The sequence below is a fragment of the Heloderma suspectum genome, chromosome W, assembly GCF_057233095.1.
Source record: "Heloderma suspectum isolate Gila_16-S chromosome W, 16-S_ref, whole genome shotgun sequence".
NCBI lineage: Eukaryota > Metazoa > Chordata > Lepidosauria > Squamata > Helodermatidae > Heloderma > Heloderma suspectum.
The window spans coordinates 792,811-1,076,283 of record NC_139475.1 but is presented as its reverse complement, the minus strand read 5'-3'; the positions used below and the strand labels follow the sequence as shown (position 1 = coordinate 1,076,283).

Below are 283,473 nucleotides of genomic sequence, written 5' to 3'. Positions count from 1 at the left end.
GCCCACCCCTGAATTGATAAAACAATCAAACTGAAATGACCGTAATATCAAACGGGCAAGCGCCAAAGATAGAAATTATGTAAACAGAAATACATCCCCCACTAATGCCGGCTGAGCATAAAGCACATGGGGGCATCCCACGAAGCCGAATGGTGGAAGATTTAGGACAGATAAAAGAACGTACTTTTTCACAGAATGCGGAGTTAAACTATTCGCTACTGCAAGATGTAGTACTGGGCACAGGTCTGGACACCTTTAAAAGGGGGATCAGACAAATTCATGGAGGAGGAGGCAACCAATGGCTACTAGTCATGATGGCTATATCTTTCCTCCATTATCAGAGGCAGTATACTGGGGAACATGAGCGAGAGTGTGCTAGTGCATTCTTGCTCTGCTTCCCAGGGTGGCATCCAGCTGGAACTGGATGCAGAATAAGGTGGACCCTTGGCCTGATCCAGCACAGCGCTCCTTGAATGCTGATGTTCGCACTGCGCATGAGATATTTCATAATATCCTGAATAAATCTCTTCAGAATGAATCTGTTACGCCAGTCCGTCCAGCCATTTGAGATTATCTGTATTCCTTGGAATTATGGCAGCCTTGCCAGAAGAAAGGCGTCAATCCTTCACAAGAAACTAGTCCTTATTGACTTCGGAGCGGCGGCGGTAGTAGTGGTGAGAATAAGGAATATCATGATCTCACCCTAGACTGCACTGGGTGCTGACTGCAACTTCAGCCACCAGGGGGCAGGCTCACTCTTCAGGAGTTAGCTGACGACAAGACACAAGACCCTTCCCCAGAACTGAAGCACCCATGGGTGCTATGTATGTCCCTTCGAGACACTGGTCCCCATTGGGCACACGACAGATTTTCTTGCTTGGCTCCAGCATGCACACAGCAGATCCCCAAGTCCACCTGGGGGAATATTTTCATCACAACCCCAACCCCATATAGCTCAAGAAATAAATAAATGCTTTCCTTTGTGCACTGCTAGAATGTATGTATTTATTTCCTCCAAGGAAGTGAACATGGCTCTCCCACCCACCACCTTTTACTCTCACAACAACCCTGAGAGGTCGCCTAGGCGCCCTAACCGCGGCACCACATCGTCCGTCGCCTGTGTTTTATTTTGACATTTCATTGCAAAGGCTTATCAGATGTGTACATGAGAAGTTAGAACCAGTCTGGTGATTCTCTGGTAACACTGGAACCACGGGGGGGGGGGGGGTCACCCAGCGAAACAGCGTGGTGGCCAGACGGACAGAGCACCAGGAATTCTTCACACAATGCATCATGGACCTGCGGAACTCCATGCCGCAAGATGGGGCATTTGGCACCAGTTTCAGTCACTTTATGCTGGGGGCCTGTCAATACCAATTTGCTGCGACCGTTGAGCGAAACCTCCAGGTCCAACAGCAGTCAGGCCCTGGAAACCGGCTGTTGGGGACCTTGCCTTAACACCCCAGCTTGTGATCTTCGTGGGGGCATCTTGGACCAAAACAGCCTTGAGTCTGGTCCAACCAGGCAGTCCTTTTGTCCTGATGGCAAACTCTGCCAAGAGACGCCTCCGGCTCCACAACACGACCACCCCTCACCAGCAACCGCTTTGCTCTTCCTGTCCTGCCCTGGCGAAATCTGGCTGTCCCCTGCTGGAAACAGGATACTGGGTCTGACGCGGCAGCAACCGGCCCTTTCTTTCTTTCTCCCGGCACCCACGCATTTATTATAATTATTATTACTGTCCTTCTCATTTCCAGCCCAGGTCCTCGGGGGCAAAGCAGCCGCCTTTGCCCCGATGCGAACAGCGCTTGCAGACTCGGGTCTGAATCACTGGAGCGGTTGTGCAACCGCCGGATCACGTTTCGCCCACTTTGGCCGGGGATCCAAAAGAGGATTAGCCACCCCCCCTTCAACTGTATCACACCCCCGACACCCCCCCGAAATATGCCCTCATTTGATGAGTCGGTGACAGTTCCGAAATTGTGGGTACCCGGGACAATTCGGCAAGGCGTCCACCCTGCAGCCCCGGCGCTCTTACGCGCGAGTAGGTGCCATGAACGGAGAAGGGTTGGCTCCTGCGCAAACACGCGCTACACAAGACAAAACCCGCCGCTCGCGAGCTGCTGGCTTTTGTTTCTGCGGCAGTGCACGCCCGCTCGTGTTCTACTCGCGAGTAACCCTCCTTGCGTGCAGCGGGGCTTACGCCCGGGCTTGCAGCCTCGAAGGCCGTGCTGCGCGCACTGCTCTGCCCGATGCAGTGCGGGTCTTGGGTGCCTGTTTACTCGGGAGCAAGCCGCCCTCGCCCCCACCGAGCCTGGTGCGTCGGAATCGGTCCCTTCAGACGGAAGGGCCGCGTCGAAGTCTGGGGCGTTCCGAGTAAGCTGGGCGTTTTTCGCCTCTCGCTGCGCAAGTTAAGGGAGGAGCGTTCCCGGAAGGAGGGGGGGGCGCAAAATGGGGGGGGGGTGGCTGGCGCCGCAAAATGCACGCGCGGCTTTTGCTGGGGGCTGGTTGTTTTTCTTTGTGCATGCGTTTTGCGTGGGGGGGGGGCGTCGTTTGCGGAATGCACACTCCTGTTTTCTTTTTTTGCAAGGTTGCAAAAAAAAAGAACACTTTTGCAAGCTTTCGCGTGGATTGTGGTCACGGTTCGCCAAGCTGCACAGACCGAGTGGGGGGGGGATGACCCCCCCCGCCCCACGCAGCTGCGTTTCCCAACCTGCCCATTTTTTCCCCCCGTTTTGCATCTAATCATAGCTGTTTTGTTCCGCCGTTGCAATATCATTGCCAAAGAAATCAGCCGTCGAAGCCAAGGCGGGGCTCTCCGCGCACACTTCTAACGTCTCTCCCCCCAACCCTTCTGGTTTCCAAAATAGAAGCACTCAACAACAACAACAAAATCACTCAGCACTTGAAGAAAAAAAAAATCCCCTTAATCGATTAAGATTAAGGAACCGCCCAGAGAGCTTCGGCTATTGGGCGGTATAGAAATGAAATAAAATAAATTAATAAATTAATTAATTAATTAATTAAGAGAAGGTCAGGCGGCCTTTGCAAATCCCTGTTTTTAAAAAAAAAAAAAAAATCGTGCAACAAGCCCAGCCCTGTTTTCTGGGGAAATCACGCACCACGGCAACTTTTCCTGCTGGGAAGAGGAGCAAGAAAACACCCGACCGAAACTCCACTCCGCCTCTTCCCTCCCTCCCTCCCTCCCCGGCTTTGTTTCTCTTTGGCGAGAAACCCCGCCGCCCCGCCCACCTCCCCGGTTGCAACACTTCCCCACGCCCACGTGGCGGCTCCTGCGCAGGCAGCCAATCGCGGGGCTCGCTGAGACTTCCTTTGCGGCCGGGCAGCCAATAGAAGCAAGGGAAGGCCGACCGGAGCCGCGCCCCCCTCGGGAGGGCATAAAAGGAGCTGTCAGCGGGCGTGGAGCCCCAGCAGCCGGTCAGCCGGCCAGGAGAGCAGTCGGTGGCGCGCCGCTTGTCGCCAGTCGCCGCCGGCCTCGCGCTTGTCTCCGCCGCCCCGTCTGGCCCTTGGGTCGCCTGCACGGGGCTGCCGCCGCGGAGCCCCCTTTTTGCGGGGCGAAGAGAGCTGCGCCCCTTTTCCCGCGCGCGCATCTCACGCCCCCGCGGATTACAGTTGCAACATGACTTTGGAGGAGCTGGTGACTTGCGGCCGCGCGGAGAAGAGGTGAGCGCGGCCGCCCCGTCCGCGCAGCGCGCGGCTGGTCAGGGCTGCGCGCGGCGCCCGGGGCCGGAGCGGGCTCGGCAGGGCGAGTGTGGCCGGCCTCGCAGCGCGACGAGGCTCCTCGCCGCAGCCGGGGCCGTCAGCGGCGGCCGAGCTGGCGCCGGGGGGCGATCCGCGGTCCAAGCTCGACGGCCGCGCGCCCCCTGCGCCCCTTCTGACTCTGCGCCTCGCTCTTCCTTGCAGGATGAAGCCCGTCGGGGAGGCTGTCGAGCGGCTGCTGGCGGCTGCGCAGAGGCAGGGCTGTTTGACCGTCGGCGTCTACGAGTCCGCCAAGCTGATGAACGTGTGAGTGTGTCCCGTCCCGCGCCGCCGCCTTGCGCGCTCGGCGGCGCCCCGGGTGCCGTGCCGGGCTTTCCGAGGAGGCCCGTCCGCGTTGGCGGGGCCGGGGAGCGGGGCCGGGGGCGGCTTGCCAGGTCGGGGGGGCCCGGGGGGGCCGCCGCGCCTCTCCCCGCCCCGGCTGACGGGCTCCCTCCTGCGCGCAGCGACCCGGACAGCGTGGCGCTGTGCCTGCTCGCCGTCGACGAGGCGGACGAGGGCGACGTCGCCTTGCAGATCCACTTCACCCTCATCCAGGCCTTCTGCTGCGACAGCGACATCCACATCTTGCGCGTCTCCGGCATGGAGCGGCTGGCGGCCGTGCTCGGCGAGGGCCCCGAGGCCGGGGGCGAGCCGCGGGACCTGCACTGCATCTTGGTCACGGTGGGTCGGCGGCGCGGCGTCGGGGCGCCGGCCCGGCGCCTCCCTCCAGGCGGCCTGCGCTGCCGCGCCCGGCTCGGCCGGGCGGGGATGCTGGGAGTTGTTGTCCGACGTGCCCGGCGATCCCGGGCTGGGCGAGGCTGCCCTCGAGGGCCTGGCGCCGATGCGGCAGCTTGGCAGTTCCGCTTCTTTGCTAAGGGAGAGGGCGCTGGAGACCCGCCAGAAGGGGGCAGCAGCATGGTGGGGGCATTTCCCAGCCAGACGCCTGGCTATTTTCTGCCCGGGGGAGGAGGGGATTCCTCCAGTTTTTGGCCCTTTGGCCCCATTTCGGGCATGCAGGGGTTCTCAGTGGACCTGGCCAGCAACCCTGACTCGAATAGATCAGAATGTTCTCCCTCCGTTCCGGGCCGGGAGGGGGAATTCCTGAGGTGTCATTTCCAGGAGGCTGGTTCTGCAGCCGGGTTGAGTCTGCATGGGCAAAAAAGCCAGGCTCGCGTTCTCTTTTCTTTTGAGTTTTTTTTTTGGGGGGGGAGCAAATAAACGAACGTCAAGCTGCCAAGTTGCGCACCCATTTTCCCCAGCCGGTGGCTTTGCCCTGCAACTCCCGCCATCCCTGGCTGTTTGCCACGCTGGTTGGGGCTGGTGGGGGGGCTGGGGTCCCAACCCACCGGGGGCACTGTGGCCGAGCTGTGCCAGGCTGGCTGGCTAAAGGGTGCTTCATGAGCGCGTGGCAGCCGCTTTTTCACCTTTCCCTCCCCTAATGGCCCTTCGGTTTCTCCTCCCAAGCAGAACCCGCACACAGATTCCTGGAAAAGCCAAGGCCTTGCTGAGGTGGCCAGCTACTGCGAAGAAAGCCGCTGCAATAACCAGTGGGTGCCCTACGTCTCCCTGCAGGTGCGCTGACCTGGCCGCCCACGCTCTGCCACGTGTGAAGCAAGCAAAGGAGAAAATCGAAAGGGGGGAAGCGGTCTTTTCTAAAAACAAAAAATAGTTGGCCCGGGCCTGGCCCGGCCCGGCAGAAGGAGAGTTGTGGATGAGTCGTGGAGACAGGAGCTGAAGCAGCGAAGGCCTGCGGTGCCAGGGTGCAGGGGCTGGCGGGCGGAGGCCAAGTCATCTGACTGCTCAGAAGCAAGAGGAGGGAGGAGGCGCCTGGCAGCTTCCTGGCTGGCTGTGGCAGGCCCAGTCTGGGCCGGGGGCTGGATGGACGCCTGCGGCAGCGTGTGAACTTGCGCAGCCTGACGGAGGGGGCGAGAGTGGCCTCAGAGCGGCCTCGCTGAACGCCTCAGATTTCCCCAGCGATTGGAGGGGAGCCGGCGGCGTTGTCCTCTTGCGAAGGGCCCTTTTAACCCCGGAGAGGAAGAGAGAAGAGTTCTTCGCCTCTGCCAGCTTATGCAAAAAATAAAATGAAAGGACTGATTTACAAAAGGCAGTTGCAAGCGTTTATCTTTCTTTGGAAGAACTGGATGCATTGAAGGTCTTATTTGTCTTTTTTTAAAACCTAACGTGCAACTTTTTTTCTCTTTTTTTTTTTGCACTCTAAAGCTGGTAGATAATCAAAGACAAAGATAATTAAAGAAATATATTCTTGTATCTGATTTAAACGTTGCAATAAAACCTATTTTACGTTCTGGAAGCGAAGCATGGTGTACGTTCTTGTGTCTGTTTTCTTAAGGGCTTATTTTGCATTTTGAGGGGCGGGAGACGTATTCTCAGCTTGCAGCTGGTGTCTTCTGGTCAGGCAAAGAGCGTGAATTACTTTTGCATTCCATGACAAGTCTCTAGGTGACCCTCAACCTAATAAGTTACCTAAGATACCTGAGATCCTACTTTGCCTCTTCTGGAGATTCCTGCAATCGGTCCCTTCTTTGGAGCATTTCTAATGTGTGCACTTTCTGCCATGCTCAAGAGGTTTGCCTGGGATTTGGACCTTGGCTACCAGGTTGTGCTTTCTCTCATGGGGCTTTTCAGTGGGTGTCCTGGCTGCGCACGAGTGTTTTTTAGGGGTACTTGTCCCTTGAAAGAGGACTGTGGTTTCAAAGCTAAGACTAAAATCCTATACACCAGCATTTGCCAACTGGTGCCTGCAAGATGGCTGCATATTATGGGAATTGTAGTCCAGCACAACTGAAGGGTACCAGACTGGCAAACCCTGCTGTACGCAATTACCTGGTAGTAAGCCCCCTTGAAAAGAGGGAATTCACTTTTGAGTAGACTTGTGCTGGATTGCAATACGCCTTGCCATGCTTAACCTTCGTAATGCTGCTAGAGCCACGGCTTAACCTCTATTTCACTTTCTGCAAACCAGCGTCAGGTATTTGGAACAGGTTAAAAATTGCAACACAAGCGTTGTGTCACCCCTTCCTTCTCTTTTTAAAGGCCATGTTCCAGCTTCTTGCCTGACTGCGCACCCACAATTAGTGTTTTTTGCTGCGGTTAGTTTCGGGGTGGAGAAGTCAGAAGGAAAAACACGCATGCCACGCCAGAGAGCAGCTGTTCATTGGCTAGGGTGCCGCTCACCCTTCTGCTTCCAGGGCCTTGTGCTTAGCCTTTCAAGGGAGCAGAAGTCTGGACTTGTTCCCCACCCGCAACAGGAAGCTTGTGAAACCTGTGTTCTAATCTTGCCACACCGTGCGCATAGGAGCAGTGGGGAGGATTTCACTTTGCCCTCTGATCTCGTGCCAGCCCTGTGACAAGCCTTGGCCACAACACCTCCCGTTTCTAAGAAAACCAAATGGGTCTTCCGGAGCTTGTGACTTGCCTGCAGCTGTGCCTCTGCCTGCCTGCCCAGGGGTTCAGACTTCCCACACTTCCTTGTAGATCTCGGCCAAGCCTGCAGCACACCATAGAGTACTGGTCACAGAGCAAAGCAGGTTCTTGTTCTAAAAGGAAAAAAGCCCCTCTGCTTTCACTGCCCCAACCTGTTGCTAGCCCTTAAGATGCCAAAGCTCAGCTGGGAAGCCAGAGAGGGAGTGCTGATGTGATGCAGGAGGCATTTGCATTTCCCCCAAGGGATCTGCAAGGCAGGATGCAAATTAAACCAACGAAGGCCCCGAGCTGCAGCAGAAATTAGACCAACGAAGGCCCCGAGCTGCAGCAGAGGAAATTCTCGCACACCTCTCCCCGCCAGCCCCATCGCGCGTTCGCCGTTCTCTGCAGAGCGCTTAGCAAGGCGCAAGCCCAGCGCACCATGGGATTTGCCAGGGCTTGTTCCGCAGCCGACTCTGTCGCAGAGGTCTCCAGGCGCACCCGTGCCTGTCTGCCTTCTTTTTTGCGGCCTGCTCCAACCCGCACCCCCTGCGTAAAAGACCCTGAGAGCCAGCGCAATTCAGGGACAAGGACGCAAACATCTGGAGGAAAGACGCCGCCTTGTACCATGTCAGACCACAATTCCGGCTGAGTTGCCGCCCTCATGGCTTGGCACTGCCTGCTTCCTTCTGCCAACTGACCTCTGCGGCAGGCGGAGGCACATCGGTGACTTCTGCGCTCGGGCACGCGCTCACGCCAGTCGTGTGCTTGGCCTGTGCCCTATAGCTCCTTTCCAAAGGCCACAGCACAGCCGAAACATGTTGGGCTTTCCACAAATAAAACCTTTGCACCCTGAGATGCTCCTCTTGGGGTCTGCTCCGGATGCTCACCGGCCTTTGCACCCACACTTACAGCTACCAAGGCTCAGCCTGGGGCCCATCTCAGCCCCAGCTGCTCGGAAGGCCAGAGGGGAACTGACGGGGTTTTCCCAAGCGAGAAATGCAGAGGGCAAGCGGGGAAACAAGCGAGTGTTTGAGTAGGAAGAGAGCTATGTAAATACAGCTAGCTGGCCCAAACAAGCCGAGGTTTTATGGGAGCTCCATCGGGGGGCTGGCCTGCAGAAGGCCAGTTTTCTGATTGAGGGTGTCACCTAGGCCCCATCCATGCACCAGTACTCAGCACCAGTAGCCAAGCACCCCAGACACTCCTGGAGGGCAATTTAGTTCTGGTCAAGCCTCCATTTGCAGAAGGTGTCTACCCCTGACTGGAGGGCGAGCAAAAGTTGCCCTCTTGGCCTGCTGTTGTTCTGATGAGGCCAGATTATAGTATACCTGGGCGCAGCCTCCCATTTTGTCCTTTTGTGCTTATCTTCTTTTGTGTGTATTTGTGTGCATGTGATGTTCTTTGGCTTTTCTCGTGAGTCAGCCCACCCCTTGGAAGTGGAGCCAAAAAAAGCAACACATTTCTCTTGAGTGGCAGAGAAAGGGGTGGTGTTCTTCAATGTGCTTTAGCGCTGTTCAACTACCTCTAAGGCATCCAGTGTGAATCCCGACAAGATAAAATGGATGCCTCTAAAAGAGGAGGTGCCGGGTTTAATTATGGCTCTGCCATAGCCGGAAGTGTGTCCTCCTCCACAGGTGGCTTTCCACACAGCTCAGAATACCATCCCCTACACCACGTAATTGTAGTCTCAGACCTCAGCACCCCTCCCATTTCAACCTTTTCCTGGCCCCGAGCAGGAAAACCTGGGGCATCTAGGATGAGGCTGAAACACAGACAACAGCGCCTCAAAACAAAAGACACAGTTGGTGTCCTTTTATGACATACTGATGAAACTGGACTCCGTGGGAATATTCCGATTTTGCTCACACCTTTCTAAAAGGGTTGAACCCTGAAAGCACTACGTTGCTACCATGTACATGGGACCTGCTCTCAGGTGAGGGTGTATAGGGTCGCAGTACAAGTATCTCTATTTTGCAACACTGCTGTAAGGCCAAACCGAGGATACTTATTTCCTCACTGTAATTAAACCAGAACAGTAGATGGACTTTGTGTATATGTGAAGTTTCAATCTTCACCATGTCACAGCTGGACAGTTTGCAGCACTTTTGAGTTGCTAAATTAACATCCAGTGCATCTGAGTTCAAGCAAAGCATTCTGGTTTGATTGAGCAGATCGGCTCTTGCAAAGCATGGGTTTGCTCAATAAGGCACTGTGTCTGTGTGTGAAATTGTCATCTTCACTGTGTTATAGCCAGATGCTGTGCAACACTAAGTTAACATGCACTGCAGCTGAGCTCTTGCAAAGCACTCTGGTTGGACACTGCCACTCAGCTTTTGCAAATCAGGCCTTTGCCTCAGTAAGGTGTTCTCTGTGTGTGTGTTACAATCTTAACTGTGTTGCGGCCCTTTTGAGTTGCTAAATGGGAAGGCAGGGCAGCTGCGCTCTTGCAACAGGCTCTGGCAGCTCACCTCTTGCAAAGCATCACTTTGGCTCAACCAGGCCGTTCTCCACCCTTTGGGCTCTGTGGATGCTCTGCTTTGCCCCTCCTACATACCGACCTACAAGCAGCGCTTCTCTCCTTGATCTATTCAAGTCGTTCCTTTCGACCGTCTTCCTGCGCCGCAGCTGGTTGCCAGGAGCCCGTCAGTCCAGGAGAAGCGCTGGCACAACTGCCGAGGAATGAAAGGCCCCACTCCACCCTCATAATAGTCATGAGGCGCTGCAGCAGAGGCTGCCTGCTGTTCCTGTGGTGCCCGCACTCCTGGCTTCGGTTGTTTTGTTGAAGGGAAGCTGGTAATTGGAGAGCTTGGTTGGAATTTAAGATCATTACAATTGTGCCAGCTCCTTTTTCTGGGCTTAGCACTGTGAACAGCTCCCTTCCTACCTCTTTGGGGGCTTATAGGTCCCTGTCGAATTTATTCTGAATTATGATTAACATTAATATAATGCTATTGGGGGCAGAGAAGAGGAGGGAAGGAGGCTGATGTTAGAATGAACAGGGATCCAAGTCAGCTACCCATATGAAATTCTTGCCATTTTCCTCCTGCCTGGCTTGCCTTATCCGAGCCATCCGATGCCATCCACTTGTCTTTAAGTCGAAGTTTTCTGAGCAATGTTGATAAGCGGTTCATTTCAAATAATCTTTACAGGGAGCCCAAGTTGCACAAAGGAAACATGAGCAGCTTTCAAGAGCTGCTTCTGGGTCGATTTAAAGGGGGAGAAATAAGCGAGATAAGCTTTGCCGGAGGTCGGCTGCCAGGCGAGTTCAAGATTAAAATTGGCAAATAAACGAGGCCAGGAGCAATGAAAAAGGGGTGCAAGCCATCACTGTGGCACAGCAGAGAGGTAACCAAGCTTGGGGGCGGGAGGACATAAGGGTCCCCTACATGACCATGAAACCTCACTTTGTATCAATCCTGGCCTGCTCTCTGATCCACTGTGTAACTGGCAAGTTCCAGAGACAGGGCCTTTTCTGTGGTGACCCTGTGTAGAATCCCCTTCCCCAGGGAGTATGCAGAGCCCCCTTTTTGTGGGCTGTTAGGGAGAATTTTAAACGACTTATTTCTTCCATTCTGCATTTGGTTCATTTTTTAGTGCACTGTTTGTTGTCTGTTTTTGTGCTGCTGCGCCTGCTGGTTTTAGCGATTTTATGCGTGGAATAGTGCTGATTTTTTTTAGGGTTTTTTTTTTTGCATTTTGAATGTTGCTGATTGTTTTTAGAGTTTATTTCTTTTGCATTTTGAATATTGCTGATTGTTTTTAGGGTTTATTTCTTTTGCATTTTAAAGTCTGGGGCATCTGTTTGGTGAGGTTTGAGTAGGGTGAGAAATCTATTAAATAGCAGCAATTGCATCTCCCAGATTCTATTCCAACACTCTTTAACACTAACCTTCCCACAACCTGGAGCCCTCCAGGTGTGATGGACTACAACTCCCATCATTCTTTGGCACCAGGTTGGAAGACGCTGCTGTAACCACGACACAGTTCATAATGTGGGTATGTATTTCTGCATTAACGAACCAAAAAGTTGGGGAATTGGCTTTCGCATTTTCAATGGCGGCATGTTTGCGTGCACAGGGCAGATGCAAGATACCTGAGCCCCAGGATGGACTAGAGGAAGACCTGGTTCAAATCCCTGCTTAGCCAACACACACACACACACACACACACACTCCCTTTCTCTCTCTAATCTGCCCCACAGGTTAGTTGTGATGTTAAAAATAAATTAAAGGTGTTACAATATATGGATTATAAAATAAGCAGAGTGCCAGGCCCTGTTGGCCCTTGAGCTCCGAGAGACATGGTGGGACCACAGTTCCCATCATCCTTGACCATTGGCCATGGTGGCTGGGGTGGATAGGAGTTGGATTTCACATCTTCCCCCACCCCTGGCCTAGAAAGGAGAAGGGATGTTAGAAACGGCAGACATCTGTAATCCGCCCAGAGAACATTAGTTATTGGATGGATTAGAAATGTAGTAAATAAATAAAATAATGAAGCACCAGAAAAGATCTTTAAATTTCACAGAGAATCCAGGATCTGCCTAGCCTCAGCCCTATCACACCCCAAAATCCTGCCCCATAAGGAGAGACTGCCCTCCTCTAGTCAAGTCACTCAAGACAACCTGGGCTGAGCTAGGAAAGCTAAATTTTGCTGTCCTTCTAACTCCAGGGCATTTCCTGACTTCATCCCCATAATTCAGGCCTGGCGAAGATGCAGAGCTATGCAGGAAGTTGACTTCCGCTCCCACACTTTCTCTTCCATCTCCACAGCCTTGAGGACTAGTGACTTGCTTTTTAAAAACCTTCAAAAAAATAATAATGAGGCTTCACTGCATTTTACACCCAGTACCACAGCAGATGTACTCTTTTGCCACAAGCTTCCCACAGACAATTCGGTTCAGATTCTAAAAACGGGGCTGGGGTCACTTCGGAGACCTCCCACATCCCAGTTTTGTACAGAGGTGCTATTCTAAAAGGGAACTCCAGACTCGGGGCTCTAACCACAAAGGGTTGTCAGAGAGGGCATGGTGCTCTCAGAGATTTTTGAGACCCCTCCCATCAATGGTAAACTTTTTTAAAAATAAAAAGTCTCTAGGCCCGAAATGCAAGAAAATAAAGGGAACATTATGCCAGAGGTATTATTAACAGAGCAATCCTAGACACGGCTTTCCCAACCTGGGACTACAACTCCCAGCATGCCCCAGCCAGCATGGCCAAGGTCAGGAATGCTGGGAGTTGTAGTCCAAACCCCCCCGGAAGGGAACCAGCTGGGGGACAAACCACCATAAAATGACAGCCAGCCATCTGGATGAGCCGATCTGATGTCTTATTATGTTTTTGTCGCCTTTAAATTCGTCTTACAAAAATATAAATACAAGAAAGTTGTACCCACAAACTACATATTGTATAGTACACACAACAAACAAGTGAGATTGCTGGTTTGCAGTGTTCCTTCATATTTTCTTTTTTTCCTCCTTGGGTTCCTTGCAAGAGGAAAAAAAAGGTGGGATATAAATGCAATAATAATAATAATAGTAATAGTAATAATATAGCCGTAGTCCTCTCCATTTTATCCTCACAACAAATCTGGAAGGCAAGTTATTCCTTGAGATTTATTTATTCCTTGAATAATACAGTACTTCAGGCCCCCGTTGCCTGGCCCCACCCGCTTTCCTCCAACCACCAGTCATTTGGTGGGTTTCAGCCTTTTGTGCGCTCCCCACCACCACCCCAATGCTACAGGGGTGGAATGTCTCTCTGTAGGCCATGTTGCTGGCGGTCTGAGTTGCTGCTTGCTGGCAGTCCGAGCTCGAAGCTAAAATCCAAGGAAGACTTCAACCCATGGGCTGAAAGGAGTTCTGCATTGCAGCCCTGCATTATAAGGACATTAGAAGAGCCCTTCTGCATTAGGCCAAGGTCTGTCCATTTTGCTAACCCAGCGTTGTGCTTCCAGCAGTGGACAGCCTGAGGTTGCCTCTTGAAGACCATGGAAGTTGAAAGCAAGTGCATCTGCTGCCCTCGGCACCAATATCTGTTTTGATGTTGGATTCCCGAGCCCCATCTACATGATCCTTTCACTCTGGGGTGGCAGCAAGTCAAGGTCCTTCGGGACAGACCACCTAGTTGCCACTTTGCAGCCATCCATGGTTTTCTCCCAGAAAATGCGGATTTCCAAGGAGGTGTCTTGCTGCAATGTTTTTGGTTTGCTGCAGGTTTCCTGCAGTTGCGAGCCGTCTGTCCCTTCACCAAACCGACTTCGCATTTTGCAGTGGGCGTTTCGTAGGCGTGCGTAGTGCTTGCGTCACTCTGTGACGCCCCTTTACTCCCCCCATCCCTTCACAGCTGTGCAGTTACAGAGGCACGGAGAGGCATTTTCATTTATTTAATCAAATTTCCGCACATTTCTGCAGCTTCACATCTTCGCAGTGATTGCTGTTGCACTCAGCGCCCAAGGGCCGGGGGAGTCTTAGGGGAGGGCCAACTTCACTCCGGCCACCATTTCGGAGCGATGGGTAGGCATGTACCACTCACGCTTGTGAATGCAAACCATCACGAGAGTCTCAGGTTGGGGAACTGCCAAACAGTTGGTGTGGAAATGAAGGAGCACAGAACATCCACTTTTTCCCTGACGAGGGACGGACGGACACAACAGAACCCCTAAAATACAAAACAGCCATTGAAGTGTTGCACCCCCACACTCACAGACTGCACAGCTGCGCATTAAAGTATAACGGCAAAAAAAGGGCAAGGTGAAGTCTGCTAGGGAAGGGCGCAGTAAAGAGAGGAACAGGGGCAGTGCAACCCTGTTAATTCTGCTCGATCTCTCATCGGCTTTTGATACCATTGACCATGATATCCTCCCGGATCGACTCTGTGGCATGGGTATTGGAGGCACTGTGCTACAGTGGTACCGGTCCTACCTACGGGGCCGATTTCAGAGAGTAATATTGGGTGACTATTCCTCGGCCCCTTCGCATTGAGCTATGGGGTGCTGCAGGGCATCATCTTGTCCCCAGTGTTGTTTAACATCTATATGAAGCCGCTGGGAGCGGTCATTAGGGGATTTGGAGCCAAGTCCCATCAGTATGCTGATGACAAACAGCTCTGTCTCCCTGCGACATCTGAATCAGGAGAGGCTGTGCAAGTCCTGGACCAGAGCCTAGACTCAGTAATGGGCTGGATGAGGGCTAATAAACTGAAGCTGAATCCTGGCAAGACAGCAGCCCTGTGGGTGAGTGGTTCCCGGGTGCGGGAGATAGGCTCATTGCCTGTTCTGGATGGGGTTGCACTCCCTCTGAACGATCAGATCCATAGTCTGGGGGTACTCCTAGATCCATCATTGTCGCTGGAGGCCCAAGTGGTCGCAGCAGCTCAGAGTGCCTTTTACCAGCTTTGGCTGGTTCGCCAGCTGCGGCCTCTCCTGGACAGGGATAGCTTGACCACGGTGGTACAGGCATTAGTAACCTCAAGACTGGATGACTGCAATGCGCTCTATGCGGGGCTGCCCTTAAGGCTGGTCAGGAAGCCGGAACTAGTGCAGAATGCAGCAGCTCGGCTGTGGGCAGGAGCTGCCCCTTTTCAGCGTGTAACTCCTTTGCTGAGGGAACTGCACTGGCTGCCTATTCGCTACCGGGCCAGGTTTCAGGTATTAGTACTAGTGTACAACGCCCTAAACAACTTGGGACCAGGATACCTGAGAGAGCGCCTCCTTCCCTACCAACCTGCCTGGTCACTGAGGTCACCAGAGGGCATGTTCCTGGTGGTTCCACATGGACCTATGGCCCGGCTGGAGTCCACCAGGAGAAGAGACTTCAGTGTGGTGGCCCCCTTCCTGTGGAATTCCCTGCCTTTAGAGGTCGGGCAGGCGCCAACATTGTGTTCTTTCTGGAGCCTCCTGAAGACGTTCTTTCAAGAGGCCTTCCTTGCATGACCAGGGGTGGGCTGTTGAATTCCACTTCGCTGGGATTTGTCTTTTTAAAAATGTTTTAACTTTTTAAACTCTTTTAACCGTTGTTTTATTCTTATGTTGTTCACCGCTCCTAAATCTTCTGATGAGGAGTGGTATATTAATATTGTAGATAGATAGATAGACAGATAGACAGATAGACAGATAGACAGATAGATAGAATCTCAAGTGCATCCCAGCAGAAGTGAATTCAAAGCTGAACCGCTGAGCAGTTGTGACAGAGTGGAGGGCGAAAGTGGTGCCATGTAGACAGGGCCCAGGTAAGGCTTCAAGACATCTCGCATATAGGTAGGGTGTGTGTGTATGTGTGTGTTGCAAATTATGCACCCCACCTTCCCTGTGAGCAACTTCAGTGTCAGCAGCATCTGAAAACAACAAGCAAGAATCTCACTTTTAATGAGGCTGACTTCCTGGAAGGCGGAGGAAAAACGGAGGTGAAGAAACCGGCACGTGGCTGTGCCATGAACGATCACCAGAGCTGGGGAAAGGAACCCAGGAGTCCTGGCTCCCAGCCTCCTCCTCCAAACTCCTGGAGCAGCCTACTGTTTTGCAGCCAGAGGTGAATGCAGCTGCAAAACAGGAAGAGCTCCTGGCATTTCGAGGTGGCGGTGATGCGAGGGAGCTGTACCAGCTGGATTGGGCCCATGTGGAAAGCACAGAGGCCTCATCTCAGAAACGTGTTTGGGAAATCAAAACAACCCATGGGATTGCAACCACACAGCGGTCGCAGAATGCCGGGTTTGTTGGCAGAAGGGCCTGCTCCGATCTGCGGTTCAGAAGGAGCAGGGCACAGTCAAAACAGCCTGTGTGGGTGAGCAAAAGTCTGCAGCTCTGTGCACTTTTAGGGGGAGCTTGACTTGACGTGAGCAAAGCAGGGGTGCAGAACCAAAGCCGGGTTCCCCAGATGGCCACATCTGGTGATTTCTCGCCTTTTGTGCATTGTTTCCCCTTTTCTAAAAAATTGAAATGCATTTGCTAAGGCTCTGTGACTGGCAGTGACAGCTTGAAGCTACAAAGGGCTGCTGTTTTTCGCATCCTTGGCCCTGTCCCCTCCCACCAGCAGAATGCGGCCCTTGAGAGCTTCTACGGAACAGAATCTGGCCCCCGAGCTAAAGGGACTGTAGCCATCTCCAGTTAAAAACATTTCAGGCAAGCAGGCTGAGAGAACCAGCCCCTCCATCTCTCTCTCTCCTGGCATCACAGAGAGCTGCTGCCAACTCAAAGGGGACAATGCAGGGGAAGATGGACCAATGGCTTGGCTGGGGATGGTGGGTGTTGTAGTCCAACCCATCTGGAGAGCACGAGGCACAAGAAGGTGCTGCAAACCTTTGTCTTCGGTGAACATATATGCAACATTCGGCAATGGCCTCTCCGCAGACCTGCCGTGGAGGGTTTTCTTTTTCCTAGTTCCATTTTCTGCCCCCTGCCCCTGGTAAATCACCACCCAAAGTGATGCTCCTGGCAGCTGCTCTGTACAATTTGCATCAGCCTGAGTCGCTTGCAGTGTTAGCTGCTGAGGTTCAGCTCCCTCCTCAGGGGCAGTCAAACGTTAAACCTTTGAGCAGGGGACGGATGCCAGTTTGCTCTGTCGCGCATGCATGTCTGTGTGACCCCGAAAGCCGACGCACCACCACCACCTCGCCAGAGGTTGATCTGCCTCTCGCTGCTGCTGGTGGAGTCAGGTAAGCGTAAGAGCTGGACAGGGAGGGGAACTAAGGACATGGGGAAGCCTGTCCTGTTCCCGTTCTCAGGCCTATCTGTCAACTTTTCTTTTTCGCCTTTGGCAGCTTGCAGCCTGCTAAGGTTCTCGGTGTTCCTGCCCCAGGACAGCCTCTCCTCTCACAAAGGACAATCCCACTCTTGTACTCACCTGACAGCTTGCACGAGAGGAGAGGCCGGGGGGAGGCCCAGTGGGGAAGCTGGCAGGAGAAAGGGTGGGGGAGCCAGCCTCGTGCACCTTGGCCGTGATTTCAATACTGCAAAGCAGGCATGCCAGCAAAGTGACTCCAAGGCAGAGGACCAGGTTCTTCTTTCCCTCCCCGAACATTTCCCCTGCACTCTGGAGAAATGCCACACCAGGGATTCCACAGAAAGTTCATTCCACCCCGCACAATTCGGGAAAAAGCGGACTCACAGCCTTTTTCCAAAGCAAGGCCCAGCGGAGAGGCGCCAGGCAAGGAATGTCGAAAGAGCAGTGTTAGGAAAACAGTAAGCGTTTCCAGGATTTCAGCCAGAAACCCCAAATGTCACCCGTTCCAATCTTTTTTATCCCGACATGAAGAAAATGGCAAGTTGGCACCAGCTGCGTGTGTGTGTGTGTCCGCGCGCACACCCCCCAAAGTCAGCAAAATGCTCTGGGCCCCATTTTTTTGGAAGAGGCTGAAGGAGCTATGGACTGGTTTTGCATTTGGTTTCCTCAGTCAGCAAAGGGCTCTTTGACAGTGCAATCCTAAACAGGAGCGCAAGCAGGACAGGATAGTGGGGCAGGACCTGGGCCCCATTTGGCAGAACAAGCAGGAGGGCCCCCAAATGCATAGTTGACCACATTTTTCAGGAAGTGGTGCAGTATACCAGTCTGGTGCCCTCCGGATGTTTTGGACTACAATGCCCAGCATTCCTGACTGGGGCTGATAGGGGCTGGACTCCATCAACATCTGGGGGATGTGGCACACTTTCCCCACCCTGCTCTAGGGCAGAGGGAAAATGGCAACTTTAACCCCTGAATATTAGAACACAGCTAGAATATCTCCATAAGGGGTTAGAGTTCTCGCCATGAGGACTACAAGCTTGACTTTTAACTTGATACTCAAATTAAAATTGGATAGTTGATTGGATACCTAAAGGTTGATACTGCAGAGTATTTAAAAATTAACTTCAAATTTTAAAGAGACCCTCTGAGTGACTTGAGTTGTGCACCCCTGCTGCAGCTACTCTGAATAAACAATAAAACAATTTTAGAACTTTGTTTTTAACCTTCACTCCTTTCTCTCTTTGATGGGTCCCCCTTCTGTTCACAGTCTTCGAAGTGTAAATTGCAAGCATCTTGGGGCAGGGACCTCTTCCTTTTTTGCTTGTGTGCAGCAGAATCACACAGATGGCACCATATGTATAGTCAAGCCAGAGATATCATTTCTGGACCAAGTGAAGCCAAAGAGAAATAAGAGATCAGGAAAGGACTGCAAATTTCACACACAAATATAAGTACCAGAACAATGAAATAATTTATAAAACATAGCTAAAAATGCACAGCAAAAGGGGCAGGTAAAAGCCAGTTTGGGAGGAATCCCATGCATGTTCAGAGAGAGAAACATCCTACAACTCCCAGCATGCCTCAGCCATCCTTGCTGGCTGGGGCAGGCTGGGAGTTGTAGGACTTTTTTTCTCTCTAAACTAGGATAGGACGCTTTTTTCCCCATGTCTTCTTCTTACATGTATCGGATGTAGGACTTTTTTCTGTCTAAACAGGATTGTGCCCTGCGTGAACAAAACTGAGCCACCGTCACAATCATATACGAGAGTTATAAGTACAAACAAAAGATATCACCACCCTCTTAGTACTTCACAGTCCCAACTTACACGGGCAACGTCTTGACTTCAACCGTTTAACGGGTTTGCGATTTTTATGAATTACTTTATTGTTCTCGGACTGATATTTCTGTGTCACGTTTGCTGTTGCTGCCATATATCTTATTTCTGCATCCGCACTGCTAATAATAAACGTGGATTAAATGGGTCAGAAGCTGCTGCCAATCTTCTCAAGTATTTCCTAATGCCGATCCTGAGAGATCACACGGGTTCGGAAGAGGAGGGGAGTGAGGCTTTGGAAGAACCAGGAACTTCTGTGTTCTTCTCTGCAGTTCTTGGGATCATGGCAAGATTGGACAGAGTGTTCCATGTACCACTAGTACATATTCATGTACCTGCTGCAAGGTGACTCAAGGACAAGGCAGCCGGTCAGAGAGGGAGGTTACGGCGGGACAGGAAACATGGGTGTTGCCTATCCCTGCTTGTCTCCAGGCGTGTCCATCACTGCAGTTGTGAAAGCCACTGGCCTTAGGTCATCCTGGATTGTTTTGGATCCTAGCTCGGTTGCCAACTGCTCAGACCAGGCCTGGTCCTGCACACAAAAACAGAGGGCTTGCTCTGTAGGAATCGACCAGTGAAATGTGGTAAGGCACTAAACATGACTGCCGGGCAGGGTGGCGGTGGGGCGGTGGTGGCGGTGGTGGTTATTATGCAATAACTAAAACAAAACAAAAATGAAAAGGGGAAAACAGTAATGAAAGAAAGGGAGTCGGAAAGAACATGACATAAAAGCAGATCCATTCGCAATCATTGCTCAGAGCACCGTTACCAAAAGAAAAAGAAAAAGTTGTCACCTTTCCAAAGGGCCCTTTGAACGGTAATACATTAACACAACCTTTCCTCACCTGGGGCCGCCCAGATGTCTGGGTGGCCCCAGGTTAAGGAAGCCTGCATTGCTGTTTGCAATGTTTGCTCCAAGCCAGGAAAAAATATATATTCAGGCTGATTTCTGCACATCAAACCTCAGTTCAAGGCCTTGCTTTCGCATGAGGCCTTCTTCACAGCTGCCTCATGCCAGGTCAACATTGTTGTTGAGGTCTCCAAGGTCAGCCCAGGAACCTCATTCCTCAGTCAGCACTGCCAGCTCGGACAGCCCCCATCAGTCAAAACGGGACATCCAGACTTCTGCTGCTGTTGCCCCAAGGCGTATCGCTTTTGCTTATTCTTCCTTACCTTGAACCTCATAATAAAAGACAAAAGCTGCCTCCAGGCATGTGCAGAGCACTTTTCCTGCTTGCCACCTGGGGCGTGGCCAGGCACTTAAAAGATTAGGAACTTAGGACACAAACCTGCATAGGTTAATTCAGATATATGTACGCATGTCTAGAAATAATGACGGGGATTCCTTTAAATTTCACAGGAGGCACAACCAGCCAATTACTTTCTCATTCAGGTAATCTCGAAACACGATCAGTTCTTCAGCGCATTTGCACCCTTGGTCTGATCCAGCATGGCTCTTCTCAAGTTGCTATGCTCTAATCCCCCTTGAAAATCGCCCCCTCCGTGGCCGCGAAGCCGAGAGCAAAGCCTTTCTGCTGGTGCTAGCAGACACTCAAGGCTCTGGGGAAGAGGTCGGGGGCACTGGGAAATCAATTCAGGGCACAGGCATTAAATGCCCGCCGGCAGCCCTCTCTCCCATATCAGGCAAGTGGAGGGCAAGACCTGATTTCAACACATGTCATTCTTGCAGGGCTGTAAGGTCCAGAGTTTTTAGAGTCTGGGGCAGGAACTCATTTCCTACAGGAGCCGTCCCTCACCTGGTACACTCCACATGTTTTGGACTACAGTTCCCAGCATTCCTGACCATTGGCCATGCTGGCTGGAGCTGATGGGAGCTGAAGTTTGAAACATCTGGAGGGCACCAGGTCAGGGAAGTCTCTTTAGACACAGAGCAGATGGCTTTTGAATCTTGGGTTTCTGGAGACTGAGAGAGAGAGAAAGAGAATTCTGCTGTCTACACATAGCCCCGGGTCTAAATATAGCCCCAAGTGTTCAAAGAGAATGCCCAGTTTTTCCCACCCTTCCTTCACTGCTTATCTGCCTCCTGCTGCTAAATGAGGGTCCTTTTCTTTCTGCACGACTTGTTGATGCCTTGATGCAAACTGAAGGGGAAGTTGGTGGGCATCTAAAATGAGCTCAAGAAGCCCATCCGGGGGGAGGAGGAGGCACTTTGCACTGTCTGGGGAGAAGCAACAAAGGTGGATGAGAGATAAACCCAAAAAGGGCAAGAACATGGAGCAGCCAGATCAGGGCCTCTCGAAATGTCCCCTCAGAGACTGTTATCACTGCGGTTCAGCCAGGCCAAGAAAGAGCGGAGGCATTTCAGGACACCGGGAGCCCAGACACTCCAAAATGGGTCTTCCTGTGCAGAAGAGAAGATATCGCCTGCTAAGCCAGCATAGCCAAACGCTCCCACTTGGGCATGAAACGTGATGGGTTTCATCAGCCATCACTACTTCCTGTGGTAGCGAATTCCATAGTTTATGTGCTGTGTGAAGAAGCCCTTCCTTTTAGCTGTCCTAAATCTCCCACCAATCGGCTTCATGGGAGGACCTCAGGTTCTAGTATTATGTGAGAGGGAGGAAAAAGTCTCCCTATCCACATTCTCTGCACCATGCATGATTTTGTAGACCTCTCTCATGTCTCCCCTCACCCTCCGTTTTTCCACGCTAAACTATCCCAGCTGCTGTAACCTTCCCTCATAGGAGAATTGCTCCAGCCCCTTGATCATTTCAGTTGCCCTGTTCTTTAGTTGCCCTTTGCAGCATATGATGGGGGGGGGGGGGGTTAATGTCTATCATTTTATCAGGTCCTTGTATCTTACTGTAACTGTTTTTAGCTGTGTGTGTGTGTGTTAAAAAGTTGTATGTTAAAGATTTTATATTATGTTTTTATTATCTTGCATTTGTGGGCCATAATGTCTGTGACCTGCCCAGAGAGCTTTGTCTATCGGATGGCATAGAAATGAAACCAGTGTCATGATATTTTAAATAGAACAGGAGGGTAGAAAGAGAGAAAGTTAATGCATGGCAATGGCTCCTTTCCTTTCCTAAATCCTGAGCCGGTGATAGAGAACGCCTGCTGTTCTTATCTTGCTTTATTTACAGAGATGAGGGTGCTGTTGCGCTCATGCCCTGCTTGTGGGTTTTTGGTCGACAGCTGGTTGGCCACTGTGTGAACAGAATGCCGGATGGGCTGATCATAGAATAGTAGGGCGGGAAGGGGCCTACAAGACCATCGAGTCCAACCCTTGGTCTGATCCAGCACAGCTTTTCTGATGTTCTTATGCCATCAAATGCCCGGGGGTAGAGAAAAGTCTTGACAAGGTGCCAAAAAGATGACAATGTTGGTGCCAGGCAGACCTCACTGGGGAGAGTGTTCTGCAGTCAGGGGCCACCACTGAGAAGGCCCTCTTCCTTGTTGTGATAATGTCATAACATTATTATTTAAAACGGTAGGCTGCAGTTTTTGAAAGAATCCAATGCTAAAAACACAGCATGACCAAATGCAGCCACATCAGATGACCAAGGGGGATCTTCCTCTTCCTGTGAGACTTGAACCTGGGGGAGGGGGCAAAGCACTAAAACTGACAAGGGCAAGAGCTTCGGGGCAGACTCAAGGAAGTTCTTCCTTGCAAAATGCAAAATCAAGTTAAGGAATACACTTCCTAAAGACACAGGACCAACCAGGAAGCTGACTTGCATCAAAAGTGCATGTGCTCATCTATAGGTACGAATGTGAATTTAGGGACGATTGCTACAACTGAAGCAGAAATAGAATTCCTCCCACCAAAGTGGGGAAGACTGTAGCCAGGTGAGCTGTTGTGTGCTTCTCCAGTTGGTCGTCCAGGTGCTGCTACCTCTGGATGGGCAAATTCAATGGCCCTCTTTTCTCTCTTAGGGTTTTTTCTCCTTAATTCAGACTAGGACAGGATTATCTTGCAGATACACTGCCTGTCCTTCAAATAAGAACATCAGAAGAGCCCTGCTGGATCAGGCCAAGGGTCAAACTCATCCTGCATTCTGTTCACACAGTGGCCAGCCAGCTGTTCAGAAAACCCACAAGCAGAGCACGAGTTCAACAGCAACCTCCCACCCACATTCCCAAGCAACTGGTGCACATAGAACCATAGAACAGTAGGGTTGGAAGGGGCATATAAGACCATCGAGTCCAACCCCCTTCTCAGTGCAGGAATCCAAGTCAGAGCATCCCTGACAGGTGGCTGTCTAGCTTCATCTTGAATGCCTCCAGCGTGGGAGAGCCCACTACCTCCATAGGGAATGGGGTCCATTGTCGTATTGCTCTAACAGTCAGGATTTTTTTCTTGATGTTCTGCCGGAATCTGGCTTCCTGTAACTTGAGCCCACGATTCCGTGTCCTGCACTCTGGGATGATCGAGAAGAGATCCTGGCCTTCCTCTCTGTGACAACCTTTCAAGGACTTGTAGAGCGCTATCCTATCTCCCCTCAGTCTTCTCTTCTCAAGGCTAAACATGCCCAGTTCTGTCAGTCTCTCTTCATAGGGCTTTGTTTCCAGTCCCCTGATCATCTTTGTTGCCCTCCTCTGAACCCTCTCCAGCTTGTCTGCATCCTTCTTCAAGTGTGGTGCCCAGAACTGGACACAGTACTCCAGATGAGGCCTAACCAGTACTGAGTAGAGGGGAACTAGCACTGCCCAGGATTTGGAAACTATGCTTCTATGAATGCAGCCCAAAAGAGCATTGGCCTTTTTTGCAGCCACATCCCATTGTTGGCTCATATGCAGCATATGATCTACAGCAATTCCAAGATCCTTCTCGCTTGTAGTGTTGTTGAGCCACGTATCCCCCAACTGTGCCTTTGGTTTCTTTTTCCGAGGTGCTGTTAAGGAATATCTAAGGCAGGTTAGGTTGAACAGTCAGAAATTTATTAAAGCACATCAGGGCCGTGGGAGAGACAGACAAAACTGTGTCCCCCCCCCCCAAGAAAACAGGATGCATTTATACAGACTGAAAGTTGGAGAACAAAGAAAAACACACTACACATGCTCAGAAACCAGCTAGTACTCAGCACAGTCTTATCAGCACAGCGGCCTTCATATCTTTAGGGATGAGTTACTTTGGTGTATAGGAATTTCTTGCTTATGAGAAAGTTAAAATTACCTTCTCTTGGTCACACACACACACACACACACACACACTCAAATCAATCCCATCAGGCACCTTGCCTGAACCAAACTACTTACAAGGCCTAGTCAGGCCAACTAACTGTTGTAATAACTAACACAACAGTGCAGAACTTGGCATTTATCCCTATTAAATTTATTTCTGTTGTTTTCTGTCCAGCACTTCAGCCTATCAAGATCACTTCGAATTTATTTTCTGTCTTCCAGGGTATTAGCTATCCCGCCCAATTTTGTGTCATCTGCAAATCTAATCAGCATTCCCTGCACCTCCTCCTCCAAGTCATTAATAAAAGGGTTGAAGAGCACTGGGCCCAGGACCAAGCCCTGCGGTACCCCACTCGTTACCTCTCCCCAGTTTGAGAAGGTCCCATTGATAAGCACTCTTTGTCCGATTCTGTAGCCAACTGTGGATCCACCGGATCGTTGTTCCATCTAGCCCACTTTGAGCTAGTTTGCTCATCAGGAGATCATGGGGCACTTTGTCGAAAGCCTTGCTGAAGTTGAGGTATATGATGTCCACAGCATTCCCACAGTCCACAAGGGAGGTGACCTGATCATAAAATGAGATCAGATTTGTCTGGCAGGATTTGTTCTCGACAAATCCTGCCAGTAATCACTGCACTGTTTTCAGGGTGCTTACAGATGCATTGCTTTATCATCTGCTCCAGAATTTTCCCAGGGATTGATGTCAGACTGACTGGTCGATAGTTCCCAGGTTCCTCCTTTTTACCCTTTTTGAAGATAGGGACAACGTTAGCCCTCCTCCAGTCATCTGGCACTTCCCCCGTCCTCCGTGATTTCTCAGAGAGAATAGACAGCGGTTCTGAGAGTTCTGCTGCCAATTCCTTTCTTACTCTAGGATGCAGTTCATCTGGCCCTGGAGATTTGAACTCATTCCAAGTAATTAGGTGTTCCTTGACCATATGCCTATGGATCTCAAGCTGCAATCCTGCCCCTTCAGCCTGTACTTTGCCTTTGCCAGGGGGGTCATAGAACCTCTTTTAGGAGAAGACTGAGCCAAAGTAGGAACTGAGGACATCTGCCTTTTCTTTCTCATGTTAACATTTTGCCATCCTCATTGAATACTTGAACCGCCACTTCTTTCCTCTGTCTTTTACTATGCACATATCTGAAGATAGCTTTTTTGTTGCTTTTAGCATCCCTCAGTAACCTCAGCTCATTCTCAGCTTTAGCCTTCCTGACGCCATCCCTGCAATTCTGTGCTTCCTGCCTGTACTCTTCCTTTGTTACTTGGCCTTCTTTCCACTTCCTATATGTGTCCTTTTTTGTTTTCAGGTCATCTCTAAGCTTGTTGTGAAGCCGCATTGGCTTCTTCTGTTGTCTTCTGCCTTTTTTTCTTGTTGGAATTGTTTGTAATTGAGCCTTGAGAATTTCCTTTTTTTTTTTTAACTCCTACCCATCTTGGACTCCTTTTCTCATTAGAGTCACTTTCCACAGGACCTTACTTATTATTGTTCTAAGTTTATTAAAATCGGCTTTCCTAAAATCCAGGGTATGGCTTTGGCTACACTCAGCTTTTGCTTCCCTTAGAACCGAGAACTCAAGTACAACATGGTCGCTTTCCTCCAGAGTTCCTGTAACTGCTACTTTACCCACTAAGTCATCTCTGTTGGTTAGGATCAAGTCAAGGATAGACGATCCTCTAGTTCGTTCCTCCATTTTATGGAGGAGGAAAATAGGCACACTGCCCCTGATACTGGAGGTAGCACAAAGCCATCAGCCTTCGTCTCCTCCAGGAATTTGTCCAGCCCCCTTTTAAAGCCATCCAAATTGGTTGCCATCACTATGCCTTGTGGTAGCAAATGCCATAGTTGAACTCTGCGCTGTGTGAAGAAGCCCCTCCTGTTATCTGGCCTGAATCTCCGAGTAATCAGCTTCATGGGGTGACCCTGTTGCATTGCACTATTATGTCAGAGGGAGAAAAATGTCTCCCTATCCACATTCTCTGCACTTTGCAAATGTTTGGGCACCTCTTTTTTCTAAGCTAAACAATCCCTTTCCTCCTAGGAGAGTTGCTCCAGCCCCTTGATCATTTTAGTTGCCCTTTTTCCAGTTCTACAATGTCCTTTTTCAGGTGCGGTGACCAGAACTGCACGCAGTCTTCCAACTGTGGTTGCACCATAGATTTGTATAAGAGCAGCATGATATTGGCAGTTTTATTCTCAGTTCCTTTTCTAATTAGGCCTAGCATGGAATTTGTTTTTTTTCACAGCAGCCACACACTGGGTTGACATCTTCATTGAGCTGTCCACCTCAACCCCAAGATCTCTTTCTTGGTTGGTCACCGCTAGCTCAGATCCCATCAGCTTATGTTTGAAGCTGGGAATTTTTGCCCCAGAGTGCATCACATACAAAAAGGCATGTGCAAATGTACAGGACAGGTCTCTGTAAAGTAGGACACATGGCCACCCTACTGGAGAGTAACAACTTTCATTTAAAGAACAACAGACACCAAGTTGCTAGTCCTTACCGGTACAAAGAGGCTTGGAAGTGTACAGGCTGGGTGTGTGGCAAAACTTCAGAAGCCCGGAGCAGCAGCTGAATAAGCAAGGGTTTTACTCCTTGCCATGAACAACATGCAGGATGAAGTATGCAGAAAGTATGTAAACCTGTTTAACTTGTGTGATGTATATGGATTGCCAAATTATTTTCTTAAAAAAAAAACCCTCAGTTTTAAAAAATTAGCCCCATGAAACACAGCAGTGCCCAAATGGCACAATTGTACTTGTTAAGAAAAGAGAAAAAAATAATATAGGCAGATGTAGGCCACCCTCACATGTTTCATTCCAGTGCATTATAAATAAAATATATTTTGCAGCTCATCTCTTTGGGCACGACTCTTCCCTGGATTTCTTGCAACATGTCAATTTGGCAAAGGAAGCAGCAGTCCAAATATGTTTACACCAAACAGTGGAAAGATTGGAGAGTCCCGATCCAAACCAAGGGTAGTATCCAATCTTAGTCCTGCAAAGATTAGACCCATTGAAATGAATGGGACTTAAGCTAGTCATGACTAACCTAAGTCCCATTAATTTCAATGGATCTCCTCGATGTAGGACTAACATTAGATACTACCCCAAACCCCCACCTTTAAAAAAAACAATTTGGTGCTTCTTAATAAACAAGGTATCAATTCTATATTACTGTCTGCAATAAAGAATTACACTTCATTTTCTTTTATATCCCCCTCACTGCAGAACACACAAACACCGCAGTCCAAAGCAGGTTTCCTCAGAAGAAAGTTCTGAGTTCAGAGTGACCCACACCCTAGTTAAGCGTGCTCAGCAGAGCAGCCAAAGTGCCGTAAGCAAATCTGAGCATTGCACCAAGCCGCGTCCTTTGGAAGGAAGGGATTGCAGGGATTTCTCCAGTGAAAGGGGGGGTGGAGAAACTGGGATTGGGGCCAAGGTGGTGCTCATCCCTCATGCAGAGCCGGTTAGGTGGCCTGCTTCACTTGGACAAGGCAGGTGGCCAAGCGAAGGATGCCGGCGGCAACAACATGCTGCCGGATTTCCTGTTGGGTGGGGGGTAGGGTGACTAGCTGGGAAAGCTGTGAGGCGCAGGGCGGGGCACCCCAGAAAAACAAGGCATGTTTGGGAGCCAGAGGCAACTGGTTGGACTCAGCCGAGGCCCCAATGTTGTTATTCGCCCCGCTGCAGCTGGCATCGCTTGCCACCCATTTGCACCATGCCAGTCAGCCGGGTTTCTCTGGGTCAGTGGCACAGTGACCAAAGCACCCTCGGAACAGGGCCCGAGTCAGTATAAAACCGCTTCAGAAGCCCCTCCTTCAACCAGTGCTTTATTTACAGCTATGAGGACTCGAATCTTGCTCCGTTTTTAAGGGCCGGGCCACAGAGCTCCATGGTGGCAGAGCACTGCTTTGCATGCAGAAGGTCCCGGCTCAGTCCCAGGTCATCTCCGATTAAGGAGCAGGTGATGTAAAGGAGCCTTTTTTGCGTCAGATGCTACGGAGAGGCTGCTGTTCAGAGTAGTCAATATCAGGCCAGCTGGACAAACAGCCCGATCATAGGATTGGGCCTACACCCTTGAAAATCTGCCTTTCTTCCATCTGTACAAAATCGCTCACTTCTTTTGGGACGGCACACGAGTCACAGGCTGTCCTGGAGAGGAAGGCCAGGATCTCTTCTCGATCACCCCAGAGTGCAGGACACAGAATCATGGGCTCAAGTGCCAGGAAGCCAGATTCCGGCTGGACATTGGGAAAAACCTCCTGACTGTTAGAGCAAGACGACAATGGAACCAGTTCCCTAGGGAGGCGGGGGGCTTTCCCACTCTGGAGGCGTTCAAGACGAGGCTGGACAGCCATCTGTCGGGGATGCTGTGACTTGGATTCCTGCGCTGAGCAGGGGGCTGGACTCGATGGCCTTGTAGGCCCCTTCCAACCCTACTATTGTACTATTCTATGATGCTCTCTTAGAGCAGTGGCTTCCAAAGTGGGATGCATGCACCACAGGGGGTGCACAAGACAATCCACTGGAATGCGCGAGCTGCCTGATAGTTGAGCAGCCTCCCACTGCCCTGATGAGCTGCCACTGTGCGCAATGCGGCAGCAGGATGGGACGGGAGCTGGGAGGGAAGCCCCAGGGCATTTCCCTCTCAGCTCCAGTCCTATCCTGCCTTTGCTGCAGCCACCAAGGGCAACTGCGCCAGTCTCTGCCAGGCACAGCAGAGGAAGCTTGGCTGTGGCACCAGACCAGCTGCCATCCTGCCGAAGGAGAGCACATTTGGAACAAATGTGCTGACCTTTTCTGTGATGACAAGCGGCTGTCAGCAGTATGCTCCCTAGCAGATATTTCTGAAAAAATGCACTTAATCTGTCCCTTCATTGTTTTAACAATGACTGAGAAAGTAACTGCTTTTCGAAAGAAACTTGTGCTATGGAGAGAGCATTTTGAAAATGGACGCTTGGAAATGGTTCCATTGGTACGGGATTTTGTTGCCGAAAACTGTGTGCCACCTATAAAAACTCTCATACCTGCATGCTTAAAAAACTTGGAAATGGAATTTTCTAACCGGTTTAAAAATCTTCCAAATGAAGAGTTTCAGTGGATTTTGAACCCATTGGTTAAAAATACAAAAATGCGACACCTTCCAATTGGATCAACATCAGGGAAGATGAAAATTTAGTAGCTGAATTTCAACAAAACCCTTTGCATAATTGGTGGATGGGATTGAAAAATGAGTATTATGTTTTAGTAAGCATAGCCAAAGATGCACTTCTTCCATTTGGATCTATGTGTTTTTGTGAGGTGTCTTTTTCAGCTATGACAGCCATTAAAACTAAGAATCAAAATAAACTGAACTTAGAAAAAGACCTTCGAATCGCTGCATCACAGCATTCAACCAAGATTTTCCAAAATGAGGAAGCATATTCAGTCACATTGCTCTCACTAAAGATATTATTATTCATAATATATTTGTAGTGAGGACAAAAAGGGGGTTTGTGTCATTAATAAAATAAATTATAAAAATGTTTCCTCTTTAGTGCATCCTTTTTCATTTCAATTTTTGTGTACGTTTCATAACAGACATGATCTATTAGTACAGTAGTACATGAATGTAATTTATAAATAAATATACTCATATTGGGGGTGCGTGCTCAAGAAATCTTTACTGATAGGGCTGCACAGTCAAAATAGTTCGGAGACCACCCTCTTAGAGAATGTAAAGTCATGTTTAGAATATGTGGCTCTCACAGGTTCCTTGGCCCTTTGAAGTGCTCCTTCTAAGCCAGTGGTGCAGAACCTTAGGCTCAGGGACCCAATCTGCCCTCTGGGTTTACCAACCTTAGGCTCAGGGACCCAATCTGCCCTCTGGGTTTACCTAGAAGGCCAGGCCCCCTCCCCCTGGCCAGACCCCCTTTCTCCCAACCACCAATCAGTTGGTGGTTTGCTTGCGTTTGTGTAGCTTTTCCCCCATTCTCAAAGGCCAAAATGCTTCTCCTGGGGGCGAGCGCCTTGCAGGAAGACTTTAAGCTACAATACGCCGACCTTTTTGGTATTTCTGACGCCGCCTCCTTTCCTTTTGGCCCCGCCCTCCCCGGGGCCGCAGCTACCGAGAGCTTCTTCGGCTGAGAAAGGTTTGCACCCCAGTTCTGTGTGCTGCAGTGATGGATACACACGAAAGCAGCTCGATTTCGGCTGCAGCCTGAAAGACGCATGCAGCAGCGCGTCTTTACTCGGAAGTGAGTCCTGCTGAGTTTAAACAGGGCTTCTTCCCGAGTCAGTGCGCACAGGGCACGATCCCCTCGGATTCAGCAGGAAGTGCGACCAAGGCAACCTGGCCTGGGGATGGCGTGGCGCTTGGGCGGCAATTTTGCCTGCGGCGTGGGAAGGGTTCAGCGAGGACGGGGGGCACCTTCTCCCCCTTCCCCCTTCCTGGGAATTCTCCCCACAAACGCTCAAGGCTTCCCAGACACGGAACGCGGAGCAGCGTCCCCGAAGGAGCCGGGCGGGGAGGGCCTTGGACGGGCTCCCGCGAGAGGGGGGAGCGCAGCGAAGCCTGGTCAGCACCCAAGCCGCTTCTGTCCTTAGGTGCAGCTCGCTTCTGCCGGCCAGCTCGGCCTGCCGTCCCCTCTGCAGCCTGATTCTGTGCGCGACCTGATGCAGCCTTCCTTGGAGCAAACCCCAGTGCGCCCAGCAAGGCACCTTCTGAGCAAACGCACACAGGATCCAGCTGTCTGCTTGACCCTTAAGAATATCAGGAGAGCCCTGCTGGAACAGACCAAAGTGGGTCCATCTAGCCTAGGTTCCTGCTTCCAACAGGGGACAGCTCCATGCCCCTAAGGGAACCCACCAAGCAGGAGAGCCGGTGTGGCGTAGTGGTCAGAGGATTAGGCTGGGACCCTGGTTGGAGCCCCCGCTCGGCCATGCGGCTCACTGGGCGACTTTGGGCCAGTCCCTGACTCTCAGCCTGATCTACCTCGCAGGGTTGTTGTGAGGATAAAAATGGAGAGGAGGAGGGCCATGTAAACCACCTTGGGCTCCTTGCAAGGGTGACAGAGGTGGGATGTAAATATAATTTAAAAAAATTAAAAAGTAGCCCTCTTCGGTTGTTTGCCTCCTTCGTCCAATTATTCCAAGATAGATTGCCACTGAACGTAGGGCACCCCTTTTAGCTCGAGTGCATGAGTTCGTTTTTGATGTATCGAGGTTTGCTTCTGAAGTGACCCCAAGGAGACGGGCGGGCCCTGTCCTGCCCCAGGGGGGAATGAAAGTGAAGGCAAGAGGCACCAGATGCTCAGCCCCAGAGTTATTGGCGGGCAGCTGACGGGCATCTCGGCCCACCCAGGTGCAGATGGGCGGGTTTCCATGGCCCCTCCGAGGACTCGCTTCTGACCTCCGACACGCCAAAGGTGTCTTTCTTTCCACTCGGTGCCCCTCGGCGTTGTGACCTGTGGGCAATTAAGGTAAGCTCAGCGGCCGCAAGAGCGTGCGAGATCCAACCAGAGCTTCCAGTAAGCAAGATAAGCTTTGCGAGAGCTGAGCTGCTAGAACATACCAAAGCGGATGAGGTAGTTTTCCAGTTTGCCCATGGGTCGCACTTAAGAAGATGGATGCAACAGAAAGGAATATTTACAAACGTACTTAAGGCACAGGGTTATTGGTGTAGGGGCGCCACAGTGAGCCTTCCATTGTTTAGTTTTCTGAAATTGGAAAAGAAAAGGAGGATGAGTTGGCTGCTAGCCTCATGCACACTGACCTGGGTGGAAGAAGAAGAAGAAGAAGAAGAAGAAGAAGAAGAAGAAGAAGAAGAAGAAGAAGAAGAAGAAGAAGAAGAAAATAAAAACCACAGTTTAAAAAAATTCTCTGCACATAGCAAGCTCGCATGTCAGGGTGAAGCCCAGCCCCTGACTTGCTAGCTTTCTAAGTGCAGGGAAAGCATGCTCTAAATCTTCGTCCCAGCTGAGCTGAAAAATCCCGCAGCAGTGTGGGAACACATGGCCCAGGGCAGGGTCCTCCCTTTGTTTCCAAGTGCCAAGGATGAAGCAAGCTCAGGCAGCCTCCAGGCACTGTTTACCTGCTTGGTGCTGGCAGCTGGCCCGGTTGGAGGTGCCATCCTGACTAGGCCAGGCCAGGAATGCCGCTTTGCTTGGCTTGCCAGGCGACAAAGGAAGGAGCCAAGGAGGCAGCAAGCCAGGGACCGGCTGTCTCCAGCACCCAGGAAACGTGCCTGTCACACGAACACCGGGGAGGCTGTAAACCAGCATGAAGGGGCAACAGCTCTGGTCACCACTTGCTGTGCCCCCCCAAAACACAAAGGTGCTTTGCAAACAGCTGTTAAGAAGGAGACACAATGGCCTCTTGCAGGGACCTCCAGGCCCCACAGTCAACATCACGCTGCTCTCAGCTGCATTGGGGCGACGGATCTTGGCCCAAAGAGGGCAGGTGCCTGGAGCTGACGGGTGTCCAGCTGTTCTCCTTGGCGGGGCTCCTGTGCACTGAACAACTGTGACAAATCTGAAGCCTAAGAGGCTCCCCCTCTGTACCCACACCAACGTGAAAATGGAAGCTTTACCCATTGGATTTCTGCCTGTTGCACAGCTGTTTGAGGCATCAGAGGCCTCCACCAAGGGGAACTCTGGGGAAGGAAGCGAGGCTGGAGCTAGGAAAGCCCCTGTAGGGCTGCTGCCAGTCAGTGCAGGCCACAATGAGTGGCTACAAGGCAGCTTGTAGTGTTCCTGTTGAAATCAGCCCTTTAGTCAAAACCATGGGGACTAGAATCTTGCTTTTAGCTCAGTAGGGAGAGCACGTGCTTTGCCAGTGAAACCTCTGGGTAGGGCTGGAGAAGAGCCCTGTCTGGGACCCCACACATGGAAGGCCCACTTTTAGAGAGCTTCGGCTATTGGGCGGTATAGAAATAAATAAATAAAATAAATAAAATAAAATAAATTTAGCTGTCACTGTAGACCCCAGCCTCCACTGCACTGTGGCTCGTGGCCAACACTGCATCTTGTGGCAGTGAGTTCCACAAGTCTTAAGCGCCTCCCAGCGAGGGAGGAGCCGCTGCCCTTTATGGGTTCTTTTCCTTCCCCTCTTGCCTGGACTTCAGTTGCCTCTGGTGTCTGAGTCTTCAGATGGCTCTGTCCCGCCCCTCGAGAGCGGCCAAGCTCCATGCTTGGACTGCAGCAATGTTGCTGAGTTTCACAGCCATTTCCATAAAACAGCAAAATCAAAATATATTTATTTGAAGTATTTTTATCCTGCTGCTCAGCCCAAATGGGCTCCCCGAGTGTCTTGGGATCCATCGGCAAAAAAAAACCCAAACCAGTCCCTGCCTCCGCAAGCTCACAATCTAAAAAGACATGACACACAAGGAAGAAGGGAGGGGGAGGGAGGAGGAAATAATTACGTGGACAGGGCTGGTGGAAGGGCCCTTCTTATCTTCTCATCTGCCAGGGAGTGGGCAGTCCAACTGGAGCAGGTTCTGAAGTTCCATTAGGCTTGATGTTTCAGAGGGGGGGAGGGACTTGCTGGCTGGGGATAATGGGGGTTGTAGTTAAATACATGTAGAGGGCGTGTCAGGTTGAGGAAGGCTTTTGCATGCAGGAGCCTATGGTGTCATAGAGATCCAGTGTGGTGTAGCGGTTAGAGTGTTGGACTGGGAGCTGGGAGATCTGGGTTTGAGTCCCCCCTCCGCCATGAAGCTCACTGGGTGGCTTTGGGCCAGTCACTGACTCTCAGCCTAAGATACCTCACAGGGTTGTTGTGAGGATAAAATGGAGACGCGGAGGACCATGTAAGCCACCTTGGGCTCCTTGCAAGAGGTAAAAAGGCGGGATATAAATGTAATAAATAAAGTAAAACAAAGCTAGGAGCCTTCTCCTTGACATGCTAGCTTTCCTGCTGCAGGGAATAAGAATAAACCACCATCTTTTGGGGGGGACAGAGAGGGAGGAATGTGCAGTCCCGTGAGGGGTCTGAAGTGGTGTTGTCTGGCAACAGGTGTTCTGCTTCGGTGAAGCTGGCGTCTTGACTTTGTATATGCAAAAGCAGACGGTGTGAAGGCTTCAGGGCCTGGGCAAGAGTGTGCAAGTGTGCAGAAGGGGTGGGGTTGGAAGCCCGGATGCCTGGGTCCTGGGGGCGGAGGACTGGAGGGGAGCCTGGCCCTGCAGACATCTCCCCACCCAGCTCTTTCCAACCATCTAGGTGTTTTGTGCTCCCCCAGAGGAGTCTGGATGTCCGCAAAAAGACCAGCGCTTCTCAGTGGGAACAGTTGCATCAGGCTGCCGGTGCCAGCCCTGCCAAAGGCCTGGAACGACGACAGGTTCCACAAACAGCCGGCCACTTTCGCTCACCGCTTGTTTACTATACAGCTCTGCTGCCGTAAGAGGGGGAACAAGCCCTAGTATGCGGAGAAGCCGAGGCGATGTGGCATGTGGCCCGGGCTGCTGAAGCCGGAGCTGCGCCAACGCGGCTGGGCCACCCTGCAGGGAGGGAGGGAGACCCTTGCAAAGCTCCGTCCCCCTCTGTCCAGCTGCCTCTCAGGGGCTTTGGTCTTTTGCATGGAGTAGTGAATGTGCGGAGCATCCAGACATAGGAAGCTGCCTAATCCTGGGTCCATCTAGCCCTGTACTGTTGACACTGACTGGCAGCAGCAGCTCTCCAGGGTTTCAGGCAGGATTCTTTCCCAGCCCTCCCTGGAGATGCCACAGGGGATTGAACCGGAGACCTTTGGCATGCCACGTATGTGCTCTCCCGCTGAAGCCTCAGCCCCTCCTCTGTGATGGCAGTGTGCAGCTGCCCTTGCCCAGGTTGTAGGGGAAGGACTGTAGCGCCACGGTAGAGGCCCTGCTCTGCATGCCAAACAGGCCCATTCAATCTGTCTCCAGTTGGGCTGGGAAAGTGAAGCCCTGGACTCCCGCTGCCACTCACGGTAGACCAAAAGCAAGCGACCTGGACTGAGGGTCCGACATGGCTCTCTGTGTTCCTTGTATGTGGTGCAGATTCTACCAGCTTTTCCAGCGGCTCATCCGGGGGTGGGGGTGGGGCAGACTGGTGCAAGCCCACCCCAAGATCCAGCCGCAGTGTGTGGTGCTTCAGGTCGGATTCCCAGCCCCCTGCGGCTGGATCTCGCTTTCCCATCACCCTGGTGTGGCCAGGGCTGGGTGACCTCTGACCTCTCCTCCCCTCCTGCTCCGGCCTCCAAATTCCCGTCCTCGGCTGCAAACATTGCAGCCATGCCTGCTCCTGGGCTGACGTCAATTTGCGAGGAGCAGGCAGAGCCGTCCGTCTCCCAGAGAACAACTTGGACGTCACCGGCAGCCTCTCCCCCTGTCACGTGGAGCTGCTGGGGTCAAATCAACACGGCCCTCTCCCCTGGGCCTGAGTGAGAATTCAGACTGACACCCCCTTTGCAAAACCCATCATGTTGGGGTCAACGCTCCCTGCAGGCGCAAGCGGCCAAACTTCCTTTCCCAAAGAAACCAGGCCCTTCTGAGACCACCCCTCCTCCTCCGGGCCGGTCCCACCAGCTTGGATTCTTGCTGACCCACTCTGCCGTGGGCTTCCCTGGCTGAGTGCAAGCAGAAGGCAAACAGTGACTCAGCAGCTCTCCCAGAAGGCTCCAGTGACGTGCTGCCCGGGCCACTGGGAGAACCTGGCAGGCTCCCATCCTTGCCTTCTTCCCAAAGTAGCTTGGCCCGTGTCAGACATTTGTTGCAGAACAGGGGTTCTGGGAAGGATTTGTGCTTCATGCCTCATCAGACCCTGGGTCTGGCGAGCTCAGGATTTTCTTCTACACTGACTGGCAGCCTGGATGTGCGAATCAGCCAAACATGAGCTCACTGAAATTCTTCAGATTCCATCTCTAAGCTTAGTCTGACTCGAGTCCCTATCAGAATGAGAGCTTTTTTTCTTTTCGCATGAACATCCGTGTGTATTTTTGTGCAAAACGCATCACTGCTCCCTGCAGGTGCAAGAGGCCAAACTTCCTTTTCCAAATGTACGCATCAGTTGTGCGCATCTTTGGCATGTACGCATTCTTCTCCCATGGATTAAAGCGTGTGCGTGTGCATTTTTCAAAAGGACATATTCGTTCAGGCACGTTTGTCAAATGTATGCAAGCTGTCAAGTGCGTTGTTGTGGTTTGGGGGTCTGCAAATCACACTGCAAGCTCAGACTTTGAGCACAGATTGTGTCTGAGTCTGTGTTCAGTCTGGAAGGTGCAAAAATAGTTAAATCCTGATCAAAAACGAATTGAAATAAATCTCCCATACCTTCCTAACTGGCAGCAGCTCTCAGGATACACACATGCACTCAAAGCAACACACTGTCGCACACCCTCCTTTTCTATGCTGCATAAATTGTATTTTTGCTCTTTCCTTAGGTATTCCGTTCCTGCTTAGGCCATTTCGCTGGAGATGTCCCATAAGCATATCAGTTATTGGCTAAGAATTATAATGAGTGAATTCCTTTGTTTCTTTAGTTATCTTGGTTTATTATCATGTATGTTCTTCTTTTTTGTTGCCTTTGTTAACTTCATTTCAAAATAACATAAAATTTCATGGAGAAAAAAATGCAGGCTCTTTCCCAGCCCTGTCTGGAGGTGCACAATACCAGGACCTGTCCTGAAAGGCCTGCAGTGGGTTGCCCGTTGCTTTCCGGGCTCAATTCAAGGTGCCAGTCTAAAGCTTGAAAGCCCCAAATGGCTTCAGATGGGGCTAAGGGACTGCCTGTTTCACTAGAACCTGTCTGGTTATTAAGGTCTGAAGGGGGGGCCCTTCTGAGGGCACCACGACCTGTTCGTCAGGTAGGCATGAAAGGGCCTTCCCCTCCGCTGACCCACGCTGTGGGGTGCGCTCCATTGAGAACTACAACCGTCCTCCACACTTTGGGCATCTTTTGAATGTAGCCTTTTAAAATGTGTCATTTTAATGTTTGGCTGTTTTTAATGTTCTTTTTATTGCTTTCAGGTTTATGGTTTTAAAGTGCTGTGCTGTGCGCCCCTTTGATGGTTACCACACCCGCACAGAGCATGTCCAGCCTCTCTCCAGAGCGGCATGCCAAGGCCATGCCCAGAGAAACGCGCCACTACGATCGACAATAAAACCATGTATTTGCATTTATACATTACAGCTAATGTATTTACATTTCCAAAGTGGTTGGAATGGCAACACGCGTCTCTCGGGTGCGCTCACCATCTTCTGAAAACCGCTTTTACAGGAGGCTTCGCTCGTAAAGTCAGGCCATGCGATGGCTGCATGTGTTTCCAAATGTCGGTCTGCCTTGGCACAAATCCGGCACAAATCCAACCCAAACCATCAGAGAGCAGACTTGGGAATTCTCACAGGAACAAATGGGCGCAGCTCTGAATTGAGAAGCCCACCATTGAGCTATCACCTTTGCGATGACCTTCCAATAGGCCCTAGCCTCAGTTTTTCTTTCTGAACTATGGGCTCATAATACAGACTTGCCTTACATAGTCACTGTGGGGATTTGCAGAAAGAGAATTTAAACTCCAACCTGCTAAGCTTTCATTTTCAAAAGGTCTAGTCTAAAAATCCCACTCTTTAGGCCACAATCCTACGTACGCTTATACCCAGGAATAAGTCCCATTGAGCTTAATGGGGCTGAATTCAGAGCAGACTTGTGTACAACTGCACTGTAAAACTATCCTTTCCTGTTCATACCAGTTTCCCTAGTTTGATCATTTTCTTACTAATCCTCACATGACTAATATTCAATATATGCAATATATGTGTGTCATGTTGTTTTAATCTCAGAAAGGAGTTTATGTTTGTGCTAGGCATGGGATACAAATGTGACTATTTATTCTAAGACACTGACATATTTATTAGAGGCTGATTCATTCATGTATAAATGGCTTTGTTGTTGTTCAGTCGTTCAGTCGTGTCCGACTCTTCGTGACCCCATGGACCAGAGCACGCCAGGCCTTCCTGTCCTGCGCTCTCTCCCGGAGCGTGCTCAAGTCCATATTCATTGCATCGGTGATGCTATCCAGCCATCTCATCCTCTGCCGTCCCCTTCTCCTTTTGCCTTCAGTCTTTCTTTCCCAGCATCAGGGTCTTTTCCAGAGAGTTTTCTCTTCACATTAGGTGGCCAAAATATTTGAGCTTCAGCTTCAGTATCTGTCCTTCCAATGAGCAGTCAGGGTTGATTTCCTTTAGGATTGAGTATAAATGGTTACCTTTCAATTTTTTAAAAAAAATATTTTTCCACAGTACTTTCTACTGTTAATACATTAGACAGCAATTTTTTAGCCTCAACAAACTCTTTGAGTTAATGTTTGCTTCTAATGGTCTGTGCTATCCTTCTATTGTATCTTCTTTTTAACTATTTCATGGGATGGGGGGCAGGATCCAGAGGTTGAATGCATAGCAGCCCTTCAAAGGGAACCTCAGGCCCTGCCCTGGGAGATGAGAGCAGGACCATACCACCAGCCCTGCTGAAAGTCTACTTACCTTTTCCTCTTCCCTGCCTATCCCTGTTTCCTTGTGTGACATGTCTTTTTCTCTCTCTTTTTTTAGATTATAAGCCTGAAGGGGCAGGAACTGTCTTGTTTACTGTCTTTTTTGGCTGAGGAGCAGGATAAAAATACTTCAAACAAATAAATAAGTGAAATCCAGCCAGAGAATTACAGTTGTGTTAGACCACACAGAGTTGGTTGCATGGAACGAAATGCTTTCAGCCGATGCAGTGGCTGGTTTTATGATTTTAAAAGTATGCAGTGCCAGCAGGGATGCAGCATGACATGTCGACACTTATGTCCCCGCTATTATCTGTGAGAAGAAGCATCCATTGCTCCCCGCCTCACTCTCCTGGATAGAATAGATGTGGCCTCCTGAATGTGCATATCACAGATGGAAAGAGAACAGTTTCTGAGCAGTGTGTGTGTGTGTCTGCTTGTATGTCTGTGTGTGTTTGCGTCTGTGTGACTGTGTGTGTGAGGCAGAAGATGCAGATCGTAAAACCACTGCATAATTTCCAATGCAAGAAAGAATATCAGAAGATCCCCTGCTGGATCAGACCAAGGTGGCCCATCCAATCCTCAGGCAACTTGTTTCTAGCTGTAGCTGGTCAGGTGCCTCAAAGGGAAGCCCACAAGAAAGGCCAAAGCAGGGGATAAAGAAGGCAATCTCTGTTCCACATCCTTCCAGCAAGCATTGTGCCACTGAACATGGAGGATCTACAATGCCTTATATCCACTGAGACAGAAAGACAGATTTCTCCATACATTTATCTAAGGGTGTAAAATCCTATGCATATACTTAGATGGAACAAAAGTCCCACAACTCCCAGCCAGAAAAAAGTTCTACAACTGGAAATTGTAGGACTTTTTCTGCCTGAACATGCATAGGATTGCATCCATACACTTTTAATAAAAAACGCAGTCCTGTAGGATCAGACCCAAATGGGTCCATCATCCTGTTTCCAGCTGTGGAGGCTTCCATATGCCCTAAGAGGAGCCCACAACCCCTCCCAGGGAGGTTGTTGTGAGGATAAAATGGAGAGGAGGAGGAGGTGCAGGGAATGCTGATCAAATTTGCAGATGACGCAAAATGGGGTGGGATAGCTAAGACTTTGGAAGACAGAAACAGAATTCAAAGTGATCTGGATAGACTGGAGCACTGGGCAGAGAACAACAGAATGACATTTAATAGGGATCAATGCCAAGTTCTGCTCCTAGGAAAAAGAAACCAAATGCACAGTTACAAGATGGGGGATACGTGGCTCAACCACACTACAAGCGAGAAGGATCTCGGAATTGTTGTTGATCAAAAGCTGAATATGAGCCAACAATGTGATGTGGCTGCAAAAAAGGCCAATGCCATGTTGGGCTGCATTCATAGAAGCATAGCTTCCAAATCCCAGGAAGTACTAGTCCCCCTCTACTCAGCACTGGTTAGGCCTCATCTGGAGTACTGTGTCCAGTTCTGGGCACCGCACTTTAAAAAGGATGCAGACAAGCTGGAGAGGGTTCAGAAGAGGGCAACGAAGATCAGGGGACACTTTCCTTCCCCCCTCCCACCGCAGAGCTGCATTGAGAGAGGGGGGGGAGTGTAAAATACAACCACCAAGTGGGTCTGGTACAGAACAATGGGAAGGGGGTGTTAATGCAAGACCCTGGGCAGAAAAGAGCCTCTTTCACTCCCGGGAGCAGTGGAAAAGCAATACTGAAGGGCCAGTCCCAGGCAGTCCGAGATCTAACACTCCCCCAGCCGCCACCTGCTTCTTCGGGGCCGAAGAAACGCGACGGGAAGAGGCTGAGAGCCTCCTCCGTGCGACCAGCTACTGCTCTGGGCCGGGAGGGTCACGACTAGGATGCGCTTGGCTTTCCTCGGGGACGGCAGCGAGAAGCCAGCCTGTGGAAATGGCGGCAGTATTACACTCCCCCAAGAAGCTGGACAGCCGGAAGGCGACGAACGCGTCCCCCGAAGCCCCCCGGTTCCCAGGGCAGCGATTTCCGTGCTTCGCTGCGCCCGGGCTGGGAGCCCCACAGGCTTCAGGAGAAGGGGGCGGAAGATTCCCCTGACTTGCGGGAGGATCAGAAGATGCCCGGCCCTGGCCCAGACCAGGGGGTCTGTCTGGCTCAGAACCGTCTCCGCCGACCGGTGGCAGCGGCTCTCTGGGGTGTCCCAGTGGGGTCTTTCCCATTCCTGCCTGGGGGGCTGCCAGGGATTGAGCCAGGGGCCTCTGGCATGCGACACGGGGCCCTGCTACCGAGCTGCAGCACTTCCCCTGGAAATAAAGCATGTTTCTAGGCCTTGTGGTTCCGAATACTGCACGGACCTATCTGGGTCCATCGGAAGCTGCTGAATTCAAGTCCATCTAGCAAAGTGTCATCTACCACGCTTCCAGGGCCTGTCGTTCTGTTGCCCCAAGCTGGGACACGGCAGCCGCATGGGGCAAAAGCAGTGGGAATGTGCACGCACGCACACGCCTAGCCCCGTGCCCGGGGGGCCGGATTGGGCCCCGCGGCAGCCCGAGATTCCCCGCCCCTGTTCTAAGGCCTCCCCACACCGACATCTTCATTCCCAACCACACGGATCTCGTTCTGCCCAGCAGCCCCAAGTCAAGGACGCGCCATGCATGGCTTGCTGAACACTCACTTTATTGAAAAATACAAAGGCCGTTAAAAGCAGCACTAAAACTGGGCTGCGAGGGCACTTCCCCACGGGCCCAGGGCAGCCTGCAGAGAGAGGGGCGTCGGCTGCCCACGCGGCACGTGGCAGGAGGGACGAGGCCCCTCGGGCGACAGGTGGCCGCTCTGGGCACGGGCACGGCCCGCCCTCACGGGTGCTGCCTCCCCTGCAGGCCAGGCCTGCCGCCCACCTGGCCCCGCGCCGCCCCCGCGAGCCTACAGGCTGGCCCCAGGGGCCTCCTCCGCCTCCCCCTTGCCTCTGGCCACCCCCTTCTTCGCCTCGGTCTTGCTGGCTCCTCGGGCGACCTCGGCTCGCGCCCGCGTTGGCTTTGGTCTCCTTCACCGCAACCGACGCTTCGGCCTTCTCGGCCCCGTCGTCCACCTGTGCCTTGCGGGCCGCTTTGCCCTTGCTGGCCGCTGCAGCTTTCTTGGGGGCAGCCGCTGCTCTGGCGCGGGAGGCCTTCGGCCCGCTCGGCTTCGCTGTGGCTCTCCCCTCGGAGGCCTTTTCCTTTGGCCGAGCCAGAGCCTTGGCCGGGCCCTGCAGGGAGAGAGACGGTGCGCACCGTCGCCACAGCACTTGCAGGCGGCCCCGCATCAGGCCAGGCCAGGCCGCCCTCCGTGGCCGTAGCGCTGTTTGTGGATTTCTCTGAGCATCTACGGGTCGCCCAGGTGCAAGTTAAAACTTGCCGCAATTTAGGAACTTTACATTTAAAAACACAACAACTTTAAAACAATGTAGACACACAGCAGGAAGTCCTCCTTCACACAGTGCACAGACTGTGGAATTCGCTTCCTTAGGATGCAGCGATGGCCACCACTTTGGATGATTTAAACGGGGTTAGACAAATTCCTGGAGGAGGAGGAGGCAGCTACCAGTGGCTACTAGTCCTGACGGCTCTGTGCTGCCTGCAGGAGCTGAGGCAGTGTGCCTGTGTACACCGTTGCCGGGGAACATGGGTGGGAGGGCGCTGTGCGCTCATGCCCTGCTTGTGGGTGCCCCGTGGGCAGCTGGTTGGCCGCTGTGTGAGCAGAATGCTGGACTCCGTGGGCCCTTGGTCTGATCCAGCAGGCTCTTCTTACGTTCTTAGAGTACAATCCTACATATGTCTTCTCAGAAGTAAGTGCCATTGAGCTCAGTGGCACTTACTCCCAGGAATGCTGCGAATGCAGGCATGTCTGCTCAGATGTACGCCCCAATGGCCTTTCTCCCAGACAATGGGGCATAGGACTGCGGCCTCAAAATACTAAAAAGCCCCACACAACAGGAAAGGTTCTTTCCAGCCTGCCTAAAACTGGAGGGAGAAGGGGCTGGGACTAACAAAACGGAAGTCAACAGACGAATGCAAGGTTTTGCATTTAGGGTGGAAGTAATGAACTGCACAGCTGAACATGTCAGAATGTCCTACAACTACCAGCATTCTCCAGCCAGGCTGAGAATGCTGGGAGCTGTAGGACTTTTTTCCGTCTAAACATGCACCTTTTGTCATGATGAATGCATCGAGGCCATCTGTGTCTCGCAGCATGAAGCGTGCAGGCCCAGAGCTCTGGAACCGCAACCCCGCAGGACCCTGTGGCAACCCGAGGGACATAAATCCTTCTCTGGACATCTAGGACTTACTTCACCAGATGTTGCTGTGGGCCTCTTGCGTAGGACCATCATTCTCTCCCCATTGTTGCCCACTGAAAGGGAAAAGGAGGAAAATGGCAGCGGGACAAAGTCACAGAACAGGGCCTCTGGGGCTTGTGCCTAGAAAGGGCTGCTCCTGTCCGGAGGCCCTGTTGTCCACTTGGAGCCTCCGCACACACAGACTCAGAGCGAGGCACCCACCCTCCCCCGGGCCACTCGGTATGGGCTGAGGCCCAGAGCCAAGGAACGGAGATGCCCAACCCAAGGCAGCGTCGAGGGTTGGCTCAGGGCCATCCGTCACTCACCCCACCCAGGGCCAGTTTAAGATTGCACCCTCATTGCAGGCAGGGACCCATCCGTTTCCTGCTATCAAACCCCGTCAAGCGATATGGATGCAGAAGGGAGCGTTCCCAGGCGGCCCCAGAGCCAGGCCCCGGGCAGGATGGTGCCCTGGCAGGGCAGGGGCCCCTTCTTGGCTCAAGCACAGGCCTGGGGCAGCAGCAGGCACGTACCTTCGCCTCTGGGTTCCTCAGCCACAGCCTTGGCTTTCAGGGTCTTTGCAGCCTTCTTCTTGGTCTGGGGCGCACTTTCCCCTCCTGGGGCCTCCTCTTGGCCCTTCCCTCGCTTGGGTCTTCCTGATGCTAGCTGCAAGTGTCCGGATGCTGTGGGGCAAAAGGGAGAGTTTCAGAACTCAGAAATGGCGAACGTTGCGGGCTCTCAATCCATAAAGCCCCCAACCCCTCCCTCCTGCCTTAAGAGTGCCCAAGTTCCACAGGGATATTTCCCTCTGGCCCAAGGTCGGGTCGCCGTCAGCACTGCCAGAACAGCGTCTTAAGGAGGGACACGTAGAACGTCAGAAGCTGCCTGGTGCTGAGTTGGACCCTTGGTCCATGTAGTCCAGTATTGTCAACACTGGCTGGCAGCAGTGGCTCCCCAGGGTTTGGGGCAGGGTTTTGCAGCCCTCCCTGGAGATGCTGCCGGGGACCGAACTGGCAACCTGCATGTAAAGAGGGCAATCGGCTGCTGAGCTGCGCCCCCCTCCCCCCCGCATCTTTTCCAGGGACCGGGGCAGTCCAGAGGCGGGTACCAGGGATTGTTTCAGGCAAGAGGCCAGCTCTGTCCTGAATCTGCACCATTAAAACTCAAATCCTATTGCATTCCCCACCCCCCTGCAAAACCCCCCGATAAAGTAAAGCAGTACAGGTTCCGGACACCACCCTTGGAGAAGAATTCAGAGAAACGGGAAGGAGTCCAGAGGACGGCAACAAAGGGATCAGGGGACTAGAGACTCAGTCCGAGTTGGAAAGCTGGAAGGAACTGGGTCTGTGCAGCCTTGAGAAGAGAAGACCGAGGGGGGAGATGGGAGCACTTTTCCAGTCCCGAAAGGGTTGTTGTCACGCAGAAGAGGGCTGCAACCTGGTCTCTCTCATCTGAGACGGCAGGACAGGAAATAGTGGGCTTAAGCTACAGGAAGGCAGATTTCGGTTGGCCAGCAGGGAAAACGTCCTAAGGGTCCAAGCAGAGGCTGGACAGCCACCGGTCAGGGAGGCTTAAAACTGGACTTCTGTCCTGAGCAGGGCGTGGATTCAACGGCCCCTTCCGACTCCTCTATGATTCTCAGCGAGTGATACACAGGCCACAGAGGGACTGGGCTGGGCTTACGCCCTCCTAGCTGGTGCAACACAGAAATGTCCTTGGAGTCCAGAGCATCCAAAAATTGGGGGGGGGGGCCTGGGGTGAGGCTGCCCTAAGCATACCTCAACTTGGCAGAAAGGCATGGCGTCAGCCGCCTCATAACTTGAACCTCCCCATGGCCCCCCGCAGAGGAGTGGAAAGGCCGGATCAGGTCGCCTTTTGCCAAGCCCTGCTTCAGGTAGTATTTGAGCTGGGTCAGGTTAACACTCGGGTAGTTGCGTTCACCTGACAAACCATGGCTTCTCTTCCTGGGTTGTTTGTGGTCACCAACCGATGGTTAAACCGTAGTCCAGGATTCATGCATACGACAATCTACGATTCAACAGCAACCCCGGATTCAACCCATACTCAGCGCACACTCTGGATTGTTGTTACGTGTAAATGAGGTCAGTGGGGCTTACTCTCATGTAACCATGCCTGGGATATGGCTACTTGAGAGCTTTGCGAACCAAGGACCTCCCTTTCCAGAAGCCACCTCAGAGGCGCTTCTGAAGTGCTGAATGTCACCAGACAAGCTCACCCCACAGACCAAGTCTGCCGAGACAAATTCCAGGTCTTCCGTCAGGAGCTGTTTAAAAAACAGCTTGAAAATCAATCTGTTTATTTGCACTTTTAGACCTCCCAATGGCCAGAGTTCTCCGAGTGTTGTACAGAGTAATTAAAAACAAAAAATACCAAACAACAAGCAATGATAAAACCAGCATGTAATTAAAAGCAAGTTAAGACCAGCTGGATGGGGTAAAAGCATTGCAGGAAAAACACAAACTAAATCCAGCAGCAAAACAAGACGTGCAAAGGCCTGAAAGCAGTTCTTAGAAAGCCTGGCAGAACAAAAAGCCCTTCAGCGGTCTCTGAGAAGGCTACAGCGGAGGCCCCGGCAGAGCCAGTGTGGTGTAGTGGTCAGAGGAGACCTGGGTTCGAGTTCCCACTCAGCCATGAAGCTCACTGGGTGACTTCGGGCCAGTCGCCGAGTCTCAACCTCACCTACCTCACAGGGTTGTTGTGAGGATAACAATGGAGGGGAGGAAGATCCTGTATGCCACCCTGGGCTCCTCGGAGGAAAGGCAGGCGACAGATGCAACCCGTAAAATAAGCGTAAAATAACAGGGAGCCACCACCGAAAAGGCCTTCCCGCACCTGAACCAGAAAGGTTCTCCAAGCGCATACTGCCTGCAGAGGCAGCTTAGCTGGGGGCCAAGCACGGGGGGGGGGGAATTACCTTGCGGCACCTCCATCCTGCGCGACCTCCAGGCCACCTTCCAGCCACCCCGCGCGCGCCTAAGCAAGAGCGGGGGAGAGGGCGACAGCTGCGCCCGCTTTATGCAGCGGCGAGGGGCGAGGAAGGCGCCTCGGGGCTCCCGCTAATTTGCCCGCGCGAGGGGCCGCAGGTGGCGGCGGGGGCAGCTAACAAAGCCTCCTGCGAGGGGGCGGCCCCGATCCTCGCCCTGCTTGCTCAGAAACAAGTGCTGTAGGTGCTGGCGGCAGGAGACGCAGGGCTCGGTTGGGTGGCGGCAGGAGCGGAGGGGAGGGGCTGCCGCTGGGGGCTTTGTTTGTATTGCCGATGGTCCCAGGCTTGAGCTCCAGCCTGGGAAAGGCTCTTCTCTGGACTCTAGACTGAGGGTCCAGCTCCTGTTCCTCCGATTTATCATCAGCACTTGAGTCAGAACCATGAGGTCTAGGATCTTGCTTTATTATTAGGGGAAGGCCCGTAGCTCAGTGACAGAGCCCCGGCACTGCATGTGGAGGCTCCCAGATGCGATCCTTGGTGGCATCTCTGGGGAGGGCTAGGAAGGAGTCCTGCCTGAAAGCGTGGAGAGCCGCTGCTGCCGGTCAGGGTCAGCAATATGGGGCTACCTGGACCCACAGGCCTGACTCTGCACAAGGCCGCTTCCCATGGGAGAGGGAGGGGGCAGGAGTGGGGGGAGTAAAGGCGGTGCCCTTAACGTTGTGGAGAAGCTTTGGGGGGCAGCATTCCCTCCCCGGCAGGCCTGCCGCGATTCTTGCCTCTCTGCAGCTGCTCAAGGGCAGTTCTGCGTGGGCCTGAGCTTGTGGGTGGCGCTCTCAGAGCCGTTTGAAAGGAAAGGGTGCCTCCTGCTCTTGCCCGCCTGGGCGGGAGCCCAAATCCGTGCCAAGAGGAGGCTGCGCCCGGGAGGCGGGTGTGCGCACTCCCCTCCTTGGCCTCTGGCTTCCCTGGCAGCCACCAAGGCCGGGCCAGCCCGTGTGGCACCGCTTTCCAGCAGCAGTGGTGTCGTGGCAGTTCAGCTGCGGGAAGTCCTAGTTCCCCTCTACTCAGCACTGCTGAGGCCTCCTCTGGAGTCCTGGGCACCACATTTTAAAGGATGCAGACAAGCTGGAGAGGGTTCAGAGGAGGTGATCAGGGGACTGGAAACAAAGCCCTGTGAGGAGAGACGGAAAGAACTGGGCATGTTTAGCCTGGAGAAGACTGAGGGGAGATAGAATGGCGCTCTTCAAGTCCTTGAAAGGTTGTCACAGAGAAGAAGGCCAGGATCTCTTCTTGATCATCCCACAGTGCAGGACACGGAATAATGGGCTCAAGTGACAGGAAGCCAGATTCCGGCTGAACCTCAGGAGAAACTTCCTGACTGTTAGAGCAATGCAACAATTGGACCCATGACCTAGGGAGGTGGTGGGCTCTCCCACACTGGAGGCCTTCAAGCCGAGGCTGGACAGCCATCTGTCAGGGATGCTCTGACTTGTTCCTGCATTGAGCAGGGGGTTGGACTGGATGGCCTTGTAGGCCCCTTCCAACCCTACTGTTCTATGATTCTATGACCATGTGAACCACCTTGGGTTCCTTGCAAGAAGGAAAAGGGCAGGATATAGACTTGTTTATTTATTTATTAATTACATTTTATACTGTCCAATAGCCAAAGCTGTCTTGGCGAACCACAACAATTAAAGCCATAAAATACTATATAAAAGTTTAAAATGACATTATAAAATTAAAAAATATGCATGCATGTACTTATGTATTACATTTCTATGCCACGCAATAGGCAAAGCTCTCTGAGGGGTTCACAATAGCAATAATAACCAATTAGGGCCCAAGAGCAGTGCAAAGATTGAAAATCCATAGAATCACAGAGTCGTAGAATAGTAGGGTTGGAAGGGGCCTGCAAGGCCATTGGGTCGATTCAACAGAGAATCATAAATGGAATCATGAATAAAATAAAACAGCATAGAAGAGATCAGCACGACAGCGAAAGGCGATGTGGTGTGATTGCCGGGTTGCCACTGTGGCAGGCAGGCAGGCGAGCAGGAGCTCCGCCCCTTTCGGAGACTGGCCTGTAGGGGGCGGGGCTTCCTTCTCCCTCAGTAGGGCCAGGGTGACCAGTTCTCCCTCCCGCCTCCATCACATGCGCAGGCCGAATCACCACCAGGGAGTGTGTTTTCCCCGTGCCGCCAAGAGCTCCCCGTCAAGCGTGGGTGACTCACGGCTGCTGCTGAACGAGATCTCCTTGTTCCCAGGCTCTGGGGCTGGTTTTAAAAATAGCAGCGGTGGATTCCTTGGAGGCGATCACAGGTTTAACTGGAGTCAGCCAGGCAGGTGCTTATCTCATGCTGGAAGAAGGGACAGGGCGGAGGATCTGACCAGAGGGTTCACGCTGGCTGAGAAGACGCCCACAGCCCTTGATCGGGGAGGGCAGCATCTCCTGTCTTTGCCAGCAGTTGAGTGGCAGGGAGAAGTTTTCAAGGTGCTGCTTCTCCACTCTGTGGAGCATCAGAAGAAAGGCACTACAGCAGCAGAAGGCGGAGACCGACTGTCAAAATGGAGGTGGCTGGGTGGACAAACTCATGGGAAAGGGGTGTGGGGGGGTGTCTCAACCAACAGGTATTAGCCAACACAGAGCCTCCATGTCTGGCGCCAGTCTAGCGCAGAATAACAGTCGCTGACGTTGGTTTGGAAAAAGAAAATTCCGTATCCCATTCAGCTGTCCTCTGTTGGAAACAGGCTACTGGGTTAGACTTCCTGCTGTTCTTAAGAAGCCTCTTTTAAAGGCATGGGGACTCCTGTCAGGTATGGCCCTGATTCCATCAGAGTGGCCGTGTGCTGCTGGGGATCATTCATGTTCAGGGGTGCAGAGGCAGAGAACTTTAGCCCCACATCATCCAGGGGAAATACACCGATCCACCAAACTGGATTAAGCCAGTGAAGCCTGTTTATATTTCAGTGGCTCCATCCCAGATCTGCATGTGCTGCTGATGCTGCCCGCATCCTCTGAGAATATCAGGGGCTGTTTCAAAGGAAAAGCCACAGTTTCTAAGAACGGGAGAGGCATAGGGAAAGCAGTGGGGCCTGTTCCTGCCCCTTCCGATCTCTGGCCCCTGGCATGGCTGTTGCTTCCTGCAACACTGCAAAGGAACCCGGAGCTGCTGGAACATCACAGAAACAAAGAATGTTAGAGTCGGAAGGGTCCTCCGAGGTCATCCAGCCCGACCCCCACAAGATGCAGGAATCCTGCAACTGCAGCCACCCTAGTTGTATGTTAACAAGGGCTCCATTGGCCTGATTGGATCAGCCGTCATTTCCACCCTTTCTGTAAAATGGGCACAGTATCACCATATCTCACACAGCAGCTGTGAGGGTCAGGATCTGGTGTTCCCCACCTTGTGGTTTCGGAAAAAGCAGACTATAAACTACGACTCTTTAACATTTATTTGGTGCCCCAAAGTGAGAAACGCAGGAAGCTACTTTTATGCATGTGTCCATCCAGCCCAGTATTGTTGGCGCTGACTGGCAGCAACAGCTCCCCAGGGTTTCAAGCAGAGGAATTTTCTCTGCCCTTCCTGGAGATCAGACCTGGGACCTCCTGCTTGCAAAGCAGAGGCTCTCGCACTGGGGTATGCTCCTTCCCTTAATAACAAAGTTCTAGTTCTCATGGTTCTGAATCAAGGGTGGATTTAAACAGGAACACAGGCCGCTACCCTCTGCTAAGTCAGACCTGAGTTTGGTATTGTCTGTACCAGGACTGTTGAAACACTTTCAGCCTGAGGGCCAAATTCCATTTCAGAGAAGCTCTTGGGGGCCGCATCCCAGTGATGGGCGGGGCTGAAGGCACCCCCCAGCCCAAGACTATTTTAGCTGGAAGCTCTGACTGGCAGCAACTCCGCCTCCGGAGAGGCATTTCAACCTTTTAGAATGGGGGGGGGGGGGAATGGCACAAAACCCAGGAAACCTTCGTCATAAAAGTGAGATTCTAGTTCTCATGGTTCTGAATAAAGGGTAGATTTAAACAGGAACAGAGGCAGCTCCCTTCTGCGGAGTCAGAACTGTGGACCGTATACCTCAGTATTACCTGCACTGACTGGCAGCGGCTCTGCAGGGGTTTCAGGCGGAGTTCTTCCCCAAACCAGCTTTGGCTATTGGGTGGTATAGAAATGTAATGAATGAATTAGTGAATAAAATGCTGGTAAACTGAACTTGGGACCTCCTGTCTGCAGAGAGCTTCGGCTATTGGGCGGTATAGAAATGAAATGAATGAATGAATGAATGAATGAATGAATAAATATGCACTCTGCCAGCAAGCTACAGCCCTTGGCTAAACTGCCACAGTCTCTGCCCCAAAGGGCTTGCAATAAAGTAAGTGAAATCCAAGCAAACTCGATTCCCAGCACGCTCCAGCCGGCCTGGCGACTCATTGTGGCGCCGGCTCTGCTTTCCCCAAATAAAGGGACGAGTAAGGAATCCCGTTTTTTTCTCTCACGCCAAGTAGACTTGGGCGCCTCGGGATCTCTCCAGGGATTATGTAAGGCCCGGCGTGAGGCGAAGGCCAGGATGACGCGGTCCTCCTTCACTCACCACGCATGAATTCTGCACCGCTGACTTGCTGCGGGAAAAGGCCTGGGGGGGAGACGAGGTGGAGGAGGTGTGGGAAACTATGATGAGGAATGCAGACGGCACATTAGAATGGACCCCAAACATCCCTGCGCGGTTATGTCAGGGTGTGATGACACCTGGAGACAATGTTCTTCTGGACGGATTCCAGCAGGAGAACTCCTGGCGATGCAGCCGGCACGCAAGCGGAACATGGCGTCCCCCCGCATGCTGGTGACACACACTGTGTGTTGCGGCGAGGCGTGTGTGTGTGGGGGGGACTCCTCAGTTTCCAAGCAGAGCCAAGAGGGGAACCTGCAACACAAGCAAAAACAAACAGATGTGAGCCACTGTGGTATAGCGGTTAGAGCCTCGGATTAGGGCTGGGGAGACCCGGGTTCAAGTCTCCACGTGGCCATGAAGTCCACTGGGTGACTTTGGGCCAGTCGCTGACTTCCAGCCTGAACTACCTCACAGGGTTGTGGTGAGAATAAAATTTGGAGGAGGGGGACCATGTATGTTGCCATAGGTTCCTTGCACGAGGAAAAAACAGCAGGATACCAATATAGTAAGAAATCTATAATAAACAAACAAACAAAAAGGAAGCAGAAGTTCAACCAGGGCACTTTCCCTTGAGGGGTGGGGACAAACATCACCGCCTGGACAGCTGCCTGGGATGCTGGCCCTGAAAAAGCAGTCAGCTACTCAAACCACAGCAGTCCAGCCTTCAGATCTGTTTCCTTCCCAGGAGTCAACACAGGACCCAGAAGTCCTGCCTCCACTCTGGGCGAAGAGATGCGGCCCTCATAATTCACCCCAGTGGCCTTTCCAAGCCCTCTGGCCCCTTTTCCTCTCTCCCCACACCATTTGTGCCAGAGCCTGGCTCCTCTGCGCCTTGTCAGAAGCACGCTCCACAGCCTCATTGTCTAGGCAGCAGACAGAAGGGGAGACAACCCTGAGCCAGCTGAAGGCCATCTGGGAACAGGAGTGTATGTGTGTCATGGAGATCCTTGCATTTACTTTCCTGCAGCTCTAATTAGCTGGAAATGTATTGTTTGCTTGCTTCTTGTTTTAAAGTATTTTTTATCCCCAGAGCGGCTTTCAGTCAATCAGCAAAAAGGTCCCTGCCTTCACAGGTTTACAATCTAAAAAACAACGATACGCAAGGAAAAACAGATGGGGAGGGTAGAGGAAAAAAACACGTAGACTATCAGTGGGCTGGTGGGATGGCCCTGCTTCCTGCCCTCGTCTCCTGATGCTGCCTTTGCCTGCTCCTCATCTCCCTCACGCCTTCCTCTTTCCCACAGGGCCGAGTCAAGAACATTGTGCAACTGGACATCACTAGTTATATCGATTAAAAAGCCTAAAACGAATCCTCAGTCTAGATGTTGCACAAATTGGTTAAAAGCACAATAATATTACAACACAAACCCACCATTGTCCTTGTCCTTGCTGTTGCTGTTGGAAGTATTTATAGGTGGCCTGTCAGAGCCGTGTCCTCCCAAAGCAGCAAATGGAACACAGAAGATAAAACCATAAAAACGTGATATTAGTTTAAATGATCAGGAGATGGCAAATTGGCATCGTAGGCTGAAACGGAGGCCGTAGGATATCAATATTGGGGTGGCAGGGACAAGAACTCAGAAACACCTTGCCCAAAACACAGCGCAACCCTATAGATGCCTAGTCAGACGTACGTCCCTCTGAGTAACCCCCCTCTGCGGAACTCACTGCTACATGATGTGCACTGGATGTGATGGTCTGAAAAGATGAGGAGGCAAATTCATGGCGGAGGGGGAAGAGGAGGAGAGATCTACCCTTGGCAACTAGCCATATCAGGCCATTTGAATTTCCATGTTCTGACGCAGTCTACCTCTGAAAAACAGACGCTCAGGTGTGGGGAGGGGGTGGACATGATAGGGGGATGCTGTTGCGCTTGTAGGCCCCTTCCAACCCTACTAGTCTATGATTCTATGAATCAGAAACTGGACCCGAAGCTTTGCAATGCAAGACGATTTGCTTTGTTCTTCCTGAGCCTCTGAGGCCAGAGCGGCATGCTGTTGGCCTGCCAACGTTGTTTACTCGCACGCATGATTACAAATGGGAGAGAGGGAAGATTTCCCTCCGGATGTCGCCATCTGTTTTCATCTCAGCGTGCCATGCTGGAGCAGCCTCCACCTTCTCATCCGCTTCCTCTTTCGTCACCTGGCCTTGCCCCGGAGATAGTGAGAGAGAGAGAGGTCGAGTGGCCACGATCAGGTGTGCCCTGCCTCATCCTCAGGACCAGTGCCAAATCTGTGTCACGCAGGCAGAGATGCCACCTCCCTCCAGCTTCCGCCTGGGGCTCTCGTCGCTCTAACACCTGGCCTTTGTGGGGTGGACGCATTCCTCTCCGCCTTGCTCAGCCAGGGAAGCTCTGAGAGAGAGGGGGGGGGGTGTCCCAAGTTGACAGGGTGTCCCCAGGGACAGGTAGCTGCACACACCTCACACCTGGAGGGCCAGGGTGGTGACTCAGGCGCGGAGGGGCACCTGAGCTGTAACTCTGCAGACTGAGAAGGGTGTTCTCCACGCACACCCCTCGCCGTTCCTCCGATGCATCGGAGACCATCAATGTTAGCTGCACCCACCTGCGGCGGCTCCAGGATCGGGGCCAGCTCCTCCTGGATAGGATTCAGGCAACCTTAACCTCAAACAGGTGGAGAAGGCAGAGGGAGAATTTGCTCCTGCTGCCCTAGGAACTTTGGAAGCTGCCTTACACAGGATCAGAGCCCTGGTCCCTCTCGCTCAGGGTTGCCCACACGATCGGGGTTTCTGAGATGGGTCTTTCTCAGCCCAGCCTGGAGATACCGGGAATTGAACTCAAGTCCTTCTGTGCGCCAAGCTCTGCTGACCTATGGACCCTAACTTCTAACGCTAACCTTAGTTAACCCAGCCTTTGATTCAGAACCATGAGGGCTGGAATCTTAATTTATTTTGTAAGGGAAATACTGTCGCTCAGCGCTTTACATGCAGGTCTTGGGTTCAATCCCTGGCATTTCCAGGAAGGGCTAGGAAAGAAATCTTGCCTGAAACTCTGGACAGCTGCTGCTGCCAGTCAGTGTTGACAATTCTGGGCTTGGCAGGCCGAGGGTCTGACTTGGTCGAAGGCAGCTTCTGATGTTCCTCTTTAAAATCAGCCCTTGATACAGAACCATGAGGACTAGAAGCTTACTGTATCATCAAGGCAACGGCCCTGTTTTGCATGCAGAAGGTCCCAGGTTTGATCCCCTGGCAGCATCTCCAGGAAGGGCTAGGAGAGAATCCTGCCTGATACCCTGGAGAACTGCAGCTGCCAGCCCGTGTCGACAATACTGGGCTGGAGGGACCAAGTTCTAACTCGGTCTAAGCCAGCTTCCTAGGCTGCACATGGGTACATCGCGGGAAAGCCGGGAAAGCACCTTGCGCCCTCCTTCAGCAATAGCCGCTGCATCTACACCCCTGTCTCTTTTCCCTCCTCTCCGTTTTACCCCGAGGACAACCCTGCGAGGCAGGTTAGGCCGAGAGCCAGGGACTGGCCCAGAGTCACCCAGCGAGCTTTGTGGCCAGCTGGGGACTGTGTCTCCACAGCCCCGCTCCAAAGCTCTAACCGCTACACCTCGTTCTTTTATTCCTGCGCCAACGTACGCCGGTGTGATCCAGGAGTCGCTGTCTGGAAGCCAACAGGCTAGGAAAGGGGGACTAAAAAGATGCGGGGGGCGGCGCGGCACTCCAGCGCGGGGCGTCCGCCGAGATGGGATGATGTCTGGGGAGCTGGGATGATGGGATGATGATGGGATGATGTCTGGGGAGACCGAACGGTCCTTGAGGACCCGGGCAGTTCTGCTGCGCGCAAGCAAAGCGCGCGCAGCGGCTGTGGGATGCCGCGCAGGATCGCGCGCAGGGGGTTCCCTGCGCCACCTCCTCCCTGCGCTCAGCCCCCCGGTCTCTTCGGGGGCTTCTGGCCGCGGTCCCACGGGGCAAGAGGGAGCGGACAGGCCACGGCTCCGTGAGCTGCGCCGTTTGTAGACCGCCGTCTCCATCCCTGCCCGTCTGGAGCAGAGGGCCCGGGGCGGAGGCACCTCCCGGGGCAGACAGGGGGCTGCAGTCCCGAGACTGCTGCTGGCGTTTCCACAGCGTCTGCAGCCGGGCACCAGCCAGGATGGAGCGAGGACTCATCCGGCGCGGGGGGGGCGGCAAGCAGTGGTACCCAGAGCCTGGCAGCTCAGCGCCGAAGAGGAAACAGGGGAAGGGCAGCGGAGGCGCCCCCGAGCGCCTCCGGAGAGCGCGGTGGCTGCGCATGAAAGGGGCAGCTGCGCGAGGGGCGCTCCGGGGTGCTCAGCACAAGGTGACGCCCTCTTGCCACGAAGCTGCCGAGAGTGTGTGGTGGAATGGTTAGAGCAGGGGTGGGTGTTTCGGAGCACAGCTCTCGAGCTCGGCCACGATGGTGGGGACGATGGGGGTTGTAGGCCAAACCGTCCGGAGAGCCACAAGTCTGAGCGTGGGACGAAGGGGGCTGGATTCAAATTCGCCTTCAGCCCTGGCTCTCCACCGGTTGCGAGATCTCTTGGCCTAACCTCCCTCGCAGGGTTGTTGTGAACCATGTGAACTTTCCCAAGTACTCGGGACAACAATGGGATGTGACGGGGGCGGAATTTTTAACAAGACTCGCACACATCCATCTGACATAGTAAAGGCTTCAACGCATGGCCTCTCATGTCCCTTGTGGCCTGATCCATCCTGCAAGGGTGGACCTGGAATGAAATTCTGTCCTAATCAACAGGACCGACCGGCTACGGGTCAAATTCTGCCTGCGTGTTTTCACTTGCATCTCCGTAAGATGGCTAGAGAACCACTGTAAAAACAGCCTCCCTCCGCTTGGTGCTGTCCACAGGTGTTTGATACAACCCCCAGCATGCTTCATGGGCATCACAGTCCAACACACATCTGGAAGGCACCAGATCTGTTTGCAAAAGAATGAAATCTGGGGCCTGGAAGAACTCAGAGGGAGCCACGTCCTTGCACCCCCAGTGGCTCTGCCTGAAACCTCATGCTTTCCCCGCTGTCCTGGAGACACCCCCTTTCCCCCCTCCAGCCCTGCTCCAGATGCAGCAGAGCTCTGCGGCGACCAGACGAGCCGGACTCTGTGTATATGACAATCCGGCTGCCGGCACACCAGCCAAGAGTGCTTCCCTCAGACCTGGCCGAGAAGTGGGACTCTGAGCTGGCCAGACGTGCTGACTCAGAGCCGTCACCATGGGCGGCCGGGCAGGGGAGACCTGGGTGTGTTGTGCCCTGGCTGGGTTGTGGTGGCGGGACCAGGAGACAGCCCTGGGAAAACCCCAGGGTTGCCAAGGGAGAGGCCTGGGCAGAGGCCCCCAAGCCAAGCTTTTCCCCCTGTCTCAAGGAGACGGACAAGCGATGCAAACACACGTTGTTGCATGTGGCCATGGGAAATGCTGGCTCAGGCGGAGGAGTGGGGTGGGGTGAGCAGAGGCACTTCCTAGCGGTGAAGGGGGGGTGGCAGCCCTGTCTAGCATGCCAAAGGTCCTGGGTTTGATCCTGGCAGTGTCTCCAGGCAGAGCTGGGAAAGAAAGAGCCCCTGCCAGAAACCCTGCACCGCTACAGCTAGTTGGTAGAGGCCAGAGGTGCAGAACCAACGTTGGGGGCCAAATGTGCCCCCCCCCGGGCTTTCCAGAGGGCCACACCCCGTTCCCCCTAACCACCAATGGTTGGGCAGTTTCTAGCTTTGGTGCTGTTTTTCTCCATTCTAAAAGGCTGAAATGCTTCTCTGAAGGCAGGAAGCGCTTTAAGCTCAAGTAGGCTGGTAGTTTGGGGGCTCTGCCCCGCCCTTTTGCCTTCAGCCCCACCCATCCCCAGAATGCAGCCCCCAAAAGCTTCTCTGAAATGAAATTAGGCACTCTGGCTGAAAGAGGCTCAGCCCTCAAGGGACTGCGGACTCTGGCCTCATCCATCGGCTGGAGAACCAAGGGCCGCTGGCAGGCTGCACTCCCTGTCTCCGAGAAAGAGCATTATGGCAAGGGGGAGGCCAACCTAGTCGAATGCATCTGTCAGTGATGCATTCGCTTTCCTTCCCCTCCTCATTCACAGTCCCTTTTCCTTTTGTGTCGTGTCTTTTAGATTGTAAGCCTGAGGGCAGGGCCTGTCTTAATATTCATCTTTGTAAGCCACTCTGGGAGCCTTTTTCGGCTCAAGAGCGGGGTAAAAACACCCCTAAAAAATAAAAATAAAAATATTTAAAAAACCCTCTCTCGACCGGATCTTCTACGGGCAGGGGCTTTAGCCTTTTGCCCCCGCTGTGGTCCTGATCCAGATGCGAAGGGGTGCAATTTGCACAGGAGAAAAGTGTCGCTTGGTCCTCGACGTACCAGATTCTGGGAACAAGCCCTGGGGGGTAGCTGAGTTTTCAGGCGCGCCGGCCACAGCCGGGATGTTTGGCTAGGTGGGACTGCCCTGATCCGGCACAGCTCCTCTTACGGCCTTGCGGGAAAGAAAGGCCCTGTTCTGTCGGGCGCTGCACAGCCCCACAGCAGCTGCGCATGCAAGCATCCCAGAAGGGCCCACTGGGTCCCCCAAGCGGCCGGGGCGGGAGCCGCCTGGGAAGGGGTGCGTCTTCCTCCCTGCCTGCCGAGCAAGCTGGGCCGAAACCGGGCAGCCCGCTGAGTCAGCGGCTGGCAGATGGAGCGGGCGGGGCGCTGCGAGCTGGCACCTGGGCGCGGTAAGGCCGCCCGGACTGGGAAACCTGATGTGGCTGCATGGGCGCTCGAACACAAGCGGCCCCTCCCCACAAGCCCGGAGCTCCTGGGGGAGGCAAGGGGGCGGCACATTAGACCACTGAGCCAGGCTTGGCTGTGAGCCGCGGGCGGGCATCCGCGTCGTGCGCCTGGCGACACTGAGGAAGCCTCCCGCTGCGTCGCGGCCAGGCACTTTAACGTGGCCACAGCCCAGGCCCTCAGGCCGCTAACCTGCATATCTATATATGCAAATATAGAGAGGATCCCCTTCATGGATCACTGCCTTGCTGTGGCGAAGGGGCTTGCGTAACTCAGTGAAGCCATAAGCTAGGCCATGCAGGGCCACCCAAGACGGACAGGTCATGGCAGAGAGTTCTGACAAAATGTGGTCCACTGGAGAAGGAAATGGCAACCCACGCCAGTGTCCCTGCCAAGAAAACCCCACGGAACGTATCACAAGGCTACAAGAGATGACGCCGGAAGATGAGCCCCTCAGGTCGGAAGGTGGCCAATATCCTACTGGGGAAGAGCAGAGGGAATTTCCAAGTAGCGCCAGAAAGAGTGAAGCGGCTGGGCCAAAGCCGGAAGGACACTCAGCTGTGGATGTGTCTGGTGGTGAAAAGAAAGTCCGATGCTGTAAAGAACAATATTGTTTAGGAACCTGGAATGTCAGATCAATGAATCAAGGGAAGCTGGAGGTGGTCAAACATGAGATGGCAAGATTGAGCATCGACATCTTGGGAATCAGTGAACTAAAAGGGACAGGCATGGGCGAATTTAATTCAGGTGACCATCATATCTACTACTGTGGGCAAGAGTCCCTTAGAAGAAATGGAGTAGCACTCATAGTCAACAAAAGGGTGGGAAAAGCAGTACTGGGGTACAATCTCAAAAACGACAGAATGATCTCAGTACGAATCCAAGGCAACCCATTCAACATCACAGTAATTCAAGTCTATGCCCCAACCACTGAGGCCGAAGAAGCTGAGGTTGATCGGTTCTATGAAGACCTACAACACCTTCTAGAACTAACACCAAAAAAAGACGTCCTCTTCATCATAGGGGATTGGAATGCTAAAGTAGGAAGTCAAGAAATCACCGGGATAACAGGCAGGCATGGCCTTGGTGTACAAAATGAAGCAGGACAAAAGCTAATAGAGTTTTGCCAAGAGAACACGCTGATCATAGCAAACACTCTTTTCCAACAGCACAAGAGACGACTCTACACATGGACATCACCAGATGGTCAATATCGAAATTAGATTGATTATGTCCTTTGCAGCCGAAGATGGAGAAGCTCCATACAGTCAGGCAAAACAAGACCTGGAGCTCACTGTGGCTCAGATCATGAGCTTCTTGTTGCAAAATTTTGGCTTAAATTGAAGAACGTCGGGAAAACTACTAAATCATTCAGGTATGACCTAAATCATATCCCTTATGAATATACAGTGGAGGTGAGGAATAGATTTCAGGGATTAGACCTGGTAGACAGAGTGCCTGAGGAACTATGGGCGGAGGTCCGTAACATTGTTCAGGAGGCAGCAACGAAATCCATCCCAAAGAAAAAGAAATGCAAGAAAGCAAAGTGGCTGCCTGATGAGGCTTTACAAGTAGCTGACGAAAGAAGGGAAGCGAAAAGCACGGGAGAAAGGGGAAGATATATCCAACTGAATGCAGAGTTCCAGAGAATCATAGAATAGTAGGGTTGGAAGGGGCCTACAAGGCCATCGAGTCCAACCCCCTGCTCAATGCAGGAATCCAAGTCAGAGCAGCCCTGACAAATGGCTGTCCAGCCTCGTCTTGAAGGCCTCCAGTGTGGGAGAGCCCACCACCTCCCCAGGTAATCGGTTCCATTGTCGTATTGCTCTTACAGTCAGGAAGTTTTTCCTGATGTTCAGCCAGAATCTGGCTTCCTGTAACTTGAGCCCATTATTCCGTGTCCTGCACTCTGGGATGATCAAGAAGAGATCCTGGCCTTCTTCACTGTGACAACCTTTCAAGGACTTGAAGAGTGCTATCCTATCTCCCCTCAGTCTTCTCTTCTCAAGGCTAAGCATGCCCAGTTCTTTCAGTCTCTCTTCATAGGGCTTTGTTTCCAGTCCCCTGATCATCTTTGTTGCCCTCCTCTGAACCCTCTCCAGTTTGTCTGCATCCTTCTTCAAGTGTGGTACCCAGAACTGGACACAGTACTCCAGATGAGGCCTGACCAGTGCTGAGTAGAGGGGAACTAGTACTTCCCGGGATTTGGAAGCGATGCTTCTATGAATGCAGCCCAAAAGAGCATTTGCCTTTTTTGCAGCCACATCACATTGTTGGCTCATATTCAGCTTGTGATCGACAACAATTCCAAGATCCTTCTCGCTTGTAGTGTGGTTGAGCCACGTATCCCCCATCTTGTAACTGTGCATTTGGTTTCTTTGTCCTAGGTGCAGAACTTGGCATTTGTCCCTATTAAACGTCATTCTGTTGTTTTCTACCCAGTGCTCCAGTCTATCCAGATCACTCTGAATTTTGTTTCTGTCTTCCAAAGTATTAGCTATCCCTCCCAATTTTGTGTCATCTGCAAATCTGATCAGCATTCCCTGCACCTCCTCCTCCAAGTCATTCATAACAATGTTGAAGAGCACTGGGCCCAGGACTGAGCCCTGCGGTACCCCACTCGTTCCCTCTCCCCAGCTTGAGAAGGTCCCATTGATAAGCACTCTTTGTCCGATTCTGTAGCCAACTGTGGATCCACCGGATCGTTGTTTCATCTAGCCCACTTCGAGCTAGTTTGCTCATCAGGATATCATGGGGCACTTTGTCGAAAGCTTTGCTGAAGTCGAGGTATATGATGTCTACAGCATTCCCACGGTCTACAAGGGAGGTGACTTGATCAAAAACTGAGATCAGATTTGTCTGGCAGGACTTGTTTTTGACAAATCCATGTTGGCTTCGAGTAATCACGGCATTGTTGTCAAGGTGCTTCCAGATGGATTGCTTTATGATCTGCTCCAGAATTTTCCCAGGGATTGATGTCAGACTGACTGGTCTGTAGTTCCCAGGTTCCTCCTTTTTACCCTTTTTGAAGATAGGGACAACGTTAGCCCTCCTCCAGTCATCCGGCACTTCCCCCGTCCTCCATGATTTCTCAAAGAGAATAGACAGCGGTTCTGAGAGTTCTTCTGCCAGTTCCTTTATGACTCTAGGATGCAGTTCATCTGGCCCTGGAGATTTGAACTCATTCAAAGTAATGAGGTGTTCCTTGACCATATGCCTGTCGATCTCAAGCTGCAATCCTGCCCCTTCAGCCTGTACTTCGCCTTTGCCAGGGGGGTCATCGACCCTCTTTTGGGAGAAGACTGAGCCAAAGTAGGAATTGAGCACCTCCGCCTTTTCTTTGTCATCTGTTATCATTTTGCCATCCTTATTTAATAGCTGAACCACCATTTCTTTCCTCTGTCTTTTACTATGCACGTAGCTGAAGAAAGCCTTTTTGTTGTTTTTAACATCCCTTGCTAACCTCAGCTCATTCTCAGCTGTAGCCTTCCTGACGCCATCCCTGCAATTCTGTGCTACCTGCCTGTACTCTTCCTTTGTTACTTGGCCTTCTTTCCACTTCCTATATGTGTCCTTTTTTGTTTTCAGGTCATCCCTAAGCTTTTTGTGAAGCCACATTGGCTTCTTCTGTTGTCTTCCTCCTTTTCTTCTTGTTGGAATTGCTTGTGATTGTGCCTTGAGAATTTCCTTTTTTAAAAGCTCCCACCCATCTTGGACTCCTTTTCTTGCTAGCATCGCTTGCCATGGGACCTTACTGATCATTGTTCTGAGTTTATGAAAATCAGCTTTCCTAAAATCCAGGGTACGCGCTTGACTACACTCGGCTTTTGCTTCCCTTAGAACCAAGAACTCAAGTACAACATGGTCGCTTTCCCCCAGAGTTCCTGTAACTGCTACTTTATCCACTAAGTCATCTCTGTTGGTTAGGATCAAGTCAAGGATAGCCGATCCTCTAGTTCCTTCCTCTACTTTCTGTAGGAGGAAGTTATCCGCCACACAAGTCAGGAATTTCCTGGAGGGGCCATGTTTTGCAGAATTTGTCTCCCAACAAATATCAGGGAAATTGAAGTCCCCCATTACTACTACATCATGCTTCCTTAAAACATTGGCTATTTGCTTTTCAAAAGTTTCATCCTTGTCTTCTCCTTGATTGGGTGGCCGGTAGTAGACTCCGACCACCAGGTTCCTTTTATTCTTTGCTCCATTTATTTCAACCCAGATGCTCTCCATGGGGCTACCAAGCTCATCCTCCTGTATTTCTGTGCAGAGATATGTATCTTTCACATACAGTGCAACCCCACCTCCCTTTCTGCTCCTCCTGTTCTTTTTGAACAAGTTATATCCTTCAATTGCTGTATTCCAGTCATGAGATTCATCCCACCAAGTCTCAGTTATACCTATCAGGTCATAATTTCCCTCTTGTATTAAGAGTTCAAGTTCGTTCTGTTTGTTTCCCATACTCTGGGCATTAGTATATAGACATCGAAGACCATGTGCTTCATAGTCTGGCTTTCTTCCTACATGTGTCTGAAGACTATTATTGGGCGCGATCAGAGCTGTTCTCTCCATTGCAGTGCATGCGCCTATGTCCATTGTTACCCCCAACATTACATCTCCCTTCCCCGTAGGATTCAGTTTAAAGCCCTCCTGATGAAGTTCTTCATGCTGTGGCCAAACACATTCTTCCCAGCCTTTGTGAGGTGCAACCCATCCCTAGCCAACAGCCCATCTTCCAGGAAGTATAGCCCGTGGTCCCAGAATCCAAATCTCTCTCGTCGGCACCACCTTCGTAGCCAGTCATTCACCCGGAGTATTTTTCATTCCCTTTCTATCCCTCTTATAACTACTGGAAGGATGGATGAGAAAACGATCTGGGCCCCAAAGTTCTTGAGTTTCCTTCCCAAAGCTTCAAAGTCTGACGTGATCTCTTCGTAGCTCCGCGTGGCGGTATCATTTGTTCCCACATGGATGTGAAGAAAGGGATACCTGTCAGTGGGCTTTATGAGCGCAGGCAACCTTTCAGTCACGTCTCTAATCTGTCCTCCCGGGAGACAACATACCTGGCAAGTCCATGGGTCTTCGCGACATACTTGGGTCTCGATCCCACGCAGCAAGGAGTCTCCCACTACTACCACTCTTCTCTTCTTCATCTTGTAGGCCTGGGTTTCATCGCCTCTGTTTGACTGACCTTTAGCCTCTTGCTCACTCTCATGCAGGTTCCCCTGTGATTCTTCCTCTGCAGGCTGTCCTCCAGTCTCATCCGCAAGTACCTGGAATCGGTTCCACTGCTCCACTGCTTCCACCGGTGCAGAGTGGCGTCTAGTTCTTCTTCTCCTAACTGTCACCCTTTTCCAAGGAGTATCCTCTATTCCATTTTTCTTCACCTCAGCATTTCCCACTGCCTCATCTTGCTGTTGCTCTTCAAGCTTCTGGTCTGCCCTTTGCTGCTGAAGTTCCCCCATTCTGTCCAAGAACTCTTCGTGTTCTCTTATTCCCCGGAGGGTCGACAGTCGCCGCTCCAGTACACTTACTTTTTCCTCCAGCAGCGTGATCAACTTGCGCTTGTTGCAGGTGTAGGCCATGTTGTTCTCCGGCAAGAAAACAAACATTGCACACACCTTGCAGGTCACCACCACCGGAGAGAGTCCTGTCCTTCCATAGCCTCTTTTCCCTTTTTGTGTCTAGCTTTGTGATTGTTCTAGACTGGCCTGTGCCTGCTCCTCTACTCAGTAGAGGTTAAAAGCAGAGTCCCACTGGTGTGAAAGTGTGTGTTACAAGACAAATAAATGGAAAAAACGTAGTTAAAATAAAAAATAAAAATAATTTAAAAAAATGTTAGGGGCCTCCCCCTTGACCTCCCCTGCTGAACTCCCCTGGCCAACTCCTGTTTGCTCCCCGTTTGCTCACTCTGGTCGCTCGCTCTCTGGGAGCTTGCTTGCTTCTGTAGTGCCTGGACCAGCTGGAGCAGCTTCCTCTGCTCTGCTCTGCTCTGCTCTGCTCAGCTGGGAGGCGGGAAACATGCTGAAGCTTCCCGCCCACTCAGCTGCTGGGAATACTCAGGCCACATCCCTCCAATTCAGTTGGAGCTCTCAGAAGCACCTGGTGAGCTCACAGCCTCTCAGAAGGATAAAGGGCAGCCCCCTGGGCTTCCTGCAACCCACTAACCTCTTTGCCTCTGTCTCCTTTGTCTCTTCTACCACTGCAACTCCCCTGGCCAACTCCTGTTTGGTCCCCCTGGCTCGCTCTGTTCGCTCGCTCTCTGGGAGCTTGCCTGCTTCTGTAGTCCCTGGACCAGCTGGAGCAGCTTGCTCTGCTCTGCTCAGCTGGGAGGCGGGAAACAGACTGAAGCTTCCCGCCCAGTCAGCTGCTGGGAGTACTCAGGCCACACCCCTCCAATTCAGTTGGAGCTCTCAGAAGCACCTGGTGAGCTCACAGCCAATCAGAAGGATAACGGGCAGCCCCCTGGGCTTCCTGCAGCCCACTTACCTCTTAGCCTCTGTCTCCTTTGTCTCCTTTGTCTCTTCAACCACTGCAACTCCCCTGGCCAACTCCTGTTTGCTCCCCCTGCTCGCTCGCTCTCTGGGAGCTTGCCTGCTTCTGTAGTCCCTGGACCAGCTGGAGCAGCTTGCTCTGCTCTGCTCAGCTGGGAGGCGGGAAACAAGGAATAGAATAGCAAGGAGAGACAAGAAGGCCTTCTTAAGTGAACAATGCAAAGAAATGGGGGAAAACAACAGAATGGGAAAGACTAGAGATCCCTTCAAGAAAATCGGAGATCTCAAGGGAACGTTTTGTGCAAAGACGGGCATGATAAAGGACAAAGAAGGCAGGGACCTCACAGAAGCAGATGAGATTAAGAAGAGGTGGAAAGAATACACAGAAGAACTATACAGGAAAGATCTGAATGTCCCCGATGGCCATGATAGTGCGGTCACTGAACTTGAGCCGGACATCCTAGAGAGTGAAGTCAAGTGGGCCTTAGGAAGCATTAGTAACAACAAAGCTAGCGGAGATGACAGTATTCCAGCTGAGCTATTTAAGATCCTAAAAGATGATGCTGTTAAAGTGCTGCATTCAATATGCCAACAAATCTGGAACACTCAACAGTGGCCGCAAGACTGGAAAAGGTCAGTTTACATTCCAATTCCAAAGAAGGGCAACGCCAAAGAGTGTTCAAACTACCGCACAATTGCGCTCATTTCACATGCCAGCAAGGTGATGCTCAAAATCCTGCAAGCTAGGCTTCAGCAGTATGCGAACCGAGAACTACCGGAAGTACAAGCTGGGTTTCGAAGAGGCAGAGGAACTAGAGATCAAATCGCCAACATTTGCTGCATCATGGAGAAAGCAAGAGAATTCCAGAAAAACGTCTATTTCTGCTTCATTGACTACGCTAAAGCCTTTGATTGTGTGGATCACAACAAACTGTGGCAAATTCTTAAAGTGATGGGAGTACCAGACCACCTTACCTGTCTCCTGAGAAACCTGTACGAGGGTCAAGAAGCAACAGTAAGAACCAGACATGGAACAACCGAGTGGTTCAAAATTTGGAAAGGAGTACAACAAGGCTGCATATTGTCACCCTGCTTATTTAACTTATATGCAGAGTACATCATGAGAAACGCCGGGTTGGATGAATCACAGGTCGGAATTAAGATTGCTGGGAGAATTATCAACAACCTCCGATATGCAGACGATACCACCCTAATGGCAGAAAGCGAAGAGGATCTCAAGAGCCTCTTGTTGAGGGTGAAAGAGGAGAGTGCAAAAGCTGGTTTGAAACTCAACATTAAAAAAACGAAGATCATGGCATCTGGCCCCATCACTTCCTGGCATATGGAAGGGGAAGAAATGGAAGCAGTGACAGATTTTACTTTCTTGGGCTCCAAGATCACCGCAGACGGTGACTGTAGCCATGAAATTAAAAGACGCTTGCTCCTTGGGAGGAAAGCTATGGCAAACTTAGACAGCATAGTAAGAAGCAGAGACATCACCTTGCCCACAAAGGTCCGTCTAATCAAAGCTATGGTTTTCCCAGTAGCAACGTATGGCTGTGAGAGATGGACTATAAGGAAGGCTGAGCGCCGAAGAATTGATGCTTTCGAACTGTGGTGCTGGAGAAGACTCTTACGAGTGCCCTGGACTGCAAGGAGGTCAAATCAGTCCATCCTAAAGGAAATCAACCCTGAGTGCTCATTGGAAGGACAGATACTGAAGCTGAAGCTCCAATATTTTGGCCACCTAATGCGAAGAGAAGCCTCACTGGAAAAGACCCTGATGCTGGGAAAGACTGAAGGCAAAAGGAGAAGGGGACGGCAGAGGATGAGATGGCTAGATAGCATCACCGATGCAATGAATATGAACTTGAGCACACTCCGGGAGAGAGCGCAGGACAGGAAGGCCTGGCGTGCTGTGGTCCGTGGGGTCACGAAGAGTCGGACACGACTGAACGACTGAACAACAACAACAACATAGAGAGGATGGCGAAGATTTCTCTGCATTTCACAGGAGGCAACGCTAGCTGACGCATTCCTCATCCATATCATCTCAAATGAAACAAATGCTTCCATTCATTTGCACCCTGACCCAGCTCAGCCCAAATTAATGGAGAGGTCCCCCCCCCCACTTAATTCCATGCAAGGGAAGGTTTTTAGTGCAGGTGGGGTGTTGCAGTGTGTGGGAAAGGGGAGTTAATCCTTCCTGCCCTAACTGCAGTCCCCCTTAAAAATTGCCCCGCTGTGTGGCAGTTAAGCAGACAGCGAGAGAGAAAAAACCCTTCCTGTAGGCAATAATGGACACTTGGGGCTTGGAATAAATCAGGGCCCCTGGGAAATAGATTCAGGGGCAATGTCAAATAGATTCGGGGGTCCTGGGAAATAGATTTTGGGCCCCTGGGAAATAGATTCTGGGGCCCTGCAAAAATAGATTTGGGGCTGAAGGGCCATGGGCGACACCCCTGATAAAAAAACAAAAAAACAAGTAGGTTTGTGGATTAATCAGATTTACTTGATCAGTCAGGCTGCATTTGGAGTCCTGTGTCCAGATCTAGGCAACCCATTTTAAGAAGGACAAACGAGTGTGTCCAGCGAAGAGTGACCAGGATGGTGAGGGGTCTGGAAACCCAGTCCTCTGAGGAACGGTTGAAAGGGCTGGGTAAGTTAAGCTAGAGAGTGAAGTCAAGTGGGCCTTAGGAAGCATTAGTAACAACAAAGCTAGCGGAGATGACAGTATTCCAGCTGAGCTATTTAAGATCCTAAAAGATGATGCTGTTAAAGTGCTGCATTCAATATGCCAACAAATCTGGAACACTCAACAGTGGCCGCAAGACTGGAAAAGGTCAGTTTACATTCCAATTCCAAAGAAGGGCAACGCCAAAGAGTGTTCAAACTACCGCACAATTGCGCTCATTTCACATGCCAGCAAGGTGATGCTCAAAATCCTGCAAGCTAGGCTTCAGCAGTATGCGAACCGAGAACTACCGGAAGTACAAGCTGGGTTTCGAAGAGGCAGAGGAACTAGAGATCAAATCGCCAACATTTGCTGCATCATGGAGAAAGCAAGAGAATTCCAGAAAAACGTCTATTTCTGCTTCATTGACTACGCTAAAGCCTTTGATTGTGTGGATCACAACAAACTGTGGCAAATTCTTAAAGTGATGGGAGTACCAGACCACCTTACCTGTCTCCTGAGAAACCTGTACGAGGGTCAAGAAGCAACAGTAAGAACCAGACATGGAACAACCGAGTGGTTCAAAATTTGGAAAGGAGTACAACAAGGCTGCATATTGTCACCCTGCTTATTTAACTTATATGCAGAGTACATCATGAGAAACGCCGGGTTGGATGAATCACAGGTCGGAATTAAGATTGCTGGGAGAATTATCAACAACCTCCGATATGCAGACGATACCACCCTAATGGCAGAAAGCGAAGAGGATCTCAAGAGCCTCTTGTTGAGGGTGAAAGAGGAGAGTGCAAAAGCTGGTTTGAAACTCAACATTAAAAAAACGAAGATCATGGCATCTGGCCCCATCACTTCCTGGCATATGGAAGGGGAAGAAATGGAAGCAGTGACAGATTTTACTTTCTTGGGCTCCAAGATCACCGCAGACGGTGACTGTAGCCATGAAATTAAAAGACGCTTGCTCCTTGGGAGGAAAGCTATGGCAAACTTAGACAGCATAGTAAGAAGCAGAGACATCACCTTGCCCACAAAGGTCCGTCTAATCAAAGCTATGGTTTTCCCAGTAGCAACGTATGGCTGTGAGAGATGGACTATAAGGAAGGCTGAGCGCCGAAGAATTGATGCTTTCGAACTGTGGTGCTGGAGAAGACTCTTACGAGTGCCCTGGACTGCAAGGAGGTCAAATCAGTCCATCCTAAAGGAAATCAACCCTGAGTGCTCATTGGAAGGACAGATACTGAAGCTGAAGCTCCAATATTTTGGCCACCTAATGCGAAGAGAAGCCTCACTGGAAAAGACCCTGATGCTGGGAAAGACTGAAGGCAAAAGGAGAAGGGGACGGCAGAGGATGAGATGGCTAGATAGCATCACCGATGCAATGAATATGAACTTGAGCACACTCCGGGAGAGAGCGCAGGACAGGAAGGCCTGGCGTGCTGTGGTCCGTGGGGTCACGAAGAGTCGGACACGACTGAACGACTGAACAACAACAACAACATAGAGAGGATGGCGAAGATTTCTCTGCATTTCACAGGAGGCAACGCTAGCTGACGCATTCCTCATCCATATCATCTCAAATGAAACAAATGCTTCCATTCATTTGCACCCTGACCCAGCTCAGCCCAAATTAATGGAGAGGTCCCCCCCCCCACTTAATTCCATGCAAGGGAAGGTTTTTAGTGCAGGTGGGGTGTTGCAGTGTGTGGGAAAGGGGAGTTAATCCTTCCTGCCCTAACTGCAGTCCCCCTTAAAAATTGCCCCGCTGTGTGGCAGTTAAGCAGACAGCGAGAGAGAAAAAACCCTTCCTGTAGGCAATAATGGACACTTGGGGCTTGGAATAAATCAGGGCCCCTGGGAAATAGATTCAGGGGCAATGTCAAATAGATTCGGGGGTCCTGGGAAATAGATTTTGGGCCCCTGGGAAATAGATTCTGGGGCCCTGCAAAAATAGATTTGGGGCTGAAGGGCCATGGGCGACACCCCTGATAAAAAAACAAAAAAACAAGTAGGTTTGTGGATTAATCAGATTTACTTGATCAGTCAGGCTGCATTTGGAGTCCTGTGTCCAGATCTAGGCAACCCATTTTAAGAAGGACAAACGAGTGTGTCCAGCGAAGAGTGACCAGGATGGTGAGGGGTCTGGAAACCCAGTCCTCTGAGGAACGGTTGAAAGGGCTGGGTAAGTTAAGCCCAGAGAAGAGAAGATTAAGCGGAGGCACTGTAATGGTCCTCAAATATCTGAAAGGGTGTCATGCAGAAGATGGCGCAGACGTGTTCTTTGTTGCCCCGGAGGGCAAAGCTAGAACCAGCAGCTGGAAATTGCAGGGAAATGTATTTCAGCTAAACTGTAGGACACATTCCCTAACAGTGAGGGCTGTTCAGCAGTGGAGCAGGTTTCCTTGGGAGGTGGTGGGTTCTCCATCACTGGAGGGACTTAAGCAGAGGCTGGATTAGCATCTCTCAGGGCTGCTGCAGCTATACCCTGCAATGGAGAGCCTGGACTGAACAGGGGCCTAGACTAGATGACCTCCAAGGCCCCTTCCAGCTCTATGATTCTATAATGCATTCATTATTTGATTTGCATAAATGTGCACAATATATATAATCAGCCAAAAGCATGCATGAATGGAAGAGGCCTCCTGCCTTCTGTCACCTGCATAGGAGAGGAATCCCACCGTAAGACCGCACTTTCCAGCTACACTTTTAAAGAGCTTCTATTAATTTATTTCAAGCTGAGATAAATTAAGATATAGACTTCTATACCAAATTGCAAAGGACAAAAGCTCTTAATCAGTTCTTGTCACACACATACACACACACACAGCCCCAACTGCAATCCGTACAATAAATCATCAGTGATAATCTCTCTCATTTGTCAATAAATAAGTGAAGAACCTCTGCATCAGATCCACTCACTCTGAACTCCCTCATGGTTCCTTCATTGTTCATTCATGTAATCCAGAGGTGGGAAACCATTTTTGGCCCAGGGGTTGAAGTCCAATTTGGGAAGAGTCTTGGGGTGGGGGGCAGCATTCCCTTGGGGAGGGCTAAGGGTACAGGGGGAGGGGTGACAGAGTGGGTGGGACAAAGCAAATGGGGGGGAGGTGAGGGTCAGGTGTAATTCATACAAAGTTTGACATGTTCGCACTAAGCACACAACCTGCAGCTGAATTCTATGCATGTCTGCTCAGGAGTAAGCCCCAGAGCAGCCACTTCCATGCCTGCAAAGCACAATTCAGTTCCATGTAGGGTATTTACAGGCAAAACTATTTAAAGCTTAAATGCCTTTAAATGCCCTGTTATCTCCATTGATGGATGGGAGCTTGCTGGAAGCAGCAGAGGAAGCTGCAGGATGGAGAAGCTTTGTAGGCGGAGCTTCCCCCACCCCTTGGTCTAATCCAGTTCATGACTCCTAAGGCAAGGTTTGTGCCATGGTCATTTAAGGCTGAAATCCTATGGCTCCAGGGAGGAACTGACCAATCCATCCATTCCTACCGTTTCCCTGAATTCCTGAGGCTTGACACATACTGCGTTTTGGACTGAGCCCCTCTGAGGGTGGAGAGAGCGGTCTACCCTCAGAGAGGTTCATCTGACCTGGAAGCCCACTCCCAGCCCCATGGAAACGTCCACATTACTTACCTCCCCCCACAGGGGAGGGAGGTAAAAAGGGGGCGAATGTGGGCATGGCATGGGGGGATCGGGGAGAGAGAGGTCCGCCCTCAGAGGTCCCAGCTCCCAACATGGGGAAATTTACACCCGCTCTGCAGTAGGGGTAAATCATTTCTCTCCCATTGCTTGCAGTGGGAGGGAAATGGGTAAAGAAACCCATAACAGGAAGGAAAGGGGGAGAAATACACTTCTCCCTCACTTCTGCCCTGCCAGCATGGGCCTCTGAGTTGGGCAGTAGGACTGTTTGAAAACAATGATCTAAGTCAGTGGTCCCCAACCTTTTTGGCACCAGAGACTGGTCTCGTGGAAGACAATTTTTCCATGGACTGGGGGGGATGTCCGCTGGCAGACTTCCAGCTGCTGGGATGCAAATGGCATCCACATAGCCAATGTCATTTGCTTCCCTATTCTTTGCAGTAATCGGCCACATAAAGATTTACGTAGCCTATTACTTGAAGAACACGGACACAAATGGCATCTGCTATGCGGATGCCATTTGCGTCCCAGTTGCCGGAAGTCCGCCAGCGGCCGGAGCTGGCCAGCAGCTCTGCGGACTCGCTGCGGAGCAGAGCCGGCCAGGGCCAGCAAGGATTCCAGGGGGGACGGGACGAATCACCTCCCAGACCCCTGCGGACCCAAGGTGAGGGGATTTTGCACACCCCCGCAGCCCAGTTGCTAAAAGTCCACGGACTGGGACCAGTCCGCAGCCCGGGGGTTGGGGACCCCTGATCTAAGTGATGCATTTTAAACTTTTGCAACCCCAGCTCCCTATTAATCTGTTATGTTAATTTGGCCCATTTAATTAACGCAAGAGCAGCAATTAAGGCATGGAAGAGGTCACATTAGGAGAAGGTGTAAAACGTGACAGCCAGGCTTTGCAAGAGCCGGGGACATCTTGCAAAGAACTGTACCAGGAGAGGCCAGCCAGCAAAAGAATGAGACCCACTGCGTGGCCCGACGGTTCACTGCCTCACTTGAACCATTTGCTCAGCTCAGGCAAGGTCTGGTACTTGGTTGGCAATTGTTGCAAAGCCTGGCACGCTTTGCAGAACTGGTAGCCCCAAGATTTGTAGTGAACTGGTTTCAGCCAGGACCGCCACTGGAAGTAACTTGCATATCGCGTGTCGTTCCTGTCCAGTTCGTGCAAGAAATCGGCCAGCTCTCGTGGGCTGGGGAAGTCGTTGATATGAATGAACGAGTCCGGGGGCATGCACCGCTCGTAGTTCTTCCGGGGTGGTCCCATGACCACGGGCACCGTCCCAGCCATGAACGAATTCTTCCAAACCTTCTCAGTGATGTAGTCATCGTGCTGTGAATTCTCAAAGGCCAGGTAGAATTTGTACTGGGATAATGTGGACAGAAGTTTGGTTCCCGGTAATGGCCAGTGACCGCGTCCATAGACATCCACATTGATGTACTGTTTCAGCTGCTGGTAGTACTTTACCCGAGGCTGAACATAAGTGGGCCTCCAGTTGCTGACCACCCAGGCCACTAGCTTGGACTTGGGCGGGATGGTGAACTCTTGAGGCTGGTCGAGGAGTTCCAGCCACCCATATGGGGCAAAGATATCCGAGTCCCTCCGGTAGGACATAGAGAGGTTGAAGAGGTTGTCCATGAAGGTGGGGACAGGGTGTTTGCTGGGAGGCTCCGGACTATACCAGATCCAGCGTTGGGAGAGCGGCCGTGGGTCATGGGGCAGCTTGGCAGCATTCAAGTAGACGTCGTAATGGTGAACAAGCACCGCGTCAGCCTTTTGGTACCAGCTGCGGTCGACAGTGAAGTGGCAATCAGCAACATTGAGGACTTCCGTGCAGTTCTCAATGCCAACACGGATGCCATACGGCCAGGTCCAGAGGAGAATGGTGAGGCCTGAGGGCCCTTTGTGTACTGTAGGCCGAGTTCCAGGCCGGTTCTGTGGTGCCAACATGGGAGAAGTGGAGAATAAGGAGTCCGTCTTCGACTCGGTCTGGATGTAGGCAAAGAAGATGGCGGCAATCGCTACCTGGACGAGAATGAGCAGGAGAGGTTTCCGCCAAGACATCGTTTTGGTCTGTCCTTTGGGATCCATGCTGCGGCCTGAGAAGAAAGGAGATGAACGTTAAGGAGACAGCATTTGCATCATCGAGAAGTAAGGCGCTTGTGCAAAATCACCCAGGTGAGAAACATGGAGTACAAAATATCCATCTGTTTACATGGGTATTCACAAGTGCAGCCTTGCCCATCCACATGTGGGTAATTGCTGCTGCAATCAACCTCAGTCCTGGTTGCTTTGTTGGCTTTATTCAAGGTTTATTTGTTTTATTATTTATTTATTTATTTATGCATGCATGCATGCATGCATGCATGCATTCAGCCATTCATTCAATCATTCACTCATTCAAACTGCTTATATACTGCTATCATAATCTCCATGTGGTTTCCATTTTTAAAAAATGCATTAAATACAGTATAAAAGCCACTGTAAAAACTGGAATAAATACATTTTTAAAAGTTATAAAAACGATAAAATGGAGCAGTGCGATTGTATGTCAGGGAAAGTCTAAGTAAACAGATAATGTCTATGGGAGGCATCTAAAACTCGCTATAGTTTATCGTATTTTATTGTGCTTTTTATCATGTTGTTGTTCTTCGCCCTGGGATTTTTATTTTAATGAATGGTGGGATATAAATGGAATGAAATGAACTACCATACATACATTATTATAGAACAGTAAGTAAGTAAGTAACGTTATTATAATACTCTCCACAGACCATTTGGAACACAAAATAATCCACAAAATAAAATACATAAGACAACCCCCCACCCCAAATATATATCAGTTGTTTAAAATATTTAAAACCTAAATACAATTGACATAGTATGTTAAAATATCATCATCCAATTACAACATATGAGTCTGAAGAATGACCTTACGAATTTTAACAGCAGAGAATCAAAATTCTGCAACAGCCTGTGTTACACATTTATTAACATTAGCCAGTAAGTAAATAAAATGCCAGTTGGAGGATCTTCCAGGGAATTTATTTAAAATACTGTAGGTGTAATTCTTATTCGCTTGTCTCTATAAAAATTACAAAAAAGGAGTACGTGCGATAGAGACTTTACCGCTTCATCTCCACATGAGCAAAGACAATTTGTATGAAGGATTCCCTGGAAGTGACCGTCCAGTACAGCAGAAGGAATGGCATTGAACCTGGCTCTAGAGAACGTTATGCGATATTTAGGAATGGTCAAATTTCCAAGGCATTTTGCACAACTTTAAAGTCAAATGTCAACGCTAGGTGAACTGGGGAAAAGGTAGTAGGAGCAGCAGATAAGAAATACTGAGTATCCACGTCTAGCGTCCTTGACTTTAATCCAGAGAGCAAGGAGAGATTTTGCTTGAGAAATATCTTGGGTGGAGAGAAAGCTACCAGAAAAAGCTATCTGTAATTTGCCTCTGGCCGCTTCAGACCACTGGCTGATGTCATTGTCTTCCCAGAGAAGGGGCTCATATCCTGATTCGGAACTTGCCTAATCAAGCTTTAGCCAGAATCTAAATGACCATCGCTAAGCAATACATTCCATGGATGAAAGCCCAGCCTCAAGCCGTAAAACAGCTCATGGCACACAGCTAGGTGCACCAAAGAGCCCACACAGAAAAGATGAAAGTATTTGTTCTAAGGCAGAGGAGAAACCCCAAATCCACACTGGAACGCCAAACAATAATTGTGGCAACACCTTGGCCTTAAATACTCAGAGAGTAGCAGGAATAAACTGTCCTTCTCTAGTATAGAAAAAGCAAACTATTGCTTTAGCACTATTAGATGCTGATTGTATAATAGAAGTCCGGTGAGCCACTCAAGAACCAGAAGATTGAAAGACAATCCCCAAATACCTGAACTGTCTGGCTTGCTGTATAGTCTGACCACCTAGAACCCATTTATTCAGGAGAAGGCTCGTAGTAAAAACCGTAATCTTGGTTTTACTAATAGTTAGCACATTTTCTTTACAATAGCCCATAAATGCTCTCCACATTTGTTTCAAACAAGCTTTGGTAAAAGAAAGGAGAACAGCATCATCTGCTTATAAAAATGTGGGGATGCTAACTGTGGCCAGTTTGGGGGCATGAAAATCTCATGAAGGATAAACCTTAGATAGATCAGATTAAATAGCGTGGGTGAGAGTATGCAACCTTGGCGTACTCCCTTAGTAACAGGGACAGAATTAGTTAGGGTACCCTCCACACCAATCTCACTTGTGCAGTAGTATTCTGATATAAACAGTAATTAAAGTAATATTTTACCAATAGAAGAGGAATAAAGCTTAGCCCATAGCTTATCCCTTGGACTCAAATCAAGCCTGGATTTTAGATCTATAAAAGCAGCATATAGACCCTTGCTGGGAGATATATATATATTTGATAAGTGGCTTAAGACCAGGCAATGTTGACCGACCTCTTCTAAAGCCTGCTCATCTCCTAGGATATGTTCATCCTCCATCCAGGTAACAAATTTATTATTAAGATAGTAATCATATAATTTACCCACTACTGAAAGTAGGTTGATGGGCTGATAACTAGAGGGATAATTTCTATGTCCTTTCTTGTACATAGGGCACCTATTGGGCAGTTGAGCAATCCTATTTATTTGTGTCAACAGGGCTTCAAATAACAGTGCCCACCATGTAACATTAACATTCAAGAATTCAGGCATAACTAGATCTGGCCCTGGAGCCTTTCCATATTTTATATGAGAAATTAATATCTTTATTTCAGCTTGGGTTATAGCAGCCTGAACTCAGGAGTCAGAGATGTCTGAGGAGGAAAAAAAATGAATCCATGGAAGCCCGCTTTCTGGGCTTCCTAAAAAACATGGGAAAATATGATTCCCAAACCTGCAATTTTACATGCCATTGAACCTGAAAAATTGCTAACACACCCGTGACTGTTGACTAAAAGCATTTGGGGCACAGTCCTATGGGGACAGCCAGCCACCTCTGAATTCGGAGGCAGCCAACTATCCAACGCAGAGTGGCCGGCGCATGGAGGGGATCCTCTCCTCCACGCTCCGACTGCCCTGCATTTGCAGCAAGATGTGCTATTTCGGCTGTCTAGCCGGGGCGCATCACAGTGGGGGGGGGAGGCTGAACGGTGCATAGGAAGCATCATAATGACGTTTCCATAGTCTCTTCCCTGCCCTGCCCCTGGAGCACCCCCTTCGTGGCAGCCCCACACTGCTCTTGTGAGCGCGGGGCTGTGGGCGACCCGCTGCCCTCAAGGCGGGGGGCGGGAGGGGGTCAGGTTTCCGGTCACTGAGCTCAGAGCCCTGGCTCCGAGCTCAGCTCCAAGAAGCCAAACCCCCCTATGGCCACGTAGACTGGGGATGTCAGAGAAATCTGCTGCGGATTCAAATGAGGCCGGACGGACTCTTTGGGATCCAGCCTCAGGGATCCGCAGTGGATCGGGACCGCTTACCTCCGCTCCAGGAGGACTGGAGGCGGAGCGGCGCTCAGCTGCTTCTTCGCCTCCCGCCCCGCCCTTGCCACCATGTGTGCTCCTTAAAGAAAGAAAAGGCCATCGTCTGGATGTGCCCATACACTTAGACGCAAATAGAGCCATGAATCTTGCGTCTAAGTCTGTGGGCCCACAGGCTTATACGCAAGGTTCACGGCTCTGTTTTTTTAAAAGGAAAGACAAGGCGCGCGGCAGGGACGGGGGGGAGGCGAACGGCTCTGGCTGGCAGGAGGGAAGGTAAGCGGCCCCCAAGCTGGTCCCCCCTCCGAATCCTCACGGAGCGGAGCCACTCCGGAGGATTCCGGGGGGGGAGGAACAGATCGCCTCCCCGCCCCCGGATTCCCCACCGGAACGGAGGGTGGGGAATCCGTACACCCCCAATGTAGACACTGTCTAGCAGCCATAGGATTGCGCCCTCGGTATCCTTTTCCAAAGACGAATTTATCAGAAAACTCCGCTGCTTTGCAGAGCTTCTTTCTTCTTCTGGACTACCAGAGGTTTAGAATGCCTTTTTCGACGGTAGTATGTTTGAGGTAATACTGCACAATTATCTGTTCTGTATTGGCAACATACTTCCTTCACCGTTTTCTAGCTTCAAAACATTCCTTGTCAAGCTATGTGTTATGCTTAAAGTTCCTAAGCTTTACCTGAGTTGCCCTCAATGTCACATTAGCAGCATTTATACCTTCAGGCCAAAGACGTCTCCTGTGCCTGGGTACCAAGGCTGAATCAGCTAACTGGCAATTAACCTGTACCTCAGTTCTAAAAGGGGCAAAAAAAAGTCAGAGAAAGAGGCAGATGATCGCTTTCAAGTCTGCCAGCCAGGGAGAAACTGTGAATAAGGGCAAAAAGCGCATCAGAGACCATTGCATAACTAACTGTGCTACCTCCCTGACATGTATGTATATTCACCACATTTCTCAAAAAGGGGGTTCCCATTAAGAATTCCAAGAGCAAGTTGGCCAGCCATCTGGGCTGAACATATAACAGCAAAATTAACCCCAGAATCCTTGGAGCATCTATCACGGTTAACTATATAATCCTCAGGTTCGATCGAACCTCAGAACTGAGATGAAAACAAGAATGCATTGTTAGGCCCAATGCATGCATTAAAGTTCCCCACCACAACTACATAAGCTACAGGAATCTATTACTTAGGTTTCGAAATTCTCGCATTCTTGCTTAATTCGATCTGTTGTAGAGCTAGGAGGAATATAAACATTAGCAAACAGAAAGCTCAATGAACCAAAATTAATTAGATAGGCTTCTGCAATATGATCACAATATGGGAAACATTTGATGGTAACCTGAAGGGAAGGAGAGATCAGAATGGCTAACCCCACCCTTAATCTTCCAGTTGGAGCAAAAGCTGTTAAAGCATTAATAAAATAGCCATTAAGGTCTAATTTTGCAGTACAACATGTCTCTTGAAGGAGAATAACATCGAACTTCCTAATAAAATCTGTTACATCAGCATCCCTGGATTTACAGTTCCAGCCAGCTATGTTCCACTGAAGCATTTTAAACTGGAAATTATTTAGGGGTGACAATTCTAAGTTAGCAAGGGCCAAAGAAATAGAATAGGGTCTAGACAATTTAGAAACCCTACTCTGCTCTCCCTGAGTCTTCGTTGCCAATCAGCTGTATGGCTCTGATCTAATTCTCCTCCTTCATCAACAAACACTGCCCCATTTCTCACAGATGTTTGTCTAGTTGTACTAGCAATGACTGTTGGTTTTCTTATTGATATGGGGTCGTGCTCACCCAATTCACTTGATTCTAAAAACCTTCTTTGCAGTCACTCCCTATCTGTCACGGGATTAGCTACGATAGGAGTGGGATTATATTCTCTCACAAGGGGGTGATCATGCTGCTTCAGTCCAGTCATCAATGTTATAATTATTCCTTTGCTCTAACCTCGTCTGTTCAGTCTTTCTATCAGCCATGAGCACATTAACTGCTGGATACTGGTCCAAGCCTAGAGATTTTCCTGAAGTCAGACCTTTCCTTTCTTGGAGGCCAAGCAGCGTTTCTCTCCCACATTGGAGGCATTCAAGATGAGGCCGGACAGCCATCTGTCGGGGATGCTCTGACTGGGATTCCTGCATTGAGCAGGGGGTTGGACTAGATGGCCTTGTAGGCTCCTTCCAACCCTACTATTCTATGATATGATTCTGTGACATGGGAGGGGCTATATTTTTACAAAACTGAGAAACTACTAGCCCCACACAAAAAAACCTCATTCTTTATAAGATAAACCTTCCTAGCTATTTGCCAATCTGTAAAGGAAACAACTGCGCATGCGTGCATATAGTTAAAAAAACAATTCTGTATGTGCAATATTGGCTACAGTAAAAACCCCATACGCAGCTGGGGCTAAGGTATGCATCACATGGCGCTTATGCTCTAGCTGAGCTAGCAGTAGGGATGTACGAAAGTCACTTGCCTTTTTGCAGATGTGATTCACGGGGGGGGGGTGCTCCGTCCCTCCCCCTAGAATCCTCCCTGGCCGGCTCTGCTCCACGGTGGCTCCGCGGAGCCGCTGGCCAGGGCCGTCTGCAGCTGGTGTTCCAGCCACGGACGGGCTGCTGCGGATGCAAATGGCAGCCGCTGTAGCGGCCATTTGCGTCCTGCCAGGCTGCTGTGATAGGCTACGCAAGGATTTACATAGCCTATCACGGCAAAGAGCAGGCACGCAAACGGCGGCCGCTATGCCGTTTGCGCTGCTGCTCTTTCCGTGATAGGCTACGTAAGTATTTACATAGCCTATCACGGTAAAGGCAGCCACGCAAATGGCGGCCACTACACCACATCCTCTTACAAATAAGGCCAGAATGTATATTCAGAGCATATCCTCGAGGGACCTGAGTATCTGTCTTCCCAGTCTCTCATCCAAGGAGAGAGGAGAAAATCGTTAGAATGATTAGCTGACAACTTCTGCTTCTCAGAATACAACCTCTTTTCATCCAGTTTCGATACTTCCTCTGGATTCATAGAATCATAGAATAGTAGGGTTGGAAGGGGCCTACAAGGCCATCGAGTCCACCCCTGCTCAATGCAGGAATCCAAGTCAGAGCAGCCCTGACAGATGGCTGTCCAGCCTCGTCTTGAAGGCCTCCAGTGTGGGAGAGCCCCCCACCTCCCCAGGTCATGGGTTCCATTGTCGTATTGCTCTTACAGTCAGGAAGGTTTTCCTGATGTTCAGCCGGAATCTGGCTTCCTGTCACTTGAGCCCATTATTCCGTGTCTTGCACTCTGGGATGATCGAGAAGAGATCCTGGCCTTCTTCTCTGTGACAACCTTTCAAGGACTTGAAGAGTGCTATCATATCTCCCCTCAGTCTTCTCTTCTCAAGGCTAAACATGCCCAGTTCTTTCAGTCTCTCCTCACAGGGCTTTGTTTCCAGTCCCCTGATCATCTTTGTTGCCCTCCTCTGAACCCTCTCCAGGTTGTCTGCATCCTTCTGAAAGTGTGGTGCCCAGAACTGGACACAGTACTCCAGATGAGGCCTAATCAGTGCAGAGTAGAGGGGAACTAGTACTTCCCGGGATTTGGAAGCGATGCTTCTATGAATGCAGCCCAAAAGAGCATTTGCCTTTTTTGCAGCCACATCACATTGTTGGCTCATATTCAGCTTGTGATCGACAACAATTCCAAGATCTTTCTCACTTGTAGTGTTGTTGAGCCACGTATCCCCCATCTCGTAACTGTGCATTTGGTTTCTTTGTCCTCCGTGCAGAACATGGCATTTATCCCTATTCAATGTCATTCTGTCGTTTTCTGCCCAGCGCTCCAGTCTATCAAGATCACTTTGAATTTTGTTTCTGTATCCCACCCAATTTTGTGTCATCTGCAAATTTGATCAGCATTCCCTGCACCTCCTCCTCCAAGTCATTAATAACAATGTTGAAGAGCACTGGGCCCAGGACTGAGCCCTGCGGTACCCCACTCGTCACCTCTCCCCAGTTGGAGAAGGTCCCATTGATCCCTCTTTGAGTCCGATTCTGTAGCCAACTGTGGATCCACCGGATCGTTGTTTCATCTAGCCCACTTTGAGCTAGTTTGCTCATCAGGAGATCATGGGGCACTTTGTCGAAAGCTTTGCTGAAGTCGAGGTATATGATGTCTACAGCATTCCCACGGTCTACAAGGGAGGTGACTTGATCAAAAAATGAGATCAGATTTGTCTGGCAGGACTTGTTTTTGACAAATCCATGTTGGCTTCGAGTAATCACGGCATTGTTGTCAAGGTGCTTCCAGATGGATTGCTTTATCATCTGCTCCAGAATTTTCCCAGGGATTGATGTCAGACTGAGTGGTCTGTAGTTCCCAGGTTCCTCCTTTTTACCCTTTTTGAAGATAGGGACAACGTTAGCCCTCCTCCAGTCGTCTGGCACTTCCCCCGTCCTCCATGATTTCTCAAAGAGAATAGACAGCGGTTCTGAGAGTTCTTCTGCCAGTTCCTTTATTACTCTAGGGTGCAGATTCTTTGGTTTCTCGTCTAGTAATTTATGTTGGAGGGACTCGGGCCAACCCTGAAGTCCTGACCTCAGCCAAATTACTTTGAGATGTAAGCCTGTTATATCTCAAGTAAAGTCTGTTCTTAACCCACTACTGGAGTGTGTTTTGTCTACATCCATGGCTACTGATGGGACTGATTTGGACTTCAGTTTACACAGTTTACCATTTTTATTGTGGGTGGGTTCATTCTTAATTCCCTCTATATCAGTCATGGGAGTTAAATGTCACCTCGAAGCACAGGGGAGGTCTACCTTAGCATATCAGGTGTTTGGGGACAGACCCCAGCAGCTGCGGCCATTGCCTTTATGCTTGCGGGGGCTTCGTGGCCGCCCACTGCTGGAAACAGGATGCTGGGCCAAATGGACTCACCTTGGTCTCATCCAGCAGGGCTCTTCTTTGTTTCCTCTTCAGTTGCAATCCAAAGCATGCTTACCTGGGAGGAAGGCCCCGCTGAAGAGAGCGGGGCTTACTTCTGAGAAAACAGGCCTAGTTTTCACAGGAAGGGCGGAGAGGCCGATCGACGGCTATTGGCCATGAGAGCAAAATGGAAACCCCAGGCAGAGGGGCAGCCTAGCTGTGAAAGCCAAATGCTGGTGACAAGGGAGAGAGCAGGGTGTTGGCCTTCATGCTTGTGGGGGTTTTGCGGCTGGGCACTTCTGGGAACGAGACTGCTGTTGGTACGATCCAGAAGGGTGGCTCTGGCATACACCCAGACTCACCTTGTCTGACTTCTACCAGGGCAGCCCTGTTCAGAGCACAGAACCGTCCATCTCACAGCAGGACAGCAGGCTGCCGAATCATTTATGAGATTTAAAGGGCTCACTCCTCTGCAGAAGAACCCGGGCTCCTGCCAAAGGGTGGGCCGTGAGGGAGAGGACAAGCCCCCCAGCCCCTTTCACCATCCTGCAGAAGAAGAGGGGCCTCCAGCCAGTGTCACTTGCCACGCCAACGACACCCCTGGGATCACTCATTCGTTATATTTCTAGAACTGCCCTATAGCCAAAGCTCCCTGGGCTGTTTGCAAAGATCAAAACCCTAAAAATGCAACATTATAACGTCGTAACCAGCTATGCACAAAACCAGAACCATTTTAAACAATCAACAATTAAAAAAATCCCAAGACTCATTAAAAAGCCTCATCAAATGCCTGGGAGTAGAGGAAAGTTTTGACCTGGTGCCAAAAAAGATGGCAATGTTGGCGCAAGGGGGAACTTGCTGGGGGTGAGTGCCCCAAGGTCCAGGGGCCGTCACCTCTGTCCCTTTTTGCTATCCTCCAAGCAACCCGCAGGGGAGACTCAGGATGGCTGTGGCGCACGGGGAGGTTCAGCAGGAAATGTGCAACGTCCTTCCATGCAGCTAGCCTGCCCACCTGCCCAGCAGAGCAGACAAACAGGAAATGCATCCGACCCTGAACAATGTGGTAATACAAGAAGTGGGATGGGCTAACTGGTATGATAAAGACATATACCAAAAAAAGTCTGATAATATAATTTCTATCTGTGCAAGCTAAAAACATATATTACAACAGAGGAGAAGGCAATATTATTGTGCTGAAATGTCCTAACAATGCTAGAAAAAAACAGTGCCAAGTAAAATCAAAAACAAAAGTGTTTCGACACATGTTCTCCTGCATGAAAAATGGTCTAGTCTGTAAAAGGTATATCAAAAAACCAAGAAAGCTTATATACACAGACACATTTTGCAGGCCACGTTCCTCATAATTACCAACAAGGGCATGGCGGTGCCTAAACCTGTGAATATAAAAACAATTTTGTATTTAAAAAGTTTAGTCTTTAAAAAACTGCTGCTTAAATATATATTATCATATTTTTAGCTATTTCAGTGGTTTTAAATTTCGTATGCTTAAAATGTTTTAGACAATGTATTATTAGAATGTTGTACCATTTAATGTTGCATAATGTTTATCGTATCATAGTTTGTATTTTCTGTGAATTGTTGTGGAAGGCCTGGGCTAAAAGAAATAAAATAATAATAATAACAAAATATACAAATGTGTTGTATGAAAAACTCATCAGTTTATGGACACTGCCAGACCGGAGCAGATATATGTGCATGCCACATGTGCACATTTTAATGATAAAAGAACTGAAAATGGGCAGAGGCACCACTATAGGTAACTAGTGCTGAGGAAGGCAAGGAAATGCAGTAGTCCTTAAAAATAAATACATAGAAAGAAAGGTATGGCCATTTTTAAATACATTAAAATGCAGTTTCTCATATAAGAAAACGGGATACTCACAGTCAGAAGGTTAGTCCGGACGCTTATGAGGTCACTCAAGAGGCAGGGATCTTGGCAGGGGTTGCCACACTCTCCGCACAAACCGAGGAAACTTGGAGCCCCTATTAAATGCTCAAACTGCAAAAACATAGGCATAGGGAAGCCATAGTTAGTTTCTTAAAGGGCACCCATCCAAAAAGAACTGCTATCATATTTTTAAAAAATGCCAGCCAGGTTCAACATTCAGTGCCCCCTTAAGGCCAAAAATGAAAAATATCTACAGACCGCTGTTGTTAGTGGTTATTCGTAATGCGTAACCATCCGGGCCATCTCTTCATTCAAACTGAGTGTCTAAAAAAAATGCTCCACGCTGTAGAGATTGGTGGCGCAGCTTCGTCCTTCCTGTTCACCTTACTCTAAACAGAAGAACTTTCAGTAGCTGAGGCTGTGTTCATATGACAGGAAACTGTGTCACATTCTCCAGTTCTGTATGCAGTTTTTGTGTTCGCTGATCCTTCTTTTAAGGGCTCTTGTTGTCAGACCCACATGTATTTCTTACAAGGGCCTATGATGGCATATATCACACCTCTAGTGTGGCAATTAAAGAAACCCCGGGAGGAATATTGTGCATTCCCTATTGGGTTGACAAAAGTTTTACTCTATCACAGTTAACACGCAGGCTGCAGTGACCGCACAGAAAGTCCCTTCTTCCTTCTTCCCTGAAAGTGTTCTGTCCACCCATATAGGTCTGCAGGCACCGTGCACCAGTATATCCCTGAGGTTCTGCAACGTCCTTTGTTATTATGAGGAACGCGGCCTGCAAAATGTGCGTGTATATTAGACCATTTTTCAGGAACTAGACTGCTGATGGAGACTTTGTGTCGAAGCACTTGGTTCTGGTTATTTCTGGTATTGTAGGCACATCACAGCATTATAATATTGTCTTCTCCTCTGTTGTTTTAATGTATAGTTTTAGCTTACACAGATAAATATATATTGCCAGATTTGGGGGGCATATATTCTTTATCATCTCCAGTTAGCCCATCCCTCTGGTGTGCCTGGCCCTGGTGTTCAGCCAAGTACGTTGCACCAGGCATGGCAGGGAGGTCAGTCAGGAAAAGAACATCGGAAGAGCCCTGCTGGGTCAGTCCAAGGGTCCATCGAGTCCAGCATTCTGTTCACACAGAGGCCAGCCAGCTGTTGACCAGGCAACCACAAGCAGGGCATGAGCGCAACAGCTCCCTCCCATCCATGTTCCCCAACTACTGGTGTACATAGGCTCACTGCCTCTGGTACTGGAGGCCGCACAGAGCCCTCAGGACTATTATTTATTTATTTATTTAAAATATAAAAGCCTGGGAAAAGAGAAAGCTTTCCACCTGGGGCCAAAAAGACTGTAGGCACCAGGCAATCCTCTCTAGGGATGGTGTTCGAAAAGTGGGGAGCCACCACTGAAAAGGCCCTCTGGCTCCTAGCCACCTGCCTCACCTTATTTGGCTGGGGAAGTAAATAGGGGAGGAGATCATGATAGTACCTGTTATTAGGTACTATCTAATAACATCATCATGCTAAATCAGCATGAACAGCTGTTCATGCTGATTTAGCAAAGAACATTCACAAATTTTGCCATAGAAGTCTTTGAAAGTGTTCCCCTTCAGGCAAAGAGTATTTTGCTCTTAATAACGAGCCGCAAATGACCCTATTAAATGTTTAAATGTTTGAAAAGCTAATTTACCACAAAAAAGAGAGGGGGCCATAGAAGCAGAGATATTACAATGCTGAGCTACTTTTCAGCAGCTGATCAGTCCGTCCTCATGGATACAACCCTAAGTCACAACTGGAAAACCAAACAAACAGTAATCATTGCAACCGATCACCGTTTGGCGCTTTCCAGCAAGAACTGTGTGCTACCACTTTTAGGACGTGGTTTCCTATGCTAGCCAGATGGTGCTTCCCAGAAGTGATTTATTTTCCAATGATTCTGGAGTTCAGCCTGATTTTTACCCACACTTGCCCCCAAGCAGTTTTGAGCGGACAGGTTTTGTGCAAACCGGCCAACCTCACTATGACTGCTGCTTCTGGGACCTTCTCTTAAAGCTCCAGGCTGGGCTTGATTGATGGAAAACCTTTTCTGGCCACGTGCCCCCACGGCTAACCTTCAGGGGGACACATGCTGGCTCCCCATACGCAAAAGTGGGCAGGGCACAGCTAACACAGCCATCCACTTTTCTCTCCCCACAACACACACAAACAACCACACTTCGGAGACCTGCCCAAGGAATGCCCCAAACAAGCCTCCCTCATTTCAGTACCATTCTCAGGCTTACAAGCGCCTTCCCCAAAGAAGCAGGCACGCGGGAATAATTTAGTGACGTTAAAAACAGATGGACAAGCTGTCACATGCCCTTACCATTGGCAGTTTTTAGCTCAGATGTGGCTGAGCAGGACGTCTTCGCCTGGGGAGAGGGGAGAAAGGCAGCAGAGGTGAGGGGAGCACTTGCAGAATCTGCTGGTGAGAGCGGCCAGTTGAGATCTAACGCTTCCGGGGCTGCCGATCCCTGGCGAGGAACGCGGAAGCGTTGGGGAAGATTGCCAGCAGCAGCAGGGGGTGTGGAAAGCTAGAGGGCCCCGAGAGGAGGGGGTTGGTTGAGAAGAGGGGTGGGCCCTGGCGGGAGAGCTGGCAGGCCAGCCTGGAAGCCTGTAGGGCTGGATTTGGCCCGTGGGCTGAGGTTCCCCACTGCTGCTGTAGGCAGAGCAGTGGTGTAGTGCTGGCAGGTCGTGAGCTTTCCAGTACAAAGTTTATCTGTATGATAGCTTCCTCCCAAAAGGAGGCAGCCATTGGGTATTTCCAAAACATAAGAATAAGAGAAGCGTTAACTCATTACAGAATAGAATAGAATAGAATAGAATAGAATAGAATAGAAGGGTTGGAAGGGGCCTACAAGGCCATCGAGTCCAGCCCCCTGCTCAATGCAGGAATCCAAGTCAAAGCATCCCTGACAGGTGGCTGTCCAGCCTCGTCTTGAAGGCCTCCAGTGTGGGAGAGCCCACCGCCTCCCCAGGTAATTGGTTCCACTGTCGTATTGCTCTAACAGTCAGGAAGTTTTTCCTGATGTTCAGCCGGAATCTGGCTTCCTGTAGCTTGAGCCCATGATTCCGTGTCCTGTACGCTGGGAGGATCGAGAAGAGAGCCTGGCCTTCCTCTTGTGGCAACCACACTTGAAGAGTGCTATCCTGTCTCCCCTCAGTCTTTTCTTCTCAAGGCTAAACATGCCCAGTTCTTTCAGTCTCTCCTCACAGGGCTTTGTTTCCAGTCCCCTGATCATCTTTGTTGCCCTCCTCTGAACCCTCTCCAGTTTGTCTGCATCTTTCTTAAAGTGTGGTGCCCAGAACTGGACACAGTACTCCAGATGAGGCCTAACCAGTGCTGAGTAGAGGGGAACTAGCACTTCCCGGGATTTGGAAGCTATGCTTCTATGAATGCAGCCCAAAATAGCATTTGCCTTTTTTGCAGCCACATCACATTGTTCGCTCATTGTTGTGATCGACAACAATTCTGTCAGGGTGGACACTGAGCCCATAGAATCCCAGAGCAGTTCTGATTCGGAGGAAGAGCAGTCGCTCCTGGGAGAGGAGCGCGCCCCTTTTTCCCAGGGCCCGCAGCTGACAGAGATTCCTCCCACCAACATTCCTAGATTAGAAAGCAGTCCAGGGAGTGACCCAGCACCGATAGCAGAATGGTTGGATGCGCGGCGCAGGCGCAGAGAGCGGCGCCAAACGGAGAGTGCGGAAGGGAGGCGTAGCGCCCGGTTGGCGCTCAAAGAACGGTTGCGCCCAAAAGATCCAAGGGAAAAGGGGAGGGATTCTCCCTAGTCCTTATATTCAGGGGTTCTGCCAGTAATTGCCTTTCAAACGGGGACCAACTGTTCCAACTTAGGGCATAGGAATGCTGCTGCTCAGATCTAGTTGCTACCTGTAGAGTTAAGTTGTAAAAGAAGAATAAAGCTTTGAAAAGAATCCCTTTGTCTGCCTTTGGACTTGGCTACTGGACTAGACTGAGAGAGCCCTCCAAGGAGCCCTTGACAGCTTGGTCCCCGTTTGAAAGGCAATTGTTTTCAAGGTGCTTCCAGATGGATTCCTTTATCATGTGCTACAGAATTTTCATTATACCTCCAACAATTAGCCGAGCTAGACACACCTTTATTAAAGAGGTGTTGTGGCATCCAATAGACCCCAAACAAGAGTTTTTGCTGAAAAAGATGCAGCCTAAGATCCATAAAAACTTCAGATACAGACGCTAAAGCAGTGATCCATTGATTAGGCACAATGGGACAATCCAGTTCCCTGTTCCATCCCTGCTGTAGACCCTGTGTATCATATTTATTCACTGATAATAAGCATTTATAAACATGGATTGTGGGTCAGTGTACCTGGTCAGCTTCAATAAGTGTTTCCAATAGGTTTCCAATAGGTAAGTGTTTCCAAGGACCGAACCTAGATTCTAATCAATGTTGCAATTGCAGGTGCTGCAGGCAAATCAAAGTTATCTTGTGAAGCCGAAAATGGCAAAACTCATCATCAGGTTCTAGTCCCCACTTGGCCATGGAAGCTCGCTGGGTGACTTTGGGCCAGTCACAGACTCTCAGCCCAACCTACCTCACAGGGTTGTTGTTGTGAGGATACAACGGTGAGGAGGAGGATAATGTAAGCCGCCTTGAGTTCCTTGCGAGAGGGAGAAAGGCGGGGTATAAATGCAATAAATAAATAAATAAATAAATAAATAAAATCAACACTCAATAATTGATCCAAGGTAAACATTATCTGTCCAGGTCTGCCACAAAAACATTTTCTTTCCCATTTTTAAATCGGGATTTCCCCATAGAGTCAATCTGGCCTGGGAAAACGGATCAGACTTTAATTGTGGTAGATAGAGAGATAGAGAGATGCAGATGGGAATGTGAGATGCAGGATGCAGATAGACATATGATACATGAAAGAAAGAAAGAAAGAAAATGAACAAAAGAATGAAAGACAGGCAGACAGGCAGATATTCCATGGCATTTAGGAGCTTACATAGAGAAGCCAAAAATCCTGGGAATTTGACAGCACTCATGCAGGAGGGTCTTATATTCAAGCTTCACACAAGAGATATCCTGAACTCCAACCAACTTTATTTGGAGAGAGGGATGGGTCGGGGGCAGGGTGAGGGGGAAGATGCACAGACAAACGCATTGCAACAGGGCCTTGGCACATCCCATTTTAGCATACGCACAGCATCAGATCCGGGAACTACCAGGATGCCAACTCTGAAAGAAAAGTTTTCCTTGTGCCGCCTGTTCCGTGCCCCCCAAAGAGAAGGGAGTTGTCAGCATAGCATGATCCTGTTCTACTTCTTTGCAGGTTAATGGGAGCACAAGAAGATGTCAGAGTGTGAGAAAGCAGAAGTGGAACCTCCTCTTTTATTGCTCCCTAGTTACGCTCTTCGGCCAGAGGTGATATAGCGCTGGTTTTTTAAAAAACCTTCTACAATAAAACCTTTAGCAAGGGCTCAGCAAAAGCTGGGCTGGCCCGAGCCGAAGGAATTCTGAAGATGGGATGGGGCAGCAGCAGCAGCCTAATGTCAACGTTTGGCACAGAGCAAGTAGGGTGGCTGTGTGCCCCCTTTTACAAAGGACAGCCCTCTGTTTGAAGGGCCATCGTGTCCCATTCTGGCTGAAGACCCCTTAGAAGTGACAGCACCGCAGTTGTTAGCACCCAAATAACAAACTGAGCAGGCAGGGGCACAGCTCCACGCGTCACAGTCTTCTCTGCTATGGTGAGATGTCTTGCCTTTCTATTATAGCAATTCTTCCCAAATGTGCATCCATTTGTACTTTTCCATTTCCGGGCCCCATTCCAAGTGCTGGTATTAACATGCAAAGCCCTAAACGGCTTGGGGCCAGGTTACCTGGAGGATTGTCTCCTCCCACGTGCACCTGTCCGGACCCAAAGCACGTCTTCAGTGGTCCTTCTCCACGAGCCCCGCAAAAGGAAGTGAGGCAGGTGGCTCCCAAGAAGAGGGCCTTTTCTGCTGTGGCACCCCAGCGGTGGAACGAGTTCCCAGAGAGGCCCACCTGGCACCTATGTTGTGCTCTTTCCAGCACCAGGTGAAGACCATGTTATTTTCCCAAGCGTTTTAGTCCTTCAGATCCTGTTTTAAATCTGGTACTATATTTTAGATGTTTACACTGCTGCTAGCTTCTATTTAGGTTTTAATTTGATACTGTACTTTTACATCATCTTGAATGTTATGGCTTTAATTGTTGTGAGCTGCCCGGGGAGCTTCGGCTATCAGGTGGTATAGAAATCTAATAAATAAATGAATAAATCTGCGAATCCGTGTCCTCTTTCGTCTTCTCTTTTTGGTGATGCATTTCCTCTTCGGGCCATTCTCAACACTGTCTCCAGCTGAGTCTTTTTTTTTTTTAAGGTTGCTTTCCGTCCACCACCTTGCAGCCTTTTGGGGACTGAAGCTGGGACCTTTTGCATGCGGCGTACGTGTGCTAGCACTGAGGCAGGGCCAGCCCATCCGTGAGGCAGGGTGAGGTGCCTTCATCGGGCAGCCGAGCAGGAGGAGCAGCCGTTCCCCGAAACGTAACGTGAGATCCCAGTCCTCACGGTTCTGAATAAAGGGCTGGTTTAAACAGGAGCATAGAGAGCTGCCTTATACCAAGCCAGACCCTTGGTCCACGCAGTAGGGGCCTGCCCAGACTGACTGGCTGCCCTGCCTGGAGATGCCCTGGAACGAACCTGGGGCAAAGTAGGAGCAAACCAGGCAGCTATGGCGCTACTCCCTGAATGGCCATGCTGGGGCCTGACTTCCTCAGGAGCGGGCAGGAGACAGGCTGAAATGAGAAAAGGCCTTCCTAGCCATCACTGCAAACCGAGCCTCTAAGTGCAATGCAAAATCAAGGACCCCCACCCCACCCCGCAGTTAAAAACCTGATCTTGCAAGGGGAGCGTGACCCGTCCAGAACACACTGTGCGCCCAAGTCCGGGGGGGGGGGGTTCTCCACGACAGCAGAAGGAGAAGCAAAGGGAAGATTACCCGGATTTTTTCAAGGGAGTGGCTTTGGTGCACATTTGTCCACGCGGGGCTCCAGGAGCCAGTGGACCACTCCAGCATAAGTCACTTCACAGAACATACTTCCGGGTGGGGTTGGGGGGTTGGGGGTAAACGTCATCTGACTGGCAGGGGCCGCTCAACCAATAAGAGGGGCTCCCCCCGCCATCTAGGCTCTCCCCCGCTTTCTCTTTTGATAAAATCCTGGGAGGTTTCCTCCAGTGTCTTGACAAAAATCACTTTCCTTCTCTCCCCCCCCCCCGCCCCAATTAAGTACTTCCTTAAGCCAACAATCATCACAGGAACATAGTGTTCCCCCTGGCTTGAAGCTGCCAAATCTGTGAACAATCTTATCTCCCCCCATATTACTTACTTCCTTCAATAAACAATCATTATAGGAATGCAGTGTTCTCGCTGCCCTGCTGCAATCAGTCGAAGCTTTGACATTAAGGGTCTCTAAATGCCTTATTTCAAGTCATGGGAATCTAGTAACTTCGGGAGTGCGCATTTCAGGAACAAGCCTCATTGACAACAATGGGAGTTACTTCTGAGCAGACACACATATGTTTGTGCTGGGAACAACAGGGAGGGAAAACCAAGGCATGCAAAACCAGCCCCCTTTCTAATCTCATGCTGCGCAGGAGCGAAGGCGTGGATTAGTTACTTCTGAAAGAAATAAACCAAACAATGGAGAATCGCAGCTTTGAGAAAGTGCTTTACAGCCTTTAGGGAAGTAGTGCTTTGAAATGTGCTACTTCAATTGAGGGGGATCTCTGTAAATGCTGGTGTGCGCATTCAGGGGACAAGCCTCATTGAACACAATGCGAGTCACTTCTGAGTAGGCACTAATCGGTTTGGAAGCACAGGCACAGGAAACACCCCTTGGCTGGGGTCACGGTGAAAGGCACACCCCTGGGCAAGGCCAGCATACCCGAAGTCAATGCGGGGTCTGGGGCACACGACTATTCTGTAGAGAACCTGACTTAAGGAAAAGAATTGGAACAGTCTCAGGGAATCCGGTTTTTCTGCAATAAGCTCTGGGATGGCTGCAGGACGGTCATGATGTCATGTATTCATTTTTTATTTTATTTTATTTTTTCACTAACTTTTTTCCATTTATTTGTCCTGTAACACACACTTTCACACCAGTGGGGCTCTGCTTTTAAACTCTACTGAGTAGAGGAGCAGGCACAGGCCAGTCTAGAACAATCACAAAGCTAGACACAAAAAGGGAAAAGAGGCTATGGAAGGACACGACTCCCCAGTGGTGGTGACCTGCAAGGCGTGTGCCGTGTTTGTTTTCTTGCCTGAGAACAACATGGCCTACACCTGCAACAAGCGCAAGTTGATCACGCTGCTGGAAGAAAAAGTAAGTGGACTGGAGCGGCAACTGTCGACCCTCCGGGGAATGAGAGAACACGAAGAGTTCTTGGACAGAATGGGGGAACTACAGCAGCAAAGGGAAGACCAGAAGCTTGAAGAGCAACAGCAAGAGGAGGCAGAAGTGGGAAATGCTGAGGTGAAGAAAAATGGAGCAAGTCAGGGATGCTCTGACTTGGATTCCTGCATTGAGCAAGGGGTTGGACTCGATGGCCTTGTAGGCCCCTTCCAACCCTACTATTCTATGATTCTATGATCCCTAATGGTGTAGGTCTTCTCTCCTTTGTGTTTTCCTCGGTCCCCCCCCCCTTCTCGCTTCCCCTTCCTCAGTTCTTTGGGTCCACCTGCCCAAAGGATCCCAGACTTGTGTAGCCTGGACATGGGAGAGGATTATTTCAAATTGTCCAGCCCAGCTTGCATGAATGGGTTGGGCACTTAGTGCCGTTTCAACTGCAAAAACCCATATTTCTTCCTATCGGAGTCCTTTGACAATACTATAGAACAGCTTTTGCCAAAGTAGTCCTCTCCAGATTTGGCCAGTTTGCACAGTACGGCAGCTTATCCTGGGTTAAATAACGCATGATCAGCCTCAGTGTGTGCAGGGTGCATGCGACCGCCATTTTGAATATGTGACTTCCGATCAGGGCAATCGGGGGCTGCGGTGTGTTGTGGGTTAATTGAGGGTTAAACAATCCACACTTAACCCTCAACTAGTCATCGGGTTACGTGTGGGTCGTTTGACCCATGATGGCCAGATTCACATGACATGAGGCAAGCCCCGCTTGCCCCGATCGGAGATTGCATATTTGATCTGATCTTGGTGGGCAACGGTGCCTCCTGGCCATTTTGATGTCGGAGATTTGCCTGATCAGATGGACCCAGTGCCTGCCCATTGGCCTTGGTGGAAGAGACGTCCCAAGACTCTTTCTGCATGCTTTTGCAATCCCACCTCAGTTTCGCCTTAGCCACACAGGTGCACTAGCCAGGAGGGTGCAGGAAACCCACTGATCAAATTAGCATTGGACACACAATAAACAGAAGAAGGCTTAGCATGTGTAGTTAGGCTAGGACTGGCTATTTTTTGTTTAGAAAAATAGAGAATATACAGAATGTGCAGTATTTTAAGACATGCAAGGAAGTATCACTGAAAAAACCCATCAGTTCGAGGGGAAATTACAGGGTTTGAATGCTGCCCTGTGTGCGGGTCCCCCAGAAGGGGCACTTTAAACCCACCGTCTTCCGGAGCCTCCATAATTACAAGAGTCCGCCAGTAAGTGTAGGCAGCCTTGATTTGTAAGTTTTTGCCTCTCGTGAGAACTGAGAACAAGCCAGCATACAGGTTTACAGCTCAGGGTGAGGAATTACGCCTCCCCCCGCCCCGTTCCCGGCTTCAAATTACAAAAATGACCAAGGCTCTTCTTTTGCGGGACTGGCCTTTCGGGGGCGGGCAACCCTTCACAGTTTTCCTTCGCTGGTGGTTGTCCTTTCCTAGGGAAGCAGCTGTCCGGGCCAAGCAGTGGGCAGGGCTCTCCAGGTGCCTCGGAGAAAGCCTGGACATGCTAAGCCTGGACATGCCTGAGGACTTCCAGTGGCTGCCAACTGGGGATTTCCAGGTCTCCCAGCCGAGGAAGTCCTGGGTGGCGGCGGCACGTGAGGCCTCCTTCAGCACCTGTCTCAGCAAAGTGTGCCTGTCCACCCTCTCGTGAGCCCTTCCCACCAGCATGTCTCCTCTGACTCTTCCCTTCACCCTCTGCTTCCTGCTCCTTCCCAGAGCTTTGCAGCAGCATTGTGCTGAGGCCCAGAGGTTGCTGCTGAGGCTCCCCTCTCCCACAGCTGTGCTGTGCTGCCCTCTCCACTGGAGGCCCAGGCAGTACCCCCTTGACCCCCGTGGTCAGACCCAACTGCCTCCTGCCTCCTGTCTGGGTGTCTTCAGCAAGAGAACGAGGCTGACCTGGTCTGGTGAATCCTGGAGGGCTGTGACACGTACAAGTCTCCTCCATCAAAGCAGCACCTACAACTCCAGAAGAGTCACGCTTACCTGTAGCCAGAAAGCTTCCCTCTGGCACAGCAGAGAGCCGGACAAGCCTCTTTCCCTAAAATCTAAGCAACGTATTCAGCTTTTTGGATCTGATCATCTCCCCGGAACGTTTGGGAGCAAAATGGGTTGTTCCGGATATTGAGGAGGCATATCCGGTGCAGTCGTTCATTGTTCCGGGACTGTTTGCAATAGCCATTTTTATAGACAAAGATATGAATGGAGAATGTTTAATATTTCCTGAAGCCTATTTTGGCACAAAGCCAGATTTGGATTAAGAGAAAAGGGTGTGGTGGACTTCAGACCCAGCATCTGCATCCTTCTCTTGGCACTTCAGGTGTGTGTGCTGGGGGGGGGGGAGTACTGAAGAAAATCGCGCGTGAGGGAGCCAGCGTAGCAGTTGAGAGCACTGGACCGGGAATGGGGCGACCCAGGTCCAAGTCCCCACTCAGCCACGAAACGCACTGGGTGACTTTGGGCTAGTCCCTGGCTCTCGGCCTCACCTACTTGACAGGGCTGTTGTGAGCATAACAGGGAGAGGAGGTGGACCACGTGAGCCACCTTGGGCCCCTTGCAAGAGGGAAAAAGATGGGATACAAATGTGACAATAAAAATAAAAAATAGCCCTCTTCCATTGTTCGTCTCCTGCATCAGATTATATTTGCACCTGAGACTCTGTCCGCCTCTGGGCCCCACAGAAGTCTGTGAATCTGGCTTCTGGGTCATCTGAACGGTAGTGTTCTTCTGGCTTTCATCACATGGCTGGAAACAGCAATGCAAAATATGCCGGATATACACATTTTGTTTTAGCCCCTTCAGCCTGGGACAATCGTATCGTGCGTCTTATTGATCAGCCAGACCTCTCCTTCCCAAAATGACCATGGGTTTGAGCCAAAGGCACCAGCCCAACAGAGGTGCTGGGTAGGTATTATTTTCTGCTTGCACATACGGATGTATGAGAATTCCATTCAGTTCACAAATCATGCGAACATGTCCCATTTGCAACCCTGAACATGAGCGAGAAGGCAATTTTGGGGAAATTTTTGCAATTTCCCAAATTTGCGTTTGCAAGTTTGTGCAAGTGTGCACGTGCTCATGTGTGCATTTGTGCAAATCCCCCCTTCTCATTTTCACGCTTTAGCCTATGAGGACAATGCACATTTTTGGCTGGGGAAAATTGCATTTAAAATGTGTATTTTTTCAATTGGGAAAAATGGTACTCTTTGTAAAAATACAAATCTTAGCCCGATTGGAAAAGGCACATTTTTCCCAATTGGGGGAAAAAAAGATGCTCACATTCAGGAAAGCAAATGAAGCAAAACAAGCCTTGAGGAAGAATTCGGAGGCCCTCAGCAAACTCAGACATCACACGTTCACCCATCCCTCCGTTCAGAGCTAAAGTAGGGAAAGTTACACATGGATGGAGCTAGACAACCAAGAGATACCTCCACAGACATTGAAACCTGATGTTCCTCCCTCTACTCTCCAAATTTTCCACCATATCTGGCTGTAATAAACCTATTGCAATTCCTGCCTCTTTCCCCTCTCCTTTTTCAGTCACCATAATATTATTTACACAGAGAATTCTACAAACATACATAACACAGCATACGATACTATAGCAAGTTCAATTCAAGGTGGGTATTCGCTGATTATGTGCTTTGATACATTCAACAACTCATTGTTTCTCAGTGCACAAATTGCCCTTTCGATCACTTCCTTGGGTTCTTAAAAAAAGACATGGAATCATAGAGCTGGAAGAGTCCTCAGAGATCATCTAGTTCACCCCCTGCTCAATGCAGGATAAAGCTACAGCATTCCTGCCAGATGACTGTCTGCCCTCTGCTAGTTTGGCTGTGTTTGCCTACTCTTAAATACTCTCACCTTTGTACTTGACATAAAACATTCTTGCTGCTTTTATCATGAAGCTTAGCAATATTCAAAGCCTGTTTGTTTCCTAAAATTGGTATATATTACTATTAAAGGGCCAGGTAGGAAAACTGGTGCCTGCTAGATGTTTTGAACTACGAAACCTATCAGCCCCAACCTGAATGACAGGTTGGGGCTGATGGGATGTGTAGTTTGTGGGTTTATGGGAGTCTATGTATTTGTTACCTTGATATCCTGCCTTTTCCCCTCTAGCAAGGAGTTCACATGGTTCCTCCTCTCCATCTTATCCTTACAACAACCCTGTGCGGTAGGTCTGATCTGGTCTGATCCAGCATGGCTCTTCTTATGTTCTAATGACTGGTCCAAAGTCGCCCAGTGAGCTTCATGGATGAGGGAGGACTAGAACCCTGATTTCCAGAGTCCCAGTCCAACACTCTAACCACTACACTCTAACCACTACACTACACTGGCTTTCCTGGGGCTGTATTCCAAAACATCTGAAGGATTCCAAAGATATCTCGAATCCAGGAATCCTTCTAACTGCTGTCCTTCCGTTCAAGAAAAAGATTTTAGCATGTGGACATGTCCACTACTGTAGATGGTGACAGTTTATTTGTGTGGCTTCTTAAACGAAAGTTATAGGGCAGGCAATTAAACTGCGCTTGCCAAGGGGGTGTCTTTGCAAGTGAATGGGAGCTTTGCAAAACAGTCAGAAGCGCTTTGGCTTTGACAGCAAGAGCAATAAGCTTTGCACAACCCGAGTTGCAGGGTTCCCTGTCACAAGGCTGCTGTTACTTTGCACAACCCGAGTTGCAGGGTTCCCTGTCACAAGGCTGCTGTTACTTTGCACAACCCGAGTTGCAGGGTTCCCTGTCACAAGGCTGCTGTTACTTTGTTTAACCCCTCCCCCCAAACCCCGTTCAGATAAAAGGCCATGATTCGCAGGAGAGTGGGTGGAAGCACCATGGGAGTTGTGTAAAGCCAGTAACAGCTTCTGGTGCCTCTCTGGTGAACATTAAACAGGGCGTACGTGTGGGAAAGGTCTGTTGGATTCTGTCCAAATTCTCCCCATGTGAAGCGTCCTTTGAAAGATTTAGGGGTTTGAGCCGCTAAAGCCATTTAGCAGCTCAGGTTCTAGCATAAGATAACAACGGCTTTGGACTGGGAATTATGAGAAATTTGTTTCAATTTGTGCCTGATCAGGATTTACTCATTTTGCACCTTCTGGACCTAACAGGGACTTGGATGCATTTCCAAGCTTGCAGTGCGATTTGCTGACCCCACAAAATGCGTTCAACAGCAAAAACAAATGTGTCTTAATCCATAGGAGAAGAATGTGCCTATTTCAAAAATGCACACAATTGATGTGTAGATTTAGGGAAATATGCATGGATTTTCATGAGGAAAGAAAAACACAACGCTCTCAATCTGACATGGACTCCAGTCAGAATGCATTTCGAGGTAGAATTCAGAGTACTATGGAGAGCTCGAATTTTGCTGATTCACACGTCCCTGCTTCAGACATCTGTGCCAGTTGATCCTCACATATTTACTTTTAAGAGAAGAGTAGGTGCCAACATTTTTAAAACCCTCCTTCTCTGGTCTTTGTTTTCATTACAGGTCAAGGGAATGGGGACTGGAGGCATTGCTAGGACAGGACCTATAGAGCTCCGGCCCTGAATCTATCTCCCAGGGCTCCAAGTTCCATTGATGCCAATGGAAGTCCCCCCCGCACACACAGCTTAATTGCCATGGATAATTTGGGGGATACGTGGCTCAACCACACTACAAGCGAGAAGGATCTTGGAATTGTTGTCGATCACAAGCTGAATATGAGCCAACAATGTGATGTGCCTGCAAAAAAGGCAAATGCTATTTTGGGCTGCATTCACAGAAGCATCGCTTCCAAATCCCGGGAAGTACTAGTTCCCCTCTACTCAGCACTGGTTAGGCCTCATCTGGAGTACTGTGTCCAGTTCTGGGCACCACACTTTAAGAAGGATGCAGACAAGCTGGAGAGGGTTCAGAGGAGGGCAACAAAGATGATCAGGGGACTGGAAACAAAGCCCTATGAGAGAGACTGAAAGAACTGGGCATGTTTAGCCTTGAGAAGAGAAGACTGAGGGGAGATAGGATAGCGCTCTTCAAGTCCTTGAAAGGTTGTCACAGAAAGGAAGGCCAGGATCTCTTCTCTGTCATCCCAGAGTGCAGGACACAGAATAATGGGCTCAAGTTACAGGAAGCCAGATTCCGGCTGAACATCAGGAAAAACTTCCTGAGTGTCAGAGCAATACGCCAATGGAACCAATTAGCCAGGGAGGCGGTGGGCTCTCCCACACTGGAGGCCTTCAAGACGAGGCTGGACAGCCCTCTGTCAGGGCTGCTCTGACTTGGATTCCTGCATTGAGCAGGGGTTGGACTCGATGGCCTTGTAGGCCCCTTCCAACCCTACTATTCTATGATTCTATGGAGGGGGTGCAGTTTTCAAGGGGGACTGCAGCTGAGGAGGGAAGGGTCAACTCCCCCCTTCCCACATGCTGCAACACCCCCTTCCCCCGCACAAAACAAAATGCCTCCCTGCATGACAGTTAAGCTTAGAGAAAACTGTTCCCATTGGTTTGGGACGATCTGGGACAGGGCGCAAATTAATTGCAGAATTTGTTTTATTTGAGATGATTTGGATGAGAAATGAATGGACCGGCTTTGCCTTCTGTGAAATTTAAATCAATCCTACATTTGCATAAAAGGTAAAGGTGTCCCCAACCAGTCGTGCCCGACTCTAGGGTGCGGCGCTCATCCCCGTTTCTAAGCCGAAGAGCCAGTGCTGTCCGAAGACGCTTCCGTGGTCATGTGGCCGGCATGACTGAACACCGAGGCGCACGGAACGCTGTTACCTTTCCCGCCGAGGCGGTGCCTATTTATCTACTTGCAATTTCTTGCTTTCGAACTGCTTGGTTGCAAATTGTATACAGATTTGTGCCGTACGGGCTTGGGTCCCAAATCTTTCATGTGCCTAGCAACAGCCCTGGTGGGAACAGAGGATGCGGTATTCATTTGGGGGCAGGTGCCTCTCTGGTCTGGAACTGCAACATTTTGAAATTGCACAAGCCTAAGAAGCAAGATGCTTTTCAAAGGACCAGAATTATGGATTGCTTCCAGTTCTTGGCCTGGACGCTGCCCCTGTCTTTAACTGGGGGGTTCCCAGACTGAGAATAGGTGAAGAATCGGAGAACTGAGAGTGAGACAGCATCAATTTCAATGTTTTCCGTTCTAAACCTCAGACCAGAAATGGGGCAGCGGGGGGGGGGGTGGATTTTAAAAGTGCCTTTATAAAATAATGGTTAAAAAGGTATGATTTTTCCTGAACACAATTGAGGGTTCTTTATGGTTCGTTAGACAGATTTCTCTCCCATGTCTTCTCAAGGGTACTGAGTGAGTGACTAGAATTCGGGGGGGGGGGATAGATTAACATATAATGCCCAACATATACAAGGTTACAGTGACCCCGTAGGGGCTGAACGTCCCCCCCAAGGCCAACACCGGTTTCAGGAAAGGGATTTCCCCAATCCCACAGCTCACATTGCACAGGACACATGCCTTCTGCCCCAGTATCCCACCTTGGATGTGGTGTGCATTGCACGGTGCCGCACGGCTCATGTTTGTCCCTTTGCACATCACCGCCTCCATTTTCTTGCAGGCCATTCCATCTATGGCAACTGTGGATGGGTCAGAGAGCAAGAGCCCCCCCGCTTCCACAGAAGGACATGGGCCTGGCCCTCAGTCTCACGGCATGCAAAATCGAGTCGCCCTGTCTCTGGTCCGGCATGCAGGGGGAAGGAGGAGCTGAGCGTTTGTGTTCACAGGGGCCTCCAATCCGGCAGGTTCACTGGTCTGCTGAGTGGTCAAGCTGCGGACAGCTGCACTTGGGAAAGCCCTGGCCCTTCGTGGAACTGCCCAGCCAGCATTCACACTGCTGCCAGCAGCACGTCGTGCCTGGAGTCGTCCTGGAGTCTACCTGGATCCCTCCTCCAAAGTTGCTTTCTCTTTCTGCTCCCAAGTTCGTTTTCTGTGGTGGGAAAGGCACCGAAGAGCCGAACGTCCAGAAGCACAGACCCCGGATGGGCGTCTCACAGGCAGCTGCCCTTGGTTATGATGACACTCTCAGGGCTTAGCCACATCTGGTCAGAGTCCCTGTATGGACCAGGACAAGAGAACCGGGATACGGCACTGTTGTTGGTCCAGAAACACTGACAGCCGCTAGACACCAACTGGCAGGGGCAGGACTTGGGGAGGGAATTGGATGGGGCCACAGGCTGGGCAGGGAAACTCTGTGGGACTGATCAGGAGCACACAGGCACTAGGTAATTTTCCTATGCGATGATTCCCAAATATATCTTTCACCGCCCTCCCCCCCGTGTTTTAAATATGTCGGCAACAGTCTTCCATAAATAAAAGCAGGACACAACAACCCATGGACTGGAACCTTCTGCAGTGAGGGATGGTGGTGGCCGCGGTCTCAAGCCGTGCTCCTTTCTGTGAGCATCAAGGTGTGAGCCTTATCGCCTAGGAAATGCAGCGGGGGCCGAGTCAATGCAGAGCTCTATCTATCATCAAGAGGCCAGTTTCAAGGAGCCGAATTCTCTGCGTGATGGGTCCTCCCTTCCCCCAGCTGGCCGCAATGCAAACCACTCCGCCAGTCCCGTGGCAACCTAGTGGGGCCTGGCAGCGAGTGAGTTCCGGTATTGGGCACACTGCGTGGGCCAATAGGCGCTGCACCTCTGGAATAAGCAGCTTTGGAAGGGGAAAGGTACTGTTGGAAGGTGTGTGGCTTTTAGGAAAGAGGGGTGCATGGCACAGAACATCCTCTTCGCAGCTTCCCCAGGGAGTTTCAGGGTTTTAGCATGCGTAGCTCATGTGGGCATACTGCCGGATTTGAAATCTGAAAGGAACTCCTCCCGCCCAGTCCCCGGGTCAAACTGGCAGTACCCTCCGAGGTGGATTTGTTTGGTTCTCCCCTGGAGCATGTAGCTGAGCTCACTTGCTCGAGTCCCTCTTTGCTTTGCAGGGTGCCTGCTCTTTGCCCTGTCTTGTGGGCGGCTGCTCCTCCGTTTGGGCCATGGTGTGGGGCATGGAGGGTCGGGGGAGGCTTTGCACTGGACGGTTTCGTCCTCTCGTTCTTTGGGCAGCTTGGCAGGCCCTTGGAGGGCGACCTGCCCTCCCTCTCCCCTTCCTTGGGCCACATGACCTGACTTCCCAGTCTCTTCCCCCTCCCCAGTGACACCATGACTGAGCGCTGGTCGCTCAGCAATGAGTGGGGCATGGATGAGCAAAGCAAACACACAGCAAGGACCGGTAGCTTTCCAGGGAAGCGGCTCTGATGAACGGGCCCAGTGGTGAGGGAAGCGTGCAGCTTGGCCTCCCTGCCTGGCAGGGGAAAAGGGCTTGGATCAGAAGAGGCATTTCCCACTTCCAGCTGCCCCCGGGTGGCCCCTGGGGCTGACCCACCCAAAGAGGCATGGGCAGCACCACAAGGTCCTCCCTGAGCCATTTCCATCCCCCGCTGCCAAGGCACGTGTGGAGCTGTGGGGGGGATTTCCTGGGAAAAGGGCCGAGGCACTCAGTCCACGAAGGGCCAACGTGTGCAGGGCTTGGCCTCCAAGCCCCTTCCACTGATCCCTGCCCCCTGGAACAAGCCATGACGAAGCATAGGGAGAGGTTGCTATTATTTATTTTATTGCACTGATTATTATTTTGTAATGAGCAGGCAGAAAGTCATGCAATACAGAGTGGGGGACAGGGGGGCTAACACAGAGGAAAGAAAATCCAGCCAGCCTGCAAAGGGGAAGATCCTGGTTGGGGGCGCATGGAGGGAGCATGCGCATGGAGAAGCATCTCCACTCCGTGTGAACCGCGACCGGTGCCTCACGTCGCCTCTCCTCCTATGTAAAGCTCATGTGCCTTCCCAGAGAACTTTGGCCATTGGACGGTATAGAAATGTAATAAATGAAATCAGTCAATAAAACAACCCTGCAAGGTGAGCCATTGCCTGCAGCTCCTCCTTAGCAGTGGGGACCTGGGGGCTGGAAAGTGCTGCTTGTTCTCCCAAGTGAGCTCTGAATCCTTCTCCTGAATCCTTCTCGGCTGGCTCCTGCACCTTGGAGCTGTGTCACAGGGGAGCAGCTGGGGTGGGGTTTCTCTGCATGGCCGGCAAGCTTAGGCATTGGCTAAAGCTCCCAGTCACCCCAGGGAGCGCAGTGCAAGCTGCAGCAGCCATAGAGATTCACTGGGATCAGCCGGGTTGGAGGTGGGGGGGGCAAAAATGACTGCCCTGGGGCGCAGCCTTCCAAGCAGTGGTGGCTGCAGGCGCCCCAATGCCATCTCAGCCTTGCAAATCGCTCCCCATCCTCTTGCAGCACTCCCCCGCCCCCACACAGCAAGGAGTCCTGTAAGGCCCTGGCACTAATGGCTTTGTGGGGAAACCCACACTTCTCTTCTCCAGCCTGCCCCATGGCCGTTCCCGGCACTAAAACCCCTTCTCCATCCCTGACATGCTAAGAACAACCCACCCCCCAAAACCACTCGCTAATCCTGATAAAAATATATTTCGAGAAAAGAAATCTATCTGTGACTTGTGAAGAACTGCTTTTTAGGGCTTTGTGGGAGCCCTTGAAGTGTCAGGTGTGGACTGCAGGAGCTCCGCACACCCAAACTGGCCTGTGTGGATCTGCCCTAGCTGCTTGTGGCCAGGGGGCCACGCCCGAAGTCGCCCTCCAGCCCAATCGCAGAGATAGCAAGGTGGCCCTTGTAGCTGCAGCTTTGCCACATGACGCCGTCTCTGTGTGCCTGCACCCTGCCTCCAGGAGCAAAGGGAAGAGGACTCGATTTGCTGCTGGCGGCCAGTCAGCTCAGGACATGCCTCCTGGGATGGGGACGAAGAAGCGCAGCGCAATGGTTTCCGCAGGGCCTCCTCTCATGACTCCGGGCGGCTCCTCCCCACCTCCCAACGGGATTGGCCACGGCTTGTTCATTTGGCGTCTGCAAGCTGCCTTTGAGCACAGAATCTTTTGCAGGGGAGTGGCACACAAGCTCAAGCCGAATCTCGCCAAGCCGACTGAGCCCCCGTTTCTGCTGCTGGAGGAAGGGCACCGGCAGAGTACCCTGAACGCTTGCCACCTCTCTTTTCAGTGGCTTCCCTGCCGGACTTGTGAATATCAGGTCGCAGCTGGCATGCCCACGAAAGCGGAAAGACCAGTGCAAACTGTGCAGCAACGTGGGATGATTCTGCAACTGACCTTGACCCCAAATCGGAGCACAGAACAAACTTTACGCCCCGCAGGCACCCGCCTGGGCCTTCTCCTCCAAAGCTACTGGCTTTTTATTTGTGGCTCTCCAGCTGGTGCCTCTTTGGCCTTGCTCACAAGGAGGCACCTCTCAGGTTCAAAACATGTGGTGGTGCAGTGAGGGAATTTCCAACCCTGGAGGAATGGTCTTCTTGCAGTCCCCTTCAGATGGCCATGGGAACAACTTCAGTTGGGAAGCAGATGGTTAACATTTCTCTCCCCGTGCCTCCAGCCATCATTCCATACTTTAAAACTGCTTCTACATTCCTGATACATGAGAACGACAACAAAACTGCTCGCCAACCTTCATGTGAAATAATAATAATACTCCAGGGCATGTGCAGATTTGCTCACTTAAATCCAGTGGTGTCCTGGTCAGTTTGGAAGTGCTGGTGCAAATCATGACAATTCCCACAGTCACCCTGCAAAGAGAGTCCCCAAATCCAGGCAGATCCATATTAAAAACAAACCAGTTCTAGGCGTTTCCATTTCCACCAGGAGAAGGTCTTTTGTCAAGCGAATGGGACTTAATTTCCCATTCAAGGCCACCCAAAAATAGTTTGCATGACAACAGGAAACAATCTATCGGTCCTTGGAAAATCCATTGCCTCCCAGCTACTGTGAGGATTGCAGCTGAGCTCCAAGGGAACAGGGAAGGGGGGGGCAGATGACATCAGCATCTCTGCTAATACAAAAGTCCCTGTGTTGCGTCCCTGGGAGTCCTGAGGCCGCTATACCACTGCTGAAATCCCAGGACCACGATGAAGACATCTGCTTCTGCACTTGCCACTCTCTGCATGGTCATTTTGGGGCCCAGATAGTTTTCTCATCCATCCTTCCAGTAGTTAGAAGAGGGATAGAAAGGGAAAGGAAAATACTCCGGGTGAATGACTGGCTACGAAGGTGGTGCCGACGAGAGAGATTTGGATTCTGGGACCACGGGCTATACTTCCTGGAAAATGGGCTGTTGGCTAGGGACGGGTTGCACCTCACAAAGGATGGGAAGAATGTGTGTGGCCACAGCATGAAGAACTTCATCAGAAGGGCTTTAAACTGAATCCTACGGGGAAGGGAGAGGTAAAGTTGGGGGTAACAATGGACGTCGGCGCACGCACTGCAATGGAGAGAACAGCTCTGATCGCGCCCAATAATAGTCTTCAGACACATGTAGGAAGAAAGCCAGACTATGAAGCACATGGTCTTCGATGTCTATATACGAATGCCCAGAGTATGGGAAACAAACAGGATGAACTTGAACTCTTAATACAGCAGGGAAATTATGACCTGATAGGTATAACTGAGACTTGGTGGGATGACTCTCATGACTGGAATACAGCAATTGAAGGATATAACTTGTTCAAAAAGAACAGGAGGAACAGAAAGGGAGGTGGGGTTGCACTGTATGTGAAAGATACATATCTCTGCACAGAAATACAGGAGGATGAGCTTGGTAGCCCCATCGAGAGCATCTGGATCAAAATAAATGGAGCAAAGAATAAAAGGAACCTGGTGGTCGGAGTCTACTACTGGCCACCCAACCAAGGAGAAGATGAGGATGAAACTTTTGAAAAGCAAATAGCCAATGTTTCAAGGAAGCATGATGTAGTAGTAATGGGGGACTTCAATTTCCCTGATATTTGTTGGGAGACAAATTCTGCCAAACATGGCCCCTCCAGGAAATTCCTGATTTGTGTGGCGGATAACTTCCTCCTACAGAAAGGAGAGGAAGGAACTAGAGGATCGGCTATCCTTGACTTGATCCTAACCAACAGAGATGACTTAGTGGGTAAAGTAGCAGTTACAGGAACTCTGGGGGAAAGTGACCATGTTGTACTTGAGTTCTTGGTTCTATGGGAAGCAAAAGCTGAGTGTAGCCAGACGCATACCCTGGTTTTTAGGAAATCTGATTTTAATAAACTCAGAACAATGATCAGTAAGGTCCCATGGCAAGCGATGCTAGCAAGAAAAGGAGTCCAAGATGGGTGGGAGCTTTTAAAAAAGGAAATTCTCAAGGCACAATTACAAACAATTCCAACAAGAAGAAAAGACAACAGAAGAAGCCAGTGTGGCTTCACAACAAGCTCAGAGACGACCTAAAAACAAAAAAAGCACACATATAGGAAGTGGAAGGAAGGCCAAGCAACAAAGGAAGAGTACAGGCAGGTAGCACAGAATTGCAGGGATGGTGTCAGGAAGGCTAAAGCTGAGAACGAGCTGAGGTTAGCGAGGGATGTTAAAAACAAAAAAAAGGCTTTCTTCAGCTATGTGCATAGTAAAGGACAGAGGAAAGAAATGGTGGTTCAGCTATTAAATAAGGATGGCAAAACAATAACAAATGACAAAGAAAAGGCGGAGGTGCTCAATTCCTACTTTGGCTCAGTCTTCTCCCAAAAGAGGGTCTATGAGCCCCCTGGCAAAGGCAAAGTACAGGCTGAAGGAGCAGGATTGCAGCTTGAGATTGATAGGCATATGGTCAGGAACACCTAATTACTCTGAATGAGTTCAAATCTCCAGGGCCAGATGAACTGCATCCTAGAGTCATAAAGGAACTGACAGCAGAACTCTCAGAGCCACTGTCTATTCTCTTTAAGAAATCATGGAGGACGGGGGAAGTGCCAGATGACTGGAGGAGGGCTAACGTTGTCCCTACCTTCAAAAAGGGTAAAAAGGAGGAACCTGGGAACTACAGACCAGTCAGTCTGACATCAATCCCTGGGAAAATTCTGGAGCAGATGATAAAGGAATCCATCTGGAAGCACCTTGACAACAATGCCGTGATTACTCGAAGCCAACATGGATTTGTCAAAAACGAGTCCTGCCAGACGAATCTGATCTCATTTTTTGATCAGGTCACCTCCCTTGTGGACTGTGGGAATGCTGTAGACATCATATACCTCGACTTCAGCAAAGCTTTCGACAAAGCACCCCATGATATCCTGATGAGCAAACGAGCTCAAAGTGGGCTGGATGAAACAACGATCCGGTGGATCCACAGTTGGCTACAGAATCGGACTCAAAGAGTGCTGATCAATGGGACCTTCTCAAATTGGGGAGAGGTAACGAGCGGGCTACCGCAGGGCTCAGTCCTGGGCCCAGTGCTCTTCAACATTTTTATTAATGACTTGGATGAACAGGGAATGCTGATCAAATTTGCAGATGACACAAAATTGGGTGGGATACAGAAACAAAATGCAAAGTGATCTTGATAGACTGGAGCGTTGGGCAGAAAACAACAGAATGACATTTAATAGGGATAAATGCCAAGTTCTGCACCTAGGACAAAGAAACCAAAGGCACAGTTACAAGATGGGGGATACGTGGCTCAACCACACTACAAGCAAGAAGGATCTTGGAATTGTTGTCGATCACAAGCTGAATATGAGCCAACAATGGGATGTGTTTGCAAAAAAGGCCAATGCTCTTTTGGGCTGCATTCATAGAAGCATCGCTTCCAAATCCCGGGAAGTACTAGTTCCCCTCTACTCAGCACTGGTTAGGCCTCATCTGGAGTACTGTGTCCAGTTCTGGGCACCACACTTTAAGAAGGATGCAGACAAGCTGGAGAGGGTTCAGAGGAGGGCAACAAAGATGATCAGGGGACTGGAAACAAAGCCCTGTGAGGAGAGACTGAAAGAACTGGGCATGTTTAGCCTTGAGAAGAGAAGACTGAGGGGAGATAGGATAGCGCTCTTCAAGTACTTGAAAGGTTGTCACAGAGAGGAAGGCCAGGATCTCTTCTCGATCATCCCAGAGTGCAGGACATGGAATCATGGGCTCAAGTGACAGGAAGCCAGATTCCGGCTGAACATCAGGAAAAACCTCCTGACTGTTAGAACAATATGACAATAGAACCAATTACCTGGGGAGGTGGTGGGCTCTCCCACACTGGAGGCCTTCAGGACGAGGCTGGACAGCCATTTGTCAGGGATGCTCCGACTTGGATTCCTGCACTGAGCAGGGGGTTGGACTTGATGGCCTTGTAGGCCCCTTCCAACCCTACCGTTCCATGATTCCATGATCTACAACATGGATGGTGGAGCCCTGCAGGGCATCTGGGAACTTTGGCATAGGGGGTGTCCCCTTGCACACACATCCCCGCCCCCGACACACTGTGTTTTGGGTGTTTGGATAGAAGTTGGCCCATGTATTTTATTGCTACATTCATACCCTGCCTTTTCCCCTCGCAGGGAGCCCATGGGGTCTCACCTGGTCCTCTTCCTCTCCATTCTATCCTCGCAAGCCCCCTGTGAGGTAAGTTAGATGGAGGGTCAAGGCCAGGCCCAAAGTCACTGAGGGAGCTTCACGGCTGAGTGGGGAGTTGAACCTGGGCCTCTGGAATCCCGGCACATTGCTCAAAAAGCTGCACTGCTCTGGGTCACACCACATCCCTCTCTCATCATTTCTGACCCCTCCGGCAACCTGATCATGAAATGCTGCTTTATTCTGAAATAAATTTAACGAAGACAGGAAGAAACGAAGCAGCAGCAGCAATAATCTAGGACCGCTGAAGAAACCCGGGAATTCACTCATGGTTCTGAGTCTGTAGCGGATATGCGTATGGGACCTCTCCAGTGAAACGGCCTAAGCCAGACCGCAGAACGTAAGGGACGGGTGAACATACGTTAAGGGACGGGTGAACACGCGTTAAGGGACGGGTGAACACGCGTTAAGGGACGGGTGAACACGCGTTAAGGGACGGGTGAACACGCGTTAAGGGACGGGTGAACACGCGTTAAGGGACGGGTGAACACGCGTTAAGGGACGGGTGAACACGCGTTAAGGGACGGGTGAACATGCGTTAAGGGCCGGGTGAACATACGTTAAGGGCCGGGTGAACACGCGTTAAGGGCCGGGTGAACACGCGTTAAGGGACGGGTGAACACGCGTTAAGGGACGGGTGAACACGCGTTAAGGGACGGGTGAACACGCGTTAAGGGACGGGTGAACATACGTTTATACAGTAAACATACAGAACGTACAGAAGTTACAGAAGATACTCACAGAACATACAGAACTGTGAACACACAGAACGTCAGGGGCGGGTGAACATACGTTTATACAGTAGCGGGGGGCGGTGGGGCGAGGCTCTTACGCTCGTCCTGAGTGCGTGAGCCAGGCAGAGACGGGCCCCGGGGCTTGGCTGGCGTCTGATCCGAAGCTGACCTGCGTAGGGAGCAGCGGAGGGCGCGGGGCCGGCGCGGCGCGGCCCCCGGTCGGCCCCCGCCCGGCGGGAGCGCCCGCCGGTCGCCCCCGCAGCGCCGCCGCCGCCCCGCCCGCGCGGCTCGCGTCCCCGCCCCGTCGCGGCGCTCCGCCAGGCCCCTTTCGCCCGGCCGGCCGCGGTGCCGCCCGGCCTCGGGCGAGAGCGGCGGCGGGACGCAGCCAGCACCCCAGGGGGCCAGCAGGAGCTCCAGCCGGAGCCGCTGGTGGCGGCTGCTGCGCGCGTGGCTCCAGGAGCTCTCCGCGCCCCTCCCGGGGATGCGGCGCCGGGCGCGCAGAGGCCGGAGGCGGGGACCCCTCGGCCTGGCGCCGTGCGGGAGGGAGGGAGGGAGGGAGCCGGGGACGGCGCCGGACCCCGCCGTGCGAGAAGCCCCCGGACCCGGCCCGGGCGCCTGAGCGTGAGCGCCGCCAAGCAGAGCGCACGACGCGGCGGGGAGCGAAGCGCACGGCGGCCCCAGGCCGCGCAGGACAGCGGCTTGCTTCGCGGGGCGGGATCCCTCGGGCGGCACCCAGCCCTGGGCTCCGGGGCACTGAGCGCTCGGGGGAGCTTGCGCCCGGGGTCCCCAGAGGGGGGCGAGGAGGCGGCAGAAACTCACCGGCGCCGTTGACTCGCCGCCGGCCTCGCGCGCCGCGTCTGAAAGCGGAGAGGGGCTTTTACGCGCTCGCCGGTTCCGGAAAGCTGTTATTGATGGCCGCACTGAGGAGCGCTCGGGCCTGGAGAGAGGCAGCGTCGCGGTCGAGGGCCGGAGAGCGCAGACGCCTGTGATTCATAGCGGGGCGCGCGCGCGCGGGGCGGCGGCGGCGGCGGGGGATTACCGGACCATTTGGCGGGGCTGTTTTCGAGGGTTGCCGAGGCTCGCTCGGCCCCGGGGTGAACCTGGCGTGGAGACTCCCTGGGGTGTTCTGAACCCAGTACTCTGACAAGCTGGGGAACTTTTGCGCGTTCCCAGCCACACCACAGACATCACTGAGCTTTCAGGGGCATTGGCTGGCTCCAATATGGGGCACTCAGGGGTGCAGTTTGGGCAAATGCCACATATATCTGGAAAGACGTTACAGGCTAGGACAGCTTTCACTAGCCTTGTGCCATCCAGATGATGGGCTGCAACATCCATAATCCCCCAGCCAGCATGGCCAAGGGCCACTGTCCCTCCCGCTCCGGCACTCCAACCCCTCTGTTCCTGGCGGTGAACCTTTTCGGTCCGCAGTTGAGGTGGGGTGAGGACCAGTCAGGGCACTCCAGTTCCTCCATAGTCACCATCCTCTTGCCTGTACTTGGCCTGTGCAGTTTGATGGGAATTACAAGAGTCTCGCAAAGTGCAATGCTGAAAGCCTCTTTGCAATACTGGTACTGGTGGCTTGAGATTAAGAAGAGGTGGAAAGAATACAGGACTATACAGGAAAGATCTTAATGTCCCCAATGGCCATGATAGTGCAGTCACGGAACTTGAGCCGGACATCCTCGAGAGTGAAGTCAAGTGGGCCTTAGGAAGCATTAGTAACAACAAAGCTAGCGGAGATGACAGTATTCCAGCTGAGCTATTTAAGATCCTAAAAGATGATGCTGTTAAAGTGCTGCACCCAATATGCCAACACATTTGGAACACTCAACAGTGGCCACAAGACTGGAAAAGGTCAGTTTACATTCCAATTCCAAAGAAGGGCAACGCCAAAGAGTGTTCAAACTACCGCACAATTGCGCTCATTTCACATGCCAGCAAGGTGATGCTCAAAATCCTACAAGCTAGGCTTCAGCAGCATGCGAACCGAGAACTACCGGAAGTACAAGCTGGGTTTCGAAGAGGCAGAGGAACTAGAGATCAAATCGCCAACATTCGCTGCATCATGGAGAAAGCAAGAGAATTCCAGAAAAACGTCTATTTCTGCTTCATTGACTACGCTAAAGCCTTTGATTGTGTGGATCGCAACAAACTGTGGCAAATTCTTAAAGAGATGGGGGTACCAGACCACCTTACCTGTCTCCTGAGAAACCTGTATGAGGGTCAAGAAGCAACAGTAAGAACCAGACATGGAACAACCGAGTGGTTCAAAATTGGGAAAGGAGTACGACAAGGCTGCATATTGTCGCCCTGCTTATTTAACTTATATGCAGAGTACATCATGAGAAACGCCGGGTTGGATGAATCACAGGTCGGCATTCAGATTGCTGGGAGAATGATCAACAACCTCAGATACGCAGACAATACCACCCTAATGGCCGAAAGCGAAGAGGATCTAAAGAGCCTCTTGTTGAGGGTGAAAGAGGAGAGTGCAAAAGCTGGTCTGAAACTCAACATTAAAAAAACGAAGATCATGGCATCTGGCCCCATCACTTTCTGGCATATAGAAGGGGAAGAAATGGAAGCAGTGACAGATTTTACTTTCTTGGGCTCCAAGATCACCGCAGACGGTGACTGCAGCCATGAAATTAAAAGACGCTTGCTCCTTGGGAGGAAAGCTATGGCAAACCTAGACAGCATAGTAAGAAGCAGAGACATCACCTTGCCCACAAAGGTCCGCATAATCGAAGCTATGGTTTTCCCAGTAGCAATGTATGGCTGTGAGAGCTGGACTATAAGGAAGGCTGAGCGCCGAAGAATCGATGCCTTCGAACTGTGCTGCTGGAGAAGACTCTTACGAGTCCCCTGGACTGCAAGTAGATCAAATCAGTCCATCCTAAAGGAAATCAACCCTGAGTGCTCATTGGAAGGACAGAGACTGAAGCTGAAGCTCAAATATTTTGGCCACCTAATGCGAAGAGAAAACTCTCTGGAAAAGACCCTGATGCTGGGAAAGACTGAAGGCCAAAGGAGAAGGGGACGGCAGAGGATGAGATGGCTGGATAGCATCACCGATGCAATGAATATGGACTTGAGCACACTCCGGGAGAGAGCGCAGGACAGGAAGGCCTGGTGTGCTATGGTCCATGGGGTCACGAAGAGTCGGACACGACTGAATGACTGAACAACAACTGGTAGCTTTGCAGAGGGATCCAGGAGAAATTTCTTTCAGTTCATTTTTGATCAGGTTTTACCCATTTTGCAGCTTCTGCACTGTATACAGACTTGGACACAATCTGCTGCCAAGGTCTGTACATTTCCAAGCTTGCAATGCGATTCACAGAAACACAACACACACACCCCATTTCATTCAACAGCGTGTGTACATTTGAAAAATGCGCTTGAATAAAAGTGTGTCTGTTTGAAAAAATGCACACATATATGCTTTAATCAATGGAAGAATACATACATTCCAAGATGTGCACAATTGATACTTGGGAAAATACACACCAACAAACACATGGATTTTCATGCGAAAAGGGAAAAAAACAAAACTCACAGCTTTGGATTCCTGCATTGAGCAGGGGGTTGGACTCGATGGCCTTGTAGGCCCCTTCCAACCCTACTATTCTATGATTCTGTGACAGGGTCTGGAACAAGCTTCAAGGTGGAGTTCAGAGTACTTCAGCAAGCTCAGGTTTTCCTGGTTTGCACATCCTTAATTTGCATTGGCATTTGCAGCTCTTCCTCTGCCCCCCCCCCCAAGCCTTCTAAACAGCTGGTTTCTTTAGACCAAACATTTCTGTGGAATTGCAGAAGGGAGGCCTCTGGCACTATGGTCATCTTAATATTTTTATTATACCCCACAGACCCCAGTTAACCTAAAAACTGTTTTGGCTGAAGAAGACAGTTGTTGTTCGTTGTTCAGTCGTTCAGTCGTGTCCGACTCTTTGTGACCCCATGGACCAGAGCACACCAGGCCTTCCTGTCCTCCGCTCTCTCCCGGAGTGTGCTCAAGTTCATGAAGAAGACAGTACAATTTATCTAACCCTATTTACTTTTGCCTCAGCCCACTGTTATGGGTCAAAACTTTTCTGCTGGAGGCTGCTGTCCGATTCTCAGTCTGTCCCTGATGCTAAAGTGATCACTTCTGATTGACAAAGTAGGATTAAAATACATCTTAATAAATACAGATTGGACCCAAACCTCATGCCGTTTGTGACTCTTCTCGCTGGGAATTTAAACTCGCTGGAGGGTGCCTTCTACTCTGTCCAGCAGGATGGGCTAGTTATACAGAGATGGGCAACTTGTGGCCCTCCAGATGTTTTGGCCTACAACTCCCATCAGCCCTAGCCAGCAGATCCTGTGGTGAGGGGATGATGGGAATTGTAGGCACAAACCTCTGGAGGACCTCTTTTTTTTTCTGGCTTAAATGACAAGGCAGAAGTCCATGAGGTGAAGCTTTATCTAATCACTGAACTTCCGTGTTGGGAAAAACTGCATTTACTGATTTTTTTGCTCAGGATCGAGGAGGCGTGGGGCCTCTCAGGAGGGAAAGGGGCAGACCTAGGCTGGAGGGGAAACCTTTCTTGTCTGTTTCTCTGCAGAACAAAAGTAGGGATGAGAAAGGTTCTGGCTTTAGCAGAAGACGCTGTTTCAAATGCAGGGCTTTCCTGATGGCCAGCTTGGACTCCTGCTGACCCTGAGCGCGGAGGTCAGAATAGATCCCCAGATCTCCCATGGGAGCTTTGCCTTGCCTCAGTGTTAGGGTAAGGGTTGTTGGGGGCCCCAGATTGAAAGGTCTCAGGCTGACTTTCAGCATGAGATGGAGAGTATCTTCCAGGGGCTGCTTTTCCCACCACAGCAATGTAATGATGGGAGAACTTGCAGCAGGGGAAATTTTCCCCATGTATGCTGCTCCTAAAACATCCTGAAATCCTCCCAGGATCTGGATGCAGCAGCCTAGTCAGGGAGAGGGAAGGTTTGAAACCGGGGCAGGCTGGCCTGTTGGAAAAATGTCTCTCTCCATAGGCCGGAAGTGGGGTGAGGGGACTGGGATCAAAGCTCAGTGGTCGAGCAGCTGCTTTGCAGGCAGAAGGTGCCCGGCTCAGTCCCCAGCATCTCCAGGCAGGGCTGGAAAAGCCAAGACACCCTGGAGAGACACCGCCAGCGAGTGTCGACAATTCTGAGCTAGCTGGACTAATTCTGGCTTGCTGTAAGGCAGCTTCCTTTGCTCCTATTTACATCAGTCCTTGATACAGAACCTTGAGGAATAAAAAATTGCTTTATTTTAAGGGGAAGGGCTGTAGCTCAGTGACAGAGCCCCTGCCGTGCAGGCAGAAGGTCCCAGGTTCAATCCCTGGCATCTCCAGGTAGGGCCAGGAAAAGCCATTTACTGTCTGAAACTCCAGAGAATCATTGTGGCCAGTCAGTATTGACAATACTGGGCTAGGTGGGCCCAGGGTCTGACTGAGTGTAATCTTCCTTGCAAGTGCACACTTTTGGGGCATAGGGCCCAAACCTTGGGACCTTTTCCATGTTTACCTTAGCCTTCCTAAGGGCTATAAACTTGTCTTCTGTTTTGAAATGAAAACCAGAACTTTCAGCAAATCCATCATTTGCTTTCAACTTGGCCCCTGGAGCTGTTTTCTACTTGTAAACAAGAGCTCTGAAGAACAGAAGTCGCAAGCAACCACTGAAGACGCGTAGCAGCAAGCCGTCTTAAGATTCGACATGCCTATCGTAGGTGGATCCATCCCGTAAGTGAGATGGCCGGAAGCAGGGAACAGGGCTGTGGTGCTTCAGCTTTCGCTTCCCCAGGCCAAGCACACCAGCTCGTCCGAGCAACGTTTCCAGCTCAAAATCTGAAGACGGATACCAGCAAGAAGAACAAAAAAAAATCAGAATTATTCCAGGAATGCTGAGGAGACCCCCTCTCCCGCCTCAGCTGCTCCATCTTTTCCCCCAAACTCTCTGTGTTCCAGGAAAGCGAGAGGTGCTTTTTTTTCTGGATTCTGGCCTGCAGCCCAGAGGTCACAAGGGAAAACACACTGCGTGCACAGCTGACATCTGTTTCTGAGATTCATTTCCTTTCTTGGAACCAGGAGGCTGCAAAGATGGAATGGAAATGCAGATCCCTAGATGAGGTTTTGGTTGTTGTTGCTGCTCAGAATGACACAGCACCGTACGCCAGCAAATCTGCAGTAATGCCGTTTTTACTCAGCTCACTCATGACTTGGTGACACTGAGGTCGATCCTACTAAAGCACAGGGGCAGAACTGGAGGCCTGGGGTTCAAATCCTGCTCTCCGCAGCTCCCTTTCAAGACCATGCCTCCTTGCCGCCACCCCCTTTCTCCTTACCACCAATTTAAATTGGTGAAATGCCTCTCCAAAGGCAGGAAGAGCTTGATGCTACAATATGCTGGTGATTCTTGGCCCTGCCCCTCACCCACCCCTGGCATGTGGCCCCGAGAGCTTCCCTGGAATGGAATGCTGCCCTCAGGCTGAGAGTTCTGCACCCCTGCAATAAAGATATCAATGTGGCTTCTGTCTTTCCCCCACTGTGGGACATTTTAAATACAGAGACGAGCTGGACGGGTATTTCCCTAAGGCTGCAAACCAATACATCCTTACCTGGAAGGAGCCCTGTTGAAATTTGCAGGACTGACTTCTGGGTAGGCATGTATAGGATTGCACTGTACGTCAGGGAAAGTTCAGCGCATGGGGAGAATCGACCCTGGCTCGGTTGCAGCTAGCGCTGCCATCTCGGGTAAGGTGCCGCCATCGAAGTCTTGCTTCTGTGATGCTGTGCCAAGGCTCAAGTGCAGGAGATCCTCACCCTCTGCACAGGTGCCTGTTGTCTGGCAAAGGTGACCGGCGGAGGTGTGTGCCTCACCCACCTGCCTGTGGTCTGCAGGAGCCTAATCCAGACCTCTCCAACCTCGTGCCCTCCAGGTGTGTTGGACTACAATGTCCATCATGCCATACCCAGCATGTTTTGATGATGGGGGTTAACAACATAAGAAGAGTCCTGTTGGATCATACTAATCATCACAGCCAGGGGGAAGCCAGCTTGGCCCCAGACTCCAGCCAGAGAGGAGGCAGCTGCAGGGCGCTTGTTTTCACCCTTCCCTGCTGGAAATAACACCTCTAGGAACTTTGAAACGAAGAACTGGTGCCTGGGGGTCTTTTCCCTCTCCCCCCTCCCTTTTCTTTTTGTGCCCTATTAGACTGTAACCCTGAAGGCAGGGAAGGTCTCATCATTAATGCTGCAGGAGCCTTTTTGGGCAGAAGCGCAGGGGAAAATCATTGCAAATAGAACAGGCAAATCTAGGGCAGCATCCTGGTCCCACCATGGCCAACCCGATGCCCCCAAGGGAAGCAGACAAGCAGGGCACGTGCACAACAGCCCCCACCTCTCGTGTCCCTTAGCAAGCATCCCGCCTCTGCTCCTGGAGGTGATATGTAGCCACCAGAAGCAGCAGCCAAGTGATAGGCTCAGCCCCTGTAAACCTAAGCCCCTTTCAAGCTGTCCATGTTGGGCTACCCTCACTCCGGGGGCTCCCAGCCTAGTGCCACTATTCCCTCTTCTCCTTCTTTGTGCATTTTTTCTGATCAGAGCAAAAGTGAAAGAAGCTGTGGAAAAACATGGTGGGCCGACGCAGTGAAGGTGATGACATCTGAACTAGAGACATGAGGGCTGGAGTGTGTGGATTGGGGGGGGGGTATTTTTTCCATGGGCTGTATTTGTGTCCCCCCCCAAAAAAAACTTGAACAGCTTTGGATTATGAAATATTTTCTTTTAGAATTATCAACAAAGTATTTGGGACAAGGTGTCTATACATTGCTTTTCTGCCTTTATCCCGCCCCCCTCCCCCGATGATTTCTAAAAACCATGTAATAAAACTTTTATAGAAAGACTAGAGATGTAGAATTTCTGGAAATAATGAAGCCACAGGGGAAAAATGTTTTTAATCCTCTCCGTAAGATTCCCAGCATAGTTACTTCTCCCATGTCTTATTAAAATTATTGAGCTGAAGTATCTCTTACTGATATTTAGGGATGTTCCAAGTCATGCTCACTTTCCCAGCATGTGAGTAGAGCCGCTATAACATGGAAGAAAAAGTGCATTCTTGACACTTTAGGTTTTGTTCTATACTGTCCTTTGTTTGTGGGCTTGTTCCGGCTAGATAATGTAACAAGTCAATTAAAGCAGTTCTAATCTAAAACCCACACGTGAAAAAGCACAGTAGGTTATCCTGTAGGTTATCCACAGACAGTATGTGGGTTATCCACATAAGGCGCCTCCATAGCCAAAGGTGATGTACCTGTCTACAATGCCCATCAGCCCTCGCCAATGGTGAGGGATGATGGGACTTGTAGGCCAAACCTTCTGGAGGGCCACAACTTGCCCACCTCTGGACGTGACCCACCTCTTCTCCTTAGGACCCCACTCTGGTAGTTGTAAGGGCGGGAACCCTTCTCCAACGGGGCAGTTGTGGTCCGCCTTGGGGTGGTGGCCAGAAATAGCTCTCTACCCAGAGAACTTTGCCCCCTCCACAGTCTGGCATTTTGGAAACTGAGCCCCCTGCCCCCCAGCAAACAGAACAGACGCAGACACAGGTGAGTGCAGCACCAAGGATATTTCAGCCCCCAGTTAGAAGGACAACAAAGGCGCCAGCAAAAGTGTCTTTTTTATTCATTGTGTTATCAATTCTTTTTTCTTTTTTTAAACGGCAATTCCACAAAATATTAAACACTAAGCAAGGAAATTGGTCTATGGCACACTGGAAAAAATGAAGGAATTACAAAAAAGGGAAAAAGTAGAAACTAGAGAGAAAAGATGTTCAAAAGCCCACATTACGGACACAGATTTTACTTCCCTAAAATACCATCTTTACAAACCTTGATTTGCTTTTGGCAACGTTATCAGAACTTTGCAAGTAAGAAATATAAACCAGAGGGAGAGAAAGGAAAAGCACAACAATGTCCAATGTGTTTGGTTGGTGCTTCTGCTTTTTAAAAAATATGAAATCAAAGCATTTTTAACCTTGTTAAATTAAAAAAAAGAGTTAATTTTTAAGTACCCCTTTAAAACAGTTTGGCAAAGAGGGGTGAATCTTGGCACCTTTGAAAGGGGGGGCACTTGCATAAGGCCTGAATGAATGTCCAGTAGGAATCCACAACAGATTCAGATTAATTTGGATTTCTATGAATCGAACCTGCAGATCCCGCAACGGACCCGCTTTTTACCTTCTGAGGGGATGTGCACAAATGCATACCGGCACTAATGTGTGCTTGCACAAATGGAACAAAATTGTCATATATCCCTTTAAAAAATCCAATTGCATCAATGAGCGGAGAGCAGAAGGAAAGCTGCCTGGTGATCCACAATATGCAGATGGAACAGATTTAACAAAATCTGTACATCGCTAATCTCTGGGGAGTGCAGGTAGACGTGAGGAGGGGGGCGCTTTACTCAGGCATAGAAGATGCTTGGCCCAATTTTCCAGGGGAGGGGGGCTCTCCTGCCCTGCCTGGGGGTGGGGACACTGGCCCTCTTCTCCTTAAGGCAGCGACAGAGTGGCACAAAGGAAGAACATAAAAGCAAGGACTGAGCTAAGCAGATCAGATGCCAGGGAGGACAGTGCGGGGGGGGGGGGCAGGGGGCTCCTGTACTCCCTATGAAGAAAGGAGCTTTGGCTTCTCTGGCTGCTCCTTCCTCCCCAGCCAGTGAGTCCCTGATCCCCGCCCAAAGGCCCTCTCTTCAATGTGACCGGGAGCAGAACAAGGCAGACCCCACGGCGATGGTGGGAGGAGGCATGCAGATAGAGGGCTACGGCCCAGGGCAGGCCCCAATCCGAGATGGAGCAGAGGAGTCCAATGGCTTGTTCCCACGGAAATCAGAGAGGGAAGGAAGGCGAAAGCGGTCTGGCCCGGCCCCTCTCCCCCTCCAGAAGACGTTTCTGGGAGACAGCAGGGCTCCCACTCTGCCGGCCCAGAGGGGAGCACGTCTGCCTCCAAACTTGGCCTCCAGACAGCCAAGGACTCAGGACAGGGCATCTCCTGGGCAGACCCCCAGACTGCCCACATGCAAAGTACCTGAAGACGTCCCAGAGGTCTTCTCGGTCCTTTGCTTTTTGGACAGATACACAGAGGACAACTGGCAGCAGTTAGCCTGCATTTAGCTTTATGTTACGCCAGGAAGAAGACCCCCCCCCCCCCGCAAGTTACAGTCACCCACTGCAGTTATGTACGGACAAAGAACTGAAAAGGAAGGGTTTGGCAATCCTCCCCCTGCACGTTCTTTCCCACTCTCCTGTCTTTGTTTGCAGTTCGTCCTTTTCTCCCTCTACTCCGGAGTTGCCCCAACCTGGTGCCCTCCAGATGTGTTGGACTACAACTCTCAGCATCCCCAGCCAGCCTCGCAAGGCGTTGTAGTCTGACACACCTAGAGGCGCCAGGCTGAGGGGCTGTGCTAGCCCAACAGAGGAGCCATGGCCAATTCACACCACCACCCTGCAGCAAAGGGACCAGCTGGTTCGCCACCAACACAGGATGGGCCCTGCTCAGGACCTTGTGAAGGCCACGATGCCCCCTGAAGACCACCGAGAGCCCTCCAGAGTGGGCAGCCATCGACATCAGATTGTGGGGCAGCCTTCTGGGTTGCAGAGGGAGATCAGGGAGAAGAGGGGTGTGCAGCTGTGCTGGGTTCGCTGCCACAGGCCAGTCCGAACGCTGCTCAATCTGGTGGGCTGAGAGAGGCGCGGTGGAGAGGCTGGGGCGAGCTGCCAAGGGATGACCGTGTGGCAAACCGGCAGCGTGGAGGGCTCAAAAAGAAGAAGCCAAGATTGGGGGGCTCTTTCCTTGTAGGGAAGAACCCTGACCCCAGGAGAGCTGCCTCCCTTCACTGGGCCACGCCTGCTGTTTTTTCAAAGGGGGGTTGTTTGGGAGAAAGGCCAGGAAGCCTGCCGAGGGCAGTCACGGGCGGGTTGGCTTTCCAAGCCAGGGGCGTTTTGGAAGGCAAGAGGAGGGACGAGAGGGACGAAAAGCGACTGTGGCTGATCTCGCCATAGGAATTGGCATGGGGGGAGACGAGGGATCTAGGGAAAGCAGACATTTAGGGGAGCTGTTCAGTGCCGGGACCTGCTGGTGAGGCCGAAGACACCCAACCTGTCCACAGGGTGGAGAGGAAGCTGAGCCTGACAAGCCAGGAGGACTGCAGAACCGTTGCAAGATGGCCGGACTCCTCACCTGGCACTTCCAAGTTAGGGGGGGATCCTCCAAGCGGGGAGCGCCTCGCCTCTCCTCCTTACTGCGCCTTTTCTGCTGCAGCACGTTCGGAGCAAGGGGCACAGGCTCTGCACAGGCGCCCCGGGGCTCTGCCGGCTTGGCCTCCCAAGGGAGAGACCTGGAGAGCAGAGCAGCACCCTCCCCCACGCCCCCTCCTCTCCCGATCAAAGGAGGGAGAGGTGAAACGGACCTGCTTTGCTAACACAGGATGCAGCTCCTCTGCCTTTTGCGCCCTTATCTGGACACACGCCCAGCCAAAATGTCTCCCCCGCCACTGCGCTGTCGATGGCAGCAGGGGGGCCGCCGACTCGTCCCTACGCTCGCTCCCTGTCCCAACCTGAGGCTGCACAGCCACGTGCTCCCTTCAGCCACCGACGTGGGAGCCCTGCTGGCCCGAAGAGCTCCGCTGGCTGCCTGCCCCCAAGTGCTAGGGACCCGGGGCTCCGAGGGGGACTTGTCAGAGGCCAGCTGCCTCTCTAGCAAGACGTGCCCAGAGACTGCAGGCAGCTGGGGATCTCCCCGCTTCCCCAGCACACGGTGTCCATCCGCCCACAAACCACTCCCCTCCGCCCCCTCTCTCTCGGTGAGAGAAGAGGACCGTGGCTTCGAAGCACCTGCCTTGACTTCCATTTCTTTCGCACTGTCTGCTGAACGAGGGGTCCAGGAGTGTCAAACGCTGAGGCTCCTGCCTTTGGCCCCCGGTGCCTCCCCAAGGCACTGAACTGACCTTTTGCCCTGCCACGAAGGAGGGGGTGGCTCTGGCGACGGCCTTGCAGCATGGGGCCCCCAGACCAACTGAAAGAGGAAGGAGAGTCAATGTCGGCGCTCAGCTGCTCCGCTCGCGAAGCCCCAAGAGCAGGACGGAGGAAGATGGAGAAGCGGGTGACCCAACGACAGACAAACAGCAGGGAATGGAGAAAAGCAGCAGAGTTTCTCATGCTTCTGTCTCTGGGAACGGACGCGTCTCCTGCATGGGGCTCATGGGGTTTGGGGCGGAAAAGGTCACCCCGCCCCTGTGCCAGTGCAGGTTCTGTTACAGATCCTGCGTGGGGACACGCCTTTAAACCAGGGGAAGGGGCACACTGGGAGGGGGGAGGTGGTGTCATGATTTTCTGCTGCTGCTACCTTCCAACGCGACTCCTTTGAGCGCCACCCCCCTCCCCACCGGCTGGCCCCGATCCTGAACTCAGTCATTGGCAAAGATGGGCTTTATACGATCAGACACACAGAGACACGCCCCCCACGCCCCGCAGCACGCAACCCTGGCCTTGTCCTGGAAGGTCCAAGCTGGGTCAAAGGGAAGTGGGGGCGTGGGGCACGGCCCCTGCTGCCCAGACATCAGCACCCCCTCCTCTGCTCCCCCTCGCCTGGCCACCTGCTTTGCTTTTTAAAATTTGGGCCCCTCCGGGAGCAGACTCTGGCCCTTGGGCTTGCAGATGCCTTGGCGGTCGCTCCGGAGGCCCACAGCCAGCTCAGACTCGGCGCTCAGCCATGACCCCGCAGGGCGGCGTGAGAAGTGTGCGTGACTTCCAAGCGAGGCAGGCCAGCGCCCTGCCCGAGAGATGAGTGGGCTGAGGGAGGGGGGGTCCCGCTATAGGATGGTGCAGGGCTTCTTGTCCTTGAAGGGGTTCTCCGAGGCAGGGACACCGACCAGAAGGGGGTCGTTCCGGGCCTGCCGCTCGCAGTAATTCATGAGCTCGGACGATGCTTTGGAGACCTGCGGAAGGAAGGAAGGAGACGGGGTTGGGAAGGTCACTGGAATGGGGATGAGTAGGGAGGGTGCGAGAAAAAGTCCTTTCAGGGCATCTTTGTTTGCTGCTTGCAGCTTTTTAAAATTCCAAAACAGGCATCCTAAAAGTCCTGTTTATTTAACACTGAAACCGACCTCAGCCTGATCACAGGGAAAAGGAGAACCACAAGATGAGAAAGGAAACGCCGAAGGGTCCCTCCAAAGAGGGAAGCCACGGTTAAATGTGAGCCAGCCCACTGTTATTAATGAGGTGCGCGCCCGCCGGCCGCCCTCACTCTTCTCCTTGGCCTCAGGACGAGGGCTGCAGAAGGCAGCCAACCTCAGAGGCTAAAAACGGCTCCTTCCGAAGCCACAGCAAAGCAGCCGGTGGGAGAGACGGCTGTGGACTCACCGCTTATTTCAGTTCAAACATCTATTCTGAGAACCCAGCCCACAGAGACGGCCCGAAACCAGATGTGAGGGGGGCGGAAGGGATGGGTGCCCATCTTGAGAGAGTGCAGGACTGTGGCGGCCAGGCAGGGCTGCCTCCTTTGGAGCAGCCTGGAGCACGCAGCACACGGGGCTACTGCTGGAGGGTGAGGCGGGGGAGAGGGGTTGACTGTCCCCAGATGATGGGCCAGGACCCTCAGAGGCTCCTGTCCAGAGAAGGAAGCACAGCCAGAGCCCACAAAAACTGGAGGGAGCTGGATCTGCCTGCATTGCGTACTTCCAGCATTATGGACTCCTGTTCTCAGAAGGTTCTAACCTTCTAATATGCAAGTTGGCTGCATATAACCTGGATCAAACCATCTAAGTGCAGCCAGCACCACATCTCGTGGTTGCAAATTCCATAGTTTAACTCTGTGCTACGCAAAGAAGTCCTTCCTTTTGTCAGTCCTAGATCTCTCACTACTCAGCTTCGCAGGATAGGCTCCTTTAGGTTCCAGTATTATGAGAGAGGGAGAAAAATGTCTCCCTCCCCACTTTCTCCACACCAGGTATAATTTTAAGATCAGAAGAGCCCCGCTGGATCAGACACCCAGGGTCCATCTAGTCCAGCATTCTGTTCACACAGTGGCCAACCAGTTGTCAACCAGAAACCCACAAGCAGGGCATGAGCACAACAGCACCCTCTGTATTGGCCCTGGGAGCGTGGCCAAGCCATTTGTTGCGTTAGAGGGGCCTAGAGATCCAGAATGCTTGCTTAAGCTCATTATTGGTGCAGTTCCCATGCTACTAAGCCTCTGAGCATGTGCAGATGAGTCAAAAGGCCGATAACAGCCTTCTTGGTGCATTCCTTGCTAATGAGGAGAGTCTTCATCTTTGATGTGGCTGAGAAGCAGAGTTTGATTACCTTAAAGCTACTGCTAGCCTATGCTGGGAATGAGCGCGAGGGGCGCGTGCTGCTGAAACGCTGCTTATTGCTAACCTGTAGAGTATAAGACCCATTGTGCCCAACGGCTCGGGGCTCAGAGAAGCTGTCTGATCCAGCCATTGGGTACGCCTGTGTGCTGGAAGTTACCCAATAAAGCCTCCTTCTAAGCAAACCTTTGAGTCTGATGTATCACTATCTCGGCACTTCTAACCTAAGAGTTCAACGCCCATGGCCAGGGTGACACACCCTCCTGCCCATGTTCCCCAGCAACTGGTGTACAGAGGCTCACTGCCCCTGGCACTGGAGGCAGCACAGAGCCATCGCGGCTAGCAGCCACAGACCGCCTCCTCCTCCAGGAATGTGTCCAACCCCCTTCTAAAGCTGTCCAACTGGTGGCCATCGCTGCATCCTGTGATAGCGAGTTCCATAGTTTAACTGTGTGCTGCGTGAAGAAGCACCTCCTTTTACCTGTCCTGAATCTCCCACCCATCAGCTTCCCCGGGTTTTAGGGTTTGGAGAGAGGGAGAAAAGTGTCTCCCTCTCCACATTCTCCACGCCATGCGTCGTTTTGTACACCCCTCTCATGTCTCCCCTCACCCTCCCTTTTTCCAAGCTCAACCATCCCAGCTGTTGCGACCTTCTCTCACTGGGGAGAGGCTCCCGCCCCTCGATCAGTCCGGTTGCGCTTTTCCGGCTCTACGCTGTATTTTCCGAGGTGCGGTGGCCGGAGCGGTACGCAGCGTCCCAAGCGTGGCCGCACCACGGATTTGCGCAGGGGCAGTAGGGCATCGGCAGTTTTATTCTCAGCTCCTTCTGTAATTATGCCTAACACGGAGTTTGCCTCCTTTACAGCGGCCGCGCACCGGGCTGGCATCTTCCTCGAGCTGCCCGCACCTCCTCGAGCTGCCCGCTTGCCCCGCGGGCTGTGCCCCACGATCTCCTTCCCGGCCGGTCCCCGCTCGCTCAGGTCCCACCAGGCGACACGCGGGGCCGGGGTTCGTTGCCCTTTACGCGCGCGTCCGCCGAGCCGCGTCCGCCACGTCGGTGGCCGCTCTCGGGGAGCGCCGTTCGGGGCGCTGCGCGACCCCCTTCCGCTTTCACCGCCCCAAGCAACGCGGCGCCCCCCGCAGACTCGGCCACGTCGCTGCTCGCTCCCCGGCCCGGCGCGCTCCCCTCTCGCGCCCCCCCCGCCTTGCGGCCTCTCCCCGCGGGCGCTGCCGCAGCGCCTGGGCCTCCCCGCCCCGCCCCGCCCCGCCCCGCTCCCCCGCGCTGCCCAGGATCCTTTCCGGGGGCGGCGCCGAGCGCCGGGCGCGGCCCGCGAGGAGGGCGCCTCCATCCCCTGCCTCGGCCTCCGCCGAGCGGAGGAGCGCGGCTCGCCCCAGCGGCCTCCCGGGCTCCGAGCGCCGCGCGCTCTCCCCGCGCTCACCTCCACGCGCTCGACGCCGGCCTCGATCCGCAGCTGCTCCACCAGCTTCCGGGCCTGCGCGACGTTGTTAGCGGCGGACATGGCTGGCCGCGCGCTCGCGCTCCGGGCGCCTGCGGGAGAGGAGAGGAGAGGGGAGGGGAGGGGAGGGGAGGGGAGGGGGCTCGCTCCCCCCGCGCGGCGGCCCACGGCGCGCTCCCATCCCGCCGCGCGCGTCTGGGGCGCCTGCCGGGCTGGCCCGGCGCCCGGGGGACGTGCCCGGGGATGCCCCAGCCGCGGGGCCCGGGCCCCCTCCGTGGGAAGGCTGGGCCCCAGGAGCGGCCTCGCTGGCCCCCCCCTCCTCCCTGGCCCCCCCCTCCTCCCTGGCCCCCCCCGGCTCAGCTGCGGCCCTCACGCGAGCTGGGGCAGAACGGGGCTTCCCAGCGCTCGCTCCCGAGCAAGCAGGGCGAGGATCGGGGCCGCCCCCTCGCAGGCGGCTTCGTTAGCTGCCCCCGCCGCCACCTGCGGCCCCTCGCGCGGGCGAATCAGCGGGAGCCCCGAGGCGCCTTCCTCGCCCCTCGCCGCTGCATAAAGCGGGCGCAGCTGTCGCCCTCCCCCCGCTCTTGCTTAGGCGCGCGCGGGGTGGCTGGAAGGCGGCCTGGAGGTCGCGCAGGATGGAGGTGCCGCAAGGTAATTCCCCCCCCCCCCCCCGTGCTTGGCCCCCAGCTAAGCTGCCTCTGCAGGCAGTATGCGCTTGGAGAACCTTTCGGGTTCAGGTGCGGGAAGGCCTTTTCGGTGGTGGCTCCCTGTTATGTTACACTTATTTTACGGGTTGCATCTGTCGCCTGCCTTTCCTCCGAGGAGCCCAGGGTGGCATACAGGGTCTTCCTCCCCTCCATTGTTATCCTCACAACAACCCTGTGAGGTAGGTGAGGTTGAGACTCGGCGACTGGCCCGAAGTCACCCAGTGAGCTTCATGGCTGAGTGGGGGCTCGAACCCAGGTCTCCTCTGACCACTACACCACACTGGCTCTGCCGGGGCCTCCGCTGTAGCCTTCTCAGAGACCGCTGAAGGGCTTTTTGTTCTGCCAGGCTTTCTAAGAACTGCTTTCAGGCCTTTGCACGTCTTGTTCTGCTGCTGGATTTAGTTTGTGTTTTTCCTGCAATGCTTTTACCCCATCCAGCTGGTCTTAACTTGCTTTTAATTACATGCTGGTTTTATCATTGCTTGTTGTTTGGTATTTTTTGTTTTTAATTACGCTGTACAACACTCAGAGAACTCTGGCCATTGGGAGCATACATACATACATAAGAAGTGTGCATTGCCCCCCCCCCACCCCACTTCAACTCAGACCCCGATTCAGCATTTTGGAAAACTTCCCACTTCTGCTTGGGCCAATGTATAGTCAGACCACTTCAGCTCAGCACCAAACCTGAGTCAAGGTTTAGAAAAAGGAGTCTTTATGCTTCCTGTTGACTACCATGGGAAATTAGAAAAAAACAACCTGTAACTTTTTTCTCTTGGTCAGAACTGGATAATTTCAGGCGTAGTAGCCCCCTAGAAAGGGATTACACCTGCCCAATGTCAGAAAAATAGGTGCAGGGTTTATATTTTGATCTTCTTTTAAAGGGAACTGCCAATAACGTTTTAATTCCTTGGAAGAATTGGATAAAAAATTCAGGATTCACTGCCCCATCAGAGGAGAGCATGTCTGCCAAATTTCAGAATGCTAGCCACAAGGGTTTTTGTGCAAGGGTGGCCTTGACATTTTGAGGTGTCCAAAAGAGGACATACTTATCTCCCTATGTTCCTTGTGGACCATTGTTCTGAAAGTTGGACTCGATGGTCTTATAGGCCCCTTCCAACCCTACTATTCTATGATTCTATGAAGTTACAGACAGCCTATAGTTGTCCCTAAGTAAGAAACCAGCAAAGTTTCAGAAGGATTGGTGCAGCAGTTCATGTGGAAGGGGAGTTCTCCAGTTTGGGGGAGGGGGTGATTTGCTTTCCCTTCCCCCCTTCCCCAATAGTTCTTGGGTGAATTTGTATGAAAATGCACAGGTCATTAGAGGTGTCCCCCAGGCAAGAAACCGGCACAGTTTCTGAAGGACATACATGCATTCTAATTTAGAATGCCTAGAATTTATTTACATTTCACCAATGTTAGCAACAGGGGAACATGGGTGGGAAGGTGCTATTGAACTCATGTCCTGCTTGTGGGCTTCCTATGGGCATCTGGTTGGCCACTGTGTGAACAGAATGCTGGACTAGATGGAGCTTGGTGTGATGCAGCACGGCTCTTCTTATGTTCTTAAATAGAGATTGCCTCTGAGCATGTGCAGAATGTTCTTCTTTCACCCCTGAGCACTTGCATTCTCCCCCTACCGATTCTATTCCCCTCCATGCAACCATCCCTCCTCATCCTATCATCCTCCAGCAACTTTTCATAAAAACAGATGTCTTGTTTTGTGCAACTCCTCTCTATGCACAAGCTCTCATTGTATCTTCCTCCCCATAACTTCATTTGTGCCAAGACGTCACCAGGATTCAGCCAATGAGTCTGTTTTCAAAACTAGGGCTCAGTTATGGAGAAACTCTGAGCATGCACTGAGTGCCTTTCCCTCACCACTGAAGCTAGAGTTCATGCAACCCCCCCCCCCATGACAAAACATTTATAGGACTAAGCTGAAAGAGTAGTCAGTTCATTAGACAGAACTGGATAACTCGGGACTCATTTCTGAGTAAACATGCAGAACATCAAGGTGCAAACCTCCCTGCAAAAGTAACTTGTGCTGGAATCCCATGCACACTTTCCTGAGGGTAAGCCTCATTAAACATAATGGGACTTCTAAGTAGGCATACATAGGATTGCATAAATTAGCAATATTTATCTCCCCTCCACTTAAAAAACAAACCCAAAACTCCTATTTTTATTAAAGCTTTCTGTTCAGAGGAAGCTGCCTTGTACTAAGTCAGACCCTGGGTCCATCTAGCGCAGTATCGTTGGCACTGGCTGGCAGCAGCGGCTCTCCAGGGTTTTAGGCAGGATTCTTTCCTAGCTCTACCTGGAGATGCTGGGGATTGAACCCAGGACCTTCTGCATGCAAAGCAGGGGCTCTGCCACTGAGCTACAGCCCTTCCAATTGCTGGATAATGGCAACTAACAAACAAAACAGCCCCAGATTTGTTTCTCTGCAACCACGTGAACCCAACCCTCTTGTCTGTTTGTATAAAAACCAACCCTCTTGTCTGTTTGTATATAGTCAAATACAGTTCAGAACTTCCCTTGCTCACTGAAGAGAATTCTCTTTAAGAATTCCCCAAGATATGCTATGGGTGGAATAAAGAAGAGAAAGAAAGAAGGAACGGTGTAGGGGAGGGAAGAAGAACAGAGGAATGGTGATTGGAAATGTGTGCAGAGGTGGGGGGTAGAGAGAATTCCCTAGGCTGTGAAGGGTTTGTAAGGACTGCACGTGCTTAAATGAGCTTTATGAGATGAAGTGGCTGAGGGCTTTTTCTAGCTTTTTTAAAACTGCAGAACCTATTTAAAAGCCCCAGCAGTTTCGCGATCATGTCGCCACATAGTCCTAACCCTCCCTTTGGGATTATTTGAGTCCTACTGCTATTTAGGAGAAATTAAAGTGGAGGGGGAGAAAGGAGTTAGTGGAGGCCGACTGGATCCTTTGCTGTACTGAAGCTACTAAACTTCTGCAGAATCCAAAGTTTCCAGTTCAGGGCTGTAAAATCAGATGCTGTGTGAAATACCAGTATTTCACATGGAGCTCTTTCTTCACTTCCTTCTCCCTTTTCAAAATTTCACTGCAGACAAGCTCCCAACAGTGGACATGTAAGAGCAGAAAAGAAAAATAGGGAGAGAGAAGTTTTTTGCACCTCAAAAAAACCCTACACCAGAGATTAGGGATAGTGACCTCCTAATGGTCACCTTAAACACCTTCTGATTAGGATCTCTAATCCCCTGGGTGACTTGGCAGTTTTTACCTTTTTTTTTTTTGGACTTTGAGAAAAGGAAACTTTATGCATGGCTATGCAAAAGCCACTCGACTTAACTGTCTGAAATTTGGTAGGTTCAGTCAGCTCCATAGGGCCTGCTAGGTCTCCAAATTCCATGAATTTATGTGGAAGTACAAAAAAATTATAGCTCTTTACTTAGACAGATTTTCTTGGCAAAAGCAAATTTTACCTGTGGCTAGCACAAAAGCCACTAGACCTAACTATCTGAACTTTGGCAGGCTCAGTCATCTCTATACGGGCTTCCAGGTCCCCAAATTCCATGCACACATGTGGAAGCACACAAAAAATACAGCTCTTTGCTTTGACAGATTTTCTTGAAAATAGCAAACTTTACCTGAGACTAGCACAAAAGTCACTGGACATAACTGCCTGAAATTTGGCAGGCTCCGTCAGCTCCACGGGGGCTGCCAACTTTTCAAATTCCATACACTTATGTGGAAGAACAAAGAAATTATAGCCCTTTGCTCTGATACATTTTCTTGGAAAAAGCAAATTTTACCTGTGGCTAGCACAAAAGTCACTAGGCCTAACTGTCGGACATTTGGCAGGCTCAGTCATCTCTATGGGGGCTGGCAGGTCCCAAAATTCCATGCATGTATGTGGAAGCACACAAAAAATATAGCTGTTTGCTTTGACAGATTTTCTTGAAAATAGCAAACTTTACCTGTGACTAGCACAAAAACCACTGGACCGAACTACCTGAAATTTGGCAGATTCAATCAATTCCATGGGGGCTACCAAGCCTCCAGATTTCATGTATTTATCATACAAAATAAAAAAGATATGGCCATTTTTGTTTTCCAATGCAAGTCAAAGGGAAAATGTAAAAAAAAATGGCAATTAGGACAACTCAAAAAGATCCTGGGGCCTGTGCGACACCCCTGATTGGGAGGTCTAAAAGTGCAAATAAACAGACTGATTTTTAAGGTGGTTTTTAAACAGCTCCTGACGGAAGACCTGGAATTTGTCTCGGCAGACTTGGTCTGTGGGGTGAGCTTGTCTGTGGACATATGACATTCAGCACTTCAGAAGCGCCTCTCAGGTGGCTTCTTGAAAGGGAGGTCCTTGGTTCGCAAAGCTCTCAAGTCGCCATATCCCTGCTTGGACACCTCCAGGGACAGAGAGCCAAGTGCCTCCTTCGGCAGTTGGATCCATAGACAGACTGCTTGGACCCTTAGGACGTTTTCCCTGCTGGCCAACCGAAATCTGCCTTCCTGTAGCTTAAGCCCACTATTTCCTGTCCTGCAGTCTCAGATGAGAGAGACCAGGTTGCAGCCCTCTTCTGCGTGACAACAACCCTTTCGGGACTGGAAAAGTGCTCCCATCTCCCCCCTCGGTCTTCTCTTCTCAAGGCTGCACAGACCCAGTTCCTTCCAGCTTTCCTCCTCGGACTGAGTCTCTAGTCCCCTGATCCCTTTGTTGCCGTCCTCTGGACTCCTTCCCGTTTCCCTGAATTCTTCTCCAAGGGTGGTGTCCGGAACCTGTACTGCTTTACTTTATCGGGGGTTTTCGCAGGGGGGTGGGGAATGCAATAGGATTTGAGTTTTAATGGTGCAGATTCAGGACAGAGCTGGCCTCTTGCCTGAAACATTCCCTGGTACCCGCCTCTGGACTGCCCCGGTCCCTGCAAAAGATGCGGGGGGGAGGGGGGCGCAGCTCAGCAGCCGACTGCCCTCTTTACATGCAGGTTGCCAGTTCGGTCCCCGGCAGCATCTCCAGGGAGGGCTGCAAAACCCTGCCCCAAACCCTGGGGAGCCACTGCTGCCAGCCAGTGTTGACAATACTGGACTACATGGACCAAGGGTCCAACTCAGCACCAGGCAGCTTCTGACGTTCTACGTGTCCCTCCTTAAGACGCTGTTCTGGCAGTGCTGACGGCGACCCGACCTTGGGCCAGAGGGAAATATCCCTGTGGAACTTGGGCACTCTTAAGGCAGGAGGGAGGGGTTGGGGGCTTTATGGATTGAGAGCCCGCAACGTTCGCCATTTCTGAGTTCTGAAACTCTCCCTTTTGCCCCACAGCATCCGGACACTTGCAGCTAGCATCAGGAAGACCCAAGCGAGGGAAGGGCCAAGAGGAGGCCCCAGGAGGGGAAAGTGCGCCCCAGACCAAGAAGAAGGCTGCAAAGACCCTGAAAGCCAAGGCTGTGGCTGAGGAACCCAGAGGCGAAGGTACGTGCCTGCTGCTGCCCCAGGCCTGTGCTTGAGCCAAGAAGGGGCCCCTGCCCTGCCAGGGCACCATCCTGCCCGGGGCCTGGCTCTGGGGCCGCCTGGGAACGCTCCCTTCTGCATCCATATCGCTTGACGGGGTTTGATAGCAGGAAACGGATGGGTCCCTGCCTGCAATGAGGGTGCAATCTTAAACTGGCCCTGGGTGGGGTGAGTGACGGATGGCCCTGAGCCAACCCTCGACGCTGCCTTGGGTTGGGCATCTCCGTTCCTTGGCTCTGGGCCTCAGCCCATACCGAGTGGCCCGGGGGCGGGTGGGTGCCTCGCTCTGAGTCTGTGTGTGCGGAGGCTCCAAGTGGACAACAGGGCCTCCGGACAGGAGCAGCCCTTTCTAGGCACAAGCCCCAGAGGCCCTGTTCTGTGACTTTGTCCCGCTGCCATTTTCCTCCTTTTCCCTTTCAGTGGGCAACAATGGGGAGAGAATGATGGTCCTACGCAAGAGGCCCACAGCAACATCTGGTGAAGTAAGTCCTAGATGTCCAGAGAAGGATTTATGTCCCTCGGGTTGCCACAGGGTCCTGCGGGGTTGCAGTTCCAGAGCTCTGGGCCTGCACGCTTCATGCTGCGAGACACAGATGGCCTCGATGCATTCATCATGACAAAAGGTGCATTCCTATGCATGTTTAGACGGAAAAAAGTCCTACAGCTCCCAGCATTCTCAGCCTGGCTGGAGAATGCTGGTAGTTGTAGGACATTCTGACATGTTCAGCCGTGCAGTTCATTACTTCCACCCTAAATGCAAAACCTTGCATTCGTCTGTTGACTTTCGTTTTGTTAGTCCCAGCCCCTTCTCCCTCCAGTTTTAGGCAGGCTGGAAAGAACCTTTCCTGTTGTGTGGGGCTTTTTAGTATTTTGAGGCCGCACTCCTATGCCCCATTGTCTGGGAGAAAGGCCATTGGGGCGTACATCTGAGCAGACATGCCTGCATTCGCAGCATTCCTGGGAGTAAGTGCCACTGAGCTCAATGGCACTTACTTCTGAGAAGACATATGTAGGATTGTACTCTAAGAATGTAAGAAGAGCCTGCTGGATCAGACCAAGGGCCCACGGAGTCCAGCATTCTGCTCACACAGCGGCCAACCAGCTGCCCACGGGGCACCCACAAGCAGGGCATGAGCGCACAGCGCCCTCCCACCCATGTTCCCCGGCAACGGTGTACACAGGCACACTGCCTCAGCTCCTGCAGGCAGCACAAAGCCGTCAGGACTAGTAGCCACTGGTAGCTGCCTCCTCCTCCAGGAATTTGTCTAACCCCGTTTAAATCATCCAAAGTGGTGGCCATCGCTGCATCCTAAGGAAGCGAATTCCACAGTCTGTGCACTGTGTGAAGGAGGACTTCCTGCTGTGTGTCTACATTGTTTTAAAGTTGTTGTGTTTTTAAATGTAAAGTTCCTAAATTGCGGCAAGTTTTAACTTGCACCTGGGCGACCCGTAGATGCTCAGAGAAATCCACAAACAGCGCTACGGCCACGGAGGGCGGCCTGGCCTGGCCTGATGCGGGGCCGCCTGCAAGTGCTGTGGTGACGGTGCGCACCGTCTCTCTCCCTGCAGGGCCCGGCCAAGGCTCTGGCTCGGCCAAAGGAAAAGGCCTCCGAGGGGAGAGCCATAGCGAAGCCGAGTGGGCCGAAGGCCTCCCACGCCAGAGCAGCGGCTGCCCCCAAGAAAGCCGCAGCGGCCAGCAAGGGCAAAGCGGCCCGCAAAGCACAGTTGGACGACGGGGCTGAGAAGGCCGAAGTGTCGGTTGCAGTGAAGGAAACCAAAGCCAACACGGGCGCGAGCCGAGCCGAGGTCGCCCGAGGAGCCAGCAAGACCGAGGCGAAGAAGGGGGCGGCCAGAGGCAAGGGGGAGGCGGAGGAGGCCCCTGGGGCCGGCCTGTAGGCTCGCGGGGGCGGCGCGGGGCCAGGTGGGCGGCAGGCCTGGCCTGCAGGGGAGGCAGCACCCGTGAGGGCGGGCCGTGCCCGTGCCCAGAGCGGCCACCTGTCGCCCGAGGGGCCTCGTCCCTCCTGCCACGTGCCGCGTGGGCAGCCGACGCCCCTCTCTCTGCAGGCTGCCCTGGGCCCGTGGGGAAGTGCCCTCGCAGCCCAGTTTTAGTGCTGCTTTTAACGGCCTTTGTATTTTTCAATAAAGTGAGTGTTCAGCAAGCCATGCATGGCGCGTCCTTGACTTGGGGCTGCTGGGCAGAACGAGATCCGTGTGGTTGGGAATGAAGATGTCGGTGTGGGGAGGCCTTAGAACAGGGGCGGGGAATCTCGGGCTGCCGCGGGGCCCAATCCGGCCCCCCGGGCACGGGGCTAGGCGTGTGCGTGCGTGCACATTCCCATTGCTTTTGCCCCACGTGGCTGCCGTGTCCCAGCTTGGGGCAACAGAACGACAGGCCCTGGAAGTGTGGTAGATGACACTTTGCTAGATGGACTTGAATTCAGCAGCTTCCGATGGATGCAGATAGGTCCGTGCAGTATTCGGAACCACAAGGCCTAGAAACATGCTTTATTTCCAGGGGAAGTGCTGCAGCTCGGTAGCAGGGCCCCCGTGTCGCATGTCGGAGGCCCCGGGCTCAATCCTTGGCAGATCCCCAGGCAGGAATGGGAAAGACCCCCACCAGGACACCCCAGAGAGCCGCTGCCGCCGGTCGGCGGAGACGGTTCTGAGCCAGACAGACCCCCTGGTCTGGGCCAGGGCCGGGCATCTTCTGATCCTCCCGCAAGTCAGGGGAATCTTCCGCCCCCTTCTCCTGAAGCCTGTGGGGCTCCCAGCCCGGGCGCAGCGAAGCACGGAAATCGCTGCCCTGGGAACCGGGGGGCTTCAGGGGACGTGATCATCGCCTTCCGGCTGTCCAGCTTCTTGGGGGAGTGTAATACTGCCGCCGTTTCGACGGGCTGGCTTCTCGCTGCTGTCCCCGAGGAAAGCCAAGCACATCCTAGTCGTGACCCTCCCGGCCCAGGGCAGTAGCTGGTCGCACGGAGGAGGCTCTCAGCCTCTTTCCGTCGCGTTTCTTCGTCCCCGTGGGAGTCTGCGACGGTTCGGGCAACGGCAACAGCCCCGCTTGCTCGCCCCAAGAAAGCTTGAGGCGGCAGCCCCGGTTCTGAGCCCACACCCACAAGGGCCTCAACTGAGGTTGACTGGGTGTCCCTGCTGACTTTGCGGGCAAACAGGCAAGCGGGGGGCAGGGAGAGGCACCACACAGCTTTGGAGACAAGTCTGGCTGTGGGCAACGGGCGGGTGTTTCTCGTGGGCGCTCTCTCATCAGCAAGCTCCTTTGCAAGCAGCCTTCCCCAAGCCGGGGAGAGAGCGGTGGGTGAGCCCGTCCCCGGATTCCTGGCACGTGTCAACGCTGGGTGTTCCTCCTCAGAGGGGAGCGACCGGGCGAGCCGCGTTCTGCATCAGAGCTGCCCCTCCGGTCTCCTCCTGAGTAAACGGACTTGTGCCATGAGCCCCCTTGCACAGGATGCCCCATGCGAACCAGGGTCTCTCTGTGGAACGACTCGGCTTCTGACGGCTGAGGGCCGGACTTGCCCTTGCCAGCCAGTTCCGAACCAACGCTGGGTGGCGGGAGGGAGGGCTTGATCCTGCAGTGCCGCCGCCTCCCCCACAGATAAGAACATCAGAAGACCCCTGAGGCTGGGTCAGGCCAAGGGTCCCTCTAGTCCAGCATTCTGTTCCGTGGTGGCCGACCAGCTGCCCACAGGCAGACACAAGTGCGACAGCGCCCTCCGGCCCATGTTCCCCAGCACACACAGGCACACTGCCTCTTACTGGAGGGAGCATATAGCCATCAGGACTAGCAGCCGCTGACAGCCTCCTCCAGGAATTCGTCCAACCCCCTTTTAAAGCCATCCCAACTGGTGGCCATCACTGCGCAAATTCCACAGCCGGACTCTGCGCTGCGTGGAGAAGTCCGTCCTTTGATCTGTCCTGAATCTCCCCCCAATCCGCTTCATGGGAGGACCCCGCTGGGCTCTCGTATCTTGAGAGGGGGGGGGAATGCCTCCCCCTCCGCACCATGCCTACTTTTGTACACCTCCATCCTGTCTCCCCTTAGCCGCCTCTTTTTCTGAGCCATTTATTTATTTATTTATTGCATTTATACCCCGCCTTTCTCCCTCTCGCAAGGAACTCAAGGCGGCTTACATAATCCTCCTCCTCTCCGTTGTATCCTCACAACAACAACCCTGCGAGGTGGGTTGGGCTGAGAGTCTGTGACTGGCCCAAAGTCACCCAGTGAGCTTCCATGGCCAAGTGGGGACTAGAACCCGGATCTCCCGGCTCCCAGTCCGTCACTCTTACTCTAGCTAAACAATCCCAGCGGTCTGATCCAGCAGGGCTCTTCATACGTTTCGATCTTCTTGCTTCCACCACACGGTCACGTAGCGGCCTTTAGACTGAGCATACAGGCGCGTCCCTTTAATCTTTCTTCCCGGCCCAAGCAGGTGGCGGCTGGGGGAGTGTTAGATCTCGGACTGCCTGGGACTGGCCCTTCAGTATTGCTTTTCCACTGCTCCCGGGAGTGAAAGAGGCTCTTTTCTGCCCAGGGTCTTGCATTAACACCCCCTTCCCATTGTTCTGTACCAGACCCACTTGGTGGTTGTATTTTACACTCCCCCCCCCCTCTCAATGCAGCTCTGCGGTGGGGGGGGAGGAAAGAACTGAATCACCCATTCAACGGTCAAGCTGCGTTGCGGGAAGTGTGGAAGCAGAGTGGAGCCGGCTTTGTTCTCCCCAGACCAGCTGGAAAAACATGAGGTCATCTTTGAAAGCAGGGAGGGGGGGAGCGACAGAAAAGACCTGGGTGCCCTGAGACAAGGCTGCTGGCTGGCTGGCTCCCTTGCGAGGTTTCGGCATGGCAGGCCGTTGTGTCTGGTCAGATAAGAGCCAATTCCCCCAGGGTCCCTTTTGTTGTGCTAGAGGGGGGAAGCGAGGACAGTGCATGCCTCCATCAGTTCGGCTCCAGACAGGGAAGTCCAGCAGTTGCCTAGGCAAACCCTGAAGGATTTCTGCGCAGTGCAGAAAATGCAGGCAGGAGCTCGCCATAGTTGAGGAGGAGCAGAAGGAAGTGTGGCTCTGATCCATCCGCCACTGGGAGCATGCACCCTCTGCCTCCCAGGAAGACCAACCTGGCAAAGGGGAGACAAACCTGGCCCCATACATTGGCCAGAGAAGGCGCACCGGCAGGAGGTTTTGTTTATTTATTTAAAACCTTTTTATCCTGCCCTGTATCCTCAAGATCTCAGGGCGGCGTACAGATAAAATCAATTTAAACAGTATAAAACAATAAATAGTTTAAACAGGTACGAACACATTAAACCATTAAACAAGCTAATACCAATTAAAATCTAAAACAATAAAACCATTAAAACAGTGTGCTACTTTAGGGAATGCATGTAGCCCTCAAAGTCTTTGGTAAAAAGCCACGTTTTTACTTGGTGCCGAAATGAAACCAATGTCTGCCACCAAGGGGAAGGCATTCCTCAACCAGGGTGCCACAGCAGAGAAGGCCCTCTCCCATGACCCACCACAGTGTATGTCTCGCACTGGTGGGGCACAGAAGAGGGCCCCTCCAACAGACCTCAGTCCTCGGGCAGGTATATATAGGGGGAGGCATCCCCTCAAATATCAAGGTCCCAAGCCGCTTAGGGCTTTCAATGTCACCACCAGCACCTTGAATTCTGACTAGAAAGCGTATTGGCAGCCATTCCCAATCAGAAAGAACACCTACAAGAACTTTGAAACTCAGAACTGGTGCCTGAGTTTTGCTTTTTTCCCTCCTCCCTCCCCATCCCTTTTTCTTTTGTATCATGTCTGTTAGATTGCAAGCCTGAAGGCAGGGACTACCTGAGTATTAATCTCTGTAAGCCATTCTGGAAGCCTTTTTTGGTCCTGTCACTGGGGCCGTATCTCTCAGCCTAATCTCCCTCACAGGATAGTTGTGAGGAGCGAAGGGGAGGTGGGAGAACCGTGTCCACTGCTCAGAGCAATTTGTAGGAGGAAAGGCAGTGTAAAAATGCGATATTAAAAAGAACTAATCGAGGCACCATCTACTGAAGAATCAGATTTAAGAAACAACAACACATATTTAGGAGAAGCATGTGCGCGTGCACGCACACGCACACACACGTAAAACTCACATTGAAGGCCTGTCAAAACTACACGGTCTTTGCTAGATTATGGAAGGTTAAGCGGGAAGAAGGTAGATGGAGACACAGCTGAGAAGGCCCTGTCCCGCTGGTCACATTTCAGGGAGAGCAAAACCTCCCTCCAAGACCTCGAGCGGTGGGCTGGATGGTTGGAGAGCGTGCAGCCATTGAGGAGGCCTGGTCCCAAACCGTTCAGGGCTTTTCAAGATGAGAGCCGCTGGTTTGAACAGGGCTCAGAAACACTCCAGGAGCCGATGTGGCTCGAAAAGGAACCGAGTCTCATGATCCGGACCTGAGCCAGCAACCTAGAGGCAGCCCCCCAGATGGCTACACATCCTTTCGCCGACCCCAATCCTTTGGTGGTTTTCTAGCTCTTGCATGGTTTTCCCCGTTCCAAAAGGTTGAAACGCCTCTCCCAAGGCTTCGGCACCGGCAGAAGAGCTTTCAGCTAAACGGTGCTGGCATTTTAGATCTTTCGGCCCCGCCCCTTTTGCCTTTGGCCCCCCCACCACCGGGAAGCAGCCCCCAAGAGCTTCTCCGGCCCTTGGTCTAAAAGGGGCTCCACGCCCTGAGCTACCCTGAACAAACACTTTTCAGCGGCAGCCCCTTGTCCAGCCAGGGTGGGACCAGGGCATGTGCAAAGCAGTGGTCTCGTCTGCTGGCCACTGCTCAAGCGCTGGGTGGCCACGTTCTCTGTTCTGCATGGCTCCGCTTAATGCTGCCAAAACGACAGACTCCGTTCTAGCCTGCTGTCAACTCGGCCAGTTTGTGCTGTCGCTCAGTTGGTGATGTTCCGGTCTGCTCTGTCGGGAAGCCGCCTCGACTGCTGCTCTGGAAAAGTGGGGCGTGAAGGCTTTTGCCAACGAATCGCCACTGACAGAGCGCCCGCGTCTCTCCTCGAGGCTGGGAGGTGGCCAAAGGGAAATCCCCGGTCAGGCCGAGGGAAAAGCTGGGCAGATGTCCCCCCCCCGCTGGATCAGGCCACGTCTGCTGGCAATCGTGTCCCACCAGGCCTGTCCACAAGCAGGGTGTTGGCTGTTTGTCTCCAGCACCGGGTTCTTTTGCTACTACTGCGGGTCGCGAACGAATGGTGAGAATGCAGAGAGCTGCTGTGCATGGCAAATGTTGCCCCTCCGCTTCACACCAGGCACATTGGTTTGGCCTGCAAACAGATGTGAGAGGAGGGTGGGGGTTTCACAAAGGCTCCTTGAAGGGACGATTTTTAAAAATGCCCATTATCTGTTGCCCCATGGGCTTGGGTGAAGGAATCAAGGAAGTGGGGTGTGGGAAGGCTCCCAGAGATTCCCCCACCCCCCGCCGCTGCCTTTGAAGTCCAAACTTCGTGCCACGCAGAGGATCCTTTTGCAGAGCCAGAGGGAGGGAGCAGTCTTTTGCCACTGCACACCAGAGCTCCTTCTGCAGCAGCAGAACCATTAAAAAAAGCCCCAGAGCCCTAAGCGCACGGTTCAAATGGGACACTCCTACCCAAAGGCCATCCATTTGCTCGGACGTAATGCGCAAGCCCCCCTCCACAAGGGAGCCTGTGTCTGGAGGAGGGGATTAGCCACCATGGCACAACTGCAGGAAGCAGCCCCGGAGCTGGCGGCTCAAGGGGCTGAGCTGACATCATGGCTGGGCAGCAAGCAATCTGGCTCCAAGATGGGGGAGGACGGGGGGGGGGGGACCAAAGAGCTCAAGGGGGCTGGCTGATGTCAGCTGACTTGGCCTGTCCAGAGCAGGTGAGGTCAGGGGAGAACCAGAGCGACGGATGGCCCCTCCGGCTCTCCAGTGAGCATCGCCCAGGGGTTTTGGGAAGAGCCCCCCAATTCCTGGCAAGTGCGGGGGGGGGATTAGAAGATACAGGGACATCGGAAGCTGCCTTGTGCAGAGTCAGATCCTGGGTCCAGTCGTGTCGACACCGACTGGCAGCAGCGGCTCTGCAGGGTTTCAGGCAGGAGCTTTTCCTGCCCCACCTGTGAGCTACGGCCCCCACTAGCCCAGGGAAGGTGGGCACGTGGCACTAGAGAGAGATGGGGGGCTTCAGCAAGGCTCCTTTCCGAAACTGGCCCAGGGTTTGCCACAGCGGTTCACCGTGGGAGTTTCTGGGCAAGCAGAATGTCGCAGGACGTCTCCCTTCCCTCCACCGTCTCAGGATTCCTTTTAAAAAGAACAAGCCCTGGACTTTGCTCCCGTAAAAGCAAGCGGGGAAGGGTCTTCCCCACCCCCTCCTAAAGGCTCCTGTGTGCTTCCACCTGCTCCTCCAAATCCTCAAACCCTCAGTGCTCAGGGCATTGGCACCTTGGTGGTGGGCATCTGGCTTCCCCAACCTGGGTGCCCCGCAGCATGCTGGGAGTTGTAGCCCAACACCTCTCTGGGGCAGCAGTGTGGGCAAGGATGGGTCGACGGGCTCCCTCCTTCAGCCTTTTGCTGCCCCCCGTCTGGGCAGTACCACACCAGCGATTCTCCTGTGGGCCTCGAGTCCTGGCGAGAGACCCCCGGTCTGTGGGCCTCACGGCTGGCCCCTTCCCCCCTCCCTAGGGAGATACACGTGTGCGTGTCTTCATGGGGTGCTGGAACTGGCCCAGGCCACCCCTACAGGATGGGGGGCTTTTCAGAACTAGGTCTACAAAAGCTGAAGCCCCAATCCGCAAGGCAAGCACCAAGTAAGGGGCACGTTTCAGATCTCCACACAGATCTCGAGGGCCCTGGGCTATCTGGCAGCGCTCCAGATCCAAGACGGCAGCGAGCGGCTCAGTGACACCTTCATAACCCAGAGAAGCGTGGAGAGCATCGTGACCTGGTTCTCCACATCCCAACCCCGCAGCGCCTCTCGGCTCTCACCACTGCTGCTGAGATGCCCGCGCATTGAAGAAAATAGGCCAGGGAGTCACCCGAAGCCCCAGTCCACTCTCAGGCCTGTTACACAAGGAGGCCATCCGGAGCTGCGCCGGGGGAAAGAGGGGGGCATGTACGCAGCCAGGCACTGGGGCACGTGCAGGCGGCACTCCCAGCCCCATGCACCTGAACTATACCACGCATGACCCAGAGGGATCCGTTGCGCCACAGGTGTAAAACTGCCACATGCAAACGCCGAGGTGGTGCGCGCATCGCCAGGAGACCAAGGCAGCGCTGCTGCTGTGCTACAGAAGAATGGGCCGCTGGCCGTTCCTTCCCTGGAATGGGGGGTCGGTGCTTCTGGCTGCAGGTGGCCCTGCTCCCCTTCACTCAGTACCACTCCGGCCTCCTCCTCCTCAAAAGCAACCTCCCCTCTGCCAGGCGTGCCATTTTCGGGGGGGGGAGGGGCAGCACTGGGAAAGCAGCCTGGCGGCTGGCAGGGCAGCTTCCGGCTCTGCGGCTGCTGGAACATCTGGAAGCAACCTCTGCATGCCTTTGCCACACTGTGAGCCCTGGAAAACCACCACGGCACCCACCCAGTTTGCCGTGCCTCTTGTATGTATCGCAGCAGATGCAACAAAGAGCCCGGTGGCACCTGAGAGGGCTGATTCATGGCTGCAGAAGATGACCCCCCAGGAGATGTTTCTGGTGGACGGACGGACGGACGCGCACACACACACACACACTGTCCCCTGCAAACCCCACTCTGGGGGTGGACAGCTTTCGTTCTTCAGCAGAAGTCCCTGTCGCAGCGCCAGCAGCCTGGCCACCCGTGGGCAGGCTGGAGACCACACCCTTGGGAGAACCTCTTCTCCACACACACGCACGCGTGTGTGCACACGCAGCGCGCGTGTGTGCACACGCACTCTGCTCCCAGGTTGCTGCCTCCAGGGCAGGGCTCGGGAAACCCGGCTGGCTGCAGGGCCCTGCAACTGGCTCGGCTCAGACAAGCCATGGCCATCGCTCAGCTGCAGCTGCCACACCAGCCACTGCTCTGGCTGGATGGCGGAGACCAGCCACAGCCATTCCTGCTGCAGGGGCTTCCAGGTAAGAAAAACGGAACAGGCTGGAGTGGCCGTCCCCGTCCTTCCCCAACCTGGCGCCCTCCAGAGGTTTTGGACTTCAGCTCCCATCAGCCCCATGCTGGCAGTTGCAGTCCAGAAGCCCCTGCAAGTCCCCAGGTTGGGGGAAAGCTTGTGTGAGGCATTTGCAGCGGCTGCTCGGGGTGTGGAGTGGGCTCCGCCTCACTCCAACGAACGGGCCAGAACAGCCCTTTTAAATCGAAAAAGCATGCCAAAAATAGTGGCATGTGCTAGAAACACTTGACAGCAACATGAGAGCAATGTGTTATTATTAACCCCATAATGCCCAGAACACATCTGGAACAGAACAGAATGGCCCAGAACGGACACTTCCAAATCAGCAAAACCAAACTCACCTGTCACACATAACTCCATGACAGGGATGCAATAAGCCACAAAACGTCCACAGAAACCATGTTCCGATACCTGTTCCGGGCTGGAACAGCAACTTCCAAGTGAGCCAAACGCGCCAAATGCGCCAGTCACACACTGCGGGGTGGGGCTGTTGTAATAAGCTCCATAACGTCCACGGAAACCACGTTTCAATATCGCAAAGGTTTTAGTCCTACAATATTGTCCTCAAGTGTTTCTAACACATGCCACTATTTTTGGCATGCCTTTTTTAATGTAAAGGGTCTGTTCCAGCTCGTTCTGGCTTTTACACTGCCCCTATGTAAAGCCATGTCCGGTCTCAATCCCAACTCTCCCAGCTCCACCTGCATGAGCTCCTGGAGATTTCCCATCTGTTCATGAGGCCTTGCTGAATAGCAGCTTGTGCGTGGCCTTTTCGCTCACAGCTTCGGAACGCAGAAGACCCCTTGCAGCTCCCTCCTTCCCGGCCCTCTGGAAGGAGTCTAAACGCTCCCTTTCCAGTGGGGCTGTCGGAAGCAAAATCCGCTTGAACGCCATTGATGTGTCATTCAGTTTGGCTTTGAGGATATTTTTACTCTCAATTTTGAAATTTCTCTGCCAAGGCAGATTGAAAAATGTGCTAAATAAAAGGCAAGCCTCTCCATGGCGGTGAAATCTGCCAGTGCCAATGAATGGAGACCCTTCTCGCAGTCTTGCCACCATCACAGGCACGTCCGGTGGGAATGCGGGAGAGGGCCTTCTCAGTGGCTGCCCCAAGGCTCTGGAACTCCCTTCCCAGGAAGGCGAGAGTGGCCCCCTCCTTGGTATGCTTTTGCAGGCATGTAAAAACTTCTTTGTTAAAGCAAGAGAATTCCAGAGAAACGTCTATTTCTGCTTCATTGACTACACTAAAGCCTTTGATTGTGTGGATCACAACAAACTCTGGCAAATTCTGAAAGAGATGGGGGTACCAGACCACCTTAACTGTCTCCTGAGAAGCCTGTACAAGGGTCAAGAAGCAACAGTCAGAACCGGACATGGAACAACCGATTGGTTCAAAAGTGGGAAAGGAGTACGACAAGGCTGCATATTGTCGCCCTGCTTATTTAACTTATATGCAGAGTACATCATGAGAAACGCCGGGTTGGATGAATCACAGGTCGGCATTCAGATTGCCGGGAGAATGATCAACAACCTCAGATACGCAGACAATACCACCCTAATGGCCGAAAGCGAAGAGGATCTAAAGAGCCTCTTGTTGAGGGTGAAAGAGGAGAGTGCAAAAGCTGGTCTGAAACTCAACATTAAAAAAACATGGCATCTGGCCCCATCACTTCCTGGCATATAGAAGGGGAAGAAATGGAAGCAGTGACAGATTTTATTTTCTTGGGCTCCAAGATCACCGCAGACGGTGACTGCAGCCATGAAATTAAAAGACGCTTGCTCCTTGGGAGGAAAGCTATGGCCAACCTAGACAGCATAGTAAGAAGCAGAGACATCACCTTGCCGACAAAGGTCCGTCTAATCAAAGCTATGGTTTTCCCAGTAGTAATGTATGGCTGTGAGAGCTGGACTATAAGGAAGGCTGAGCGCCGAAGAATGGATGCTTTTGAACTGTGGTGCTGGAGAAGACTCTTACGAGTCCCCTGGACTGCAAGGAGGTCAAATCAGTCCATCCTAAAGGAAATCAACCCTGAGTGCTCATTGGAAGGACAGATGCTGAAGCTGAAGCTGAAATATTTTGGCCACCTAATGCGAAGAGAAAACTCCCTGGAAAAGACCCTGATGCTGGGAAGGACTGAAGGCAAAAGGAGAAGGGGACGGCAGAGGATGAGATGGCTAGATAGCATCACTGATGCAATGAATATGGACTTGAGCACACTCCGGGAGAGAGCGCAGGACAGGAAGGCCTGGTGTGCTGTGGTCCATGGGGTCACGAAGAGTCGGACACGTCTGAACGACTGAACAACAACAGTCTGGACCTGTGAAAATATGACAGATAGATGCCATTTTTCTTGTTGTCTTTTAATGTTTTGACGTTTTTACAATTTTAATATTATTTAATTATATTTTTGACTTTTGTATACTTCTATTTGTAGGTTGCAACTGTACAAGTGTCAGTGTTGTAAAAGTTGCCTTGAGTCCCAGTATTGGGAAGAATGCGGGATATAAATTAATATCATCATCATCATGGAGCCCACCTTCCTGCTCATGGGGACACCCCTGCCCACCACCCTCCTGCTCCTTGCCTCAAGAAAGAGACTCTCCCATGGATCCTGGCTCAGGGCTTTGGAGGCCCTGGCAGATGCACGAACTGTCAAGTTTTGCCTTGCCAGCTGTGCTTATCTCATAATCAGGTTTTATGCTGCGGAGAAGCCAGATGCACCTGCCGCTGCTGTGCCGCTCACAAGGAAGTACTGTAGCTGCGTTTTCTCACAAACCAAGCCGCATAATCACTTTGCCCCCTTCCTTCCCAGCCAGAGACGCTGCCAAGCATTTTAAGCAGTTGCCAACAGCAGATCTCAGCCAACTTCCAAGCTGCAGGGAAAGGGGGGTGGCGGAGGGAAGAAACTCACTCTCCAGACATACGCACGTATTTTATTTATTAAATACATAAATGGTTTACTAAAAACATGGGCAAATGTTTCAGGAGGGGCTATAGGTCAGTGGTCACTTTGGGCACCGTGGGGTATGCCATATGGAGACTCCCCTGGAAGAGCCATGTTAAGGCAGCCAACTTCGTTCTATTTTAAGAATGAACTGAAGTGTGGGAAAGGGCTGCTCTTGCACGTTCGGCAGCAATCATTTGCAAATAAAAAACATGGCTCCATAATCACAGTCTTGTGCCCCTTCCATCCACGACAGTGACCACAGAATCATGGAGGAGCAGGGCTGGAAGGGGCCTGCAAGACCCTCGAGTCCAACCCCCTGCTCCATGCAGGAATCCAAGTCAGAGCATCCCTGACGGGTGGCGGTCCAGCCTCCTCTTGAATGCCCTTCTGCGGGGCCGGCGTTTCTCACCTCGTCAGCTCCCGCTGTCCCTTGGCCTTGTATGGCCAGACGCAAGCCCCTAACTGGGGGCAAATGGGCAGATGGGGAACCGCTCTCAGCAGCAGTGGCTCAGAGGAGCTCCACGTTCAGGGCTGATGCCCACCTGCAACTGCCCATTGCTGGGACTGTTCGAAGGGGAGGGGAGGGGCCGGTGCCTCCAGGCCCTGCTTGGGGCCTCCTCATGGGGACACCTGATGGTCCAGTGCTGGAAACACAGTGCTGGCTGAGAAGGGCCAACCTGGCTCCGCTCCAGCCTCAGGGCTCTTTCCGAGCACGCGGGAAGGTGCCTGAAGCCCAGCTGCTCCACAAGGCGAATTCCAAGTTGCAGCAGGAACACTTTTATTGCAGCAAGGAGCCATGAACGCTCTCCCACTCCAGCCCCATTTCCCGGGAAGGTTCCAAGGAGAGCTGCCCTTGCAGGAAGCCAGAGCTGCCCCAGCACCTGGCTTCTGAGCCAGAACCGCTCCGTTCCGCCTCGCAGGAGGGCTGGCAACGTCGCCTGGCTGTGTGACCATGAGGCCCCTCCTTTTACAATCTCCCAGAATCTCAAGGGTGATGTGAACAGGCGGTGCTGCAGACAGCTCATCGTGCTGCCCCAAGTCCCTGCTCTGCCTAGATTTATCTCCAGGCTTTTCTGCATCGTCCTCTCAGATCCCCTGCAGCAGTTGCTGACGCGGTTTCTCGGCACAGGCCTTAAAGGCTGGTCTGAATAATTTGAAAAGGGGGGAGCGCTCCCATAGCCTCTTGGCCATATAATTGGGGGTCACAGGGAAGGTGACACTCACAGACCTTACCTTCTGGTCCCTGCTGGGGGCACTCACTGCAAGCACTCTTGGATGAGGCCGCACCCTTTCAATGCTCTTTGCAGCAGCCAGCACCCAAGTCGCATCGGGGTGAACCTAGGACCCTGCGTAGAGTCATGCTGGATCAGACCTAGGGATGAAGGAGGAATCCGTCTGGGGGGTGGAGCTTGATGAGCTTTTGTTGGTTCAGCCTCCCGGACTTTGGTCCATTTCCTGCTAACTGGCCCAATTTGGTCTGCAGCAAAGTGGATTTTCCATGTTTTTAAATTTGCACAAATTTTGGCCGCAATTTGCACAAATCACAAAAATCTTGGCCACAGATCTGTGCAAATTATGCAAATTTCAGCTGCAATTTGTGCAAATTACACAAATTTGTGTACAGTTCAGCCGCAATTTGCGCAAATGCAAAGGAACGTTGTCAAGCCCCCAAAGGGCTGGATTTCCAAGCGACAGACATCCTCAATCACACCCCGAAAGCCTCTTTAGTCCAGCATCTTGTTTTCTGCGGCAGCCAACCCAATGGGAAACTCTCAAGCAGCACATGAGCACAAGAGCACTGCCTTGCCTACATTCCCCAATACACTGCCTCTGATCATGGAGGAAGCATGTAACCATGAGGAGCCACTGATCACTTTATCCGCCATGAATTTATTGAAGCCCCTTTCAATGCCACATTTTGCAGCAGTTGGTTTGTGGTGGCCCATCCCACCATCCAATGGTGCTGCTGTCTGAGGGATCCAAATGCCCAGGCCCCCAAAGAGCTGGGTGACAGTGGAGGCACAGCGCGTCCTCTCTGATCCCTGACCTTGGACTTTGCTCTGGCAGCTCAGTGAGAGAAATGCAAAGCCAACTATCCGAGAAGGACAAGGTGTGCCATTCTGAGTTGGGCTTCTCTTTAGGGGAGGACAGATGGGGCAGAACAGGCCACGCTTCAAGAACCAGGCTCTGAGGACTCAGCAGGAACAGAAAGCGCTGCTGCGGCATCCCCAGCAGGGGACTTTGGACAGCCGCCTTTCTCAACGGGAAAGGGAAAGCCCGCTCCACAGCGGCACTGTGTGGATTGCACGTAATCCTTGCGGAGAGTGCCCTTTTTTCAGTGTGGGTCTCCCCTGCCCTCCCACCCCCAAACCAAGACAATATTCAGGAACACACTTCCTAAAAATAGTTTTTAAATGCAGGAGTGAGAGGGGAAAGGCCATATACAGCTCCAACTGACCATTCACTGGGTCTGCCAGTGAACTGAGGGGCCGCTGGAGGGCTGTGCCCCCTGCCTCTCAGGAAGAACAAGGGGGGGACCAACCACTGGCCAGAGAAGGAACAGCTGTAGGGAGCTTGTTTTGCCCTCTCCTGCATCTAGGAGGACTCTGAAACTCATGACTGGTGCCTGAGTTTATTTGCTTTTCCTCCTCCCGCTCCATCCTTTTTCCTTTTGTGTCGTGCCTTTTAGATTGCAAACTGACAGCAGGAATTGTCTCATTATTCATCTTTGCAAGCCATTCCAGCGCCTTTTTGGGCTGAAGAGCAGGCTAACAATACTGTAAATCGATACATAATAAATAAATAGATCTCAATAGAAGCCCCTGCCTAGCCTGGTCACAAGATGCTTTCCCAGTGTGTGGGGAGAGACTCCCGTGCTAAGGAGCAGCCCCTGGGCACACCTACCTGGGACAGGTAAACAGCCCCCTGGCACAGCCCAGAGTGCCACAATGCTGCTCCTCTGCTTATTTTCCTGCTCCAAATCTCCCCCTTCAAGAAGCCTCCTCTCCCTATGCTATGAGCCCCACAGGGGCAAAAGCAGCACTGGAGGAATTTGGAGCAGGGAAATGGCAGACAAAAATGGGGGAAACGCCCTTCCCTGCTCTAAATACTTCCCCCCTCCCGAAGTAGCTTGCTTTTGGAGGAGGTGTCAGGGCACCGTTAGGAACATCAGAAGCTGCCTGATCTTGAATCAGAACATCCCTTGGTCCATCCAGCCCAGCACTGCCATCACTGACTGGCAGCAGTGGCTCTCCAGGGTTTCAGGCAGGATATGTTCCTAGCCCTCCCTGGAGATACTGCCAGGAATCGAACCTGGGACTTTCTGCATGCAGACCAGGGGCTCTGCCACTGAGCTATTGTGCTCCTTCTAAAGATCCACTAAGATTCCAGTCCTCATGGTCCTGAATAAAGGGCTGATTTAAGGAAGGGATAAATGAAGTTGCCTTATTCATTCCTCTGTCCAGCCCAGCAATGTCGACATGGGCCGGCAGTGATGGCTGTCCAGGGTTTCTGACATGGAATCCGTCTTGCCCTACCTGGAGACTGCACAAGAAACACAGGGGCTCTGCCACTGAGCTACAGCCCTTCCCCATTACGTGGGGAAGCAGAACCCCAGGAAGACCCAATAGAACAGTCTTCCCCAACTGGAGTCCTGCTCATCCCCCAAAAGTAACCTCCCAAAAGGCCCTTTGAAAACTTGGAATGAAAAGAGTTGGCGGTTCCCTTCTAAGGCAGGCTGCCCCAACCAGGATCTTTCCAGAGGGGTTGGACTGCAACACTCATCATTCCCGGCCAGCATGGCCTTTCCCAGCAAGGCCATGCTGGCTAGAATGATGGGTTTTGCGGCCCAACCCATCTGGAAAGATCCTGGTTGGGGCAGCCTGCCTTAGAAGGGAACCGCCAACTCTTTTCATTCCAAGTTTTCAAAGGGCCTTTTGGGAGGTTACTTTTGGGGGATGAGCAGGGTACAAGACAGTGTGCTGGGGGGGGGGCGGGGAGAAGGGGACAAGATGAGCCCCCCAGCAGCACCCAGCTCCACGATCCTGTTTTAATCCGGGGGCACAGCAAGATGCCAGTGCCCCACGGAGGAACCCAGAGTAGGCACAGGGGTGCTCGGTGCCACCTCCAGAAGCCCCTAGGCCGGGTGAGGAGGGAGACTAGGTGGCACACACCCATCCTCTAGGCAGAAGGGTGCAGAGGAGGATCGCGGCCTCCAAAGACCAGACCTGCAGCATGATGTGAGCCCCGGTGGAAAAGAAGCCCTGTCCTGCCGAGGAAGGAAATTGGGAGCTGGCCGGGCATGACTGCAAAGCCACGGATCAGATGGCCAGACGCAAGCGGAGCCAGGAGCCCAAACCACCAGAGCCAGGCAGCCGCCGGAGAGCCCTGGGGTGACCCTGACTTCAGGACATGGGCCTCTCCGAGTGGTACGCCGTGTGCCGCTGGAGGCAGCTAACTCAGCAAGCGAAGCCAGCCGAGACAGACATGAAGCAACCCGCCCAGCTCTGGGGGCTCCGGAGGCGGGAGGGGGAGCAACGGCGGATGGCACAGCAGAGCGGCCCTGGGCAACAAACCCTCGGCAGGGCTTTCCCTGCTCCCCGGGGCCCTCCTGCCCGAGCCGGACTGACCCTGGAGAGGAGCGTCTGGGCCGGAAAGAGCCTTCCTGGAGCAGCTGCCCCGGAGCCCTCGCTTGCAGAGCAGATGGGCAGGCAGGGCTGCCGGGGCTGCAGAATGTTCAAAAAGAGAGCAGGGGAGACATTCCCGCAGCTGAAAGGAGAGGGAGAAGGGGGGGGGGCTGGGAGAGGATTTTGGCCCTGCTAGGCCCCTGAGAAGCGTGCACGGCATGTGCTCGGATACCCACATCTGCAGGTGTGCCAATTCTCATGCACAAGGCCATGTGTAAGGGCGGGGCGGGGGGGAGAGAAGCAGGCCCTCCCAGGACACCGGGAACGGCTACCACAGGGCGCAGAAAGGAAAGGTTAAACCAGACCCGGAGCTTCAAGTTCCAGGGAAGCTGCTTGGCCTAGGAAGCCACAGCGGTTAAGGGTCAGGCCCAGTTGGTCCATCAAGCCCTGCCTCCTGGCCAGTCAGATGCCCTGCTGGGAAGCCCCCAAGCACAGCACGGAGGCAGCACCCCCCCTCCGGTTGTCAGTCCCCGGCAGAAGAAGCCTGCCTCTGAAAAGGAAGCGCTCTGGGGGCTGGCAGCTGTGGTCAGAGCTCTCCTGTAGCCCTGGCTTTCTGGCCCTCAAACGGACAGGTTGCCCCCTCCTCCCAACAGTCGCTGGCGTAGCCTCAGACGGGGGCGCAGCGGGGCTCGTGTGCCTCAGATTGCTGAGTAAATCCCTTTTGCTGGCTCAGGGGAAGAAAGCTGGTGTGTGGGTGTGTCTGCCACCCTGAGGTCAACTGCAAAATGCCACATGCACGCAGAGGCCATTACGCAAACTCTGCCTGACCTTCTCTAGCCATGGAATCTGGATTTCCTGGTGGGCGCTCCTTTTTTGGCAGCTTGTGCAACCGTCGCCTGCAGGACAGGAGGCATCAGGGACCGGCAGTCGGGCCTGTGCAGGATCCGTCCCCTGTGGCTGCTCTCTCCAAGGATTCGCCAGATGGCCGCCGACAGCCCCCCAGGGCCCCTCTCTTCTCGCCCCAGGGCTTCTGGTGTGCAGGAAGAAGGATGCTTCAGGAACACTACTGGTTTCCAACCAGGAATCTCCAGTGACCTTTTGCGTACCAAATCTCAATCTCACCTGCGGGCAGCGATTGGCCCTCAGATAAAGTTCAGGTCAAAACAGCCCTCAGCCAAGGCTAGTTCCCACCCCCCAACCCCCTATCCCACACTGACTCCTCGGTCCATTTATCCTGGAAGTCATTTTGATGACTGCTTTATGGTTTTGTCCTGGTTCTGAAGGGCGTTTTTAAATGCAAAAAGCTCTGCTGTTTTAATGGCTTCAGTTGTCACAACTGTTTTGTTGCTCGCTCCTATTTGAGAAAGTGACAGAGTGGAACAGAGCTGTTTATTTGTTTATTTATGACATTTATATCCCACCTTTTCCCCTCCAAGGTGGCTTACATGATCCTCTGCCTCTCCATTTTATCCTCACAACAACCCTGTGAGGTAGGTTAGGCTGAGAGGCAGGGATTGGACAAATTCATGGAGAAGGGTATCAATGGTTACTAGTCCTGATGGCGATATGCTACCTCTGGTATCAATCGGAGGCAGTATACTGGGGAACATGAGCAGGAGGGGCCTATAACTGTGCTCAGGCCCTGCTTGTGGGTTCCCGGTCGACAGCTGATTGGCCACTGTGTGAACAGAATGCTGGATGAGACGGACCCTGGGTCTGAGCCAGCATGAAGGCTCTTCTGATGTTCTTATGATTGGCCCACAGTCACCCAGTGAGCTTCATGGCTGAGTGGGGACTTGAACCCGGGTCTCTTGAGTCTCAGTCCTAACCACTACACCAGACTGTTGCTGTCTGTTGCTTTTAAGAACAGCAACAGGACAAATACACTTTCTTGCAATTGAATGCTTGGCGGGGGGAACCATTTCCAGCGGCGGGAGATCAATGATTTAAGTCAATAAACAGAACAGCCGCAGGCGGGCCGGGCAGCGTGGGGTGGTGCATGCTTACCCTGCGGGCAGAGCGTGACAGCGGGGGGAGCCCCAGCGTGTCATCACTGAAGATGAGCTCAGGGTCTCCACGGCCTGCCTCAGGGCTGATGAAAGCACGAGGCCTCACTTTCTCACACTTTCTCAGCCCGAGCCCCTAGATGGCCTCTTCCACTGGCTCCAGGGAGATGTTGAGAAGCGGGGGGGAGGCATGCCTGAGGTGCCCCACGGATCAGCGGCCAAGGGATTGAACGTTAGCCTCTCCCCGCCCCGCTGCTTTCTTGGATTTCCTGCCCTACAAATTACTGCAGCCACCTCAGTGCGATGCCTCCGAGCGCCAGCCCTGCGACGCAGTTCAGAAGAGCGCCATGGTACCAAACATCACTGAGAGGTCCCTGGAAAGCGGCAGGGTATCACTCCCCATGTTCACTTGGCAAGCGAGGCAAACTGTGTTGGAAACTGGATCCAGACCAGCCGGTTTCCTCTAGGGCAGGCTTCCCCGAGGCTGGCTGGGGGATTCAGGGAGTAGTAGTCCAACACGTGGCAGCAAAAAGCTAAGGGAAGGCTGAATGGGGAAAACCTAGAGGTGGGTTGCCAGGACACACGTGGAGTCCTGGCACAGAATTTATTTCAAAAGAGAAACCGGGTCCATGGCGTGCAGCGACTCAGGCGGATCTGCTTCAGCAGGAAGGAGAACGGGGGCGAGGGGAGTAAGGAGGCAGCTTCACCCAACTCTCCCTTCCCGGAAACAGCTGGCTGTCAACACAGGACCACCTCAGGTAAGCATGGGGAGAAAACGGATGCACGGATTCATCAGCACAAGCTGGCAACCAGAGGAAGCCGCCCAGAGGTTCTCCAAGTCCACCGTCCAGCAAAGGGGCAGGAAACGCCCAGGGTGGGGGCAAGAGGCAGCAGGCAACATGTTCGTTTTCTGCAACCTGCCCAGAACCACTTGGGAGACCGGTTGCCTATGGCATCCTGTTACATGGCAAAGAGGGGTCTGCTTTTTAACATGTCCGGGAGCAGCCAGAAGTCCCCTCACCACGGGGCCAGATGTTCCAGGTGAGCAGATGACACCCCCACCGCAGTTAAGCGGCCAAGGAGAGAAACTGGGAGGAGGACGACAGTGGCTCGTTTCTCCTCATGAAAAGCCACGGCGTATCTACCGCCAGCTGACGATGCAGCTTCTTTCAAATCATGGCTTGGCCCTGGGAACTTGTCCTGGAAGGGGCTACCTCCTGCTCTGCGGAGGACTTCTCTCTCGCTTGCTCTTGCCCAGTGGGGATGGAGGGTGCTCCTGGCAGAAACCACAGCTCCCCCCTGGCAACGCAAGAGCCCATCCGCTGTGCTGGCAGGGCTACCCTGCACCCCTTTAGCTAGCAAGGATGAGCTCCAACTGTTTCGGCCCTCGCTAGTGGTTTTGTCCTAGAATCAGCTTCTCCTGCCACAGACGTTGAAGTCCTGTCATGAAAAGCACCAGGCAAGGCTGTTCCTTGCTACCCCTGCAGGCAGGATGGTCCTTTCGCAGAGTGCCTTTCGTTTGCTACTGAGGACCCACAGCCAGCCCCAGTGTGTCTGCCGTTTGGACGGGGACAGGGAGCAGGGCTGGCACCAAGGGTCGGCATGGCCGGGCACCCGCCAAGGGCCCACACCCCAGCAGGGGCCCACTGGCAAGAGCCCCCTGGAGTTGCTGCTCCTCCTCCTTCCCATGGCAGCCTTCCCCTGCCTCTTGCTCTGGCCCAGACAACACTAGGGGTGAGAAGGAGCAGCAGCAGCAGCATGGGGTGAGAAGGGAGGTTCACTGAGGGAGGAGGCCCTGGAGGCGGTCTTGCCCAAGGGCCCTCCAGAACCTGGACCCGATGGCTCCATGCTACCTCCAGTGTCAGAGGCAGTATGCCTGTATACACCAGTTGCTGGGGAATGAGGGCAGGAGGGTGCTGTTTCACACGTGTCCTGCTTGTGGGTTCCCAGTCAACAGCTGGTCAGCCCCTGTGCAAACAGAATGCTGGACCGGATGGACCCTTGGTCTGATCCAGCGGGGCTCTTCTGATGTTCTTATGGCCTCGGCACTGGGAGCCACTGGTGCTAACTAGGGTGGAACCCCAGAAGCGCCTTTGACAAAATGTTGCAGGGCCAGAGCATCCCTGATGAAGCCAGCGCAGGATCCGCCGCTCGAGTCCCCCACCTGGCTGCAAACCAAGCCGGCACCGGGCGTCGCTGCAGGGAGAAGCGCCTCGGATCCCAACACAGTTTCTCTTCTTATTGGCCAGGGCAGAGGGTGGCTCCTCGCCAGTCTCTCTGCACAGGCTCTGACCCTGGCGAAAGAGTCACCCCATCACATGAGGCCACCAAAATGACAGCACCCTTTTCAAGTGGCAGGCGTGTAGACAGCGGCCCCGTGACTGTGCCCCCGCGCTCCCTTCTGTGTGGCACTCTTGTTTGATGTGTTTATGGTCTAATTTGGGGGACAGGCAGGGAGCCTGCAAACAACTCAAAATAGCCTGAGCCTCCTCGCTCCGGTCGGTCGCCCACGAGACCGATGGGGTGACCCGGGTGGGCGGCACCCAACGGCCCCACGGCCCTCTTGGCCTCCCAAAGCGACCTTTCCGCAAAAAGGGCCGCCTCTTTCTTCTCGTGCGGCTGCTTGGTCAAACGCCAGGCTGCTTTCTCACGCGCCTGCTTGAGACTTCCCGGGAAGGGCTGATGACTGCACCATCATGCGAGCGCCAGCAAGCCAGGGGCAGTTCCCACGTGGGGCTGGGGGCACGGCAGAGAGAGCGAGAGGCGGCCACGAAGCCTCCAAGGAGAGGAAGCTGCCCTCTGTCCCCTTGTCAGGAGACACGGCTGTCACGCTGGCTTGGCCAGGGCTCGGGAGCTGAGCTCGGAGATGGCATGGCCGGCTGTGCGGCGTGGTGGCGGCAGCTCAGCACTCATGGCAAGATGGGAATCGGGAAGAAGCAGAAACTGCATAAAGAATGTTCTTATGCAAGGGGTGGGGGTGAGGAGCGGTGAGCAATCCACTTTCAAACCGACTGCCTGACCTGGGGGGGGAGGGGTCAGTCCTAAGCCAACCTGCCCCGCCCCCCCCCCCCAGCTTGCAAAGTGCCACCGTCTCGCTGGCCCTGGGTCCGTCCCTCGTGAGGTCAGCACCATTTGCACTTCCCCGCCCCACAGAACCTTCAGCTCTTGTCCCAAACAAGCCAAAATTCTGCGTTCTGCAGCTTGGCTTGTAACCTGCATTCCAGCGATGTCGATTGTGCACATTTATTTCATCTGTTCATTGCATTTCTATACCTCCCTGCAGCCAGAGCTCTCTGGGCAGTTCGCAAGCGTTAAAAACCATAAAATACGGCAACGATAAAACGCACTAGAAAATCTTTCAAAGTTTAATACTACACATTAAAATCAGAGTAAAAACCAGCAGCTCTGCAAGATCTAAAAAAATAAATAAATGCAACAACAGATGCAAAACAACTGGAACAGGAGAACTATAGGATGCTCAGGAGAATAAAAAGGTCTTCACCTGACGCCGAGAAGACCCCAACGTCAGAGCCAGGCAAACCTCTCTACCCTGCCCTGCCCCTCATCCTGCTGTGACAGCCTTAAAGAGCTTGAAGCTCCCCGGAAGAAAACTCGAGTTGCATCCGCAGAGCGTCCAGTGGTGATCTGCCTTGAATCCCTGCAGTGCCAAGGCGGAGACAGGGGCTGCTCTGCTCCAAACCTACTCTAAGGTGGGAAGAGAGAGCACCCACCTGCCTGTTCCCAGGGCAGCACATCCTGACAGCCCAGCGCAGCTTGCGTGCGCTGCTCTGCCCCTCGCCCCTCGTGAGCAGAAAACGGCATGTTGGATTGACTCAGTTCCCCTGAAAATCAAACTGGCAGAGAATTTGGTTCTCAGAGGGCAATGGGGCTGGGGATAGAGACACCAGCAGGAAAGGCAATACAGAGCCCGAAACGGGCAGGAGTGACTTGTCTCAAGCCGAGTGGGGCTTTCCGCTCTCAATGCCGATACAAAATATCGAGGGTTTGCACCACAGAGATGCTGAGAGCAGCAATGCCACATGGTAACCTGAGAGGATCGTGGCCAAGGCCGTCTTCCAGTTTTCACAGAGTTTTTCCCTAGCTCCTCTCTCTCTCTCTGGCCGAGCAAATGGCAGCAGGAAACCTTGGCCCAGAATAGGTGAAATCATTGTTGTCATAACCCCTGTAGACTGCCCAGACAACTTTGGTGATAGGGTGGCATACGAAGTGAATAAAAATATGAATAATACAGGTGTGTTTCTAGGCATGTGCAGAGTGCCCTCCCTTCAAGGGTGAGCCACCCCCATTTGGGAAGGGAAGGCAAAGCTGGCACGATTTCCCAGACCGGTTGGCCGAGATCTCTCCTTTCATGGATCAATCGCACAGTCACAGGCAAAAGAAAGAAGCCAACCGTCACCACCACTGCAAGTCTACGTGTGTGTGCAAGAGGGAGAGGGAGAGAGAGAGTGTATGTTATCAGGTCTCATTCACACCCAATTACTAGAACTGTGGTAAGCCATTCTGTGTACATACCTTTTCTTCCGCTGCTCTTGGAAGATCCCTGAAAGAGAAAAAAGGAAGAAGGAAGAGATTAGCTTTTGTTAGCTTTCTTGAGTGCAAGGGCCTCTCACTCAGGGCTGCAGACACTTCCATGTTGACTGTTCCCGGCTTCCAGGGAGATGGCGGCAGGTTCGGCAAGATAGCCCAAGCCAGGGGGGCCGAGAGCCCTGCTGGCTAGACTCTCCCATGTGCTGCCACTGCTGGGATTGGGTCTGGGGTCCTGTTCTGACTGGGAGACAGGTCTCGCTCTCTTGTAATGCTGGAGCCCACCTGGGTCCTCCCCTGAAGCCAAATGGTGGGAGATTCTGGGCGGACCGGAGGAAAGACTATCTGCGGAACTCCCCGTCAGACGCTGTGGCTGTGGCCGCCAGCTAGGACGGCTTGAAGGGGGGACTGGACAATGCCACAGAGTCAGATCAGGCCATCGATGGCCACTAGTCAGGATGGCTGTCTACTACCTCCAGGAGCAGGGGCGGCAGGCCCGGTCTGAGTCGCACCAGCGGCCACCAATTTCCCACCATGCTCCTGGCGCGGCATTGCTGCAGGGCACAGTCGGGCATCAAAATGGCACCTAGCCTCAGCCAGCTGGTGAGCCTAGAGGGGCTGCGGGCTGAGGAGTGGCCCTCCCAGATTTCCCTTGGCTGGGGCCCTGAGAAGCCCCATCACAGCCACACAGCGGCAGTGGCTCTTGCACTCATGTGCTGCTTGTGGGCTTGCCGTTGGCGCCTCCAGGGGGAGAGGAGGCAGCTGCAGTCGATGGGCCTTTGGTTCAATCCAGCCGCAGGCCTGGTTCTGACCCAGAAAGCCCTCTCTCTGAGCCTGGGGTATCCTAAGCTTCTCCACTAGGAACCCCCTACGTTTAGCAAGTGCTGCTCAGAAGGGGCTGGGGGCCCGGACCCTGCTCCGATGATCCTGCACAGGTAGTTAAGAGTGGGTGGGGGCAGAGGGGGGCTACTTCTCCTCCCTTGAGATCCTGAAATCAGACTTGTCAAAACTGAATACCTGACCTGGAACACGTTAACAAACGTGCTACCATCCATGCAGGACTCGCTTGTCCAGCTTTCCTCAACCAGGTGGCCTCCAGATGTCATGGGAGTACAACTCCCATTATACAGAGGCTGTGGGTGATGGGAGTTGTAGTCCAACACATCTGGAGGCTACCCGCTTGAAGAATGCTGCCCTAGAGTATTCAAGACGCTTCTATTTAATGTCATCTCGTTGCAGCCCTCGCAACAACCCTGAAAGGGAGGCCAGCCTTCCCCGTTACAGAGATGAGCATGCGCTCCCAGAGTGAGTGCAGCAAAGGCGAGAGCTGAGCCGGCCTCGCTCCGTCTCTCCCCCCGATGCCCCAGCCGGCTCCTGGCACAAAACCTCCCTGTCCCGATGTCTCGTTCCTCCGAGCAAAACAAGGCTCAGGGTGGCACAGTGCCGCAGACGATAGTCTGTGACAGGCAGACCTGAGATAGCGCAGGGCAGGCTGCCCCACCAGGCGCAGGAGGGGGCCTCCGCCCCGGAGCTGAGTGGCGTCCGGGAGAGGCAGACGCATTCCCCACGCGCCGGGAATTCCTCCGCCCGGCTGTCACTGGCCTCCTCTTCCCCGCATTCCTTAGCTGCCCAAGCTGCACAACAAAAGGAAGATGGAATGAATCATGTTTACTTATCCGGAGAGAGGGAGAGAGACTGGCCGGGGCGGAAGTGAGACCAGCCGGCCTTGTATGGAAGTCTCTCAAGGCACGGGAGGGGCATGGCGGCTCCCCCCCTCCCACACCCACCCTGGACGGGCAAGCCACCAAGTGGCCGCCCTCGCGGGTCCCTGGCAGCCAGCTGAAGCCCAGGGTTTCATCCAGGGGGTCTGTCCTGCCTGCTCTGAATACCTCGGATGGGTCACCCTGGGGGGCAGTGGGAGAGACGGCGGCTTGCCATGCAGCCACCGAGGGAGCAGGGAGGGCATTCAAACCTCGCCTAGGCTTGCCGTAGCTCCAGCCAGCATCCCTGTGCAGCTCAAGGCCCCACGGGTCCACACGGCCCATTTCCCTTGAGCGGCGGATGGAGGAGAGGCAGGGAGGGCGTGCTGGGGACGTCGGTCATTTTGCCAATGTGGTCTTGGATTCCTGCATTGAGCAAGGGGTTGGACTCAATGGCCTTGTAGGCCCCTTCCAACCCTACTATTCTATGATTCTATGATTCTTCTGCAGAAACACACACAAGGCGCAGGGGCACAGGCAGGCGGTGGGACGTTGCTACAGATCCACCGCCCCACCAAGGTACCTCCAGACACCTCCCCTTCCTGCCCTGCTCCCCCATCCCAGGCTGGAAAGCTCCTTCTTCTCCTCCATGTGCAGAAGGCAAGAGGAAGCCACCCGGGCCGAGCAGAGGAGGGCTCCAGCTAGGCCAGCATCTTGTCCGGTCGGACGCAGGGGAGGAGATGCTGGGATGAGAACATGAAGCCCAGGGCCACCTGCATGCTGAAGCACCTGCTCTACCACCAAGCAGCCATCCATGCACACAGCACCTGGCCTCACCTGGGAAAGGACAGGGGAGAAGTGGCTACCATGAAGAGGGCCTTTTCTGCTGTGGCACCCTGGCTGTGGAATGAGGCTCTCCTGGTGACTACATTGCGCTCTTTCCGGTGACAGGTGAAGCCCTTTTGATTCTCCCGGGCGTTTTAGTCTTTTAGCTCTGACGTTTTAAACCCGTTATTGTATTCTAAGCCTCTGCATTGCTGCTAAGTTTCATTCTGGTTTGTACTTTTATACTGTAGTTTTAAACTTCTGTATTTTATATTGTATTTTATGGTTTTCTTTGTTGTGAACCGCCCAGAGAGCTCCAGCTATTGGGTGGTATGGAAATGTAACAAACAAACAAACAGCCCGAACATGCCGACCCCTGGTGCCGACACACAAAAGGCAGACTGCCTTCCCTTATATACACCTAGCCAACCTTTAAAATTGTTAGAGGAGGTCTTGCTGGTCATTCCAAAATTGTTCCAAAGTGAAACAAAGCCCTGTGAGGAGAGACTGAAAGAAATGGCCTTGAGAAGACGGAGGGGAGACAGGATAGCGCTCTTCAAGTATGGTTGCCACAAGAGGAACGCCAGGATCTCTTCTCGATCCTCCCAGAGTGCAGGACACAGAATCATGGGCTCAAGCTACAGGAGGCCAGATTCCGGCTGAACATCAGGAAAACCTTCCTGAGTGTCAGAGCAATACGACAATGGAACCCATGTCCTGGGGAGGTGGGGGGCTCTCCCACACTGGAGGCGTTCAAGACGAGGCTGGACAGCCGTCTGTCAGGGATGCTCTGACTTGGATTCCTGCATGGAGCAGGGGGTTGGGCTCGATGGCCTTGCAGGCCTCCTCCAACTCTGCTATTCTATGGCGGACTGTTGCCACACAATACTTTGACAGCAGGCCTTCCTGGTAGTGGTGCCCACCTTTGGAAAACCCCATCCCACCCTCCCATGCAGTTCGGGAGGCAGGAAATGTGGCCTGCTCCAAATGCCACCTGAAAACGCCCCTTTTCACCCGTGCTGCCCGTCTGGCAATGGAATGAACCCGCTGCTCTGTCTTACTGCCCCTTGCATTGCTCTGTACTACTATTGCCACTGGAATTCTTTTCAATATTGCATTTTAAATAAGATTTTAATATTCATGCGTGAATCTCTTAGGGATTTGAATATACTCAGCATATACAAGTGTCACAAATAAATAAAAATGAACGAATGAATAACACACATGCTTGAATACTGAGCTACAGCAGCAGGCTGTTTTGAGCCCTGTTCTTTCTTACGCCCCAACAGGACGGGGTAAGACACACAGAGTATTTTTTTGAGGCACATCAATATTGGAAAAACACAGAGAAACGCGAAGGCTGCCAAACAGCCCTGGAAAACCGTGGCATGCAGCCCCCCCCCCCCCCCGCTGCCCTTGGCCTGGAATGAAACAAAGGGCCGTGAGGCCAGCTGAAGGAACTGAGTCCTCCCGCCCAGCCCTTTGATCACTTTGGGAAGCGCGGGGAGGGAAAGATCGCAGAGATGCCAGCTGCCTGGAATGGGCGGCTCTCAGGGAGGAAGAGGTGGAATTTCACCCCTCAGCGCTGGCTCAGAAGGATTCCACACGAAACTACGCTTCCATCCGAGGCGTTCCAGTATGACCATGACAGAGGAGCAGCTCCAGCAAGCCCCATACGACTGTCTCTCCTCTTGCCATGAACAGCAACTGCTCACATTCTTTCCCTAACGAGCTTTTGGGCAGGTTCAGTTATGCAACTTCTTAGGAAGAGGGGGACCCGTGAATATCTCTTTCTTCCCCCCCCCGATTTTTCTGCCTTGCTGGCAAAGTGGGCCGCAGCACACTCCCTTCCCACCCCAATGCATGCTGGCAGGACCAACACAGCAGGAGAAACCAGCTGGATCGAAGCAAAGAGGATCCATAGAGCCGAGTATCTTGTTTCCAGCAGTGGACAGCCAGATGTCCCAATGAGATGCTCACAAACAGGGCACTAAGGAGATGGCCTGGTCCTTGCCCTCCCTCTGCAGCACCCACAGGTACACTGCCTCCGAATGGGGAGGTTCCACTTACTTTCTCCTCCACAGATGTACTCCAGATGTGTTGGACTGCAACACCCATCATTCCCGGTCAGCATGGCCAATGGGAACTATGGGAGTTGCAATCCAACACATCTTGAGGGCGACAACTTTTGGGGAAAAGCTGAATAAGATCATCATAAGAGCCCTGTGGGATCAGAGCAAAGTGTCTCCATCTGGCCTAGCAACCTGTCTCCAACAGTGGAGACAGCAGCTCAAAAGGAAGCCCACAAGCAGAGCGCTACTTTGCTCACCACAAGTAACACACGCACGTCGGCTTCGGTTTCTTTGCTCGTTCAAGCAACGTTTTATAAAACGTGGGCATGAAAATAAGTGTGCAAAATGATCACATCATCCTAGTATTTTCAAAACAGTAGAAAATCAGGTACAAAAGAAACAAATGCTGCTCAAGTCCCATTGATATAAGCCTTATAAAAAAAATACCCCTAACAATCCCTCCACTGCACCCTGAACAGCATCAGTGAGACCCCTTCTACTTCTCCACCTACCCTTGCGGTTAACATGCAAAGACAAATCTTTCAGCATGCATGGAAAGGAAACTGTAACCAAGCATTGTGATTCGTTGGTTGTTCCAAAATGGTTTAAATGCTCAAGATACAGAAACTCCCTCCCTAGCTGGCTCTTTCAAACGCTTGGGATCTGATTATGCTAGGGTCCCCAACCTTTTTGGGTTGGTGGGCACATCTGGAATTTTGAGGCTGTTGTGGGTGCTCTCACAAAATGGCTGCCCGGGGGTGGGGATTGCCCATTATTAAAACGGCTGCCACAACGGTCACGGCCAGTCACAAAGCACTCATTTCCTAGGGGGCAAATATGTGAGAATAAAAGGGAAGTAACTTGCCCAAGAATCTAAGTACTGGGCAGAAGTGGGGTCCAAGAGCCAGAACACAAAGCCACTCTTTTGAACCCGAATAGAGATGGTGCTGGGGGGCAGACCTTTGCATGCAGCATGTCAGTTTTATCTTCAATTTTAAAAATGCTAAGAAATAAAATAAAGCCAGGAGATGTGGGGAGCCTGGAGGGCCAAAAGAGACCCCAGCACCATATTGGAGACCCTGGTATGGGTATACTTCGGGGGCTCAGAAGCCCCTCTCAATTCTACCGGCTGTCTCCAGCCATTTGCAGCGATGCTCTGAACAAAGCAAGCAAAGCTGGTGGTGGAGGAGGTCAGCTGCACTCTTTCCGAAGCTGGCTTCCGTGTACAATTCACTGACTTAACAAATACAAGGGTGGGGAGCAAATGTTCAAGAAAAGCAATATCCAAATGTGCTTCCACGGAGCTGCAGGCAGGGCAGGGTGCATTTTGCACGAAAGTCAATCAACGCTTCTGGCAAGGAAAGGTGAATTGCCACTGGTAGGAGCTGCGCACAACTATTTTGCTTCTGCGAGGGTGGGGCGAGGCAGGGCAAAGCTGGGCTTCTACGTTTTCGTTAGGGATTTTGCCTATGAAGCACAGTTTTTCCCCCATTCTAAAAGGTTGAAATGCAGGAAGAGCTTTAAGCTAAACTTTGCTTTGGGGGTGTTTTGTCCCCACCTGTTTGCCTTCGACCTTGCCCACCCCTGGCATGGGCCCCCGGGAACTTCTCTGAAATTTAATTCAGCCCTTGGGCCAAGAGAGGTTCCCCACCCCTGCCTGAAGGGCTGGGACTCAGCTGGGCTGGGACACTCCATCCTGCACACACAGACAGCGCGCTGGTATTTCCTGGATGCCGAATGTGGTGCACAATACCCCTTTCTACTGCCACGTGCAACTGTTGTACTGCCGTGGACTGATTTATGTGAAGTATTTTTATATTTTGGCTGCTCCACAGCCAAAAGAGCTCCCAGTGCGGCTTATGTGCCATCCATGAAAGAAGCCAGTCAGACCCTGCAATCTAAAAAGGCACTGCACACAAGGACAAAGGTATGGGGCGGGAAGAGGGGAATTATCTTCCAGGGCATTCAGTCATGCCGAATACTTCAGGGTATTCAGTTTTATTTTTGCTCATTAAAAGCCTTGCTGTGATGATCCCCCGACAAATGGCGGAATCTTCTGCAGCCAAGAGAAGCAAGTCGAAACTCAAAGAAGCGAGGCTTCGGTAGAACTCCTGACGCCAGGTAATTTAACATCTATGGTGAATCTATTTTCTCTTTTTTATTTGCAGCCACTGGAATATATTTCATGGAGAGCTGCTGATTAAAAAAAGAAAAGAAAATAAATAGAAAGGCGACAAGATAGAGACAAGCTGGCATTTTCTCATGAACTTTACCTCACTTTGAAAACATAATTACAGCCTCGGTACGAAATGTGCTGAGCAAACAGACCGGAGACGGAGAGAGCGAGAGGCAGCAGAGACAGCAGGGAAGGCGCTGTCTGCAGTTGCTCTCTCCAGCGGCACGCTCTGCTTTGGGCTCTTGGAGGGAGACGCAGCGAAGCCTCTCTCTGCTCTGGAAGGAAATTCCTGCTATCAGATGGCCAACAGCAAATTCCGTCTCACATGCCACACTGCTGGCAGGAACCCTTCCCAAGTTTTGGGAGAGCTCGTGTGGAGTTTCCCCTGGGGCCAGGTTTCCCAAAGGAGAAGGCGCGATGGGTGGGAATGGCAGCTGCCGAGCGATCCCACAGTGAGCGCAAGCACTGACGGAATGTTCCAGGGCCATGGGAGGAAGAGCGCGCAGGCAGAGAGAAGGAGCGCAGGCCTTTCCAGCTCCCAAGACCTCGGCGAGCCACACAGTGCCTTGGCACATACGCAGAGCAGAAGACGCACACAGGCAGACACAGGGCATACGGGGGAGTCCATTGCTAGGGATGAAACCAGGTCTTGGTTTCTTGGGATGCACCGCAATTCCGCAGACAAACCCCTGGGTACTGATCCGATAGTGATGGCCAGCCATTTGGGTGGCTTTAAAAGGGGTTGGACAAATTCTTGGAAAAGGAGAACACTTTCAATGGCTCCTAGTCCAATGGCTCTGTGCTAGAGGCAGTGTGCCAACGTACACCAGTTACTGGGAAACATGGGTGGGAAGGCACTGTAGCCCTCGTGTCCTGCTTGTGGGTTTCCCGTGGGCAGCCGGGCAGCCCCCGAGATGGACCTTAGCCTGATCCAGCAGGGCTCTTCTGGTGGTCTTATTAGTGCTCAGTCCTATTAATGGCTATTCCTAGGGCTCAGCCGGATCGATCAGGAGTTTCAGTCCCTTAACCAATCGGTTAGATTGACCCCTGTTTGCATGTGGGCAGGACGCCAATTCCAGAAGCAAGAAGGGAGCTCTCTTGGCTCCGAGATGATGCGCTACTGCAGGGGTGTGGAACCTCTTCTAGCCTGGGGGCCAGATTCAATTTGGGACAAGCTCTTGAGGGCTGCATCTAAGTGGTGGGCGGAGCTGAAGGCAAAAGGGGCACCCTTGCTTCAGGCTGTCGCGGCCAGTCGCTCAGCCTCCGGAGCGGCATCTCAGCCTTTTAGAATGGCAAGAAAACTGCACAGGAGCTGGGACGGCGGGTCCACCACCCTGGGGGGACGGACTGAGACCCCAAGAGGCATCCCACCCCTGCACTACTGCGCTGTGGCAGGAAGCCTCTCAAAGAGGCCTTCCCTCCCTCTGGCACGAGAGACAGAGAAGGGAGACTGTGCCTCTCCTAAGCTGGAGCAGGCCCACCTGCTGTAAGTTGTTTCAAGAAGCAATACCCTGGGCCTTAACTCATCAGGGGCTGCTTTGAGTCCAGTAATTTGATTCGGCCCTGTCAACAATGCAGCCCTAATTACGGCCACTGCAGTCAGGGCCATAAGTGTGCAGGGTGCCCAACAGGGTAGCATCAAGGGGACAGCAGGCCCCTGCCCCAAGGGGCGCGCAGTCAAAGATCCAATACAAGAGAAGCAGCAGAGGGGGGAGGGGAGGCCAGCCTTTCATTCCCAAGGCTGCAGGGGAGGGTGTGGGTCTTGGGCAGAGGGTTCAGAGCGGGAGAGGCTCGGAAGGCGGGTCAGGAACAGGATCCAGGAATGGCCACTGTCAGAGCAATACGACAATGCAGCCCATTCCCTAGGGAGGCGGTGGGCTCTCCCACACTGGAGGCCTTCAAGACGAGGCTGGACAGCCATCTGCCGGGGATGCTGTGACTTGGATTCCTGCACTGAGCAGGGGGCTGGACTCGATGGCCTTGTCGGCCCCTTCCAGCCCTACGATTCTATGATTCTATGACGCCAAGCCAGCAAAGGGGTTTCCAGAGGGGCAGCACACGAGAGAGCCGCATGATGTGAACCAGAGTTCCATCTGGGCAACCAAATCTGGTCCTCCTCACGCTGGTGTTGTCTTCCTTCTCCTTCCCCATCCTGTTTCCATGCGCCTCGTGTCTTTTTCGAAGGTCAGCCTGAAGAGGCAGGGACTGTCTGATGTGAGGTGTTTGCCAGCTGCTCTGGGAGCCTTTTGACTAAAGGGCGGGACAGAATGCTTTCAATGAATGAACGAATGAATGATTTGGGCACCAAGAGTTCTGGGCAGGACTCATCCAGAGACACACAGTACAGCCTTGGGGGGTGGGCGGGGGTTGCTGCCCCCAAGTCTCAACGTTGGGCTGCCACAGGAATGGCGGTGACTCACCTCACAGCTGGTTGTGAGGAAGGGCAAAAGAGGCTGTGTGGCATGCGCCCGTGAAAAATGGCTGCGTGGACAAATACCCCCATTTCTTTCTCCCTGGCCAACTGGCTCAAAAAAGCAAGAGCTGGGTTTCTGAAGAAAGCCACCTTCCTGGAGGAGAAGGCTATCGATGGCCACTGGTCCCAATGGCTATGTGCTACCTCCATTACCAGAGGCCAGCATGCTTATGTCCCCCAGTTGCTGAGGAACAGGGGCGGGAGGTGCTGTTGCACTCGTTTCCTGCTTGTGGGTCTCCTGTGGGCACCTGGTTGGCCGCTGTGTGAGCAGAACGCTGGACAAGATGGCCCTTGGCCTGATCCAGCTTCAGGGCTCTTCTGATGGTCTTAAGAGATAGCAGAGCAAACGCCGGTCTCCAAGAAGCATTTCTTCCCAGCTGCTGTCTTTCCTCTGTGCAGCTTTGTACTCGAACATTCAAGAAGGAGAAGGAGAAGGAGAAGGAGAGAGAGAGAGAGAGAGCAGTGCCTAGGCAATGGTGGCTTTGAGGCAGGAGGAAACCACGTCATCCGCCTGCATCTGCTGGGCCAGGGAAGCCTCCCGGGCCGCCCACACGGGGAACTGTGCGGAGGCGAAAGCATGAAAAGGACAAAAGTGACTCACTCACACGCCACCGGCACCCTCCCCCCCCCCCGACCGCTCCCTAAACCCACTTTCCCTCCACCCTGAGGGCTTTTTTAGAACAGAGATCTGCGAGCGACTCAGCCCCCTCCCGCCGGGGTTTGGTCCCACCTGCTACGCAGTGGACAGGTGATCTCACCTGTGGGAGGAGAGGCAGGCAGAAGCAGCTAGCCAGGGCCGCGCCGCCCAAGCCTTCGCAGGAGCTCCTCCGGGCTGAACACAGGCAGGCAAAAGGCCTCCTGGGTGAGCTGCCCTTGAACTGTACTGGACGAACACCCTCGGTTTGGTAGCTGAAGGCAGCCACAGCTGCAGTTTCCCTAGCCTGCTCCAGGTCCTTGACCGGTCACTGAAGGGACTCTCGCCTGGCCTGCGTTCGCCACACTCTACGCAACCCATCTTCCGTTTCTGGCCTGACGCCCTGATTCCCGGCCCACCAGCCACTCCTGCAGCCCAGCCCCCTGACCTGCAAAACTGCAGGCCGCAGCCAGCTAGCCCGGGCTGGTAGCTTGTCCCTTCAGCTGCAGAGCTGGCCAAGGGAGGCCCTGGGAAGCTGGCTCTGTCTACAGTGGAAGCAGACCTCTCTGGGACAGACTTCCATGGGCACCCCACGCTCCCCTTTCTGCACGCGAGTATTGGGGCGGGACAGGGCAGGAGCTGAAAGCTGGGATAAAATGAAACAAACAGATAAAATCAATACATGGCCAGCTTTACCCTCCCCTTCCTGGCTCACTGACCCTCATCCTCACCTACCTCACAGGGCTGTTGGGAGTATAAAATGGAGAGAAGGGGGACCACGTGAGCTGCCTTGGGCTCTTTGCAAGAGGGGAAAAGGCAGGATATCAATGTGATCATCAATAATCAATCAAACAATCAACAACAGAGGACTCTGCCTCCCCCTCCCTGTCCACCTTCTCTGAAGGGCTGGACGTGACCACTATTTTCAGCTCTTTGAGGACAAGGGATGTCAGAGGAAGCTGCAGCCAGTTCAAAAAGCAAACCCCAAAGCCTCCCACGGAGGCAACGGAACTCCTTGATGGGGTGGTGAGCAGCCCCCAGGCTTCCTGCTTCAGCACAACCCCCTGCGCTGCCAGCTTGGGGGATAGTGCAAGCAAGCAGCCACCTGGGACCCTCTCCCCCCACTGCCCCCGCTTTAAAACTCCAGAGGCAAAGAAAAGGAGCCCACCCTCCAGCAGGTCTGGGAAAACACAGGCTGGCCTCTTTTTCCACGTGGCTTCATGACGGAAACACCAACAACCGATGAGGGGGTGCATTTTGCAGAGCAGCTCCCAGCTGCCTGCAGAACTGGGAAAAGAGGCGGGACTTGGACCCAGGCGCCAGCCCCCTCTCGAACCCTACTTTGAGAGAGAGATCTCATAGAATCATAGAATAGTAGGGTTGGAAGGGGCCTACAAGGCCGTGTCCAACCCCCTGCTCAGTGCAGGAATCCAAGTCAGAGCATCTGGCAGAGTCCAAAAGCCCAGGCAGGAGCCAAGCAGAACCTATGTCTCAGCACCAGTTTTCTTCTCGGTCCACCTTGTAAGGAACTCTTTGGTGGGCCCTGAGGCAGGGTCTGTGCTGCCGCACCCCCACTTTAAAAGGGGAACAGCAGGACACCTGCAGCTGAACAGGAGGCAGCCCCACAGCAGGGGCTCAGGCACAGGCTGGCGCCCAGGGCAGGCCAAGACACCCTGGAACTCTGCTGCCCGACACCCCTGCAAGCAGATACGCATCGACAGAGGGCTGTCCATTCATCGGGTAGAGTAATCCACTGAAAACACCAGCTAACCCTTTCCTTAAGAGGTGCCTTCAGTTTGCTGGTCAGCAGACTGGCAAAACTCCCCCCGCAAAAAAGCCTAATGGTTTTAAACGCAGGGGCTTCTCCGCACAGGAGCGCCGGACAAGAGGCGGCCTCTCCCCTGCAAGTATGCTGGGCGGAGGCCTCTTCGGAGATGCTGCCGCCGCACCTGCACCCCCTAGAACGGAAGAAGGCAGATGCCGTTTGCTCCAGGGAGTGGCTGGCCTTCTTCTCACACGCAAATATAAATCGATGAGCTGGCAGAAGCCCATGCCCCGGAGCAGCTCATCAGCTGTCCGTCTGCTGGGTCCCTGGGGAGATTTGTGTGGGTAGGGGGGATCTTTGCAGGCTGACACAGATTCCTCCCCACCCATGCGATGTGCAGCCCACCACCTTCAGTAAGAAAACAAACTCTGAGGTCTCCATAGGAGGGGCCACCCCCTCGTCTAGGGTACAAGGGACTCCAGAGCAGTTCTCCTTTGGAGCAGGCCACGTCCCCCCTGCCAGGAGCACAGGAGCACCAGAGTGGACACCCCCCCCCCATGCTGTTGTGCCAAAGGAGCGTTTCATCTCCTTTCCCCTGACCACCGATCATTCACTACTGTTCCAGCTTCTCCACGGTTTCCCCCCATGCTGAAAGGCCAAAATGCCACTCCTAAGGCTTCAATGCTGGCAATCAGAGCTAGAAGCTAAAAGATGCTGGGGGTGGGATATTTTGGCCCCGCCCCTTCTGCCTTTGGCCCCACCCACCCCTGGAATGCGGCCCCCAAGGGCTTCTCTGAAATGGAATTTGGCCCTCGGGCTGAAAAAGATTCCACAGCCCAGCATAGCTGGCCAAAGGTGCTCTGCGAATCCCTTTGGGACCACGGAGCAGAGTATACTTTTAATACAACAGTATTAATACACTATTAGTATTTTTTATGCGAAGAGAAAACTCCCTGGAAAAGACCCTGAGGCTGGGAAAGATTGAAGGCAAAAGGAGAAGGGGACGGCACAGGATGAGATGGCTGGATAGCATCATCGATGCAATGAATATGGACTTGAGCACACGCCGGGAGAGAGCGGAGGACAGGAAGGCCTGGCGTGCTGTGGTCCAGGAGGTCACGAAGAGTCAGACACGACTAAACGGCTGAACAACAAGTATTTTTTAACACAGCAGTATTTCCTGCACCAGTCAGAGGGCTCATTTTCAGACTAAGAGGGCAGAAACTGTCTATCGAAGGTGCTCGGCTGCAAACACTGCGTCACCCAGAGCGGCAGCGTCTCGTCCGGGTTCAAGTGCCTGGCCAAGGAGGCCCCCTCGAGGACCATGCCGTTCAAAAAGAGGAATCGCCACCATGCCTATGCTTCACTAGCAGGGAGAAGAAAAGGCAGCGCAGGCCGTGCTCGAGGTATCGCTTCCTACTCTTACGCAATCTGAGCAAGGAGAAAAAGGTGAGGAGGGAGAAAGGGCAAGGGAATGAGTTGGAGAAACAGAAGAGGCTCTGCACCATATATTTATAGCATGAGGCATCCTCCCTGCCACTTCACCTCCACACACTACACACACACCCCAACTCCCTCTTTTCTCTCTGAGGGATCCCTGACACATGGGGAAAGGCATTTTAAATGCATTTGACACACAAGGAATGGGGGTTGCAAAGCAGGGGCCAGTCCCGAGGGACAGGGCATCCAGCTGCCGCAGCCTGGCCAGACCGTTGCACACGCCTGCTCCTGCTGTATCAGACTTTGCCCAACCTGGCGCCATCCAGATGGGCTGGACTGGAACTCCCATCTTCCCCTGCCAGCATCGGGATGATGAGATCTGGCAACTGTGCTATACTGTCATTCATCATGAGGATCTACACCGCTGGGATGTTTTTAGCATCTCCTAAAGCCAGCTACGCATGAGACAAAAGATGGTGCATGCACCCCCCCCGCCCCCATGCACATCTCTCACCCCGGTCCCTGGAGGAAAGGTGAGCTACAAAAGCCCCTTCCAAAGGAACTGCAGCGCAGGAGTTATGCCTGCATGCCCAGCGGGGAGAAGTTGCTGGATTGATATCGTGAAGCAAGAAAGTGCTGGACTCAGTGTTAACTCTCCCCCAACCTGGCACCCTCAGATGTGTTGGACTACAGGACCTATCATCCCCAGCCACTATGGCCATTAACACATCTGGAGTAACTCTTGTTACTCCTACTGACTTATACCTAGGAAAAACTGACTGAAGTCTCTGGCTTCATCCACTGGTGAAAGATCCAAGGGGTGCCAGGAGATCCAAGGGGTGCCAGGAGTCTGCCCCCCACCCCCGAGGAGCATCACAGCAAGGTGGAGACCAACTTGGCTCCATGCACTGGCCAGAGAAGGAAAGATGCAGGGGGCTCATTTCGCTCTTCCCTGCCAGAAGGAACATGCAGAAGAACTTGGAAGCTCAGAACTGGTGCCTGAGGTTTGCCTTTTTTCCCTCACCCCTCCCCATCCTTCTTCCTTTTGTGTCGTGTCTTTGTGTCGTGTCTTTTGGATTGTGAGCGTGCAGGCAGGGGCTGCCTCAATATTCATCTTCCTAAGCCGCTTCAGGAGGCTTTTGGGCTGAAGAGCGGGCTAAAAATACCGTAAAGAAACTCGTACAAATATTATGGTGGCTGTTGCAGGATGACTAGTTCAGGGCGCCTTCCCCTGAGCCCAGCGGGCAGGAGGCATCGCGTGAACACAGAAAGGAGGATCCAGCAGGCGCCAGGCTGGCACACAGAGGTCTCAGCCTGCCCCAGGGCCAAAATGGCCGGATTCCACCTGCCAAGGCATTTCACGCCTTTCAAAGGGAAATCCTGAGAAGCACAAAGAAGGTTTATGGGGAAGCTCTGCCAACTGCCGACAGCGTCAAAGTGGCTGCCAGTCCGTGCAGGGCGATTTGAGAGGTGCCAGCCACAGCCTCAGAGGTGCCAGCCACAGCCTCGTTCGCAGGAGCAGGGAAAGAGACAGAGACTCGGGGTGAGGAGAGGAGGTGTGATGTTGCAAGAGCAGAGACAGCTTTCTTCCACCATGGAGTGCCAGCCAGCCAGCCTTCTGAAGATTCCCCGGGACACACCCTCCCTGCTGCCCCGGGCGGGCCAAGCGGAGCAAGTGTGGCCCTCCCATGCTGCGCTTGGCGTTCCTTTGCAAGCAGCATCCATGCCAAGGCCTCCCAAAGGAGCATTTCCAATGCCGACCCCCTGTCAGGGAGACGGAAACACCCGTGAGGCATGCAAAATATCTCCAGGAGGGGGGGAGGGAAAGAGCTGAGCGCTCTGTTTGTTCTTCCACACATTCTCCCAGTTCCTGGCTTGCTGCCTGTGGCTGGCTAGAGGACTCTGGGAATTGTAGTCCAGCACCAGGGAAGTCCCAGGTTGAGGAAAGCCGGTGTGCACTGACTGGCAGCAGCAGCTCCCTGGGGTCTCGGGCAGGGCTCTTCCTCTGCTGTACCTGGAGACACTGCTGAGGATCGAACCTGGGGCCTTCGCACGCACGGCATGTGTGCTCTGCCACTGAGCTACAAGCCTTCGGCTAAAGATCAGCTAAGATTCCAGCCCTCACAGTTCTGAGGAAAGGGCTGATTTAAAGAGGAAGCCGCCTTCTACTGGGGCAGGCCCAAAGACAACAGCTCTCCCGGGGTCTCAGACGGGGGTCCTGCTTGGAGGACGCCGGGGATCAAACCTCGGACCTCCTGCGTGCAAAGCAGGGGCTCCACTACTGAGCTATGGTCCTTCCCCTGAAATAAAGTAAGGTTCCAGTCCTCGAGGTGCTGAAGAAAGCACTGCTTTAAGCAGGAGCAAAGGAAGCTCCCCTTGCCCATCTAGCTCTACCTACGGGTTCTCTCCAGGGTTTCAGACAGGGGTTCCCCTCCGCTGTACCTGGAGATGCTGCCAGGGATGGGGCCTGGGGCCATTGGTCTGCACAGCATGAGTGCCCTCCGGAGCTGCGGGCCTTCTGCTAACGACCAGCTCAGGTCTGAACCGGGGCCCTCCTGCACGCAAAGCAGGGGCTCTGCTACAGAGGCCCATCTCGGCTGGGCTGGTCCACTCCGACCAGCAGTGGCTTTTTAGAGGGAGGGTCACAGCTCAGCAGTTGAGAGCCCTGGCCCTCCGGATGCTCGTGGACTACAACTCCCATCACCCCAGCCAGCATGGTCTGGGGAAGGTTGGGTGATGCTGGTTACGCCCGATGGGCATTGCAGTCCAACAACATCTGGAGGGAGATGTCCCTGGAGCAGAGAACGCTGGCTTAGGCGACCACCGCCTGGCCTGGTCCTTCTGTCTTTCCCAGGATCACAGGGAGGGGAAAGCCGCTCCCAGCCCAGCTACCTGGAACTGCTGGGCCCAGAACCTGGGAGCCGATGCATGTCTGAAGGGTGCTCCACTGCAGGACAGCCGCCTCCCCCTCCTGGCGGGGAAGCGCGCAGACAAGCCTCCCCCGCAACCAGCCACAGAGAGATTCCTCTCCTGCTAATCCGACGCCAGCCCTTCCGAGAGAAATCCAGCCAATGGAAGTGGCCCAGCGCCGCAGCGGGCTTGCAGAAGACAGACTCTCTCCAACCTCTAATTAAGAGCCGTAAACAGTCTAACTGGAGGAGCTCTCTCAGCAACCAAGATTTTTCTGTCTCCTGTTCTGGCAGCTCCTTGTTAGCATGCAGGCCTCCCCCGCCGTGCCCCTCCGCCTGCAGGGTAAACGCAAGCAGGGGTTTGTGCTGGGGAGCCCCAGCTGCCCAGGCGCACACCGAGGCAGGCCGGGTCATAAGAAGCAGCTCCAGCCATGTCGGTGGACTGGGCATACTCGGCCCTTTTCATGGGCCGGGTGGGGATCGCCAAACGGGCCAACTGACGGATCTCTGAGCACCTGAAGCCCCTGCAGAAGGTGAGAGACCAAGTGAGTTCCTCCGCTAGACCTCCCAGGCCATGGAGAGCAGGGAAAGGGTTTAGTCAGTAATAATGCCACTCCAGATGCTCACACAGAGATCTCCCTGTATACGGCTCCATCGTGGGTGTGAACGATGCAGAGCTCCGAACTGGGACGGCCCGACAGAAGAACAAGGATATGGAAAAGGGCGACCAAAATGATGAGGGAGCTGGAGCAGCTCCCCCGTGAGGAAAAGCTACAGCATGGTGGCCTTGCAGTTTAGGCGGGGAAAGGCGGCTAAGGCAGAGGAGACATGCACAAGGTTCATAAAATTATGAATAGTGAACGGAATTATGGACTTCCCAGGGGCATCTGGTTTTTCAGCATGTAACTCCTTTGCTGAGGAACTGCACTCACTCCCTGTTCACTACTGGGCCAGCTTTAAGGTTTTGCTACTAGTGTGCAAAGCCCTAAACAACTTGGAACCAGGATATCTGAGAGAGCGCCTTCTCCCTTACCAACCCACCCAGTCACTGAGGTCATTGGAGGGCTTGCTCCTGGCAGTTCTGTATGAACCTGTGGGCTGAATGAAGTCCACCCAGAGAAGAGCCTTCAGTGTGGCTGCCCCCTTTCAGTGGAACTCTCTGCAAGGGATGTATGAGAATTTCATTTTTGCTCGCAAAACATGCGAGCATGCCGTTTGAAGCCCTGAATGTGACAGCAAGCACGGGCACACGTCAGCCAAAAATGTTTGCAAATTGCTGGACACGTGCTCACATTTGTGCAAATTTCCCCTGTAAACTGAATCAGCCCTACTTTGGTCTATGGAGGAAAGTCGCGCAAATTAGGAAATTTGTGCAAATCTTGGGAAATGTGCATACATTTCACGTTCAATAGCTGCTCAATTTGTGAAGTTTTCCCTTTTGCGCAGAGTGAGCACAGGAACTGAGCACTAACAGGAACTGAGCACGAGATAAGCAGCGAGGTGAAGTTCAGAGAATCCAAGCAGTCCCAAACATGGCTCATTAGCTCATCTCTACTGCCTGTCTCTGGAGGTCAGGCAGGCACCAATACCGTGTTGTTGTGCTGAAGACGTCTTTATTTCAAAAAGCCTTTCTCAATGGAGCAGCTGTGCTTTTTATTGGTGTTCTGCTTTTTAAAAGCTTTTAATACAGAGTTTTATTCCTTGTATCTTTTATTGTTCACCACTCCGGAATCTGTTTAGATGTAGAGTGGTACATAAATGTTGTAAATAAAGAAACAAATCTGGCTGGCTGTGGCTGAAAAGAAATCCTCAGGTCAGATGGGCCTTTGCTTCAGTCCAGCTCTTCTTGGAACAATTCTCAAGTCCAACCTGGCAAGGAATCCCACTCAAAAGAAAAACACAGTGGCCTCAAGGTTCCCTTCACCACAAGTTCTGAGCCCAAAGGACCACGCCGTCCCTCCACATTGCAAAGGCATCTGCTTACTTGTACATGCTCTGCTTGACTCTGCCTCCCTTGTGTGGGTTTTTGGGTGGACTCATCAACTATGCTTTAAAAAATAAAGAGGTGACACGTTTCGAGAGACCTCAAACGTAATCCTTTGCAGGCAGCAGGTAAACAGCTGGCTGGTGATGAAAGAGAGGAGCGTTTCCCAGCGGGGGTCATGAGTCCATCAGCACCTCCTGCAGCCTCGCGCATGCAGCGTGCCATGCTCACGCGCAGCAGTCAGGAAGGGGAGGCTGGGGTGAGGAGGCCTCCAGTGGTCATTCCTGGGGAAGCACCGAGGAAATGGGTCACTTGTGATGCTTGCAGGTGGGCTTTGGCTGGGAAAAGACTGTTTGGAGAGAAGCTGCTTAGAAAGCGTGCTCAGCTCTGTGAAATCGGAATGTTTTATACCATCCCTGGCAAATGCTACTATGGGTTCAAAAAAAAACCAGGTGCGATGCTGTCTCGGTCACTTCCAGCTCCCCTACTTGTCTTGGGTTCTGGCTCTGCTCTCCAGGAACCTCTTAGGGTCCAGATCTTTATATTTCCGAGGGCTGGCTCTTCTCATGCAGGAAGTGTACAGACATGCATGCATTACCTTCATCATCATTTCCTTTATATATTATATTCCTCTTGCAAGGTACCTAAGTGGCGTACATGATCCCCCTCCTCTCCATTTGTGATTGTCTCCATCAGTACTTCCTGCTTTGGATTTCCTTCTCTAACCTCACTGTTCACAATTCTCTCCCTCCACCCCCACCCCAATATGTACTATCTAAAATACCAGAAACTCTCCACAAAACCCTGTGCATCTGATGAAGAGGACTCCAGGCCACAAATAAACTGGTTAGTCTTTAAGGTGCCCCACGACTCCTTGTTCTTGCATCAATAATCCTTGAGTACTGCACCCTCCCCACCACCCCCACACTGCTGCTGCTTGTGTAAAGGGCCCCTGCTCACAAAGGCCCTTTCCAAAGAGTGCCCTGAACTAAGGGGGTTGTTTTCCTTCGGCTGTCCCCTGGTATGTCATCCTTGTTCAAAGAGCACATGAGTCAGAGACAGTGGGCCACAGACACAAGGCGACGTAAGCTCCTTTCCCAGGGTGGCGGGAGGAGAATGAGCTGTGAAATGCAGGCAGACCGGCAGCAAACAAGCCCTCATCTCTTATCAGCGCCTCATCAGCTCTGCCCATAAAGCGCCTGCTGAATGTCGCTGGTTTTAAGAAGGGGGAAGGGGTTTCCCTGGCCGGAGCAGCTACAGGCCAGTTTCTCCAGTCTTGCGCCACGGACCAAATGGCAGCCTCTGGGACAGGTCGCCCGTCAAGGAAGCTGCACAGTGGCAGGGCCCCTCTTTGCCGGGCCCCTCCTTGTGGACTGAGATCATCCAGACAAGTTTGCACAGGCTGGCGGGGGTGGGCTTTTCCCCAGGGTTGTTTTCTTGAGCTGAGCAATTCTGATGCAGCAGTTGATGTGGAGTCCAGCTGTCCATCCAGCAAGCCAAACTGTCACCCAGCTGTCCTAACAGGCGGCTGCCGGTCTTTGGGCACACAGGGAAGGCGCCCGAAAGAGGCTACAGACCCGCATCTTTATAACAGCCCTATGAAGGTTAGACAGAACTAGCCTGGATCCAACCCATTATTGCTTTACGCTGCAGCTTCACAGTTATTTTTAATGTTTCTAATTATTAATAACAAAAATAATGACAGCCAGTGTGGTGTAGTGGTTAGACTGTTGGGGTGCAACTCAGGAGATCCGGGTTTGAGTCCCCACTCAGCCATGAAGCTCACTGGGTGACTCTAGGCCAGTCCCTGACTCTCAGCCTCACCTACCTCACAGGGTTGTTGTAAGGATAAAATGGAGAGGAGGAGGAGCAGGGGAGCCTCCTTGGGCTCTTTGTGAGAGGGAAAAGGTGGGATACAATAATAATAACAACAGCAGCAGCAGCAGCAGCCCTGTGCCTCACGTATGATACATACATGCCTCTCCAGGCTTTCAGACCGGGGGTCTTTCTCAGCCCACCCTGGAGTGCCAGGGATTGAACCTGGGGCCTATACCACCCTAATGGCAGAAAGCGAAGAGGATCTACAGAGCCTCTTGTTGAGGGTGAAAGAGGAGAGTGCAAAAGCCGGTCTGAAACTCAACATTAAAAAAACTAAGATCACGGCATCTGGCCCCATCACTTCCTGGCATATGGAAGGGGAAGAAATGGAAGCAGTGACAGATTTTACTTTCTTGGGCTCCAAGGTCACCGCAGACGGTGACTGCAGCCATGAAATTAAAAGACGCTTGCTCCTTGGGAGGAAAGCTGTGGCAAACCTAGACAGCATCGTAAGAAGCAGATACATCACCTTGCCGACAAAGGTCCGTCTAATCAAAGCTATGGTTTTCCCGGTAGCAACGTATGGCTGTGAGAGCTGGACTATAAGGAAGGCTGAGCGCCGAAGAATTGATGCTTTCGAACTGTGGTGCTGGAGAAGACTCTTACGAGTCCCCTGGACTGCAAGGAGGTCAAATCAGTCCATCCTAAAGGAAATCAACCCTGAGTGCTCATTGGAAGGACAGATAATGAAGCTGAAGCTCAACTATTTTGGCCACCTAATGCGAAGAGAAAACTCTCTGGAAAAGACCCTGATGCTGGGAAAGACTGAAGGCAAAAGGAGAAGGGGACAGCAGAGGATGAGATGGCTAGATAGCATCACCAATGCAATGAATATGAACTTGAGTACGCTCCAGGAGAGAGCGCAGGACAGGAAGGCCTGGCATGCTATGGTCCATGGGGTCACGAAGAGTTGGACACGACTGAACGACTGAACAACAACAATGGAGCTCTGGGTCTTCCCCCGAGGAAGCTGCCTTCCACCTGCGATGTCTGCGCTTTGCCACAGAGTTACAGCCCTTCCCCAAAGGCTGCGGAGGAAGCCGTCTCCCAGCACGGATACCTGCCCTGCTCCATGGCTCGAGGTCGCAAAGCGAGCGGTGCCGCTTCCTACTAGCAAGGGCACAGACACCCGACATCGGCGGTGTTCCCAGCCCTGCCTCTCCTGGGGACCCTTGGGAGATCCCTGGGGCATGACGTTGGACCTCCTTCCAGCAGCAAGTGGGCATGCCCTCAGCATCGCTGGCTGTGCCCACGTCTTTGTCAGTGGCCATGTGAATGAGGGAGCAACTGAGTGACTTGATATCGGGGGTGGGGGTAGGCACATTTTAGGTCAATTATTCCTGGAAAGCTCCAGTGTTTGGGCTGAGACTCTCTCATTTTATGGTCACTTCTGCAATTAAGGCAACTGCTTTTGCATGTTTCTAATTCTGGGCTGCTGACCGCAATGAAGACGAGCCGAGCCTCCCCCACCGTGGTCCTTTTCGGTTCAGTGGGGCAGTGGTCAGGCTAGAGAGCAGGCGCTCACTGCGCCACTCCTCATAGCCACAGGGAGAGGCCAAGGCTCCAGCTGGCTGTGTCGATCCGTCTCCACCAACCCGTTCTAGGGCGTTTTCATCTGCTAAGAGCAGGTCTTTTGTGAAGCTCATGGGTCGGAATGGGCTGTTCCAGGCCAAGCTGCCCCAAAATAATTTACATTACAGCAAGGAATATATATTGTTGCTGGGAAAATCTGTTTCTCCCCCAGCTACTGTGAGGACACAGCTAAGCTCAGAGGGAACCAGGAAGTCTGAGCAGGGTGGCAGACGATGTTGGCGTCCCTGCTGAGAAACAAGTCCCAGGGCTGCATCCCTGCGAGCACTGCTGCCACGACATCACTGGTCCAGTTGTGTTGGACTACAACTCCCAGAATCCCCCAACCAGCTGTAGCAGTTTGCTCGAAGGTGTAGGAGCCGCCTTGTGCAGAGTCAGGTCACTGGCCCAAATGACCCAGTGCGGTTTGCTCTGACCAGCAGGGGCTCTACGGAGCACACCCTCCCCCTCCACGAGGCCAAACAGCCTTCCTCCCAGAGATTTTGGGAGACAGCAGGGCTGCCCTCCGTCTATCAGGACAAATGGCCGAGGAAGGGGAGAAGGCACGTGCAGCTGGTGCACCGCCACGGAAGGCACCGCTTGCAAGCTGATCACTCGTGCCAGGGGCGGCATTTTTGCCCGTTGAAGGGAAGGGAACTGGCCCAGCAAGGCGGCAGCCAGAGGAAAAGATCAAACATCTTGTCCCAGCAGCCACAAGCGCGCTCTCTCTCTTGCTCGCTCACTCTCTCGCACACACATAGGCTAGCCAAGCAGCTGGCCTCCTCTGGCGAGGCACTGTGACTGGATGTGCTCAGCACGGACAGTACAGACACACTGTATGTGTGCAGTTTGTTTGCTGTGGAAAAACTGAGATAAGTGCCCAGCAAAGGGCAAAGGAGGGGAAACGAAGTGCTCTGTGTGGGGTCGGGGGGGGCCAGCGTCAAAAGCTGCTGCAGCTGCAGCAACTGCTGCCCGTTTGGGGAGAGCAAGACTGCCCTCCTAGCACCCCCGGCCTGATGGACAGGAGGAGCACCCCAAGAGGGAGCAGCAGCTAGGCAAGAGCTGGCTAGACAGGATGAGGGGGGAAGGCGGAGGGGAAGGGGTAGGAGGCACCTCCCAGGGGCCTGGCCTCTGGATGCCCAGGATGGCCAGCTCCTCAGGGGGAGGGGGCAAGGAAAACAAGGCTTCACCTGGCTCACACAACATGGCAAACCAGAGTACAGGTGAGTACCGGCTGCCACTGAACCTGGACTGTCTGAACCATGGGTTGTTGCGCTGTGTGAACCAAGCCACACTGTGTTAACCACAAACAATCCAGAGTTCAGAACTCCACAACAAGCCCTGGTTCTCTTCATGGGTTGTTCGCGGAGTTCTTTCAGGTGGTCTGGGGGCTGTAAACACCCTCCCCAGAGAATGGGGCCCTGGTCCCCTCAAGGACCCACTGTGACCTTTTTGCATCACACTTTGGGGCCAAAATTGCTCGTCTTCGCAGCAAATGTGATGTTGCTGTTAGCACAGTTCCAGTCAAAGTGTCTGATGCCCAATTTTGTGGGATCAGCTTCAGTTGTGGTGGCCTGATGACACTGACAGGGTGCCTGCCGCCAACCACACACCCTCGTGGCTAATAAAGCTAGCTGAGGGGCATGACTGGGTGAGTCCAACGTGTGGTGACTGCTTGCCTTCGGGAAGGGTGGTCCCTGCTGCTCTTAAGGAGACAGCAGTGTGGCCACTCCTGAAGCAGCCCACACTGGACAAAACGGTATGAGACAACTACTGCCCAGGCGCAAATACCCCTTTCCTAGGGAAGGTTCTGGAGAGGGTCGTGGCGCAACAACAGCAGGCACTCTTGCAGGATGCTGATTATCTAGACCCACTCCAGTCTGGGTTTCGTCCTGGTTACGGGACTGAATCAGCTTTGGTCGCCCTGATGGATGACCTTTATCGAGACAGGGATGGGGGAGTGCAACCCTGTTAATTCTGATCGATCTCTCATCAGCTTTTGATACCATGGTATCCTCCTGGACCAATTCCGTCGGAGGCGCTGTGTTACAGTGGTTCTGCTCCTACCTGGGGGGCTGATTTCAGAGAGTAACATTGGGTGACCATTCCTCGGCCCCTTGGCATTGAGCTATGGGGTGCTGCAGGGCACCATCTTGTCCCCAATGTTGTTTAACATCTATATGAAGCCGCTGGGAGCGGTCATTAGGGGATTTGGAGCCAAGTCCCATCAGTATGCTGATGACACACAGCTCTATCTCCCTGTGACATCTGAATCAGGAGAGGCTGTGCAAGTCCTGGACCACAGCCTAGACTCAGTAATGGGCTGGATGAGAGCCAATACACTGAAGCTGAATCCTGGCAAATGGAAGCCCTGTGGGTGAGTGGTTCCCGAGTCCAGGAGATAGACCCACTGCCTGTTCTACATGGGGTTTCACTCCCTCTGAAAGATCAGGTCCATAGTTTGGCGGTACTCCTAGATCCATCACCATCGCTGGAAGCCCAAGTGGCTATGACAGCTCAGAGTGCCTTTTACCAGCTTCGGCTGGCTCACCAGCTGCGGCCTCTCCTGGACAGGGATAGCTTGGCTACAGTGGTACAGGCGCCAGTAACCTCAGGACTGGATTACTGCAATGTGCTCTCTGTGGGGCTGCCCTTGAGGCTGCTCCAGAAGCTGGAGCTGGTGCAGAACGCAGCCACTCAGCTGTGGTTGGGAGTGGCCCCTTTCCTTTAACTCCTTTGCTGAGGGAACTGCACAGGGTGCCTGTTCACTACCGGGCCACGTTTAAGGTTTTAGTAGTCGTGTACAAAGCCCTAAACAGCTCGGGACCAGGATACCCGAGAGCGCGCCTTCTCCCTTACCAACCTGCCTGGTCACTGAGGTCATTAGAGGGCTTGCTCCTGGTGGTTCCACATGGACTATGGCCCGGCTGAAGTCCACCGGGAGAAGACCCTTCAGCATGGTGGCCCCCTTTCTTTGGAATTCCCAAGCCCCAGAGGTCAGGCAGGCACCAACACTGCGTTGTCTCCAGTGCCTCCTGAAAACAGCACTCTGCCAGGAGGCATTCCTTAATTGACCAGTTACGGTTTTTATTGGTATTGTGTTTTTAAACAGGTATAATTTTAATGTGGTGTTTTAATCTTTTTATTCTTTTACTGTTGTATCTTTTGTGTTCACTGCTCCAAAATCTGTTCTAGATATGGAGTGGTATATAAATATTGTAAGTAAGTAAGTAAGCAAGTAAGTACATACATACATACAACACTTGGTTCCCTTTCGTTTAGGAAAAAGACGAGTAAAGGGATTAGACAATCCATGGAGGATAAGGCTATCAACAGCTACTAGTCCCGATGGCTCAATGCTACCTCCATTATCAGGGTGGGTATATGCCTCTGTGTACCAGTTGCTGAGGACCACAAGCGGGTGAGTGCTGCTGCGCTCATGTCTGGCTTGTGGGCTTCCAGTTGGGGCAGCCGGTTGGCCACTGTGGGAACAGACTGCTGGAAGAGATGGTTTGATCCAGCACGGCGGTTCTGATGTTCTAAAATGGAGGCATTACAGCAGGCAACAAGCTGATGAGGAGGCGATGCATCACAAAGAGCCAAACGCCGCTTCAAGCAGCAGCAGCAGCAAAGCCCCTGCACACGGGAGCAGCAGGGTCCATGAGGAGTAAAAAGAGCTCCTCGCGCAGACGCCAGAGGCACACGCCAGGAACGCGGGGCACCCACTGCTCCTCTCCGGCAGGCTGTGACACCGCCTGGCAAAGGGCGGCTTCCCATTTTGCCTCAGAGGCATGCAGTTCTGGGACACGGGGCGTCATGTTAACCACACGCACAGAGAAAAGGAGACAGAAGGTGCGCGGCTGTGACAGGAAAAAAGCAAACTGTGCTGCAGCAGCACCAGCAGTGACACACACGCTTGCCAACAGCCCGGTATCCACTGGGAGCGCCTGGATGCAGTGCCGCACGTTCCAGCGGTCTCTCCGCCGTCCTCCGGAGGCTGCCTGCTTTGCGCAAGCAGCCCTGCGGCCTCTGGAGGAGCCGGGAGAGGGGCCTTTTCTGGGCTAGCCCCCTGCCCCCAGGAGGACCCGGGGATCCAGGAGATACCATCTTCTCCTCCTGGCCTCTAACCCAGCTGGACTTTTTTCTTATGAAGACCTGAACATGTCCGTTACAAAATGTAACATTTTTTATGGAGACTTTAACATTTCCATGAGCTGCCTCGGGCCGTGTGATGTAGAAAGGCAGGAGGAATAGTTTAAAAAATAAAATAAAATAAAGACAACCGTGGCAGGAGGAGACGGAGGTGCCCATGCTGCCCAGAAATTAATTTGGTATGGCGCTTCTGCATCTCCCTTCCACAGGAGGAGCACAAAAACCAGCCTCTGCAGAAAGTTCAGCCTTCAACTTTCTCCAGGTGCTCCTGCCAAAGCAAGCGACGCAGGTGGGCTACCAAGGAGAGGGTCTTTTTGATGGTGGCACCCCGCTTGTGGAATGAGCTTCCCAGAGCAGGTCACCTGGCACCTATGTTGTGCTCCTTTCAGTGGCTAAAATACTCCTAGGCGTTTTAGTCTTTCTCTGTCTGTCCCTTTAAAACCAGTTCTTGTCTTCTTACACATTTACACTGCGCCTAGTTTTCCCTTTGGTTCTATATAGCGCAGTTTTAAACTTTTTGAAGTTTTTTGATTATGTTTCAGCATGCCCTATCTTATCTTTTTAATTGCTGGAGGCTGCTGAGGGAGCTTCAGCTATTGGGCAGCACGGAAGCATAATAAACAAACAAACACATCTTTTCTAAGGAACTCCTGCCCGCGCCCGCCACCCTCACCAACCGCTTACAAAGGAGCAGCACCAACGCGACAAGGTGGCTGTCAGGGAAGCCTTCAAGGAACGGGGTGTCCTGGGGATGTCCTGAAATGACTCGGCCTTGCCCGAGGAGCTGCTCATCCTGACCTTATCTGACCCAGAGCCAGAGAGCCAGCCACACAGAGCCATCGAACCGCCCTGCGGGGAGGGCCGCAGGAGGCGCGCTGAGGCCAAACAGCTGCTCCAGGGGTGCCCTCCCCCAGCGTCCCAGATGACTGCTCCCTCCCCGGCATCGGGCAAAGGCACCAGAGTAGAAGCAACGGCTGCCAAGAAGGCAGCGCTCCTTGCCCTGCAAAACAGCAGCAACAAACAGCACGGTGATTTCCCCAGCCAAAAAAGGAGCCAGAGAATTAAACCGCAGAGAGGCTCTGCCCACCCATATCACCGCCCCCGCCCCACCTTTACACACACACACACACACACACTCCGATGCTTCAGACCTTCACAGAATGAAGTGACACGCTGGCAAATGAGAAAAGGGCAGCACTCCAACCAGCGACTCTGAGTCAGATGGTATTTTGGGCTTCCAAGTTAAACCCACACCCCAAAAGCCATAGCAACCAGCACCCGGCAGCAATGCCAAGCACCATTTTTAGTCAGGAGGAATGAGACACAACTGCCGGGGAGGGGGGAGTGGGAGGGGGGGCTGAATGGAACATAACATAGCATGCCCGCTGAGCAGAGACGGGGTTTTTCAAACCATTTCTGGAAGTTTAAAAACACGCTGTTCGGAGGAACACAAATAGATCCCTTTCTGGTGAGCGTGGAGCGAACGGGATGCCAAGAGAATTCATTCCACTTTCGTAAGGACAAGGGGCAAGCAGGGATGCTAGGCATAGCGGCGAATTGACCAGGGCCACCCAAAAGCCCCCATCGCGGGGGTGGGAGGAGGAGGAGGGAGGCGAAACCAAAAGAAAACAGCAGAGCGGTCAAAGCCCCACCTTGCTTCCAATTCATACGTAGACCCAGAACTGAACTGGGGAACTGCCACCTCGGGCATCCCTCAAAACCTTCCGCCACTGGCCTTGTTAAACAGGACCCCAAAGGACTTTCTATTATGCACCATTAAAGACACTTTGTAGGAAGGGTCACAGATGGCATAACCCCAACTTAGTGCCCCCCAGATGTATCGGACGGCAACTCAACTTGGCCCATAGAGTCCTTCCTTGCATGGAAGCAAGCAGAGGAAGAAAGGCCGTGTGGTGTAGTGGTTAGAGCACGGGACTGGGGAGACCCAGGTTCAAATCCCCACTTGGCCATGAAGCTCACTGGGTGCCTTTGGGCCAGACTCTCAGTCAAGTGCACCTCACAGGGTTGTGTGAAGATAAAAAAGGAGAGGAGGAGGGCCAGGTAAGCCGCCTTGGGTTCTTTGCAAGAGGGGGAAAAAATGCAGGATATAAACATAAGAATAAATGATTGACTGACTGACTGATTGATTGATTGAATGAAGGCCTTGCTCTCATCCGAGCCTCAGAGATGTCTGCAAACAGCTGCAGCACAGCCTGTGTGGAAGGACAGAAAGGGGGGGGGGACCGTTTTCTACTCCAAGCGAGCAAAAGCAAAAGAAAAGCTGGGGCAGGAAGGTTCAGGCTGTTCTGTGTGGGGGGTGCAATGAAAGTGCAGCACAGCACAGCAACCTCTGCGGGATGAGCAAGGAGGAAGGGAAGGCTGGGCTCTGATCTGCTGCTTGGAGAGAAGAGAAAGCCACGAGCGGGGGGGGGGGGGGAGGCTGCTAAAGGTCACACCACCATGCCAGAGGAGGAGGAGGAGGCTGCTGTGCATCGCGGCAAAAGGACTGACTCAGCCTGGCACTTCCCCCTCACGGTATCTCCAGATCTCGCGGAGAGGCTCTGCAAGTGAGAGTTGTGAGGCTGGAGGCTGTTTACATAAGAGGAGAGCTACCAGCTGCCTGATGGAAAGACGGCACCCTGCAAGAGGGCACCAGAGGACCGTCTGGAGAAGATGCGGCCCAGGCGTGGCAGCTGGGCAGCGGGGCGGGGCTGGAAGCCGGGCGGTTGTCTCGGTGCCGGACGTGGTCAGAGCCAGCCAGGTGGCACACGCACAGAGAAGTAAGGTCAGCAGCCAGAATAGGGCAGTCCCTTTCTTAGTTCAAGAGTGAGCAAGCTTTCACAGGCCCCAGAACCCTCCTTCAGGCGGGACAAGAGGCAAAGAAATAGAATAAAAAAAGAGAAAGATGCTTGTGGGAAAAGGCCCCTTCAGCGCTCTGGAAGGTGCCATGGAAGAGGTGGTGCCTGCAGAGCAGGGGATCACAGGAACAGTGCCGTGCACTGAGCCAGACCCTGGGCCCATCCAGCCCAGTACTGCCAGCACGGACGGGCAGGGATGGCTCTCCAGGGTTCCAGGCAGGGTGCTTTCCTGGCCCGCCCTGGAAATGGGGCCTGGGACCTTCTGCATGCAAAGCAGGGGCTCTAACACAGAGCTACGGCCCTTCCCTTAATAACAAAGTAAGATTCTAGTCCTCATGGTTCTGAATAAGGTCTGATTAATGTCCTGAATAAAGTCTGAATAAAGGACAGAGAAAGCTGCCTTATACAGAACCAGTGCCTCGCTCCATCTAGCCCAATATTGCCAACACTGACGGGCAGCAGCAGTTCTCCAAGGTTTCAGGCAGGGGGTTTTCCCGGCCTGCCTGGAGATGCTGCCAGGATTGAACCTGGGACCTTCTACATGCAAAGCAGGGCCTCTGCCACTGAGCATGCCATGTCAGAAGACCTCCGTCCAATGGGGTCAGGTGCAAGAATGCAGGGCCGCACAAGGAGAAGCCCCCGGGTGGTGCATGTGTGTGTGCACACACAGGACCGAAAAAGGGAAGTGTGCACACGCAAGAGAGAGGAAGAGGTTTCCCTCGTCACAAGAGGGAAGAGAGGCACCAAGGGGAGGCGATCGGGCACGGCAGCTCAGAGACACGAGGCCAACTGCAGAAGCCCCTTCGGCTCAGTCCAAGACACGGATCTGGGCCTGCTGAGTCACACCTGCACAACATCCAGCCAGTTCCCATTTCTGAAGAAGGAGCCACAGACCTCCATAAGCAATGCAAGTGCTGTTGACAGGAAGTTTCCCAGCCAAGTGAGCTGCCAGCAGGAATGAGAACTTGCACCTTGCACACAAGGTGGAGGAGAGCAGCTAGAGGCTGGTCCTGGTGGAGCAGGAAGGACAAGATTGGCAGGACCACTGCCACCGCCTCGCTCGCTGGCCCAAATCCCACCAGGCCCCTGTGGCAAGAGGCGTCTTCGCTGCAGCCCAGGAGATGCTCCCTTCCGCCCAGAGAGGAGCCACGCAACGCAGCTCCCAGCCCACCCAGAGCACACTGGTGGCAGCAGCTCCAGCACCGTGGCGGAGGGGACCCCTCGCAAGCTGAGCGGGAGGCCAGGGAAGGGCCAGCAGAGCAGGCTGGAAGAAAACCAAACGTAGCTCCATGCACAGGGCTTGCCTCAAATCCCCCACCGCTGGGGTCGCATCGGGGGCGGAAAAAGCACAGCGATGGCCCCCCGAGGGGAGGTTGTGCACCCTTGCACTAGTCGGTGGTATAAGCCAGCCACTCTAGGCCAATTTCCCTACCAGGGTTCACTTTATCCAATTCCTCTGATGGGATCCATCCCCCTCGGAGGGAGGTTCATCCCAGGACAACTGAAATGGAGTTCGTGAGCAGTCCTAGCACCTCGGGGACTTAAAGCCCACCACTTTCCACCCATTAGGGGACCGGGAGCTGATCAATGCATGGGCCAACCACGTGGCCAAGGTAGCACCAATCCATTCATCTGAGCAGCCGACACAAGCTAAGCATGGAATGGGAGGGGTATAAGTCACGTATGGAATTTGTGGCCCAAGGGTGCAGGGGACGGCTGCCGACTGAGAGCGTTAGAAGGGGGTGAGACAAATCCATAATGGGAGGGAAGAGGGGGAGGATCAACTGAGCTCACCACAGCTGCTAACAGAACTGGGAGCCTGAACCCCAGTTGCTCAGGAGCCAGGGCAGGGCAGAGCAGGGTGCTGCTGAATTTGTTCCGGGCTTATGGGCCACCCAGAGACATCCGGTTGGGCCGCTGTGGGAAGGAAGCAAGAGGCCTGGCTAGATGGATGCACCTGAGTCAGATCTACCCTCAGGGCTGCTGTAATACTTAGGAACATTGGAAGTTGCCTTCTACTGAGTCAGACCTTGGGTCCATCTAGACCAGTACTGTCTACACGGACTGGCAGCAGGGGCTCTCCCTCCAGGGTTTCAGGCAGGATTCTTTCCCAGCCCTACCTGGAGACACTGGGGATCGAACCTGGGGCCTTCTGCATGCAAAGCAGAGGCTCTGTCACGGAGCTACAGCCTCTCCTTCCATACTGAAGTGTTCAGGACAGGGACTCTGTGCCCTCAGTCTCAAGGGCAGATTCGTTGTTGCTTCCCCCACATCCTTTCTTTCTTTATGCACCCCACTCTGTCAAACCGTGTCCCCCTCCTTCTCCGTCCCTCTGCACTTCCTGCCTCATCCACCCTTTTCCCTTTCGTGACTGCCTTCCAAAAAAAAATCAAAACAGGCTAAGATTATTATTACTATAAACACATTCCAGTCTCTGAGCCCTTGGATCCAACTCTTTTAATGCCCTCAGGGGCTCCAAGGGGCTCTGCAGGCCGCCAGGCCTTGGAAGCCATGCTTGCACAAGTGCTCCAGATCTGCTCAGCCCCATGCAAGCCAGAGACAGCTATGCTGAATGAAAAAGTGCCTCACTGATACAGCAGCAAAGCCCTTGATTTTTGGGTGGGGAGCTGGGCAGGGAGGGGGGCTGAGAAAGGCAGCCCTGGCTGGGAAACTGCACGGCAGGTGTCTGCACCCCGCTTACCTAAGCCAGGAGGAATTAGTCCTGCCAGGCAGTCTAGACTGTGGTAACTGGGACTGTGGCATGATCCATGGGCCAGAAATAACAACAGGAAGGGAAGGTGGCCAGGGACAGAATGGGCCACTGGCACCACCTAGCGGCCAGCGCACTCCTTTGCAGATGTCCTCAGGAACAAAAGAAACATTGCAAGCCCTTTCCAAGGAATCATGCACAGTTTCCTCCTCATGGACCAGGATGGGTTTTTGGAGGAACTGGCCCTGCCTGGGAGATCTTGTATGAGTCTAAGTGGATTCCAAAAGTGCCCTGATCCGTTCCCCTACCTTAAAACCAGGCAAAAAGGAGGCCCTGCTTCAAAGCCCTGACTTACTCCAAAGCAAGATGCGCCTCCAATCCAGCAGCAGGGCCTGTTCAGTGATTCCCTCGGGCTGTTCGCTCATGGCCGCTTTCACATCATTCCAGAAATAACTGAAGACCAATCCATTCTATTCTGCCTTTGAAAATTGCATAATAAGTAATAACAAAATGATGACCACTATTATTATTTTATCATTGTTATTATCAAATTATTATTATTATTTGCTGGAGTTCTTTATGTTGGATTTGGATGTTTGGATTTTTGTTACATAACGTAATTGAATATGCTTGTTTTTAGAGCACTGTTTCAGGCTGCAATTCTATGCATGCTTATCTGGGAGTAAGTCTCACTGAACTTAGAAGAGACTTACATCTCCGTAGACATGCACATGATTGTGCTGTAAATTGTACAACAGCGAGGGAGCGCAGTGTTTAAGAGTTTTAAAGAGTTTTATTGCTTGCTTGTTTTTCAAACCACAGCCTCATGTTCAAGGGTTAGTCGTTTTGGAAATTTGTTTGAAAGTTGAACAGAAAGGTACATTTAAAAATAATAAACAAACATTATACATATTTTGTTTTGCACTAGGTCATTTTACTGTTCAGATTATTAAACTAGGATCAGCTTTGGGTGACTCTTACATGAATACTGGTGCGGCAAAAGCTCTCTTTACATCCAGGTGCTTCTCTTATCTTTGGAACCACAAAGCCACCCTCCTCAGGTAACCGGGGTCAAGAGAAACCTGATCTGATGTAATACTTTGAGACCAACAAGAGGCAATCCTTGCTAAATCTTTGCTAGGAGTGTCACGGGCGCCATCTACCGCTCTGCTGTCTCAGTGCATGCAGCGACCAACCACAAAAAGCTACCCTTTTAAGATATTTTGTGCGAGTTTCCCTGTGCCAGGGGCATCAAAATTAGCTCTGCACACCTCCTTATCCAAGTCCTCCAATGAGGAGACCTGTTTGTGTCCAAAGGAGAACAGGAAGCAAACACAATGTCTCATCCTTTATCATTCTTTTGGGTTTTTCCCACATTTCCTAAAAATGTATTCCAGTGTTTATCAAAACCTCTCTCCCTGTTCCCTCCTCCCCGCACCACCCCCCCAAAAAATGTGCATAGATCCAAGAAATTAAAGCAAAGCACAACATCTCTTGGTACATTTTATGATTTTTTGCCAACCAAAGAGCTGTTAAAAATAAGTAACGGTACCATCCTATGCATGTTTAGACAGAAAAAAGTCCTACAACTCCCAGCATTCTCCAGCCAGCATGTTTTTTCAGTCTAAATGTGCATAGGGTGGTCCCCTAAATGACACAAAGCTGGCAAAAACATAGTTGAGTTCAACTTGAGAGACCCTTAGATGTGATCACCAGTCTTCGCTGGTGGACTCAGGATCAGACAATGACTGCCAATCCTTACACAAAGATAATCAGAGCTTTGCTTGGGCCATTCCCCCTTTACACAGGAGAAAATCCGCTTGCTCTGAAACACACCAGGTGCCAAGCCAACGGAGCGTTCCCACTGGGCCCACAGAATCCACATTCATACCCAACAACTCACCTAATGAGAATCCATATGCACCCAGCTTCTAGAGCCTCATCACATGCCCCTTGCCTCTCCCTTGGAGCTTAGCAAATACTTGACAAGTTGCTCTCAGCGAATGCCTTCCTGTCAAGGGTCTCAAAAGATTAAAAGCATCATCAAAGAGAACTGTAAAGGTGGGAAAAGGCTTTGGGGATCTCAAAGCCTGCAACCACACTGCAAAATGTGCAGCAGATCCCTCAATGTGCAGGCCGTGTTATCTTCCAGAACACAGGTTCAAGCCCTCTGTAATTGTAGAGTCAAACATGAGGCTGTTTGATGAAAACACACTGAACAGCCAACCGTGAGCTCGGGTTCATCCAGAGGTTCAAACGCGGGAAGTGGTAGAGTCCCTGCTTGGCAGGCAGGAGGTCCCACGTTCAGTCCCCTGGCATCGCCAGTTAAAAGGAACTGGAGGATGGAAAAGGTCCCTCTCTTTGCTGGATGGCCACTGTTAGTCAAATACTGGGCTACCTACTTCCTTAAAGTGTTAATGTGCTGCCTGTCAGGGCAAAGCCCTCCCCTGTTTATTCAGAGTGCAATCCTATGCGTGTTTAGAGAGGAAAATAGTCCTACAACTCCCAGCATGCCCCAGCCAGCTTGGTTAGCTGGGGCATGTTGGGAGTTGTAGGACTTCTTCTCTCTCTAAACATGCATGGGATTGCATCCTTATTTTATTAACACAATTTTTATACCGCCCACCAGCGATAGGCAGAGTTCTCAAGGTGGATTAGAAAACATGCATAAAGACCATAATTCAATTTAAAGGCAGTAACATGTCCTTCCTGTACAATGTTTAAATTTAAAGGGAGCCCCCTCCCCCTCCAAAGACACTGAAAGTTCTTCACTCCAGAGGGGCCGTGGCTCAGTGGCAGAGCCCCTGCTTCGCATGCAGACGTTCCCAGGTTCAGTCCTCGACAGCATCCACAGGGAGGCCTGGGAAAGAGTCCTGCCTGAGTCCCTGGAGAGCTGCTGCTGCCAGTCGGTACTGGCAGTACTGGACTAGATGGACAGTGGGTCCGACTCTGTATAAGGCAGCTTCTGATGTTCCTGTTTTAGCAACCCAAAGAGGTGTCCATGATATGATGACAACCACTCGTCTACAAGTTCGAAACCACCAGAATTGCTCCATATTTTATTTCCACTCGACATCTATTCTTTACTAACACACAGGAACTGGAAATTTTCCAGTGGGTAAATAAAGCACTAGAAAGTTTTGAGGGAAAGTTTCCATTTTGGAGAATTTCCCTGCCCCGTATCACTGCTCCAAATCGAAGTGGGACAGCTACCGCTCCCTGGCTAAACAAAGTCAGTCTTGGAAATCTCCCCTTCACCCACATGCATACACAGAGGGCTGGAAACACTTTGCTTCCTAAGCGTCAACAAGATGGTGATCTCTGATTTGCGCGCACGAATCCTTAGAAGCTGGGGAAGTTTTTTCCTATAAGCCTGGCGTGAAATTAGCAAAGCGAGGCAAAGATGGCCCGCTGCTGCTGTTGTGATTTGGTCCCTGCGCTGCTGTGTCCATTTGCACAGAAACGGCACAGGCCTCCACACCTCCCTCGGCCCACTGAGGCTATCTGATGTCACTTCCAACTATAATCTGGGGACCGCAGGTTTTATTGGGGTGATCTGTTTTTTATACTAAACAGAGTACTTTATTAACTATTTATCTATTGCTTTTCTGTTTATTTTGAGCAGATTTATGTATCGTGTATGGCTCTTTCAGAGAGTTTTACCCTTAAAGACAGTCCAATTGCCATTTTAAATAAATAAATGACACAAATAAATAGCAAAACAGTGCTTTTCTGCCAAGATAGGCATGCATGCCCGTGGCAAGTGTGTTTGTAGGCAGATTTACAACACAATCAACAGCGTAATATTGGCAGCGTGGGACATCCCTCTTCAGGGTCCCAGCCAGCCAGCCAGTCAGCTATGCCCTTTTCCACAATACTCCATTAGATTTCCTCTTACTCCCACCAACAGACAGACCACATTCTCTGCCTGCTAAGCACAGACCACACTGGGCTATTTCGGGAGGAGGGGTCCCCCGCCCAACCACAAGGACTTTTTTTTTGCACTTCAGGCTTCCCCCTAAGCATGCCCACACCTTCCCCTCTTGCATGTGGGTGGTGCCATTTTGGCTACCTACGGAACGGCACCCGGAGAACGAAGCTCGTGATTTAGAGTGTCTGATGACAGGAAATACTTCTAAGCTGTGAATCGCCACTATGTTGTCCCTGCTGCAGAGCCCACTCTCGAATACAGTATCAAAAGAGGAGTTTTTTAAACCTGTGTTTACATTTCGGAAAGTTACGAGCTGAAGCAGCGAGATCTTTGCCATTATGTAAGGAGGCAGTCACCGGCACCTTCCCAGCAAATTGCAGGCTAATGAGAAGGCCGCTTGCCTAGAGAGTAAGTTGGCCTGTTATGCAAGGAAGATGCATCACAGACTGATGACAGCCCTTTTGGCAGGTGCCTCTGAGTCAACCAGGAGAGATGCTGTTTCATGCCAATCTGTGAAGGATGGAAAAGACACCTCACCAAAATGTCCGTATAACTGGTTCTGGTGATTGTTTGGGGACATTCTGTATCTTGGTGGCCAAGGACTGGCACAAATCACACCCATCAAGAGGAGTCCACTGTCCACAAGGCAAAACTCTCCCCAGTAACAACGAAGCATCCCCTGGTGTCACTAACCAGGCAGGGGGGCTGCATTTCCTTGCCACACCCCCACCAAGTGGAACCATTTATCATTTGGTGAAGCCCTTGATGGTTTAATTTAAACTGAAGGAGGGTCTAGAAATGTCAGAAGAATAAACCACAGGCTGGCCCGGCCCAGAGTTGCCTCCTTCATGGGAAACTGCCGGAGGCAACGCCAAGTCCAACCATAGTTGTTCCCCATATCCTGAGGCAACTGAGCAAGTCCGGCAGAGCAGAATTTGTGGGGCTGCCCTGCTCTGCCGCCCGCACTTCCCAGAGTGGACAGCAGCTGAAGCAGCTAATGTCGCCCACCCCCAGGCTCCAGCACAGGTGGGCCGAAAAAGCACAAGACAGGGCAACCAGGTGGGCAGACAAGCGTTTCTTCGTTCATGCATGGCAAAGGCAGACTGCAGGGGGAGGAGGCCAAGGCGCCTTCACAAGCTGGCATACGGATTGCCCAACATTTGCTCCTGTGGCTGCTCCCCCATGTTCAGAGGCTTTTAAAATTCTGGTTGGTTGGTTGGTTGGTTGGTTTCTGCCCTGCTGCTCACTTCCCAAACTGATGGCGTGTTTAACTTGCACAACTGTTAACTGAGATGGTCCCATGCATTATGGCTCTGTGGGAGAGCCCATCCTTGCACAAAGAAGGTCCCAGGTTCAATCCCCGGCAGCACCTCCAGGTGGGGCTGGGAAAAAAACCCTGCCTGAAACCCTGGAGAGCCGCTGTGGCCGGTCCATGTCAGCGATACTGAGCTAGATGGACCCAGGGGGATCTGACTCTGTGTCAAGCAGCTTCCCAGGTTCCTAAGCACCATCTCATGGAGGAGGAGAAGGCTATCGGTGGCTACTAGTCCTGATGGCTCTGTGCCACCTCCAGCATCGGAGGCAGTGTGCCTATGTGCGCCAGTTGCTGGGGAACATGGGTGGGAGGGTGCTGTTGCACTCACGTCCCGCTTGTAGGTCTGACTCTGCGTAAGGCAGCTTCCTCCGTTCCTGTGCTCAACAGCGTTGGCTTCATATCTTAGGGGAGTCCCCTGCCCCATTCACTTGCCCGCTCCCTCTGGACCCAATCCATGCCACTGCCCAGAAGGTGGAGGCAAGGCCAGGAGAGGGCTGCTGCTCTTCTCTTTGCTCTGCCCCCTGCTTGTGCCGCTTGGAGGGGGCAGCAGAACAGGGGCGGCTGGAACAAGGAGGAGCAGCCCAGTGGTGGGCTCCGTGGGCCTCAGCAGGTGCCCAGCCATGCCAGGCTTGACCAAGCCTCCACCACATGGTTGGTTCTTCTACCTGTTTTTTCTCATGTGTTGTACCCCACCTTACATCTTAAGTCCTCCAGTAGAGACCGTCCATTTGTAACCTCTTTTTAGATTTGTGTGTGTGAATCTCTGTGTGAGATTTGTGCACATCCATTTATTGTTACATACAACAACAACAACAACAACGATATCCTGCCATTTCTTCCCCTCTTGCAAGGAACCCAAGGGAGCTGGCATAGTCCTCCGCCTCTCCATCGTTATCCTCACAACAACCCTGTGAAGTAGCTTAGGCTGAGACTCGGTGACTGGCGCAAAGTCACCCAGTGAGGTTCACAGCTGAGTGGGGACAAGAATCCTGGTCTCCTCAGTCCAAGCCCAATGCTCCAACCACTAAGCCACACTGACTGGCAAATTCCACACCCAGAGGGGCCTGCGACATTTTGAAAAAGGATCTCCACAAGCAGCCCAGAACGCCTAAAACCGATGATCCAAATCGAGCATGCCTCTCCCTCTCCATGTAGCAATCTCACCGTGACAATATTTTGACAAAGAGCTAGGAGCACAGGCTACTCAGAAGGGATACAAACTGCTTGTTTACATCTTGATATGCATTTCATTCCTAGGTACACTCAGTTCGGAACGCACTGACAAACTGACACCACGGACTTGTTTTGGAGATTAGAAGAGGCTGCTGCAAAAGGGCCCCCCCCCCCGAACAGCTGCAAACCCCCCTGTGTGCTTTTTAAAATCAATCCTGGGCAACTTTAAAGCAACGATTAATAATAATTATAAGAACAATTAATGGAAGGGCTTGTCACGGAGGCTGACGCATCCACAAGGGAGCAGCACAGAATCTGATTTCAGACAAAAGCTAAAAAGAGGACACAAACCAGACCGGGGGGGGGGGGGGGGGAGATTGGTTGGGCCTTTGACAGGTCAAAACAAGTTCTGTTCAGCTGACCGGTCAAATAATGGTCAAGGATTTTGAAAGCACTGACTTTTTTTGGAAGAACAGAAAGGATACTTTAATCCTCAGCACACTGCCTGTTTATGCTAATTCACACACACACATCCCCCAAACTAGTAAATTAGTTAGAAGTGTTCTTGAGAAACCACGACGATGATCGGTTCTTCTAAGCTTGTCGGTGCTTCTGTGCCTGGGCCCAGCCTCTCTCCTCACAAGGAGCTTTACAGAGCAAACGGATCTCACCGGGGGGGGGGGGCTTTCCGGGGCCCTGCGGCAAGCAAGGCGCAGTCCCCGGTGACCCGCCTAGGGCTGCTGGGGTCCCTGTCTGTACGTGGCGCCCTCACATAGGCCCACTGGGAGCAGGGGTGCTCTGCTGCCACGCTTGCCCCGAGGGCCGCTGGAGGCCTAACCCTACGTCTGCCCTGGGTATCAATGGCACCACTGCGGAAGGAAGCCAACTGCCCCCGTCACAGTGGTGTCCTCAGCTTCCCATTGGCAATTCAGGGGTCCCAGGGGTCCCCTGCGGAGGCCGAGAGACTGGCTGACTAATGCAGGGGGCTGAAAATGCGCCCTGCCAAGCCGCTGCTGGCGGCCCTGCATCTGCCACAGCAACGGCACTTCCCGTCGGATGAGAGAGCAAAGGTCAGCCAAGGATTCCCTTGGTGGCGTCCACACAAGCGCTGCCACGGGGATCCCGCTGGGATCGCAGTTCTCTCTTCCGGCTCCGCACCAGGGGCGCGGGACCTGGCTTTGTGCAGATTTCCCCCATTCTAAAGGATGAAATGTCTCCCCGAAGGCTTCGCTGCTGGCAGTCAGAGCGGGAAGCTCAACAGGCTGGAATCTGGGGTGGTTTGGCCCCGGACTGTTGGCCGCCAAGAGCTTCTCCCAAATGGAGTTTGGCCCCCGGGCTGTTAAGAGGTTCTGCATCCCAGCCCAAAATGGATGGTGGGAGAGAGATCACCTCATGGGTCAAACGTCCATCCTGAGTGACCCAGATTCCGGGACGTATCGCACCCCCAGAGAGGAGCAGGTAGGAGGGGGCACTGGGGAGGGACCATGCTCCCATCTGCCTCTCCATCTCTGCAGAGGACCTGCACTCCAGCTCAGCGGACAGGGAGAAACCCAGTCCAAGACAGAACAGCAGCAGCAGCGAAACATGCCTGGGTGTCGCCAAAAGGGGTCCATCAGAGCCTACCCATTCTCCCAAGGGTGCTGGCCAGCCCACAGCCACAGATCAGGGAGAACACCCGGCCCATGGAGAAAGTGGGCTGTAGTCCACAGAGGCTGCCACCACCACTTTTCCTTTTCTCTCCACACACCCCGCCCTGCGTGTCACGTCTTCTCAGATTGTAAGCCTGTGGTGGCAGGGACTGTCTGGTTTTAGTGCTTGATTGTAAGACACTCCGGAAGCCTTTGGGGGGGCTGAGGAGCAGGATAAAAATCCCTTAAATAAACAAATGAATAAATGAATGAATGTATTGACAAACGTCAGTCTTTCAGCTGCCCCAAGATTCTTTCTTGCCTCTCCAAGGCTCAAGGGGTTACATCAGCCTCCTGCCAAACCCACTGCCCCCAAGGGGTGCTGGACTACAACCCCAACACATCTGGATAGAGGAAAACGGCTAGGCACTCTTCAGATTTATAAGCCTCACAATCAGAATCAAGGAACAAAAGCACAAAAAGAATATTCAGGGCCAGGGCCTCAAACGAGCGGGAAAGGATCAAAGCTCCTGGAAGCGCGAATAGGGGATTTGGCTGGGTGCTTGAATCAGCTGACGGATTTTTCCATGGAAATTCCCTCCTCGCAGCCTGGAAAGAGGAAAACGGGAGGGTCTTTCCTGCCTCCTTTGCACACGGCGAAGCATGGGGCAGGGAAGGCAGCAGCCGAGGGGACATTCCAACTGGGCTGTAGGCCACGGGGCACTTTCCTGAACCAGAGAGGGCAAGAGGGAGTCATTCGTTCCCGCTCAAGGCAACACCCCTCGGTGGCAGCCTCTGGGCAAAAACCTTTCGACCTCTCCCCACCCTCCAATTAACATCAGGTCACATCTTCAGGGAAGGCTCAACCCAACAAACGTATTCGAAATTTGGATGTCGTTCCTGCCCGGGCAAACGGGCTCAACGGAGCTTAACAAGTTCCCCCTTGTTTCATTTCCCCCTCAGGACACCTCTTCAGCTAGACCAGGGTGCAAAACAAAATGCAGCTCTCCAGGGTTCCCCAAATGGCCAGATCACCTTTCCGTGGCCCCGCCCCCTTTTTCTCGACCCCCAAATGTTTGGTGGTTTCCCAGCTTTTTCTGCTGTCCCACCCACCCCCATTCTAAAAGGGGCAATAAGAGCTTTAAGCTGCAACTTGCTGGAATTTGTTGCACGTCTGGCCCCGTCCCATTTGCCTTCGGCCCCACCCGCCACTGGAAGCTTCTTCGAAATAGAACTCAGCCCTTGGGCCGAAAGAGGTTCTGCACCCCTGAGTCAGATGGAGGGTCCGAATATACCAGAGCAGGCTGTGGCAAAGGGCCATAGCTCAGTGGTCCAGCATACCTGCTTTTCCTCCAGACGGAGCATGGCCACGATGGCTCTGCAAAGGGCGGTGATAAATGCAGGCAGGATGAGTCTACCATGGCAGCCTAGTCAAGACAGCTAATGCAGCGTCTCTCTGAATATTAGTGGTAATGGAGCAAACCACTGGGGGGTGTTTTGCCCTCACGCCCTGGTTTGTGGGCTTTTTAGTGGGGCATCTCAACTAAGTGAACCCTTGAACTGATCCAGAAAGGCCCTTTTTATTTATTATTTATTATTGCATTTATGCCCTGCCTTTTGTCCTCTTGCAAGGAGCCCAAGGCGGCTTACGTGGCCCTCCACCTCCTCTCCATTTTATCCTCACAACAACCCTGTGAGGTAGGTGAGGCCAAGGGTCAGTGACAGGCCCAAAGTCACCCAGTGAGCTTCATAGATGAGCGGGGACTCGAACCTGGGTCTCCCCAGTCCCAGTCTGACAATCTAAGGACTACGCCACCCTGGCTCTCTTGCCACAGTCTCAGAAAGGGCTCCCACAAGTCACCCCAGTGGCCATATGTGGACCCTCCATCAGACTCAGGGGTGCAGAACCTCTTTCAGCCCAAGGCCTGGGTTTGGGGAGAGAGAGAGGCTTGCTTAGCCAATGGAGAGTGTTTTCTCCCCAAGCACGGAGACCCTTCCCACGCGGCAGCCTGGAAAATGAGGCCTCATGCCAGCCGTTCCCTGGCACTGTGCTGGCTGCCACTTCCCCGCAAACAGCAAGCCCGCTCAGTGCCAAAGTTATGTTTTGTTATGTAGGTCCGAGCCAGGCTGCAAAATCACTCGTTGGACCGAAAAAAGAAAGCCATCAACAAGGAGCCGGAAGCACTGGAGGCGTCTTTTGTGTGCCTCCTCCCTCCGTCTCTGCTTCGGAAGAGAGACTTCCTGCCTTCCTGTAAGACCTCATGCACGGCTCAGCCATTTTCCGGTCACTCAGCTGACTGCGAGGGAGGCAGCAACGTGGAGGCGATCTTTGTGGATGAATTCCAAGAATCAAACTCCGTGGCATTCAAGCCAGCGTTCTTTCCCACCAGTCAGAAAGAGAAAAAACAAACACAACAGAAGTATCATTTTGCACGGTTTCACATCTTGCTTCTCCTCCACTGGGCCAGCAACCAGCTTGACATCACGTGAGCTTTGCACCCAAAATTAGATCAGTGAAGTTCACACAGCTCCTTTGCCTTTCAAAAGAAAGCTTAATCACTTCCAGGGGTGGCTCAGCCACCCCAATGCTAGACAGAGAGGACATGCTAGAGAAAACGGCTTCCAACGGATGTGAAACCCCCTCGGAATGTAGGAAGAGGCCTGTCAAATCAGACTGCAGCCCACCTGCCCAGTATCTTGTTTCCAGCAGTGGTAGCGACACGCAGGGCTTCGAGGTGACAGTAAACACTGTCAAGTCTGCCCTCTCCTCCTGCACGCATTTGCGCAATTCCTTTTTTAAAGCCCCCTAAGCCACATCTTGCGGCCACTGGCTGGGCAAGTTCATTCTTGGGCCTCCCTTGCAAAGGACGACTTTTGCGGCCTCCTCCAAATCCTACCACGGATCGAATGAGAGGGGGCCACAGCCCCCTCACCCCGCGGACATCATGAAATTTCTGACCACGCCAGTCCCACGCTCTTTGGTCAAGCCAAGCCTGAACACACTGGCCAACCTGTGGCACCTGAAATGCCTCCTGAGCTACGATGGCAGGAACAGACGGCGAGTATTCCCGTTGCCTCGGAACAAGAGACAGGAGGAGGGCGCACGGAATAGTTGCAGGGGCAGCATGCCCTCCTCGGTGTGCTGAGACTCAAGTTCGGCCAGGAACCTCCAGCTTGATCCAGCCGTGATGCAATCGCCAGCTGGAACAGCAGCCTGACATCCAAATAAATACACACATAAATAAAACAGGGGCTCTGACGCTGAGCCATGGCCCTTCCCTCAATAATAAAGTAAGAATCTAGTTCTCATGGTTCCAAATCAAGGGCTGATTTTAAAGAAGAACACAGGAAGCTGCCCTATATGGAGTCAGGCCCTGCGTCCATCCAGCCCAGTACTGCAGACACTGACTGGCAGCGGTGGCTCTCCAGGGTTTCGGGAAGGATTCTTTCCCACCCCACCTGGAGATGTTGCCGGGGATTGAACCAGGGACCAAACCAGGGACTGTCTGCATGCAAAGTGGGGGCTATGCCATGAAGCTACAGCCCTTTCGCCATGCCAGCGAGCTGAGTCAGGGCCCTCCATGCCAGCCTTGGTGCCAATCCAAAGGATGTACCGTTTCGCAAGACCCAGATCCTTGGCGTCAAAGGTCCCACTGCTGCTTCTGCTTTCCAAGACAGAGGCAGTGTGCACATGATGCAGAGGCCCCTTTCCTCGGAAGTGGAGAGACACCACAGGCGGCCCCAAACTTCTTGGAATCTCACAGGCAGATGCACATTTCGGAGCTGAACTTGGTGAGGCGATGGCAAAACGAGGAGCCACCGAGAATCACTGGAGGCTCCTGCAACCTGCAGGAAGTGCCGCCCCAGACTAGCAGTCTCTGTGGTGTCCATTTCAGAACTGGGTGCACTGGTGTGCAAAGCGGGACATCTGCTCCAGCCCTATACAGCCTCACACAGCCCAGGACCAGAATACCTGATGGAGCGCCTCTCCCGACATGAACCAACCTGGACGCTAAACTCGGCATCCAAGGCCCGCCTTCAGGCACCTCCTCCGAGGGAGGCTTGGAGGGTGGCAACAAGGGAGAGAGCCTTCTCGGCAGGGTCCCCCAATTAAAGGATGCTCTCCCTGACAAGACTCGCCTGGTGCCAACATTGTCCTCTTTTCCGTGCTCAGTTAAAACTGCCCTCTTCTCTCAGGCACTTGGCAGCATATGAGTTTTTAATCAGGTCCTGGATTGTCTTTGGTTGAAAACAATTTGTTTAAAAATTGTTTTTAGACATATGTTGTCTGTGTGTGTGCTATCTGTTTATGCTTTTATGTGTATGTTTTTATACTTTGTATAATGTATTTTTAATGGTTTTAAATTTTTGTGGGGCACCCAGAGAGCTTTCGCTACAGGGCAGTTTAGAAATATGATAAATGAAATGAAATTAAAACTTATTCCACAGCAGAATTTCAAAGTGCAGAATTTCCAGGCGCAGGCCTAGTGGAAACATCTGCTCTTTCCTTGCACAGAAGGAAGGAGTACCGAGGGCTGGACTAGGGTTCAAAGTCCAGATCAGCCACGAAACCTGCTTGGTAACCACAGTCTAGTCACTTTAGGGAAGGGACCGTATCTCTGTGGTGCAGCCCCTGCCAGGTTCCATCCCTGGAAGTGTCCCTGGAAGTGGAATAGCACAGGGGGCCAGGTTCTTCCTTGCTTGAGCAGGAAAACAAAACTGACCTCGCACTCTATTGAAACACATTCAGAATCCCCTCCCTGCCCTCCTACTTTTGTGCAGAGGTGAAAGCACAAAAACACACAGACGCGTGGCTGAGGTGTCCCTCAGTTCCTGTGTACAGCAGCTGCAAAGTCGGGTCAGGGGCGGAGAGGAAGAAAAGAAGGCAGAAAACAATGCGACTGGGCCAAGCTCCATCCACCAGGCCTCCAGGGCTTCTCTCCCCACCCCAGAAGCAGAAAAAATCCCTGGCCAAACAAGAGGAGTTGCCCCCCCCCGCTACTCACACCATCTGAGTTTCAAGAACAACCCTGCTGACCTTTCTGGAGAACCCGCTGTGCCAGATCGGTTCCACCCAGAGGTAAACAAGCTTGTGCAGGGACACAGGCCGCCCTGCAATGCACAGGCCTATGGGGAGAAAGAAGGTCACACAAGCTACCCGAAAGGCAGTTTTCCAAGACAGGAAACAGAAACTGGTAGTCGCAAGCAGTTCAAACGGCTTGGCAGTTGGGGCCTGCAGAACAGCTGGTAAACATCCAAGGCAGAACCAGGAGCTAGATTGGAGGAGCGAGATTCCATATACCCCGAAGAAATGGCTTAGCCAGCGGATGCAAAAAAGCAGAAGAGCTGTCCACTGGAGCACTAGAGGCAGCGACAGCAAACAGATATGCACTCAGGGAAGAAAGTTTTAAACCCTTGTCTTAAAGAGACAAGATAAACAGCAAAACCTGGTGCAAATGGCACCAGACAGGGTCAAAGTCAGGAGTGGCAGCAAACAAGCAAAAGGATGGGCATGCGCGCGCACACACGCCCCCCAGGGCTCAATTTCAGAGCACAAATCCAAGGCTTCCTGCCAAAGGGCGCCCACTGAGAGCCTGCCACTTGCAACGAAGCCCTCTCCCACCACTTTCTCCTCCGGGTCATTTTGAACTGCTTCTTGACGCAGCAGGCGTCACATCTGCGCCAACTGCAATCCCTGAGGGAGTGTCTGTCCTGGTATGACCCTGCCCAGGCACTACGGGCACCATCTGAGGTCCTCCTCCGAGTGTCTCTTCTGAGGGAGGTTCACAGGATGGCAACAAGTGCCTTCTCTGTGGTGGTCCCACAACTGTGGACTGATCTCCCCAGTGAGGCCCACCTGGCACCAACACTCTCAACTTTCTGGTGTCAGGTTACTTGATAGCGTATAACGAGATTTTTAACAGGTCAGGGGATTTTTATTGTTGGTTGTGCAAAACTGTTTTCTTTATTTTGGGATGGAGACGGTTTTCTGTTATATGGTATTTTTTATTGTCGTTATACTGTATTTTGGGAGGGTTGATTTTGCAAACTGCCCACAGAGCTTGCGCTATTTGGGAGATTCTAGAAATGCAATCATTGAATGGAAGCGATAAATGACAGATCAGTTCTGCAAAGAGGCTGCGGCCTCCAGGGCCAGAAGGACAATGAAAGACTCTAGCCTCTCCGGGTGATGTTACCCCAGAGGTGGCATAACACACACGCACAGGGCCGCTCATCCTCCAGGAACGTGGCAGGCACCCCGTTGCATGCCGTTCCAACCGAGGTTTATTACAAAAGACTTAATTAGCAGAGGCAGGCTGAGGCAGGCCGGAGCACCTGACTAGATTCACCATTATGTAAGACAGGTTCACACCAGGGAGTGTGTCAATCTGGCTCACCTGCCGGCTGTCTTCTGGGCTACAAGGTCACGGGAGCCGCCATCCAGGAGTCACCCAAGGTTTCCCAATGCTGTGGTAACAAGGAGAATGAGGACACCACCAAAGAAACATGCCAGGCACAGAAGTATCTACCGTCCATTGGCCACCTCCCCAGCTTCGTGCGCACCAGGTTCTGGGACCTCCCCGTCCATCCTGCACAGCTCAGGGCCTTGGCTGAACTCCTCTTTCCTCAAAAGCAGAAGCCAACAGGCTCATCCCATGAATGGTGGGAGGTTCAGGGCAGATCAAAGTCCTTCTTCGCACAGCTTAGAGTTAAACCACGGAATGTGGTGCCAAAAGATGTGGTGATGGGCACCAATTTGGATGGCTTTAAAAGGGGGTTGGACAAATTAAGAATCATAGAACAGTAGGGTTGGAAGGGGCCTACAAGACCATCGAGTCCAATTCATGGAAGAGAAGGCCGACAGTGGCTACTAGTCCTGATGGCTCTATGCTGCCTCCAGTATTGGAGGCAGTATACTAGGGAACACGAGCAGGAGGGGACTCTAAGCTATTAAATAAGGATGGCAAAACGATAACAGATGACAAAGAAAATGCAGAGGTGCTCAATTCCTACTTTGGCTCAGTCTTCTCCCAAAAGAGGGTCTATGACCCCCCCTGGCAAAGGCGAAGTACAGGCTGAAGGGGCAGGATTGCAGCTTGAGATCGATAGGTCAAGGAACACCTAATTACTTGGAATGAGTTCAGATCTCCAGGGCCAGATGAACTGCATCCTAGAGTAAGAAAGGAACTGGCAGAAGAACTCTCAGAACCGCTGTCTATTCTCTGAGAAATCATGGAGGACGGGGGAAGTGCCAGATGACTGGAGGAGGGCTAATGGTGTCCCTATCTTCAAAAAGGGTAAAAAGGAGGAACCTGGGAACTACAGAACAGTCAGTCTGACATCAATCCCTGGGAAAATTCTGGAGCAGATGATACAGCAATCCATCTGGAAGCACCTTGAAAACACTGCCGTGATTCCTCGAAGCCAACATGGATTTGTCAAGAACAAGTCCTGCCAGACAAATCTGATCTCATTTTTTGATCAAGTAACCTCCCTTGTGGACTGTGGGAATGCTGTAGACATCATATACCTCGACTTCAGCAAAGCTTCCGACAAAGTGCCCTATGATCTCCTGATGAGCAAACGAGCTCAAAGTGGGCTGGATGAAACAACGATCCGGTGGATCCACAGTTGGCTACAGAATCGGACAAAGAGTGCTTATCAATGGGACCTTCTCAAACTGGGGAGAGGTAACGAGTGGGGTACCGCAGGGCTCAGTCCTGGGCCCAGTGCTCTTCAACATTGTTATTAATGACTTGGAGGAGGAGGTGCAGGGAATGCTGATCAAATTTGCAGATGACACAAAATGGGGAGGGATAGCTAATACTTTGGAAGCAGAAACAAAATTCAAAGTGATCTGGATAGACTGGAGCGCTGGGCAGAAAACAAGAGAATGACATTTAATAGGGATAAATGCCAAGTTCTGCACCTAGGAATAAGAAACCAAAGGCACAGTTACAAGATGGGGGATACGTGGCTCAACAATACTGCAAGCAAGAAGGATCTTGGAATTGTTGTCGATCACAAGCTGAATATGAGCCAACAATGTGATGTGGCTGCAAAAAAGGCAAATGCTGTTTTGGGCTGCATTCATAGAAGCATCGCTTCCAAATCCCGGCAAGTACTGGTCCCCCTCTACTCAGCACTGGTTAGGCCTCATCTGGAGTACTGTGTCCAGTTCTGGGCACCACACTTGAAGAAGGATGCAGGCAAACTGGAGAGGGTTCAAAGGAGGGCAACACAGATGATCAGGGGGCTGGAAACAAAGCCCTGTGAGAAGAGACTGAAAGAACTGGGCATGTTTAGCCTTGAGAAGAGAAGACTGAGGGGAGATATGATAGCACTCTTCAAGTACTTCAAAGGTTGTCACAGACAGGAAGGCCAGGATCTCTTCTTGATCATCCCACAATGCAGGACACGGAATAATGGGCTCAAGTGACAGGAAGCCAGATTCCGGCTGAACATCAGGAGAAACCTCCTGACTGTTAGAGCAATACGACAATGGAACCAATTACCTGGGGCGGTGGTGGGCTCTCCCACACTGGAGGTGTTCAAGACGAGGCTGGACAGCCATCTGTCAGGGATGCTCTGACTTGGATTCCTGCATTAAGCAGGGGGTTGGACTCGATGGCCTTGTAGGCCCCTTCCAACCCTGCTATTCTATGATTCTATGATCGGGCTTATGTCCTGCTTGTGGGGTTCCCATGGAGGCATCCGGTGGGAATAGCATTATTCATTATAAAATGTATAAACCACTCCACACCGAGAGATATCAATGCGATATTGATGACAGCCAGGGTGGAATAGGGCTTAGAGAGTTGGACTGGGACTTGAGACCTGGGTTCTAGTCCTCGCTTGGCCATGAAGCCCACTGTGTAGCTTTGGGCCAGTCACAGACTGTTAAGAACATAAGACCCTAAGAAGAGCCCTGCTGGATCAGACCAAGGGTCCATCTAGCCAAGCGTACTGTTCAGACACTGGCCGAACAGCTGTTCATCAGGAACCTACAAGCAGGACATGAGTGCAACTGCACCCTCCCTACCTCTGGGCTACTCTTGGCCTAACCTACCTCGCAGCGTTGTTGTGAGGATAAAATGGAGACAAAGAGGGCCATGTAAGCTGCCTTGGGCTCCTTGCAAGAAGAGAAAAGGTGGGGTATAAATGTAATAATCTTTTTTTTTTAATTGGCACAGTGTACAATAAATTAAAATGCAAAATGTAAAAACATTATAGTGAAAAGAAATGCTGCACAACACGGGCCTTTAGTATGATCTCACAGGGCTCCTCTTACGTTCTCCACCACCACCGTTATCCTTTCTCACTGTTTTGCAAGCTTGATAACAGTGTGGAGAATCCCAGCTTTCCTTCTCCATACCTAGAAGACGTTCCTCCACCCTTCACCAGGTCCCAAAAGGCTGTTGAGGTCCCCCTGCCGCACCCTTCTCTCTCACACCAACACAGACACACACTGCGGCCCCTCTAATGTCAGACATCCTCCCATCTTCTCATGCCCGGCCGCTCCCAAGTACCAGTGGGACACTGATGGTTGGATACAAATCTCCATCCTGCCTTGCAAGCCGCTCACAAATCCACACATTAAAGGCCAGCTTAAAAACAAATACAGCTTCAAACCCAGACAGCGCCAAACAGGGCTCTGCTCTTTCGGACCACCAAAACCCAAAGGCTGCATTTATCCCTTATTTGGCTCTGTTGCTGGTGCCAACCCAACACTTTTCATAAAAGCACGGCAGAAAACCCATGTTGCTGGGAGGAGGCCTTTGCTTCCTCACCTTTTACTCTTATCCCCAAGGCTCTCTCTATGCAGGAGCCGCTTGCCCAGGGCGAGTCACAATTCCAGGGGGGAGAGTTCATTTGTTTACTGATGTTACACAGATCTTTTTGGAGGGAAACATGGGGTATAAAAATTTTACATGAAAATGAAATAAATTAGAGCAGCGTTCCCCAACCTGGTGCCCTTCAGATGGGTTGGACTGCAAGTCCCATCATTCTCAGCCAGCATGGCCAATGGGAGTTGCAGTCCCATCTGCAGGGCCCCAGCTTGGGGAATGATGAACTAGAGTGTCACAAACACACACACACCACTACCTATCTGCCTTTGCACACCTGCATGTCATGGAGCTGCTCAAGAAAACCCATTAAGCTACTTTCTTTGCAGACAGACCCCTGGAACACCTAGCCCACTGGTCCCTGCTCTCACCTGCAGGAGCTCCGCAGTGTCTTCCACGAGGAGCAATGGCCCTTCCCCTAGAAACCAAGTTTCCAGTCCTCATGGTTCCGAAAAGAGTGGATTTAAATAGGAACATGGGAAGGTGCCTTGACTGGTAGCTAGGGTGGCCCGATGTCCTACTCTTATTTATTTCATTTCATTTCTATACCGCCCAATAGCCGAAGCTACTCTGCAGAGAGCAGTCCTCTATTTGAAGGGCTGTCCAGTCCAAGTCCAATTTGAAGAGCAGAGAGAGAAGAGCAGGAACCTTGGCAGTGCCCATCCACAGGACGGAACATCTGGACAGCCAGCTGAACAGGTAGGCACACAACTCACCTGGTCTTCCCCACTATGGTGATATGTACTGCATTTCTATTTAAGTTATAGATATTATTTATAACTGCATCGATACATCTGAATTAGCATATGCAAATATGCTCTTTTGTCCTCTTTTGGGGCAACGCTAAGTGGCCACCCTGCTGGTAACAGCTCTGCAGAGCTCTCAGGCAGAGACACACCTTTGGCAGCCCAGGGATTTAACCTGGGATATTATTCACTTTGCACAGCTGCCCTGTCACTCCGCTCTATCTGCTCCCCATTAACAGGCCAGATGAGCTACTTACCCAGAAGGAACTGTGACTCGCCCTGGGCAAGCGGCTACTGCACAGAGAAGACCTCGGGGGCAAGAGAAGAAGGCAAGGAAGCAAAGGCCTCCTCCCAGCAATGCGGGCTTTCCAGAAAAATGCTGAACTGGAAAGTTTTCTACTGCCCCAAGTCGATGGAGATGTGGTTCAGTATATTTAATTGGCTTACAGTTAGTGAGGAAAACTTTAAAAAGCACACCACACTAGTTTCCCATGCTGAATAAATACCTGAAACGGTTTTCCAACGGCGAAACATACTGAAATATTTGATATGTGTGTGTGTGTGGGGGGGGGGTATTAAAACATGTCTACTCAGAAATTAGCCCATTATTAGACTTACTCCCAGGTAAGTGCGGATAGGACAGCAGCTGTAGGGCGCTATCCTATGCATGTTTAGATAGAAAGAAGGACTACAACTCCCACCATTCCACACCCAACCATGCTGGCTGGGGACTGCTGGGAATGGTAGAGGACTTTTTTTCTGTCTAAACATGTGCAGGATCGTGCCCTTAGTGTGGTTTAAATGTTAAGATTTAAAACAAATTCAAAGCTTTAGTTGGGTTGTTTTTTAAAACTGGGATACTTGTAAATATTTTAATATGTGACAACTTAATAGCATACATTTACTTTGAATTATTTAGATTTTAAAAGGGAGAAAGAAGGTGCTGAAAACCATTAACATGCCCATCTTAGCATGCCTGAAAGGGCTGTGAGTATAAATATTTGTGCTTCCCAAGAAGAAGAGTTAATTACAGCTTTTAGATTTGACTATTACTATATCCATTCCAGTTCCCCCAATTTGACTTCTGCTGCATTCACTCAGGTTACTAAGTAATATTACAAAAGAATGCATTTCTAGAAGCAGGGGAAAAATTCCACAGAAAAAGACAGCAGTGGAAAATCTCTGAAATGGAAAACGTTTCCACCCCATATCACTGAGCACCACATCCCCATCGTGGGGGCTCACTTCCCTCTCAGCTGACAGACAACCCCGAAGAACAAACAGAAAAGCAGATGCGTAGAAGGAGCTCAGCTCTGGCTGCTTTCACAGACTTGAATGGCTCTTGGGAGCCTTTGGGGAAAGAGATGAAGCATCTCAAGCACAAAGCACAGACAGGGCAAGAGGGATGAGCCAATGCCACAATTCGTGGCCATCAAAGGCATTGAGACAGCAGCGGGAAGGCCTGGCACAGAGAAGAGCAGAAAAGCAGAGGTCTAGAACAGGTGAAGGTGTTCCAAATTTATTCCAAATGAGCCCCCTCCCCACCGAAGCAAATGAAGCAGCTGTCATAGGTCCTTGTTGCCTGAATTATGAAGCTCGGAGGATCTGAGAGGTCTCCACAGGACAGGAGCGCAAGCTAAATCGCGCCTCGTCATAGCTAGCTGGCCGCCTTCCCCTACCCACCCCAAATCAATCCCTGACAACTTTCAAGTCTTGCATTATCAGTCGCCCCACAAGTAACAGTGACCTAGTTCACACATAACACTCACCCACAGTTTATTTAACCCGTGGTTAGTTGCCCTACTCAGGGTTTGTCCGGCAGACAATCAAACAAACCATGATTTGTTTTCTCAATCCCTGGGCTGTTTGCTTCCCTCCTCCTTTGCTCGCTTCGTCCCTGTATCCCAAATGCCTTTCCGGTGTTATTGTACCAGCTGTTTTTTTTTACTACGCTTGCCTCTGTAGCCCGGTGAAACAGCCCATGAACAACCCACAGTTCTGGATTCAGATGTCATGACAACCCTGAAGTTCCCAGCCCAACAAGAAAATATGGCTTCTCTTCCTGGACTGTTTGTGGTTAACAAACCATGGCTTGGTAGCGCAGCCCAGTTCGCACATCACAACAACCCAGAATTAAATAAACCATGGGTTAGTATTATGTGTGAACCACGTCAATGTGTCGCCAGATCATAGCACGCGACTGGGCCTTCTCGGTAGTGGCACCCATCCTCTGGAATGCTCTCCCAACGTGTGGTTCAAGAGGCAGATACGGTGGCGAGCTTCCAACTCCTCTTGAAGACGCATCTGTTTACTTGGGCTTTCCCTGACTCGTACGCGACCAAGACACTGTTCCATTCAACTGATCTTCTCATTGCAACGTTCTTAATGTATATATATTTTTGTATTGTTTTTTAACACTGGTTTTTATATTTTATTAGATGGACTGCTGATGTAAATTGCTTAGAAGTTTTAGGATATCAAATGGCATAGAAGCTAAATAAATAAATATAAATATAACGACAGCAAACACCTTCTGCTGGCAGAGAAGAAGGGAGGGAAACAGCCCGGCTTTGAATATGCAGATGCAATAAGAGTCCAGAGCACAGCAGCAGCCTCCTGAGGCAACCTTTCCAGAGCATCACGGGATACCAGCCATATGACAGGTACCATATGACATCCAGGGCTATTTTTAGCCACCCTCATCATCACTTTGCAGTGAGCCAGGAGAGAAGAGAACAATTTCTGCCAAAAAAACGCCCTGTGGGCAACAACATTCCATTAGCGAGCACTCACCCTAATCAGAGGCAAAATAAATCATTACACAAGTTTAACAAAACCCTGACATTACAATATCTCTGCCTGCAATCATGAAGAGGTGGGGAGGAACATGTCCGGGGGGTCGGCGGGGATGCGTTTCCCTTGTCGACTGCAAACTGGCTGCAAGCCATGAATCCATCCCTAAACAAGTCCATCGGGACCTGACAGAGCCGGTCTGATGGGGACTAGAGAGAGGCTGCCAGCAAAGGCAACGGAGCAGACTCAGACGTCAGAGAATTCTTGCTCTGTTGTGTCAAGAGGCCAACATAAAAGGACAACAATACCGCACATAGAACAGCCTTCCCCAACCTCTGGATGCATGTGGACTGCCATTCCCATACTCGCCAGCTTGGGGAATATGGGAATGGCAGTCCACACACATCCAGAGGGCACCGGGTTGGGGAAGGCTCTTACAAGAAGCTAAGAGACTCCCATTTGCCCCAATACTAACCTGAGCGCCACTGCACCACACAGTGTTTTCTTTATTTTAGTTGTCTTTATGGTATTCCTACCCTGCCTTTCTGCCAAGAAAACAGTGCTTGAGGAGGCTAGCAATAGTAAGAGCCAAAATTTAAAATAAAAACTTGGTTATAACAATCATAAAACAAGGACATTAAATAAATACATTAACGAAACGCACACACACAACAATAAAGGAAATACAAACAGCAGCCAACCCGACAGACCAGCTTACATGCCAAAGGCCTGCTTAAAAATAAACATTTCTGCCTATCAAGGAAGGATAACAGAGAGGGACCCAGGCCCAAATCTCTGTTCGGGGCTCAGGGACACAGCTTGACTGAGTGACCTTGGACCAGTCACTCAGTCTCCACCTAACCTCCTGCGAGGGTAAAGGGAGTGGGAGGAGACCATGTCGGCCATCCTGACTCCGTGGGAGGAAACATGGAATCACTCCTGCTACTTCTGATTGTCAGGCTGTGAGCGACAATGCTTTATGTAGTCAAACCATCACCAGCCATGCACAAGAGAGGGGTATCAACAGGGTTTGTTGTCTGTGGCAACGTCCTGTTTTATGATGTTCCTCTAACTTGGGAGTTTTGTAAGTCACCCAGATTAATTGCATTGAAGGGTAGGACACAGGCTTATTAAGAAAGAATAGATAAACACTTATGGCGCTGTTCATTCCACAAGGCAGACGGAAAGCCAAGGACGAGAGAGAGAAGGATGGAAGGCAGGACTGCAGATCCAAGGTTGCCTTGGGATCTGAGCTCACAAAACAAATCACACAAGAGAAAGATACTTTACAAAAAATGTGTGAAATACGTATGACTTTTCCGCTGCCACTGTTCATCAGTACCAAGGACAGAACTTGGCTCCAGGCCGACATGAGCTCCTCATCTGGGGAGGTCAGACTAGAACTGCCCTCAGGTTCAGAGGCAGCGGAGAAGCGAGGCAGCAGCAGCTCCAGGTTTGGGGGGCCCTTGGGCAAGACCCCCTCCCCGGTGAGCCTCCCTTCTCACCCCCATGGTCACCAGCTCCTTCTCCTCCTCACGGCTGCTGCTTGCTTGCCTGCCAGCAGAGAGCCAGGGAGCGGAGGCCATGGCATCTGCTCCTCCTTATCACCACAGCCGCTGTTTGGGCCAGATCAAGAGGCAAGCGAACAAGCAGGCTGCAATGGGGAAGAGGAGGAGAACTCCAGGGGGCTCCTATCAGTGGGCCCCTGCTGGGGTGTGGGCCCTTGGCGCTGCACCAATCCTTGGTGCCACCCCTGAACACAGACCTGGCAGCTGAGAATATAGAGCCTGCAGCTGCGTCGCATGGGGAGATGCTGCCCTCTTGTGGCACGTTCCGCGTGGATCCAGCTCACCACTGAACAGACACCTGAGACCCACAGATTAGTAAGTTCTCTCTTAAAAATAGCCCCTATCTGAGCAAGTGAGGGCGTGCCTCCACAGGGCTATTTCCACCCAGAAGTCTTTGGAATTAGCTCAGTCTACAAGCTTGTATGTCCTCAGAACTACCTTGGTCGTCTTTCCAACTATCACAGGAAACTCAACATTTGGGAGAAGACAGGATCTCCTCTGTAATCAACCAGCAGGCACGGTCCTTGTCAAGGTACATCATTTCTACCTTATCTTCCCTTTTAATCAATCCAAGGAAACAGCAGCCATCTGGACTAGCTGTGGAAGGGTCTGAATTTTCAGCAAAATGTCATCTCTGCAGGCAGAAGGGAATTCAGGGAAGAGCAAAGGACAGTGCTAAGGCCTCGGACTGCTTCGTCTTAATGGGACAGCTATGAAGACAGATTTTGGCATAGTTGGTGGTATTTACTAACCCCCACACCACCCCAGGTTGATGCATACACCCCAGTTTCTCAGCTTGCATTCAAGGGATCGTTTGCACATTTCATGTAATCGCTTCTTTGCCACTTTCCACATCATCAGGGAAACAGGAACCAATATGCAAAGCGGGGGGGGGGGGGGGGGAGAAGCCTCCCTCCTGCAGAATGAGGAATGTTTCCTTAGCAATAACAAACAAGGGTTTGATTCATTCACACAGCAAGAATGGACCAGGGAGGCCAAGTCTGTATCCTCCAGCCAGGACATGACATCACACTGCAGTGAAACACCCCCCCAGAATCATAGAATGATAGAATAGTAGGGCTGGAAGGGGCCTACAAAACCATTGAGTCCAGCCCCCTGCTCAGTGCAGGAATCCAAGTCAGAACATCCCTGACAGGTGGCTGTCCAGCTTCATCTTGAATGCCTCCAGTGTGGGGACAGCCCACGATAACGTACATTGTCTCAAAACGCACACACTCCATGGTAATGCTAATGCAAAAACGGGTCCATTTCAGACTGTCTGCTACTGTGTGCATATTTCAAGATGCCTCCAAGGAAAGTTCTTGCTGGGGGCTGGGCGAGGGTGGGGGGAATGGGGGACAGGAATCACTCCATAAAATACTACAGACTTGATTCTATTTTATAAATTTATTCTTGTTTTTTTCATCGGCTTCTTTGGGCACTGTCCTTTGCTACTCGCCTTTCAATCAGAAAAGGAGGTAGGCAAATGAGGAGCAAACAGAAATGTAAGCAATAAAATAACATTTCTGTTATCCACTCCCCAACATCTCCTTCTTCTATTCATAGTAAATTTGTTAAGGTTTGGAACCCCTTTGTTCCTTCACAGAACAATAAATATAAAGATCATGGTGATAGCGCTTGGGTCGAAAGTGATATAACGCAACATACTTGTTAAATTCAAATGTTTTGTTTAGAGACCTTCATATGTTTATTGATCATGGTAGGATTTTTTAAGTGAGTTATATTTTACTCAGATTTTTTTTTACTCTTCATAGAACAGTTGCATCACCTGTTTGCCCTTTACCGTTATATTCATTTTCTGTTAGCCACCTTGAGGCTTCAGCTATAAAAGAAGGATATAAACTTTTAAAATAAAAACAGTGCCATCCCATACATATTTAGACTGGAAAGTGTCCTACAGCTCCCAGCATCCCTAACCAGCCATGCTGGCTGGGGCCTGCGTCTTCTTCTGGAGGCTTCATGGAGAAGCAAGGGCCAAAGGCCCTATAACTGCCACCTACTGACGCCAGATTGGCTCCAGAAGTAACTCACAAACTGCTGGCTAAGTTACCATTGAGCATGAGCCACCAGATGGCAGAGATCACAGAAGACTGGATCGCACAGATCTTAAGGAGAGGTCCTACATCTGCAACAGGAGCTCCCCTATCCCTCAACATGCGGAGAAAGGGCTCCCGTTCTTTTAGGTATTCTACACAATCCCACAGCACGTGATCCATTGTCTCTCATACTCCACAGGTTGCACAAATATCTGAATCCACCTGCCCATTACTGAATAACCTGCTTTGAACTGCACAGTCACCCGTCAATGCTCGAAAGAGACAACCTTGCCGAGCTCGACCAGGCTGATTAAACACTTTAAAGTCTTGCAAATTAAGGCGAAAGGAGAAGACCCTGCAACCAGTACTGCTCCCTTCCCAGGTGTTGTTTTTTTTTTTTTGCCAACTGTGAGTACGCTCCCACAGCAGGCAGCTTTTAATTTCCCTATGAGATAGAGGGACTTGAACATCAATAAAGGTTCTATTTAAAGCCTGCTTTGCTGTACGGTCTGCCATTTCATTCCCAGTAATGCCAGTAGGAGCAGGTATCCAACAAAAGCCAGCCTAAATGCCTGTTAAATGCAATTCTGAGCATAAGGCCCATGTTTCATTTACGAGGTTGTTCTTGCAATCTACACCACCAGATTGAATGGCTACCAACCCAGAAGGGGAATCGGACAAAGCAAGGGCATGGGCTGGATGAACCTCCATAACCCATTCTAGTGCCAAAATAATGGCCACCGATTCAGCGCCGAGCATGAATATATCCCAAGGACATTGTTTTAGCAGCCAGAGCGCCAATTTGGTTAATTCCCATCTCACGAATACTTACATCAACCACAGCGGGAGGCCACATCCAACCATTAGGACTACAATTCCCCATTCTTGGAAACTGTTAAAGTCTTGATATTAGTTAACAGATTAAGGACACTTAACTACATATGGGCTTTTATTTTTAAATTTCTTAGGATCTCCAAACTCCCAATAGTCATCAAAAAGATTACACAAAGGGTCCTCCTGTGGGATATGTAACTTATCCCACAACATTATATCCAGGAATTCACAACGAAGGTCGCTTGGCCATTCTCCACTAGCTCCTTGTAGAACAGTACAAGGAGTAGTAATAAAAGCACCATTAATAATTCTTAATGCCCTTGACTGTACCTTATCTAATTGATGTAGCGAAGTGGGTGAAACAGAGCCAGAAGCCCGGCAACCATAATCCAATAATGGTCAAATACAGGCTCGATAAAACATCAATACAGTTTTCTTATCTGCTCCCAGGTACTTCCAGATATTGTTTTCAGCATATTTATCCTAAGACTACATTTTTTAAGTGTCAAGTCTATGTGTGCTTTCCAAGTTAACTTTTGGTCAAAAATTACTCCTAGAAACTTAGAAATAGGCACTACTTGAAGGAGCATGTAACTTCAAGACGACTAGATAGGCAACCATCCGACGGCAAAAGACCATCCCGACAGTTTTACTAAGGGAAAACTGAAATCCCCAGGAATTTCCTCATTCTTCCACTTTGCTAAGAGCCAAATTTAGTCTAGAAACAACAACCTGCAAAGACCTACTATGAGCCCAGATCACACAATCACCTGCATACATACTAATGTCAACACCACAAGGGAGGACTAGAGGAAGATCGTTAATCATGATATTAAAAAGGGAAGGACTAATGATACTTCCCTGGGGAATACCATTTTCCAAAGGCTGAGCCTCTGATAGTCCAGACCCCACCCTAACTCTCAGTTGACGCCCAAATAAAACATCTCACAACCACCAAAAAATTCTACCTCTCAGACCCGATTGATAAAGCTTGTGTAACAAGCCCTCTTTCCAAACCTTGTCATATGCTTTTTCTATATCCAGAAAGGCTGCTACAAAAAATCCTTTAGTACAAAAGGACTTCCAAATCTCTGTTTCTATGAGAATAATATTATCCATAACATGACTACGCTGAAATCCAGTTTGCTCCAGAGACAGTAAGCCACATTTTTCCATAAAAGCCATCAATCTAGAATCAATCATATGCTGCATCACTTTACATAAACAAGAGGTGAGCGCTATGGGTCTATTGGAAGCCGAATCAGATATGGACTTTCCCAGTTTACCAATGGGGAGCTCAACTGCTTGCTTCCATCTTTTAGGAATCGTACCCTTCCTCCTTGCTTTCGAACTTTGGTGCTGGAGAAGACTCTTACGAGTGCCCTGGACTGCAAGGAGGTCAAATCAGTCCATCCTCAAGGAAATCCACCCTGAGTGCTCATTGGAAGGACAGATAATGAAGCTGAAGCTCCAATATTTTGGCCACCTAATGCGAAGAGAAAACTCTCTGGAAAAGACCCTGATGCTGGGAAAGACTGAAGGCAAAAGGAGAAGGGGACGGCAGAGGATGAGATGGCTAGATAGCATCACGGATGCAATGAATATGAACTTGAGCACGCTCCGGGAGAGAGCGCAGGACAGGAAGGCCTGGCGTGCTATGGTCCATGGGGTCACGAAGAGTCAGACACGACTGAACGACTGAACAACAACCCTTCCTCCAAATTACATTATAAAAAGCCAGGAGAATTCTTTGACATTTACCAGGTAAATGTCGAAGCATTTCATAACATATATCATCTTCCCCAAGGGAAGTATTTCTGCTCTAATTCAAAGCCTTCTCCAATTCCCAAAGAGCAAAATCTATATTCAGTACATCCTCAGTACAAGGGTCCCTATCCATCAAAAGAAGGAGGGGCTGTCTATGTTGGTCTCTGACCAATTATTCCCATCACTAACTTGTTGAAATACTCCTGCGAACAATTCAGCTTTTTGTGAATTGGAAATATAGACCTCTCCATCAAAAGTTAAAGCAAGAATGCCCTTATACTGGCTATAACCCCCTCCCCTCTTCAATTGGTGATACACCAATGATACCAGCATATCCATGATAAGATTGCTGCAAAACGGGTGCCAGCTAGTCCTTTTAACATCCCTTGAAGTTCTTTTAACCAAAGCTCTACAGTGTTTATATTCTACCAGATTTTCTGATGTAAAGGGCTGTCTAACTCTCTGGTATGCTGCATTTCGCATACTAATAACCCTACTACATTCTTCCATCCACCAAGAAACAGCTACATGGGGCCTAGATTTTGGCTTACACTTTGGGATAGCCAGAGGGGCAGCATCTACTAAACCAGAGGTGATTTTATCACAAAAAAACTTCCACATCCCTTATATCAATCAGAGCTTCAAAGATACTTAGACATTTTTCCTGAAAAGTTTCCAGCTGGCTTTATTGACATTCCAATAAGAAATCGAGCTATTATCAACTAATATTGTGACTACTAAAAGCACCACATAGAATCATAGAATAGTAGGGTTGGAAGGGGCCTATAAGACCATCGAGCCCAAGCCCTGCTCAATGCAGGAATCCAGGTCAGAGCATCCCCGACAGGTGGCTGTCCAGCCTCATATAATACAAGGCCCTTTCATTCCAACTAAAACTTGACCCAAACCCTCCACACTCAAAGGAAGGCAGGGATTATAAATATTAACCAACCGTAAAATTCTTGGGTCATTCATTAGAGGAATATCCGCTGATAACACTTCAAAATTTGTATCCAGTACAATCACCGCTACATGAATCAACGTCTCCCGTATACAAGTAGCCACGCCTCCTCCCATGCCAAACTCTCCATCCTTTCGAACAGAGACATAACCCAGCAGCTTAAAATTTAAAGACCGCAACAACCAAGTTTCTTGCATACAAACAGTATCAGGTAAAATCTCTGAAAATGAGAGGAGGTCTTTCAGTTCTTGGCCATGGGCAACTGAACTATGTGCATTCCAGCTCCAAATTTCAAATCCAGCAGAATTGGATCTCAGGGCTACCTAACACCTCACAAATACGCTCCGTAGTTAAGTTTTCCACTCCCAGAAATTTTCCAGCTGCTTTTAAATAATCATCCTTTTCTCGGTCTTCTTTTGGGTTTGAGCTGTGCAATTAATCACCTCTAGTACAAAAGCAACAAAGCGGTCCGTTTTAACCACCAGCAGATCTTTATCAGCAACCCCTCCCTCTGCTGAGAGAGCAGACGAGGACACTGTGGGAACAGAAAGGGGGTAACCACCCCACTCTCCCCTTTCTCCTGCTTCTTATAGCGCCCAACAGCAGTTGCGTAGGACACACCCAGCTTCACTCTCATAGGTTGGATGTCCCAAGATCTCTGGGCAGCTGGACAACATCTAAACATGGGGCCATGAGATCCCCACCGTTACGGCAAGTTGGGGTAGGGGAGCCATCACACAGATGGAATGAATGAGGATCCCCACACTTTCCACATCGTACATTATCCCGACATACCGCAGACACGGGCCCAAAGGCTTGACAACGAAAACAACAAAGGGGGGGAGGGACATATGGCCTAATCCTAAAAGCCTGATATCCAAGCAAGAAATGCTCCGGGAGAGTTTGTCCCTTGATAGAGAAAAGAACAGTGGTTGAGGGAGGAATCTCGCCACCCTGTTTGTACGCAAAATGCTGGAGTAACTATGTCTCCCCACCAAAGCCTTTCTATTATGTGTCTCCGTAACTCCTAAAGGAGTTAGGAGTTGTCCCAAAACAACTCCACGTTTCTCAGCTTGGAAACAAGGAAGTTGACAAGAAATTCTAATCTTCCCTAATGTCCGTAGAAGCAGCAATTTTTCAGCCTGTTCTTTACTCCTGCATTCCACGAACAAGTCTCCACCCTGCATATGATGCGCATGGGCTACATCAGCCACAGCTTTTTTAATCCACCATGCTAATTTAGGGTTCACATCTCACATTCCTCTTGAGTTAGAGACTTCACTACCACAAAAACTAAGATTTCTCCCTTTCCATAGGACAGACAGAGGGAGAAAATACTCTAACAGAATCTCCAGTTTTCTTCCTCTTCACTCGGTACCTCTCCCCTTCTTCCTCCTCACCTCAGTCCTCCGTAGGTCCCTCTGTACTTTGCCCTGACTCGGGCAAAGAGAGGTCCTCCATTCTCCCAGCTATCAATACAAGAATGTTGCAAAAACCACCTGCCCTGCCCCAGGTGCGCGCTCCTCCTACAGCCGTTTTAGTCCCCTCTCTCTCTTCCTCTCTCTCTTTCTCCTGGGGCATGTTGGGCGTTACAGGACTTTTTCCCTGGCTGGGGCATGCTGGGAGTTGTAGGACTTTTTCCTGGTTGGAGCATGCTGGGAGTTGTAGGACTTTTTCCTGGCTGGGGCATGCTGGGAGTTCTAGGATCTTTTTTGGGACTAAACATGCATAGGACTGCACCCTAAAGAGGTAAGGAAGAAGATGCCTTATACCCTGTCAGATCCTTGGTCCATGCAGTTCAGTACTTTCTGCACTGACTGGCAGCAATGGCTCGCCAGGGTTTCAGACAGAGAATGTTCCTTCCCAGGTCTACCTGGAGATGCTGCCAAGGACTGAACCTCGAAATGCCCTCTAAGCACAGTGCCTTGGCCTAGAGCATTCCCCATGTGCCTCAGACCTGCATGCTAGAATAAACGATTAATCCAGAAGGTCACAGCTCTGTGCACCAGAGTCATTCTCCTCCAGAGGGATGGGGTTGTGCCCCACAAAATACATCTCCTCCCCTCGCTGCAGTCCCATTCATTGATCCACAGCTTTCCTGCCCAAAGTCCACAAAAACTGAAATATTCTTTTCAGAAAAGAAGGTGGCAGATGGAGCAAGCAAATTTGGAACTGATCTGTTCTGCAGCTTCTCTTGGAACAGTGGAGGAGCACAGAGGTCCCGACACCCCAACCTATACTCACCCCAACTTGCACTAGCACTTCCCTTAAGATAGCACAGGTCCAATGAATACTCCGTTCTCTTTCCGTATGGTAATGCCAGTGGAAAAATGTGACATATAGGTCCCCCTCCCTTTCACAGTTAGGCAGACACCTCTTCCCCCATTTTCTGGAGTCCCAACATGAGAGTTCTTCAGTGTAATCTAAACATGTATGGGCCTCTCCCTCCCATAGGAGCAGCACCAATCCCACAGAGAGAAAGAAGACCTCCATTTCCACCCCTGGAAATCAAGCATTCATAGCCTAAGAATTGCTTTGCTGGATCGGTCCAGCACCCAAGTACCCACCTTTCTGCTTGGGGTGAGGCAGAGGGACCTCTTAGCAGGATTGGCCACCACAAAGGAAGATGAAACATTTTGTGAAAAAACCACAGAATTTTTGAGTTAAGATCAGGAACGAGGACGGGTGGGGAGGAAGAGAAGATGCGAGCAGCTATTCCTACCTCCACCCCTCAAAAAATGTTACTCCTTCATTTGCTATGTGGCAAGACAAGGTCAATTTTGCTCTCAATCCAACAACACTTCTCTGTCAGATGTTAAAGCGAGCCTTGCATTTAAGTTCTCGACTGGTTGCTCCAGGCGAGCAGGAATTCCGTGTAGGCGAGCAAGTGAGCGAGCTGATGGAGCAGGGATGGATAGCTCTATACCTCCTCTGCGCCAGTTGCCTGAAGAGAGGAGCTCCCTCCTCTGTGCCCAACACAGGAATGCAGAGAGCTTCCACAGGGTCTGGTTCCAGGTGTGAGGGGACAAAGTACATTGATGGGCCCCTCTTCTGTCAGTGTGCTTACCTGGCAAGCGGGGCAGCTGAGCTGCATGGCTGAGGGGGACGCCATTTTAATTTCCAACAATGCTAAGAGTGACGCTACGTGGGGGCACTGAGGAAAACTAAAAGGGTGGATGGAACCAGCCGTCTGGCACTGTTCAGAGGGCCAGGCCAGGAGAAAAGAAGCATGACAGGGGGTCCCAGGGTGAGCACCAGCAGTAGGCCCCATCAGGTGCTGGGGCACTGGCAGTTGCCCAACAATGCTAGGTTCTGATGGTGCCCTGGCTCCCCGTTCCTGCTCTGCCAGCCCACAGCAGGCGAGCCAAATATCTGCACGCGATTCCGCTTGTGTGGGCTTATTTACATGGCTGCAATAAAGGGTGTGGTGGGATTTTTCAAGGAAAGGCAGCACACAAAATTTATCTGTTTTTAGTAGATAAATAATAACACATTGGTGCTTAATGTCACTTTGATCAGCCCACATGGGGGGAAACGACACCCAAGAAAACACAAGGAACGGCCTTTGTGTATTGAAGGTACATGCTGGCTAAAACTAGTTGCTGCCTCTGTGGAGAGTCTTGAAACCCAGGAGGCAATGAAACACAGAGATTGGCCTCCCTCAGAGCTAGCTCGCCCAACCGACTTCATCATCCCTCGGCGTCTCAGTTTCCCTCCTCACCAGTCGCAGCCCAGCATCCTCCTGCTGCCCACTGTTCTCAACCAGGAATGTGCTCAGAGAAATGCACTTCCCCCCCAGGAGTTTCTGGCAATGCCACAGGGCAGATGAGGGTGTGGAGAGTGCAGGCCCTACCTGTTCAGTGGATGGCAAACACCCTCTCGTCAGCCCCGGGTGTTATGTCTGCTCGCGCGCCGCTGAAGTTTGGTTTCCTAAAAAGACAAGAGGGGGGGAAAGGGTAGGAGCAACTGTTACAAGAAGCAATGTGAGCGACTGACTGACTTCAGTGCTGGAGGCCCTGCTCTACAGGCAGAAGGCCCCAGGCTCAATCCCCAGCAGCATCTCCAGTTAGGGCTAGGAAAGAATCCTGCCTGAAATCCTGGAGAGCTGTGGCTGCCAGTCAGTGTTAACAATACTGGGCTAGATGGACCAAGGATCTGACTCAGTATCAGGCAGTTTCCAACATTCCTACTTAAATTAGCCCTTTATTCTGAATCATGAGGACTGGAATATTACTTTATTATTAAGGAAAGAGCTGTGGCTTAGTGGAGGAGTCCCTGCTTTGCATGCAGAAGGTCTCAGGTTCAGTCTCCAGGTAGGACTGGAAAATCTCCTGCCTGAAATCCTGCAGAGCAGTTGCTGCCAGACTCCATTTCAGGCAGTTTCCTATTCACTCAGCAACCCACTGCATGCTCAAAGAAACCACAGAGGCTCCCAGACAGAGGAGGGCTCCCAGTGGTACTACCAGACACCGTGCAGCTATTCTGTTTCTTCCTCCTTAGCCAATGTTTTCCTAGATGGAAGAAGTGGTGGGAAAACATAGAAGGATTAGATACAAATGGAAGCTGATGACCTCCGGACCGCCCATAAAATCCTGTGTTTGAGGCAGGCCAATGGCAGGATAAAAGCCACGTTGGGAAGGACCCAGAGAGAGAGAGAGAGAGAGAGAGAGAGAGATTAAGGGTGCCATCCTATGCATGTTTAGGCAGAAAAAGGTCCTATGAATCCCAGCATTCCCCAGCCAGAAAAAAACCCTGCAACTCTCAGCATTCCCCAGCCAGGAAAAAGTCCCACAACTCCCAGCATGGCTGGCTGGCTGGGGAATGCTGGGAATTGTAGGGCTTTTTTCTATCTAAACATGCATAGGATTGCACCTTAATTTCAGAGGAACAGAGGAGTGTCCACTCCTTGCTTGCTCTACCTTCATTCACCACGGCAGCCTTTCCCTCTGGGCTGGTCAGACTACAACTCCCATCATCTCCAACAAGCACGGGGGGTGAGGGGAGTTGTAGGGCACCGGGTCGGACAAGGCAGCGCCCTAGCTTAGTCACACAAATGCACCTTCCTTGGGGTGGGGTGGGGTGTTTACTGTGGTTCTGATTTACTTGTTTGTTTAAAATATTTTGACCCTGCTCTTCAGCCAATACATCTCCCAGAGCAGCTGACATAAAAACAATACAAAAATCCACAAGTCACCACAATTAACGACAAAAGGAAGTCGACCAAATCATCAGATTACCAGGAAGCACTGTGCAGCCAAGCGCAGTGCTCAGTGCTGCGGGCAAGTGGCTCTCGCTGGCAAGCACACGCACGCAAAGGGAACCCACGGCCTGATGTGCCGTGTTTATATGCAGGGCAGGCAGGGGCGAAATCCAGCTAGACCACAAGGGGTCCTGTGCTGCTGCTTCTTTTTTTACAGGGAGCGAGAAAGAAGCAGCAATTCTGAACTGCGGGTGGCACGATTTATTTATTTATTACATTTCCATACCACCCAATTGTCAAAGCTCTCTGGCCAGTTCACAACAATTAAAACCATAACATACAAGTTGATAAAAAACAATGTGAACGTTTAAAACTACAGTATAAAACATAACAATAATTACCAAATAGAAGCTAGAAGCAGTGCAAAGATTTTGAAATGCAATACCAGATTTAAAACAAACTGAAAAACTAAAATGCCTGGGAAAATAAAAAGGTCTTTGCCTGGCACTGAAAAAAAGCACAGTGTAGGCGCCAGGCAAACCTCTCTGGGAAGCTCGTGCCACAACTGGGGTGCCACAGCATGGGACTGATGCACAGGGCAGAGCAGGGTTTTCCAACCACCAACGCGCGCACACACACACACACACACACGGTTGCCAATTCTTGAACCAGACTATATAGCTGGCCCTTTAACACCAGCCAAAGATGCCTCAGTCCTGTTTTACATCCATGGGAGAGAATTAAGCCACACAGACCAGCAGCAGGTAGAAGGCAGGTCTTCAAATGTTTGGGACTACAACTCCCATCAGCCCCTGCCAGCATGGCCAATGGTCAGGAATGTTGGGAGTTGAAGCCCAACCATTTGGAGATCTACCTTCTGCCCACTCCTGGTCAATGTGGCTGAATTCCCTCCCATGGACGTAAAACGGGACTGAGGCGTCTTCAGCTGGATTGTACAGCACAGACAGGCGCTCCAACTCCAGCACTAATCAGAATGCACCAAGTGTCTGGTGAGGAAGAGACCAGAAGCGCGGGGGGGGGGGGGATACGATGCAGCCCCCTTCATATTAGCAAAGCTGGCAATTAATTTTTGGTAGCGTGTTCAGTATGAAGCCAAGGGAACACAACGGGGAAAGCTGAGTCCTCCATCAGCTCTCCCAGAGACGACGTCACGCTTACACGAGACCAAAGCGGAGCTGGGGAGACGCATGCACACCTCCGTCCGGCCTCACCCCAGCCTCCCTCACAGGGTCATTGCACGGATTAAATGTGGGTGAAGCCGCCCTTCCGTTCCTCGGAAGAAGGGCAAGATGCAAGCACCTGTTCCAGAAGATGATGCCACGGGAACAGCCGTGCATAAAACAGCACCGTGGGGTAATGGGCTGCAAGGGAATCAGCATAGCCGTGATTTATTCATGTTCTGTTTAGGCTTCTCATTAATAAACAAGCACCAGACTCTGGGGAGATAGGAGCGCCAATGGCTCTCACCTTAGCTTAGCTTTCCCCAAGCCTGATGTTTTGGACTACAACTCCCAGCATTCTTGACCACTGGCTGGGGCTGATGGGAGCACCAGGATGGCGATGCTTGGCCTCTGTTGTTCATGCGCTCAGGGATCTGGCAGGCAGCAGCAGCCAAGAGCAGGAAGAAAGGATAAACAGCCTGGAACGAGCACAAGGATGGAAGTCAGGGGCCCCTTGGGCTCCGGCTGGCTTGAGGAGCCAAGCAAGCAAGAAAGGTGTCAAGAGGCAAGCAGGCTGAAGGGTGAGGGCAGGGTCAGCAGCTGGCACAGACCCCAAGGGAGGAAGAGGACAAGAGAGGAAAACAGGCCAAGGCGAAAGGAGGAGACAATTAAGGGTGGCGGTAGAAAGGGATCACACAAGGACAAGGAAAGCTGTTGGCTGCAGGGGGGGAGCAGAGTTGTACAATGGTGGCTGAGAAACAGAGACTGGGTAACCCCAAAAGGATCCAAAGCAGAGCTTGGAGGAAGAACAGAGCCAAAGCAAGCAGGTAGGCAGGCAGGCAGGAAGAAGAGAGAGCAGGAGACAGAGACAGAGACAGAGACAGAGACAGGGAAGGAAGGAAGGAAGGAGCAAGCAAGCAAGCAAGCAAGCAAGCAAGCAAGCAAGCAAGCAAAAAAGAAAGAAAGAAAGAAAGAAAGAAAGAAAGAAAGAAAGAAAGAAAGAAGTGAGCGAGTAAGAGAGCGAGCAAGGGCTGAGGAAAAGATGTGATGGGTCAGAGACTAACTCCAGACAGGATGATGAGCGTTGCCACTTCCCCATCCACCTAAAAGGTTCCTGTGCCTTGAAAAGCTTCATGCCTGGCAGAAAAGCCAACAGGCAGCTCCCCCATCCTGGGGAAGCAGCAGAGTGCCGTCTGTCACAGGAGCCAAGAAAAAAGACGCAAGTGATGCTATACAGGGCTGAGGACCATAGATGGGCCAGCAGGGTGACCAGCAGCCCACTTCTCTTCTCCAGCCTTGCTCTTGTGCCTTTCACAACAGCCTGTTGCGAAGAAATTAAGCCAGAGAAATGTCTCCTCTCTCAGGAGAGCTGAGGACCAGGAAAATCCCCATTCTTTCCTGTCAGGCAGGCCCACGGTTCAAGGCAGAAGAGGAGGGGCACAGCCAGAAACTGAGAAGGCACCCCCCCCTCAACTTGCCTGCCCCCAGCCCAGCTTTTCTGCTTGGAGCACGGTTGTCTTCCCCTCCCAGCATGGCTTGAACACCCTTAAAAGCGGCAGAAGGGGCCCGGAAGGGGAGCAGCATTTCCCAGCCGAGAGATGCAGCGAGAAGGAAAGATTCGCCCTGCTAAAAGCAAATGGAAAAAAGGATAAATGGTGGTTTGGGAAGCTGAAGAGGTGTGGGTCCAAGAGAGAGAGAAGGGGGGTCCAAGAGAGAGAGAAGGGGGGTCCAAGAGAGAGAGAAGGGGGGTCCCAGACCTTGAAGAGGAAAGCCCACCAGCTGCAGGTTCTCCTGTCATGGACATCAGGAGACCCACGCTGGATCAGACCACAGTCAATCCTGCCCAGCATTCTGATCCCAAGGTGGCCGGCCGGCCAGCTGCCCCCATGGGAACCCCACAAGCAGGGCATGAGCACAGTTAGAGCCCCCTTCTGCTTGCGCACCCCAGTATACTGCCTTTGATCCTCCCCCTTTTAAAGCCATCACCAGATGTCGTGGTGGCGAATTCCACAGCTTAACCCTGCGCTATGTGAAGAAGCCCTTCCTTTTGTCTGTCCAAATCTCTCCCCACCGCAGGCTTCCCTGAATGACCCCACTGGGTTCTAGTATGAAGAGAGAGGGAGACATTTTTATCTATTTCTATCCTGTGCCCCCTTATTGGCCTTTTCTCTAAGCCAAATAGCCCCGCCTGTCTTCATAGGGGAGTTGGTCCAGCCCCCTGATCTTTGGGGTTTGCCCTCTTATCCTGCCCCCCTGGTCACATTCGCCCTTCCTTCCGCACAACTCTGGACAGGTTCGGCAATCCCCCTCAAGGCCTGCACTAGGGAAGGGATGCGAACTCGACAGCCATGGAGAAGGGGGCAAGGCAAACCCTGAGCCAGGCTGTGTCAGGGACACGCACACACCATGCTGGGTTCCCTCTGCAAAAGGCTGCTACGGCTGGCAGGGCTATGGGTCTGGCTCAAGCTGAGAGGCCCACAGATCATGGCTGCTGAGGGCTGGCAAAGCAGAGGTGGAAGTGGAGACCTAGACACCAGCTAGCTCTTTCTGGGGCTCTGGTTGTACTTTATTGCCATGTTTTCCACGCAAACCCCTCCCCAGGCCAGCAATAAAGCTTCCCAAGGCTTGGATTCTCCCCATGCTCACAGGCCCCAGAGTCTCGCTCAGAGGACGCAGCGAAATATTTCAGAGGCCTGTTGTCTTTCTGCAAACGGACCCTGGGGCAGCAGGAGTAAAAGCCACGTTTGGATTCCAAAGTGGTCCCTTCCTAGCCACTTCCCACAGGCTTTTCCATCACCGGCATCTTCTCAACCCACTCACTCAGCCACCCACCCTGGCTGGGAACCTCTGATTGATGCAGCTCAACAGCTCTTTTATTTATGGCTCCGCCGGGCAGTCTTAATGGCGACCGATCAGGAAAGGAAGAAGGGGGAAATTATAGACACAGAAAGATTGCAAAAAAACCCGAAAAACACTTTTATGTCCCTGTTGAAAGTAAAATGCTCATCCGCCACCTCAGAGATGCGGCCGGTGAGATATCCTGAAATACTAGATGTGCAGAAGGGAGGCAGATGTGATCCAAAGGATCATTAGTGATCATGAGGGAGGGAGAGAAAGAGAGAGCAGGATGCTTACTCCCGCTTGCTAGGGCTCTTTTCCCTGTTTCCACTGCAGAGGTAAAAGTTTCTCAGGAACAATATCAAAAGGAGTCAAGTATCACGCAGGAGGGAACCAGCTGTAGTTCGTGGAGTGAGGGAGGAAGGGAGGATGGGAACAGGCGATGGCTCTGCGGCCACAGAAACAAGGCAAATATGGGTGCTGGCCAGTTCTGCTAGCGCCTCTGTGGGCAACTCCATTCCACCCAGATAAGGCCAACAGCTCCCAGCTCAAACGCCATTCCTTTGATTTCCTTTGCTTTGGGGAACACGATTACCCACTGCCACCATTTCACCCATTCCCTTGGAACAAGTGCCTAGTTCTCAGTGAGGCAGTCAATGGGTGCTTCCTGGGCCACAGACGGAGGTTCCCTTCTGTTTAAGAATAATAAATCCTGCCCATGGAAAATGAGGCATCCTGGCAGGGAGAAAGCTGGGCTGGGCATAGGGAACATTCAGCCGTGCTCTCCACTAACCTTCCTCCACTTACACCAATTGAGAAGAACGTACGAAGAGCCCAGCTGGATCTGACCCAGGGTCCATCTAGTCCAGCATTCTGCTCACACAGTGGCCAACCAGCTGCCCACGGGAAACCCACAAGCAGGGCATGAACGCAACAGCACCCTCCCATGTTCCCCAGCAGCTGTACATAGCTATACTGCCTCTGATACTAGAGGTAGCACAGAGCCACCAGGACTAGTAGCCATTGAGAGCCTTCTCCTCCTACACGAGATGACGCTTGGGAACCTAGGAAGCTGCCTGACGTAGAGTCACCCTCTGAGTCCCTCCAGCCCAGTATTGTTGACACTGATGGGCAGCAGCGGCACTCCAGGGCCTCAGACAGGGGCCCTTCCAAGCCCTACCTGGAGATGCTGTTGGGGATTGAGCCGGAGACCTTCTGCATGCAAAGCAGAGGCTCTACCACTGAGCCACAGACCTTCCCTTGATAATACTGTAAGATTCCAGGCCTCATGGTTCTGAATTCAAGGGCTGATTTTAAGTAGGAACATCGGAAGCTGCCTTATCCAGAGTTAGACCCCTGGCCCATCAAGCCCAGCACTGCCAACACTGACTGGCAGCAGCAGCCAGGGGCTCTACCCCTAAGCTATGGTCCCCTCCCCTAAGAGTGGTTCAGGGAATTTAAATCAAAGAAGGTTAAATCAAGTTCCTCATTATTGTAATTGACATATTTTTCTGTGTAAGCGTGCGTATGGATTGAGCTCTGGCCCAATGAGGTTCGTTCCCAACTTAATGAAGAAATGTCGCCCCTGCCTCCAGGCCTGGTACAGAGCCATGGGCTGCTCTCACCCACATGGATGTGCCTGGCCCTGCACATGGGCCAAGAGGGAGCCAGTTAGGGGCAAAGACCACCCTAAAACAGCTCTCCCAATCCTCCACACTGCATCAAAGTTCCTTTGGGACTCCACTCCCTTTGTCGACCACCCACCCGCACGTTTGCCTTTTTGGCGAACTTCTTCCCCTGCATTTTTGGGCATCTCACATGGAGGAACAGGATGATAAAATGACACCCAGATAGAGAGAGAGGGCCCAAGAAAGAGAGAGCACACTGAGCGCTAAAGGGTGGGGCGACAAGCAGAAGCATCCGGTGCTGGCAAAGAGCTTTCTGAGGATGCCCACAGCAGATGCGGGGCTGCCGCTTAATAAGATGACAATGTCAGATTATGGACTAAGAAAGCTAATATTTAGAAAAGGAGACTAAAGATGGGTCTCAGCCAATCCAATTTTGCAAAACAAGCCGTGTCTCCCCGCAAAGAGGGAGCGCAGCCCCGCAGCCGATCAACGCGAGGCACGGATCGCAAGCTATGGGCCCAGCTCCTCCTCCTCTAAATTAAAATATTGTGTTTTCCAGACTCTGAACTGACAAAAGAAGCTTTTATTTATAAACCCCCAACAGCTCCCAACAAACAGACAAAGCTTAGACAGGGACAAAAAGCCACTATCCCAAGAGCGGAGGAAGCCTCTCCTGCCCAACCTTGCCCCGAAGGAGAGATAGGCTTCATTTTTGATCCACCCACCTGGTAGGCCCAATGGTGTGGGAAGCAACTCCCAGATCAGAGCATCCAGATGTCACCAAGCGCAACACGGAGGTGGACCGCTGTGGCCACGGTAGACAGGCATTGCGACAGATGAGTAAGGAACAAACTGGATCACAGGCAGGCCCAAAGGGGTAGGAAGCCTTACTACATCAGTGGTGCAGCTCCGGAATTTTTGCCCCTGGACTTAATGGTCTTAAGGGGGCAGAGGAGCATTTAGATGGCCATGATATTCCTTCAGTTGTGAAGCACGAAACAAGCATTTCTCTCCCTCCATGCTTCAAAACTGCTTCTATAGTCCTGATCTATTACAGCAACACCAAAACTGTTTGCCAACCCTGGTTTAAAAAAGAAAAAAAGAAATACTCCTGAGCATGTGCAGTTTTGCATTTTAACCTCACTTAATCATAGTGCTATCATGGCTTCAGGGAAACAATGGAGCTTGCTTCTGTGGCCCTCACCACTGGCCTCTCTCCAGGTGGACATTTGGGGGACCCCTTGGCTGCAAGGCCTCGGATCTTGACCCCAAGCTTGGCCCTAGCAGCACCACTCATGAGAACTCCTGGGGGGGGGGCAGCATTCATCCGCGGCAGCAAACACAACAGAGGCTCTCAGGGCGCCTGGAGAACAAACAGGTTTATTCCGGAAGACATGTTCGTGGACCACTCTCCATGTCCAAAGATGCTGAACTGCAATTCTAGAGGGGCAGCCATGAAGACACACAGTTGAGGGGGCTGGAAAGTGAAGAAGAGAGAGGTCGGTGGGGCGGAGGTCCATCTGCCTGCCCATTTTAAGGATTACACTTCATGCATCTGATGCAGGGGACTCTGCCACAGGTTGAGAACATGTATTAATAAGATGCCGCAAGATGCTCTTGTCATTTCGACTTGGGGCAGCACGCTCAGGTCTTTAGCTGTAATGTCAGAACAGGGGCACCTCTATCCCCCTCAAAGCAGTGTAGCAAGTGAAGGGAGGTTGCCCAAACTCCCTGCCGTGTAGACAGCAAGCAAAGAGTTACCTGATAGACTGTGACCGCCCCCTACATCCACCTCAGCCTGAGCCAGGGGACTCTCAGACCTTACAGGCACTCTTAGGGCTTCAGAAATAAGGGGCCAAGCCAGCATCCCGTATTTCAGGCCTGAGGCCTGAAACTTTAGCAAGACCAAGCAGAAAGCTCTGGCATTAGTGCTGAGGTTTTACCTGGAAGAAAGCATGCACAGCTCCACAGGTAGAGATGCCATATTTACGGAGGGGAGTGGGGAAAGATAAAAAGGTGTACAGAAAGCAAAGAACCAGAGAAACCCTTTGGAACAATGCTGCAGGCAAAAAACAACAAAGCAACACCTAACCCTATCACTAAGGAAGGGTCTTCCAACAGGACAGGGCTCAATTCAGAACGCAAAAGCTCGCAGGCCCAAAAGCCAGTTAGCACATGAAGGCGAAACCGAAGACAAAGACCAAACTAAAGACCCTTCTGTGTACGCTAAAACGCTGGCCATTTGTACACAGTATTTTAAATCGGGGGGGGGGGGGCATCCGTGACTGAATGAAGATCAGGTTCCTAGAAGGCCTCTCACCTGCAGATTAGGGGCCTGGGCTGGTGCTGTACAGCAGTGCTCTGGCTTCTTCAGCAATTTCTGCCGTGTGGCCCCTGGGCTCCCCTCAGCAGCTGCATTAGAGCTCGGATCGACACGTGGTTTCTCACCGCCCAGAGGCACAACTGTTTCACACTAATTGCCCCAGCAAGCCCTTGCCTGCGTTTGGCGCTGCTTGTGCCCTGTGGTGTTATTTTAAAATAATTTCTTCTCTGAAGTGCCATCCAGAACAGGTGGGCCCCTGCGCACAGCCTGGCAGGGCTCCAGTTCACCTGCTCAGGAATGCGGAGGGTGCCCAGGCACCATGGTGGCAGCTGCCCAAAATAGCTCCTGCTCAGCAGAACTTGCAAAAGGGGGTGGGGCAGAAGAAACAAGGGCTGCTTTCCCACCCCACAGCCCAGCATTGACGCAAACCTGGCGCGCACACAGCCCCCACTTCTGCGAGGCCGGGGGAACGGTGGATTGTGGAGCTGTGGTCCCAACGACTCTGGGGGGTGCCAGGTTGGGTAAGGCTGGTATATAAGCTCTGACTAACCCAGGCAGCTTTCTTAGCGCCTGCCAAGGGAACCTGCCCCCTTGCTTAAGATGCTGCTGCTGCTGCACATTTTCTTACTTGTTGCTGGAGTCGCTGTGAAAGAGGTTTCTGGCTTCCAGGGAGTAGTTGAGCGTGTTGGGGCTCAGCCTCCACCCCTGACTTGCACTCAGTCTTTGGGGCAGGTGCCTCACCGCAGCCCCGCCTCCCGCGGCAGCCATTTCGTTGTGCTGCCCAAGTCAGTTTCTCCCATCTGAGCTCCAAAAAGGCTGTCGACAGCCCTGCCGTAAGATGTGAGGGGACCGGCGTGTGTTTCCGCACAGCCTGCTCACCAGTGCAGAAGACCCACCAGGCAGCCAGCCCAGGTGGCAGCAGGCACCAGACTGGGGTAGGCGGCACAGCCTTCTGGCATGTGGGCACCAAGCGGGCTCGGGACAGACTCACTGCTGCTCTTCCTCTGAATTCAGTCCACGGTCAAGAGAGGGCAAGTCTCCGTACAACACACACGCACACACCCCAGGGGAAAAGGGTCGCCCAGGAAAACGCTGCAAATCCATCGCCTCCTGGAGTGGGCAGCAGCTGCCAGTGCTTTACAGCAATGTTATTTCCGTATTATGCATACAAGCTTGCCCATCACACTCATTCTCCCCCGAAGATTAAAAAAGGTGATTCCGGCTTCATGTGAATGTTGAAATAAATATTCTCCCCTCCTTTCCACAGAAACAGCCGTTGAAGTGGCTTCCAATTCAAGACCAGCAATAACGAATAATCAAGTCCTAGATTTTTCTCATTGTTGATCGTTTAAAACTGCTTGTGTCTGTGCTGTCTGTTTATATGTTTGTATGTAAATGGTTTTTTATACTACGTAGAATGTATTTTTAGTGGTTTTTTAATCTTTGTAAACCGCCCAGAGGGCTTCGGCTATCAGGCGGCATAGAAATGTAATAAATGAAATGAAGTAACGAACCCTTCTAAAAGCAAACACCACAACTCAGCAATACAAATACCAGTTAAAACAGCCTATCCTATCCTGGAACCCTCCAGTTGTTTTGGACTTCAACTCCCAGGAGCCTCAGCCAACATGGCCAATGCTCAGAAATGCTGGGAGTTGTCGTCCAAAACATCTGGAGGGCCCCAGGGTTGAGAAGCCTGAGTTAAAGAAATAGTTAACCATTCCTTCTAATTGCAGATGCGGACGGCGAGTGCCAAGAGAAACAGCCAAAAGAGGGACAGGAGGGAGATGGAAGCATGGTAGGGGGCATGCTGTGGCCTGCTGAAGCACAACAAAAGCCTCTTAGGGGGCAATGCTTCCCCCACCCTTCCCCCAAAACAGCCCAATGAAAAATGAGCATGTTCAGTCGCCATAGAATATGGAGCACCTGCTGGAAAAGAAAAATGGAAAACCTGGGACGCGGGGGGAGGGGGGATGAAATGGAAGGAGGGCAGAATAGAAGACCCTGCAAGAGGGCTTGGCTGGTGGGGCGGAACAGGGGTAGGAAAGTTTTGGGGGCCCTTTGCGCTCAAATTTGATAAACTGTCCTGGGCACCATCACAAAATGGCAGCCCTAGGAGGTGTGGCTCATCACAAAGGACAACTTGTCTGCCCCAAAGACCAAGCACGAGGCAGAGGTGGGGTCTGAGCCCCAACACATTAAACCACTCCTTCAAACTCAGGTTTCAGCATCAACAGAGACCTATTTCACAGCAATCCCAGCTGCTGGTAAAAAAATGTGTTAATTATGTGATGATTATTATTTTAAGTGGGAGGGGCTGGGCACCTCAGTGGACACAAGGAAGGTGTCGGGGGGGCACCGATGCTCGTGTGCACCGCACTGCCAACCCCTCTGTTGGAAGGTCAGGATGCATAGCGAGATTTTGCAGCAGGATGCCCACTTGTATTATTCAGTGTTAAACATCTGGGTGGATGAAAGAAGCAGGGGGCCCTGCAGACATGGCACCCCTTCCCAGGTTTGCAGCGCTCCAAGACCTGGCCTGGAAATACTACAAAGCCACGCCTGCACCTTCACAACCGGCGCAAGAGGGGCAAAGCGTCTCCTGGATCAGACTGTGATTCAAGCCGTAGGACGCTATTCGCCTAACACAAACGTCTCGGTGGGTTGCCGCCACGGGGGAGGGGGCAGGGTGGTTTCCGAAATTACAGGAGAAGGGATCCTGCAAGCGCTCTCCTGGAAACACACTCTGAATTTCCCCTTGCAAGCGAGCGGGAAGACACACAGCGTCGAGAGGAGCCGGGCGCTGGAAGGCAGCCCTCTTCCTCTCCGCCAGAACAGCTTTTTCCAACAGAGATGTGTTTAGTCTAGAGAAATACCCCCAGAGGACCCTCCATTCAATGGGTGAGACTCTCTCCAAATGCAACAGAGGAGAGCTAATGATGGTGATACTCCTTAACTTTAAAAAGAAAACCCCAACAAGTATCGGATGAAGAGGGGAGGAGAGATGGTCTCTTATCAAACCAGCTCCTGTTACCATACTGAACCATTTAATGCTGGCTGAGGCATGCTGGGAGTTGTAGTCCAACACATATGGAAGTACCCAGTTGGGGAAGACTGAATTAAATGGTCAAGTGGTTTCATTTACCCTGCTACCCTCTCAGGCTGTAGATATGAACAACTATTGACTGTTGGAGGCCGTACGAAAAAAGACAGTTGGACGCTCAGTGTGTGCAGGGTACAGGCTTAGCAGGTTTTATATTGTCTCAGGAACCTGCAGGGCCTGTTTGATGAGGGGGGAGAACAAGCAGCATAGAAAAAGGCATCTCAACCCACTTCCAGCCCTCTTCAAACCCAGCGACATTTTCCAGCTCCTACATGGCTGAAAGGCACCCAGAATTCCCTAAAAGTCTAACCTCTCTCTGCTCTGGCTTTTTTTACTTTTAATGTGGAAAAAGAGTGCCAGTGTGGTATAGCGGTTACAGCGTTGAACTGGAGAGACTCGGGTTCGTCCCACAAAATAATAATAAAATTAAAAATAGCAGATTTCAGTAAGGTTGGCAGATGTGTATTTGGAAAAGATATCACACCCTCCTTTTAATAAAATACCCACTCATCTACCATCTACCAAACCAGGATGTTTCTGAAAGAGGAGGCAGCATAGGAGGCATCAGCCATCAAACAGATAAGGCGGGGGGGGGGGGCAGTGGGGAAGCTTCCTGGGTCAAACACGCGAGTTCTGCATCATATAAAGAGGCTTTCTGCTAACTTTAAATCAAGTTTAGTTCTTAATGCACGAGAACAAGAGGTTTAAGCAGCTGTGGAAGGGGAAATGCCCATCCCATTTGAAAGGGAAGAGTCAAGCATGAAGAGTGGGACGAGCAGAGATGGAAAAATGCCTGCTAGGCTTCAGCCTCCCAAAGGCGACCGACTTATTCTATGGGTGAGAAGCCACTTAAAAAGCAAGAAGAAGAAAGAAAGCAGAAGAAATGGCTTTTGTTCCCCATAATGGAAAAGGGGACTAGGGCACCCCACAGCGTGGCTGGCTCTCTGGCGTTCTCAGAAAGACCAGTGCAAGTTGGAGAACAACGAAGAATTTACTTCCACTCTCATGAGCTCTGTGATCAGGAAGGGACGAGAAAGGAAGAAAGTCTGTATTTTCAGTAAAAACAAAAGAAAGCCAAAAAACCAAGAATTCAGTTGCTTCCAAAGATTACACAGAAATGCACAAACCCATCTCTGATTATTTGGTCCTCCTTCTACCTCAGTTTGAGAGAGCCCTAAATGGTAAGGCTGAGACAAATTTTTTGCAAGCGAGTGAACATTTCTGGTGCGCCAAAGGAAGTCCCAGGAGTCTGGAAGCATTCTCCAAAATCTCCCTCCCATAAACTCACCATTTTTTATTTTATCTTTTTGTACTGTTTCACCCCTGTTCACCACCCACCCACCCATTCATTTACAGAGGCTTTGGAATGTTTTTTAATTTTTTTTTTTATAAGGGTGGTTCTTAGTGGCTATATGATCCAAATAATCAGGGATCACACAGCCACGTGTGTGGAGAAATTTGTTCAGTTCACAGTTTAATGTGAACTTACACTAATTTCACACTTCAAACCACTATACAAACCGAAACTCAGTTAACTTTTGAAACACTTCTCTGAATTTTGTAATTGGGTTCTCCAATCAAAGAATGCATAAAAATGTGTGAATTATGGGAAATAACATTCAAATATGCATTAGACTAGGAAAACTGGTTGCCAGAATATTTATGTTAGGCAAAACACATACAAAAATCCATGTATTAGGAGAAATGTGCACAGAAAGACTTATGAATTTTCATGTGAAACACTTTTGTTTTTTTAAATCTCAAAGTTCAGGATGAACTGAGCTGAAGACTGGAGATGAACTGAAGAAAATGAGAAACAGAGAGAATCTGAAATGGAAAGATTCAACCATCCCTACATATACTATGAAGCCACTTAGAATGAGGCTGTTCCATCACTCTGAATAGGTGAATGTACACAGGCTGAAAGGTTTAGATACAGAAGGAGATGCTGTATACATTTATATATAAATTTATACAGCATCTCCCCAATCTACTCCTGAGCTTTTGACTCAGCGCTACTCAGTTGTTCACGGCTGTGCAACAAACTGTTAATGGTTAAAGACTACTTGTTTCTTCTGGCAAGCAGACTTGAAGGCACAAGGCACAAAACACAGGGAGTTCCCCCCCCCCCCAAAACTCTGGCTTGCCCTATAATGCTGGTCCAAAGAACATATGTTCAATGGGAAGGCAAATGCATTACTCCATCTTCTGTTTGGTGGCTCAACACTCCAGGCCTTGCTTCGTTTCAAACAGAGGGAGGCAAGGAAGAGGATTTTCCCCAGCTAACAAGGAAACCACCTTGCACACTGATCTCCAGTCAGATAATTCGTTCGCACACAACAGGTAGATTGTGTTATCACTGCTCCCATACAACCATAAGAGGAAGAAGAACCCCTTTAAATTCAGAGCTCATTTTCGGCAGAACTATAGACAAACAAGTCCCACAGGCTGGGGAAACTTTTATCCAGTAATCACTTCCTCAAGAGCATTTTCAGGTTATTTAACGCCAGCCTGCTGGGCCCACCTCCAAGGAGACCGTAACCGCCAGTCCTTGAATTCCTGAAGTCAGAGCGATTAGGGAAAGGAGACTTTCCGCAGCCTTCCAAGAACATATTTATAGGCTGATGTCATGATTCTAATCTGCTCCATTGATAATGAAAACAAGCAAGATGGCTCGCTGAAGAAGAGGGAGAAAGAGAGGCAAAGTCATGCAGGGTGGAGCAGCCCCTCCAGAAACAACCCCCACCCCCCAACAGAACAACCGGAAGCAGGTTTACTTGGAAGCAAGACCCACGGAGCTCCATGAGAGGTGGCTCCCTAGCAAGAGTGCTGAGGAACGAGCCCCAGATCTTGCGCTGTTCCAAACCATCCTTCTCAGCTGACCAAAAGACCGGTCAGACTTTAATTCAGGGTCAACCAAGTTGTACATTGGCATTAATGGTTGCGGGAATGAAGCGGCAGGGGTCGGATTTACCCCCGATTGTGATCTGCCCCAGGTTCCTTCTGCACACAAAGCAAAACCTTGTGGGCCAGGCCCCCAAACCCCAGGTCAGGGCATCCTCCGTGGTGGCGTCGTGGCTTTGGAATGAACACCCCCAGGAAATCATCTCACGATGAGCCCTCAGGCGCAGAGCGAAAACGTCTGCAGTTCTCTTGGCTTTGGAAAGTGGCCTTGATCCCTTAACGTGGCCCTTCCATTTTTATTACTATAACCAACTTGTTTTTTGTTTTGTTTTTAAAGAAATGTAGACCACTCGGAGGGGTTTTAGCAGGTGTCCGAATTCCCACATAGGATGACCACACTGCAAAGACAAATGGTCTTAAGTGGAGACATGGGGTGGTATCATTTAACTACGTGGACACTTGGAAAACACACATTTATTTTATTATTTATTACTGCATTGATATCCTGCTTTTTTTCCTCTTGCAAGGAGCCCAAGGCGGCTTACATTCTCCTCCTCTCCCTTTTATCCTCACAACAACCCTGTGAGGGAGGTTAGGGCTGAGACTCAGTGACTGGCCCAAAGTCACCTCGTGAGCTTCATGGCCAAGTGGGGACTAGAACCTGGATCTCCAGAGTCCCATCCAACACTCTAACTGCCACACTGCTCTGGGTCTCAGCTTACAATAGGGGCATAAAAGATCTCAAGAAATCCATTGATTTTTTTGCCTTTGTGGTGCTTTTCTCTTCTATTTCATCTCAGCCAATGTAAACTGTTGGGGTAAACAAAAAAAAAAGTCCAAGGGGTTTTTCCAAACAAAAATGGATTGGGGGAAACTACTTAAGTGCCTCTTTTCTGACACCACGCAAGTAGATTTCCTCTGCTGACTTCCTCTGCTGTGCGCTTGGCCACTCAGAATGCAGAATCTTGCAAGTTCTCATTTCTGGCTTCGGAGGGGACACTTTTTGATTTGTAACACAGCTGAGGTTAAAGGCTGGGTAAATTCATATTCTGAACTGTTTGTGAGATCACTAGTTTAGACCTATTCTTTGGTGCCGTAAACCAAGGACTCTAAAGAGGTGGGCACGACATTATCTTGGCGTTGTATTTATTTATTTGTTATGTTAACCTGCCTTCCTTCCTCCAAGAAACCCACGGCAGCTCACACGGGCCTCTTCCTCTCCACTTCATCCTTATAACAACCCCATGAGGTAGGTTAGCCTGAGAGTCAGGGACCAGCCCAAAGCCACCGAGGGAGTTTCATGGCCGAGTGGGGACTTGAACCCGGATCTCTCAAGTCCCAGTCCAATGCTGGAGAGCCACATGTCCCCGCCACTGGTTTAAGCAATCCATTTTAAATGCCTGTGCACTGCATAAAATAAATTAAAAGCAAGAGCAGGGACTGTGCTCATAAAAATCCTTCCCTTCCCAAATAGCAAACCCATTGATCAGAAAGTCCACTGTCACCCCCACACACACACCTCTTCTTCAGTGGCCCTTTTCTGCCTTCACATGTTAGGTGGAAAGGATTCATTTGCTGAAATTATTATCTACTACTATTTTCATTGGGTCAGATCCAGAATAAGTCAGCCACACTTTAGACCCATTGAAAAGCAAAGGCTCAAGTTAGTCAGGACTAACATTAAGTCCCAATTATTTCAATGGATCTGAAGTAGCCTTCCCCAACCTGGTGCCACTCAGGACCACAACTCCCATCATTCCCAGCCATGCTGGCTGGGAATGATGGGAGTTGTAGTCCAACACGTCTGAAGGGCGCCAGGTTGAGGAAGGCTAAACTAAACCATTATGAGCATGGTCTAGATCCATTGTTTTATCTATTATTTTGTGTGTGTGAGGGGGGATTTGTTGGATGGTCTGTTCTTTTGCAATCCTTGCTGTCACTAGCTGCATTAAGGCTTTGGTAATAGGGTAGAATAGAAACCCCAACATAAATGTATATCATTTAATCTCATGAGTCCCATCTGCCCTATGCAGGGCTGTAACACAGCTCCAGAAATGGCCACTTCTATTTCATCCTGTGATCTGCCCAGGTAACCCCAAAGCAAACAAAAGAGGCTGCCCTTGGGTGGGCCACGCACAGAGGTAGACACAGCTCCTGCCCTTTTAAATGGCCTGGGGCTGAGGGATAGGAAGGATTACACAAATAAATAAGACTGGCCCTGCCCGTCAACTGACGTCTTCCTCTGACGTCTTCCTTTAACGTTCTCCTAGCTATGTTTACCTGGCTGTCTTTCAACGTTTGCCTTTTAGGCTGCAATCCTATACTTGCTACCTGGGAGTAAGTCCCATTGACAGCCACAGTACCTACTCCTAAGCAGAGGAACACACTGTTATCTGTTTAATTTTGTTGGTTATTTTGCATTGTTTTATTGGTTTTATAAGTCGCCTCAAGGGCTCCGATGACAGAGCGGAAGGGCCCAAAATCTCTTAAACTATGAAAGCAATGGCTGGATAGAAGAGAGACACATAGCTACTCATGAGGAAAAAGGAGAAGCTGCCCTGGCTGAAATTCCCCATTCTGCACAACTATTAAAGAAGCACAGGCCCGGCTGGGACCCCTTTGGCATCAGATACCCTAAATCCGTCAGTTTGCAAACGGGGCAGAAGAGCCCACCAAGTCAGCTGCAAAGGTCAGCCCAGTCCCAAGCACACGGATTCGGCTCACCAGACCACATGAACCTGTGCTGTGCCCACCACTGGGAGTACAAGCCCCCACCCACCCCTGGCCTCCACACAGCATCTCTTCTCCAATTCAAGCTTAGCTCTCCATCCCAAAAACCAAGCCACAGTGAAACAGCTTTGAGATACAGCGTTAAATGAGAATCTCACTGGATAGCCCTGTACGAGTCCCTTTCTCACTACCTAAATTACCTCACAGGGTTGTTGTGAATGCATAGAAAGGATGGACTACTCTGTATAAAACATGGGCCAACTCTTTGCTGTTCTGTCCCTTTGCAGGCCTCTAGCAGATTTCCTCCCCGATGATGCTTCTGCGCCCCTCACCGCAACAGTGCTAACTTCCAAGATCCTCCACCTTTTGTCTTTTATCCCCTCAACAACTCTGCAGATAGATAACAGTGATTCTTCTCTTGGCCTGCAAGATCTACTTCCAGCAAGTGAACTTGGTCCTATCTATGGAACCATATTTACATCCTTCCAGGTGCCAAAAAACGTGTTATTTCTCGCACCCGGAGAACAAGTCTCACGTTTCAAAACCTAAAAAAAGATCCGCTTCCTAGCTGATTTCACGGTACCATCCCTTCCCTTTCTTGTATCAAAGGGACAATCTTTCCAAAAATGTTTTGAAGCCAAAGTGCCAAACACATCCTTGAAGGAGAAACAACGGATGTTGCAAAAGAATATACTATATTTAGATTAACTTCCCAAGCAGACGGTGAAACTGGTACCATTTGGAACTCACAGAATCAGCAGAGGACGGAGAAAGAGCCACAGAGAGCATGAGAAAAATAGTGTAAACACACATATCTATAATTAGATATTTATCCACTCTTGTAGCACTATTCATACTGGCCCACAATTATATGTAGCTATAGATTTCCACCCTTTCATGGATCACTGCCTTGCTGTGGCGAAGGGGCTTGCGTAACACAGTGAAGCCATAAGCTATGCCGTGCAGGGCCACCCAAGACAGAGAGGTCATGGCGGAGAGTTCTGACAAAATGTGGTCCACTGGAGAAGGAAATGGCAACCCACTCCAGTATTCCTGCCAAGAAAACCCCACGGAACGTATCACAAGGCTACAAGAGATGACACTGGAAGATGAGCCCCTCAGGTCGGAAGGTGTCCAATATACTACTGGGGGGGAGCAGAGGGAATTTCCAAGTAGCGCCAGAAAGAGTGAAGCGGCTCTTCCAAAGCCGAAAGGACACTCAGCTGTGGATGTGTCTGGTGGTGAAAAGAAAATCCGATGCTGTAAAGAACAATATTGTTTAGGAACCTGGAATGTCAGATCAATGAATCAAGGTAAGCTGGAGGTGGTCAAACATGAGATGGCAAGATTGAGCATCGACATCTTGGGAATCAGCGAACTAAAATGGACAAGCATGGGCGAATTTAATTCAGGTGACCATTATATCTACTGCTGTGGGCAAGAATCCCTTAGAAGAAATGGAGTGGCACTCATAGTCAACAAAAGGGTGGGAAAAGCAGTACTGGGGTACAATCTCAAAAACGATAGAATGATCTCAGTACGAATCCAAGGCAAACCATTCCACATCACAGTAATTCAAGTCTATGCCCCAACCACTGAGGCCGAAGAAGCTAAGGTTGATCGGTTCTATGAAGACCTACAACACCTTCTAGAACTAACACCAAAAAAAGATGTCCTCTTCATCATAGGGGATTGGAATGCTAAAGTAGGAAGTCAAGAAATCACCGGGATAACAGGCAAGCATGGCCTTGGTGTACAAAATGAAGCAGGACAAAGGCTAATAAGAGTTTTGCCAAGAGAACACGCTGATCATAGCAAACACGCTTTTCCAACAGCACAAGAGACGACGCTACACATGGACATCACCAAATGGTCAATATCAAAATCAAATAGATTACGTACTTTGTAGCCAAAGATGGAGAAGCTCTATACAGCCAGTAAAAACAAGACCTGGAGCTGACTGTGGCTCAGATCATGAGCTTCTTGTTGCAAAATTTCGGCTGAAATTGAAGAACGTAGGAAAAACCACTAAACCATTCAGGTATGACCTAAATCATATCCCTTATGAATATACAGTGGAGGTGAGGAATAGATTTCAGGGATTCGACCTGATAGACAGAGTGCCTGAGGAACTATGGACGGAGGTCCGTAACATTGTTCAGGAGGCAGCAACTCAATCCATCCCAAAGAAAAAGAAATGCAAGAAAGCAAAGTGGCTGCCTGATGAGGCTTTACAAGTAGCTGAGGAAAGAAGGGAAGCGAAAAGCACGGGAGAAAGGGGAAGATATATCCAACTGCATGCAGAGTTCCAAAGAATAGCAAGGAGAGACAAGAGGGCCTTCTTAAATGAACAATGCAAAATCGAGGAAAACAACAGAATGGGAAAGACTAGAGAGCTTTTCAAGAAAATCGGAGATCTCAAGGGAACGTTTTGTGCAAAGACAGGCATGATAAAGGACAAAGAAGGCAGGGACCTAACAGAAGCAGATGAGATTCAGAAGAGGCGGAAAGAATACACAGAAGAACTATACAGGAAAGATCTTAATGTCCCCGATGGCCATGATAGTGCGGTCACTGAACTTGAGCCGGACATCCTCGAGAGTGAAGTCAAGTGGGCCTTAGGAAGCATTACTAACAACAAAGCTAGCGGAGATGACAGTATTCCAGCTGAGCTATTGAAAGTCCTAAAAGATGATGCTGTTAAAGTGCTGCACTCAATATGCCAACACATTTGGAACACTCAGCAGTGGCCACAAGACTGGAAAAGGTCAGTTTACATTCCAGTTCCAAAGAAGGGCAATGCCAAAGAGTGTTCAAACTACCGTACAATTGCGCTCATTTCACAAGCCAGCAAGGTGATGCTCAAAATCCTACAAGCTAGGCTTCAGCAGTATGCGAACCGAGAACTACCGGAAGTACAAGCTGGGTTTCGAAGAGGCAGAGAAACTAGAGATCAAATCGCCAACATGCACTGGATCTTGGAGAAAGCAAGAGAATTCCAGAAAAATGTCTATTTCTGCTTCACTGACTACGCTAAAGCCTTTGATTGTGTGGATCACAACAAACTGTGGCAAATTCTGAAAGAGATGGGAGTACCAGACCACCTTACCTGTCTCCTGAGAAGCCTGTACGAGGGTCAAGAAGCAACTGTAAGAACCAGATATGGAACAACCGAGTGGTTCAAAATTGGGAAAGGAGTACGACAAGGCTGTATACTGTTGCCCTGCTTATTTAACTTATATGCAGAGTACATCATGAGAAACGCCAGGTTGGATGAATCACAGGTCGGAATTAAGATTGCCGGGAGAATTATCAACAACCTCAGATACACAGACGATACCACCCTAATGGCAGAAAGCGAAGAGGATCTCAAGAGCCTCTTGTTGAGGGTGAAAGTGGAGAGTGCAAAAGCTGGTTTGAAACTCAACATTAAAAAAACGAAGATCATGGCATCTGGCCCCATCACTTCCTGGCATATAGAAGGGGAAGAAATGGAAGCAGTGACAGATTTTACTTTCTTGGGCTCCAAGATCACCGCAGACGGTGACTGTAGTCATGAAATTAAAAGACGCTTGCTCCTTGGGAGGAAACCTATGGCACACCTATACAGCATAGTAAGAAGCAGAGACATCACCTTGCCCACAAAGGTCCGTCTAATCAAAGCTACGGTTTTCCCAGTAGTAACGTATGGCTGTGAGAGCTGGACTATAAGGAAGGCTGAGTGCCGAAGAATTGATGCTTTTTCAACTGCGGTGCTGGAGAAGACTCTTACGAGTCCCCTGGACTGCAAGGAGGTCAAATCAGTCCATCCTAAAGGAAATCAACCCTGACTGCTCATTGGAAGGACAGATACTGAAGCTGAAGCTCCAATATTTTGGCCACCTAATGCGAAGAGAAAACTCTCTGGAAAAGACCCTGATGCTGGGAAAGACTGAAGGCAAAAGGAGAAGGGGACGGCAGAGGATGAGATGGCTAGATAGCATCACCGATGCAATGAATATGGACTTGAGCACGCTCCGGGAGACAGCGCAGGACAGGAAGGCCTGGCGTGCTGTGGTCCACGGGGTCACGAAGAGTTGGACACGACTTAACGACTGAACAAACAGATTTCCAACAAGTTGCTTAACGCAAATCTGCGGACATGCAAAGGATTAGGCAATTTACAATCCTAATATACTAAACATGAAATGCTTTATGAAAACATTTCATGTTATTATTTTTTCCTCTGCTGAAATGCTCCTTTGTTGATATAGCTGTGAACACACAGATACCTCAATAGATCTTCTGTTTCTCTGAAAAAATATGCTTAAAATGGAAGCAATTGTAAATATGTTTTTCTAAAAAACACATCAGAAACACATGTGCTGCTCATATGAGAACTCTGGATATTAAACCACCTCTTCATGGAATTACTAACCTCTGAGTTTAAGATCATTTTAATCCCATTGCTATGATGCAGGGGCACGTTTCAAGCATCACCTGAAGTAGATCGTCCAAAGGAAGCAGACCCACCTGGCTTCAAACAAATCATCAACCTCCACTCTTCCCACCCCTGAACAGGACAACTTCTTCCCCATACCATTTACAATTCCAGTTGTCCCTCTGTTTCCATTCTCGTAAAGCAGTTTCCCCCAGCCTGGTGCCCCCCAGATGTGTTAGAATACAAATCGAAGCATCCCCCAGCCAGCTGGCTGGGGGATGCTGGGATTTGTAGTCCAACACATCTGGGGGGCATCAGGTTGGGGAAAACTGTCATAGGTTTTATTCTGGTGTATTTTTATATTGTAGTTTTAAGCTTTCATATTTTATATTGTTTTATGTTGTACTTTGTGAACCACCCAAAAGTACACAAGTACTTTGTACTTTTAATTTTTGTGAACCACCCAGAGAGCTTCAGCTATTGGGCGGTATAGAAATGAAATGAATAAATACATAAATAAATAAAGGATGCCCCATGTCCACCGTCCACAGCAAAGGTAAGTCCAAATTACTCTTTTTGTTTTTAAAGGTCAGATATCACGAGATCACTATGGTGTGATTACTACTGCCTGGACGTGGGTCAGAGAGCCTGGATCTTTGCCCACAGATGAGCGTTGTACATGTGGCTATATACAGACACGTTATCTACAGTGGGGGTGTATGGAAAACCATGTCCAGAAACGTCCATGTCAAGAAATGTCAACCATGTCCAGAAAGCCACCTTCAGCTGGAATCGTCGCAAAATGAAGTCAGAATCAGAGTCACACAACATGGAGGACCCACGAAAAGAGATATGAGTATCAAACCATCGACTGACACCAGGCCTCCTTTTCTTGCATTTATTTAAGGCAAGACTCTTTTCTCTTAGCTTTTCAGCTAAGAGAAAGGGGGGCTATAAATAATCTACATGAATTTTTTAAAAGAAAACGAACAAAAGATCATAGAAGTTGTACTTTCCACCTTAGACACACCAAACACCCGCACAAGCTAAGAGATACCCACTGCTGGTTTGGGGTGACCAAACTCAAATTTCTCAAGTTTCCCCATGAAGGTCCAAGTCCAGAGCTACCAATAATGGGGGGCAGGGGGGGAGAACCTGACGCCCATTTTACTCCTGCCACTTTTCTCCATCCACATGGTTCCTATATACGAAGGCAAAGCCCGTGTCTGACTTCTCTGCTCTCCACCAAGTTCACCCAGAACAGCTCCACCCCACCCCTACCCCAAATACCAATCTCTACAGCTCTGCTTGGATTACATGGCTATCAATTAAATCACTACCACAATACTCCGGATAATGCCTGAGACTCTAAGATTTGGAGTGGGGACGTAAGCTCCCTGCTCCAGATTTTCAGCCATTTCATTCTGATGTACTTCGATACCCCCTCGGTCCAGTCCCTGCACACACAACACACACACTGCTTCCATATCTCATCTATAGTCTGCAATGATTAGTTACACAGCATTCTGAAAATAAATGCCATTTTGACAGGTCCCTCATCCCTCCAGGGACTTTAAAACCATCCTAAGCAGAGTTAAAATCACCTGAAGCACAAATTAAAATAAGGACTTGTTCTGCATCTGATTCATGGATTCCAAGCAAAGTGTGGGTCCAAGAATTCCTTTTACATTTCAGGGCTGTTGAAAGAGTCTGGCATAGAATGCTTCTTTCTGCATTCAATTAGACTTCACCATCCCTCTTTGCTGTTCTTTTGTAAACCGCCCAGAGAACTTTGGCTATTGGGCGGTAGAGAAATGCAATAAATAATCATATTAATGTAATAATAATAATAATTACACTACATCTACAACTTTCTGGCATCTCCAGCCCCACTGCAAATGACAACACCACATGTATCGTTACCCCTCCAAGATTTTTAAAAAATTACCCTGGGAGGTGGAGGAGAGAACCTGGGTAGATTAAGCTGCTCAGCACCTGTCACGCCTGGCACTCAAACCCCTTCTCTGGCATACATCAAGCCCATTCCCAGACCCCCAGATTTTCCCCAAATAAGGCTACTCCCCCAACCCACCCCAGAGACCAAGACTGTAACGGAGGAAGCACAGTCTAAAAACCCCCAGACGGAGAGTTCCCACCTTCCTTAGGTCCCTCAGCCCTTCCTACGTACTCACTGCCACCCCACAAGCTCGGTTTCATCCCCTTACCCTGTTCCGCTGGCACTCATCCTCCCACTCACACCTCCCGAGAATGCCACTGAGCGCAGTCCTCACTCCGCATGGCACAATGCTGCAAGCTGGTTGGTCCTCAGTACAAGCCCTGCCAAGCCCCAAACTCGCTCGCCCCTCATGGCCCTTCCCCTTGCAAGATGGGGACACGACGGCTGACCCGCCTCGCAGGGCTGCAGAAAAGGATGGCAGCGGAGGAGAGATGTGCCACATAGAAGCCAAGGAGGAGGGCAAGGGTGGCAACAACCCCACACACGGTACTGATGTTGCCCTTGGCTCTTACGGGCAGGAGGGAAGTCATAGAATCATAGAATAAGGGGCCTATAAGACGATCGGGTCCAACACCCTGCCCAGTGCAGGAACCCAAGTCCAGCTGGATCAGGGCCCAGAGGCTCCTTGGAGCCCAGCATCCAGTCTCCAACAGCGACAAGCCCGATGCAAAGCCCAGGCTGCCTTCCCCTGCTCTATGCCTCCACTGTCTGGTCTGCAGAGATGGGACCTCTGTGTCTGGAGGCAGCCCGTTTCCCCCACAGCCACCAACACGGCCCACCCTCCTCCTTCAAATCGGCCCGCGCCCCTCACACACATCGCTCCCCAAAGTCTAGCCGGCCAAGCCAAAGCAGCCAAGCCCCCTTCTCGTGGCAGAGAGTTCCGGGGACAAGTCCTGTGCAGGTGACATGGAGGAGCCCACACGTGCAGAGCCCCAGCAAGCCCTTCCCTGACCCCCCTGGCCCTTAAGACCCCCCTGGCCCTTAAGCCCCCCCTTGCAGCAAGATGCAAGGCTCCTCCCCTCCCGCCATCCCCTCCCCCATGCAAGGCTCCTCCCCTCCCGCCATCCCCTCCCCCATGCAAGGCTCCTCCCCTTCTGCCATCCCCTCCCCCATGCAAGGCTCCTCCCTCCCGCCATCCCCTCCCCTACTATGAACATGGGAGCCGCGCCCCCGTCACCCCCTCCCCAGCCAATCAGAAGCCCCTCCCCCTCCGCAGCCCCTCCCCTCACAGGTGTCCCATGTGACCGCCCCTCCCCCCCGCCGCATCGCCCGCGTCGAGCAGCCACGTGAAGCTGCGGGGGGGCAGCCCCCCTCCCTGCTCACGTGGCCCTCTTACCCCGAGCGCTTCTCCGCCGCCGCCGCCGCCGCCGCGCGACCCGCCCCGCCGCCAAGCCCCGAACCAGGCAGGGCAGCCCCTCCGCCAGGGGGGTGACGGGCAGCCCCGCGCAGCCAATCCGCGCGGCGCGAGGGCGGGCCCCGGGCGCAGCCGCTCCGCTCGGTTGTCGCCGCCGGGGGCGGCCAATCGGGGCGCGCGAGGGAGGGAGGGAGGGAGGGGGCGGGGCCGCGCGGCGCGGCGCGGCGCGCAAATGCCGGGCAGGCGCTGGACTGCGCAGGAGGCGCGTTCGCGTCACGCGTGAGCTCCTGGGCGGCGCGGGGACTGAGGGGGGACAGGCGGGGAGGGAGCGGCGGCTGGGCAGGCGATGGCGTCGTCCGCCCCCGCGGCTGTTGTTCAGGCGCCCCTGGCGCGACGCGCGGACGCGGCCGCTGGGGGGCGCGGGGCGGGGCGGGGCGGGGCGGGGCGCGCGTGCCCGCCCGCAGACGGCTTCGCTGGCGGCGTTCGTATATATATAAATACGCCCCCCCGCACACACGCATGTCTGGAGAGGCGGGTCACGAAAGCGCCCCCCGCAGTTTCGGCAGCGGCGGCGCGGGCGCGCGCTGCCCCCCAGGCGGCGAACTCAGCGCAGCGCGGGGGCGGGGCCGGGGCGGGGCCGGGGCGGGGCCCGCGCGAGCCCCGGGCCCGCCCGCCCGGGAGCCCCCCGCCGCGGCAGCCGCTGCAGCTCGGCGCGCGGGCGCGGGAACGGGCGGGCCTGGCGCCGCCCGCCGCTGGTCTGGCGGGGCTGGCGCAGAGCCGGGCGCGGCTGGGCGCGGCTGGTCCCCGGCCCGGCCCCGGAGCCGCGTCCCGCCCGAGTGAGGCCTTGAGCTGTGGGCTGCCCAGGCCCGGCCCAGCGCGTGGACCCGCTGCCCATCCATACATCTGCCTGTCTGCGCACACGCTAAATACACGTGTGTGTGTGTGTGTGTGTATACATATACATACACATACACATACATAAAGTTTTCTGGGCGCTGTACAAAGGTCTGCTCACAGTGCGGCCCCAGCCGGCAGGTTTCCCATCCGACAGACGAGATACAAGAAGGCAAAAAGAGATGGAGAACAAGCAGATTCAGCCGCTAATTAGTCCTAACTGTAACCTGTGCACTTGATCGGCAAATGGCCGAATCATGTATCAATATGCTGTTGTCAGATAGATAGATATAGATACTCAAGGCTGCAATCCAGCCCTATCTAAACTATTTCCATGCTCCCTTCTGAGGTATCAAGGTCTCCTCAGGGCAACCTGGGAGCTCGAATTTCAAAACAAAACAATGCGAAAAGCGATAAACGAAAAGAGCGGCATAAAACATTTTAAAGAACAGCAACAGCGAAAACACCGGTTCATGAAATGAAGACGGCCTCCGTTCGTTTGGGAGCAGATCACAGCACCCGGATCTCTAAGTCTCGTTTGAAAACAGGGAGGGGGCAACGTGCGCACATCCCACTGACGGTTATTCCAGGCGGATGGAGCCACCACAGAAAAGCCCCTGTCTCTTGTGCCCACCAGCCTAGTCTTACCACTGGGCACCTGAGCAAGGTCTCCGTGGCCAACCTTCGGGTCCGTGCAACCGTAGTAGGATCATGACCATAAACAAAATAATCCAATATCATTCAGTTCACTCCCTTCACTTCCTGTTTTGCATAGAAGTGTACGGCTGCCCTTCAAAATGGGGAGGCTGTAATCCTATACCCATTTACCTGGAAGTAAGCACTGTTGAGAGCCTCGTGTGGCGCAGAGTGGTAGGCGGCTGTATAGCAACCAAAGCTCTCCCCACGACCTGAGTTCGATCCCAGCGGAAGCCGGGTCCCGGGTAGCCGGCTCAGGTTGACTCAGCCTTCCATCCTTCCGAGGTCGGTAAAATGAGGACCCTGCTTGCTGGGGGAAAGGTAGTCACGACTGGGGAAGGCCATGGCAAACCACCCCACTATAGTCTGCCACGAAAACGCCAGTGCAAGCAGCGTCCCTCTAGGAGTCAGCAATGACCCGGTGCTCGCACAGGAGGAACCTTTCCTTTAGGGGCCACGGTGGCTTAGTGGTTAAGACGCTGAACTGCAGACCGGAAGGTCGGCAGGACAGCAGTTCGAGACCCGAGTGCCGCGTGACGGAGTGAGCTCCCAACTTCAGTCCCAGCTTCTGCCAACCTAGCAGTTTGAACGCAAGAAATTGCAAGTAGATACATAGGCACCGCCTCGGCAGGAAAGGTAGCAGCGCTCCGTGCGCCTCGGTGTTCAGTCATGCCGGCCACATGGCCACGGAAGCGTCTTCGGACAGCGCTGGCTCTTCGGCTTAGAAACGGGGATGAGCACCGCACCCTAGAGTCGGGCACGACTGGTTGGGGACACCTTTACCTTTTTTTTTTTTAAGCACTGTTGAGCTCAGTGGGACCTACTTTTGAGTAGATGCATTTAAGATGGCACTGTTAACTTTTTTGTATACTTATATTGTTGATTTTGTATATTTGTCAAGAACTTATTAAAACATTAGCGCAAAGTCCAACTTATTAAGACATTAGCATATATAATATTTATTTTAAATATTTCTTGGCGGCCTTTCAGGGCAGAAGCTCTCCCAACACGGCGCGTGCGCACACGCACACTGTTTTAATAAAGTTTGGGGAAGGGGTTGTGTCAGAAAATGTGAAAAGCAGATGGAAAGGTTTGCTCCTTTCATCACAACAACGAAAGGAAATATTGTTAGCTTCATGAAAATAACAGCTTCATTAGCTTTGATTTGGATATGACGTACACTAAGGTATCTTGCTTATCTTATCTTGTTAGCCAACAGTAATACCCCAATCAAGTGAAGGGGGAAGCAGACCTTGGATTGGGAAGGGGCTGTCACTCCCTGGTAAAGCCCCTGTTTTGCATACAGAAGATCCCAAGTTTGATCCCTGGCAGCGTCTCCATGCAGGGCTGGAAAACCTCCTGCCTGAGTCAGTGTTGACAATACTGAGCTAGGCAGGCCAAGAGTGTGTCTCAGTAGAAAACAGTTTCTGATGTGCCACTGACTTGGTTCGCATGTAACGGTAACCCAGAGTATGGGTTGAGTAAAGGTTGTTGTTGAATTGTGGGTTGTCGTTACATATGAACCCTACACTATGGTTTAACTATAGGTTGTTAACCATGAACAACCCAAGAGTTTGCAACCCAGCAAGCCATGGCTTCTCTTCCTGGGTTGTTTGTGGTTAACAACCCATAGTTAAACCATAGTGCAGGGTTCACACGTAACAACAGCCCACGATTCAACAAGAACCCATGATTCAACAGCAACCCATACTCTGGGTTGTCGTTACATGCAAACCAGGCCATAGATGTCCACTACCCCACACACTCCATTGCTTTCCATCCTCTTTCTGGGGTTTTATACACAACCATAGCTGGATCAGGGACAAAAGCATAGAAGAATGCAAGACAGAGAAATAGTGGAGAAATGTGGGTAGATAGATGGAATTACTGATAGAAATGGTGGCTTATATCAAGGATGGGAAACATGTCGCCCTCCGTGTATGGTTGTACTACAATTCCCATCACCTTCACTTTGCTGCTTAGGGCTGATGGGAATTGCAGTCTACCAACATCTGAGGGTCACACATTCCGCACCTGTGGCTGACATGATCACACCAGCAAGACTGCGCAATGCAGAACACTGCAAACAGAACAAAGTTCATGCAGTCACGGAGTGACCAAATACAGCTGTGGCGATAACTAATTATCTACAGGGAAAGGAAGGAAGATGAGAGACAGATTCCTTTTATAAGACAATGGCTAGCTTTTTCTGTTTTCTACAAATGAGAATGTGCTCTGCGATATTAAGACAGATATGTCTTTTGTTTCTGATAAGAGAAGTATGTTCAAAGAAAATGGATCTCTTATCATTTTGGGGCACAGAGAACATTTCAAACAGAAAGCAAAAGGGCATTTTGGCAGGAGCAGCTTCATGAGATGGAGAACTGTGCATCTCTCCCTGCTGCACAAGCAACTGTTAAAGGCACAGGAGCACCCTCCATTTCGGCCTCTGGCCACCCAAATGCAAACCGAGGAGGGCTTTCCGCTGCTCTTAGCTCAACTTGAGCATCTGTGAATCATTTCAGGTGTTTTATTGCACTTGGCACAACACTTGCGATGTTTCATTGCCAGCTTCTTTCCCCGTAGTAAAGGAGTGAACTTACTTGCGCTCTAATAGAACTTCCTCCTTCTGGAGTTTGGTGGCCAGGTGAAAGCAAGGAAAAGTTTGTTCCAGGATTATTAAAGCTGGGGGCTTTTAGTGCAGGGACCTCTCTGCCGTTTTCCTTGTTCTGTTAACAAGCTTTGTGTTTAAAACTTGACTCCTGGCCCCATATCATGGAAGGCTTAGGTGATGCACCAGAACAGACACAAGAAACTCCTGATTCCAACCAGATACAGCTAAACCCAGGCCACCTAGCGAGTAGACCACACGATGACGTTATCCACACAGCCTCTCGTGGCTCGGCACCTGCAAAAAGGAGTTACCTTGGCACCATGTGCCGTTCCGGGAGAAATCCATGCTTTTTCTGCCTTCTTTAATTTGGCTGTTATGTCTATATTTGGTGGCCCCTTATGCACAAAATCATAACATTGTTTTTCCCACATGGACCTATTGGTGGATTTGTATGGGGTTGCCATTTTTTAATTTTGCCATTTTGGAGTTCCACTGGCCTTGCAAGGGTCTGATGTAAGAATCAACAGCGGTGTGCTGGAGGCAGGACGCACAGGGACACAGTCCCCTCAGACTTGGCCGCAATTCTCACAGTAGCCAGGGGGAAATGAATTTCCTCAGCAACAATATATTGCTCCGGTTGTGAAGCAAATATTTTGGGACAGCTAGGTCTCGAATGGCCAGTTCAGACCCTGTGGCTTTACGAAAGACCTGTTTCTAGCGATGACCCAAACGGCTAGAACTGGTTTGTTGACATGGGCTAACACGCTGCCTGAATTTCTGGACTCTCCTTCCATGGGGACGTGGCTATGGGGGCTGTCGTGAGGAGCGCCTGTGCAATACCTTTTCTTCAAGGTCTCTAAAGGGAATCACAGCAAAGGCCTTGTACAGGGACAATTAACATATATCATTTTAATTTCTTAGTTAAAAACAATAATAATGCACATGTAATAATTTTACATGCACAACAATTCACTTATCACTAAAACAATAAAACAGAGCACAGCCCTCCCAAAATTCGGCCTTTCAGCTTGAGGCCACAACAAAAACTGGAGCCAGTATGGTGTGGAGAGTGTTGGACCGGGAGTCAGGAGATCTGGGTTCAAGTCCCCACTCGGCGACAGAAGCTTGCTGGGTGACTTTGGGCCAGTCACAGACTCTCAGCCCAACCCACCTCACAGGGTCGTTGTGATGAGGGTAAAATGGAGAGGAGGAGGATTATGTATGCTGCCTTAGGTTCCTTGGGGGAAAAACAGGATATAAATGCAATAAAATCAATCAATCAATCTTCTCCCTGAAGCTTGATTTTTTGGCTGGCTGAAGAAAGAAAACAGTCTCTACCCAGTTCGCTCCAGCTCCACAGCAATCTTCTCAAAGTGGACCAGGATCCAGCAACACAGGAACAACTTTGTAAACAGCCCTGTCAAGGGTTCAGGGTCTTACAGAGAGGAGAAAGAAAGCTTCTTCCACACTGCATTTTGGTAACTGCGTAAAACGGTGGCACCTCCCTATCTCACTCCTTCACTGATCATGTGGAGGAATATTCTCACTCAGAATTCTTAAAGAAAAATAGACCAGTGGGTTACTTACACCTGCACTTCCAAACTGAGCGCTACACCACTGAAAATCAGAGATGGGTGACTCTGCCCATTTTACCTTTGCGTTGAAATGAGTTCTTCCCTGCTCCCACCTTACAAATCAGGAAACTCGGGTCAGTTTCTCAAACCAATGCAGGGAGCACTGAAAACAGTCCACCCTCACTGCTGCTCCCACCAGCTCACTCCTTAAACACCCTTTCTTTCCCCTCCCACAGATCCATTCCTTTCCTTTTACCAGTAACAGGCCCCAACACAGGAGAACTGCAAGCTGAGCTTCCCCTGGGTATCGAGAGCAGAGATGGAGGACGCTCCCCTTGCTGACTTTCTGGAAGGAAGGCTGCCGTTCAAGGAACAGGAGCAGAGCCAGGAAAAAAAGGGACCACGGGGAGCCCATAATCCCCCGTGTAAATAAACAAGACCCCTGGATCTTATTTATTTTATTTGCATCCCTCCTTTCTACCAAAAATAACACTCAAGGCGGCTTACAATCACTGATAAAAACAACAGTAAGCAACTACATTAAAACACAATTAAAAACACAACCACCACAACAAAGTAAAAACAGCATCCAGATCAAACAAAGGCCCGCTTCAATAAAGCGGTCTTTGCCTGCTGGCAGAAGGACTGCAGAGAGGGAGTGAACCTAGCCTCCCTTGGCAGGGAGTTCCACAGATAGGGAGGGGCCACCGAGAAAGCCCTCTTCTGCGTTGCCACCAAACGTGCCTCTGAAGGTGGCCTCTGAAGAAGGGCCTCTCCCGAAGATCTTAAGGTCCAGGCAGGCTCATATGGGAGAAGGGGGTCTTTCAGGTAGCCTTGTCCCAAGCCATATTGGGCTTTCTAGGTCATAACCAGCACTTTGAATTCTGCCAGGAAACAGACTAACAGACAGCAAACAGCCTGTACAAAAGGGGAGGCCTGAACTGTAGCTTAGCTGCCTGCCACGTTCTTTGTTTGCTGGAGCAGCGATGAGGCACACCCCGTGCCGCCATGGACCCATCACATACAGGAGCAGTCTACCTCAGAATGCAATATGCTGCAGGACAGATGTCAAGGGACAGCTGTTTTTCTGCCCTGGTTGTGGGCTTCCTCGAAACATCCACCTGGACTAGGACGCAGGGGTCTGATCAAGGGGAGGGGGTTACAGCTCACTGGTAGGTAGAGCGGCTGGTTTGCACACAGAAGGTTCCTGGTTCGATCCCCAGCATCATCTCCAGGTAGGGCTGGGAGCAAATCTTGCCTGAAACCCTGGAGAGCCGTTACTGCCAGTGTCTGTAATACTGGGCTAGACGGACCAAGGGTCTTACTCTGTTTAAGGCAGCTTCCTTGAAAACCAGTCCTTGAATTCTGAACCATGAGGACTAGAATCTTACTTTATTGTTTGATCTGGTTATCAGACAGCTTGGACGATACCAAGCCAGAAGATACTGACTTGGTTAGGCAGCTTTCTATGCCCCTAACAACCCGGCAAGGTGGGTCAGTGTCAGGGAGAAAGCTGAGGGACAAGCACAGGATCAAGGAGAAGCCAAGTGTCAGAAAGGTGAGAAGTGCAGCTGGGGGTTCACAGAGCGCAGGATCTGTGTGGTTCCAGCAGTGGGCGGAGCGGAACTGAAAGCTCGTGAGGTCTTCAGAGCCCCGCCCAGACCCCACTTCAGACTGGTAACCCAGTCCAAACTTCCCACTCCTGAGGAATCCAGCCTCACTGGGGCCCTCAAGCATGCACTTTGCCCTGGGGTGACCTCTTTGGGGGCTCAAGGGGGCGCCTACAGGGCGCTGGAGTCGGGGGTTCTCATGGGGTCATCGGCCTCATGGTCATCGCCAGAGGAGGAGACATCCTGTCCCAGGGCCTAAGTCAGCCATGACCATTAGGCACGATGCCTGCCTTCAAATACTCAAGGGTGAGTGGACACCATGACCTTTAATTTATGGCCTCGTTGAGGCTGGGGCTGGACCGCTGCTGGAGGACACACCTGGCATCTTCTCATGTCAGTGGGCAGCTGTCAGGATGGGAAGAAGCCCCCTGTCCTCGAAAACCCTCCCAACAGCGCCCGTTTCTGGGCAAAGCATCTCCAGATTCCCCCCTCCCCCCCCCCGCGCCCCCCTCTTAAGGGCAGAGAGGATGGATTGAATGGGAGAGGCTGCTGGTTGCTTTGCTTTTGGGTGTAGGGCACCCCCTGGTGGCCAACAGTGGCTCAAACAGCCAGGACAGGGCTCCTGTTCGCGGGCCCTGTCACACCACCAGAGCCGTGGCCACGAATGGATGTGTGCCTCTTTGGCCACAGAAGGAAGCGTCCCCTGTGCTGAGGCCAGCCTCTTCCTGCATTCATCGCACATGGCAGGGGTGGGACAGAGGAAGCCATCCTCAAGCCAGACCCTCTCGCTCGGCGCCACCTGCACCAGACTTCCCCAAAAGGGGAGAAATGAGGTGCGTGCAGCTTCTCCTTACATGCCCCAATTCTCCCTCTCTATAACTATTAATAGTGCCACTGCCTTCTCCTGCTTAAAGGCCTGCTCCCCTGTCACCACTTATTCTGTCTCTGTCCCACACATATGGGTACCCACAGATGTCTGGGGCTCATTGATGTATCTCTGACTACCCCACCCTCTTCTTACGTTGTGGGAAAATCTCATCTTAAATACACCTGGATTGTCATCACCCGGCCAGTCTCTACGCTGGGTTATCTGCACAAGTATTTTTTACATTTTATTTTTAAACCCAGCTCATTCGCCGCATCAGGCTTTGCCCATAATGAAATGGGAATTTGATACGCCACTGAGCAACAGCCAAAATCTGTGTGAGAAGCATGTGGCTACCATAAGCCAAGATCCAGCAAGCTTTTGAGTTACACAGGCCTCTGCTGAAGAGACCCATGTGACTTGCAAGCTTATATACTCCAACAGGCATCACCCCCTCAATTTAGCAAGTGGTGGTGGCAGAGAGCATCACTGCACAGCTGCCTGTCATGGGACCCATGGAAAGGAGGAAATAATAAAGGACGTGCTTTGTGGGTGGCGAAAGAAGCGTTTCTGAGCCTTGGGGGTGCAGCCTGTTCCCCAATAAGCCAATAGGCTCCCCTCCCTTTCAACATCGTCCCCATCCCCAAAGCAGCTGGCTCCCAAACGTCAAGGGAACAGATGGTTTCCACAGCAACCCCGTGAATGACGCATTTCGGGATTTGCCAAGCAAAGGCCGGGGGCGGGGGGGGGGGGGCTTGCTGTCTCTGATGAGTGGGAAGGACGCAGCAGAGAAAAATAGCAGCATGAGGGGATGGACCTGGACAGACCCACACCCATGCATCCCATGACAGAAAACACAGCAGTACATGATGTAGGACAATGCGGGAACCCCATATTTACAGAGACCCCTTCACAACCACACTGGCCAGCGTCGATCAAGTGTGTGTGTGTGGGGGGGCATTTCTTGCCTGCCTTTTGAGACAGGGCATAACTCAGGCCTTTGAGGCACAATAAAGGCATAAAAACAAATGATAACAATGTTTTTCAAAGACAGGGAGAACAGTGCATCCTGACACAGGCCCATTTTGCTGCTTGCTGCCTTATTCACATGCATGAGCATGCACACACACACACACAGGAGAGAGCAAGGAAGCCCACATTCATTTGTGTGTCCCCTCTTGTGAAGTTGTGTCTCCCCCCCCCATCTGCCACATCATGCCTCACAATGGAATCCATAAATGTGGCCACACTTTGATGTGCTCATTGCCGCAGCAACAATGGGAACGCGCATGCTTTGAATCCCCACTTCAGAGCCACGAGTCTCCAGTTCATGAAACGTCTCAAATAAGAGGGCCGAGGAACCCCCCCCACACACACACACACACACCCTGGCCAAGGGCCTGTCTGTGCATGACATGCAAAAACGGGCTTTGAATCCCCTCACCCCAGAATGATCTGTAAAGGGGGGGAGGGAGGGAGGGAGGGAGAGCAGCCATATCAGGACCCCTAAATTTAGAACAGAAAACTGGCAGGGGCGTTTAACTCTTTCCCACTCTTTCTTTCTTTCTTTCTTTCTTTCTTTCTTTCTTTCTTTCTTTCTCATTCATTCATTCATTCATTCATTCCATTTCTATACCACCCAACAGCCAGAGCTCTCTGGGCAGTTCACTTTTCTTTCCAAATGGCCTCCCTTCTCAAGCCACTGCCCCATTTAAGACACTTACTGTGGGGCCCCGGCCTGTACAAGTCTCTTCAGCAGCTGGGGACGGGCCAAGCGGCTGACCACCATGACAGACCCGTCCCTTTCAGCCCTCCTTTTGGTTGCGTCAACAGAGGCACCCTTCTGAAGGCCCACAGCTCGGCCAGGGCAGCCAGGACCTCGGCTGGAGCAGCTGGTTTGATTCTGGACGCGGAGGATGTAGATAAAGTGACGGAGATGACAGAGGGTTCAGACGGCAAGCCCTTTCGGGGACCCGCTTTGCCCGCAGAAGGTCTCAGGGTCAGTCCTCAGCATCACCGGTGAAGAGGTTCTTGTGGGTCACAGGGCTGCCTGAGACCCCTGTAGAGCTGCTTCTGGTTCAAGTGAATCATCACTCTCCAACTGGTGGCCACAGGGGGGTCGTCGCCGCAGCACTGCCCCCAAGTGCACCATCAAAACCAACGGCCAGGGTCCAGGTGCCCCATGAGCCGTTCTGGGTAGGGCATTCCCACCAAAAGAGCCCTCTCCTAGTCGCCATCTGCCTCAGCAGATCGGGTGGCCAGGTGTCCCATTTCACAGAGACAGTCCCCTATTTGAAGGCGTCCCCTTTTTGAGAATGTGCCCAGCCCTGGTATGGCATGAAGATAGAGAACCATCAGAAGGGAGAGCTGGACCTGGAAGCTGTCGATCCCGTTAGCACCTGGAAGGCAGAGTGAGCAGAGGCACCCAGCTCCCTGGTCACCGTCTGGCCGGTACTCTGTTCTCTGGTGTCCCCCAAATGCACGTGTGGGCTGAAGGTGGATATTGGGTTTGAAATGGCTGAAGGCTTGGTGGCCAATAGTGGGTATGGGGCCACAGACCGACTGTAGCTCATCCTGAAGGCCCAGAACGGGGTGGTGCTGCCCGCTTTGCACGCAGAAGGTCCCTGAGCAATCCTAGCATCGCCAGGTAGGGCTTGCAAATACCCCCGTCTTGAGACCCTGGAGTGCTGCTGCCCATCAGGGTAGATGTTACCGAGAGGGCAATTGCGGTCCCCCAGATGTTTGGCCTACAACTCCCATCAGCTCTAGCCAGCATAGCTGATGGGGAGGGAAGATGGGAGCTGTAAGCCAGAACATTGAGACCGCAACAAATGGATGGACCAGGGGTCTTACATGGCATAAGGCGGCTTCTGATGCTCCTGTTGAACCCAACCCTTTATTCAGAGCCTTGAGGACTAGAATCTTAGTGTATTAAGGGAAGAGTTGTAGCTCAGAGGTAAGGTATATGCTTCGCCTGCAGGAGGTCCCAGGTTCGATCCCAGCAGCATCTCCAGGTGCTGCCACACTGACCGCCACAGATGCCAATGTCGACAATACCGAGTAGATGGATCAATGGTCTCACCCTGTACAAGGCAGCTTCTTTACATTCCTGCTTAAATCAGCCCCATATTAAGAACCATAAGGACTGGAATCTTAGTTTATTTTTAAGGGAAAAATCACAGCTCAGTGGCAGAGCTGATTTTTAGGAGAAGGGCCAGAGCGCTTGCTTTCCATGCCAACGCTGCCAGGCGCCATCTCTCCAGGCTGAAAAGGCCTTTGTGTATCAGGACTAGGACAGGCCCTCTCGCTCCGTGCTTTCAAGGGCACTGCCAGGCACCGAGTGGGCAACTCTGGCCTAAATGGGATGACAGGGCAACTGCAATAGAAGGCAGGTTTGTGAGATGTGGGATGAGGTAGGATGCCACCAGCAACGGTGGAGGACAATCAAGAAGCTGGCGGATTACGCAGCCTAAGGAAAGGCCTGCTACCTCCTTCCTTGGAAGAGTTTGGCGGAGGAGCCCTGGGGCAGAAGTTGAGATGGTCTGGCCGCCACTTCTCTGCTTAACTGAAGAACCACACCAGCCATGGGGAGAAACTGGGATAAATCCATTTTTATTCATTCAAGGAAGACTAATTCTAGAATAAAGGCTACATCGTACCATGTGTTTGTTTCCTTTTTATTATTACATTATTATAATATCGTTGAGTTTGTTTTTCTCTTTCTTCTCTTTTTAAAAAGCCAGTAATGCACAGTAGCTATTATCGTCATGCTGGCATTGAGAGGAATTCTATTCGGGATGGGTTCCGTATTTACAACGTAAAGCTTCCCTTCATCTGGAGTTGTAGAAGCACCATTTATGATTTGAGACGTAATATCTTAGCTGGAGAAAGGTGGATGGCCGCCTTCCCATGTCCACAGCCGGGCCGGGTCACAAACAGGCGCCAACCGCAACAGAAACACAAATAAATAAATTGCAGCTCCCCACCCCGTGCAGGCAGCCTGGGTCTCTGCAGCAAAGTACTCCAGTGCAAAGGGATGGGGTAAATCCACAAACAGAGGGGCTAGTCCTCATGGGGCACAAGCAGGAGCTAGGAAGGAGGAGAAGCAGCAATGGAGAGGTTGCTGATTTGGGGGAGGCAACACATAACATTGTGAACCAAGTAACCCAGTTCTAACAAGGCCTCAAGCAGGTCTCTGGGTAACGTCCCACACCCGCCCAAATCCATGCTGAATTGTGCAACTGACTCCCTGGTGCTTTTGAAATAACTGATATAAATTGCGCTAATGAGGCGTGTTTTCATACATGCTGGTTTTTGCCTCAGCCAGTGATGGGTCAAGGCACTGCCTGCCTTCCGACACCTTCAGAAAACTGTCTCCCCAGCTTCCTCTCCATGCATTTCCCCAGCCCCACTCACCCCACACACACAGTAGAAGTCTCTCTTAAGATGATGCTGGCTATTGCCTCAAAGCAAAGTATGCTTTTGGCTTTGGAAGTCTTGTATTTACTCATAAAGCCATGGATTTCAATTCAGCAATCAGTGAACCAATTATAACTCAAATGACGAATTGACTATGGCTTCTTTCACTGGATGACAACCTCTGGGTGGCTCACCAGGGACCCATCCCACTATCTGCAAAACCCTACTTCTAAGAAAAATCCTCTGCATCTTTAAAAACTGTTCTGTGCTGCTTTGCTTGTGGTTTCACTATCACATTTTATTTTTTGATGTTAGCTTTTATGATTTTATTTTACCTTTGCAAAATGCCCTGGGAAATTTTGTTGAAGGGGTGGCCCCCCCAAAACGATTCTACTGATTACATAGTGAATTGAAATGTATACGATCAGTCAACTAACAAGTGCAATCCTAGCCATGTCTACTCAGAAGTAAGCCCAATTATGTCTGTATAGGACTGCAGCAAAGGATTTCTTTAATGGGGCAATGGTCTCAGTAGTTTTATATGGGGTTTGGGGGGCATTTGTTTTGGGGGGCACACCCCAGTTGCTTCTGAACCCCACAGAGATGGGGAGTCCTACCACAAAAGCTGGCGGCTTGTAGATGTAAAGTGCACCCAGCTATTTCTGCACTTATCCAGGTTTCAAATGATCAAGATCTCCAGAAAGATCCAGAATCCCAAAGGAGATGAAGCACTTATGAAGAGAAAAGACAAAACTCTTCTGGAAAAACAAAAGTTATCAGAAACAGAAAATGTGCCGGTGGGTAAATTCTCTTATATACGTAAATTCAGTCTTGGTTGGGACAACGTCCCCCGGCCCCCCATCACACACGCACAGATTTTTCCCCTTCCTGGGTTTCTTTCCCTTTTGCAGGCCACATCAACAGCAGCCACATTTGAGGGAGAGGTGCCCCACAGAAGCATGGGGGGGCCCACTTCGTGGCTCTGCCCACAGACATGGTGGGAAGGTTGTCTCCCACCTGGCTCCTGGCTTGTGCTGAAATCTGGCTGCTCTGTCAGGAGTCAGAAGCCTTGTGCTTTGACTGGCCAGAGAGCAATCTTCCCAATTTGTTTGGGGAGAGCCACAGAACCAGAAACTGGGTGGTTGTTTTTTTAAGCCTTGGTTTACTCTACCCTTCCTATAAAAGAGAGGCCCCCGGGACTCGCTCATGCTATTTTGCCTTCGCAAACCACAGCTCAAACTCTACGTTGGGATGCTCGGCACTGCCCAATTCTGCATGCTGGCCCAAAGTGGAATTCCAAATGTGCACCATTTTGACAAGTGCACCACCCATACCGCCCCCCTGCAAGTTCACACCAGCTCAATTAAGCCGACAGTGCAAAAACACAAAAACGTTCCCACTACCTATTTTCTCTCTGAAATCCAAATTCTACTGACACTTTGCAAAAACCTGCTCCATGTGTGGGCTCTTCTCCTGTGCCTCCTAACTGCTCTGTGTGTGAATGATTGAGGTGCCAAAAAACAAACAAACATGATGGGTACAGGAAAGGACAGTACAAAGGACAGGAAGGAAGGAAGATGTGGTGGAGAGGCAAATGCAAGGCACATGGGCTTCCTTGCACACACACGCACGCACACACACGCACACACACACACAAATTCCACAGCCTTTTGCATTCGGCTTGCATGGCATGAAATCTGGCTTCAGAACCATGAGGGCTAGCCATTTGCTCCATTCTCTCTCTCTTTTTTAACTGAGAGCCAAGAAAAGTTCTAAATTCTGTCCCAAGTGGAATTCCACTTTGCAGGGAACTGCAGAAGCTGACTTTCCCCCTCCTTGCCCTTCTGCAGGGGGTTTTGCAACCCCCATGCCCTCTAACTCTTAAGACTATCCTTTCACGTGAGCGAAGCTGGGGAGAGAGTGAAGAAGGCAAGAGGGTAATCTCCTCTGTTCCCTCTTTTGCTGCCTCTTATCCTAACCATTCTCTCTACCCCCACGGGCGCACACATTTCCCCTGCCACCTGAGAAGAACACTCCCTGTGCCTGATGCAACCAGCTCTGACCCACAAAAGGTTCTGCTGAAATAAAAGGTGCGTCCAGGTGCCCCAGGTCTCCCCGCCTCACCTTCCCTGCCCTGTTTCGATGGCAAGGATGGCCAACTGATAAGGAGTCCGCATGGTGTAGAGGACACGTGGGTCGGTCTCTCGGTTCTGCAGCTGGAAATGGTCCCTTTGCACGCAAAGGAGCTGACCTTGCACTGGAGGCACAAAGTCATCTGGATCAGTCCTTTTGTTCCTTACTTTCCCTTAAGCATTGCACGCTTCTCGGATGTCACCATCTTGAGCCCGGTGGACAGAGAAGGACAAATGGCCCTATTAAGGTGCTGCTGCTATTATAAATCAGGGGTCTTGTTTGCTCCAGGTTGCCCCCTGCCACAGCATTACACCCCCCACTTCAGTGCTGCCTCTCCTTTCTACCACACTTCATCCTTGCCTTCTATCCCTCACTGGCTAGATATGTGCTGTTTCGTTTTGACTTCTGTTGCTTAAAAAAAATAAACCCTTAAATTAAAAATAAAGAAACGAGGAAATCTCACGGTGAGCTACAATGTTCAAAGTTTAGCATATCAAGAAGGGCAGGGCAGGGGAGAACGAGAGAAGGGGCCTGGCGGGGGAGTGTGGAAGGCAACACCTGAAAGCCCACTTCACTGCTCTTCCGTCCCGTTCCTGCTGTGGGGCCCCTCTCCGCTGGGCCTTGGTGTGCAGGGGCAAGGAGATATCCCTGGTGTTCGGAGGTGGGGTTGGGAGACCCCTTGCTCAGCAACACCCGGTGAGTCCAGCAGCTGGATGGGTCTTTCCTTCACAGCTGGATGGCCGCTCCTCCAGAGGTGTTGCCCCACACAAACGTCCAGCAAGGAGACCCATTCCCAAGCCCAGGAGCGTGACTTTTCCATGCGCAGCCCCTAATATCAACGGCCTTCCAGTGCTGGATTCGGGCCCACTACCAAACCATAGCCCGACCTACGGGGGCGCAGCAGCCGACACACAGGCACAGCCAAAAATTAAGGGGGCGGTCCCTGAATGCAAGTCTGGGCTCAGAGGCAGGTCTGGGGATGAACGGGGCGCCACAGGGCAGTGTTACCACTGTTGCCGCCGCCACTATGTGTTCGTAGGCAGGATGGGTTCTGCCCCTTCACTGTTGGACTCCGCCCCGGGGGCCAGGCTCTTGGAAGCGGGTGCTGCAGGGTGGGGGCCCCACTCTCGACCCCTTGAGGACCGCTGCCTTGGAGCGTGTGCTGCAGAGCCCCGGCAGGGGCGTGACAACGACCAAAGGGACCAGAACACCCGACCTGTCCAACATCCTTCTGAGCAGGACGATGAAGGACGGGCCAGGAAAGGGGAACAGCCAAACCGGGGGCGGGGGGATTGTGCATTTCTCCGGCTGTGCAGCGTGCAGGCGGACGGGGTGAGAGCTGAAGCCGGGGGAGAGTCGCCCCCTGCACAGGTGAGTCCCAATGCCGGGAAAAAGAGCCCCTCCCCTCCATTCCCACCTGCTGGATCCCAGCGTGGGATCTGGCTCTCAAAGTGGGGCGGGATCCTCAGTCCCACGGCATGGCAGGCCACAGCCTGGAGAAGCCCCCAGCTGATGCCACTGCCCTCCGCTGGAAGAGTTCAAGGGGAACAAGCAGGAAGGTCCCCAGAAGGGAGCCTCCGCCTCATCTCCACTTGGACAGCGGGCCTAGGAGGGCCTCTCCCTACAATATTGCGGTGCTCCCTTGCCGGCCGGAGGGAGCAAGGGGGAGACGGAGGAGAGGCCGCGGGGCCGTGAATGCCGTCACGGCGCTGAGGGAGGCGGACGAGGGAGGCGAGGGGGACGCCAGCAAGGAGGAGGGAGATGGCGACAACGGGGGCAGGGGGGCGCCCGCCTCACATCAGGCTACACTTGCCCTTGATTTTGTCCGCCCGCTTCTGCTTGCCGGAGCGCTTGCCGTCAATGTTGAGGCTCATGTTCCGCCGCTTCTCCAGGTTGAGCAGCTCCTGGAAGAGCTCCTTGACGTTGTAGTTCATCTTGGCCGAGGTCTCCATGAAGGCGCACTTCCACTCCTGGGCCACGGCCTCGCCCCCCTGGGTCTCCACCTCCCGCTGGGTCTCGTCGCACTTGTTGCCCACCAGCATGATGGGGATGCTCTCCACGCTGCCCTTGATCTGCACGATCTGCTGGTAGATGGGCCTCAGCTCCTCCAGGGACTGCTTGCTGGTGACGGAGAAGACCAGGACGAAGGCGTGGCCCTTGGAGATGGAGAGGCGCTGCATGGCCGGGAACTGGTGGCTGCCGGTTGTGTCGGTGATCTGCAGGGTGCAGACGCTCTTGTCGCAGCTGATGACCTGCCGGTAGGTGTCCTCGATGGTGGGGATGTAGGTGTCGCGGAAGGTGCCCTTGACAAAGCGCAGCACCAGCGAGCTCTTGCCCACGCCGCCGGCGCCAAACACCACGACCCGGTAGTCGTTGCTTTGTTCCGGCATCTTGGGTGGGGGGTGGGGAGCAGCAGCTACCGCACCTGGGGAGGAGAAGGGGGGCATGGTCAAACTCGGACTGGAACGCAGCACCTGATGGAGCATCTCTCCCGGCATGAACTGACCCGAACGTTGCACTCAGCATCCAAGGCCCGCCTCTGGGCGCCTCCTTTGAGGGAGGCTCAGGGGGCAGCAACAGGGGAGAGGGCCTTCTCGGTGGTGGCCCCCAATTCCAGGATGCCCTCCCCAACAAGGCCCTCCTGGTGCCAACACCATCATCTTTTCCGTGCTAAGTTAAAACTGCCCTCTTCTCTCAGGCATTTGGCAGCGTACAGTGAGTTTTTAATCAGGTCCCAGATTGTCTTTGCTTGATTGTTTAAAAGACATATGTTGTCTTGTGTGCTGTCTGTTTGTATGTTTCTACGTAAATGGTTTTTAACATTTGGTGTACTGTATCTTCAATGGTTTTTAAACTTTGTAAACTAACCAGAGAGCTTTGGCTATGGGGTGGTATAGAAATGTAGGAAGGAGAAGCAGCAGCAGCAAGCAGAGAAGTTCAGCTAAGAGGTTAGTCCTTACCACCACCACCATCACCACTGTGGGATTGATGGGCAAGCCAAAGGGAGACCATCTTCTTTTTCGTCATACTACGCAGCATTTATGGACACCCCCCTGCCCAGTGGTGTGGTGGTCAGTTTGGAAGTGGCAGTCCCCACAGCCATGCCCAGGAGGAGAGTCCCCAAATCCCAGCAGATCCATATCAATAAACCAGTTCTAGCCATTTTCATCTCCACCAGGAGCAGGTCTAGGGCTGGACGCGCCTGATCTCATCTGATCTCGGAAGCTAAGCCGGGTCAGCCCTGGTTAGTACTTGGATGGGACACCGCCTGGGAATCAGGATTCCTGCACCAAGCAGGGGGTTGGACTCAATGGTCTTGTAGGCCCCTTCCAGCCCTATGAATCATAGAATCATAGAATAGTAGGGTTGGAAGAGGCCTACAAGGCCATGGAGTCCAACCCCCTGCTTAATGCAGGAATCCAAGTCAGAGCATCCCTGTCCAGCCTCCTCTTGCATGCCTCCAGCACGGGAGAGCCCACCACCAAACTAGGGAATGGGTTCCATTGTCGTATTGCTCTAACAGTCAGGAAGTTTCTCCTGATGTTCAGCCGGAATCTGGCTTCCTGTCACTTGAGCGCATTATTCCGTGTCCTGCACTCTGGGATGATCAAGAAGAGATGCTGGCCTTCCTCTCAGGGACAACCTTTCAAGTACTTGAAGAGCACTATCCTGTCTCCCCTCAGTCTTCTCTTCTCAAGGCTCAACATGCCCAGTTCTTTCAATCTCTTCATAGGGCTTTGTTTCCAGTCCCCTGATCATCTTCGTTGCCCTCCTCTGAACCCTCTCCAGTTTGTCCGCATCCTTCTTCAAGTGTGGTGCCCAGAACTGGACACAGTACTCCAGATGAGGCCTAACTAGGGATGTACGAAACACCTACCTGGCTCCGCGCCGGGCAATCCGCGGTGGGGGGGAGGCGCTCCGTCCCTCCTCCTGGAATCCTCGACAGGGGGCGGGAGGCGATCCGGTCCTCCCCCCTGGAATCCTGCCCAGCTGGCTCCACTCCGTGGCCAAGCTGCGGAGCAGCCAGCCGGCTCCGGCCACCCGCAGTTGGACATCCAGCCGCTGGGCAGCCCTGCAGGGACGCAATGGCGGCTGTCGTAGCCGCCGCCATTTGCATCCCTGTATTGAGCCATGATAGGCTACGTAAATATTTACGTAGCTTATCACGGCAGGGGGAAAAAACCCAGTGTACGCAAATGGCGTCCCCGCGTTAGCCGTGATAGGCTATGTAAGTATTTACATAGCCTATCACAGCTATGAAGACGAAGCGAATGGCGGCCACAGGACGGCCGCCATTCGCAAAGCAGCGCGGACGGGAGCAGGTAAGTGCTCCGTTTCGCGCGCCTTTCATGGGTTGGGGGGGCGGGGGCTTCGTTCCACGACGGATTTCGGGGGGCCAAACGCACTGGCATTCGGCCTCACCGAGATCCGTCGTGGAATTCTCTGACATCCCTAGGCCTAACCAGTGCTGAGTAGAGGGGAACTAGTACTTCTCGGGTCTATGCGTCTTTTGTCAAGTGAATGGCTCTTAATGGCCTGTTGGGCCAAAGCCTCCCAAAATACTTTGCATTACACTAGGGAACCATCTGCTGTTGCTGGGAAATGCATTTCCCGCAGCTGCCCTGAGGATTGCAGCTAAGCTCAGAGGGAAGAGGAAGTCTCAGCTGGGTGGCAGAGGACTTCAGCTTCCCTGCTAATGAAAAGGTCCCACGGCTGCGTCCCTGCGAGCCCTAATGCTACCGCACCACTGTCCCTGCCTCCAGATGTGGAGGCAAAGGTGGAAAGGGCTCAGCATTGGGAAACAAGTTGTGGACAGACAGTGGATAAACAGTTTCCCAAAATTTGGACTGAAGCACTAGCTGAAAAGTTAACACAGCATAGCAGAGTAATAATCAGAGGAACAATTAAAGGCCAGGCCCATGGAAACATGGCTTGGCTTTCTAACTTTTGTTAATACAGCTTTTGTTAACACAGGCCAACATCCATCAATACTCATCCTGTTTCTGGAAAGGAATACTAGCCAAGACAACTGGAAATTGAAACGTTACTGGTTGCAAATGAAGGTGACCCTTATGATGCAATTATGGGTGCCGTCCTAGGCACGTTTCGACTGGCTGGGGCATGCTAGGAGTTGTACGACTTTTTTCTGTCTAAACATGCCTAGGATCGCACCCTGTATATCTCCTCTCAAAGTCTCCTGTACCCACTCTCGCATCTGACAGCGTAAGGCAAAGGGCATGGATTCGTATACTGTTGCTGATACCATTATACGTTAAAATCACTACATACCTTAGAACAAAAATGAAATAGAAACATAGGGATTAAAGACATTCCTGGATGAAGATTTATCAACCGGTATTAGCCATGACATCGCCACAGAGCGTCCATGGAAAGAAGTAATTCTCCTCTGAGTAACAAACATTCTAGACAGCCAACAAGGGGACGATATTACTTATTTAGCATTATTTTAGGCTGGCTTTAACAGGCAGAACCTCAAAATACCCCTAGCTTTGCAGCAGCAAAAGTAGAGCTGAGGATGGGGGTGCGCTTGACCTCCCCTCGGTATGAGGAGCGGTGGGTTAACTGTGCAGCAGGGGGAAGGGGAAGGGCACCCTACCGTTGTTAAGACGTTTCCATGGCTGGCCTGCCCACGTGGTGGTAAAGAGAAGCAATTCAGATGAACACACATGTTTTAAGTCTTTAAGTCAAAACCAATGCAAACAAAAACAAGAAGGAAGGAAGGAAGGAAGGAAGGAAGGAAGGAAGGAAGGAAGGAAGGAAGGAAAACTGTGGCTGATGGGAGGACCGTAGAACCACAGAATTTTAGAGCTGGAAGAAGGCCTGGAGGTCATGTAGTCCAGCCCTGTGCTGAAGGCAGGAATTGCAGCATCCCTGACAGATGTCCATCCAGCCTCTGCTTAAACATTGCCAGTGAAGGAGGACCAGCCACCTCTCATGGCAGAGTCTGTTTCACTGCTGAACAGCCCTCACTGTTAGGAAGTTTCTCCTAATGTTTAACCAAGATCTGCTTCCCTGACATTGCCACGCCTGTTTGCTCTACCCACTAGGAAAGGGCTCTGATGGGAAACCGAGGCAGGACAGAAGAGATGTCTCAGGATGCTAGATGTAATAAATACCTGTAGAAGCCTGAAACAACACCATTCTGCGAATTACTGTGAGAGCCCCCTGCCCCCTTTCACTCCTTCACACTCACACACAGGTAAGAACATCAGAAGAGCCCTGATGCTGGATCTGACCCAGGGTCCATCTAGTCCAGCACTCTGTTCACACAGTGGCCTACCAGCTGCCCACGGGAAGCCCAGAAACAGGAGTGCAACAGCACCCTGCTGCCCATGTTCCCCAGCAACTCGTGCACACAGGATCACTGCCTCTGGTACTGGAGGGAGCACAGAGCCATCAGGGCCAGTAGCCATTGAGGGCCTTCTCCTCCAGGAATTTGTCTCGCCCACTTTGAAATCCATCCACGTTGGTGGCCACTGCTGCGTTTTGTGGTTGCGAAGTCCATAGTTCAACTCTGCGCTGTGTGAAGGATGGATGGCCTTCCTTTTACCTGTCCCGAATCTCCTACCAAGCAGCTTCACAGAATCATAGAATCGTAGGGCTGGAACTACAAGGCCATCGAGTCCAACCCCCTGCTCAGTGCAGGGATCCAAGTCAGAATCCAGGTTGTTCACGGGACTACCCCTTTGGGTTCTAGTATTATGGGAGAAGGAGAAAAAAGTCTCCTCATCCACTTTGTCCACGCCAGGCACCATTTTGCACACCCCTGTCGTCTCTCCCCTAAAATGGCCTTTTCTCCAAACGAAACAATACACACTCCAACTTTTTTTTTTCTGCATCACAGATCAGCGCCATGAGGCAAAACAATTCTGTGCTGCTGCTTCAACATGCACCCCCCACCCAGCCTCCGCAACAGCATCTCTAAGCCCCTCTGGGACCGGAGCGGGGGGTGGGGGGTTCTGCTGACACCACACTCCTTTGCTCCACCTTGAGAGGGAAAGAGCTGCTGGAGTGGAGGTGAGGTGGGGAAAATCTAGATCCTCCTGCAAGACTCCACTGACCGATCGAGGAGGAAGACACACCAGGGCCTCGGCCCCTTCCCTCACTCAAGTTTGCCTGTGCATGCTGGGGTGGGGTGAGGGGGGGCGCATGAGAAGAGAGACTGCATTTTTCATTCATTAAGGGTTTCTTTTTTCCCTTGGGGGTGGGGAGTCAGCAAATTTGCCAGAGGTGTTTGATCATTTGTGTGCAACACAGAAGCCATGGCACCAGGAAGAAAACCGCACTGCAGAATTTGAAGGCCGTTTTAGGGCATCGCTGGTGACAGAATAACGCAGGTGTTTCCGTTCAGCACCAGGTGCTGCAACGGTCAGCCACTCCAACGGTCAGAGGAACTCCTTGCCAATGGAAGGAGATCTCTCTCTCCCCTCCCCCCCCCCCGTCTCTTTCATGGCTGTTGATTAACAGTATGCCCCCGCCTCCCAAATACTTCCAACTTCTTTCTGCCCTAGTTGGTTTCAGCTAAGCGCTTCAGGAAACTAACTTGCACGCAGGTATAAGCTCACAAGAGCTTGTGCCAGAGAAGGCGCACACAGACACGGACACACACAGGCGCACACACACACCCAGCTGCGTATTCTGGATCCTGGCCCATGGAGTGCTGTGACTAGATTTGGATGCAATGGGGTTGGGTCTGAAAGCCAGCAGACAGCCCCTCTTTCAGCATAAGCCTCCCTACAAATCATGCTGCCATATCCTTTGTCCCCTTCCATCTCTGACAGAAGTGACATGGTTAGGCAGAGCCATGAGAGTTTCACCACTGCCTCTGGCAGGAAGAAGAGACAGGGTCTTTTCAGCAGCGGCCCCCAGACTTTGGTATTGCCTCCTGTGTGAGGTTTGTCTCGCCTCTCCAAAGGCATTCTGCCAGAGGGCAGGGACCTTTCTTTTTCGGCTGGCTTTCACCCTATCAAGTTGGCTGATTTGAATTGGATCATTTCAGTCTCTGCCGCCTACAGATATTGTTTGTGCGATCTCTGTTTAACTTTTTAGATATTTTATTGTGTACTTTTAATCTGCTTCATACTTTGTATTTTGATGGAATTTATTTTTATTGTTACTGTCTGGAGTCTATTTTGTCATTAAGCCGGAATACAAATGTTCTTAATAAATATAATTATAAATACATATATAAAAGCCGGTTTGTTTCACCATCTGTGGTCTCTGATGTAACCATCAGCATTGGAGCAAGCCCTTGTTAGTTTCACTAATGCCAACTTCCTCAGGGTCTCCCCTCCCTCCGGACGCCAAGCCAATCTCACCAGCGGCTTGTTTGCTAATTAAAATATTACTTCATGCACTGGGCTGGTGTGCAAAGGTGCCCTTTTGAAGGGAAAACATGCACACACAAGGGCAACTGACCATGCTTTCTCTCAAACCATGTCCATTTCCCTGGAGACCAGAGTTTGTCTGTGTGGCTGTGAAAGCCAACAGGTCTGCCCCATCTTCTGTATGACGGCCTTTCTGATATTAGAAGGCTGCTATCGTATTTATTTATTTATTTATTTATTAAATTTATTAATCGCCCATCTGGCTGGTCACCCAGCCACTCTGGGTGATGTACAGAGTGTATAATAGAACAGTTTAAAACAATAGAATTCTACAGTAAAAACATCATATTTCTAAGAATACCCTAACCCACCCCAAATGCCTGCCTGTCTCATGTCTCCCCTTAGCCATCTCTTCCCCAGGCTAAACATACCCAGCTCTTTCAAGCCTTCCTCCTAGGACATGGTTTCCAGACCTCTCCCCAACCCGAGGCTAACTATCCCATCAGGTCCTCCTGGCCTGGGTCAGGACTGGGCCTTTGCCAGGGTTGAGATCCTTTCAGTGAAGATCTGGAGCGTGGGGTATTGATCCATGCAAAAGCAGATCTGCCACCAAGCAGCTGCAGCCCTTCTCCAACCTTGATTCATCTGTTCAGTCAGCCATTTATTTACTTATTACATTTCTCTACTGTCCAATAGCCAATAGCTCTGTGGGCAGTTTCACAAAAATCTAGCTGCTATATTTTACCTCTCTAGAGAGATGGCAGCGGGGCAGGATCTTGGCCAGATGGGAGACCCCTTCCAAGTCCTGCCATCTGAGTCTGTAGTTTGCTCTGATTACATGATCTCATTACGTGGGAGCCAGTCTGGTGTAGGGGTTCAAGTGCTGGACTGGGACTCGGGAAACCCGGGTTTGAGTCCCCACTCAGCCATGAAGCTGCCTGGGTGACTTTGGGCCAGTCCCTGACTCTCAGCCTGTCCTACCTCACAGGGTTGTTGTGAGGAGAAAATGGAGGCCCATGTGGGCTGCCATGGGTTCCTTGGAGGAAAAAAGGTAGGCGACAAATTTAACAATTAGTACAACGCCAAGATAACGTCCTGTCCACGCTCTGCATGGAGCAGAGCAGTCTCCAAAATCTTTTTTTTCAAGGGTTGGGCTGGGATCAAAACCAAAGGCCACTGGGAAGCTGCACCCCACTCAACCCCCCTGCCGCCTCCCAGGAAGAACATTGCGGCAAGCGGGAGGCCAACCCGGCCCCATCCCTCGACCAGAGAAGGAGCAGCTGCAGGGGCTTGTATCACCCCCCACCCCGCCAGCCAGAAGGAGCACCCATGAGAACTTGGAAACAAGTCAGAACTGGTGCCTGAGTTTTGCTTTTTTTTATCCTCCCCCCGCCCCCCCATCCCTTTTCCTTTTGTGTCGGGCATTTAGACTGTAAGCCCGAGGGCAGGGACTGTCCCATTATTAATCTGCATAAGATGTTCAGGGAGCCTCTTTTGGGCTGAGGAGTGGGGTAAAAATACTGCACACAAATTAAGTAATGAATTAACCCCCCCCCCTTGGACGAATTTCACCCCCTTCTCTGAATTATGTGTGTAACCATTCGGCCTGTGTGACCCTCGCCTCTCCTTTCCCACCACACAACTCCCTCCCACGCTCAAAATCCAAAATGTGGGACTGTTGTCTCTCCCTTCCCGGAAGTGGCATGCCATCTCATGCCCAGCACCTTCTGCCTGCGAACTCAGGACTCCCTCCTGAAAACTCCAGGGCCCACTGTGCCAAAACCCTCCAGCAACGATGCTGAACCCTGGGAGGAGGAGGAGGAACTCTAGACTGGCTGGTTCTGTCCCTCCATTCAGGCCTCAGTGGAGGCAGGACGCAGGCTCTGCTTCCCTGCCCCAGGCGGACATCCCATAATAGGATCAGCATGTTCTATTTCTGGACACCACTGCAGGATGCCCATATGGCCATCCTGGTCTCACCAGTAAAACTCTTGTGGCGGAGCAGAGATGGAATTTGGAATTCGGCCTGCGCCCCAAACCAGTTTTTCCAAAGGACCAACTGCCAGGGCTTAGGGGACCTCCTGGGAAACGGGGGCCCAGCTGCCCTTCAACACCTCCTGACCCATCCCCTTCCTTTACCTGCCTGCTCAACTGCCGAGCCCCCCGATAGCACCCCTACAGCTCTGGGGTGGGATCTGTGGCTGAGCAAAGACCTCTGCGGGCCTCTCCCACCCTCTGATCTCTAAGAGGGGATCATCGTCCTCTCGTGCCCTCCCGATGTTGTGGAGTGCAACTCCCCCAAACTCCAGCCAGCCTGGCCAATGGTCAGGGATGGAGGGCGCTGTGGTCCATAACATCCGGGGGGCACCTTTTGCCTCCCACAGTGGGAAGACTTTTGCATACAGATGGCTTTTGAGCCACAAGGGCCCTGAAGCTCTGGAGATGTCCTGGCAAGGAGGAGAGCTCAAGTCCACTGGGCTGGCGCTCTGGATGCGCCAATGTGCTGGGGAGGGAAGCATCCCTGTTCCCTTCCCCGCTAGAGCTATTCTCGCAACGAGAAGCATTGTGGGACGAACCCAAGTGCAGCCCAAGTAGCTCTGATGTGTCCCAAGCGAACGGGCCTTGATGGAGCAAATATTAATTAAGAAACGCTTGGAGGGCATCTCCAAACTGGCAGTGACAACTCGGAGGGGGGAACCTCACCCCCGGTACAAAGACGAAGCAAAGAGACTCGGCTTGCAGTGCTGTAAATGACACAGTGCACTTAAACTCCTAACGGGCTCCGTCCAGGAAAGGGGGGAGCCCCCAAAGCGCATCCCTTGCCCACAGAAGGCCTGATGTTCAATCTCCGGTTTTAAAAACGCTCTCTGGGATCAGGACAAGGAGAAACGGCTCTCTGCCTCAGAGCCAACTGGGCTGCAGAGACCCAATAGCCTGACCCTAGATTGGACAACTTGTCCACAGAGCTCCGGCTTCGCCCACAGACGGTCCTGGGTTCAAGCCCAGGCAGTTCTGCTGGCTGGGGAATTATGGGAGTTGTAGTACAACACATCTCGAGGGCACCAGGTTGGAGAAGGCTGGTTTAGCCAAAATGGCTCTCATGCAGAAACGAGCCGTGGTCATTAAGAAAGGAGGAAGCAGGCAAACTAGAATGGGTTCAGAGGAGGACCATAACATAAGAACATAAGAACCTAAGAACAGCCCTGCTGGATCAGACCAAGGTCCATCTAGTCCAGCATTCTGTTCACACAGGGGCCGGCCCGCTGTCAATGGGAAACCCACAAGCAGGACAGGAGTGCAACAGCACCCACCCGTCCATGCTCCCCAGCATACAAAGGCTCACTGCCTCTGATACTGGAAGTACTGTATAGCCATCAATAGCCCTCTCCTCCAGGAATTTCTACAATCCCCCTTTTAAGCCACCCAAATGGGTGGCCATCACTACATCTTGGAGTAGCAAATTCCATAGTCTAACTCTGCGCTGTGCGAAGAAGCCCTGCCTTTTGTCTGTCCTGACTCTCCCACCAGTCAGCTTCATGGGAGGACCCCACTGGGCTCTAGTATTATGGGAGAAGGAGAAAAATGTCTCCCTATCCACTTTGTCCATGTCAGGCATAATTCTGTACACCTCTATCAGGTCTCCCCTCACTCACATTTTCTCCAACCAAAAAATCCCAGGTGTCACAGCCAAAGTTGGTTGGGTGCACAGAAAACAAGCCCCGATGAGCAAAGGTTGAAGGAGTGGGCACGGCTATCCTGGAGAAGGGAAACGGGCTGGGGGGGGGGGGGTCATGACAGCTCTCTTCCATCTTTCACATCCCTGAAGGGCTGCCCCATAGAGGAGGGCAAAGATGTGTTCTCTGCTGCCCCAGAGAACAGTATGAGATCTAAGGGGCTGAAATCACAGAAGGACAGATTTTGGTTGAACATTAGGAGAAACATCTTGATGGAAAGAGAAGCTTGACGATGGAACCAAGCCGGCCGAGAGATGCTTGTGCGAACGCACCCAGGGTGACGGCACCGATCCCGGAAAGCAAAGGTGGACAAACCAAGCCCTCCTGCCCATCTGCCCACCTCCCCCAATCCAACCCCACCAAGAGGGTACTGGGATGGAGAAAACCGACATGATGCAAATCTTCCTGCCTCTGTGTGTGTGTGTGTGTGTGTGTGTGTGTACGTACGTAAGAACTTTGAAACTAAGGGCTGGTGCTTGAGTTTTGCTTCTTCTTTTTTCCTCCTCCTCCCCAAACCCTTTTCCTTTTGTGCCAGGTCTTTTAGATTATATGCCTGTGGGCAGGGACTGCCTCATTATCAATGAGCCTTTTTGGGCAGAAGAGTGCCGGGGGGGGGGGTGGAATTCTGAAAATAAACAAATAAGCGGCTTCCCCAGGAGATGCTCACTGATCACTGACTTCCCGAACTGGGAGATGCAGCAAGGAACAAATCCTGCTGAGGTGCAACAGGGCACTGTGGGCGGATTCACACCTCCAACAGATTGCAGCGCACGCCTACTTTGGCCACTCAAGCCGGGCCTGGGCCAAATCTTCGGTCCTGTTCAGCAAAGTACCACTTCATTATTGAAAAGAGTTCGCTATGGGTTGCTAAAGTTAAGGAGGGCTTTACAAACGCCAGTCGGTTTGGAAACGAAGCAGAAGTGAAAGAGATTTGGCTTCTGGAAGCAGGAAGACAGTCCCCAGGCGCTTATTAAATATCAAGTGATTTTCCCCCATGGACCTGTTGACATGACATTGTATGAGAACCAAAGATAACAGGAAGGAAGGAAGAGTTTAAAAAATAAGAAGCAAAGACAGGAGAAGAGGAGACGAAGTTAGTTCCCTGATCTCCATCACTCTGACGTGGCCACGAATCGCCCGACAGCTCACACAGCCCAGGACGCTGCATCTGAAGCCATAGTCAGACACCTCTAAGCATATGCAGAGTCACTGCAGCAACTCTTGCTCATCTGATATTAAGCATTAAGTCTCCAGGAGGGTGGGCACGATGGGTCATTTAATTTAGATTTTAAAAGACGGCATCCCTCCTCGCTCTAAAGCAAGGCCCACCTTCCCGGCACCTTCCACGACCTGCGGTGGTCTCTAAGGCTCCACAGGAGGCCTTGTTGCCTTGATGAACAGGCTGTTTTCATCACGGAAGGGGGTGAGAGGATGGTGTCCCTCTCCCGCGGAACTGCACTGAGATGGGTGCTATTTAACTCAACAGTCCCAGACACCCCATCTCAGAAAGGGGAACCCCAGCAATGATCAGGGAGCTGGAGAAGCTCTCTTTCGAAGAAAGGTTGCACTGACTGGGGCATTTTAGTTTCTTAGGAAGGTGAGCGAGGGGTCGAGGTCGGGACAAAGGATGCCTGGTGTGGAGGAAGTGGAGAGGGAAACATTCTTCTCCCTCTCCCGTCGGACAGGAACCCAATGGACTCATCCCGCGAACGGTGGGAGATTCGGGGCAGACCAGAGTCCTTCTTCACACAGCACACAGCAAAACTGTGGAATTCACTGCCGCAAGGTGTCGTGACGGGCACCAGTTTGGACAGCTTTGAAGGGGGACTGGGCAAATTCATGGAGGAGGAGGCCATCGACAGTCCTGATGGCTATATGGGAGAGCCTGTCTCTGGGTCCCAGCTCGTGGAGGGCAGCGGCGGGAGGCCTCTGTCCCCTTCATGTCCTGCTTGAGGGTCTCCCGTACGGCTGTCCTGTGTCGGGCTGTAACCCTTTCTGAAATACGTCGAGCGCTCCCAGTTCGCACCCTCTTCTTTCTGGCCACCCTCCGTTGGAAACAGGGCGCTGGACCACTGGAGCCACCTCGGCGCGGTCCAGCAGGGCGCCAGCTCCGCCTCGGCGCGTCGCCGCGATCCCGCCCACGCACCGCTCCCCTCCGCCGCGACGGGCCGGAGGCCAACGAGGGCCACCGCCCGCCGTGGGGGCGAGGGCCGCCTCTCCGCGAACACGGAGCCGGCGCGGCGCGGCGCGGCGCGGCGGCCGGAGTGCTGGGCGGGGCGCCGGGGGCGCCGGGGGCGCCGGCTCCCGCCCCACCCGGCCGCGGCAGCCCCGGGCGACTCCGGGCCGGCCGCAGGCTCTCAGCCCGGCCCGCCTCGCCGCGCAGGGCGGCTGCTGTGAGGACGGGCGGGAGGGGGGAGGATCGCGTAAGCCGCCCGGGGCGCCTCGCGGGAGGGGAAAGGCGGGGACTCAGCGCGCGCCCGCCGCAGTTAACCGGCGGAACTCCTCGCTACGCAGCACGGCGGCGGCCGCGGGCTGGCGGGCGGCGAGCGGTGTCGGGCCGGGGCCAGCCCGGCGGGGCCGCTGTCCCGCGGAGAGCCCCGGGCCTGCGGGCCCCAGCGGGCGCCCGCGGCCTCCCCTGCCGCGCCGCGCCGCGCCGATCCCGCCCCGGAGGCCCCCGCTGTGCGCGCCCCCGGCGGGCCCCCGCGCCCCTCGCCCGGGCCGGGGCCGGGGCCGGCGCCGGCGCGTCCTCACCTGGCTCAGCCGGCGGCGGGGCGGCGCGGCCTCCGCCAGGCGGCCATGGGCGGGCGGAGCGGCGGGGCGCGCCGGGGCGGCTGCTGCTGCCGCCGCCGCGTCGGAGGAGGCGGAGGCGGCGGCCGGCGCGCGGGCGGGCGGGCGCGTCACGTGTGAGCGCCGCGGAGGGGCGGGGAGGCGCCGCCCGGCCCCCCCCCCCCGCGCCCCGCTTGGACTCCTGGCGGAGGGGAGAAGGCGGGATGCGGACGTGACAAGTGACTGAATAAAAACGCCCCCGCCATCCTTCTCTTTCTGTCTCCCCCTTCCTTTGCTTTCTCTCTTATCCCTGCTGCCCTCGTTTTCCTGCCTTTCTTTCTTTCTTTCTCTCTCTCTTTCAGCTTCCTTCCTTCTCTCTCCTCCCCGCCTTCTTTCCTTGCTTCCTTCTTTCCCCCCACCTGCTATGCAGGGAACCGGGCGGGGGGGGGCGCCCATCCGGGCTGCTGTGCCTCTGACCTGGCCTGACTTGGGGGAGCCCCCCAAACTCCAGCCAGGGGGACCCCTCTGAGGAGAAGCCAGGCAGGGTCCGCCTTTGCGCCGGAGACAGTCCTGGAGCATCATGAGAGGGGGGATGAAAGGAGGCCTCTGAGCATGTGCAGAATGCTCCTTTACCCAGTGTACCCCCCCCCACCCCTTGCATTAATCAGGAAAGAATGGACGCTTCTCTGGAGACCACACGGATCCCAAATCTGGGTACCGTCACCACCCAGGCTAAGAAGACCCCCCTGAGCCTGACGCAAACAGGACTTTTCCCTTCCCCACACAAACCCTGCAAGGAAGGTCACAAGGAACAGTCCCCCACAGAATGGGTCTTGAGACTTCAGAGGAATTTGAACCCGGATCCCACAGTCTCGTGGGCTGATCTACACAACACGCAACACGGGCTTTCTGCCTGTGCCTTTAATGAGCTTCCGTCATGCGTTAAAAACGTGGTTGTTCAGGCAGGCATTTGGGGTGGGTTAGGGCATTTTAAAAAAAATTTTATGGTAGAATTGTATTGTTTTAAATTGTTTTATGGTGTGTTGTACATCGCCCAGAGTGGCTGGGTGACCAGCCAGATGGGCGATTAATAAATTTAATAATAAAATAAATAAAATAAAATATGCACATCATGGTCACAAAGAGGTATACTTGGAGAGCCAGGTGCTGCCGTGATGAGAGTCCTGGACTGGGCAGGCCCAGGTTCAAGTCCCCACTCGGCCACGAAGCTCAGTTTGGGCCAGTCCCTGACTCTCAGCCTAACCTACCTCACGGGGGTGTTGTGAGGATACAATGGGGAGTGTTAACCTGGTACTAAAAGGGTTAACAAAGAGTAAGGAGGGCTGATTTGATCTGGGAGAGGCCTACAAGAGCCCCTGGAAGACCCCAGACCCGTAACCACCGTATATTCCAGACTCTTGACCCCTGGGTGAGACGACTGTGAAGTCTGATTCTATGCTAAATGATGCTATGTCACTAACTGAGACTCTGAGACTTTGCAGGACTGTCTTTGCAGGAAGGGAAAAAATGCAGCTGTCTTTACAAGCAGCTCCACAGAGCTCCCTCAAGGCCTGGATGTGCTGGCAGAGTGTCTGGGTGAGATGAGCAGCAGAGCTGAGCCTGCTCAGAGGCCCACTGAGAGGAGGAAAAGTGCTGTTTTGGCTTCTCGTGGTGTACGCCTGCTGGTAAGAGGATGTCCCTCCTCGATGCTGGTTGGGCGGGGAAGCGTAGCCCTGAGCACGAGCGACAACTCGGAGGAGGCGCTTGGGCGGGTATGACCAAAAATGGCCAAAGATAACCGGGAGTTCAAAGAAGATATACCAAAGAGAAATGCTTCCGTCAAGATAACATGCCCAGGTGGCAGACTTTGGGTCATATTTTGGGACATTTCAAAGTAACCCATTTGTAATGGTGCCCAGACACGTTGCCCAGACACATGGAATTACGGCAGATAGATGGGACACCTGGTTTCTGATTGGTGAGCAAGTGCTCTAACCACGTGCACCCCATTTCCTACTGGAGGCTGATTGTCTCATTGCTCCTGAGGCCCCACCTTTGACCAGAGCAGGGGTATAAAAGCCCCGGGAATGGGAGCTCCGGGGGTTGGTGCTCTGGTTCCTGCTGCTGTTGCTCCATTTTCCTCTGCCTGCCATGCCACCAGACCAGAGGGTTTGAGTAACTACGGACCTCTTTAGACGCTTAGGCTTTGGAACTTAAGGTGTTTTCTGAAAGTAGACCTTGGCATTATTTCTGAGTCTGAGACTTGGAGCTTTCTGAGCGTGAGACTTGGAGGTTATTTCTGAGGAGCGGATTTGGAATCCCATCTTCAGAGGTGGCAACTTGGGTTAGCGCCTAGTTTAGGTTGTTAGAGGAGAAGGAGCATGTAAGCCACCTTGGGTTCCTTGCAAAAGACCCGAGTGCTGCGTGACGGAGTGAGCTCCCGTCTTCAGTCCCAGCTTCTGCCAACCTAGCAGTTCGAAAGCAAGAAATTGCAAGTAAATAAATAGGTACCGCCTCGGCGGGAAAGGTAGCAGCGTTCCGTGCACCTCGGTGTTCAGTCATGCCGGCCACATGACCACGGAAGTGTCTTCGGACAGCGCAGGCTCTTCGGCTTAGAAACGGGGATGAGCACCGCACCCTAGAGTCGGACACGACTGGTTGGGGACACCTTTACCTTTACCTTTACTCTCCCCATCATGGGGAACATAGCTTGGTTGCACACAACATCCATCAGCCAACTGTCCAACCCCAGAGCAACAGGAAGGAAAGGTGCCAGACCCCCCCAAATGTCCACTGTTACGACATCCAAACCCTGCCAACAATCTGGCACCAAGCTTCATGGCCCGTGGAATTGCAGGGCCCTCTTAGGAGACACAGTAGGGTGACACACTCGGAAGGAGCACCAACTAAAAAAAAGAAGTCACCAAGCAGCGAGCAAAGGTCAGCATTCCAGCCAAATTCTCCTCCTCTCTGAAGGGGGGCTGGAGCAACTCCCATAGGAAGAGCTTCCAATGTTTGGGGCTTTTTAGCTTAAGGGGGGAAAGGCAAGGAAGAGGCAGGGGACACCTTAGGCCTGGTATGGAGCAAGGGGAAAGGTAGGCATTTTTCTCCATCTCTCAGAAGACTGGAACCTGATGGCGCACCCTGTGAAGCTGAGTGACCGGAGTCTCAGGATGGGGAAAACGAAGCACTCTTCAGCCACACTGGCTGGGAGTGATGGAAGCTGTTGTCCGAGCCACGTGCAGGCCCCAGTTTGGGGCAGGCAGGCCAGCTTACAGGCTTCATGGAGACAGTTTGGGACAGGCAGGCCTGGCACCTACATTGTATTCATTTTGCCACCAGGTGAAGACCTTTTTATTTTCCCAGGCATTTTAGCATTTTAGCTTTCTAAACTTTATTTATTTCATTTCATTTCATTTCTATACCGCCCAATAGCCGAAGCTCTCTGGGCGGTTCACAAAAATTAAAACCAAACAACACACAATAAAACAATTTAAAATATATAGAACATTAAAACCACAATATAACAATACAACCACAATAAAACCTAGCAGCAGTGCAGGAGTTTAAAATACAGATTTAAAACAGCAAAGATAAAAATTTAGAAAGCTAAAATGCCTGGGAAAATAAAAAGGTCTTCACCTGGCGCCGAAAGGAATACAATGTAGGTGCCAGGCGAACCTCACTAGGGAGCTCATTCCAGAGCCGGGGTGCCACAGCAGAAAAAGCCCTCCTCCTAGTAGCCACCCGCCTCACTTCCTTTGGCAGGGGCTCACGGAGAAGGGCCGCTGAGGATGATCTTAAGGTCTGGGCAGGCACATATGGGAGGCGGCGATCCTTCAGGTAACCTGGCCCCAAGCCGTTAAGGGCTTTTAATGTTAACACCAGCACTTTGAATCGGGCCCGGAAATGGACTGGCACCCAGTGCAGCTGGAAAAGTACTGGCGTAATATGAGCTCGCAGGCCAGTCCCTGTTAACAATCTTGCTGCCCTATTTTGGACCAGCTGAAGTTTCCGGACCGTTTTCAAAGGCAGCCCCATGTATAACGCATTGCAGTAATCCAGACGAGAAGTTATCAGAGCATGGATAACTGTAGCTAGGCTATCTGTCTTTTAGCTTTGCTGTTTTAAATCTGTATTTTAAACTCCTGCACTGCTGCTAGGTTTTATTGTGGTTGTATTGTTATATTGTGGTTTTAATGTTCTGTATGTTTTCAATTGTTTTATTGTGTGCTGTTTGGTTTTAATTTTTGTGAACCACCCAGAGAGCTTCGGCTATTGGGCGGTATAGAAATAAATAAAATAAAAATCTGTTTGGCTGTGAATGGCCAGGCCTTCCCCAGCGCAGGGTTTCCATGTGCCCGAAGGCATTGCTCCCCAAAGCACTAGAACATGACACATCCTTCAGGGGAAACATTTGTTCCTGCAATGGCCTCGTCCTCACAGTTCCTTTTTCCGGAGAGTGAGCCGGAGGAAGAGGGACCACGTGGCCACTGGCAAAGCAGGGGGAGTTTCGTGGGGCAACATAGCCAGTCTGCAAATCTAGGAGAAGGATGCACAGCTGCATGCCGTGCCTCAGTTGTGCATCATGGCACCAGAGCAGAGCCTGGGGCTGTGTTCCTGCTGCCCGCCCTGCACTCATGAAGGACTTTCTGGAACCTGCCCCGTGCAGGGGTCTGCCTTGCTGAGAGAGGTCTTCTCCGGCAGGGCCAACGTGGCGACTCCATCCATGAGATGAGCAGTTTATCGGATTAAAGGGACGGGCTGAGGCCAGCTCAGAGGCGACAGCTGGGAAACTCCTTCACAGAGGGGCCCAGGTCCCATCTCTGGGCAGGGCTGGGAAAGACTGTCCCCTGAAACCCCGGAGAGCACCTGCTATTCAGATCCCAACTTAAATGGCCGCTTGTCTCAGAACCACAAGGACTAGAATCTTGCTTGGTTTTAAGGCCAAAGATCAGTGGCAGCACATCTGCTTTGCCTGCAGAAGGCTCCAGATTCCACCCCTGGCGTCTCTACCCAGCCCCCCCCCATCTCTGATCTACCCCTCCAGCACCATTTGGGCCCAAATGGGGCAAGCTTTGCAATAACCAAGTTGCCTCCGTTCCCCTGGAGGTTAGTTAAAACGAGCTTTGCAAGCACAAGAGAGGATCATGGCTCAAGACGCCATGGGCAGCTCCGTGGGGGCATTATGGGAAGTGGCCTTCGACCCGCTCAGACCACTGCTTGGTATTGCTGGCCCAGGCTGGTGGTGGCCCCCCAGAATCTCGGGTGGAGAAAAGGGGTTTCCCATCCCCTGCTCCCTGGTCCACATGTGCCCACGGGGAGCCCATAAGCACGACAGGAGTGCAATGGCGGCTGCACCTCCCCCCCATTGCGTCCCCAACAACTGTACACAGAGGCACACTGCCTCCCTACTGACTAGTAGCATGGATTTCGCTTTTGTGCAGGTTAGTTTTGTCTACTTCTAATGGCTTCACTCAAGCTGGCCGGCATGTTTTGCTCCAAGCTCTTGCAACCCGCTCCCCCTGGACGTGTCGACATAGTTTTATGTGCTGTCAGTACTGTCTTTTGCGGACACTGTGTTTGGCCCGTTTTGCCAAGCCACCCTCGATGGGAGAAAGGGTGGACTACAACACCCAGCATGTGTTGGACTACAACTCCCAGTGTGCCCCAGCCAGCCACCAGAATTGGGGCAGCACCAGGTTGGGGAAGGGTGATGTAGGACATCTATTTCCCACTTTCCTTCCGCCACAGAGCTTGTGGGGGTGTCAGGGGCGCCTGGGCGGGTTTCCCATCCAGGCACTGGTCGGAACAGTGGCTGCACTGTGGGCATCCAGAGTTCAGCCCTGAGTGGAATGCAAAATCGCACACCCGCACACAGAATTTGCTCCCTGTTCGGGGTCTATGAGGCCTGTCACACAATCATGAGGACGAGCAACTTCTGTGTTTTAAGAGGCTGCATGCACACCTTTACATTCAGGCAGAGCTTACGGTGAGGCGGCCGCAACCATCTGATGCCTGCCCTGGGGCGACACGGCCTTCCCTTACAGTCCCACAAGTGGAAAGGCAGGAATAAGTCAGGCACCCCGCCCCACAAGCACTGGCTGGAAGGAGAGCTCCAGGGGATGGGCTCAAGAGGAGGATGCAAAAAGGATTTGTTTTGTTATTGGGAAAAGCAAGAGGAGAGGCAGGGCCAGCCCAAACCCCTCCTCGACTCTCTGAGAAGGCAAGTGGAGCTGGGCCAGCCCCAGATGGGTCCATCTAGTCCGGGGTGAGGTCCACTTGCAGCCCCAGCCTCATTTCAAAAGCCCCCCGGCAAGTAAGCAGTACAGACCTTTGGCAAGAGTGACCTCTCCTTCGCTTGGCAACCTGCTTGATGGGGAGGGAGGGAGAAAGGGAGGGAGGGAGAAAGAAAGAAGCAACAGAAAGAGGGAAGGGGAGGGAAGGAGGGAAGAAAGAGAGAGGGAGAAAAGACTGGAAGGAAGGAAGGAAGGAAGGAAGGAAGGAAGGAAGGAAGGAAGGAAGGAAGGAAGGAAGGAAGGAAGGGGGGGAGCACTCTAACAGATAACTCCAGGGGGAAGTTGGCCCTGGACAGCCCACCAGGGGCCTCCAAGAAGCCCCCCAGCCAGGCATGGAGGCAATAGACCCCTCCCACTGTTGCCTCTCCCCCAGCAATGGGCATCCGGCGGCAGACTGGCCAGGCCCTGGGAGCAGGACTAGCAGCCATGTAAGGAACCCTCCTCTGTGAATGTGTCTGAAGCCATCAGCCAGCCAGCCCCCCCGCCCCCCCCCCGCCCCCCAGACATGCTGGGGCTGCAACTCCCAGCGTGCCCCCAACATCATGGCCATTGGGTGGGGCATGCTGGGAGCTCCAGTCCAAAACATCTGGAGGGTGCTTTGGCAGGCAAGATGCAACCCTGAATCAAGGAAGACACCTCGATGGAGCCTCAGGGAAGAAGAAACTCCGACTTCTGCATCGCTGGCTCCGCGCCCCCCCCCCCCCGCAGCACTCCCATTTCTGCCCTGGGTCCCGAGACCACTGCAGAGGTGCAGGGCCGCCCCTCCGGCCGCACTGCCTTCCCCACCCGGCAGAGAGCCAAAGCTGGCCCCCACACTGGCGTGCCCCAGGGAGCGGGGGTGCCGCCCCTCGCGGGAGGCTTCCTTCGTGGGTGACTCACGCAGCCGATTCATCTCTGGGCCTGCTATTAATAGAGCTGCCGGCAGCCACGGGGAGCCCAGCGCCCACGCAGCGCAGCCCCGCTGACAGCCTGCCAAGGACACTGAGCGCCGGCCTGATCTGCCTACAGGCCCCCCAGCGCCCCTGTTTGATCGCGACTCATCAGAGGCAGCAGGAGCACCCGGCAAGGCAGCCAGAGCGCCAGGCCTTGCGGGGGTCTGCCTTGGAACAGTGCCGCACGCCCCACCGGGCAACAGGGCTTCCTGGGGGCGCCCAGGTGCTCACACCAGCGCAAAGGCAGCCGGGCCGAGGCCGAGGCAGAAGCCCCCTCTCCAAACCAGATCCGGACCAAGCTCGGGACAAGAGAAGCCAGGCCACGCACGGCTAGAACGAGGGCCCGTCCTCCTCGGCACACAAATCATTCCCTCCAAAAGAGGCTTGCGGGACATAAGAGCACGAGAAGAGCGGTGCTGGATCAGACCCAGGGTCCATCTAGTCCAGCATCCTGTTCACACAGGGGCCAATTAGCCGTCGACAGGAAGCCCACAAGCAGGACCCGAGTGCAACAGCACCCTCCCACCCACGTTCCCCAGCAACTGGAGTACATAAGCATACTGGATGTGGCATACAGACATCAGGAGTAGAAGCCATTGATCAGACCTTCAAGACCAGCCTTAAAGGCCAACAGGTTTCTTGCCCGGCAAAAGCCCACTAGAAGCTGCCCCTCGTCAGTGTGGAACTCCTTGGCGCTGTGCCTAGCATACAAAGCCCTAAACAACGTGGGACTCGGATAGCTAAAAGAGCACCTCCGCCTTGACCAGTCTGTCTGGTCAGAGTTCATCGAATGAGGCACGCCTGGAAGATCCCTGTGGACCTGAGGTCCGTTCGGAGCCTTCAGTGCGTTGGCTCCTACTCTGTGACAGTCCCTCCCCTTGATGTCAGCCAGGCACCAACGTTGCTTTGTTTCCGGAGGCTGCTGAAGATGTCTGTATTGAAACCAGACTTCCTTGATGGACGAGCTGTGATTTTTTTAGCATAATCTGATTTTAAATATTTTAATTCCCGTGTGTCGATTTGTTTTTCTTTCTTTTCTTGTTTACCACTCAGGTTATATCTTTTAACATATAAAGCGGGGTATAAAATCTGTGAACAATCAAACAGAGAGCAGCCGTCCCCAACCGGGCTCCCTCCAGATGTGGTGGACTACAACTCCCATCATCTCCAGCTAGTATGACCACAGTCCATTGTAGTCCACCACTTCTGGAAGAGGCCAGGTTGGGGAAGGCTGATTCGTAAGAACAAGGAACCACCAGAAAATCCTTTCTGCCCTCCTGAGGATATTGCCCTGTAGGAAATACTTCTGTAAACCCACCTCTGCAGTTGCTGGGAAATAATACGGGGTGGGAGCATTTCAAGTGCTTTTCAGACATTCCCTGTCGACCCTCCTCACATCAGCCTTGCAAGGTGACTCAGCATTATCCTTAGGCCTGTTTTGCTTGCAAGAAGCCCAGCGAGACCTCTGGAGCACCTTGCAAAGGACAGAACGCTAAGGGGCCCCACAGATGCCCGCACAGGCACCTGATGCTATAGAAGGAAGCAGTGCCCCCAGGTCCTGTTCTGCTTGCGGGCTCTTTGCCTCTGCAGGTGGGGCAGTGCCGGCCCTCCCTTTCCTCACTCTCCCACCCGCACAGCTGCAGCCACCCCCCTGAAGGCAGTTTCCACCTCATTAGGAAGTTTGTTCTCGTCTCCATGACACAAGTGGTCCTGAAACAGGGAGGGATTCAGCTCGCCCACATTAAAATCTTTCCTCCCCATGACGAACAGAGCTATGCACATGGAGCAAATTATTTTTTAAAGGACTTTTATTTAAATACTGGCTAAAAGGCTGCCTATATGTGGTGTTGACTGGAATGCCCTCTGAACTAAACGCTGAAAAAACAATGAACACCCTTCCCGCAGCAGGAACATAATAAATAACCCACACACAATTCTGTGCTAGATTGAAGTACATGGGGAAAAGCATGGATTTAATTTAAAGAAACAACAACGGAAGCACTCTGGCTCCAGAACGGCCCACAAGCTGTGCACAGACCACTTCCCAGCGGTGAAGCCTGAAGGTCTTCTGACACTCCCTTTTCCCCACACGGCAGCCAGCAAACCAGCAGCCAAGTCCCACCGAATCCTGCTGCTTGTGTCTACAGATAACAAAGATGCCGAGAGCCCCCTGGCCAGCCGTGTCCATCCACCAGAGAGTTTTGTGGGCAGCACGGATGCGCAATTTCTCCCCCATAGTCCCCCATCTGGAACGAGAGGGACAGACCTTGGAGGTGGGTCCATAAAAGGCAGCTGAAACGAAGTCTTCACGGAGACCCAAATACTCCGTTAAGGGAAGGCAGCCAAAAAGGCCAAGGAAAAATCCCCAGAGGGGCCGTCAAGTGGGACGCCAGAGACCCCAGCCACAGCTTCTGTAGGAAAGAGGAGTCACACCTGGATTTCTGCACTTGGTCACTGGCACTCATCCCTTGCTCCAGCACACCCTTCACTGCACAGGAACAGAGAAATGGAACAAGGAGAGCAGGTGTCCCACAAGCAGGTGCTCGGAGAAAGGGTTTATTCATGCAATTAATGCCTGGGGCAGCTTCATGGGGTTCCTGAAACACCTCCTCTCTCTTTGGAGGGTCACCTCCACTTTGTGTCCCTGCTATTTCCGCAGCCAGCCAGCCAGCCATGCAGATGGTGCTCTTGGCTCTGTGGAGCTGGTGCAGAACGAGGCAGCTGGGGTTTGGGAGCAGGACACAGGAGCCTTGAGGCTGGTCAGCCTCCTATGACAGGAAGGGTCACTGGCACTCAGGAGGAATCACAGAGCAACTGGCATGTCCCCTTGGGAGAGCAGCCGACAGGCCCCCAGAGAGGCAACCGGCCTCGATCTGCAGGCAGCGCCTGCCCTTTGGGGGGAAGCTGACCATCCCCTTCTTTTGCACAGAGGCTGCGAGGGCAGCTTGGACCAGCCTGGTGTCCCGGGCACATGCCACAGCCACACAGGATGGAGGACAGCACTGCAACTTGCAGACAGGAGATCCAGCAGGAGAAGACCAGAAGGGGCTGTGACTTCATAGAGAGAAAGAAATGGGGAGGGCTGGAGAAAACTAACCAGGCCTGGGGGGGGGGGGGAGCCCGGGGAGGGGCAAGAGAAGGATTCCCCCCTCCCACAAGTCCAGCATGGGGAACTGGTGGTTATGTGTGTTGAGAGTCGCAGATGGATGTGGGGGCTGCCAAAGGGACTTTTCGGGGTCTCAGGTGCAAATGGTGGGCCTCCCCCCCCCCACCCTCAATGCCTCTTTCCTCCAACACCAGCGTTCCTCCAGGCAAAGCAGCCTGGCTGAAGTTGGGGCTGTTGACCCCCACGCAAATAGGACCCTGCTCTTGGGAAGGGGACCAACCCATCGCCTAAAAGGGACGGAAGCTTCCCAGTCACAGCGAGCTCTTCACTGGGCGAGAGGGACACGCTGGTGGTGCCTTGACACAGGCTCCCCTGAGAATCTGCCTTCTGGCGAGATCAGCAGCCGAAGTAGCCTTGGGCGTCCACAGGGCCATGAAGGCAAGGGAAGGAGCTGCCCGTCAGGCCCCAAAACAGTGAAGCAGGGGAAGAGGGCAGGGATGCTTACAGCTTTCCAGGCCCACCAAGTCTCCTCCATTCCTCCTTTGTCTACATCAGCCTTCTCCAACCTGCAGAGCTGGCTGGGGGATTAGAGGCATTGCAGTCCCACACATCCAGTGGGGCACAGGTTGGAGACAGCTGATGTAGGCCCTTTTCCCACCCAGCCAGAGGAACTTTTCTGGCCTCTGAGCAGGTGAGAAGGCGGCTCAAGCACCTTTTCCCAAAATCCACGCTGCAAATGTCCCCCACGTTAGCATGGGAGGCGGCGGTGGATTCTCCCTCACTGTGCCAGGTGTCCCTTTCATCCACCCAAGAGCTCTGTGGGATCCAAAAGGCTGCCTGGCCAAACTGA

The 283,473-nt window shown here is 52.0% G+C and overlaps 6 protein-coding genes across 10 annotated transcripts; 2 read left to right on the top strand and 4 right to left on the bottom strand.

Annotated features, from left to right (window-relative positions):
• The first annotated feature begins 3,427 nt into the window (after positions 1 to 3,427).
• On the top strand, positions 3,428 to 6,075 carry LOC146333906 (growth arrest and DNA damage-inducible protein GADD45 beta-like). Of its 2 annotated transcripts, XM_084825197.1 has the most exons (4): positions 3,428 to 3,684; positions 3,925 to 4,026; positions 4,224 to 4,440; positions 5,227 to 6,075. In XM_084825197.1, exons 1-4 carry the CDS (start codon positions 3,641 to 3,643, stop codon positions 5,338 to 5,340), a joined length of 477 nt encoding a protein of 158 aa, XP_084681323.1. In that variant the 5' UTR covers positions 3,428 to 3,640; the 3' UTR covers positions 5,341 to 6,075. The 2 variants fall into 2 exon arrangements, with proteins under 2 accessions (XP_084681323.1, XP_084681322.1); XM_084825196.1 differs by lacking the exon at positions 5,227 to 6,075 and having other exon boundaries at positions 4,224 to 5,066.
• A 34,858-nt stretch (positions 6,076 to 40,933) lies between these two features.
• On the bottom strand, positions 40,934 to 46,263 carry LOC146333905 (uncharacterized). The gene is made up of 6 exons (XM_084825293.1): positions 46,223 to 46,263; positions 45,813 to 46,022; positions 45,588 to 45,646; positions 43,186 to 43,335; positions 42,665 to 42,726; positions 40,934 to 41,584 (listed from the first exon to the last, which is right to left on the bottom strand). Exons 1-6 carry the CDS (start codon positions 46,261 to 46,263, stop codon positions 40,934 to 40,936), a joined length of 1,173 nt encoding a protein of 390 aa, XP_084681419.1.
• Positions 46,264 to 68,897: 22,634 nt separating this feature from the next.
• On the bottom strand, positions 68,898 to 107,771 carry LOC146333904 (3-galactosyl-N-acetylglucosaminide 4-alpha-L-fucosyltransferase FUT3-like). Of its 2 annotated transcripts, none has more exons than XM_084825076.1 (4): positions 107,678 to 107,771; positions 84,528 to 84,573; positions 82,139 to 82,255; positions 68,898 to 71,938 (listed from the first exon to the last, which is right to left on the bottom strand). In XM_084825076.1, the coding sequence occupies exon 4, from the start codon at positions 71,928 to 71,930 to the stop codon at positions 70,833 to 70,835; it is 1,098 nt and encodes a 365-aa protein (XP_084681202.1). In that variant the 5' UTR covers positions 71,931 to 71,938; positions 82,139 to 82,255; positions 84,528 to 84,573; positions 107,678 to 107,771; the 3' UTR covers positions 68,898 to 70,832. The 2 variants fall into 2 exon arrangements, with proteins under 2 accessions (XP_084681202.1, XP_084681203.1); XM_084825077.1 differs by lacking the exon at positions 107,678 to 107,771 and adding an exon at positions 92,638 to 92,739.
• A 7,767-nt stretch (positions 107,772 to 115,538) lies between these two features.
• Positions 115,539 to 242,701, bottom strand: LOC146333902 (guanine nucleotide-binding protein G(I)/G(S)/G(O) subunit gamma-7). Of its 3 annotated transcripts, XM_084825079.1 has the most exons (5): positions 242,616 to 242,701; positions 216,789 to 216,865; positions 153,158 to 153,185; positions 122,685 to 122,794; positions 115,539 to 119,871 (listed from the first exon to the last, which is right to left on the bottom strand). In XM_084825079.1, the coding sequence occupies exons 4-5, from the start codon at positions 122,763 to 122,765 to the stop codon at positions 119,746 to 119,748; spliced, it is 207 nt and encodes a 68-aa protein (XP_084681205.1). In that variant the 5' UTR covers positions 122,766 to 122,794; positions 153,158 to 153,185; positions 216,789 to 216,865; positions 242,616 to 242,701; the 3' UTR covers positions 115,539 to 119,745. The 3 variants fall into 3 exon arrangements, with proteins under 3 accessions (XP_084681205.1, XP_084681206.1, XP_084681207.1); XM_084825080.1 differs by lacking the exons at positions 216,789 to 216,865; positions 242,616 to 242,701 and adding an exon at positions 197,400 to 197,418 and having other exon boundaries at positions 119,346 to 119,871; XM_084825081.1 differs by lacking the exons at positions 153,158 to 153,185; positions 216,789 to 216,865; positions 242,616 to 242,701 and adding an exon at positions 143,227 to 143,298 and having other exon boundaries at positions 119,346 to 119,871.
• On the top strand, positions 122,882 to 131,066 carry LOC146333903 (uncharacterized). Its single transcript, XM_084825078.1, has 4 exons — positions 122,882 to 123,350; positions 128,716 to 128,865; positions 129,325 to 129,386; positions 130,474 to 131,066. The coding sequence occupies exons 1-4, from the start codon at positions 123,335 to 123,337 to the stop codon at positions 130,798 to 130,800; spliced, it is 555 nt and encodes a 184-aa protein (XP_084681204.1). The 5' UTR covers positions 122,882 to 123,334; the 3' UTR covers positions 130,801 to 131,066.
• An 11,777-nt stretch (positions 242,702 to 254,478) lies between the features above and the next one.
• On the bottom strand, positions 254,479 to 272,368 carry LOC146333901 (GTP-binding protein Di-Ras1). The gene is made up of 2 exons (XM_084825221.1): positions 272,272 to 272,368; positions 254,479 to 259,863 (listed from the first exon to the last, which is right to left on the bottom strand). The coding sequence occupies exon 2, from the start codon at positions 259,826 to 259,828 to the stop codon at positions 259,232 to 259,234; it is 597 nt and encodes a 198-aa protein (XP_084681347.1). The 5' UTR covers positions 259,829 to 259,863; positions 272,272 to 272,368; the 3' UTR covers positions 254,479 to 259,231.
• Positions 272,369 to 283,473: the final 11,105 nt, after the last annotated feature.

Bases quoted from the DNA above. Each gene is read 5' to 3' on its own strand.
- LOC146333904 (XM_084825076.1), bottom strand. From the start codon at position 71,930: ATGGATCCCAAAGGACAGACCAAAACGATGTCTTGGCGGAAACCTCTC.
- LOC146333903 (XM_084825078.1), top strand. The intron at 128,866-129,324 runs GTACGTGCCTGC...TTTCCCTTTCAG, and splicing joins TGAGGAACCCAGAGGCGAAG to TGGGCAACAATGGGGAGAGA. The intron at 129,387-130,473 runs GTAAGTCCTAGA...CTCTCCCTGCAG, and splicing joins CCACAGCAACATCTGGTGAA to GGCCCGGCCAAGGCTCTGGC.
- LOC146333902 (XM_084825079.1), bottom strand. From the start codon at position 122,765: ATGTCCGCCGCTAACAACGTCGCGCAGGCCCGGAAGCTGGTGGAGCAG. The intron at 119,872-122,684 runs GTGAGCGCGGGG...TTCCTTCCGCAG, and splicing joins CCGGCGTCGAGCGCGTGGAG to GTCTCCAAAGCATCGTCCGA.
- LOC146333901 (XM_084825221.1), bottom strand. From the start codon at position 259,828: ATGCCGGAACAAAGCAACGACTACCGGGTCGTGGTGTTTGGCGCCGGC.
- LOC146333905 (XM_084825293.1), bottom strand. From the start codon at position 46,263: ATGGGAAGCGGCCTTGTGCAGAGTCAGGCCTGTGGGTCCAG. The intron at 45,647-45,812 runs GCGAGGATCGGG...GCTCTTGCTTAG, and splicing joins CTTGTTTCTGAGCAAGCAGG to GCGCGCGCGGGGTGGCTGGA. The intron at 43,336-45,587 runs GTAATTCCCCCC...TTTGCCCCACAG, and splicing joins CAGGATGGAGGTGCCGCAAG to CATCCGGACACTTGCAGCTA.
- LOC146333906 (XM_084825196.1), top strand. From the start codon at position 3,641: ATGACTTTGGAGGAGCTGGTGACTTGCGGCCGCGCGGAGAAGAG. The intron at 3,685-3,924 runs GTGAGCGCGGCC...TCTTCCTTGCAG, and splicing joins TGCGGCCGCGCGGAGAAGAG to GATGAAGCCCGTCGGGGAGG. The intron at 4,027-4,223 runs GTGAGTGTGTCC...TCCTGCGCGCAG, and splicing joins TCCGCCAAGCTGATGAACGT to CGACCCGGACAGCGTGGCGC.